The sequence below is a fragment of the Tauraco erythrolophus genome, chromosome 5 (assembly GCF_009769465.1).
Source record: "Tauraco erythrolophus isolate bTauEry1 chromosome 5, bTauEry1.pri, whole genome shotgun sequence".
Classification (NCBI taxonomy): domain Eukaryota; kingdom Metazoa; phylum Chordata; class Aves; order Musophagiformes; family Musophagidae; genus Tauraco; species Tauraco erythrolophus.
Window position 1 is genome coordinate 70145200 of NC_141469.1, and position 288358 is coordinate 70433557.

General features: G+C 41.5%; 3 protein-coding genes and 2 pseudogenes across 3 annotated transcripts; 3 read left to right on the forward strand and 2 right to left on the reverse strand.

The window, feature by feature from the left end:
* Window positions 1-1192: 1192 nt before the first annotated feature.
* LOC147528744 (U6 spliceosomal RNA) lies at window positions 1193-1311 on the reverse strand (annotated as a pseudogene).
* A 1594-nt stretch (window positions 1312-2905) lies between these two features.
* On the reverse strand, window positions 2906-9995 carry FGB (fibrinogen beta chain). The gene is made up of 8 exons (XM_009982026.2): window positions 9906-9995; window positions 8143-8346; window positions 6720-6903; window positions 5905-6132; window positions 5183-5296; window positions 4503-4625; window positions 4030-4315; window positions 2906-3134 (listed from the first exon to the last, which is right to left on the reverse strand). The coding sequence occupies exons 1-8, from the start codon at window positions 9978-9980 to the stop codon at window positions 2906-2908; spliced, it is 1443 nt and encodes a 480-aa protein (XP_009980328.1). The 5' UTR covers window positions 9981-9995.
* Window positions 9996-15083: 5088 nt separating this feature from the next.
* On the forward strand, window positions 15084-31307 carry PLRG1 (pleiotropic regulator 1). Its single transcript, XM_086612497.1, has 10 exons — window positions 15084-15212; window positions 17008-17114; window positions 17285-17493; window positions 18568-18621; window positions 20224-20317; window positions 21034-21134; window positions 25502-25610; window positions 27135-27274; window positions 30036-30229; window positions 31248-31307. The coding sequence occupies exons 1-10, from the start codon at window positions 15084-15086 to the stop codon at window positions 31305-31307; spliced, it is 1197 nt and encodes a 398-aa protein (XP_086468623.1).
* Window positions 31308-56164: 24857 nt separating this feature from the next.
* LOC147528745 (protocadherin-23 pseudogene) lies at window positions 56165-58180 on the forward strand (annotated as a pseudogene).
* Window positions 58181-58188: 8 nt separating this feature from the next.
* LOC104373133 (protocadherin-23) lies at window positions 58189-179844 on the forward strand. Its single transcript, XM_086612498.1, is given in 26 exon segments — window positions 58189-58384; window positions 68144-68222; window positions 69219-69351; window positions 105518-105709; window positions 108109-108126; window positions 108614-108620; window positions 109018-109028; window positions 114182-114413; window positions 131105-131233; window positions 131236-131340; window positions 132691-133710; window positions 135123-135310; window positions 135811-135910; window positions 145670-145827; window positions 146816-147656; window positions 148604-148843; window positions 153897-154031; window positions 154271-154480; window positions 155689-156546; window positions 164222-164332; window positions 167274-167485; window positions 168962-169113; window positions 171984-172114; window positions 173604-173890; window positions 175633-175771; window positions 177215-179844. Coding segments are annotated over 26 exon segments (8514 nt in total).
* The last annotated feature ends 108514 nt before the right edge of the window (window positions 179845-288358 follow it).

Consider the following 288358-nt stretch of genomic DNA (forward strand, 5'->3'; position numbering starts at 1 on the left):
AAAGACATTAAACAGCACTGGTCCCAATACTGACCCCTGAAGAACACCACTCATCACTGGTCTCCACTTGGACATCAAATCATTGACTGCAATTCTTTGAGTGCAACCATCAAGCCAATGCCTTATCCATCAAGTGGTCCATCCATGAAATCCATGTCTCTTCAATTTAGAGACAAGGATGTCGTGTGGGACAGTGTCAAATGCTTTGGACTAGTCCAGGTAGATGATGTAAATTTCTCTTCCCTTATTCACCTACGCTGTAATCCTGTCACAGAAGGCCACCAAATCTGTCAAGCACGATTCGCTCTTAGTGAAGCCATGTTGGCTGTCACCAGTCACCCCCTTTTTTCCCATGTGTCTTAGCATAGTTTCCAGGAGGATCTGCTCCATGATCTTGCCAGGCACAGAGGTGAGACTGACTGGCCTGTAGTTCCCCAGGTCTTCCTTTTTATCCTTTTTTAAAACTGGGGCTATGTTTCCCCTTTTCCAGTCAGTGTGAACTTCACCAGACTACTATGACTTCTGAAATATCATGTATAGTGGCTTAGCAACTTCATCTGTCAGTTTCGTCAGGACTCACAGATGCATCTCATCAGGTCCCATGGACTTTTGCACCTTCAGGTTCTTTAGATGGTCTTGAACCTGATCTTCTCCTACAGTGGGCAGTTCTTCATTCTCCCAGTCCCTGCCTTTGCCTTCTGTGACTTGGGCAGTGCAGCTGGAGCTCTTGCCAGTGAAGACTGAGGCAAAGAAGTCACCGGGTACCTCAGTCTTCTCCATATCCTGGGTAACTAGGGCTCCCCTTTCATTTCGGAGAGGGCCCACGTTTTCCGTAGTCCTCCTTTTATCACTGACATATCTATAGAAGCTTTTTTTTGTTGCCCTTGACATCCCTGGCAAGATTTAGCTCTGTCAGGGCTTTAGCTTTCCTAACCTGTCTCTGGCTGCTCAGGTAATTTCTCTGTATTCCTCCCAGGCTGCCTGTCCTTGCTTCCACCCTCTGTAGGCTTCTCTTTTATGCTTTGAGCTTGACGGAGGTGATCCTTGAATATCGACCAGCTGTCTTGGGCCCCTTTTCCCTCCAGGGCTTTATCCCATGGTAGCCTACCAAGCAGATCCCTGAAAAGGCCAATGTCTGCTCTCCTGAAGGCCAGGGTAGTGAGCTTGCCGTGCTCCCTCCTCACCACCCTAAAAAATTATGGAATTTTTCCATAATTTTTTCATAAATTTATGTGTCAGCCTTGCGGAGAGGCCATGCTTATCTTCTCTGTATTGTTCCAATTCTAGTACACTTGCTGCCAAAGCGAGCAGCAATCTGGGTCCCCTCCTTTGTGGAGGAAGGCAGTCCCCTCTGAGAGATGGTTGATTCTGCCCACCAGGGCTGGTAAGTCCCATCTTTGGGACAATCTCTGCTCCTGGCTACAGAGGAAGCCTTGACCATTAGCTTAAATGAAATACCCAACCTCCACCTACCCTGTAATTGGAGTCACTAATTGCTCTAGTCCCAGGATAGTGATTGTGTGAAAGACATACCAGCCAGATCTTCAAATACCGTATTTTATTCTATGATAAAAGGATACAGGATGGTGGAAGGGATATTCAGAGGCAGAGGATGTGAGCAAGGTCCCAGGAAAGGGCATATTTTATCCAGCATACAGGATTTTAACTAAGTCACTGGTGATCTACTTATTTGTTAGATAATATCTTTTCACTTTTGTCCTAGTTTTAGCTGGGACAAGAGTTAGCTCTTCTTTTTAACAGCTAGAAGAGCTCCGTGTTTTGATTTTACTCAGAGGCTCGCTCTGAGAAGAACGCTGATAGCAAGTTGATGTTTGAGACTCCAAGGACTTTTCAGTGTGCCAGAGTGCAGAAACACGGCGGGATGAGGGGGGAGCATAGCTGGGACAAGGGGGACACGATTCCCCTTGTGATTTGTGGTGGAACTTAAGATTGAGGGCCAAACTGGCCAATCAGTATTCCATATCATGCAGCGTCATGCCCAGTATAAAAATGAGGGGCAGCCGGACAGACGGGCTTTTGCGCTTTGGCTCTTTCGCCGCTTCTGCTCTTTTGCGCTTGCTGCACTTTTGCTCTACTGCCTTTTTCCCCCTCTCTCTCCCAGTACTCCCACTCTCGGAGTACTCTCTCTCTCTCTGCCCCTCTCTATTTCGGGGCCTCGCGTTCGTCCGGGATTGCAGCTTCGGGATGAAACGGGCTTCGCATACGAGGGGGTGGTGAGCATCTACACTGTGTATTAAATCATCTGTATTAAATTGTTCTTATCCCAACCCACGGGTTTCCCGTTTATCCTTTAATTCTCTCCCTTATTCCTGGGGGTGGGGGAGGGGGAGTGACCGGCTGTGTGTGGGGCATTAGCCTAACCCACAACAACTTTATTCCTTCTCACCTTATTACATGGGTAGTTACTGTATCTTTATGATATAAAAGAAAATGACCATCCCTTATTTGATGTAATGTGTTTGCTTCTCCCTGGATAATGCATAAATACACAGGAATCATGTGAAGAAAACTTTAGTTTTAAGGCTTTATTTAATTTTTAGAAAACATTTTAAAATAATCCTCTCCCTCTTCAAATGTGGTATAGATGTTCTTTGCAAAAGAGTGAAACAAGTTAGGTTTTGGAGGTTTCTTATCAGCATTATTCTACAGTAGTTACTTCTGTCTTGCGAGCAAATGATAAATGGAACAAAATACACTTCTGAGTTATTTTCATCAGTCAGATTTTGATTTACAGTTGACACAGCTTTTCACTTTGGGACAGAATATGCTCGTGCATACATATCTGGTTCTCATATGTAAAGACAAGCCTGAATACTGTGGCTAAAAAGATAACCATGTACAAGTATTAAAAGAAAAACCCTGATTCTGTACATTTTGATAATGGTTAATGTGGAAAGTATGGCCTGATTTTCATGCTCATCTTCTTCATTGAATACCATGACCCTTTCCAGTTCATCCATACAACACCATCATCTGTACCATGTTTCGCCATATCCCAGCTGTAGGTCCCTCCCCAGTAGTATCTGCCGTTGGGGTTGGCTGAGTGGCAGCGGTTGTACCACCATCCACCACCATCTTCTTTGGAGCACTGTTTTCTTGGATCTGTAGTTAACCTGATGAGGGAAAAGAAAGTGTTAAGAGTGACAGTTGAATTGTAAGTAAATAGATCAACAGAGTACATACATCTGCCTCTGTGCTGAAATTTTCAAACCATAACAAACATTTAAAATCCTCTCTGAGCTTTCTGTAAAAGATTGACCATCATAAGCGTGTGCTACACAGTGCACTTGGAATGTGAAGGAGCTAAGAAAAACAAGTCAAATTTTAGCTGCATCTCTTTGGGAATGTTATGTTAGTTTACTGATTGGTAACTACAGTTACTCACAGTTCACAATGATAACTGCAATTTAAAGATATAAAACAACAGGGACTGTACATCTTCCCCAATCTAAACAATTCCGTTATTCATAAATATGTAAGCAGGTGTTAAGATAAAGATGTAGCACATAGTTTAGAGATACAGTGCTAAATTAAATACTTTACATTTAAGCTCCTGCCTTTTGAGTAGGCAGAACTTTATTTTTTAAATAGGACATGCTACCTGTCTCTTTCCTCAGGACCCATTATGTGTTACTGGAATGAGTACCAATATTCCTACTTGAGGAAGACAGTGTCCTCAGCACTGCCACCATCAGTCTCTGACAATGAATATGCTGCATCCAGATTTACCAATTTGTCGATGGAAATGCAATTCATGGGATCAGTAAAATTCAGTGGGCTTGATTCTTACTTGGCTGTGGAGCAGCACTAACCTAATACATAGTTTTACCTGCCCTTGGCTACATCAGGGGAACTTCATGGACATTTGGTTGGTAACTTGCAGGGATAAAACAGATTTTAAGATACTATGAAATGCTGTGAAAACTAACAGCAAATTAGAGAAATAGTCTATATTCAGCTCTATTTTAAGCTCTACTTTTATTTTAAATGTCTAATGCAAGTACGTACCATCCATCATTGTCTCTGTCATAAGTACTGAAGAACATGCCATTGTGAATTGTCATTGTCCTGTTTTCTCCATGCACCTGTGAAGCTCCTTCCATTAGCGCGTTGCCTGCATTGCCTTTGTAGTTACTAACTGAGAGCTGATACTTGTTTCCTTCATTCTGTATGGTGAAACCTCCATAATGAGCTGACACTTTATCACCATTCCAGTCCTCCATCTGAATTAAAACTTCAGTGGGCCCTATTTTCGTAAGCTGGCTGATCTTGTCATTTCCAAGCCAATATTCACCTGAAACGCAACAAGTGAGAGCTCTGTGAAACAGACTTCACAATATACTCCATGGCAACTTTATGATTTGCCTATAGGTCTGCCAAAGTGTATTTGTTAATCTTAAAAAAAATCAAAGAGCTTCAAGAAATATGAGAAAACAGTTTCAGTATGAAAATCTCTTCATCTTTCACACTTGGAGTTTTACCTGGTGTATCACAGTAGTTCTTCCCTCCACTCTTTGCAACATTTCCAAATCCTTTCTTATATTGATCCCATACTCTTCCGAAATTAACACTGCCGTCCTGGCGGTTCTGAATCAAAGTCCAGCCTGCAGGACAGTATTTAGATTAAATTGCCATTGAGAAAAGAGCATGAAATGTTGAGATACAATCCTTCTATCTTTGTCTTAAGGAGAGCAGAACACATGGTTTTCTTGCAGCAGGTGTGAGTTTTCACTGCTTATGAGGTCAGCCTTGCCATTTTCACTCACACTCAAGTAGCACCATGCTTCATAAGGAAAGATGAAAAAAGCAGAACTTGAAGGAGTGCCCTGGTCATCTATCTAGTGCGTAGTAGCATGGTAAGAAATGAGCCAGGCCCTCATTGCCTGCCCACTTATACGTTGTCCATTCTCATCATAGTGAGATACATTTTTATCTACCAATCCCATCCCAACAATTTATTTCAATTTTCATTATAGAAGTATCCTGTGCATCTGAAAATGACAGCAAGACTCTTTGGAATGAGTCAATCAGACTTAATTCTCAAGTAATTACGAAAGTTATAACTTCATATTAGTTTGTATAAAATGCAAATTACTATTATGACTTTTTTGTAGTATCCATACTAATTAATATTTTAACATCGTAGTTATTTCACACTAACCTCCATTGTCTGTTTCCATGTCACAGTATACTCTGTATGGCTTGACGAAAGGATCTGGCTGGATGAGGTACATTTCAGATGTCTCACCTCCCTTTCTGATAATATCCTCACATTCTGCGAGAATAAACCAGAGTCTGTTATTGAAAGAGCTCTGAATTTCTGCCACAATCTTCTTACTCTTTGGTTTGCTGATTATAAGGGAACGATTTTAAAGATGTATCTAATTCTACTTCCATTTTGATTTCTGTGATACATCACGTGAAAGAATTAGGGAAGAAAGAACAGTGCATCTGCATTGTTCTACTTTTCCAAATAGGAATTTCTGGAAGTTCAATCTGAGTGATGGAAGACTGTGTACTTTTCAATGATTTTTTGAATTAGAGAAGCTTGTGAAAGAAAAACCTTTCTCGATTGAAAAAATCAAACATAAAACTATGATAGTCACAAATGTATCACCTCCACCTTACAAAGACCCTGAAGCACATATTTCTTTAAAATGCTGCTGACCACTAGTGAAGACTGATAATTGGGTAAGATGATCTTTGGTCTGACCAGTATAGGCATCCATAAAAAATTTTTTTAAGATCACCTTCCATCTTTTCTGCTATCCTAATCAATGACACAGGCTTCAGAGGAATGTTCACACCAGTCAAATCATGCATCTATCAATTTGCACAGTGATATGAATGGGAGAAGAGATGTTGTTATAGTTATACAAGTACCTTTGCCTGAAACCACTGGAATATTACAGGATGTAACACATGGGGAACGGCAGTAGTCCGTCTGGGTTGCAATTGCATTTTCCAGTTTTTGTATCTTTCTGTGTAAAGAATCCACAACTGCACGGAGGACCCTCAGGCTAGATGGGATGTTATTGTCCAGATTATCCTTTATATAATTATAATGCAATTCCACTTCTGTGTTGTACTGAGAAAGTATATCATCATTGTCTAGAAAAGCAACAAGATGAAAAGCAGATTAGTTTTCAACATGTTTTCAGGTTTTGAAATAATGAAGAGCAATCTGTAAGCACAATTTGAGAAACCACTTATTTCCTTAGCGGTGAGGAAGGATATGCATTTCTTTTGCTTACCTTTCCACAGCGTGCAAAAACTATGCAGAAATTCTCAGGAAAGTGGTACATGTGTATTGTTATTTCTTCGCTATCTAGTGGATTTATCAGCAGTGCTATATTCTGCCAAAGAACTGTTTTTAGCATCTTTCCAGGGAGCCATGGTGCCAAGCAAGGAGCTGGGCATGAAAGGATTGGATGGTTACAGGAAAGCAAGTAAGAGGGTAACACATAACCCTTATGTTTAGGAGCCTCATGAATCTTGCCTTAGTATGAGATCCATTAATTTGCCTCTCTCAAAGGAATTGTTTTAAGATTGAAGAGGACATGGTCATGGAACCCAACTTTGCTAGATATTCCACTACCTATTTATCTTTTTTTAAGAAGTCCCATTAACAAGTAACAGCAGAAATGCCAATAGAACTGCAATACTGTTCACACTAATAATTCATAGAAATAGCATACCTTTTCTTTGTTTTTGTGTCTTTACCAATTTATTGTCTAGAACAGTCACATATTCATAGAAAGTTGTAGAGGTGTCAGACAGTTTGCTCACTTTGTCCTTTAGATCACGAACAACTGCTTTCACATTTTTTTCCTGTTTTAGCAGCGTAGTTTGCAGCTCACATCCAGTTGGACACAGCACTCCCTTAAAAAAGTAAAAAGGGCTCTGAATAAAAGTCAAGATAAAAAGTTTCTAATCCTGTCAGTGAATGACCATACCTTTGAACACACTGAACAGTTAGTAATGTGAGACCAGGTGTTTAAGCACCTAAATGAGGACTCAAGACATTCAACTTCTACAAAGAAGCTGCAGTCTGAAGGGCTGGAAGGAGCCCTGAGTCTCCAGGAGGACTCTCTTGTTGAAGCTCTTGGGAAAAGCCCTCTCTCTTCACACTTTCTAAGTCCACTGTCTGCTTTGCACTGTTAAATGTTCACATTATTAAGCCACCTGAACAACAATTGAAGCCTGCCAGGAACTACCTGGTGCCTGTGCATGTTCACATCTACCTCTTTCGCTAGCCTGAGAATCAGCTACGTACTCTACACCTTGTTATATATATATCTATCTCATGAAATGGCCACATGATTAATTAAAAAATTATCACCTCAAGAAGCTGAGCACCATGGCTTCTGCAACAAGTGCTACACCATGAAGGACAACAGTGTTTTAAAAAGAGGTGGGAAATTCTGAAGTCCCCTGAGGACCGAAATACCCATGCAGCAGTGGGACTCTGACACAATCATGTATTCATTAAGCTTTAACAGACTTCATTTGTGGGAAACCTCCACACTCAAATTTGCTCTCAGACACTAAGATGCCTCTCAGCACTGTTACAGCTTGCCTTTTCTGGCAGGGAGCACAGCAGGGACAGTGTGATACACTACTGCAAGGCAGCAAGGAGTATGCTAGGTCTCAGCATGCTTGCACGTTCCTCTGCAAGAGCTGGGGCACTGACTGTGGGTAGACTATAATTATTATTTGAAACAAATTTTAAGAAAGACATGGAAGGTTATTATTTTTTGGTCCCTAGGTTTCCTCAAGATTATCTGAAATTCAAGCCAGTGCCTCCGCAAAGCTTTTTTCTGTCCTTCTTAATAGTTACTTATGCAAAGCAATGTGGAAAGCACAGGCTAACCCATAGCTACTTCCCTTCCTCATTCAAATCTCATCTCCTCATCTTCACTGTAGGCTGTCTGACTGTGACTAACCCACTAAACCCACAGACGCTGTGGGTGCAGTCCTACCAAACTCAAGCAAAAAGATGCAAAGATGGGCTGTTTTAAATGCACGACTCTCCCTTATTTGGGGAAGAAAACTCGATGTTGGATACACAAGAAGAATAGGACAGCCTATTATCAGCGGCGTCGACAGGCAGACACCCACCAGCTCTTCTAGAAGATGCTTGCAGCCGCCAGCATCGGGGTTGGTGACAGGTTCTTTCTTGCCGCTCGGCTTCACCAGCTTTGGGGGCCGGGGCTGGTACCCGGTTCCGCTGATGGGAGGTGCCACGGGTCGGAGCGTGGGGGTCGCTTCCCGTCTTTTGTCCAGCGGTCGGTGGCTTCGAATGCCGGGCTGAGAGCTGTCGTCCTGCAAAGCCAGGGGGAGAGGAAAGTCTCTGAATCTGGGATTGCTATTGTAAAATGCTGTGCACAGAGTGGAGGCATCTGTTCAACACTCATTAGTGCTGAACCATGGAATGGAATGAAAAAAGCAGCAATGAAAATATTATACTGGCATTATGTAAAAGTCATTGCTATGCTCTCCCTTCTAAGACTAGTCATATTCCGTCCACCTAGATATAGACAAACTAAAAAGCCTTCAAACCAAAGCAAAACAGTATTTCAATAGTTCATTCTGACCAAGGAATAAAATTTATATAGTTCAGAGCCACTAAGCTTCTGAAACTTGAAGTAGTAGGATAAAGAATATAAAGTGATTAGACATTTTTGGGGCTAAGAAGAACATTCATCATCACATTATCAGTGTCCCAGTTTTTTATTGGGCTATAAGAAAATCTATAAGGTCTCAGAAAATTAAGCCACAGCCAAATACATTATCAGGTCTCAGGCCACAAGCCAGCTGTTAGCTGACAGAATTAGAAAAGCCATTCAATAACACCTCTCAGGGTAGGTTTTTAGAGCTCCCTCTGATGCATAGGTTCCCCATCACTGCTAGAAACAAGAAAGTCTAAAAGGCTGAGCAAGGAAAACAGGCTTTGTTCCTAAACAGTTGTTGAAATTAAACTCTTTGAATTAATTGATTTTTGAAAAACTGTGTCAAAATCTTTGACCATTTCAAATCTCACTCAGACCTAGCTACAAATAATGAGTGTTTTTAAGGATCCAGGATCAGAGGCTTCAAGTAGTTTCAAAATCAGGCAGCATACAAATCACAAAACTGCTGAAAATGATTCAGCATAGCTGTCTCACTATTAGTCAATGTACAGACACAAACACTTAGATCATGTAACAGAAAAAAAATGTAATTTCTGATCACCCTGACCTATTTCATTTTTGCAGAGATTTTCAAAACATAAAAAAATGTACTGACATTCTAAACTGTGTTTTGCTTTAGATTGTTTTGCTTAAACAAAACTAAATATAGGTTGTTATTTTAGACTGATATCATTCTTTGCCTTTTTGTTTAACAGTTGTTACCTCTCCGTTTCAAATGTAAAGCTATATGATCTTACAGTTAATTTTTTTTCAATGTCTACTGAATCCATAGAAGAGTTTTTACTGTCTCTGGGACAGGATGTGGTTAATTACATATTTCTACTTTTGTGCACCTGACAAATCGTCTTCAACATCATATGTCAGCATTGCTAAATTAATATCCTTAAATAAATTCAGCTAAATAACTAATCTTACCATCGTACATCCTCCATTCTCTATAGAGGAAGAGAAGAAATAGGAAGAAAATACATCCAAAACTAGAAAATAACTGTTATGCAGTTACATATACACAAATAATAGAAGGCTATTTCTTTGAACACTTCAAGTGGAAAAGGACATGCACTGGATCATTTTTCCCCACAGCTTCTACCTTAGCTAACTCACATAAGCTGAGTAAGTCATGCATGCAATTAAATAAAATTAATAATTTAAACTCTTATTACTATTATTAATTATGATCAGTATTACAACCTCATTATCATAGTCGGTGCTGCCCTGGGATTTAACGGAGGAAACACAGAGCAGGAAGAGCAGGAGCAGTTTCATGGTGCTGGCTTGCTTGAGCAGCTCAGTGACCTTCTTCCACCAGCAGCTCTAACAGAGAGAGGTCTCCTCTGTTCCTATATATAAGGTGTCAACCCTCATTTCCCAGCTTGACAGTGATAGGACTAACCCTTCCGAGCAATCACTGTATCTCTGTTAATATTCAACCTTTCTCTTCACTGCATGCCTGAGTACATTTGCTGTTGAGCAATTTCTCTGGACAACTCTTATCTACATGTCCCAGAGACCTCTGTTAATGATGGCATCGAATACATGTTTAAATCCTTAAAAGTACCTCCTGCTCAGATTACACAATGTTACCATTTTCTCAAAAATTACAAGCCTTTTAAAACAGCTGGAAAGGTGAGCATCCAAAGAAAAGAAATCTGGTCAGATTGTCACAGTCTGTGACATCTCCTTTTTTTTCTCCCTGCTGAAAATGTGAATGTTTCAGAAATATCATACTAAATTTGAATTAAACTCACATCATACAGATTGTTACATTCATCTAAATAGTTCTGATGGTGCTCAGATAGGTATGCAAGCCTTTGGGTGTCCTCAGTACAAGATAGAGAAAGAGAGTATTACGTTCATTACATTATAATTTTGTGTGAAAATTGTTTAGCTCTAACTAAAGATCAGATTAATATTGTAAGCATAAAACAATGTTATTCCATTACTTTAGAAATATGACATTGTAAATGATTTAAATAATTAAATTTTACATATTGATTTGCTGATTTCCTTTTAATACTAAAAGTATATGTCATAAATATTAATTAAATATTTAAATAATTTTTTAAAAGAATACAGCATGAAGTTTGTTTGTAGTCATAGTGGAATACTCAAACATGCTTTCTGATGCTTTATAAGAATATGGCTTATCACCGCTCTCATATTAGCAGAGTTTAACATTCCAGTGTCTGCATATCCTGTGATTTTCCTGTGCATTATAAATGATCGCAACATACTGAATTAAATAAAATGTGCTGAGTAAGGGCCAGCACACTTTTCTGAAGTCATTCATATCAAATGTCTGAAGACACAAAGCCATTCAAACCATGGGCTGAGGTTCCATTTCAAAGACCAACTTGATAAAGCAGGAGCTTTTGTGATAACAGAGATGAGAACAGCTAAATTGCTTGGTTTAGGCCTTTTTCCTGTATGTGTACTGTTGACAGAGTTCTTGTAAACTAAATGGAGATTCCCAAAATATGAAAACTGTTTAACCTGACCAGTTTAAATTTTAAACTGCTTGGACCAAAATCAGTCGTGGCTCAAGGAGCTCTTACTCCACTGAATTTGAACCCTTGTATGAGGACATCACCAACACCATTAGATTTGGAAGAACACAAACCTTCTCCCTACAGGCATTAGACAAATCTGCCTAAGGCCAAAATTGACATCGTTAACACGTTGTTTCCACTTAAAGATACTAGCCAAGATATTGTCACTGATTTTGGCCATCTCCAAATCTTAAATTCAGTTTTATCTCCATGCACCTCTGAGGGAAGTTCAGTCACCCTCATCTTGGGACATAGTGATGGTGAACCCTTGCCCAGGGCTTACAGGTAGCACATGGTACAGTGGAAATAAAACAAGGTCTCACTAGTCCTGAGCTAGAAACTTCCTCTTAAATTACCCCATCTCAGTCCAAACACATCTTAACTGAATGTATGGTATTTGTCCTAAGTCCATTCTGACCCTATGAAAAAACCTGGCTGTGTCTGTGCAGAGGGTGTCAGGGACTGGATGACGGGGGTTGGCATGGGAGCCCCCGAGCCCCCAGCACAGGAAACCCCCAGGCTCATGTGCCTTCAGATGGGATTTCCCCTTTGAAACTCAGCCTTTGACCCTTCCAGCTCCAGCACTTTTCATTGGCTTCCCCGAGAGAGCTGGGTGGTTGTATCTCCCTGGGGATTTACCATGAACAACACAATGTGAGTCATACCACAGTGGGTTTGTGGCCTGGTGTCAAATGAGCAGATGCCCAGGACAGAGATCGATGCAACTTCTCATATGGTAAGCAGAGGCCTTGTCTAAGCTGTGAAAATTTTGCCTGGAGAGTTTTATCAGAAAAAAAAAAAACATTTTTAAATCTGGAACTGCATACAGAGCAATCTATACTGGCAACACATACGTGTATATAGAAGAACATTTTGGCAGCAGAACTTAATCTACATTAGCACGCTGGTTATGAGATGTGATTTTTCTCTTAGGCTTGCAATCATACAGTTTGGTGACAATTTATAAAGATTGAATGAAGCCTTCTGGACAACCAAAACCATGGCTTAAAATTTCCTCTAAAAATGGTCAAAGAGGTTTTTTCTTCAAAACAAGACACCTGATCATATTCACAACCCAACTCACATGGTTAACGAGAAGCTGTTCCTGGACTTAACGCGGCAGTGATACCACAATACACCAGCTATTAGGAACTGTAATAATACAACATGGACCTGATGGTGTTCCAGGACATCCCTTCGTACAGTATTTTTGTACTGAAAGGCACTTACTGGCAGAGGCGTACGTGTGTGTTTTGAGGAAAGACTATTTGCTTGCTGCCCCTTGTGTTTGTTGTGCCGATGTCTCTGTCAGTGGTGCAACCCTCTTTACACAAACCCTCCATCCAGCGAGTCACGGTCACTGGATCACGGCCTCTTCAGAGCTGAATGTGCCCCTGAGGTGGTCTTGGGGTTGGGGAACAGAACCTTCTTGGGCCATGATGAGCTACAGTGTTTACTAAATTAAATTTAAAAGAACAGTTGATTTAGAAATGTCCTTTCAAACAAGTAGTGGTGGAATAGTGTCATACTATGAAAAGAGTACTGTAAACTTAAATATTCATCTCTGCTGAGATGAATGTCCTCATTTCTTGCTTTTACCAGTAACAAATATTACTACTGCAAAGGTTTCTTGTAAATGAGGATTAATGCTATCTTCTTGTCCTGGGAACACGCAAGTTCTTAAGCATTAATGAGTGGAGCTGTTCGCTTTGGCCTTAAAAGAGCACTAAAAGTACATGCAATGTATTTGTCACCTTCTTCTAAGTACTGATTTATAAGAAATTATATAGTTTGTTATTTCCAGAATTGCAGATGTAGCTGACGTGCAAGAAGAGATCAAGTAGTTGCACATAACACAAAAAAAATTATAAAGTGCGTATTCTAATTAATATTGCTGATGTGATTTATTGAAGTTCTGGGTCTAAATTTCACCTTAGACTAAATCTAGAAAAAATCTCTCATTACAGACATTAATTTGTCCTCGGATTTTCTAAAGCATTACAAGAACACCAAGAAATAAATTGTGATTACAAATTTCTGAGGCAAATGTTTACTTGTAAAAAAATGAGAACAACTATAGTGCCAGCATGAACGCTAATAATAATAGTACTAAATAGTACATATGAATGAAGTTTTCTTACAAAATTTAAGTGGATAATTTTTTTCTTGAACTGCTACAAGCATCTCTGTTTCAAATTTGTTTTCTTTTAAAAAGACAATAAAAATAAACCTGATTTCTTTCAACGGGCAACAGAAAGGAAACCACTGTATCATGATACTTTATTTATTGCCAGAGATTAGTCCTTAAACCATTTCCACACATCAAATCCACCAACCAGTCAACCACCAGTCACCAGGCACACATTACTCTGTGTGTAAACTTAAAAAAAGCCACCTGTTTGAAATCCCTTGCCCCTATATCTCCTTCTAAACTTTGTGTATCTTCAATCTAACCCCACTAGCCCAGGAGAATGCAACAGACCTACCCCATTTTTATGCACTGCCCTGTGGAGTTTGCACTCTAGGTTGCAATTTAAGCAAGGATAGACTATGCTTCCCCTCCTCAAGGTGTTGTGCTGACCTTTACTGGAGGGTCCAAAACCCAGTGGGAATCCCCAGCATCACTGGTGGGATTACAGAAATAGGTCCTCATGTTAAATATGAAACCAAGCTGGCTTGGCTTGAAACCGAGCTGGCAATCAATGCTCCTCTGCCATTGGTGGCACAACATAATGGACATCTCACCCCTGCCTCAACTCCAGACCAGGAACTGGAGGTTGAAGCCACTCAGGGCACGTTTCTAGCTATCACTGTATCCCAAATAACTAAATATAAACCACCAGTGCCACCACTAGAAATGACCCATTAGCTCCAGCAAAGAGAAGAGATGAGCCTTATGTCAAGCAGGCAATTTGTCTGCCAGAAATAATCCCAGAGTAATGTCATCCTGTGGCTAATGAAGAGGACAGGTTTGAACCAACAGATGTTGCACTGGAATATTTTCAGCCCAAATGGGCTTGCAAACTCTTCACAGCTCAGGCAGACAGACAGACATAGTAAGTGGCTGGTGTAGCCATAAAGAAGAGCAACATAGTGACAGCTCATTCATGTACAACTTCAGTCTTCATCAAAAGAATGTCTTGTGGACCAAAACTAAAGATACTTTTTCCCAAAGGCAGTTCGTGGGTATGCCATATCACACCGTTTCCTTTGTTTAGAGGTTGCATTTCAGTCCTGGGACTACTTTACCACATCCCCTCATTTTCCGTGGTTCCCTGAACAGGCTTTACCCTTGAGAGCTCACAAAGAAAGCACCACTTAAAAGCTGTCGCTGTGCTACCCAAAACAACTGCAAAGGCCAAGGATTTCTACAAAATCAGACTGACCAGAGCATCAACCCCTCAGCGTGGGGAACCATTGCCTGGATGTCCTCTGCTCCCTCACCCCTCTGGGGCAGGTTTAGCCAAACACCGGGTGCCTCTCAGAAAGGTGAATATTGCGCTCTTCTGGTCGGTACACGTCACTGCAGCCCTCTCGTCCCGGGGGCGGCGCTGGGGGGCCGCCCCCAGCTCGAACCGCGCGGTCTGACGGCGGCCGCGGGACTCGAACCAGCGTCCACGCAGTGCCAATAAGCCCCGCCCCCCGCCCTGCCTTCGGCCCCGCCCCATCTCCCTTTAGTCAACCCGCCCCTCGCGCACGCGCGTTTGTGCCCGCGCGTTCGCGGGGCCTCACTTCCGGTGCGGCGCGGGGCAGGCGCCGGAAGCGCCTCCATAGCGGTCTGAGCTGAGCTGAGCTGTGGCGGTGGGAGTTTGCCGGCGCCATGGTGGAGGTGAGAGGCAGCGGCGGCGGGTTCGTCCCGCTGCTGGGCTCCTCGCGGCCTCCCTGCCTCGCCGTTGAGGCGCCCCGGGCGCAACCGGAGAGCGCTGCCCGGGGCGGCGGGGCGGATCGGGCCCGTGAGGGGACTGGGGCCCGGCGGGGCGCGGGGGAGGCCGTGCGCGGAGCGCCGCACCGCACCCCCCGTCCGCGCTTCCCCCTTGGTGCGGAAGCGCCGCTGTGAGGACAGACCGTGACGGTCCCTCCGCCCTCCCAGCCCTGCCCAGTCCGCCCCGAGGGACGGCGCGGTGCGCGCAGGAAGCCATAGGGGTGTTTGTCGGCGGTGTGGGGGCTGCGGCCTCCGCCCCGCGGGGGGCCGCCGTGCGGGTCATTGGGCTCTGTGGGTCCGGGGCAGGAGCAAGCAGCAGGCGGCAGTTTTACTGTGCCAGACTTAACGCTGGGTGCGGAATTGGTGCCAGCCGCTGGGGTGGTGATACTGTGATGCCCGACCTCAGGTCACTTACTGGCTTTGTCAGCTAGTGAGGAAAACAGTAGCCTTTTTGTGAGGGCTTGCGAGTAAAGCCGAGCAGAAGGCCGCTGATTTTATAGGCTATGGAGTAGTTACTGAGGGGTGAGTATAGTGCACTTCTAAAAGCAAGTGTTGTTGACAGGAGTATGGAAGAAGATGCAAAGGCTGCTGCCCCATTTAACACTGCCAGCTATTTTTTACAGAGTGGAGTGTCCTGTCAAAAAATATTTCTAGATGCTTATTCCCTGTTGGGGAGGCATTGCATTACCTACTACTCATGCGGTGATTTCAACAGCTGCTGTTGTTGAATAGTAATTAGCTACTGTAATTCTTATTTCTTTCTCCAGTTGTATGAAATTCCCAACCCAATTCCAGATGCTGGTGTTAGGTTGTTCTTTTTTTTCCCCCCACTTAATACCTGGAGCTTGCAGGAGCTAACTGAGTCAGAGCAAAAACTTTGTGCAGGTGCTACTGAGTTAGGAAGGTAACAGCCACTGCAAAATGGATCAGTGAGTGGGCAGCTTCCAGGGCAGGAAACAGAACCTGCAAAGAGCTTAACAGGGAAAGCATCTGTGTAATGAATCTTTGAGACTGGACATCATTCATCACTGAGTTGAGCGCTGTCTAATGCTAGAAGTTATTAATGTGGCTTCCGGTTTGTTGTCATTGTATGACATACAGAACAAACACAGGCAGGCAGAGAGTTTGGTTTTGTACCTGAGCAAGCAAGCTGAGATTTCTAGTTATTTTTGTCAGTTGGAAGAAAAATATTAATAAAAACTGAATTGTGCTGTTGATAAACAAATATTCTATATAAGTTAATAGCTTTTTAATGCTACTTGTTAGTTCCTGAATTCCAGATTTTAACTATGTTTTGATTTTAGTGATAGGAAAAATATAAAATGAAAACAAGTTTTGTCAGGTTTGATCTCAAGTTTTATCTCTGTAAAATGTGCTGTGCTTACATAAAGTGACGCTGTGCACAGAAAGTGGTGATTGCCCTTGTTCTTTTTAGGGTGGCAGTGAAGTAAAATTTACAGGAATGTTTTCAGAATTGGTGACTTTCTTGCCCACGTATGAAAACAGAACTGGAAAGCCTGAGGATTTGACATGTAGATGCCAGTGCAGAAAGTTTGATTGAAGTTTTTTGTTTGCTTTTCAAAGTCTTGGCAGTTTCCAAGAAAGGAGTGATGTTTTCAGTAAATATTGAATTAAAACAATTAACAGATAAACTTAATTTTTTGTTTCCAAGAAGAGTGGTGTTTTCTGTGAACTAAATAGTGCTGTATCACCTAACAGTACTGAAGTCCGAAATTGCTACTCAGTTCAATTTATGTTTCCATTTTCAATTTTTCATTTAATTATGTCCAAATGTATTTAAGTATTGTTTTTTTTATTGTAGGAAGTCCAGAAGCATTCTGTGCACACACTTGTGTTCAGATCTTTGAAGAGAACCCATGATATGTTTGTAGCTGATAATGCCAAGCCTATCCCGTTAGATGAAGAAAGGTAAGTACTGCGATTGGTGAATTACTGGTATGCCTCAAAGTTTTAAATTATGTTAGTGATTGCTCCATCCAAGTCAGAAGTTCAGATGTTTCTGTAGAGTTAACAGTGTAGAAAAGGGAAGAAAAAAATACTGGAATTGTAAAATAAGTTGTATAAAACCTTTTCTGAAGTGTTTCAAACTTAGTAGCAATTCAAAACTTGGGGTTTAATCAGAATTATGCTTTACTCTTCCAACAGTCACAAGTGAAGATGGCAGTCAAGCTGCGTACAGAGTACGGCTCAGTGTTACACATGCCTACTCTTAAAGAAAACTTGAGAGAGAAAGGAAGCCCGAACACTGGGGATCCTTATGGACACAAGCAGTATTCTGGAAATCAAGGTTAGTTTGCTCTTAGTGGTATATTTGTCCTTTCTTTCATGACAGTCTCACTGGTGTAAAATCTGAAGAACACAGTCCAGTGTTAATCCATCGGAGATAAAGACAGAAGTCCAAATACCATTTTTTCATTTAGTATTTTCTTGCTAGGGTCCACAGGACGTGAGTGATTCAGAACAAGGAAGATGTTTGTTTAACAAAGGAGTAAGAGGGTGATGTGAAATTTTTACAGTAACTCATTAGTAAAATCAGTAATTTGTAGGGTAACGTTAGTGTGTGCTGAACTTAAGTGCTAGAAAGAGTAAAATCCATAAGGTATTTCTCCTTTTCACAAGTTAGTGATGGTCAAGGACATGCTTTTTTGTTTGTGTGGGGTTTTTTTATTTATTTTTTAAGTCTATTTCATAGAAATATTCCAGATGTTTTTCAGGTATGCAATTATTAAACCAGGAAAATATTTATTTTAAATCTGGTGGGTTTTTTTTCAGCCTATGTTTGGTTATATGTAAAATGTGTATGTATTAGGTAGGTCCAGAAACTTCTCTTCTAAAGAATGCCAAATGCTGCCTTATTTTAGATGAGGGTTTTTTTTCAAGGTACTTTATTTGGAAGTATTCTGAGAATAAAAGATATTGAGAGATAATGAAAAATATTTTAAGAAGAAAAGAACCTTTTCTTTCCCAATACCACACCATCAGTTGTTGTGACTAGCTTAGGTTTCAGACACCCATGCTATTTGTGTACTTGAATCCTTTTCCATGCTATCTACTTCAAAAGAGATCTTTGGCAGTATGAAGATTTTTCTCTTCAGAGAGAGAAAAAAGATGCCTCTTCATAACAAGTGGCATCACCATTTAAAAAATGTTATTTTACTCTTGAATTTTTGAAAACTGAGGTAACCAGAACAACGAAAACGAATGAAAATAAGAAATGTCTAAGTCTAGTACACTAGAGGTGATTATGGATTCCTCCTGTTTTGTATGACCTGCTCCATTTTCCTGTATTTCCTGTTTCAGTGCATCATTTGCAGTGCAGTATAAAATTTATTTATTAATATGAAATTTTGTTGCTTTTTAGGACAAGAACTTGAATATTTGATAACAGGTACACATCCATATCCACCTGGGCCTGGTAAGTAAGATTCTATGAGCGTTTGCCTGGCATTTTTTGCTTTCCTGTCAGAACAAGGCATGCTCTCTCCTACCAGGAGCAGGCTTCCTGTGGCTGTGAATCCATAGCTGATAGTAGTGGGAAATGCCATTGAAGTCTTTCATGGTATTGATGCAAAGAGTTTTATGGCTGATAAATGTTCTGGGATAGGAGGCGGGAGGAGGATTTAGGTACAGGTGCAGTGTCTTCTCACCAAGCCTGGCTGGATGTGAGCTTGCTGTGAGATGGTCATTTGTTTCTGTGAGATTTCACCTCCCGTGGTAACATCATCACAAAAATTTTTTAGGAATCCCCTCTCTGATATTGTGGTCTCCTTTTTCTTAGAGAGCTTGCTGAGACCTGCACATCCTTGATGCCTCCGCTGTTGTGGCAGAGCTGCTCTTAGAATTTTGTTGTGAACAAGGAGAGGGCGGTTCAGCTAGAAGGAAGAGAGGGAATGTATCCTGCTTCTCATTACCAGAGCAGAAAAGTGCGGGTATCACCACCTTGGTCTGAGAAAGAGACATTAGAGTCTAATAGGTTTAGTGTCATTTGGTTTTGTCTGTGCTAGGAAGGGTCATGTTTCTGTGTTGTGAGGTTGGCCATTCCCAATTTTCACTTACTGTTGAATCCTGCTCTCTCCTTGTAGCAGTTTAGTTTTGGCTGTTAATCTTTTACCGTTACTGCTAAGTTTATTAATAAAGTGTAGCGGGGAAGCGTGTTGTGGCTTGATTTGTAAGTTAACAATAGGAATGGTCAGTGGACCCTCAGTCATTAAAAAACACGCATAGTTGACTATGGGGACAAGACTTTGTCACAGAGATTTCCTCCAGTTCAACGTTCTTTTAATAGAATCAAATATGTTGTGGTTAAAAATTAGGTTTCTTTCATTGTTGTTTTTTGTTTTAGCCTGGACATCCTCACCCAAATACTGTCTTTGTTGTCAACTGCCAGAACTTTGGTTAGGAAAGAAATACAGAAATGGGAGTGGAATAAACTCCCAGTCTGCACCAAAACGACACTTGCAAAGAATTTTTAAATTTTTAAAGAAATCATCTGCTATTCTTACCGATGAAATTATAAGTTGTAGTCTGAAATTCTCACTTTCAGTAAGACTAAACCTTTTATAGTTTTGGCACTGCTGCATGACACCAACCATCACATAAGGATGGCACAATAAACTGCACTAAAGGACCTAAGTTAGCAAATACTTTGCAGATCATGTTTTTTTCTGTGATGTTTGAGTTTCCACAGTAGTTGAAGCTGGATGAAAAGCTGGATGCTGCTCCTAGTTAGGCTTTTTTTGATTCCAATGACAGAATCATACTGTTTTCTACTCTAGAAATTGTGTGCCCACATACGTAGTAAAATCAAGATGGAAGAATCGGGCCAAAATAAAAATGTGAGAAGATTTGACTCGCTGTGAAAAACCATGTCATTGAAGGGTGGGATTTAATATTAAAGGGGATGTGACAAGCCCTGGTGCGTAGGTGTTATATATACATATGTGTTTGTATTATATACTTTCCTGGATTTTCTTTTTAATAGAGTTGACTTTGCTTTTGCTGTGTTATTTTTTCCAAGGTGTGGCTCTGACAGCAGATACTAAGGTCCAGCGGATGCCTAGTGAATCTGCAGCACAGTCCTTAGCTGTAGCACTTCCTCCTTCTCAGTCCAGGTACTGCTGTGTTTACTTCATTAACCCTTTGCTATCTATGAGAATTTCAAGGCAAAACACACAAATCAGAATAAGAGCTACTTTGAGTATTTGAAATATTCTAATCTATAAAATGTTTAAAGAAATTACTTTCAGTGTGGCCAGGCATGATTTTTCTGTGTATTTTTTTTTCCTCTATGTCAAGAGAGGCAAAGGCCAGAAGCTGGAACAAGGGAAATTCTATTTAGATACAAGAGAGAAAAGTGGAGCTTTGTTCGTGGCTGTCTTTTACCTTGAGGTGGTCAGTCACTGGAACAGGTTTCCCAGAGAGACTGTGGAGCCTCCATCCTTGGTGCTGTACAGCACTCGACTGGATGCAGCCCTGTGATACCTTATCGCTTACTTAGTGGAAGACAAAGTTGATTCCAATTAATCAACAATTTTCATTCAATATAGGCTGGATGCAAATCGGACAGCTGCTGGGGTGGGTGACGTTTACAGGCATGCTGGAATATCTGAGCGTTCACAGCCTCCGGGGATGTCTGTGGTGAGTTTTGTTGCACATCTAATGTGAAAAGTACGTAGTGTTCACCAGATTACTTCTGGACTCATCTGTGTCCAGATCTCCCAACTGACTAAATTTAATCAGTGTTAAGATGTCAGAGTGAGAAGGCTTTAGGTTTTAGGCAAAGAGGTAAGTTATAAAGCATAAGAGTAACTTTCCTTTTAACTTACAGGCTATGGTGGAAGCTGGTGGAACAAAAATTCTGCATTAATGGCAAAGAAGGCTCCAACCATGCCCAAACCTCAGTGGCATCCACCTTGGAAACTGTACAGAGTAAGTTACAAATGTATGATGTGAACATGCATATAAAGTAAAAGAATATTTTATGTTCTAGAAAGACCTCAAAGCATAATTTTCTTCTCATTCACAAAAATGAAATCAAATGAAACACAATCACTACTAAGTTGTGTGCACACACTCTCTCCTCAAATAACAAAGAGATTAGACTGCAAACATTTTTCATTATATTTAGTAAATTATTTTGTGAATATTATTAATTACTCTTTTGTTTATGTAGGTTTAGCTTTATTATGATAAGTTCATTACAGAATTTGTTTTTTCTAATCAGATTCTTCAGCAGAGGAACTCAAAGACAAGGTGCAAACTTTGAAGCTAATAACATGTTGAGAAATATTTTAGCAATGTTAATGTGATGAAATTGTCTCCAAAACCACTTAAAGGCAGTCAGTGCCTGAATCAGCCAGACTTCTTTTACTTGCTGTGAAAATGGGGGGAAAAAAAGCTGAATTCTTTAATCACAAGTTATCACTGCAGTTTAGATTGCCTGACTTCTAGTCTTGTTTTTGAATTAGTCTAGTTTGCCTTTTAATTTTCTTAGGGAGTAATAGTAGCCATTCCTCCAAAATCTCATATCGTCTTTAAATATTTTGTTGATGAGTGTGGCAGGGTAGCTGAGTTGAAGGGAAAATCTCTAAGCATGTGTATTGATTCAGATCTTTTTAACTTTTCAGGTGCATCTGTTTGTATGTGTACATTTTATTTTTTTTCCTCTAAGAGGCTGATTCCTAATCTGAAACTTAAGCAATTTCATATTTTGTCTGAGGGTTAATATTGTTTTAGGAATGTTAGGCTTTCCTGATATTTAAAAATCTTTTGCTCTAGTATCAGAATTATATTGTTTTAGCACTGTTGATCTAAATATAGCACTATATGTAGGCATTTAGATCTTCAGAAGAGTCCTGAATCCTGTATTAGTCATGAATCTTAAGACTAATCTCAAAAAGTAATTTTTTCAGAACACTTGAGCTCAAAGGAGTATATAGGTTTTCTGAATACAGCAGTACTAGAATGTGCTCTATATAGAAATCAAGGCAAATGCTATTTGAAAAAAATAGCACTAGAATAAACCCATGGGATATTTAAAATAAACAAATGAAAAATGCCTACCTGTTAGGAGTACTTTCTTTTGAGAGTGACTGTAAATACAGTTCAAATCCTGTACTAATTCTGCACGTCAACAGTTTTAGTGGAGGTTTGCTGTCAAAATCCTTGCTCAACAAGACAAAAGCTTGTTTTGAGCAACGTGAGAAATAGAAGCATAGCTAGAACACCAAGTGTGGGTATCATCTCATCTGTTGCTTAAGGTCTACGTTTAACTGGTCTTCCTAAGCTTGGTTTGAAGTCATTTGTGAAAGATAGGGACTTAAAATAGGTCAGACGAAATAGATTTCTCCTCTGGAAATGCCCGTTTCTATTCCTAGATTATGAAGAAATCTAGACAGCTATCTCAAATGTGTGTGACTGTAGTCTCATCTGGTCGGAAGAATCCACTTGAGCTTTCAAAAGTATTTCTGCCTAAGAACTTCTGTTGTGTTTTAGATCTCTTGAAATAGGCTGTATGACAGTACATGCAGTATGACATTCAGTGAAACCAAATACGTGCTTTGGTTTTAGCTGTCTGACTGTGGAGAAAGTAGAGAAACAGAAAGGCTGCTGTAAGCAAGCCCTGTATTGGCAAAGCTTTTTTGTGAGATCCATCTCCAGTATTTTCATAGAATCATAGAATGGTTAGGGCTGGAAGGGACCTTCAAAGGTCATCTAGTCCAACCCCCCTGCAAGGAACAGGGATATCTCCAACTAGATCAGGTTGCTCAGGGCCTTGTCCAACCTGGCCTTGAACGTCTCCAGGGATGGAGCATCCACCACCTCTCTGGGCAACCTGTTCCAGTGTTTTGTTACCAGAAGGTTTCCGACATACTCATATTACCCCTTATTTGGGTAAAAGGAGGTGGTGATGTGCTTTAAGAGGTAGCTGTTATATGGCAATGTGATTTAATAACCAAGATTTTATGTAATTGCTCTTTAACTATTATTGTGTAAACACTATACAGCAGTGTAAGGAACTTGCACTTAAATACAGTCCTTCTCTGCAAAGCCTCAAGTGTTGAGCCACAGTATTATGGACTCTGAAAGGATTTGAAAAAGTTGTTTTTTTCTAGTAGTCTCTTCATTTAACTACAGTAGAAATCAAGCTCTCTTCAGATCTCATTTCACATTTGACTTTTGGGAAACGTATGTTTCTTGGTGAATACTAACAAATTCCAGTGTTGGAGGATGAAAATTGTATTGACAGATACATGTGTAGTATTTCTGATTTAGAAAAATTTTTTTTTTTTTTCCAAAGGTTATCAGTGGTCACCTGGGCTGGGTGAGATGTATTGCAGTAGAACCAGGGAATCAATGGTTTGTTACTGGCTCTGCTGATAGAACTATAAGGTAAGAGGTTGGAGGAAGTCACTGACAAAGTTTAGGGGTGTTTTTTTGTTCTCTTTTTAAAAAAGTCTCCAGCCTTTGGAAACAATTTTGTGGTTACTGATTGCAGAATAATGAACTGCAGAATATTTTTTTTTTACCTAGTCATAAAGGATTTGTGGAGTATTACTTCTTGAGATTCATTTATTACATGGTAGTAGCTGGAAAGCAAACCTTTGTTATTGTTATTTTAATTTAAAATGCAGCAGGATCAATTACATCTGGGCTGTTTACCCAGACTATCAATGTGTAGCTTTTACCCGTTTACCTCAAAATACCTATTTTGATGCAGATTTGGGACCTTGCTAGTGGCAAATTGAAATTGTCTTTGACGGGACACATCAGTACTGTACGAGGGGTGATAGTAAGTGCAAGAAGTCCGTACCTCTTTTCTTGTGGAGAAGACAAACAAGTGAAATGCTGGGATCTTGAATACAATAAGGTAAGCTGTAGTTTCTTTAATTTGAATTAATTGGTGGTGGCAAATATAAAAATCAAAGTATTTAGAATATTCTTTCAAAAACTCAAATGTGTGTACGTTTTTTTGTTCATCTAGGTTATCAGACATTACCATGGTCATCTAAGTGCTGTCTATGGTTTAGACTTGCATCCAACAATAGATGTACTGGTAACATGTAGCAGAGATTCAACAGCACGAGTAAGTATAGCATTGTTACATTTTAACATCTTGATATGCCTGTGTCAGCATTTTCTGTTTGTAGTGAATGCTTACCAAAAGTTGACATGAGTCAAGACGAAACTACCGGTATGGTTTATGTTAACTTTGTCTTTTTGTCTTCCATTGTTGATGAAAACTGAAACCCAAATACATAGAAGTGCAGTGTCACTTCGGGAGAATGTTTTATATCTTAATTAATTAGGTAGACTACATAATATTTGTAGGATTGCTTTGTTGTGTTTAAAAGATGGTATGGTTTTATGGTGCCTCTAGTTATCTGTGTATCTAGAAATTTAATGACAGGCTCCCTGCTCCCCTTGAAATTTGCCAGCTGAGGCAATTGTGTGATTAGTTGTTGGATGAAAAAAACAACCTCAATACCATTGTTTAATCTGTAGAACTATGGCAAGGAATTCGTGGATGGCAGTGCCCAAATACACTGAATATGCACCTGTTACTGACCTCTGTGACTTATTTACTGTGAATTCACAGATTTGGGATGTGAGGACGAAAGCGAGTGTGCACACGCTATCAGGACACACAAATGCAGTAGCAACAGTGAAATGCCAAGCTGCAGAACCACAAATTATTACAGGTATAGTGGGTGTGGTTTCACAAGTGACATGGCTGTAAAACGTAATCATGAATGTATTTGTTCAGTAATTACGTGAGGTTCAAAATGTTATCTGTAACTTATTCAATTTCACTTACTAGTTTTCTGCTGAAAATGGGCCATGCAATGGTTATTTCATACTATTAATGGTATGTTTAAGGAAGTATAGCTATGCATTGTTTGAAAGTTTTTCTGCGCTTCTTTTATTTCTGGCGTTTACGTTTTTTTGTTGTAACATGTATTGAGACTTGCATTTTCTGTGATATTTCATAGTTCTTCTCAATTCAGTTAGGTGTCCAGTACCATGGTTAAATATAAAGTTCATCATCTTTCTCATTATGTCAAAATTTAGTTTTGTTGTGTAACTGCTTAGGTCTCCTTGAATTTCAAACTGCATAAAAAGATTATTACAACCTAACATCTTTCTTGTCTGAGGTGGCATTAGGATTGCATTTCTGTAACATACACTAAGAGTATCTTTCTCTTTCACATATAAAGTTTTGGCTGCCTTATCAAAATAATTGTGATAGAGTAAATATGATGGTTTCCACTATTTTTGTTTTCCTTTCATTGCAGGCAGTCATGATACTACCATACGGCTCTGGGATTTAGTGGCAGGAAAAACTCGTGTTACTTTAACAAATCACAAGAAATCTGTAAGAGCAGTAGTGCTACATCCAAGACAGTAAGTTTTCATCTTTCCTTCATGCTTTCACAGTTAATAACATTGGATGGTGACAGAAAACTCAGTGTGAGTGATGATTTAGAATGGTATGGCATAATGATGGGAAAAACTAATGAGCTTAGAATGCTATAAAAATGTACGTATCAATTCTCAAGCACCTTTCCTACACTGATTGTGCTCCTTGAGTATTGGGACTGGTGTGTATTAGCAATCCTGAGAATGTCATATATCCCACTGAATTTCTTATATATGTGCCTTTGCAGTCCTTGAGAAACCAGCTTGTAAGGCTAATAACAAACATGTAACTGAAAGATTGTTAGCAGAAAATGAAGTAGTTCTGTAAAATGGCACATGTGCGAATAATGCTAAAGGAGACAGTGATTATTACAAAAGGATTTTTTTGAATATGTGGTTCACTGCACAAGATGTTTCAATCTAACTGACCTTAAAAAGAAACTTCTTGTGAGTATTTAATCCTTGAAGCAGGTGTTGTTGGAAGTACTCTGAATTTGGATACTATATTTTCATGCATCAACAGTTGCCTCTTCAGATAAATCCCCAGTAAAACAGTGGAGAAAAGGAATTCACATAGAACTGCAGTACTTCTGCACCTTCCATATTTTAAGATTAAATTCTGTCTGTGCAGAAATTCAGAATCTGTGACATTAACCAATTCTGATATGATCTGTGTGTCTGAAAAATTATAAAAATCTCATGCTAAGCCTGTTAGCTAAAGCAGAGAAAAACCTTAGTTTCACTTACATTCTGTCAAAAATCAGTAAGTCTGGTTTCAAATTCATCAGTTGTACCTCTTTGAAAAAAACCAAACTTGTAGTGTTTTTTATCAAGCAGTAGCAACCGTCAGCTTAGTATTTTTTGTATTTCAGTACTTCTATTTTTTAATATTCCAGTATTTTTCCTAATAATTTATTTTGTTATTTAAGAATCTATAAAATAGACAGTAAATTGCTTAGATGTTGTAGCAACCGAAAATATTCCTACAGGCTTTTGGATGTGCTACCCAAATAACCTTGTTAACTGCTTCCACATGTTAAAATGAGGGAACTGATTATGTTAGGGTAACTCAGTAAAACAAATTATCGTCCATAGTTCACTTTTTTGCAGTGCTTTATCCTTGGTTGTGTAGTTTTAAACGACTAGCCAATACTGTGGGTTTTTGTGGGTTTTTTTTCCTCTTGCCTTTGCTAATGATGCCCTTATACCTGAAAATTTGCCGGAATAACAACTGACAATAACTTAATGGGCGTTTTAATGCTTGCATATTAACATCCTATATGCTATAGGATTTATAAAGTTTAAGTAGCTTATGGAACAGAAAGGGAACAGAGATAGGTAATTCATGACTTCATAAAACTGCTTCATTTTATGCAAAGCAAAATGTTATAAAACAGTTTTAGTATGAGGTAAATTCGTGGCTAGCATTTAACAGTAGTTTCAATGAAGAATGTTTGCTGTCCCTGCAGCTGTTTTGGACTCTAATATACTGTGCTTATTTTCTTTCAGTTACACGTTTGCATCTGGTTCCCCAGATAATATTAAGCAGTGGAAGTTCCCAGATGGAAATTTCATTCAGAACCTCTCTGGTCACAATGCTATTATCAACACGCTGGCTGTAAATTCCGATGGCGTTCTGGTCTCAGGAGGTAAAATGAGAAATAGATGTTCATATTTCCCTTCTCTGCTCCCACACACATGCATGGCTGGAGGTCCTTAGGCAAAGATGCTTGCCGAGCTCGCCTTTCTCTGGGCCCGTAAGCCTGCTGCGGCATACAACGTCATTCATAGTGAGCAGGGTCCCTTTTCTCTGTTCCTGGATGTTACTGAGCTGCGTGGATGAAAATGTGTTGGAAAGGACTTTCAGTGTGCTGCAGGGAAGAGGTTTCCTCTTCTCGGTTGGCTGCTGCCGCAAGGCTCCAGAGTCCTTCCTCTATGATCTCCTGAGTGAATCATTAATGTCTCCTCTGGAGAGGTGTGGAAATTGGAAGCTGCCTGGGAGACTTCTGGCTCTTTGTTGGCTGCTCTCTAGTAGTAGCGTGTTGATGCAGTGAGAATGGATCGACATGCAGAAGCATCTTGCTAAAGGTTGCTGTACCAGTTAAATGTGAACTCCACCCTGTTTTTTATGGAGTACAAATGCATTAGTTCTGTTGTCTTAAAGTTTCTTGCACATGTTTTCTGATGTTATCTTTGTATTGTTAAAAAGCCAGATAGCTCCAAATCAAAACCACATTTACTCAGCACTATTATGTACTCAAGTGTTCCAAAATAAGGAAACTAGCCACTTGGCTCCAGTGCTTACATATATTCTGGAGGATTTTGTCTGTGACACATCAATTTAATTTTTTCACTCAAAAGCTTCATGAATTTAATAATCATCTGATACATTAAAGTATTGTTAGTGGTCCATGAGCCCCCAAAGTGCGGGAACTACTAGTTTGTGTTTATGTATCTGTGTTGTAGGAATAGGAAGAGAATCCTGAATGCTTACTGTGTCTGATTGAGATAATAACTGTTCTTACATAAAATTATTCACATATTGCAGGTGGCATTTTTCTATATATTAGTTACTCAAAACGTTTTGGTGGGAGTATGTGTTACTGAAGCCATAATCTATGATTTTTGAGTTTTATGTTTGTACAAGAAAAAGACTTTTTTTAGTGATAAGGTTTTTTTTGAAAGTAGCTTCAGAAATCCCAACTGAATTCAGATCTTTTTGCTAAGACATTGTGTCCACATAAGAGGGAGATGGTAAGTGTGTTTTTAATATGCTGCTATAAACAGGAAATGAGTAAATAGTGTGGAAAAAGGAAGTGCTAATTTTACAGCTTGAGAGCTGAGCTCCAGAGAAAGAATCCAAGATTTCATGGGAAACCAGAGTTAAAGCAGGAGATTAAGCCCAAATCTCTGAGGTCCTAGACCAGTTGCTTAATCATGAGATTGTTCAGAAGAGCTCTAGCAGTCAGAGGAAAGTGAATTAAGAGGCTGGACTGTATTGCTCCACAGAACTTGCAGAGCCTGAGTTTTCACCTCTTGGTTTTGCTTGTCTTTTCTTTTTGAGAAGTTGTAAACAAGAAGGGACTCAATTCACAGTATCACACATTATAAAACAGTTTAAGTTCTATGAGTTTGCAGAAGCCTATACTTACGAAAAACATTTCTGTATTTGTAACTAGTCCATAACAAAAAAGTAACAGTTAAGTTGCATGCTGAAATACTGAAACATGTTTAGGTCCCATTTGGTCCCATGTTCTCTTAGTTACAGTGTGTCACGTGGGCTAGGAATGTGGAGTAAAATGGAAATATGCTAAGCAGGAGTTGGAAAATAGCTAATTATATTGTCATCTTAGCTTGGGTATGTTTTCACGTATGTATAAATGCAGCCCTTGATTTTAAAATTTTAGTGAAACTCTCTTTGACAGCTGGCAGCATTCATAGTGAGAGCAAGAACTTTACAGAATACTGGACTGGGCTCGTACTTCATTCTGTAGTATTTTGAAGACTCTTTCTAGAATATCTTTGTTAGGACGTTTTTGTGTCAGTAGTAGTTGAGGCTTGAGAAAAAACTTGTTTCTTCTCCATGTAAAACCCTTGTTACTTATGAGGGTTTTTTAAAATTAAAATTTGAATATTGATTTCATCCCCCTTTACATCCTCATCCTGTCTGCAGCAACTCAGAGAAGTTGATGCTGAATTAAAATAAGTTGAGGTTGGCTTAGAGTCTTTTTCTGTAGAAGCAGCCTTCTCAAAACATCGGGATTTCTTGCCTAGCTGACAGCTGTGGAGAAATCTTTAGAAGATCTGTTTTGGCTAGATAATGCTTTGGAAGGGGGTTGGTTTTTGTAACTGAAAAGTTGCTTTGAGAACATCCTTCTGAGCACTGAGTTCAGATTGCTGTGAGTACCCTGTAGCTGATGCCACTAGCAGTAATACTGGCAGTGGTTTAAACTATATTTGAAAGAACTTCTGGAAGCATTAAGCCTATGTCCCGTTACAGATTCCTCAATGTCTGTCATCTGTTTGACAGGATGATACCTTTTTGTTCGATTTTAATGGAGGTTCTGAACAGGGAGCTTGGTGTTCAGAATGGCAGTCCTTGATTTGTTTCCAAAGCAACTTGCTGCAATTGCCTTGTGATGCAGTGTATCATCTCTGTGGGTTATCAGATGGAAAACTGGATGAAATTCTGAGGAAGCTTCCATCAGCCGCCTTAAACAAGATCAGCCTTTCTTAACTAAGAAAGAAACCAGTAGAAAATGGTTTCCCTTGTAGGGTTGAGCTATTCGATGTGAATGTTATAGCTGATGTGTTCCTGATGTATTAATTAGTTGTTCATGATACCATTTTTAGAAAACTCATAGAAATGAACTCTGTAAAATACTAAATGTGTTTGTCTCTTTGTTTTAGCTGATAATGGTACTATGCATCTTTGGGACTGGAGAACTGGATACAATTTCCAGAGAGTACATGCAGCTGTACAGCCAGGCTCTTTGGACAGTGAATCAGGAATATTTGCTTGTGTTTTTGACCAGTCAGAAAGCAGGTTGCTAACTGCTGAAGCTGATAAAACCATAAAAGTATATAAAGAAGATGATACTGCGGTATGTCCAAGTGTCTTTTTAATGTATTTTCATGAAATCAACAGATTTCAACAAAAGTTACACATACCATTAAGGGATCTGCACAGACTTGTGCAATCCATTTTATTAACATTTAAAAGCAATGCGTATGTAATAATTAAAAGGACAGCATCTAGTTTCTCTACTCCTAATTTATTATTATATACTATAGTACAAATAAGTCTCAGGTCCATCAAGTGTTCTGCAAAAGTGCTTTGTGATACAGTTTGGAGAAATCTGAATATAGTAACATATGTTGTGTTTTGAAGCCAGTAGGGGACTGTTTGTGGCTGTATTCGTTAAAATGTGGGAATTAGCAAAAAGATTGAAATTTAAAGATTTATTGTATTTCTGTATATGATCTAGATTAGTCATTTGCCCTGATAATTTTTAGAGTTCACAGTAAATAGCTTATTTTCAAATCTGAATCTATTTACTAATGAAGAAGACAAGAGGTTATTGTGTAGTTTATCAGAGTATATCTTCAATATAAGAATATAAGGATTTTTGTTAAGCTTTGGGATTTTTGCATTGTGTTGGGCTTGGAGCAATTCTTAAAGGAGTAAGGAATGTTTTCTCCATTTTGCAATTGGGCAAACTGTAGACTCTGGCATCTGCCGATACTGATGTAAATATGACTGGAAGAAGTTTCTCTGGAATTCCTGTTCCTGTGCTTTGATCACTACAATGCTGTTTCTGAAATGCCATTGGCAACCTGATTTGTGTCCTTGTTGAAAAAAAAAACCAAACAAAAAATCCAAAAACCAAACCCAAACAAACTCAACAGAACAAGTCTTGTCATGTACTTCAGAAAATGTACTTCAAATGTACATGTACTTAAAAATTTCATTTGAGTAAATTAATTAAATAGTAGGTTAGGTAATTATAATGTTACGTACGAAATATTACTCACATATATATGATATTTTAAACTAAACCCTAATTACAAGTGAATCTAAAGTTAAATAGTCCTTATGAGATTTTTCTTCTTTCCCTTTAGACCGAAGAAACTCATCCTGTCAGCTGGAAACCAGAAATTATCAAGAGAAAGCGATTTTAGTGTGGCACCATACTTACGCTGTAATATTGTTTTGGCTTCCCGCGGAGCATTCAGTCACATGTTTTTCTGCCTATAACAGCAGAGCAGGAAGTCAGCTAAGTCATTGCTATTTCAACAGGTTTATAATAAATTTTATTTCTTTTTCCTTTTGTCTTTTTTTTGGTGTGATCCCAGCAAACTAGTCGCAGCTGTTAACTTTTTCTTTGTGGGGCATATATAGTTCATGAAGAGGATAGATGTGCAGGTGGTTACTTTTTTATATTGATCTACTGAGTGTAAGTCTAAAAACACTTTGAGCCAGGTTTTCTGAAAGACTCACTTGACTCCAGAAGTTAATTGCAAATTTATGCGTAGAAGCCATCTACTGGAAATTTCTTGAGTGACACTTTTAGATTTTAGACCAGTATTGTTTGCTGTACATATGCTAAGGACGTACTGTAATGGAACAGTAAACATAGTTAATTGCAGAGTAATAGAGTAATCAAGAAAGAAGCAGGACAACATAGTGATAATGTATTTTGCTTTATAAACACAGCCACTGAGCATTGCCAGTGCTGTGTTACTGAATGAAATGGATCTTCAAAGTGTTTACTTCCCTAGGAAAGCTTTCGTATGCAACTACTCATCCTCACTCGTTTCATTTCAGAGTGGACCTTCTATAGCAAGGACCACTATCGAATCATACTGTTCACAGTCACTGCAGGGTTAGGACCAGTTGACTTTCTTTGTAAATCACGTGTTTGCTTTTTCCAGTTATCTAAAGCATATATGACGTTAGACTACAGCGAACTTTTAAACTGAGCTCTAAGAGGAAAAGCTTCTAAGTTATTCCGGCCTTAATTGCACATGTTGCTCTCTCCCCATGATCTTATGAAGGAGTTTAAAATAAGTAAAATATTACTGAAAGATAATTTGTACTGAAGGGACAAATCTTTCATGTGTTTACAAACAGTCACATAAGAAGCAGTAAACATGTAAGCCTCCTTGCTGCAGCGTATCTGTGATGTCTGTGCTGCTGCGAAGCAGTTTCCCTTCACAAAGGAAGAAAAGTTTTAAGTCGTCAAACCATTCAGTTGTTGGCAACTTTGCTAGCGGTGTTAATAGCTGCAGTGGCAGGTTTCCTGCTGGGTAGATGCTGAAAATGTATTTTGTGGCCACAGCATTGATGGTAAGCAATTCACAATTATTATTTCTGTTCTCTGCCAGTCTGGCTTCTTTCAAATCTGGGATTTATGTTAGAGAAATTACAGTTACTTGCAATGTAAGTTACAAAAAGCTAGTAAAATGAAGTGTTGTTTATATTATGAAAATTTTCGTCTTGTCTTTTATGATGCACAAGAGGGTCTAGTATTTATAAATTGATGTTTGACAATGTTATTTTAAGGGAGTCCATGCTGGTTGACAGCTATTGTCTGAAGCATCATCACAAAACAGGGAGGAGAATATTTGGTGTTTACAAGTTGGATTAAACATCTTCTATTTGGATGATAATTTGAATTTTTCTAGATCTTTATTACACCTGTTTTCATTTTAACTAACATAGCGGGGAAAACATGCAGGTTGTGGCTTATGCAGATTTTAAACTGCTGCTATTGCTTCATTCCAGAAATCGATGAAGTATTGGTCTTACACAGAATTTTCTTGCTCACAGCGAAATCCTCTAGGAAACCAGAGTGGAGAGGAATAATGTACTTGAAAAGGGCTGGGTGGGATTGTCATGCGTTTTTTTGTTTGCTTTGGGTTTTTTGTTGTTGTTTTTTACAAGTGTCTAAAGGAATCTGCTGGCATGGGGCAGTGGTTGCCAGGGCATTCTTTTAGTGCCCTGTGTAAAGATTTGGCTTGCAAATTAAAGGCTACACACTATTATTTAGAATATTACTTCTCCTTTTTGGCTCTATAATGTGCTGTCCCAGTTCTAAGTGTGATTATTTTTTTAAAATTGTATTCTTTAACTTTTGACTTGCGTGTTCATTTCCTTCCCAGCAGTTTTTTTCTTCCGCTTCACAGTAATACGAATGTCGTCACACATACTTCTATAAGTATTATTTATGACACATCAAGATTATCAGATTTCATTTAAGTGCTTCTCTAGCGCAAAGCAAGCCTAGGTAGTGAGTTATGATACACATATATCTGATTATATAGAATACACAGTGACATTAGATTTGTCTGTGTAAGGAAAGCGAAAGAGGAGGATCTGGTCTATTGAGTGTATTTTCCGTGCTTCTGGAAAGTGTCACACTGCAGTGTCAGTTCTAGTAATCTTGAACGGGAGTCTAATCTCAGAAAATAATTATGGCCATTTCATAAATTCGATGTTGTTGTCTGTATATGACCAAATCATACATGTTTCTACCACAAACCTTGGGTTTTGTTTCATATTGTACATAATTGCAGAGAAGTAAGAAAACGGTTTTTGTTTGTAACATAATTCCAAAAAATGTAATTGGTAAAAGTGATGAATTTTGAGATCACTCTTTGCTGTATACTAAAGCATACAATGTAAGCTACGCTGCTAGTTTGCTGTCATTTGCTGGCAGCATGGAAGTTGTGCAGAACAGTATGTCTTGGGCAACTTAAAGGCTTATAGAAGTAAATCTTAATAGCCAGTTTCTTTTTAGTCTTGTTAGATAAGAATTAAGTGCTATTCCTGATTTAAGTGACAGCAATTTAGCCATCAATAAAACCTTCAATACAATATGATTTCATGTCTTTTTTTTTTTCCATTTGGGTTTTGTATTAAGAAGAACAAAATAACTAAAAATATGTTGATAGTTAAAGTAATTTAGGTTAAAATTGATGACTTTCCCATAGTACAGTAACAAATATTTTTGCAGGTCAGCTGTAATGGAGAAAGTACTGATGGCTATTTTATGAAGGGTTTCCTAGCTGCATGAAGGGATTAGCAAAACAAATGCAGAATCGTTCATCAATTTTCTCTAACATGTTTTTAAAAAAAACCTTTGAAATCTCTCTGGAGCGAAGTATGAGGTCTAGGACAGGTTCTGGAGGGGAGCTGTGTGGGTGGAAAAAAGCTTTGCAGTTAAACTAATTTTGGTATGTCTTACTGGGAGCAAGTTAAAGGGATATTTCTATCCATGGCACAGCTGAAAATTTGGCCACAATGAAATCAATCGGAGTTTTAGCATTGATGTTTTTTAAAGTCAATACTTCACTCAGTGTGAGGTGTTTGATGGTGTGTTTTTTGTTGTTCTCCCCTGCCCCCCCTTCCCCCAAGTGATTTGGAAAAACTCAGTCTGGTACATTATGTATGTAAGTATCTACACAGGGCGTGGGGTTTTTGTGCATCATTCTTTTTTAGATGAGGCTTCTAATTTTTATTAGTACACCTAAGAAAATGGTGAGGATTTGGAAATTAATGCCAGTTAAGCTTGATGAGCTGAAAAAGGTCAGCCTGCAATTTTGTTCTAAAAAATTTAAGACTAGATTAGCAGGACTTGAAACTAGTGTAAATATGACTTTCTATGGAAGCAGAATATGCAGTTGGTGAATCACTTTGAAAGCAAACAAGTCTTCAGCTGAAATGAGCTTGAAGGCTGCACAAAGAGAGAAGCTTTTTGACTTGTTTTTTGTCTAGTTCAAAAACTTGGCAGACAGGAAACTACAGATTTCACTGGTGGTCGTTTAAGTAGAGCTTGTCACTTTGCAAGTCTCCATCTGATGCTTCTTTAGTGGCAGCAGCTAAGTATCAGTTTTCTGACTTTTAGTGTCGAAGCCTTACGAATTTTGTTTGTGCTTGGTAAGTCAGAAGCTGGCTGAAAACTGGCAAAAAAGTTGGCTGAAAAAGGAATGGCCATCTCTGTCTGAAAACGATCCTTCCAAGAATTTTGATGCACAGACGGGAATCTTGTTTCGGTTTTTCAGTAAGCTTCTGTAAGTAAGCTCTGATTGCAGGGCTAGCAAAACGTAATTGCTTCTGTGAACACTTCTGCACATGTGTTTTTCCTATGCTTCCTTATCTTAAAAGAAAAAAAGTTAATCAGGAGTCATTCAGTATTGTAATTTCATCTAGGATATGTCAGTAACTTGAAAAATATCAGCGTAAGCTTTCACAAATACTGATGTTGGAAATGACTTGAGAGGTTTTCCAGCAAAATGACCCAGAGAATTTTCTCTGTAATTAGTACGTATTCTACCAATTGCTGTAAAAGCACCAGTCAGATACTTTTAAAGATGTATGAAAAACTCTATAGGGTTTGCTTTAGATGGCAATTGTGGAGTTTCTAGATGTGTACTTGTTGTTTTTTTCAAGATGTTCTCTTGAAAATCTTCTTAAAACATTTTGACTTGAGGGATTAGCAGGATCAACCCTTAGGTGTTAACTGTTTTCCCATTGCTGCTTGTATTGAAACTGTATGGTATCGACTTCATAAGGTTTAGTTGTGAACTGAACTTTAAGTCAGTAACATGTTAACTTCTTCAGGTGCATATTATCACCAGACTTTTGTTAACTTTTCTTTAGCGTTTTTGTTTTGAATATAGTGAACACATAAGCCCCAAACTTACATCTAAAGGATGGTTTAATTGGGGCAGTTGCGTGCAAATTTGACCTCAAGAGTACAAACAATAATTGAGCTAAACACTTGTCCTCAGGTAAGAACGACTGAAATAACTGACAAGAAAACTGCAGTTGAAAATAAGAAATTTTAAGTTTGCACAGACTTGGGAAAACTGTGTTGTGCTGTTTTTTTTTTTTTTTCTTTCCTCCAAAACCCTCACACCTTACATTTGTGTTTGAAAAAGGCAGTTAACATGTGAATGTTCCTGCCAACGTTTTTTGCTACCTTTCTACTTTATTTTTAGGGAAAGCATGTATCCCTGCAAGGTATCTCACCTTTACTCTTTCAGCTGCAGTAACACCTGTTGGGCTTTGGTGCTGCAAATGTAGTTTTTTGTTTTTGTTTTTCCTTCCCAGCTGATGCATTGTTAGGAGGAGGGCTGAAGGGTTAAGCCCTCCAGAGCAAGGGAGAGTCAATGCAGCATCAGTAGGAATTGGGAATTCCAGGGGCTACACCTAGAAAAGAGAAAGACTTCCTAGAGACCAAATAAGGAAGAGCTGTAATTCACTGAAATCTCTCAGGGCAGTGAAAAGGACAGTAGAAAAACTAAGACTAGAAGAGACCAGAGCTATGACATCTGACAGGAAATATTTGAATTATGCAACATTTACCTGGCAGGCTGGAGGAGAGGAGATATTTCTGGATTAGATGCATGCTGCACGGGTATAAAAGAAGGAGTGGGAGAGAATAGCTTGCAAATGTGGGGGTGGTCAACCGTGAAAAGGAAAACATGGGCATCCTGGTGCCAGTTCTTTTGACAGCAACCTATAAATGCATTTCTGAGAAGTGCTTGTCTTGTGTGTATCTGTGTATTCCGATACTCTCATGCTCTGAAGTGTAACTCAAGATGTTTTAGAGAATTCTTTGGCGCATGAAGAATTGCAGAGCAATGCCGAGTGAGGAGCCTGGAGGGATTTTCTGCTGCAGTGGGATTTTTACGGAGGAAACACTTGCAAGTACAATTCTAAACAAGGCTTAAGAGTAAAGCGTGAAGAGTGAAGCCAAAGTTTTCCTTGTGAATAGTTTAAAAAGGTAGGGAGGTTGATTTTGTAATTGACTGAATGTAGGGATTACCTTACAGCACTGAGCTTGCTTCGTTCTGACAAGCAAATGGTGAGCTGTGGAATGAGATGTGAGTTTATAGCCACAGAGTGTCATGCTGACAGGATGCGTTGCTGTTGGGAGACTATCATGTGATAAATAAGGCGTAGCTTGTGCAATCAAAAACTTTTGGGCTGCATCCAAGAGAATTTTTTTTTTCCGTAGGAAAACACACCACAAATCTTAACATGACTTAACCATTTCCAAGTAAATCCCCTTGACAAGTAGGCTTCCTGCATTGACAACTAGAGATCTGCTCTCAATAAAGCAGCAATACAGAGTATGAATAGAAAAATTCCATACAAAAATTTGAACATGGCTTCAGCTGCCAGATGAGTCAAATTTCATGTCCTGTAAATATATTAATTCTTTCCTGCTCATACAATTTATTTTATTCCCATACAACATAGTAATGAACATGCTTCTTTCAAAGAAAGCTTGGCAGTGCAAACCTACTGGAATCGATTAATTCTGTTAATGACTTTGTTCTATTTTGGAACTGAAAATCCCAGTGTATGAGTTTTATTATTCTATGTTCCTCTATATCAATATTTAACAGGAAATTGAAAAAGTAACTAGCGAGTCAAAGTCATCATGGTAGATAAATGAATTAAAGATAAAAATGCTTGCTGCTAATTAAAAGGAATCTAGTGAAATGCAGTATATTTCTCTTCCTGAGCGCACTCTTTTTTTTTTTTCATTTGTAAGTGAGGCTGTAAATGTCCTTTAATTACCTAAGGGAAACAAAACTACTCCTGGTGTTATCCAGTTTCTTAGTGGTGTTGATACATGCAGTTGCCAGGTCAATGTTGCGGTTTTTCTCCACGCATTAAAACAGGACGACTGTGCTTAAAATGGTACAGTGTGTTTCAAACTTTCACACCTTGCAGAAAACGTCCACGTGCTTTCCAGTAAAACAGCTTTGTGGTCTATGGCAGTGCATTTTTTTTTAAAGCAGTGTTTTCTCACATAGGTTTCAATTTCTCCTTGATTATTTTAGGCAACTGTAGCCTTTAATGAGGAAAACATTGCTAAGAAATTGGAAGCCATCTTTATCCTGTATCTCCAGCCTGATTAGTTCTGACCTGGTAACTCCTTTCTTTTCTTCCTTTTCCCCAAACTTGCCTTGGCCTTCTTCCATCAACAGCATTCCCATGGAGCCTGTGAGATCCTCAGCTGTTCTGGAGAGCTGCATGTTATCCAGGCAGTGCTATGGATTGCTCTTCCAGGTTTCCTCCATGGCTCTGCCTCGCTGCATCAAATGCGGTGGGAGCATTTTGTGGCAGGAAGTTGTTCTTGAAGATGGGAAAATACTGACTGGATAAAATCTTATTTTCTCTCCTGATAGGCAACCTGATGTCAACAGGTGACTGTTCTCCCTCCATCCTCCCAGTTCATCTCTCCCCATTTAATTTTTCTTGAGTGATCCTTTTATGTAAGTGAGTGATCCTTTATGTGTGTGTGTATATATATATATAAAATGCTCTGGTGGTTGCTAGCCATGCCCCACACTGGTTTTAATAACACAATCTGACAACAGTTTTCATATTCCTGGCAGAATAAAGGCAAGTGGTAAAGCCTAAAACCAAATGAGACACACACCAAGGAAACCTAAACCAAGTCAGAAAGATGTTCAAGTAAATCATGTCCGTGGGCTTTTTCTGTTTAACCTCCTGTTCTGCAGAGCATCATGCTCAGTAACAGTTTATTAGCCTCAGCTTACTCTAGGGTAAGTTGAGACTTGACCCAGTTGAGACTGTCCCAGTAAATGCTTTGTATTGGTGAGCTGAGCAGGAGAAGATGTGGAGGAGTGCCAAAATCTTATCTGCTAGTGAAAGGCTGGCCTCCGTGTGATGGAAAATATCTAGCTTCTCTCTTGAGTGTTTCACATAGTGCTCTTCACTATTCTTAATTTCTTAAACCCCATGAATATTTGCTATGAATAGTGTAGTAAGGAGACCTAGTATTGCAGGTAGTACAGGTTTTAAAATTGTGTCCTTGGGAATATCCCAGGACATATAAGGCTTGCAGTAACGTGATATCTCTTACTATTAAAAAATCATGGACAAAAGCCATTATCCATAATGGTCACAATGAGGAAATGGGAGAACTTTCTGCTCCTCAGGGCACTGCATCTCCACTCATGTCTTTTAAAAAAAAAAAAAAAAGCCTGAATGATGTTCTGTTCAAAGAGAAAATAGAAGGTGGGGTGGGTGGGTGGGTGTGTAAGAATGAATGGGCAGAGCATAAATGTCCACGTGCTGTTCTGTAAACATATTGCCTTACACACTGTTTGGACTGAGGCAGTTCATTGCAAACGATTGCAGTGATAACTGATGTCTACAGAGGGAAGCACGCTGGATGTGAGAAACAAAAATGGTGATTATCTGTGGGAGACACCTTATGATTAACCACCAGGAGCCAGCACACTAAAATAACACAGCTGTTGTCATTCATACCTCAGGGTGATACTGTGTTTTTACACTGTCCTAGTTTTAAGACATGTCAGTTCACACATTTTTTAACATGGTGCATTTCTCTGGTGTAGACAGGGCCAAAGTAATATGTGGTGGAATTTACAAATCTTCCCATACGGACAACATGCATTGCCAAGAACTGAAAACCTCATCTCTTTCATCTTCTCTCTCCCATGTGTTCTGTTGAAAGGTTTTCCTGCACGTTCTCACATGCAGTTCATGTAAAGTCATTTTTCTCCCTCAGAAGAAGTGGAACGACATTAGTATTAAGCAAGAGAGGGTAAAAGTAATGTTTCCTGAGACTTTACCTGGGAAAAATTAAAAAGTATTAGCTTCACTTTTTGTTGGTAAGCAGATGCAAAGTAGATATACTCAGATAAGCCCCTTGCAAAGATGCATTTGGTGTCTCAGCTTTTTAAATTAATTTTCAGTGCTTTCAGATTTCCTTAGGCCACTGTCATTTCCCCCTGTGCTGAGGCCGATTAGGACACTGAGGCAGCAAAGTGAAATTCTGCTTTCTTCCCTCCTGGGCACACCATCTCCCCTCCCATCCTCAGCCTGCCCCTTCCAGCGGGCAGGAGGGTGGTGGCAGAAGCCCAGCCACCACCCTCTGCTCCCAACCCAGAGCTCTGCCCGTCCTCCAGTTGTGCCCAAAGCCTGTTTGTCCTCCTTTTTGTTCATGAGCAGAATAAAAAGATAATCTCTTGTTTCGCTCCTGTGCACCAGAGACCATCAGGAGGGTGAGTGTATTACAGGGAAAGAAGCAATCGTTTTCTTTTCTTCTCTTTGGTGCTTAGAGTGAGAAAGGGATCACCTGCTGGAATGCTGGAGCCACAGGGTCATATCTTCTAAAATTCACTGCGGAGTTTCTAGAAATGTGAACTTTAAAAGTTCCTTGCTGACAACTTTGTTGTTTCTCCTGTCTGAAAGCATCGCAACAATAAAAATAATGTTTGTGGTCTGACATTTGTCACAATGAGCATTGAGTGCGCAGTTGGTGTTTTCATATGCTTTCTCCAAAGAGTTTGATGTAGTTTTTTGCCTTTGAAATGGGACTTTTGACTTGAAATCAGCATTGCTGATTCACTCCATTGGGTTTATAAATTTTGTTTGGTGAGATCAATGCAATTCAGGGAAAAGGAGCTCTACAGCTGAATATAAAACGTAGCTGGCTTTGCTTACTGCCTCCCTACAGCCATCACTGTCCCTGGCAAACATACAGCCTGAGCGGTAACTAAGCATAGCACCACGGCATCCTGCTCCTACAGCTATGGCTAGAGGACCATGACTATAGTTACCTGCAAAGCTTGTTTCTTACAACTGCATTATCTGTGGTGGTTGCTACAATGGTTTTTGCATCTAGGCTGCTGAGCCAAGATGCCAGTGTTGAAATATTTTTGCTGTTTGCAGTTTTTTTTCCCATAGGGCTGAGGGTGATCTAACCCTATGAGGCCTTGGGTCCGTGTTCCAGTTTGGAGGTTTCCTCACAGGTACAGATGTAGATCCTGCCTGTGTTGCTCCATACGTGGCCCACCTCTTGTATCCCTTTCCTAGGGACAAGTGGCAGCGACAGCAGCTTGTGCAGTGCAGTGGCAGCTGTTTGGAAACGTGCCCAGCAATTCAGACTGACTGCTACCTGATCATCCGTTCCCTCTGGGAAAGGGGTAGTAGGCCAAATGAAACATGTGCCAGATCAGCCAGGCCACCGCTTTGGCCTGTGATGCCAAACCTGGTTGGGGAGCAGAGCTCTACCAGGCACCTGGGAGTGACAGCCTGTGGCCACCAAACTGCCAAAGTGTTGCTGATGGGCACCATATCAGACTTGCACCGCTTCTTCTGGAGCAGCATGTCTTCTGAAATCCTGGAGCCTTTGAATTCTCACAAGGTCAGTTCTGGCACCATTGAAACCCCAAGACACAACTGGCTGTGGCCAATGTCTGTACTAGCACAGCTTCCACTCAGCACAATCTCTGTTTCATTAAAAACGTGAGATCTTTATGCCAAACCTGGAGTGCTCCACAACTTAAACAATAACTTTGCATGATGGACGTTGAGCTAGAAAACAAAGCATATGCGTATTCTCGAGGAAATAAATTTTGGTAAGCTAAGTTTGCGACTCCTATTTCCTGTTCTATTATTCTCATTTTAAAAGAAGCATCAGGACAGCAATGCTGTGAGTTGCAGCAGTGTGGGGTGATCCTTGCTGCTGCACTCCATAACGGGAGGAGGAGAGGAAGTGTTGCTTGTGTATGCTCTGCTCTGGAGTCGTCTTTGCTTTGCTGAAATCTCTTCATTGACGTTTTCTCCATATCTGGCTCTTCGGAGGCATGCATTTGTTTTCTGTTAGGTACCTCAGTTAATATGATGAGTTTCTTTCTTATTGTCTTAAATATCGCATTTTAAATGAAAAAATAACACACTCCTTCAATGGTCTGATAAATTGTTGGAAGATATTTTGTCTCTTTCCCTCATGTTCTTCTTTTCACTCAGTTTCTTTTTTTCCCCCTCTTTGTTTTATTCCTTTTCTTTGAGCCAGTCTTGCTCACTCTCACACCAATTTTAATGTGTTTTCACATATGTTGTGCTGCACACAAACTGTGACAAAGAGGTTTGCGGTTTTCTCCCACTGTAAGCCCAAGACTTCCCTGTGCTCTCTCAAGGAGGGCCCAGCTGACCTGTGTGCTGGGAACAGGACACTGGGGTGCCCGGGACAAGAGGATGATAGGTGAAAAGAGCAGGGACTGGTTAGGAAGCAGCGTGATCATCTTTTAAATACCTGTTTTGGCTGGTTGCCTGACTCACTTCCTGTCTATCTCTATGTTTTCCACATCTGTTCTGGGGTTTTGCTCCTTTAGCAGAAGGAAGTAAATAAATAAATAAATCGGAGTGCACAGGAGAACGAATATTGAGAAATAATGCTGAAGTGAGATTTTTTTTTTCATGTGTTCTTGTGTCTTATAAACCTGCCACAGAAGTAGGACCATAGGGTCAGGCCTTCCAAATTTCATACTATAAAGCTCCTCTATCAAGCCCTTCATTTTTCTTCTTTTCCTCTTTGCAAAGATTTGAGCCAGCAGATAAGTCTTGCCTCATAGCCCAAAGGTCAATAAATCCACCCGACGTACACCTGCGGGGAAATAAAAAGTTACGTTGTCCTCATGGCTGCATTTTCTAAAACATCTCTTCTCTGCCAGTACTTTTGGTCATGAGCCCCTTTGCAGCAAATTCTGCCGTCATATTTATGCCTTGAAGCTGTGCTAGTAACAGCAGGGGAGTTGATTTCTACCATGCTGAGTGGTTTCATTTTTCAAAGTATATTCAGTTACAATCAGTTAATATTAATCGAGGTGAGGCAGACAGAGAGGGTAAGGGAGGCGTGCTGGGATGGGATGTTTTCATTCCTTTAAAAACATTCCAGCAGCATTAGTGTACTGCTGCTTTTTTTCATGTCCTTCCCCAGCTTAGAAAGCGATGAACCGAGAGGTCGGTATTTGTTCTGTCTGAACAGCTGTTTAGAACTCCCATTTGAACCGTTTTCTCATTTTTGTGCCCTCGCCTATTCTCCACATTTCTTCAAAGAGGGGGAAAATCCCCAGGCTGAGACATTAGCCCAAGCGTTTTGTCTTTCTGACAGAGAGGTCAAATCACACAAAGTGACTTCTGAACTTCAGCATATCAAAACTCCCTGCATCGAACGGCTGCTTTAGGTCTAGGTTTTGAAGAGGGAATTGCATCTCCCAGCGCTCTGGGGAGGCTTTTTAATACCTGAATTGATGAGCAGGGGTGAAGCCAGGCACGACTTCACAGAAGAGTGATTTAGCAGGAAATCAAAGTATCCCAAGAGAGAATCTTAACACTTTTTCTCCTTCCCCAAAGATGCTTATTTTCCCAGTGATCTCCCCTTCTTGGGGAGATGCTCACCTGTTATCTGCAGCACTTCGATGTCCTTGGATATCCCACATTGCTGCCCGTGACATGGGTGCAAAGAAGAACTGGCTGCAGTCCCTGAGCTGTCACCCCTGTGCCCACCTGGCTGCGGTGCCCTGGCGGAGGGAGCTGTTGGCAGCAGCCTGCCTACATCCCGGCCCGTTGCAATTCACCGCCTGGTTATTAGTACAAATTCAGGCAGTTAAGGTTAACTGACGGGAGCGTGAACTGGAGCAGATGAAATACTGGCCTGGGTCTCGCCCTGTGGCCGCGAGGCATCCTCTCTGAACGTTCTTCTCTGCCCCAGCTAACTCTCCCTGGTGCTCAGGTAATTGCCCTTGTACTGGTTGAGGGGAATTTTGATACATCTTCCCTTTCCTTAACCTTTCCACTTTACAGTCTATTCCTTGTTTCGTGATTGACTGTGTTTGAAATTGGACACGAAGACGCATACCAGTGGAAAACCAAAGGACAGGTCCCAAACTGTGCTGTTACACACTGTTAAGGCAGGGCTAGCAGCCAGCGAGTTCACTCGGTTATGCCAAACCCAGATTAAATAGTACAAACCCTGACAATTTGGTGTTATTTTCTGAAGGGACTATTCCAAGTCTATTTTCTAGCAGGGAGAGAAGACAGTGTTTTGGGGGAAAGGAACAACTTTCTGTTGCTGTTGAGCAAATACAGAGCATCTGCCTAATACACACTATGCATATCCAAGTAAATGTAGGCAAAAAGGTTTATTTTGGAACTTAGTGGATGAAATCCTGTCCCGTTAGAGCAAATGGGAGATTTGCCATGACTTCAGTCAGGCCAGCGTTTCACCCAATACTTTTTACATATGTTTTTACATGTTATGATAATTCGTGAATGAACGAAAACAATCCCTGTAGAGAATATGTAAGGATTGTCCTTCTCTACCTTGGGAGGAGCAATCTTCATTTGTTGCTTACTTGGGGTTCTTGGAAAGAGATACGGATGGGAGAGTCTTTATTACATTAACCATACATGCTTTATCTTGTGTCTCTCTTTTGTATAATCTATCAACAGCAGCATTACACAGAGGTGAGTTGAGAAAGGAGCACAGACGGGAAGAAAATGCCTGCAACTGGATCTGAAGGGAGCTGAGGTGATGTTGTCTGGATGGGGGTTATAACTCGAGGAGAAAGCAAAGAGAGTATCTTGCCCTTTGAGCATGTCTATCTTAAGGTTGTTCCAAGTCTACGATCCAAAGGCTTGATTTGATTTCCATTCTCCTTCTGGCTGGATTTCTAAATGCTCAGCACAGCATAGTAGCCAGGACAACCTTTATATTTTTTTCTCTTTTTTTTTTTTTTTGTGTTTCTGTTTGCTGCCTGGCCAGAAGATTCTGATGAATCCTTCTGGAGATGGGTCTTGTCATTTCATCCAGGCCTTCACCTCCCAACAGCAGGTTCGTTCAACACATTCCTTACGAAGATGCATCTTCCATCTGATCAGAAACCGATACCCGTGGAGATTATGAACTGGTTTTATCCCCCTGTGAGGGTGAAGTGCTGTGCTCCACAGTCTGTTTTGGCTACCTCTTGTCTTGATTTGAACATGTTAGTTTTGGCCCTGGAAGTTCCAGCAATCCAAGGGAGCTTGTCCTTTCCTGGACCAGCCACCAGTTAGTGCTGGCCCTCGGCCTGGAAGGCTGCTAATGTGAGAGAAAAAAGGGGTAGCTGGAGAGCCGTTTTCTGTTCAAGATCTTTGACTTGGAAACTTGCTTTCTGCACTTGGTCAGAACGTCTCGAGTGGAGTGGATAAGTGGTTTGGAGCTTAAGCAAGAAAAGAAAGAGGATAAAGCTAAGGTCATGCTATTTTCTCTTGCAAGACTGTTGTTAACAGGCAATTGGGAGAATCCTCCATCACCATAACTGCGATCAGTTTAAATATTCAGTGAAGTGGAGTAAGAAGTGGCCACCCAGAGAAAAAAAAAACATAGCTAATACAAAGCCTGTGTAAGTTAGAGTGTGAGAAAATATTACGAATAACTGGTAGGAGAAAAACGTTGGTGACACTGTTGACTGCATAGTCCAGAAGTTGCAAGCCCTTCCTGACAAATCTACATTGCCCAGCTCAGGTGTGGAGGCAGCAGAGCTGGGTTTTGGGTGATACTTTGTGCAAGTAAATAAGCTTATTTTTTCAGACCAACTTGGGTGTCTTCCATACTTGTGGTATGATTAACTCCCAGACATGGTAATTTATTTCCACATAATTGAGAGCCCTCTAAACTTCCAAATGGATCCTATAGCTAGGACTACATGGCTGTTATTTATGCAACTAAAAAGGCGTATTTTAAATTAATAAGAAGATTTAATTGCTCATTGCAAATGACTTGTATCTGTTTAGCAGCATCAGTGTGCAATTCTGAGTGCTCCAGCTTTCTCATTTCCCCCGTATGCTATTGAGTCCTGACTTCCAGTTGGTACTTCTGCTATAGCTTTGTCAGGCAATTAATCTAGGCAAATAATGGCATGAAATTGTTGCAGTAAACAAAGCATTTCAGATAAGCACTTTAGTGCTCAAGCAAAGAAGCCCATAGGGATATTTCAACTCATTCTGATTTCCTTTAAAGATTATCTTGGCCACGAAGTACTATTACTTGTTCTTGCAAAATGAATTTTTGCTGGAAAGCTTTAACACAAGTTCTCTTGTATCATATTGTCTTATAATAAATTATCATGGTTTGGCTGATGTTCTGGTTTAAGTCTGCTCTAAAACAGAAGGAAGGAAAGTAGCCTAAAATAGCAATTAGAAGAGAGATTTGAGGATCATGAATTATTTTCTATTTCTGTCACTAGTTTAGGTCTCAGCTCAGAACGCCTTGAAGTCGCAGGAAATCCTTTTATTCATTTCAGTAGATTGTGGATCAGGTGCGTTCAGTCTGATTTCGGACAAGCCAAGTGCCTTCTGTGCTTGGGAATGAAATGTGCATGTTCTGCTCACCCCTCCAATGGGATCACTGTAAAGCTTCATTCATTCACATCTGTAGAGAGCTTTAGGACTCGCAAACGAGTGCCACTTTTTAAAGTACAAACTGTTATTTCAGTGTAGATTAATTCATTTTACCTTCCCACCGGCTGCCAACAATCTGTTTAGTGTGATGAAATCTTGACAGCCTGTGTCAACAACTGAGAGCAGCTCTTTCATGACAGAGGGAGAAAAGAAAAAGAGAAAACGCAGACCTGAACTCTTCCCCTTTCAGAGAATTTCTGTGTGTATGAAAATAAAAATTGTGGCTGTCATTTAGAAAGGTCATCTCATAAAGAAATGCACGTTAAATTAAAACGGCTGTTATTTTTTTTCATTCCGTTGCAATATGGACCCCTCCTGGTTCTTGATGAAGAGTGAGGTGAAATATCACACGACTGAGCTACAGAGAAAATATCGGGCTGTTCCAAGCGCATAAGCCAAAATGAGCGTTCAGAGAGAGATCACTGTGTCATGAGCTCATGCTGGCAATATGGTTTTTTCTATGGGTGTAAACTGAGATTTGAGCCTGAGAGAGACCCTATATTGAGCCTCGTAGGAGCACTTTCATGTGTGTTGTTTTTCTTTAGCATCAGTGAGGAAGCTGTGAACTGCTCCCAGACCAGAAAAATACCTACAGCCCCCAGCGAGTCCCACTGCCCAGTGGTCTCCTCTTCCCTCCCCTTCCCTCCCCACTACACAGCAATAAACCGAAGATGGAGCCAGAGATAAAACATCCAGATTTTAGTGAGAGGACAACATCATTTTGCCCTGAATAACTATTTGGGTTTGTGCAGTGGTCTGAGAGTCCTGCCCATTTTCCTTTGAGATGTGGTGGGTGGATGTAGGGATGTGGTGGGCAGGGGAATGGACTTGGTGGTCAGGGCTGGGAAACTGAAAGGCGGAGCAAGGTCCCATGCAAGGCGGGCACAGCGTGGAGCCCGGTGTCCCTGCCCCTGTGTGGCAGCGGGGAGCCCATGTGTGTCCCGGCAACAGCTCTTCCCATGGAGTGGGGTCCCGGGGTGGCTGGGCATCCCTGAGGAAGGTCCTCTCCTGGGGACCAGCCCTGAGGCCAGCTGCAGAAATGGTCTTTCTCTGGTTTGTGTGAAGGGAAAAGGATGCCCTGGGCACAGCCCAAAGTCAGCAGAGCAACCCATTTCTCTGTATTCTGATTTTTCAGTCTATGAGGCACTTTGCTGGACAGGAACAGATGGCATCTGAATTCACTAGGATATTTTTCAGGACTGGTTTGTTTCTGCTAGGTGTGAGCAACACCAGGATTGCTGGTATAAACATGTTCCTCCCCTTCCAGGCAGTTACACCCCCTGCTTCCAGCAGAGTGCAATCCATTGCTCATCCATTCCTATGCCTAAACACTTTACAATTCCTTTTAAGAGTGTCGTATCTTCCTTATTGGCAAAGTCTGAAAATCAAAATAGTAATTCTTTTCCTTGGTGTACTGAAAAAGGCTAGTAACTCTTGTTAGGAAAAACGCATTTAAAAATAGAAGCATTCTTCCAATCCCCAAAGCAAGGGGGCAGGTTTTAGCGTACGAGTGAGGTGGGGGGACCCCAGCATTGGGAGAGGCTGTCCCCAGCCGTGCTGGCCCCAGGACGCCTACTCTGACGAGTGGGTTTAGGAATCCGGTTTCAATTGCCTGATGGCAGCGTTCAGCACGGTGCAGCAAAGGGATGCATTCTGTGTTATTTTGAAAGACGTAGCCATAAAGCCTTTGACATGGGAATTCAGGAGCAATGCAGTCAACTCAGGCACAAACACATGGCAAGCACAATTGAAATAGCGAGCTAGGCCTACAGACAGTCCTTGCCTAAAATTAGCCATATGAATTTAGTCTTGCTATGATATTTTCTTGTTCCTGTAGCCACATGCTAGGGCATGTATGTACATGGGCTTAGAAGTACTGCTTTCCTTTTACAGATGCCTAGCAGTCTTCCTTTTTCCTCTAAATATATTACAGAAGTTTATCTTAAAGCCCTGCTTAAAGGCTTGAGAAGCTTCTCCATCCTATCCTTTCATTAGGAATGCAAACACTGATTTCTATATCTACTGCTGAGTGACACATGAAAGCATTACAATCCATAAACAGTTAAAAATAACATAGTCAAGAGGTGAATATTTAGGAATATGACTAGGAGCAATGAAAAGACATTAAAAAAGGTATTTCATTGACAGTTCTATGTTGGGGAACAATCTGCTTTGGGTAACAGTGTGATCTCCATGCTTGAAACTTCACAACCACTGCTGCGATGCTATGATCTCAAGCATCTCATAGTTGACCTTCTAGCTACCAGAGCAGAAGATACATATCTCAAATTGGTAAAAGCCTGTGTTATTTTATTCTTAAGCATACAAGGAAAAAAGATCAGTGGTCAAATGGCAGCTAGAACAGGCCAGGGAATACAAGCAGGGAAAAACAAGCCCCAAGGCACTGCCTTGAAATGCTGGAGGTGCAGGTCCCTTTGCTGGTTGCTGACTCTCTGGGTGACTATGGGTGCACCAAGCTCGTGCCCAGCACTGAGCTCTTCACCCCAGGGCATTCTTTGTGCGCAGACACTAGTTTGGCTCTAGAAACCGTGATGGTGAGATAGCTGGGGCTTTTCCGGCATATAACCCACCCCTGGGCTGTGTTATTTGGGCCTGGGCCCCTGAGGGTGGTGCTATGACATCTCCAGCTGAAGCTCAGGGTCAGCATTACCTCAGGGCGCAATGTATGGTCAAGTAATCTAACATCTGTGTGCGTTTCTCTTTGTGGAATAGTGATAATGAACCTTCTCAGCCCTGTAAAGATTCTGTAAAGATAAACTCTGTAAAAAAGGATGAGGACCTTGGATAATTCAGTGAAAGCACCATAAAAGTAAGATTTCTCCCTTCGGATGTGGAGTGGCTGGAGGAAGCTGGCAGATCAGCTTTTAGATGCTGCCTGCACGTCTTAAATTAAAATAGGCAGTCAGCTTCTGTCTCTAGCACTTGTTCTTGGCTTACTTTCAAGCAAATAGGATCCATTAATTAGGATTTGCACAAATGTGTTTTCACACATAGTAAAAATGGGTGCCTATCCAAAAGCTGCTGGGTGCTCCACTACCATGTACTGAAATGAAACGCTCGAAATTACCCAGCAGCAGTTTACTGCCAGCTGCCAACAAAAACAAACCTGCTACAGCATGTAACCCAAACATCCGCTCCCCTATGGCTTCTGGGGCTTTCACCCCGTCCAGCCACACCTCCAGCTGTCGCCTCCCCAAAGAAACGCGTAGTACCGCGTTAATACCGTGTGCACAGAAAATCAGCAGGTCAGGGCGCTCGCGTACTGAGACAAGAAGGATTGCTTTGTTCTTGTGTATTTATAGCCTCGTCTTAATAGGCTGTTTAAGAAAACAGGCAAACTTCTTAGGACTGTAATTGTGGTAGTGTCAGTTGGGGCACAGCAGCCAAGACTCAGGCATCCAAACTCCTTGTGAAATTATCATCTGGAAAAGGAGTGCAAAGCCTCAAAAACTGCTGGTGAATTAGTTGGTTTTAGTGTGTGTGTGTGTGCATGTGAGAGAGAAAATAGCCAGAGGCCTTAATTCACACAAGGATTACAGTGTATTTTACTTCTAAAAGCAAAGTCCTTTTCCGATTTATGGCTATTTTAAATAATTACTTAGCTCAAACCAGCACGGGAATCAGCTGGCAGAGTGGCTTAGCATATTAAGATACAGCTTTACGTGTCGACCTTCTCTCCTCTCAGTGCCACAAGCTTGAGCCCTCAGCAGAGACTTCAACTGATGAAGTGATAGCAGCAGGTTTCCAGATCCCAAGCACGCTGTGTGGGCTGCTCTTCTGCAACGAGGGCAGCTGCCCTGGGAAACTGGATTTTCATAGATGTGAAAGCCAGAAAGGAACACTCTAATCATTTAGCCCGCCTTCATTTTACTCGGTAATTCCTGCCTAAAGCCCTGTCACTTGTGGCTGAAATAGAACATGTCTGTTAGCCATCTGACCTTGATTTAAAGACTGCAAGTGACAGAAAACGCATCCTGTCTGGTGGTATGCCATTGCAATCGTCCTTGCTATTTGCATCTTGTTTGCAGATTGAACCGTGGTGATTTTTAGCTCCCAACTACTGTATTTTGGCTTGCTGGCACCAGCGACGCTTTGCACTGCGTTAGCCAACATTGATGTTGGCTGACTGACATCCCCGAAGGGAAATCTGGGAAGAGCTAATTCACGGCAATCCTCTACTTGATGAGTTCTTAGGTCTTCAGATATGGTCGTAATGGTTTCGTTTTGCTTGCTCTCAGCCAACTCTTGCTTTTCAAAGTTCAGATAGAGAGGGATTTTGGAAGGGTAGGAAATGCTAGGATACTATATCCTGTAGGTATGGAATAACTCCTCTATGGCTGCACTCACATCCCTGCATTAAGAGGCTGCATCTGGATGAAGATTATTGGTGGATTGAGAGCTCCTGCACCTACATTTGTTCATTGCATACTTTTAGTATCATTTGCAGTTCAGATAAACAGACGACAAGATTTTGTCTTGTTTTTTTTTTCTCACCTCCTTGTCTTTTTTTCTTTTGTTCTCCTACAGACACAAAATTTGACTACTGGATCTGATCGCAGGTTGTAATCTCTTATTGCGTGAGAAAGAAAAATTGATAATCTGGATAATCTCACACATTTTGTGTGAAAATTCAATACAGTAGTCAAGGGAGGTATTATATCAAGGGAGTATTAAATCCAACCTGGGATTATATTTTATCAAGCTTTCTGGAGCTCACCTCCAAGTTTTAGGGAGACCACTAAGCTCTGAATTCAGTGGTGGACAAGTAGATGGCAAAAGACAGATTTATGTGAAATGAAACCCATGTAGTAGAAAGTTCTCGTGTGTTTATTCCTGGCCCAAAAGGGTGAACCCTGTGCCATTTTAAAGGGATTGCTTCAAGTCCACATCAGCTTGTTGGAATAGCAGACAGAAAAAGAAAGAAGTTGTCCTTCTGCTTTAAAGACAACTTTACAATATGTGTTAATTGTGATACGTATTGAAAACCACATGAAGAAGTGAACAGCAATCAAAAAAAAATCTTTTGCTTTTGGATAAATCTTGTTGCTAGAGTAATAAAATCTGTGGCTAAACTTATAAAATATATTTTTATATATACATATAAAATGATAGGATGTCAAACCTGAATAAGCACCTATCTAGCAGAATCTCATTTAATTCTGCTAGTATATATTTTCATATTTTATTTTCTTTCGATTTTCCAGAAACTTTGTTCATTAAAAAGGATTAGTTATTGTTAGTATTATAGATAAACATGAAGTGTCTTCTTGCTGCAGGGGATAGTGGGATTACTATAATGTGGATAGAAAAACACGTTCAAATTTTCCAGGCAGATCCAAATATGTTTGAGCTAGTGAGGGTTCCGTGTGATCCTGGGGTGGAGAACATGCATGACACCACTACTTTCCCTCTGGTTAGTCAGGAGGAGGCTTTGGTGAACTTAAACCCTCTCTGCGAGGCAGCTAGGAGCAATCAACTTGACAAGTGATGTGACACTCGGGTTTGCAGCTGCGAAGGCATCAAGTAGAAACAGAATGGGATTGACAGCAAAGAGATTAAAGAAGATCTGTAAGATGGAAACACAACATCAGGACAGAAGATTAGCATGGATGATGGCATATAAAATAAGTGAACTAGAAATAAAGTTAATGTGAAACTATTGATCTGAGTAATCCTACTTAGACAGTTACATCTGAGTGACAAATTCTCAAATAATTGCCCACAGAAGGCAGCAGCAATGCCCACTTCACGGACGGAGTGAAAGCATCGCAGTACATCTGGAATGAAAGAAAAAATCCTCCACTATTACTATTCATAGAAAAATGAGTTCTGCAAACCAGTTTGTGATCAAGAGTGAAGGGATGGCTACCAGTAAAAGAACATACCACTCTTAACTACATTTCACTGCATTTATAAGGTTACCAGTCCTATACACACCTTTCTAGTAACTGTGACCAGCCTTCCTTTGGTCACCAGCAAATCTTCTGTGCAGCTGACGCTCCTTCAAAGAGGTGTTGCTGAAATCAATATACGTGTGCCTGGGGAACTATAAATAATGAAACACCTAATGCTCTGGAAAGTTAACGCTTTCTCCATGCATCATGTATTCCAGGCGGAATATCCGTAGTGACCCTAGCCAGTAAGGCTGTAGGCAGACATCCTTTCTTAGATCCAGCCGCAATAGTTGAAGATATTAGTGCTTCCTCACCCCACAATTTTGCCAGAAAGCTGATTTTTATGGGTTAACGGAAATCATTGTTTCGGTGTTGCTTAAACTAATCTTTGTCCTTAAAAGTAAACCCACAGAGGATCAGGGAACACCACCCGGTAAGCAGAAATGGAAGTGTGGTGCCCACTGGCTGCAAGGCAGTAACAAGCAGCTAAGACTGTACTGCCTTCAAACAGCACAGGAAATAACTTCATGGAAAGATTTATGTTTTTTTATTTTATTTGCTTCAGCTCTGTCTGGCACATTTCAGGCACTCTCTGCCCCCAGCTGGCTGCTACCGCCCATCCGATGAGTGCTGGAATGGATCCTGTAGTGCTCCCACCCTATGCCAGTCCCGAGTCATCTGGTTTGGCTTAAACTGCTACTGCTGCTGCTGAAGATGGTCTGCAGTAAACCAGCGAGCTGCAGAAAAGGAAGCAGTCATGCTGCTTTACCACCTCAGCCATCTATGTCTTCAGCGTGGGAGGGTCACACCAGGCACCACTTAAGCCTCCACAGCTGTTGCGTGGGCAAGGCAATGTTTGTAGGTAGAATTAACGCTAATAATGATGGACCTTCATGGCCGTAATGAAACTCTCTGTTTCAGTGATCTTTTGTGCTCTAGTATCCTATCACAGCTTTAGTTTGCTACAGTTTAATTCTCCTTGAAGGAAAAAGAATTTCCAATTAATCCAAAGAGGATTAAGCCACAGCAAATACTGAGTTACAAATATGGGCTGATTAAATTTGAGCAGCTGATACAGTTATCGTCTTCCTGTTTCCTTCCTTGCTCCATTCCTGGAGGTTGGGTCCCTGCCACAGGACAGCTGAATTGGCATATGGAGCTGCTCTGGGAGCACCAGAGCTCACTGCCTTGCATAGTGGAGCAGAGTGATGCTCACACAGGGTTGCCTGAAGAGGCAGGGCTGGAAACTTCAGCAGTTTGAAAATGGATTCACATGCCGTTCACCTGCCTACGAGGTCAGAGGTGGCCACCTCCAGGAAAGGAAGGGAAGGACAGCTGGGGAAGTACCAGTTACTGCTCTCTGACTGAGCATCCCGGCTCACAAACAGACGATCCCTTCTAAACTGGAATGCACAGGCGTTTGGCATGCTCTAACCAGCATCCCTTGCCTTCAAACAAGATTATGCCCATTTCCACTTTTTACACTAGAAGACTCAGTAAAGCTGAGTAGCTGGCAAGTGTCTTCACCACGAGAGTGACCTGTTGAGGATGTCAGAGGTAGATGGTACACTAAAACTTTGCACTCGTGTTCCTTTAGGATAACATCATTGTGACAGCTCCCCTCCATGTCTTATGTGATGCCACTTCTTTTTCGTGTAGGTCAGCACATCACTGAGAAGATGGGGAACATCAGGAGTAGCTACACATATCCAAGAGACAGCAAACGTCTCCTCAAGATTTAGAAACGTTCGTTTGTGCTTTATGGAAGAAAAGGAATGAGGTCATGAACATGGCAAAAGAGAGGGAGAGGAAAAGCTTAAGAAGTGAATGGAGGAAAGAAGAAAGGGCTCAGAGAAGGCAGAAAGACAAAGAAGGTGGAGGAACACTTACAAGATAAGGCTCATTCTCACAGTAGACAGAGCATCTGTAGTGTCCCAAAGATGAGGCATTTCTGGAAACATGCTGTGTCTGTGCTTTTATATGACTGTGTTATAAAACTGTGCCCTGGTCTCACAAAATACAGGAATGCTTAGTTACATATTAATGCTGTCAGAACTGCAAATAACTGCGTCTATATTTTTTTCCCCCCGCTATCTTCATGTATGCTGTATCTGAATACAGAACTTTGCTCTTCAGATGCCGCCTGAACATTGGCAACAGCAGGTTTTGTTTAGTTTTTCAGGGAATGTGCCTGATTGAATATGATTCGCATGTTTTCTTAGTGACTGCACGGGCTGCATGGGACATGGCTGTTTTTCCAAACTTGCTGTGATTCAATGGAATTCAGGCATTTTCATATTGAACATCTGTGACTTGGGGAGGATCCATGTGTTTTCTCAATGAATATGAATGGAACTGGCAAGGGCCTCAGCGTTTCCTTCTTGCTTCTATGCTTGTAATTATCGCAGCGTATAAATACACAGAGACTTTCTCAGAATGTGCCTAAGAAGATCTGACAAAATCTAGCTTTTGCTTAGCCCTGTCTCCCTATGTAAGGAGGTAAGTCAGATACAGCAGATACGATCTCGTGTGTCCCCCCTCCTGCACATGCAGACACACACAAGCACAAAGACTTCTAGACTTATTTTAGAAAGGAATTCTTCCTCTTACCTGCATATGTAGAATTTTTAGGTCCTAACACTGTTGGGAAAATGCTTCTCATTCCCTTCTCCCCTGTGTGGACATGTCAAGGGCTGTTGCAGCGGTTTTTCCCTCTCCTTGGGGAACGGGTGCTCTGGCAGCAGTACTAGGGTAGTTTTTCCTTGACTGGGAAAAGTGGCAAAGAGCCAAACAGTTGCCTTCCCAAGTGCCCCTTCATAGGAGAGAACTGAGCTACAGTAACTCCATCTGCTACATCGTATAGTCCTTGCCCTGATTTTACTTGTCCGTCCCAGATGAGTTTACTTTTCTCTGACCGACTGCCAGAGTCTTGCCAGAAAGGTGAAATTAACTTGGTAAAGCACCAGTGGGAACAGCAAGAGACTGGTAACTGTTGAAGTATTGTACTTAGCTTTCATGGAAAGATGGATGATTGGTACTTAGCATTTATATGATGCTATATATTCTCAGTGTCACTGAAGAAACACTAATTCATCCTTACACCATTCCCAGTTAGATATGGAAGCCAGGAATAGTGAAAAAGGAAAGAAATTCCAGTCTCGCTGAAGCTGATGGAAGTCTCTACTTAAAGGTTACTTCTGGTAAACGCTTCCCTGCTGTGCTGAGCACTATTTACTGGCCTAACACTAGGATAACAAGCAAGCATTTTCATGGAAAACGAGGACCGGAATTTAAGGCGAGAAAAATCCTTGCTGAACTGAGCAAACCCCTTTATCCTCGCAGATTCCTGTCTCATTTAAATTCTCCTCCTCCATGAGGCATGCCTCCGCATCCAGAGGCAGCCCGTGCGCTGGTCACCGCTTCCCGCATCAGCAGCTGAGCCGGCCTCTCCCCCGAGGAATCCATTTGGGCGAAGACCTCTCCGACTTCAGGGCGGCTGCACAGCAGGGCCGCGCCATCCAAACCCCGTGCGACATGTCCGCCCGTGGGGGACGTCGGACCCCGGGCGCCGGGTGGGCGGGCGGCGGCCCGGCAGCGCTGCGGGAGGCGGCGGGACCCGGCGGGGCGGGGGCTGCGCGGGGCGGTGGCGGCGGGGAGCCGCCCTCCCCGCCCCCTCGCACAGGCTTGTCCTTCCCGGCACCGGCGGCGGCGTACGGGATTTCCTCCCGCGGCGGCGGCGGGGCGAAGCCACCTGCCCAGCGGCGGCGGAGAGCGGAGCGGTGCGGTGCGGGCTGCCCGCGATGCTGGCTTAGCGGCGGAGCATGGCGCGGCGGCTGCGGGGCGGCAGGTGCCGGGGCGGGCGCGGCGGCGGTCCCCCGACGGGGCGGGCGCTGGCGCTGGCGCTGCTGGTGCCGCTGTGGCTGTGCGCGGCGGGCGGCGGCGCGGCGGCCGTGTATAACCTCAGTCTGGCGGTGGACGAGGGGCTGCCGGCCGAGACGCTGGTGGGGGACATCCGCGCGGGGCTGCCGGCGGGCGCGGGGCCGCCGGGGGGCTTCCTGCTGTCGGAGGGGAGCGGCGAGTCGGCGGTGCTGGCGGACTTCCACGTCCATCCGGAGACGGGCATCATCCGCACGGCGCGGCGGCTGGACCGGGAGCGGCGGGCGCGCTACAGCTTCGCGGCGGCCACGCTGCGCGGCGAGGTGGTGCAGGTGGAGATCGCGGTCACCGACGTGAACGACCACCCGCCGCGCTTCCCGCGGGACTGCCTGCAGCTCAACGTCTCCGAGCTCAGCCCGCCCGGCACCGCCTTCCGCCTCCCGGCCGCCCGCGACCCCGACGCCGGCCGCTTCGGCACGCAGGGCTACGCGCTGCTGGAGGACGGCGGCGCGGCGGGGGAGCCGCCGCTCTTCCAGTTGCGCTACGGGCGGCCGGAGCCGCTGGAGCTGGTGCTGCTGCGGCGGCTGGACCGCGAGCGGGCGGAGGCGCACCGGCTGGTGGTGGAGGCGTGGGACGGCGGCAGCCCGCGGCGCCGCGGCCGCCTGCGGGTGTCGGTGCGGGTGCTGGACGAGAACGACAACGCGCCCGCCTTCAGCCACGCCGAGTACCGGGCGCGGCTGCGGGAGGACGCGCCGCCGGGCACCGCCGTCTGCCGCCTGCGGGCCACCGACCCCGACCTGGGCGCCAACGGCGAGGTGCGCTACGCCATCAACCGCCGGCAGAGCGACCCCGACGGCTATTTCGCGGTGGAGGAGCGCAGCGGCGTGCTGCGCCTCCGCCGCCGGCTGGACCGCGAGGCGCGGGCCCTGCACCGCCTGGTCGTGGAGGCGCGGGACGGCGGCGCGCAGCCCGAGGTCTCCAGCGCCCTCGTCTCCGTGGCCGTGCTGGACGTGAACGACAACCGCCCCGCCATCCGGTTGCTCTACCTGACGGAGAGCGGCGGCCCGCGGGTCTCGGAGGGGGCGCGGCCCGGCGACTACGTGGCCCGCGTCTCCGTCTCGGACGCCGACGAGGGCGGCGAGGCCGCGGAGGGCGGCGGCGGCGGCATCGCGCTGGCCCTGCTGGGCGGCGACGGCGCCTTCGCGCTGCGGCCGGCGGGCGCCGGCGTCTTCTTCCTCTGCGTGGCGGGGCCGCTGGACCGCGAGAGCCGCGACCTCTACGAGCTGCGGCTGGTGGCCACGGACGGCGGCGCGCCGCCGCTCTCCGCCGAGGAGCCGCTGCTGCTGCGCGTCGCCGACCTCAACGACGAGGCGCCCGCCTTCCCGCAGCCCCACTACCGCGCCGCCGTCTCCGAGGCCGCCTCCCCCGGCACCGCCGTGCTCCGCCTCAGCGCCTCGGACGCCGACGAGCCGGGCTCGCCCAACGCCGAGGTGCGGTACGCGCTGGAGGGCGACCCGGCCGCCCTGGCCCTGCTACGCATCGACGCGCGGAGCGGCGCCGTCAGCACCCGCGCCCGCCTGGACCGGGAGCGGCAGGCGGCGCTGGAGCTGCGCGTGGTGGCGCGGGACGGCGGGCGCCCGCCGCGCGCCGCCGCCTGCCGCCTCAGCGTCCGCGTGGAGGACGCCAACGACAACGAGCCGCGCTTCGAGCGGCAGGTCTACCGCGGCCGCCTGCCCGAGCACGCCGCGCCCGGCCGCTGCCTGCTGCAGGTGAGCCGCCGCCTCGCCGCGGGACGGGGGCTCGGGCCCGGCGGGCCGCTGCCGCCTGGAGCGGGGGAGCGGCTGCAGCCGGGGGCGGTGCGTTTGTCGCGTACCGGCGGGTGCCCGGGCGGGGTTCGGCCGGCGGAGCAGGGCCGTGTGTCGGCTCCCCGCCGCCCTGCATGGCGCTGCCGCTGCCGTTGAGCGCGCCGATGGAAGGCTGCAGCGCAGCCGGCGGAGCTCGGCTCCTCAGTGCCTTCGTGATACTGCAGCCCTCACAAGTGCCCTTAAGAATGCGTTCCTTGTCCCGTAAAACTTGTAGCGTGGATAATGAGCACGGAAGCGCAGATCTGCAGAGGGAATCGAGTAGCGTCAAAACCCACAGGGAGTTAAACTGCGGTCCTCAGGGTACAACCAGCAGGACCCATCTCTGAGGGCGGGTGTGACCCACGCGAAAGCTTTACAGCAGAGAGAAGGCCAGGCAAGGTAACAGAGAGGGACCTGACGTTAAAAAGCGTTTCAGGGGCCTTTGTAATATTGCCAGAGCTCTCTGCTGATGAAGACCATCAGTTCATCCTGCCTTTGCAGAAAACGATTAATGCTAATAGAAAAAAAAATGTTCTACTTGCCCATCAAAGAATCCTTTATTCTTTGCAAGTGAGGTTGAAGGGAGGCTTTGCAGGGCCAGGCGTTGCCAGGTAGCCCTTTTGCTTTTAGCTTGGAAGGACGTTTCAGAATTTATACATTTGAACTGAGCAGAGTCTTTCCCACCAGTAGAAAACTGCCAGCAGTTGATCCTAGGTGAAGGTGCAAATGTTTCAGAGTTTGTGCAGAAAGTTAGATGAATTTGGAGGAAAAACTGCGCTTGAAGAGGAGACCTCGGGAGAGTTGTGATATGTTTTCTCAGTACTTTCGAAGAAAACTCATTCTGTCTGTATCTCCAGGGGTTCTACTTCATTTTTATTTTTTTTTTTAAGTCGGGAGCCATTGATGGTGTTTTGGGTCTAACAATAATTTCTTTGAATAAAAAGTGGTTTCCTCTCTCTTTTTTTATTTTTAATTGCACTCTGAGCTCAGAAAGTACGTAATTTGCTCAGGTCTAACAAAAGTCAACATATAAAAACTTAGAGAAAGTTGAGCTCACAGAGCTTTATATTTTGTATCCCAACCTGAAAAAAAAATCTAGTCTCTGCCCTTTCTTTTTCCTCCACCCTTGGGGGAAAGAAAAAAAAAAAAAAAAAAAAAAGGATATCCTCCACCAGTGGCCCCAGAAAACCCCAGAAGGAAGTTCATAATGTCATTTTAGAAGTTTGCCTTCTCCCGGGGAGGAGCGAGGGGCCGTAGGGCAGCTCCGGCCCCTCCGGCGGGCGCGGGTGTCCGTGGTGCTGGAAGGCAGCGGGACAGGAGCCGTCGGGGTGCGCTGGCGCAGCCCGATACCGCAGCTCGAGTTGATGAGTAGCGTTTTTTTTTTTTGCATTTCGTTTAATCGGACAGACGCATCCTGAAAGATTCCTGCAGCGTTTTAAAGAAAATAATCTGTGGTTGTGGTTTTATTATTTTTTTCTGGTGGGTTTTGGTATAAGTGCAGATATTCTAGCCAGCCAAAGCTGTCACATCCTGTGGATATCATCCACGGTGTACTGAATTTTGAGAGCATCACCATGCTGCCATAAGCTCTTCCTTTTAGAGAGCAGAAAAAAATCGTTAGGTCCAAGTGGCTGCATGATCAAACCTGGGAGATTAAAGCCAGAGATGAATATGAACGAGGCATGGGAGACATGTCTAGGAGGAATAGCAGGTGAGCATCCCATGGACTGCCAGGGAAGGAAGCTGGTGTTTCTACTTGCAGGTCAATCCTGGATCATCCCAGTGATGTCCATGTTTAATACTGCATTGTATAGTAGACCAAATATGTTTAAGCTTTAAACATACCTGCCTTTAAAAATTATCCTTTTTCAATCCTTTTTTCCCATTTTCCTTCTAAGCACCTGTCATGAGCAGGTAAAGCTGTCATGAAGCAGGCAGCTTCAATTAGTTTTCCCCAGGAGTTGCAGCTAGGGATAAGAATGAAGAAAATAGGTTTTGGTTTGGCCAAGCCATTTTTCAGAGTCTGTGATAGAAGTCTGGTCTCTCACTGGGCTCTTGAACTTAAGAGCTGGCATGACAAGGAGGTAACCCCGGACTGTGTCATTGCGGCTCCTGGAGAACTGGAAATGAACCAAGACACTGAAGAGAGCTGCTCATGTCACTTAGCTTCCTCTGCTCCACAGCCTGAGGAGCAGCAGAAGAGGACTGTGGTTGTTTATCCCACTGAGACTGACTTTTATGCCCTGTTTTACGTTTGGATCACAATCATAGTTGCTTCAAGTCTTCTAAACCTTTCAGTCTTTCCCCTCCGCAAGCAGAGGTGCTCTTGCAGTAGTGCATCACTGAATTCTGTTCTTCAGTGACCTTTGCTTGGGGACTGACTGGTGATGATGAACCATTGCTTTACAGATCGTGTGTCTAGAGCTTTCTGCCCTAGTGCTTCACTGTAGCTCTGCCCAGCCACTAATACTGCCCAAATTGCCCAAATACTGGGCCATTTATTCCCTTGTGTTCTTGACTGCATGTTGTTCATAGGAAATTTCTTTCTTTCTGGGAAATCTTTACTCCTGCTGTGGTTATTATTTAGGTTATCTTCATTTGCCTCCTACTCTCTAAAAATCTAGCCCATGATGTGGGGTACATTTATGAAGTAGATCAACTTGCATATAAGTCTGGTTTTTACTGTTTTCTCTTACTCTGTGGGAATTCACTGTTTAGAAGAATTAACTGTGCACTTAGGAGACACAGTTTTCAGCAGCTTCTGGAAACCCTGCCTTATTCCATATGTGTAGGCTTTCCCGTGTTGACAAAAGTCTCTTCCTTCCCATGAAGATTGCCAGTAAGGGAGAATCCATATCCTGAAAAACAAAAGGAAATTGTTTGCGTCAGCTAAGATAAGAAAGAAATATGGCAATGTAATGATTGCATCACTGTGGAAAATAGCACAGGTGGAGATCAGAAATCTGAGCAGACAAATGGGAGAAAGTCTAAATGAAGAAAAGGGAAAATCAATGGGAAAGTAATGGGCTATTGGACATTAGAAAGTAGAGCGAAGGTATGCAGTGAAACACATAACTAGCTTTTTAAAGACAGGGACAGTGTTTATGACATTTTTGTCCCTTTTTGGATACTAAACTTCTGGTTTATTGCAGGTTGTTATAGACACAGCTTTGTTAAGATTTAAGATTTACCGGTGGGATGATTAAAAAGAAGCAAACCAAAAAGAGATAGAGGCAGAGGGAGGAACAGGTCAACAAGCTGGTGAGAAATTGTAGACCAAGGCAATTTGCAGTAGCAAAAGTGGAAGCAGCAGAAGCACTTGTTGTGTGGTACAATGTCAGCAGACAGTTTAGTAAACCTTCGATTTTTTGCAAATGTATCGACATCCCTGTTTCTTCAGGTAGAGGTACTGTATGTTATTTTTGAGTAGTCGCTGGCCTTACGGATGACGTTTATTACTCTATTACTATTATTATGAACTTTCAGTATAATGTGAATCTGTTTCCTGAAGGTCTTCAGCATGACCTAGAAAGGGGATAAGGTGGAGGAAAGAGCAAGAGCACCTCAGGCTTTCTCCTGTTTTTCTTACTGTACTTTTCATCCCATTCTCAAGGACTAACGTGATTGCAAATACCTGTGGGCTATTGAGTGATGGTGATGGTTATGTCCTATTTCTGCACTGCTTGGTGTCAGCTTGGCAATCTGAGGTGGATTTAACACATGATGATGTGCACCTCTGTGATGATTGCACCTCTGTGGCCTAAGAGTGAGGAATGTGATGTCTCTCTTCTGAGCCATTCTCTTAACTCTATGCATGAATTAAGCAATAAAGCTTTGCCATAGACCTGCCATGCTAACATAGGTTTAATTTTGATTACAAATTTTATTTTCAAGCTTTTTTAGGTGATTGCAGTGGTCCGCAGCACTCATTGTTACAGTTCTCTTTAGTACAATGTGTCTCCCAACTATAGTCCTGAGTTGCCAGAGGTTTGTCAGGGTTTTCAGTTTTCTAGCTGAAGTTGCAAAATATTGTATTTGTGTCTCTCTCATTCAGCAGGCTAAAACTTAATCTAAAGGGAAATAATTCAGCACATCAGGTTTTCCTTATGTTTGTTTCCAGGCACTAGTTTTCCTTGTGTTTGTACCTTGATGGGGCAGAAATAACCCATTTCTGTTTTGTATCCTCCAGGGACTCCCGCATAAAAGAGTATTTCTTCCTTATCGGGCTGTGCAGAGCTTAGAAGGAGATTTGGTGACTGTGGCAGCTTGCAGCTGAACTCATATTTTGGGCTTAATGAAGAAGTTTGTTTTGTGTTATAGAGTATAGTGCATTTTATATATGTTTGGGGCTTGTAGGTTGATCTTGCTTCCACTGCCAGAGTATGCTGTAGCTTGTAAGGTACTCTGTGGCATAAATGTCATTCATTTTATATTGCACATGCATTCTTATGAAAAGTATAACAAGCTAGGTACCTGTAATTGCATCCTGAAGAGAACATAAATGGTCCTGAATTAGTGACAGTCATGTCAGTGTTTTTTTCTAAATTAATTTTATCTTAATGTTTATTAGAAAATACATGTTTCTTAGCTTTAGAGTCATCTCTGACAGAGCAGATAAAGAGAAAAAACATATGTTATCCGTCAAATGATAAACTCCCATATGCCTTCCACTGTTATGACAACGTGCACTTTTCTGGTCCATTAAGGAGGCTGTTTTAACTCACTGGTTAGAGCTCCTCATTTCCTTCCATTTAAAAGTAACAGATTTTCTGGTGCTGAAACTGTGAGGGGTTTGTGAACACAGTGACAGCAAAGAAAGATTTTGTTTAAAGCTCTTGGACCTAACCTGGGTATACCAGAGATTATGGCATAATAAACCTGTGGGTTTCTAGAAAATAATATTTAATAGTATAATATATGTAAGCAGGATGCGTGGGTTTTGAGGATTTTTTGAAGTGCCTACTATATTTGAGAGAAGTTGTTCATTCTTACTTGAAATACATATTTCCAAGAGGTACCTGCAGAATGAAAGAGTTCTAAAAAAGACATTTTAACATGCATCTTTTCCGAACTTTTCTGTGCCTTCTGCGAAAGAAAAAAGACATCTAAGCGGACAAAAGGGGATAGAGGATACATCCCTGCTGTGAGGGATGGAGACTTGGAGACTGTAATCTGTCATTGAGCTGCTGAGCGAGTAGCAGCATTGGCTGCAGAATGCATTTTTCTTCCTTTTCTTTCCCTGAATATTGAAGCAAGGAGCTAAAAGGATAGTCCTTTCTCTGACAGCTTTGGTTCTGGATCATTTATTCCACACTGCAATTACTGAAACCAGAAATGAAGCCAGCAATGAGCAGCAGGTGCATATAAGTTATAAAGAGCTACAAAATCCAACTAATCCTAGTTAGACATAAGACAAAAAGAAGCCAGAAGAGATAAGGCCATACCTTCCTCTGTTGGCTTCTTGAGCTTTCCAGGTTTAGTTTTCACTGCATCCGATTTCAAGAAGTCAGCTGTAGAAAAGACTTAGGTTTTGTTTGTTGACTCAGAATGCTACTATGTTTTTTGAACTAATACAGCTGACAACAGGACAATCGAACCCCAGACTGAACCACAGTTACAGCAAAGAAATTTATCATCTAACCTGTGCTTACCATGCAACACTATTTGTTGATCCAATTCGTACTATTATTTTACTGAGTCTGAAAACATGTAACATGTCATCATTTATCTGTTAGGTATATGATTTTATAGCAATTATTTCTTTCTAAATTCCCTTTAGAAAAACAAATATCCCTTTGCACTCCAGAAGCCATTCAGGAGATTCTCTATAGATTATAATAGCTTTGTGGCTGTAAAATAATTTTCCACAGTTATACACAACTTTTTGTTATCTATTAATATGTAGCTTTAGAAGTAGATGGTCTGGGTTCAGAGAATAATAAATGCCTCTGAAGCTGTGCAGTAGTCTGCTGATTGCAGTGCTGAGCTGGTTGCATGAAGGGAGAAAAATGAAAAAAATCAGAAAACAAAATACATTATTTTAATCATTATTTTTAAGTAACTTGAACAGGATTTCTATATATTCTTTTGCTCAAGAATTCTAATTATGTCGCCCCTCTAGCTTTTTAACAGTAGGAAACTCGTTCCGTTTAATAATTGAAATGTTTGTAAGAATGAGAGTCTGTTCCTTGATGCAATCCTTTCAGTGTCAGCATCCAACACAGAATGGATGCTTTGGAAATGTAAGAAGCTCTGATCCTGAAAATACAGGGATGTGAGAAATGGGAGGTAGAAGCCTTTTGCTTTTGCTGCTTTTAGTTTGTTGTTATTCTTAAATGTGGCAAGTGTTAAATTTTCCCAACACCTGCAAAAAACAGATCTCCAGAGGTAAGTAATTGCCCCCTGCCCATGTACTGAATCTACATGATGAAAAAAGAGGCATGCGTGATAAAGGTATTGTTGTTAGAGAAATTAGATGTATCCCTAGCTTTGGGGTAGTGGAAGAGGAATGTTCAAGAGTCTTAATCATGTGCTTTATATTGCAGAGTAATTACATTTAAATATTAAAATTATTAGATTAATTCAAGATTGTATTAAAATATTAGCTAAAAGACTTCTCAGATCACCAGTGGCAAACAGAGTCCTTCAATACCTTTGACTGCTAAGTTTGTAGAGTTTTATGCAACGTAACGAATAAACGTTCAGTGAAGTGTCCAGTAAGTGTTCATTCATGGCCACTGACCTTCTGGAGTAATGACTGTGAGCTAGTTTTTTAGATGGAAGGCATTCCAGTTCAGAAATGTGGTGGTTTTGCTGGTGTTCACCTTTACACAAAGAGCTGACTTCAGCAGTCGTCTTGTAATACACTCGAGCTAATTATTAATAAGCTATAAATAGCTGGATATGGTCTGTCTGTTCAGTTATCAAATAGTAATGTCAGTTTATCATCCGTATAGATTTTCTTAAATTGCTAGGTCAGCAGAAGGCTTAGTCTTTCCTGGAAGGTTTTAAAGCATTGGGAGATAGATGAGTTAGGAATCTCTTAAGTCCCAGCTTACTATGCAAACAGATTGACACACTGCAGAATGGGCCTTTTTATTTTACTTTGCTGCTCAATTCATTCTTGAAAACAAACTTCTAATTACATGCTGAAAAAACACCAATGATTTACAGAATCTGCATTTCTCTTTTAAAATGCATGAGTTTGATTTAGAACCTCGTCAGAAGCTTTATGGGCTTCAACGTACATGTGGATTGCTTGGAGAAACTTGTTCTGCAGTGCATTAATGGTGGAGTTTGTCTGAGCAACCCCTACTCCACGTTCAAAGTGAAACGGTAAGTGATGTGAGCACTGCTGTGGCGAGGAGTGGGGCGCTCTGTCCGATGGATTATCCAAATCCTGCTGCAGGTGTCAGCAGTACGGGTGCACAGACAGCAGCTGGGGGAAAATATCTGATGGCTCACTTGGCACGGGAGTTCTACATAAAAGCCCATGTATGCACTGTGTCAGACCAATAGCCCATGGAGCCCCATCTCCTCTTTCTCATAGATGCTAAGAGCGTATACCTGAGATGAGTATAAGAATGGGGCAAACATACATGAATCATTCCCAAATGGATTCCTGGTCTCCAACTGTTTTCAGCTCAGGGACATCCCAAGCAAGACAGGGTTTCTACGTATTTGTCACCCTGCATGAATTTTTTTTCTGTGAAACATGCCTAGCCCTCAGTTTTTCCCAAATATTATCAGCCACAATGTACTGTAGCAAGGAGTGTGCTGATCAGCTACCTGCTCCACGAGGAATTGTCCCTTTGTGTTGAACCTGTAGATGTAGAGAATGATCAGTCCCTACTGCCTGTGATTTCACACGTTTGTTACATCACCTCTTCATCTCATTTCCAGTACTCATTCCTGTTAGCTGAAAGGTTGGCATTGGGTGGTAGCTGGTCTTGAACGCTGAATGCTGAAATGTGCAGTGGGTGAAAATACAAAATTAAGCTTTGTTTACAAAGGTGAAAGTAATTTCTTCTACAAAAGTAGAAGAAAGTTCACTTTTTATAGAATTTGATAGAAAATAGTACTCTTGCTGTCAATCCATAAAGTTTACTAATCTATGTAAAAGAGCGTTTCTTCTAGGAGAAGTATTACTTTTTGAGAATATTACTTGTAAATCACAGTTCATCCAATCAGTTTTAAACTCTTTGAGACTCCTCTGTACAAAATCAGCTTTTTAATTTCATTGGCACTCAGGTGAAATCATTCTTCGCTAATGAATGTAGAATTGCAAGGGGTTTCCATCATGCCTGGAAAACGTGTCCAGTGGTGATGTAGTTAGCATTGCAACAGAAGATGTGCAGATACTTCTCACCTTTTTGTACTGAACTGCTCTCCTATATAAACTCATATATATAATTTTATTTTCATATATATATATATATGTGCAGCAGATGAAGCAGTTGTATTCTAGCACATACGTGACCAAATGTAGTACAGTAACTGCTAATGCACTCTAATGCAGAAGGGGTGTTTGTAAGGATCCATGTGCTTTCTGGCTGTGCTTGGATGTAAAATCTTTGCCGATTCCTCTTGATAATTACTTGGTTAGGGTTTCAGGGTAGATGCAGGAACTAGGTACCAAAGCAGGCGGATTAATGATGAAATTGTGCTGTGTGCAAAGTCAATTCCTATTCCTTATTCAGTCCTGTTTAAATCAAGTAGTGAAAGAAGGTTTTAATTAGGCTTTTTTTATGTGGGTAAACTTAGTACAACCCAAAGCCTCACTCTTTATAGAATCATAGAATCATTTAGGTTGAAAAAGACCTTTAGGATCATGGAGTCCTGAACTGCCAAGTCCACCACTAAACTATGTCCCTAAGCACCACATCTACACATCTTTTACATACCTCCAGGGATGGTGACTCAACCACTTCCCTGGCAGCTTGTTCCAAAGCTTGATAACCCTTTCAGTGATTAAATGTTTCCTAACATCCACTCTAAACCTTCCCCGGTGCAACCTGAGGCCATATCCTTTTGTCCTGTTGCTTGTTACTTGTTACTTGGGAGAAGAGATTGACCCCCACCTCTCTACAACCTCTTTTCAGGTAGTTGTAGAGAGTGAAAAGATCTCCCCTCAGCCTCCTTTTCTTCAGGCTAAATAACCCCAGTTCCCTCAGTCGCTCCTCACAGGACTTGTGCTCTAGACCCTTCACCAGCTCCATTGCTTTTCCTTGGACACTCCAGCACCTCAGTGTCTTTTTTGTAGTGAGAGGCCCAAAACTGAGCACAGTATTTGAGGTGTGGCCTCAGGAGGGCTGAGCACAGGGGGACAACCACTTCCCCAGTCCTGCTGGTGGCATCAAGATAGCATCTGACAGTAGGAGTTAACAGAACATATCTTAAGGGGTGATGCGTATGTTGCAACTCTTTTTTGTGACTGTTATTTCCTCACTTCCACAAGCTTCCCATTGATACATAGGTTACTCTAGATAGATCAAATCTATGGACTTTGAAATAGGGCTTTGTTTAAAAGTGGGTTTTTGTTCTGTAACTGAAAGTACAGCATTAGAGATGCAGCTCTAGGTTCTGTCTCTTCCTCTCTTTTGCACTAAACAAAAACAAGCATTACATTTAAGCCAGACTTTACTAGCTCCATTTCCTGCTGGGTATGACTTAAAATAAAATCAGGATACTGTCATGTCTATTTACTTGTACTCACAGGCTGTGCTGTTCCAAGCATAAAACTGTTGCAGCACCAACAATATTTGCTGTTACAAAAGCAAATGTACTAACTTCCAGCCTTGACAGATGTCTCAATCTCCTACACTGACCTTGTGGGACTGCTGCGTAAAGTGATTTTGTCTCCCCTTCCCCCTCCCCGTCCCCAGCTACTCCCCTCATGCAGAGAATTAAGTTGTCATGCTTATGTCTGCTCCACTTCCACTGGCTTGTGCCTACATCTGGTACTGGGAAAGGGGTAATAGGAAGGGCAATTTTTTAACTAATGTCTGACTGAACATATGCGAGACAAACAACTTGTATATGCCCTGTTATTTTTTTTAACGGTTATAAACAAACACATAGGGTTTAATGGAGCGTCCAAGGAACTGGATGTATCTTGCCAGCCAGAGAAACTGCTGGAGATGACTGCGCTCAGCCTCTGGTATGTTACCTTCTACATGATCTTTTGTTTTCAAATGTGTAAAACGCCAATAAATACATTTTTTTTTTTACACATTTTTTTTCCTCCTATGTTTTATAGTTGCTTTGAATTCTGAATTCATGTCCAGCCATACCAGAGTAATGATTTACCAGAGCCTTTTCTCCCAAATGTTCTTCTGTGGTGTGACTGCATTGATGTTAGACCTGTTGTTTGTATGAAACTATGTTTTCTCATAGACTGTTATCAAAATCCCAGATATATTGATATCTTTTTCTCCGCTTCCATACACAAATGGGGTTACATATTAAACATTCTCCATAGATACATAGGCACTTAATTATTTTTACTTAGGGATACATTATTAATCTTTTGATAGGCTATTGCCTTGAACATTTGTCCGGTTTGATTCTGTAAGAAATTTCCAACATTTTTATTATTAGCTAATTTTATGGGTACATTTCAGTTTGGTACTTCTATCACTATGATGCTTAATGACATTTCTGTAGGATTGATTCTTTGCCCTTACATGGGCATGGACTCAATAACGCATGTCTGCAGTTTTCTTCTGAAAAGATGTTCAGTTGTCTTAAGATGCTCCCAAACGGAGGAGAATAAACTCTTTGGGACAAGGATTATCCCTTTGTTAATGCTTATGCTGTATGTCGTACCACAAGTGGATGCCGTGTAGACAGGGGTTTTGGTGTGCTATTAGAAAATCTGTTAATCTCAAGAATGTATCAACACAGAATTTAAATTTTAAAATTTGCAGTTACATTTGGGAGAAAGGGAGCAGTAACCTGAATGTACTAACTCAGCACTTGCTGAGTTTTCAACAGGTTGATTCCTCTTTTGAGTGTTTTGTGTGCTTTAGTGTTACCCTTGCTCATGAAGACATTGATTTTACAGTGTTTTGAGGGATGAGTTCACTGGAAGTGTTTCAGATTTCTTGGGGAACACTCTGCTTACACTTGTAGTTACTCTAGTGTTGCTTTTTAGCACCATTAGTACCAAGGGCCAGTCGGTGTTTGGAACCCCGTCAGGATCCAGGCTCCAGCTCATAGTGCAGAAACAGGATGAGGCAAACATTGCTCAAACTGGAGTGGCTGTTTACCTCGGAGCTCAAGATTCAGTAATGCTTGTTTTTAAAAATGACTGAACCTGGTAATTCGTGCCTGCCCTCTGCTTTGTGTAGGTGTGTAAGCCTGTGCAAAGGAAGTGTAAAATGCTACCATATGGTAATGCTATACGACAACATCGTGCCAGTTGAAGGCTGCACAAGTTGTGAGTCAGTGGGGAACAGGGAGGCTCTTTTCAAAAAAGCTCTTGTTGCACAAGCGTTCAGGGAGCTTAGGAACATAAGCTGCGATGAAATCAGCCACGACTTGTTCTTTGGGGGGTTTTCGAGTTCTCTGGATTTTGAAAATCCCAGCTTATTTAATGCATGTCTGTGGGTTTCTGAGGGGAAGAGAGAGTGCTGTGTGCATGACGCTGTAGGAGCAAGGGGATGAAACAAACTCCAGTACGAATGTGACCTGCTTTCCCAGAGCACAGAACTTCTTAATGTAACGTATTTTAAAATATGTGCTGCCATCAGCAATGATAGTAGAATAATTATCTTCCCCTGAAGTTTAATTTGAAAACAAAGTCACAACCTAAAAAAAAAATATTTTTCCTTTAGATTTACGTTCGTATAATTTTTGAAGGGTCTAAGAGAGAGCATTTCATTTTGGTTTTAAAAAGAAAGGCGGAAGCCAACCCCCCATATATTTGGCCTCTCTTGTTTGTTTGTTTGTATGCTTTCTTCCTTTTGTTACTATTAAAGTAAAACTCCATATCCTGGAATTTGTTTCTTGTTTTCTTTTTGTAGCTGACTTTGAAGTTGATGTCTTTAGCAATAATTTTGGCAGTGCTGCAGTCTTACAACGATTTTGCTCTGATACCAGGCTGCTTTTGTTTTCTCTTTCCATTGAAAAAATTAAACCCCAATTCTCTTAGGTTTGTAATTTGCAATTAAATAAGTAAGGTTTAAATTTTCATGGAACTCATCAATAATTACTTTTTAAAAAAATAATTTGAAAAAATCTTCATTTGTGCCTGTATCTGAGGGAGGGAGGAAAGACCTGACAGTTGAAACACACTTTTTGAAAGGTTGACTGCTTTTAATTTTCAGAAATGTTTGTCTGAAGTTGTTTGCAGGGAGGACCCAAGCCAATATTTGGGAGTTATACCAGAACATGTGTTGCATTTCCAGAACCCTGCGGTTATGGGACACAAGTTATCCCACAGTTTCTAAAACTCTGTGGTTGAAATGCCATGTTGAAAAACATTTATGTTTCCTGGGAGATTTTTGAAGTCTTTTGTGTTTTATTGGGACCACTTGAAGTGTACTTTTTGAGACTTTGATTTTATGTTATGGCATTATTCCTACTAATTCCTCATAATGGAAACCGTGCTTTAGGCCTATGAGCAAGCACTATGTCGTCCTTATTTTTCCTTGAAACTATGGATGAAAGTGAGAAACATTGCTGGGGTTATCAGGTGCAACTCTTGGTACCTGCCGTCCCCAAGGGCTCCCAGTGACTACACTTCCCCTTGCTCACCTCACATTTCTGGAAAGCGGAGCAGAACTGCTGCGTCTTCTGAAATGCATGGCTGGGCAGTAGTTTCATCAAGTGTTTAGCTCTAACAGGACCACCAGAGGTGTCTAGTCCACTTGCAGGCTTGTATGTGCAGGCTCATATCTTGCAGCTAATCCTGCTTGGCAGCTGATGAAATTCTGTTCTAACACCAGAGGGTTCTGGGGTTTTGCCCATTGCTCTGGCTGGGACGTTGTCCCACAAGCAAGTACCATGGTTAGAAACTGTCTTCTCAGTTTCAGCTTCCCTGTCCAGTTTAACTATTCATTCTTGTGGAGGTGCTACTTTTAACTCCAATGAGAGGGCTGAGAAAAAAATATTTACCCTCTATAAATACGTCAGGAAGAAAATCGTGTCTCTGATCAACCTCTGTTTAAGTTAACAAGTCAAACTCTTTAATTCTTGTCTATAAGGTAGGCTTGTTCCTCTGTTCCTCATTCTCTCTCTGCCCCATCATCCGTACTCAGTATTTCCAAATGGGAACTGATAAGTTATTTGTACAAGAATGTTAATAGTTAACTGGTAATATCTCACGTAAATCAGTTTGTATATATCTTTTTTTTTAGGCTGGATTACTTTGACTCATAGTCATCCCTGTATTTTATTTCCTCCTCTTCAGTTTTCAATAAATAAATTACCAGCTTACAGCAAATAATACTGGTTTGTTGGTATGTAATTTAATATTTTGTGGTTCTATTTTTATTACTTCGGTCATTTAGTTCTTCTTTATAAAAAGATCTTCTTGATCTTCTACATTGACAGGGCTTTCTAGTTTCAAGAACTGGTGAGTGTTATTGAAGTGCTTATGTCTGTGTTTGTTTTTTTTTCTGGTTAATTAATAGGTTATCAATACAAGCTGGTTGTCAATACAAGCAACCTATTTGTTACTTCCCTTTTTTAAGACATCTTGTTTTAATTTCTTCTTTACCTATTTGTTTACTGTATGATTCTTTGATTAATGGCAATGTTGCTTGTGCTATATAAAAATGTAAAGAAGTATGATTTCTAGCGGATGCTTTACTAAATCCAGATCAACTAGATCTATTACGCTTTGTGTGTCTAGAAAAATCTGTTACTGAAAGGATACTGAGATACTTGGCAAAATGTTTTATCTTCTGTATATTCTTTGAAATATTCTAAAGTCTGTATCTGTTTAGGTCAGGCTGAGAGGATTATAGTGGTCACATTCAGTTGTTCTCCTTTTCTAAATGTAGTCCTTCCATTTGATATTTTTAAGAGAGGTGGTTTTGTTAAGACCTAGAATGGTTGTGGCTGCAAGCTTCTAGTTTTATTTGCCAGTTGTTTAATAGTTCTAGGACAGGTCCTCCCACTTTGAATGCTGTTTGAATTTTAACTCTAAGATGCATAACTTCCATTCCTGTATTCTCATTCTAGTTACGATGGCCATGATCATTGCTGATGCCAGAAGTGAGGAAGGTACTCCTTCGGCTCTTGCACAATGTTAACAGTATGCTATCTTCTCACCTTAGCACACCCAATTCTGCTTAGTCTCTTCTGTTCAGGAATACCTATATGTTTGTATCATGATTGACTGAAATCAGACTTCTCTCATCACCAAAATACTTTTTTAATTTGTCTTTGTTAACTGTTGCTTTAATTTTTCAAGTTACGTATTTCTAATTTTAAAATGTTGAGATACAGACTAACTTGTGTTTATTCCTCTGTTTAATTTACACTTAAGGTATAATTACATGGTCCAGAGTATTCATGTCCAATGGCATTATTATTTTAATTGATTTGTGAGTCTCTGAGACGTTAAAGCTCCTCATAAAGAAATGACTCCTGGTGATATTCTTTCTCCAAAAGCATTATAATTCTCTCTGCATATCTTCAAATCTAACTCTGGGACTGAGGAGGCCTATAGCAGATGCTCAGCTTTATTCCATGTGATGCTGAGGAAAAAATCCACCGAACAATGTAGCCTCTGAGCATTAGCTCAACGCTTCACAACTGTTAAAATCTCATCTTCTTGCTCTCAGGGCTAACCGTCTATGTTTCTCTTGGCTCATAGACTCGCATGTGAATTAATTCTTTTTTTTTTTTTTTTTTTTTAATAACATACAGGTTAACTGGGGTTTCTAGTAGAGTTCCTCCTCTAGGAAGGGACGTTGGGACGTTTCACTGGGCTGATGTGTTAGGGATTTATTTCATTAGGCTATACATTCTTTAAGCCCCTGGAATCTGAACCTCCGTGGGGTCTCTAAGCACCTTCTGGAGACACCATAAATCTTTCGAGTGACTGTTGGGATTCAGCCCAGCTCCTCTTGGCTTCTGCATCTTCTGGGTTTCCTTCATAACAAAGCTTTTCACATATTTTGTTCTCACGTGAATCTTAAGGTGTCTCCGATCAAATAAGACCACATCTTCTTTCTTCTCTCTGAAAATTACTGAGACTGCCCCCTATATAGGCTCATCTTTCAAGTCTTTTTAAGCTTGTGTTTTATCAGCTCTTAGTGAGTTTTTCTTGCTTGAGTATTCTCTGCTCTCTCCACTTCCTCCTTGTGGACAAGCAGGAGAAAACTCATTCCTGACTTTGATCAGCCTCACCCAATGAAGCAGTTGTTACTCTCAATGGCCAGTCATTCTGGTTGGGGTGGTATGCTTGAAAATGGTGTATATGAGAGTTACTTGATGAAAAAACAATATTTATAAAACAATTTCCAAATGCTGGACAAAGTTCATGAGTTGTTTACAGGCAAGATTCCTGGACTGTCACAGTGAGCACGGATATTCTCACTGTGCAGTACTAAAAGTGCTTTTCTTGGATGGAATTGTTAATGGAGCCTTCAGAGAGCCTCAAGAGGCAGACAATCATCTGTCATATTCGCCATCCTACTTTTAAAAATGTTCTAGAAGATTCAGGACTTTTGAATATTTTGAATATCTGTTATCCCTTTCAGAATTAATATTTATTGAATTAAGTAAGATGCATCCCTAAAAAGCAAGAAATAGGAACTGTGACTGGGGAGAATAAACATCTTAGTCCTATTCCTCTTGCATCTGTGAAGTTCTTAAGTATGAGTATGAGATCTTTGGTGGCTATAATTCAGCCTACTTTTGTTTATAATTTTGCTGATGCATGTACCAAATGGGAGAAAAGAAGAAGACTCAAGTAGTTAAAGTACTGATGAAAGATAAAAACCATCGTAAGGTCTAAGAAGGAGGCAGGCTAACAGACAGACATGAGACTGGAATATTAAGCTGCCATCAGCAGTAGCCAGGAAATAAAAGGCATTTTGTCATTACAGTGACTTGGTGGTCAGAGGGAAAGACAACCAGAGCCAAGGGAAACGTGATTAATTGTCTCTGAAGAGAGTCCTGCAGAGTGTTTAGGTTTGTGTGAGTTGTGTTGCAAACGTGTGCGATTACTGTGCTGAACATAATTGAAAGGAGAAAAGAAGGAATTTTAGTTTGGGGATGAATGCTGTTGTGAGTTCCACTGGTCGATAGGATTGAAGAAGAGTTCTGCAAACTACCAGAAATTCAATTAAGCTTTCAGAGCAAAGGGATGTATCCGTTTTTCTCTTGTATGCAATTGAACGCTGTCAAAGTGAAGGATTCTCACCCAGAACAGTTGTGTTACGAAGTTAAGGCTTTGTGCAAATGGTTTTGTAATGACGTGAAACTCCATATGATTAGCATTAAATACACCGATCTCGAGACTGATCTCCAGGAGCATTCTTCTAGCTGTGAGACAGGAACTGACCATAAGTTACAGCCACATCTTTTGGAAAGAGTCATAGTTAGAGGTGCTTCACGTGCTCAATATGTTCTGGTCATTTAAAACACAATAATGTAAGAGTGTAGGTATATGAGGCTTCTGTTTGATACTAATTTCCATTGTCTAACAAACTGTGATCTAAAAACTAAATTCTGCAGCGAGTGGGTGGGGAAGAGGAGAGTAACGCATCTCAGGGAAGAGATTTCCTCTAAAGTGGTAAATATTTTTGTTGCAAACCATAAAGGGGGACATGCTGATAAAGTGATAGGCAGGCTGGCTTGTTTTTGTTCCTTGCTGTGAAAAGGTCCATTTCCAGAGCTAGATGTTAAGCTGATAGCCCCATACATCTAGAACACTTTCTTCTCTTTAGATATCTGTGTGCTTTTTGCCCAGTATACAGTAACCTGCCCATTCAAGATTCTTGTCATATTCTTTTGTAAAAATAAAGTAGTTAGTGTTACTTCTCCATTAAAGGATAATGAAAGTGGGATTCAGTCAGACACAGCAGCCTAAGCTGAGCTCTAGTTATTTGTATAGTCTTGTTTAAAATGTGAACTTCAAGAACTTTTTTGCGTATAACTCCTCTAGAATTATGCAGCTTGCTGGAATAGTACACGTCCACCTCATATGTGCAGTCATTGTAGACCTTCTTGCAAACTGTAACGTAGTACACAGATTTAGATATTGGGAGCATCATGTGTATTTGTGACAACTCCAGGAGGATTTTATATGTTCTGAGAGGCTTTAAGCATATTAATCTCTTCTAGCTGTGGCATCAATAATATAGATAATCTTTATGTGATAAATTATTAAGAACCTTAAAATACAAACATTAATTTGGTAGAGTCATCTTTAATTTGTTCTTTAAATCTATGTGTTTTGGGGTAATTTATCAATTTTCAGTAACTCCAGCACCATCAGTCAGAAGTTCTTCTAGGTGAATTTTTTGAATCGTCAGTATGGCTTTGACATTTAGACCAGCAGCACATAATAAGTAGTAGCAGGATTAGGCTGTTATTGATATCTTCTCTGGTTCACATCCCCAGAGCTGTGGTTTCTGTTAGCTGTTTTATCACACTTATTCTGGTTCAGTGCTCAGATCTTATCCTGCCTTGTCTGCGCTGAAAAATTAACACAGGCTTTCAGTTAGAACGAACCTGAAGTTTATTTTATTGCTTTTTCCTTTTTCAAATTAAATATTAAATTACCAAAGTGTTGCAGACTGAATGAAACATTGACATTCTTTGGAAATAACACAATTTTTTTGATCCTTCAAGGAAAGCAAAGAAATTAATAAAGTAAGTGTTCCCTTTTTTTTTTTTTTTTTCCTGATAGCTCAGTTCATACAGGGACTGCGGCAGAAATCAAGCTCCCATTTTGCATTTTCTGGAGGGGCGTGTGTGATATCTGTAAGTGGAGGCTTTTCCTGATCATTAACAACAGACACAATTCAGACTATATTTTCCACAACCTCAGCTGTAGACTTGTGCTTGGGAAGAAAAAACATTTCTCGTTTTGAAGGTGTTCTTAATCATTGTGATATTATTCTGGTGAGACACTGTAGCATACCAGGATGTTTCTCAGGGAACTGATGATAAGAAAACCAGAACAGGGAATTCATCTTGCAGAAATAAGACCTAAGAAAGAGAAGTTGAAAGAGAAGTACTGGACCAGAAAAAAAAAAAAAAAAAAAGTTCTCTTTCATAAAGGAGAGGTTACTGTGGAATTTTAGTTTTCCTTGTTTGTATTCCTACCCTGTCGCTGCAGTTGTTTTCTTTTCCTCAGAGACCTCTTTAATACTGAAAGATTGACTTAATTATCTTGAATTAATTAGTTCAATATACAATGGAGGACACTGAATATCAGTGGTTGACTTGGAAGGGACCTGCAGTGAAATTGTAGAAATGGCATAAAAACATGACAGTCTTTAGGAATGCTTCTGCAGGAGCACTTGCTGGGAATGGTAACAAGTTGCTTTGGAGCCTAATTGCTTTGTCCAGGTATTAACAATCTTCAAGGGAAGAGCCTCAGCTGCATTCACTGTAGTGGGATGTAACACTTCAGGCAGTTAATTGCCTGATAGATTTAATTTCTGCAGGAGAGATTATTAATGTATTCATTCCCATTCCCTAGAAATCTCACCTGTTCTGCATTTAATGTGCCCCTTACCTGTACTTGCCACTTAGTATTGCTGACTCTGGTGTTATGTGTTAGTCTGTCTTTGGTTAGTAGGTGTTGTGAGCAGGAAAAATGGATTACTGGAAACTTAAACCTGTGTATTGCAGTTAAAACATCAGTAATTTGGATAGCATCCTGAATGTTGATCACAAAGCTTTGTGTTTTGTTAGCTGTATGTGGGAAAAGCCTTTAGTAATTTCATGTATTTGTAAGTCTCCCAAACTGTGTTTTCCTTTGACAAAGATTGTATTTTAGTGAACTCTGCTTAACTAGAGTTCATGCTGTTGTTCCCTGCGATTAGAAATGGATTAGTTAAAGAAGATAGCAGTAGATGTCTTTATCATCTTTTTGTTTTTATTTAGCCGTTTTGATAACATCTGTAAGGTATCCTTAAGATACTGAGATGTGGTAAGTGCATGCTCAGTTGAAAATCCCCGGGTTAGGTTCTAGAGACCATTAGGATGATGTGTTACAGTTAGCCTGCTACCACATGGAAGTAGCCAAATATTCTGCCATTCACAAGCTTTATCATTTGATTGGAAAGTCCCATTTACACATAAATGTCAGGTTGTGGTGAGCCTGCACTGCAAAAGTTGTTTTGGTTTTTTTTCATATCTTAGTAGAGGTGGTACCTAGAAAACTTCAAGAAGTCCAGCAGGTACTTGAAACAGATCTTTTGCTGAATTTTAGACATCAATATTTTCCATAGGAATTGTGCAAAAAGATATACTGATTTTTCTCTATGACACTGATGTTTGTAATAAAGGGAATTAAAAATAATTAATTAATATTCCCACTCCTACCTGTACCGGAGTCCAGCTCTAACCCATGTCTGGTGTTATGTAGAGCTTTTGGCCTCTAAACTCAGCAATAGAGAGCACGGAGTGTGCCTACGTTACCGAGGCTTTTCTGCAGTCGTGCTTTCAGGTAAGCCAGCGTTACCGAGGAGTGCATGGGATGACTGCTAGTGCTTAAATCGGAATGGGTGGGAGGGCTCTTTGCTCCTAGTCCTCTACACAAACTACAAAACCTAATCTTGTTTCTTCTGTATTTTTCGTACTTAATCAAGGTGTGTAGTGTTTCTGCCCTTTAACCATGTGACTATTACTTGATTTGCAACTGAAGCTGTTTCAGCTTCTTACATCTGTCTTGTACATTCTGTCTGGACAGATACTTTCCTCCCGAAGTCACTCATACAAAATGCATGTATTGCTGCACTGTACTTTATCCCATGAATCTCTTCATGTTGTAAGCAATAGCATAGTAAAATGATGGGTATATGAACTGTGAAGACTGATTTTGATAGAATAACTTTTCCAAGTATACAAAGAGACGTTAGATACATGGAGTTTCTTTCTAATTTTTCATATTAAACTTCTTTTGTATTATGATATTCATCAGCTGAAAGAATTACATTAGAATTTTTCATAGCATGAGGGAGGATGGTGACTTGTTCTGTGTGCTGCTAAAAAGTTTGCTCATATAAAAAAATGTTCTTTTAATAATACAGGTGGCAGTAGATAATTGAAGAAGCTTTTATGTTTGTCAGCAACATTTGCATTTTCATGCTTTAACAGTCAGGAACACGTAATAACATCACCGTGACAAATGCAGAACATTTAGTCCTGTCATGATGCATTTTTGGTGTGTGGCAGTGTTTCTCTTTTTCTAATTAAGTCAACCAAAGACCTTGTTTTGTTTTCACTTGCGTTTGTGCAGTGTGGTTGGTAAGTCTCAAACAGCCTTACCCCAGACAGTGGTCAGTCAGTTGCATTCCTGCAGAGAATTGCTGACGTGTGTCGGCAAACTTTTCCAAACTTCAAAGCTTAGTCTATTAACCGTCATACTTCTCTGGTTCTGTCAATGTTGTATTTTTATATCAAAAAGTACATTTTTCTCCTGTATTCCTGGCCATGATGATTCTTTACTTCTAGTTCAGTAATTGCAGAGTTTATATATAGTCCTATTTCTGCATTCCCTGTCCACTCAAGTTGAAACCTTTAACTGGTAAAAATGAGGTGAAAATAAGTACTCAGGGAAGGCTTTTCTGATCTGTTCCTCTTCCTGCTGTCATTCTTCATTTTCCCTTTTAGACTTGAAAAGAGAGCAAGTGTCTTCTCTCGAAGCTGTTGATTACCCTCATTGGGCAATGCTGTCCAAAGTTTCGGAGTAAAAGAAAAATCTCTCTTTCAGTCTAGTCCTGTTTTAAGCCCTTGAAAATGGCCGGTACCCAGAGCTTTACTGAGACATTTCAGTACTGGTAATTACATAGTCATCTAGCCTGTAGGTATAAAGACGACGACCAGTTTTAATTTTATCCCTATTGGTTCTCTGATGTCCGTTATAATAATACGGTTCCTGTTTATTTAGATCTAGCTTTGGATAGTGTACTTGTATAGCAATTTAAGCTCTCTCATTGACTGCAGTGGTACCAGCCATGAAGAACAGCAAAATTCAATGTGCTTGGCTGTGCTATTTCGATTTCCATTTGCTTCTGGATCTTGACAGCACTATTTTCATTAGTATTATAGTATAAATTCCTTATAATTGTGAAGTTTTCTAGTTTATCATTTTTGCTATTGTGAATTTTTTCTGTAAGTTTCTGTGATATTGTGAAGAAAGTTAGTTTGAATAAACTTTCTGATTCATTGCAGCCTATCTTTAGATGCATCTATACATGAAGAGCAGTTTGCTTTCACTGTCTGAGTCCAAGGATGTTTAACATAAGAATCAAGCTTGAATTCCTTGATAGCAGTATTTCAGCAGGAATCGAACAACTTTGTGAGATTATTTTAGTTGACAGTAACTGCCAAATCTCCAGGTGTCTTTATTGCAAAAAAATTCCACCCCAGCTGTGTAGATTGCCTATGTGTCTCACAGGTGCAGTTCATCAACAGCTATCCTAAAGCAAATTTAAAGCCACACATTTTATACCTTCAGAATGAGTGTGGGCAGTATTTTATTACAGAATGAAACTTGCTTTCTTCCGGAGCTGGGCAGCTGTACTGTGTCCAACTGCCTTCATCTGAGGAGCTTCAGAACAGGTCAGGTCCTGTTGTGAAAAAGAAACCAACCACCCACTTTTCTTTGTAAAACAGGATACTGACTCCTCACTGTGAAATTAGGGCTCAAAGGAGAATGAGAAATTTAACAGCTGCTTTTCGTTTCTCTTGAGAAGGCTCACATGCTTCCACGAGGCTTGTGTTCATTGTCTTTAGGCAGCAAGAGACCTGACTGCTTGAAAATACTTTCATTCCTTCCACTTGCCTGGATGTTATTCTCTGTAACCAGGTGATGGCTGTTTCCATGGCTGCTTATCCTCAGCTCTGACTGTAGAGGTTGTGTAGAAGGGCAGATGAGTAGGTGCAGGTAGACATGCTTTCACAAGCAACTTTGTTCTGGAGGCTACATGACGAAAGCAAATGTGGATTTCTTGGGGGGAAGGAAACTTCACAGGGCACAACTTGAAATAAAGCATAAAGAGTATTTTTTCCACGCTGGCACTAGGTCTGTGTCAGATGCAGTTACAGGAAGGAAGGAATTGTGCACACATTATCTTCTAGGACAAAAGCAGCTAGTGTAGCTGACCTGCTTCTTCTTGGGAGTGGAAGGTCTTTATGAAGCATGACTGAGCTCTGGTGCCACCTCCTTATTCAGACCCTTGGACTGGAAGTTTGGCACCACCAGATGATGTACACAAAGATTAAAGTGTAAAATGAGGCACTACTATGTAACACTAATGACTTAAGTCTGAGTTGTAAAACTTGTCAATGTACTGGGCTTTTGTTAGTGTAAGAAAAAATCTCTCTTTCTTAAGCACGTTGAATAACAATACTGTAAAAATACTGTTTTCATAATACGTCCTTGTGAGATTTTCATTGAGTAGTTACATGAATGCTTAGCTTGTTGAAGTGGCCATGTTGAAAAGATGTGCTTCTGACCTTCTGTGAAGTAGTAACTTAATAAGCTTTAAGATCTCCACATCAGCTATGTTCAATGTGGTTTTGAAAATGAAGGAGTTTGTCTGTCAGTAAGAATACATGAACTTCATAGGTAGATAGAGTAGGATAAATCATGTTGAAAATGTGAGAATTCTCCTTTACCTCCTCAACGTTGTGTCAGATCTCCTTCTTCCTATAATGGATGTCAGCAACTTCTTCACAGTAATTCTTTGGCTGTAATTCTCCTTCAGTGATTCTGTTCTTTCCTTTCCTTCACCTTGTTTATGTACCAGTGTTATCCCTGAGACTCTTCAGAATCTGCCAGTGCTTCTGAGAGCCTCTGTCCTTGCAATGTGGGACCTGACTGAACCACGGCTGTAGATTTCTTCCCGCTGAGTGGCTACTTCAGTGTTCATTGCTTTGTTGAGAAGAAGGGAAGATCTGTAATCATCTGGAAGGACTTTAGTTTTGTTTAAGGGAAGGACTTGCGTGTCTGTCTCTTTCACAAACTAGTGGTGCCTTTGGCCATGGTGCTTTTTTTGCCTAAGGGAACACAGATGTGTTTCTCCTTTCTTTTGATGGTGCTGACCAAATACTGCTTACTTAGGGGGGAAAGGGGATTTTGTTTTTGCTGTTACTGTCAGAAGAGTAGTTTGATGAAATGAGGTTTGCTGTCTCTTTTGATAAAGCTAAGGTTTGTTGTTGTCCTCATCCCTTCTGGAAATGATCTCCAAATTTTTTGTCAATTACAGAAAAAAATGTCTGAACATGTAACTTGAAGCGGATGGTTCTGTCGCTTCAGAAAAGCAGTTTCTCCTGTAGGTGAGCTGTTTCCTATGAAGAGGTCTAAAGATAAGGATGGGAGCCTTGAATTTGTCATGTTATTTAATGGAGAGTTAGTCAAAGGAGGACAAACTGAGAGGAGATGTGCTGAGTGACTGTGGCTGCTGAGCAACTGCCTTGCTGTCTTTCAGTCTGGTTGGAGCCTCTCCAGGATTTGAAGCTGTAGTGTGTTCAGTTAACTGTTCCGTTGCAGTCAAAGTTGTGAAGCCTAAGGGTGAAAAAACTTGTGATCGTTGTGATCAAGTCCAGCTGTGGCAGGAATGGGACCCTCTGAGCTGCTCAGGCCTTCTGAATGTTTGGGAAGAATGATAAATTCAGAGGAATACCAAACCAGGTAGCCTAATATTCTGTAGGAAGATTACATTTGATACGGGTGATACCTGAAAGGTGGTACAGTTTTTAACAACTCTTCATTTCACCAGCACCACCTTAGGATTGCTAGGGTTCAGCCAGCTGTCAAGTATCCAGGTGCGAATCTTACCTCTTGAATACCTAGGAAATGGTGCTCTTATATTTGATAGCAGAGAGGGACGTTAGCAGTACATAAGCCATTATATTTAATTTTCCCCCAGTGGTTTTGTGGAGAGGAAGAGCAGGGACGTTTTACGATTTTTCTGAAACTGGCTCGGCACAAGCCCCATAACCCATGTGAGGTGTTTATGGCAGTAACATCCCCAGCTGGGAGGAATCCTGCTACTTGGCAGTTCCTGCATAGACTTGGAGGCAGCTCTTGTCAAATCTCTTAGTTGGCTTCCTTAGGAATTGGGAAGTTATATTAGAGACGGTAAGTAAATAGAGGAGTCGAATAAGCTAAGAGCCAAATACGGCGTGCTTCAAAGGAGATCCTTCTCAAAAGAGTTTTAAAAGGGACTATGACATACAAGGAAGAATTTAAATTTGTCCTTATCCTACAAACCCAGATTGTTAGGAACAGCTTTGTAGCATGTTGCTATTGGATATTCTTACTCTTCACTCCTTAGCCTTCAGGAATGCGACGGGATGCCTTGGGCTGGTTACTGCTGCTTCATTTGTGTTTGTCACAGAAACCACTGTGAAAGAAGCTGCTCATTTTGGCAGCCAAGCAAAAAAAAAAGTCCAAAAGGGTACAGATAGTGAAACCTCTGTAGTAAAAGTGTAGTTGGTGCTGATACACATCAACCGGAACTTGTCCTGTCAGAGGAGAGAAGGGTTTTCATTTTGCCAGTGCTGTTAGTTAGTTTGGGGCTTTTATGAGAACCAAATGTATGTTAAGGAAGTATCTGAGAGTTTCCCACAAAATTCATAAAATCTCATTACACTTGTTTACATTAAAAGGTCCTAACGCAGTTATTCACATGACATTATCTGGTCACACACGAAATGACTGCTGAGTGACCTTTCAAATTTGATAAAAGTAGTATGTAATTGTGGACAGGTTAACCCAATAGACAAAATAATAATAGTTACTTTACTGAGTGCTTAAAGCCCAAAAAAGAGGAAAAATACATGTATTTAGATATTACCCTGCCAAAGAAAATAAGGACCGAGACCTCAACGGTAGCTGAGATTTATGGGATTCTGATGCTCACTGAAAAAAAAAGGCTTATATCAACTATATGCTGACCTAAAATTAATTCAACATTTGTAACTTTACATCTATATTGTAACTGTATTTATGTGTTTAAGCATATTAATGTGAGACAGCTGCTACAACTTCGTACAGAGATGAAGTCCACATGATGAGCCATTTTTGCATGCAATAGAGAGGATCTAGTACTATTCATAAGGGTTGTAGAAAAATGCTGTTTAAGTTCAGAACTTTGTCTTGATGCTAAGCAAGCACTAAGTTGTATCTCACTGCAGGTTTTTCTCATTTCCACTGGTTTAAAGTTCAAAACTGTAGATGCTTGTTGTCTGCAAACCAGCAGAAACAGCTTACTTTCCTAACTGCTATTGGTAACACACATGAAGATGAGAAGCTTTTAAAAATAACCAAGGTGTCTGTCAATGACCAATACGCCCATGGATGAAGTTAGATCGTCTTTGGAGTTACTATCAGCAGTGCTGGTTCCTCAGTGCAGAGGAGCTGCATGTAAAGCAAAGCATACAGACGCACTCACCAGAGGATTTGTTCACTGAAGACTGTGCTTTTCTACACTTGATCTCTTGAGTTATGTCATTTTCTGTCATGTAATTCTTGTTTTTTGAATTAATGAGTTTGTTTTCAAGGTGAGATCACTCTGACAGACATGCATGTATGATGAGCAGGTATTCATCAAGAATTTAATTCTTCTTTTGAGTCCTGTGCTAATTTACTTTCTTGAAGAGGCTTTGAACCATTCCGTTTTGCAGCAAGAGACATTTATCACTTCACTCATGAAATTCTCTCATACCCTCTTTGCTTTTATTACTGGAAGTCCAGAAATAAGTAACCATAGAATTGCCTTTTAGAAGGCGAGTTTTTATACTTAGTGCATGAATCCTACAGCCTGTTTAGTTCCTGAAATGCCTTTTTGCTTTATTTTTTTCCCCTGGTGCATTCGATATTTGGGCATCGGGATCCTGAGCTGTGGGCAGGGCTCTTTGTCTGTAGTGTAATCATCCATAGCAGCAGTCACGCCTGTCCGCAGCTGCCTGGAAGCACAGGGCTCTCATGAAGTTGTAGTCCAAAATACCTGATTGCTCCAGGCTTCCCATAATTTATCTTTATCCCTTTATTTATTTTGCAAAACATTGTCGATACTTAGCAGCAATTTATTTTCATTCTCTTTGGGAAAGTTATCTTGACGTGATTGATTTGGGCACAGGTATCAGATGAATACCTGCCAGCATGACTTTGCTCCCATTTTACCACTAATGCTATTGCCATGGAGTGATGTTATTTTCTATACTAGGTGTGAAATGAGCCTTGATAAAGGCACAGAGTCTGCATTCCTTTTCCTTTAAATGCCAAAGTGATGACATTATAAAGCTAATGATATTTTTTCTGAAATTTCCCAGTCTAATGCTAGCATATTAAAAAATAGAATTTTTAGCAAAGGGAAAGATTCTTAAGGGAGAGTAAATATACCATGGTACAGTTTGCTTCAAAATTTTTATTAAAAATACTTTTATTAATTCCATAATAAACAAGACATTGTATAAGAGTGTTTATTTGCGAAAAAATATAGTTTAAGAATTTTGAAACACTGAAGATGTAATTCTGTAATTAAAAGAGTCACTGAGACTGGAAGGAAGCTAGAGCAGCTAGTGTTTTTTTTCATCATGTTATAGATGTTATAGATTAGATGACAGGAGAGAAAGGAGACACAGGGAGGAAAATAATACTGAGAAAGAGACCTTTTTCTGCATGCTGGCCTGCAATAAAGGGCTTTTCTTTTGTGTAGAACTCACAGGTGGTGACAGTGGGGTTAGTTACAAAATGTGTTGGAGTGCAGTCATGGTCAGTTCCGATCAGTCCCTCAGGATTTCATGCCGTAATACAGAATGCTGCCTACGCTGGGAAATGGTTTTTGACACACATTTTGCAAATGCCTTTGCGTGCTACTGTGATATCGTTATTAAAATCCTGAATTCCTCGTGCTGCAGAATGGTAGGAATTCACAGCGGTGTTGCCATGTTTTTTTTATCTTCAGCACAGAAGGTATCATGTTGTTTTTATAATTTTTATCTCTTTAGTATAATTTTATAGTGGAAATTTGTAACTTCTTTCCTGCCCTTTCTTAGAATTGAGTGAAAAAAACCTTTAACTGAATTTCTTTCCTATCCTGTCTCATGGCTTTAGAAAGTGTTTTTAGTTTTTTTCTTCAGAGACTTTCTATAGTTTTCTTTCTGTCCTTTCTTTGGTCTTAGCCTAGTCTTCCTTTGCCTTCTTGTATATTACGTACTTTAAAATGTATTGGCATGTGGCCATATATTTACAAAACAAATATTAACTGGAATTCGCTCTTGGGATTTTGAGTTTGCTCTGTGTGTGGAGCTGCACGTCTTCCTGAAAAAGCTGTGGCAAGCAAAAGCAATGCATAATGCTGGTGTCAGTGTCTTTACATGAAAGCTCATTCTTCTTCCCTTCAGTTGTTTAGGTTCTTTACACACCAGCGAAATTTAAATCGAATTTGCCCTCTTGACTTGTTCAATTTACTCTATTCTTTTGCTTTAAAGTTGTCTTTCTAGTGCGATTAATTTAGGTTACTAAACTTTCTTGGGGACTGGAGAGGAGGCTTCCCCTCCCCCCCCTCCTCGCCCCCTTTTTTCTCCTGCTAGTAGGTTGAGATGGAGGAACCATAATTACTTCAGAAAGAGTAATATTTGTCTCTGAAATTATCTTGGAAATTGATGTCTTTTTATGAATGGGTGAATTACACTAATTTGGTGGAAGTGGATCTTCCTGGGATCGGAAAAGAAAGACTTTTGCATTGTGGGCTGCGAAAAGCCTGATGCTACAGCAGTATGGTATTAGTGTTGAGGGCAGCTTTTGTACCAAGGATTGTACCACTGGGTACCCATGATGTGTATCTGTTGCATTCTCTGAAGGGTGAAAACCTGAATTTCTCTGATCATTTCATTTTCCCAGAGTTTTGTGCTGAGTTTCCTCTCTGTTCCTTTTCTGGTTTTGTAATGAAATTGCAGAGAGTTGTGTTTCATGGTGCTCAGTCCATGGGTCAATATTCTCATAGCTTGTATGGGTTATCACTAATCATAATAATTCAAGTCTTGGTCTGTCCCACAAAGTGTGTCTAAGCCACTCCTGATTTCGATATATTCCCTAGCTTCTTAAGCAGTGCCTATAGAAGATGCCTGTGAAACTTAGTGGAAATGACGTAAATACTCTTTTACAGAAAAGAAGGTAAAATACCACAGGATTTAGGAGAGGATCAGTTTGCAGTTCCAGCTTTTTGAATTGTCATATAGAATAGCTTTTTGTAACTGTATAGGAAATTATCTAAGAGGTTAGAAAATAACTTGGAGAAAAAACCCTCTGATTTTTGTTGCATTCTGTAGTTTTATTCTCATTCTAGATTTTATTCTGAAACCAAAAGGAAATGTTATTTTAGCTACTCTTTAGTCGTGTCTTTCCAGGCCAGGTGTAGTATGACATCGGTGATCCTGCTCTGACACAGGAGGGGTGGGAACCACTGGTGACCCAAAAATCCCACTGTCACTCTTAGAATGATACAGCTAAGCCTTCTCACAGTTATTTCTAATTAGAAGAAAGATAAATTTGGTTTGTTACAGAGCAGATGAACTGGCTCTCAGTACTTGTGTGTCGTTGTCCACTCTAACTGCAATAACATACGACACATGGGACTCCAGCACATCTAAACTTGACTGATAGCTCATGAATGACTGTGTGTACAGAGCACTAGTGTTGTCACTGGGGGTTGTGCAGCCAGTGTTACGAACCTTTACTCTTCAACTGGTGTTCCTAACTGTGGAGAAGTAAAGGGAATCCTGCAGAGGAGGAGCAGGTGAAAGGGAGAAGGCTGCAGGAAATGAGACCATCATGTCAACATTGGACAAGGGACTTAAGAACCAGGAGATGATGTGAAGGGTCTTCTAAGGATGAGTTATGTTTAACTGACGAATCTGTCTTCTTTGGCTTTACTGGGGACTGCTTAAAGAGTTTGAAGGAGTTGATATCGTCAACTTCCATTAGCTGTGGTCATGTGTACCTAGCACACCAACTAGGCAAAAGCTCTGGGCACTTCTTTGCCTTAATTTGTCAGCTTGGATTTTATGTTACAAAATACAGTAGTAGTGCATGTGTGAAGCAGTACATTTATTTGCCTGATATTTTCTCCTGATGATGGTAATCTTTTGTAAGTAAAGAATACCACAGTTTCTATAGACAGTTTTCAGACACAGAGAAACCATTTGAAATTGTCACTAGTGAGAGAAAATAAATGTAAATCTTACTGTTCTGTCTTACAGTGCCTTTGGAGACTGCCTCTCTGGCAGATGGAGAATGCATTGTAACTTCAAAGAAAGTTTTGCCCCTCAATAAGAACACAAAGTATCATTTTTGTTGTTTATTTTTTTCCATAAATCTCTTTACCTTGCTTACAAATCTCTTTAACCATATTGCACAGTCTAGCAGATAATCATTATAATCAAGTACTTGGCAAGCATCCTCTGTTGTGTGGCAATCCTGTTTAGCTCAGCTGCTGTCAAGGAGCAGTTTCTTTTTTCCATGTAGACTATTTATGGGGGTGTGTTAATAGTAAAGTACCTCTACCAAGAATTATTAAAGACAGCTCACTGTTTTTGAGCTTTGGCTGGTGCTGCTGACATGGTCACTGTGTTCAATTATTTCTGGACGTACTTCCAATCTATTCTGCATTTGCTTCAAAACATGCTCGTTTTATATCATCCCACCTGTGCTCCTGGTGCATGCAACGTGCATGACATTACCAGATGTATGTTCAGGCTGGGCTGCTGGAGCCTTAGGTTACAGATGTGAAAGCAGCTCAAATGACAGAGTTTTGAATCTTAATGGAGCATGGTGGCTACGTGGAGATCATGTTTCTGTTTCCTGTCAAAAAGAACTGCGTCTGCAAAACACAGCAGTTGACTGCTAAAGTGTGCAGGCTTCTCTAATCCTCTAAGTGTGCGTTTGTAGAGCTGGTGGGCCAGATGGACTATGCTTACTTTGTGGTACAGCAGGTGCTTTCCCACCAAACTGCATCACTCTCAGCGTAATTAATTCTTCATAAATTTCTGAAATGTCTTTTTTAACACCTTATAAGAAGATGATTTAAAAATCATAGAATCACCATAGAATGGTTCGGGTTGGAAGGGACCATCAAGATCATCTAGTTCCAACCCCCCTGTCATGGGCAGGAACACCTTCCACTAGACCAGGTTGCTCAAAGCCTCATCCAACCTGGCCTTGAACACTTCCAGGGATGGGGCAGCCACATCATCTCTGGGCAACCTCCAGTGCCTCACCGCCCTCAGAGTGAAGAATTTCTTCCTTAGATGTAATCTAAATCTCCCCTCTTTCAGTTTAAAGCCATTGCCCCTTGTCCTATCACTACATGCCCTTGTCAAAAGTCCCTCTCCAGCTTTCTTGTAGGCCCCCTTTAAGTACTGGAAGGCTGCTAGGTCTCTCTGGATTGTTATTTTCCTGCTTTTTTCCCGTTGAGATTGCTCTCCTCGGTTTTCATTCTTAGTTTTCACCTCTTTCTGAAAAGTCTAGTTCTTTTATGGTAGCACATGTATACTCATGGTGGGAATTTTTTCCCTTGGAATTGACTTTTTTAAAATGTCAATTTTTAATTTTTACTTTTGCAATTAAGACACTGGGTTTCCTCCAACTGCCTGTCTCCCCCCCCAGTCACTTCTCTGCTGGAGTTAATTTGAGCTGCACAGGTGCCATGCTTGCTTTAGGCCACGTGTTCTTCCATTAGTCTCTAATGTCAATTCACGTTCTTTAGCCTTTCTATCAGATGATTTTGGTCTTGCTCCATGTACCATTATTGCATCCTACCTTTAAATCTGCACACTGAATGCTTCCAGCATTACAATAAATGGTGTATTTCCAAATTTGAAACATCTGCCAATTAGGCGAGTTCCATACTTTATGGTAAAGTGAATCTGAATGTCAGAAGTTGTTGTGGAAGTATGTCACAATGGTATCTGTTGATGCTGGCTCCCATGATGATAAAGATCTGAAGAAGGTAGACAAACCAGCTTCATCTTCATTGCTGTTGGAGGACTCTGGCATATCGATTAGGGTCTCTGTTTTGAGATCACTTAATACCTTTTCACCTTTCATGAGTAAGTGATCATTAGCAATGATTGGTTATTAGTCCTTACCAGTGTTCCCACAGGCTTAATCCCTGTGGACAGAAGCATGGATGGACATCAAGGATCAGTGAATCATCATCAGTGGAAAAAGATCTTTACTGGCACTGCTCCACCGGTTTCTAGGACAGTGTCAGAGGATGAGGTTTTGCTTTTCTACAGTGCTGACCAATGCCAGCTTCCTACTCAGTCAAGGGGATGGGTTTTTTTTAGTGCTGAATGACATGAGTCTGTAGATCCATTAGCCCAGTTTCTCAGTGCAAGCTGTGACTCATGTCAAATGTTTCACATTCAAGAAAAGAGAAATAGAAAAGAAAGATCGGTATTATCTTGGCCAGAAAATGAAAAAGGGGACACAGTAGATGAATTAATGAAATAATGAATTGTTCAGAGTAGATATTAGGAGCTTTTCACTCTTTGTCTAACAACATAAAATACTCCATTAAATTGAAAAGGCATAAATTAAAAAATGATGATATAAAATTCTTCCTGAGGAGAAAACTTGTAGCCATGACTTGTCTTGGTGAATAGCTTAACATCTTTGGAGAAAGCTTGGACATTTATGCACGTAACACAAGTAAAGACAGTTCATTCAGTAAAGTTTGGGAAAGAATAAAATGTTGACCTTTGGTTATTAGCCTATTTAACTATTATAGTTATGTTGAGTCCTTCATGGGGGAGGAGAAGAAAGGAGAGGGGAAGAGAGTAGTTTTATTGACTGTGGGGTTTTTGCATCTTACGCTTCATGCTCTGGCACTGGCCGTTGTCCAGGGACAAGGTCCTGTACTAAAGACTCATTCATTCTGCTCCAGTCTGGAAGTTTTATATCTTTATAATGTTAATTCAAAAGCTACAGTTTCACTTCGGAAAGAAGGAACGAAAAAAGAAGTGAAGTTATAATGTGGCAGAACAAACTAGGAAACAAGCTCTGATGCTGTGCAGTGGAACAAGATCTTGAGAATAAAATATGCTGGTGTATTTACAAGCAAAGTGGAAACCAGTGGTTTAAAGTGAAAAGAGCACACACTGCAGCCCAGATATGCCCCTCTCTCTACTGTATGCTCTCCAGCGTCTCTTGTGTGGCTGAAATAAAATAGCTCCGTTGTGAAATTTTAGCTGTTGTGATTCCCATTTGTGTAGTTTAACAGGAGCCAGGTCTCTGTAAGAAACTGTTTGTTTAAAAAGTTAAATGAAAAGACTTGCTATGTGTCTGCTGTGTAGCTGCTGGTGAGGGGGAGCTGCCACTCTCTGTGGAGTTATGGGAAAGGATGGGACCAGGGCTAGGGATGAAATGATATGGCAGAGGTTGGGAAAAACAAGCTATTGTTTTGGCCAGATGGTGAAAAGCTCCAGCAAAGGTAGCTGAGATTAACTAGCATCATGGACAGGTACCAATAGTATGCATGAGAGATGGAAGCCATTGAGAGCGGAATCTCATTATTCGGCAGTTCCCTATTCTAATGTGTCTTTTTAGTTTCTCCGCAAAATGGAGGAACATTACACAACAATGAAAATTAGAGAGCTACAAATTTAGCACATAGATGTGACAAAACTGCAGGGATCCTTTTGGCTTAATAAGAATATCTGGCCTGTTTATGGTTTAAATACCATACTACAAATGGTCTCATCCATTAGTTTGAGAAAAACGTAATGAGGAAACGAGGAATGGATTGTCTAAAAGTAGCACATGTGATAAAGCAATTTAGTATAAGAGACATACTGTCTGAATATTCAGGGAGGCCTCAATCCTCCCTAAACATATGGATGTGCAAATTCTGCATACACCAAGTTGGACATACACTTCTTTTTGGAGTGGCTATGTTTTTCATTTTTGTTTCTGCAGAGCAGATACTGAAGAATGCTTCTACTTGCCAGCACCATCTCACTCTTCTGATTGCTGAAGCTGAAATTCATTCCAGTTAGATGTTTTGATCACTGGAAGGGCTACATTCAAAATGTTCAGAACCAGTCCCCAGAATAGAGTATTTCCTTTTCCTAAGAGAAAGCAAAAGACTTCAGAGAATTCTGAAGTTGAGCAAATGGACCTAGCCATCTGGTTTTCATTATCTCCCACTTCAAAACAGCTCTGACTTCTGCTGTGCAAGAAGTATAGGAACAGTGTAGGACTCCAGTGTCCTGTTTGTGGGAGAATTCCTTATCAGAAAAAAAGAGATGCTTCCGTCTGTATCACTGATGTGGCCAATTTATACCCTGGAAATGAGTGCTTCTCATTTCCTTCCTGGAACTTAATCCATCTGTTGCTTTTACTAATTAAAATTTGCTGCTAGTACACAATGTACTTTCCTTAGATGTTATACTGTAAAACTTAGCCATGTTCTGAGCTTGTAGATGTGCTCGAGATAATCTCACATGATGTTCATTTTGTTGTGTGGTGTATTTTGCAAAGGCTTACAGTTCATTAGGTATTAGATCATGCTGTTTTAAAGCTCTCAACTCATGCAGCAAAAGGTATTGATGGATAAAGTAAATGGAGTTTGTAATGACTCAGCTGTAATGGGCTGGGATCGACTTGTACTGCAGGTTCGTGGCTATAGTATTGATCCTTCTCTCCCTTTTCTTTTTGCTTTGACCCTGTTAGTTGGCTCTGGACTGTTCTGGCCTGGAAACTTTTGTAACTTGACATTTCTCAGCTTCTCAGCTATGTAGTGGATATGGCCCAGAAGGACAGTCTGCTCCTGGGTCTCCATCTGATGAAGGGGCATCCATCACATTGCCAAATGAAATGTGCACGTAATGCACTGTCTGGCTGTGTATCCTGACTTAAATGCATGTAACGTGCTGGTCTCATGACCGTCGTGTGATTGAGGTTGTGCAGGGAGGCTGTATGACCAGAGATGGATCATAGGAGGCTAGTGTACCTCCTGGTTTCATTCAGACATCTAGGCTGGGCTGCTAAGGGGATAGAGGTACTTCTGGCCCTTTAATTCTCAGGTGATGTAGTTAATGACCTAAAATCTTACTGTGTTCATTTGAAGATCTGTAATTTGTGAAAGGGTGTGTACAAACAGTTATTTTCATTATTGATGTGTAGGGCTTAGTTGGCGTGATAACGTGTATCAGGTACATTTTACTAGCCCTTCACTGAACAGAGTTTTCGTTGGATGTATGATAAGTATAATTCTCATAATACTCATTAGGATTTGTAGCTTGGGAGAAGGAAGTAATTTATAGCAAGCTCTGTTTTAGATATTGTTTAAAAACTCTTTCTTTAGAATAATTCGTGTTAACTTCAGAGTGGTGGTGACTTTGTGGTGCTTCTGCATATTGTTGCTTAAACATCATGGATTGTAGGTGATGTCCTTCAACTTCAATGACTCTGCCACCTCTGCATATCATAGAATCATAGAATGGTTAGGGCTGGAAGGGACCTTCAAAGGTCATCTAGTCCAACCCCCCTGCAAGGAACAGGGATATCTCCTACTAGATCAGGTTGCTCAGGGCCTTGTCCAACCTGGCCTTGAACGTCTCCAGGGATGGAGCATCCACCACCTCTCTGGGCAACCTGTTCCAGTGTTCTACCACTCTCATAGTAAAAAATTTTTTCCTAATATCCAACCTGAACCTACCTCCCTCTATTTTAAAACCATTACCCCTTGTCCTATCATAACTGGCCCTCCTGAACAGCCTCTCCCCATCTTTCCTGTAGGCCCCCTTGAGGTACTGGAAGACCGCTATAAGGTCACCCCGGAGCCTCCTCTTCTCCAGGCTGAACAGCCCCAACTCTTTCAGCCTGTCCTCATAGGAAAGGTGCTCCAGCCCTCTTATCATCTTCGTGGCCCTCCTCTGGACCCTCTCCAACTGGTCCATGTCCTTCTTATGTTGGGGACTCCAGAACTGGACGCAGTACTCCAAGTGAGGTCTCACGAGGGCAGAGTGGAGGGGGAGAATCACCTCCCTCGACCTGCTGGCCACGCTCCTCTTGATGCAGCCCAGGACGCGGTTGGCCTTCTGGGCCGCAAGAGCACATTGCCGGCTCATATTGAGCTTCTCGTCCACCAGTACTCCCAAGTCCTTCTCCTCAGGGCTGCTCTCGATCCATTCACCACCCAGTCTGTATTTATGCCTGGGATTGCCACGACCCAGATGTAGGACCTTGCATATTCAGAGCTGGGCCTTCTGAATAATGTTTGTGAAATATATAGCTAACTTAAATTGAAAAAATATTGTTGGTTTAGTTACACCCATTTATTGTGAGCTCAGTGGGTTTTGTATTTCAGACCAAATAAAGTACTAAAGGCTTCTTTTTTGTTAGACAGTATCCCAGATTTTGCTTTGTGTCACGTGATTGAGCTTAAGATTTTACATATTCAGTGCCTTTTGATCTTTCTGATGATTGCTTATTGTTGCACATTGTAGTCTGCTAGCCTCTAAATTGTGAGTGTGAGACTTGTATAGAGCAAAAATAGCTAGAAACGTAGACTTGCAGTGTTGGAGAGTTAGGAAACAAAATTGATGTGTATATGAAGAACTAATTTAGAAGGAAGAAGGGGAGAAATGTCTCTAGCCTTTGTGTCAGGCTTCATTTCTGCACCAATCATTAGGAGATATATAGATCCCTTGCTATTTTTTTTTGTCTACAATGAATAAAAAAAATATTATTTTTTTCAAGTGCTATGAATACATTATTCAAGCTGTGAGTTTGGCCGTGTTTTAAATTTTCCATAAAAGCAGAAATGAACTAAGAGAGCCCTCATCTGCTTATTTCCAAATATAAATTGGCTATGATTTATAAGACTCCAGTTACACAAAATATATACTTTCCTTAGGAAAGAGTTTATTCTTCTTTTTAATGCTTAGGGACACAACTTTTAAAGGGAATTACTGAAAGAAACTGAATTTCTGAGAGCCAAGCTGAGGCACTCATTGATGATTAGAAGATGTTATTAATAGTGTGATTTTTGCGCATAAGCACATTGACAGATATTCATAAGGGGACAGGGCAGTAGGGGCCAACTTTCTGAAGAGATTCGTGTGTCACAACCTGTAGATCATTCTCTTTGGGAATTGTAAAGTTCTGTGACTTCTGTGGACACTTTAAGAAGAAAAAAACAAACAAACCAACCCCAAAACCAAACCACAAATACCATTCCCTCACCTAAAAAAAAACCAACCCAAAACTCAGCCAGCAAACCAAAGCCCACAAACCAAAACCAGCCAAGCCCAAACCCCCCTCATTCTAACTGGTATCAGACTCCTTCAACAAAATGGTGAATCACCACCTTGCAGAGCAAGGAGCTGAAAACAGAAATGTTACTGACTGACCACTGTTATCAAACTCCAGAACACTCACGGATTTATTTCTATATTTTAAAATTTATTTTCCTGTCTCCTTTCACACATTCCCTGTGGGGCAATTCAGGCTTCTCTCTTCTGTCATCCTAACTGCTGGAGGATATGGGAGGATAGTCAGGCTCCAGCATGAAAACATGCAGTGTCTGCACACTGGAAGGCTTTTCATATTGGTTAATATTTGGCAGACTGATTGAGCATTCAGATTCAGAGTGTTAGAGGTGCAAAGTGATAAAAACCTTTGCCTGCCTATGCTGATGTGTCCTGCAAAGCCTGTCTTGGAGTGATGCTGTTGAAACTCACTATGTTGATGGAAACAAAATGAGACAAACCAGATGATACTGCTGTTACCTGACCTACATTAGTACCATTGGCCACTGTCATTGCAAAACCTAATTTTTAATGGATGCGATAAAAATAACTTTTTCAAAGGTGTATAGATGAGAGTAGGTAAGTTAAACAAATCCATTGTCACTTAACTCGTTGACTAAGGTAACAGTCAAAAGGATAAATACTTGTAAAAGGAGTACAGCTAGAAGGAAGCCCACCACTAATTGAAGAAATAAATAAACTGAAATGGCAGGTCAAAAGCTGATGCTGTGAGGAGTGTGAAAGAACCTGTCTAGCTTTGATCAACTTGCTTGTTCTGTTGTCTTTTGAGGAGGACTCCTTCCTGATTTACGGAAAGGCGGTGGCCAGTCAACTCGCTGCTTCAGCACTCACCCACATGCAATGCGTAGAATAGCCACAGCTGTAATATGGACATAGGAGGGATTGGGTTCTGCGTGGACCCTCTCCGGAACCTGCTCTGGGCTGGAGCAAAGCTGTACGTTTTCTGAGGTAACCTTCTGCTAGGGCTCTTTGGGCCAGTAATGGTATCTCCAGGGTTGCTTCTGGAGTGGCAGCAGGCCTCCAGTTGGCCTGCTGTACTACCTACCCTTTCCCCTATGTTAGACCACCACATTTACTCAAGTGCAGCAATTTACAAGTGTATTTGTAAGTGGCAATTTAGACAGCCCACACATGGTCTTTCTTTACTATAAAAGTGCCATAACGAACCCTTTTACAGCAAAATCAATTTAAGAGATTTCTACCCTGGCTGCTCATTGATCCTCACTAGTGTGATGCTGAAGTGAACTAGTAAAGAATTTTTGAAATAATCTGACTAAATATAAATAAAGCTTCTTGGGTTTTGTTGTGTTTTCTGTTTCTTTAAATGGAGGAATCAAGCTCTGCTCTTAATGATCTTGTTCACAACGTGGCTCCGTAAATAGTTGTATCAGTCTAGCAAGGAGTGTTGCTTGGGGCATGGTGGTTTGTGGGCAGGAATTAGCAGCTCAGACTGGTTTTGGGGCTTGTGTTTGTGCAAACGTTTTCCACGTAAGGGCACGGTTTCAGCCTGTCTTAAGTCCATGTCACTGCTGAAAGAGGTTTTAGGCTCTACCTGGACTACAATTTCCTGCCACCCTCCTACCATTTGCCCTGGGGCCAGCTGCATCAGGAACTGACTTGGCTGGAATCTAATGTTGTGCCAATAACAAAGTTCTTCGCATGAGCTTTTACAGGATCATCTCCTTGATCTGACTCAAAGTCCAGTTGTACAAACCTGTGCAAAAGGCAAGGGCAGCCGGGTGCAAGGTTGCTTATCCACTTCTGCAGTCCTTCTTTCTCTCCTTTGTAGTATCCTCCTGTAATTTGTCTGTTAGAGACACCAGTATAGTCAAAATATCTTTTTATCATTAGTATTCTGTTTTAAGGTCACACACCTGCTCTGCATTCAGGCTATGTGTTTGATCATTTAGGCTCAGTTAGCTAGTATTTAACTTTACAGCTTTATACATATAGTAATTATGTTGATTGATCTGAGCAAAAAATTGAATTCCTCTAATTACTTTTAATTAATGTAATAATACGTGCTGCCAATAAAAGTCATATTATTGATTTATCATTCATAGTAAGGCATTCTAATGGAAAAGACATCCTAAGCAAGAAGATAGCCGATACCTTGAGTTGTGCTTTCTAAACCACCTTATTAAATATAATTTTAAAATTAATCCTGCCACCAAAAGTTAAAATGTGCTCCAGTGCAAGATCATTAAAATACTATGTTCTCTACAGAATACTTCTTTCTTTGTGTGATAGATATTCTAGATTATTAAACCCATGACTCCTTGCTTTGTGCAATTAACACAGAATAGGGAAATTTTTGTGCTCTGCTGTTGCTTGGCAGAGGTACTTAGACTTGGAGCTCTGTAGCTTGCTAAAGTTAATGAATAAAAATGGATTTGTACTTTTAATAATGCATAGCAAGGTTTTAGCATGTTATAAAATCTAAAATTATATCTGAGTATGTGAGCAGCATTAACGAATGGATGGAGATGCTTTTACTGAAAAGTAGGGGTCTTGACTTTGACTAAATAAGGCTTTAGTCTTACAAATATTTGCTAGTCACTATGAAAATTAGTTTTCCTTCCTCAGAAATATGTTCTCTTTTCCCTTCTGTTCTTCCGGTTTACATAGACAATAAAAAATAATTTGTGTTCTATTTGGTTATATTTGCATGACAAGAAGGAAGGCAGTACAGACCAAATAGACTGACAGACTAGATGGTCCTTTTAGCAGGCATTTTCAGCACTAGAACCTAAACTTCCTGTTCCCAAAACACATTTTAGTAGTAATAAGTAGGCATTAGCAGCAGTGCTGCTTGCTGTGGATTCAGACATCAACAACTGTATTTTGTAATGGTTCGGATCCTATTGGTGCGGTCAGTGATAAGGAGATGTCTTCCAGATTGGACCTGCCTCCCACACTTCTGGATCCTGGCTAGCATCGATGGGATTTAGCTGCTTGTGCTTTTTTGCGGGAGGCACAGCAACAAAACTGAAGGCATGTCAGGAGCTTTCGGGTTAAACAGAAGTGAATTCAAGCTCTGGCTAGCATCAGAGCAGGCATTGCAGATTACTATACAGACTGAAATGCCCATTCCTGGATCTGGGCTCGGCTTGCTGGATGATGCTTGGGTTACAGAATGAAAGCATGATGCTCTGATACGCTGTTTTCTCTTCTGGTGATTTTCATCTTTCTTGCTTTCTGTGACCTTAATTGAAAGCAGTAAATCAAAGATATGTCAATATTTCTATTGGCAGGTTTGTTCATTGTCATCAGTAATATACATAGAAGAGCAGAGAAAGCAAAAAGCTAAAAATCTCATAATCATTCATCAAGTAAAATATGTTTCCTTTCGTTTACTTGTCTTGGGGAATATACAGAATGTTATAAAAAAAAAGAATGTGTTATTAGAAAGATAAACGTCAGTGTGGTCTTTTATGAGAAATTCATTTGTGAAATGGGGTTAGTCTTACCTCATTTTAAAACCTTGTAGTTTATTGGGAATTTCTATACAACTCCTGGGGGGCCAGCTCAAGCAAAAAAAAAAAAAAATTAAAAAAATGCAGATAAGCACAAAATGCATTTGCTGAACCATTTTGTAAGTGTCTGAAAGGCCAAACCCAAAAGCCTTAACATAATTAAGAAATGTAATGCTTACTTGAGGTAACAGTGAATAGCACGTTCCATATGCTGTCCTTGCCCACAGAAGGTGTCCGCCCCCTTTCTCTGCTTGCTTTTAGACTTCTGTGCTTTCACTTTAAAGGCTGTTGAGATTTAATTAATGAATGTTTCTGATGGGACTTGAATTAAGCAGTTATGAGCATCTTTGGAAAACTGATGACAATTTTGGAGTGCCTTGGAGGAGTTGGCACCTGCTGCAGGAGAGATTAGCAAGGTCATGTCTGTGTAACACTGTCAGTTGTTGTGAGTCTCCATGCTATAGTAGATGAAAAGAACGCAGAAAGATTGATATTAGTCAAGTCCATTGACCTGGCTAGCACAGTGGAGATGTTTTGCATCAGAGCAAGGATGAGGACTAAGGGTTTTGCTGTTCTTTGTTTTTTGGAGTATGTGGTACCTGTGGTTGTTGGCAAAGTGAACATCAATGCCAGTTGAATGTTCAGCTTAAATTCCAGATACTGTTTTGTTTTGTGGCTTTCCAGATGGGGCCCAGTTTGAGGATGAGTGGGTCTTTCTCTGTTGTTAATGCAAGTTGTTGTTCAACAACAGGCTGCAGTTTGTGTTCTTGAAGTCAATGCTTATACGTTTAGGACTTTGGGAAGTAGATCTAAAGCTTTATTCACGTTTCTGTACGTTAAACCTGCTGTACCAGAGCAGTGATCATACACGTTGAGACAGACAGATAAAAATCTGAGAAATAATATATTTGTTAAAACTCTTTAGGTTTGATGTCAACATTATTGTCCGCACTACGTCACGCAGCTATGAGATAAAGATCATTGGTTTGTATTTTATATATACCATTTTCTTGCCAACCAGGCTTATAAGTGAGGGTGCTGAGTTGAAGACATCTGATGATGTGTGTTTCTGGCAGCTCACGTGCTAATCTCACAGGTACAGTAACACCCAAACAACTCGTGAAGAATATCAACTACCGGTAATTTAACTGCCGATATTTCTACAATCTCAGTTTGCTGACAGCACACCACCGACACAGGCTGCTCCTCTCCTTCCTTCCTTGTAGCCATGGACATGGCATGAAGGTCTGGCATAGCAGATGCTTCCACATCATGATGGTCAGCCATCCCAGTGATGTTTGGGTTGCCAGCATGTGTAATTGCAGCACTCATCTGGTAAGGGTAGGCCATCAGGCACTGATGTACCACCACGAATAGACATGCTGTCCTTCAGTCCTTTAATTGGAAGGACGTTGGATTTTGTGTTGGTAATGTTTGCAGGACAGGAATATGTTTACACCTTTCATCAGCGGTGTGACTCTTATCATTGAACCGTTTCCTTTTGGTTTCCTGGTAGTTTCCCTATGCCTGTATCTGTCTATTTTGTATTGTCTTACATTTCGATGATGAGTATTTTGGAGTAGTGGAGTATGCTTTTATTTACCCTTCATTCTGATTTTCTTTAAAACTGACTGCTGGCAATTAACTTGCTTTTCACGATATCAGTGCAACTGAAATAATTAAACACAGATTTTATGAGCCATGAAAGCTGTATCTTAGTTAGTTGAAATAAAATGGAGTAAACTTGACAAAATACATTGTATAGGAGCAATTGTTAGGCAATGAAAAATTGATTTAATATTTTTTGTCTCATTTATTTGCTACCGGAGATGACCACTGTGATGAGTTATTTGGCCAAACTGCTTGCTCTTTCCTGTTGTAGCCCACTTTTATTCTGTCGATCTGTAAGTTGTAAAATTAGTTCTGTTCACCCATATGTGAAATTCAGCACTGCAAAGCAGTCAACTTTAAGGCTGCGTACTCCAAATCCTAGAAATGATCTTGTATATGTCCACACAGTTAATAAGATTGTATTTTCTGATGTGGTTTTTTATGCATAAGTCACTTCTCCCATTTTGCATATAATACAAAATATTTGCTCTGCTTTTCAAAATATATTCAACTGTTATAAAACAGGAAACAATGCCTAGGAAAGAAAGTAATGAAATCTAAATCTGTAAACAGGAACTTTATTTTAATAGGGAGACATAGTTAAAGATATGCTTGAAGATTTTGAAGCACTGGAAATAAAAAATTAAAAAAAAAAAAGGAGGGAACTTTTCTCTTAACATGACTTAGTGTTTAAAACAATCTGCGCCTTAGGAGTTGATGTAATTCTCTATAATCTTGTTTACTGTTCATTTATTGGTAACACTGTTTCATGCCCATAAAATTTGGGGATGTGTTGCCTATTGCTGTGAGCTGTCGTTGTTCCACTGAAGTGAATGGAGGCAGCTGAGGATCTGCCAAATGTTAGCTTTCTGTAAGCTCTAAAGTCTCTCCTTCCTCAGCATAGCAATGGAAAATATGTTTCTGTTCCCTGCTGTTTGGGTGTCTTGCCAGCATTTTTTTCTCCATTCAAACCTCCACATGTTATAGGATTAAAGTGTCCATCTAGGTGCTGATAATGATCCTTAATTACACAGTGGTTTCCTTTATTCTCTTTTCTCTGAGATCAGCCCCTCTTTCCATATGCAAATAGAAGGTTATTTCTGCGTTTCCAACACTGTCTAATTTTCTTCTGTCTTTATCTTCTTATACCCTTTGGTGTCCACCAGTTTCCACCATTTACTCTCCTCATGCACCAGGCTGTCTGTTTGAGCATCACATAGATGGATCAACTTTTTTTAATTTTCTCCATAACGTTTCTCTAGGTCCTTCTTTTTGCTCCTCCTCCTGAGAGGATGTCTGCATTCTGACCATTTATTACTTTGTTGGTAGTGTCAATAGGACAGAAGAAACTTCTTTTTTCTCTGATGGATTTGCAATCTAGACGGTGTACAAACAGACTAAAGGACGTAGGCTACAGAAAGCGTGACTGGCAGGAGAAGTCCAACCAGTAGCTAGTCATACCATGACTTTTGTTGACTTTTAAAAATGTTTCTTGGGGAAATTCTTCATCCTGTAGTTACTTATTCCCAAGTTTACACTCCTTAATAACATGCGTCTTCAACTCAGTGTATTGAAAGCACATTTAGGGAAAGAATGAGAACCTTTCCTTTTACCTCCTTTCTTTTCTCCTAGATCCCAATCTCGTATTCAGCCTGTCAGAACAGAGTTGCTACAGATTTGGTACTCTCTTGCCTCCCACATCTCCAAGGCATATAAATCCTTTCGGCTCTATCACCTCCGTGATATTGCTGACATGCAACACTCTTGATCAATCCACTGTGAAAATTCCTTGCTGTTGCCTTCATTTCCTCCTGTTTGGACTGCTGTAATTCACAGCTCTCAGGCACTTAACTGCTGTAATACCGAGTAGGATTGGTACTAGCGCAGTATGTTATCGTAATGCGACGTGTTTTGGACAGTGACTACTGTGTGCTTTAATTTCTACAATCTGTGGTAACTCGGCTTCTTCACTGTATCAGAAAACTTGAAATTTGTTAGCATGTTTTCACTGGATTCTTCCCTTCTACATCAGCTTGCATTGACTCAATGATATTAAGGGTCTTTTCCAACCTCACTTACTCTATGATAGTTAATTGCTTCCCTGACCTCAGGTGTTGTGACATTCAACCGCACCTCTGTCTGCTACAGTAAATTTTTCATTTATTTTTAATTCCAGATTCTTCCCTCTTCAAATCAAAGGTTCCATGGTGAGTGATTAAAAAAAAAAATGGACTATTAAGTAGGTGGAAATTGAATGGATGTGAGGGACTTTAACAGGGAGAAAGATCGTATTTTTATAAATGCAAAAATTGATGCCACTTAGTTCTGCTGCCTGAGAGATGATTAAAGTAATGGAAGCTGATCACAATTAGACCTTCAAATTTGCATTGCTTTGAACTGAAGCATTTTTATTTAAAGGCATAATAAATGATGAATTTGCATGTACTGTTCAAAGTCTGAGGACTGCATAGTTTACAGAAAAGAAAACAATAGGCTCAACTTCTAACAGTATCCTTGAATTTCACACCTGTAATTAATCACCTATGTAATTAATCACATATGTAAATGTTAGCATTTACATATGTAACTGTGTGCAGGCACAGGGGACAGAATCTTTCAGTAGTGGCACCTGCATTAGATTTCAGGCACAAGAAATAAATTGAAATACTTTTCTGGTAAGAGCCAAGAGAATTACTGTTCCATAGCATCAGGGTGGCAGAATACTGAGAGCACACTAGACTTATGTTTTTTATTTTTTTATGCTAGAAATAGCAAAGTACAAGGCTGGTGAAATATGTGTGTTGTAGACTTGATTTATATACAACTGTAAAGCGTTTTTAGGACCGGATCTTCGTTCCAATGAAGTTGAGTGTGAGTTTTGCCTTTAACTTACCCAGAACGAGTGGTTGGACTGGGATCAGGAGCAGCCACGCGTTGCATGCTGTGCAGCAGCCATGGGATGCAAAAAAAGGGGCATGAAAGGGACTTGAAGGGCTGTGTGACCACAGGGCTCTCCTGGAGGAGCTTTCTATTTGCAGCACCAGAAACTGTGGTATAAAGACCTTCAGTGCTGTGAGAAACAATTGTTAGGGGTGAAAGATGCAATGAAGTATGGTACAATTACACTCACAGTGTTACCTCTTCTGAAATACAGCAAATCTTGAGTATCCCAGGCAGACGTGGAGAAGCCCACATGGTGCTTAAAAACAAACTGCAGCAAGCAGAAAAAAAAATTGAAATAACATGTATCTTTTGGACTATCTGTCATTTTAAAATTCTGACAGAAGTAACTGGTCTAGAGTAAGTTTTAGCTTTATGACTTGCCTTGGCACTTTTTACGTTATTTCCCTTTCCTCACTTCTATGCTTTTGGCCTTCCCAAGCCATGTTTTCATTCATTTGGTTTTAATTCAGTCCCGGTTCAGTATCTTAATGCCAAAACAATTCCTCTGGGGGCAAATAAGTGAGCATGTGAAGGCACGGACTGGTCTTTAAGGCCATGTTTGTACTGGTAGGAGAAACAGCCAAAGTCTGTTCTGGGGCCCTAAGGCCAAATGACCTGGAACAGCTCGTGTCTGTGCAGCTAAATTAATTTACATCCCCAAAACAGGATGACCGCGTCCAAACTTATTCTAGGAATAGTCCCTGGCCTGGCCTGCTTGTTTGTTTTGTTTTTTTTTGTTTTTTAAACCGTGCCTAAAACCATGCCAGATGTTTATTTGTACGGGCAGTCATGTGCAGACCACCTTTGCCCTGTCTGGTTGATGGCTGTGGGTCTCACCTTACTGACCTGGGTCAAGTGCAGGCAATGGCCACAACAGGTCTTCTCTGTGAACTCCTGCTAGTTCTAGCTCTCGTGCTTCACGGTAGTAGGGTTTCCAAAGCTCTGTTAAGGCCTTCAGGCATTGTACTCGCACAAGCAGAATGATGGAAAACCCACAGGATTTATCATCTTCAAAGAATAAGTATAAAATGAAAACAGCTGAAGAGGAGAAATTCTTTAAGTATCTCCAATAATGGCAAATTAGAGAACTAAAAATACTGGCTTTCTTAATGTATACATATTATTATAAATTATTTTCTTCTGAGGTTATGTAAATTTAAGTGAAAGTTTTCACAATGGAACATGCCACAAAAGAGCCAAAGAGCACAAAACATTTTGTTATCAGAGACCTTAGGGCAATAAAATCTAAGGTGCAATGTACAGAACCATTCTGTTTATCAAATATGTGTTTAACCAATCCACCCCTAGTCCAAAGAGTAAGAGTTTCACACCCCAGCATCCTATTGACTTGACTTTTGGTGGCTGGTGAAGCAGCGCAGTTGTGTCGTGGTGCTAAGGCAGCTGGGCAGTGTTTATTCCTTGGCCCCGCTGGGAATGGAGGGGGTGGTGGGAGGTCTCTGGCACAGCCCTGGCTGCTCAGGGCTGTGTCCACATGTGTCTCAAAACTCCAAGGATGGAGACCCCGAGCCTCTTGTAGTGCTGAATCATCTTCACAGTGAAAATATTGCCTTAGGCCCAGCCAGTACCTCTCCAGCTTCAGCTTGTGACTGCTGTTTCCCCATCTCCTGCCCTGCCCCTGAGAACAGAGCCTGGCGTTGTCTTTCCAGAAACCTCCTCCTGGCCATGGAGGGCAGCTATTAAATCCCCATGAAACCTTCTCTTCTTCAGCCTAAATAAACCCAGATCCCTCAGCCTTCCCTCTTGCAGGGCATGTGTATACAGTATTGGCAAAATGTATTGCTATGGTAAGCATTTATTAAAATATTTTAAAAGATATGTTGATTTCTGTCTCCATCTATGTGTGTAAAAAGAAAAATATTAGTATTAGAAAAAAACTTTCAGGTATGTTCTGTATTAAATTTTTAAATCACTTGATGGTTTTAAATTATTGGACTTTCTTGACTAGTCAGTGCCTACAGCCCCTAACCATCACCCACTTAGGTTTTCTCCTGCCACCAGTTTTCCTTGTCAGCAGGGCTCAGTATATATATATATATATTTTCCCATTTGATACCGTTGCAGAGGAATCTCCCTCTGAAGGAAGTCTTTCTTTAAAGTAGTTATTAACAACATTTGTTTGGTATTTACAGCAGAATTCATGCTGCTTTTTAGATCTACTTAATATAGCTGAAAAGGAAAGCTGTTAGGCTTGTCTGTTGTTCAGCAGTTACTGCTACACGCAAGACTACGCTGTTCAGATAATAAAGTCTGTCGCAGGGACTTGCTGCAGTCTGTGCCTCCCTCGCTTTGTGCTGTGCGTGCATGTGATGGTCACGTTTAGTTGTGTTGGTAGAGCTCTGGCTCCTCGGAGAGAGGACTAGAGATTTAAAACCCTCTCCGGTCCTTAACTTGTACGGATCACTGTGCCACCAAGTCCTCTTTCAAATGAAATAAGAAATTAAGCTCTGGGAGTCTTTTAGAAAATACATCAGGTAAGAATGTTCTGCAGGACTTCTCATCTATGTGTGACATGGTTTCCATAAGACCTACCTCCACTGGTGAAAATAACATGAAGGGAAAGTAGCTTAAGGTGTGGGCTACTAACATGGCTTAATGTGCATGGCTTTTCCAGCCACGGGAAGTCCGCTTGATTGAGATAATTATCGGCAGATAAACAAGCAATGTTACAGACAGATCTAATCGATCTTATATGCTTGTTGCAATAATTACACTGTCAGTAGCTGAGTCGTTATTTTACAAACTGCAGACAGAGAGCTTAGGTAGCAGAGTGTTTGTATTTATTGTGTGTATGCACATTTGCTTATAGAACACAAACAAGTAACTTTAAAACAAAGTATGTGTGATTTTTTTTTTTTTTTTTTTTTGACTGAGTAATAGTTTTACTGACTTAATTTTTTATCTCTGTGGTTTCCTGCAGGTCAAGGCAACAGATGCAGACGCTGACCAGTTTGGTGAAATTGAGTATTATCTTTACGATGGATTTCATTCTTATGAAAAATCCAAAGCCTTCCAGATTGACCCACATACTGGTCAGATCTGTGTGTCTCAAGACATTGACAGAGAAGGAGATCCAACCACTTACGATCTCTTAGTAAAAGCTACGGATGGGGTAAGCTTTGCCTTTCCATACTGCCAGACTTGTGAATGCATTTGCAAATTTGGATATGCGTTATATTTTGTAATGAGTATGTAAAGATTGCATGAATTTGAATAAAATTTTTTACCCATACAGAAGACAGAAAGAGTACTTCATGAACTATAAATTTTGACCTAAATTGATAAAATTGGCTGTGAATTCCCCCATTACTCCTAAACAAGTTGTTGAAAACCATTTCTAGGATGTGTTAGTCCCTGCTGATTTTCTTCCTCCTCTTGGAACCGATGGAGTCCAGGTTACCTCTGCTCCCTGCTTTCAAGATGACTGCAGCAGTAATAAACCAGTACCTTGTGCTAGAGCTATGCGGCTACTGTGGGCGCAGTGATTTTCCTGGATAAATTCCTTGTCCTTTCTAGCTAGCTGATGCCATTGCTGCTGCTGTGGCTGGGTACAGCCTCCCTGCAGCGGTATGTCTGAAAGTTTTCCTGCTTTGCAAGATCTGATACCTGGAAGCGAATAATCATGGTAAAGCAAGGGCAGAGTCTTGTATGTGCTTGAAATAGTCCATTTCAGATGTCTGTTTGGCAAGGAGCGTGAGGAGATGTTTATCGTGGTGGGAACACATTGAGATGTCGGAGTGTGGACACTTGCTCTACCTGGTGCCACGTAACAGAAAACTTTGGTAGCACGACTCCTGAAAAATATTGGAAGAAAATAATTATTGGATTTATTTTGTTGTGAGAGGATCCAAAGGCCATTTTCAATGAGAGGCCAGAAGGAGACCAGCCGATACTTTTCTTAACTTTCTTCAGCTTTAGTAGTGAACTGTGAAGAGGCTGAAGAAAAAGGTTGCCAATTGGCTTCAAATATTAAAATTAACGTAAGGATACCTTAAAAAATGTTATTCGGGTCACATTTTGCAGCATAATTTGAGCTGAAAAACACTGAAATTTAAATTATTTCAGGCTATGCAGTCTTTATTTCATACTTTGAATATTAACCTTGCATTTAAGATGTTGTCCTAAGAGTATCTAATATATGTTTTAAAAAATACAATTGTCCTAGAAATACTGTATTTTCGTTAAAATGTCTCTGCTTGCTATTACAGTACTTTTAAGAAACTTGGTGAACTGTGATTTCCATATTCATGAGTAGATGAACTTAAATAGCTGCAGCTGATGCTTGATACTAATTGTTGCATTTTGAGAATGTAGTGGTTGAGGGTATATTTGTATGCTGTTGAATCTGAATATATGTATAATAATTAAGCAATTCATCTGTTTCTTTCTTTAGCTATCACTATTCAGTGTTTATTTCAGAGACTACAGAGGCATTCTCCTGTATTAATAGTGCCTTCAGCAGTGTGCTTTTTCTTACCCATGGATTTGTTTTGAGGAGAAACAATTATATAAGAATATATTTTTTGTGCGTATGTTTATTTCCTGACTCTATCTTATTTGAATGTCTAATAATTTAAGAATGTAAGTCTTCTAGATAGCATAGTTTCTGTAATCTTTTCAGCAGAAGTAAATCCATGTCCATTTTGTAATTTCTCTGATTTGTGATTTCTGTCTTCAAAATTCCTTTCTAGGCAAAATTTCATAGCATACACGTACAGATTTCCAAGCCTTGAAGAATAAAGCAGTCAGCATTACAACATATAACAGCAGAAAATTATGTATTCTGCTGTAGTTCATCACTTCATTTTTTTTCTTTCATATACATGGTTTGAAGCTGTATAGATGTAAAGAACACATACATATATATCTGGAATATCCAGATTAGTTTTATTAATAAAGGCTAAGTGAGAGGTGGACAGTAGCAGTGAAATTCTGACAAGTTTCTCAGATATCCAGTCTGGTCCAGAAGATTATTTTGAAAATGTGAAAGAAAACAGGTTTACACGAAAAAAGCTTGATGCATTTTTTGGTTAAATTATTGCTCTAGCGATAAATCATATGTCAAAAGTTAAAGGAAAACAGCCAATGCATTGAAACTATAGATGATTTAATTTTTAAATTGTTCTGTCATTTATCTTAATTTAGGGACCTTGTGTTTTCAAAAGTTCAATAGTAAAGAGAGGGTTTCAATTTTTAATTGCCTGTCTATGAGAGGCAGGACTTGATCTTCTTACTGAAACTCAGCACGTTGTAGATCCCAGTGATTTCTCTTCTAAAAATTAGCTCATCTGTTACCTAAATACTAAAACACCTAAATTCAGTTTTAGCTTTTCAAAATTTTCAGTATACCTGAACTTATGTTGAGCCACTCTCCGCCTTTGCAGCAGAGTTGCAGTAGGATATTTTATCTCCAGGCATTCTGCTGCTGATTTTGATGGATTAAAGATGTTAGGTGTGGGGATCAAAGTGGAGGTGGTGATCAGAGGAGAAATGTGTGCAGAAAAGACAGAGGAAGAGTGAAGGGTCACTGTTGACAAAGGAGAGGGAGAGTGATGAAAAGGTAAGGAAATAAGAGTTAATTAGACGTGAACAAGAAAAGAAAGCATTTTCCAGGTGGTGCTCAGTTTATCTTACAGCAGAACTCTCATTTTCCTCCACCTGTTTGTGCCTACTCCATTACATGGTTTTGGAGCCTTTTGGTCATGTCTTTTATGCACTGTGTAGAAAGCATAATGGGAGAACTGAAATTGCACACAAGAGGCAAGTGGAAAACAGATTCTGTTAAACTGGTGTTAAATAAACGTCCTGTGAGAGCTTGTGGAAGCACTCTCACTGATTAAGTGGGGCCAAGACTGATCATAGTGTTAGTATTAGCCTTTTCATCTGGCAGGGCTGATTTTGGTCCCAAACTCACTTACTTGACTTACATATTTGGTGGTACTCCTTGAAATGCTTTTATATGAAAATAAATCATGTAGCTAGGTTTACAGAAAGGTGTTTGCACTGAATCCCACAGCATCTGTGTCTAGCCCTCTCCTTGGGTCTCTGGACTGTGATAGACTCAGAGATGCTCCAGTAGTGAAGGGGACCCTCCTGTGATTCATATGCGAGCCAGCTTTGCCTGAGACACCCTCTATTCTTAACACCCTTATTCACAACAGCTGTATTTCTGCACTTGTAGAAGATCAGAGGCGGTTTCAGTAGGCATTTAGGGGGTCTTTGAATTTACAGTCTGCTGAAAACTTCTTGTAATGGTGTTAAAATTGTAATTTTTTTTTTTTCTCTCTCTGGAAAAAAGAAAAGATTTTATCAGGTGAAGGTATGTCACTTGGGGAACCTTCACAAACACTTGAGAGGGCTTTAGAAGAGGGATACTTTGAAGTCAAGTCTCACAAAGAGGGAAATATGGAAAACCAGGAGTTCTAATAAAAGTATTTGTATGTTCTCAAAAGCAATATAGAGGACAAAATTACTACTTTTTTTGGTTTTGAATATGTGCAAATTGTGACTGATATGTTTTAATTCTTCTGTTTGACTTTTTTTTTGGACTGCTTTCACAACATGACAGAAATGAACACTCCATTGTGTGTTTTTTTCCTTATTTGCTTGGGGTCTCCAAACTACTACATATGTAAATTTATGCATCCTTTATGCTTGTTTTGTGTACTTCTGCCTTGAGTCTTAATGTGAATTCATTTTAATACAGGAACCCTTTTTGTTTTTTTTTAACAGCACACATTTTTGCTGCTGTACAGTGGCAAATGTTATTGCTGTGTATCATGCATAATTCAATCTTTTTGTTCCTTCATTTGCATTTTTTATTATGCCCATCACCTCTCTTTCTCTTTCAACCAACCAAGCAGCAATGCCTGCAGCTGTTAAAGAAAACCTGTCACAATCTAGAGAAATTTAGTTGGAATAATGCTAATTTAAATTCTGTCTAGTGGCGTCTGTACTATCTGCTTACAGACAACAGTTCTCTGGCCTTCAAAGCCAAAAACTTGAGTTGCGCAATCTTGAAGTTGGTGCACAATGAGAGGCGTTCAGGTGTGTCCAGCCTTGACTCTGGGAGGAGCTGGTCCACACAGTTCTCTTCAAAAGCTGGGGAAGACCGGATGACCTACACGTGTGAGAGCTGCTACCAGGCATAGACCAATTCCAGCAACAAACATCTCTGTAGGTAACACAGTGCATGTACCAGCATTCCATCTCTCTTCGTCATTGTGGCCAGAAGTTTCGAAAACTGCAGAGAATAGGCAGGGCGTTCTACTGCTTCTTGTCCTCCACTACTGTAAGAAGTACCACACCACATCTGGATAGCCTACTGAGAGTCTGGAGGTTTGGGTTTGTGTTTTTTTTTGTCTTTTCCCTTTGCAGAATGGACAGCCTTGGTTTTGTTTTCTCCAAGTGAGGTTCTTGACTGCTGTGATAAACTGTCCCTAATGGTGTTTTGAAGGCTGCCATTGAATGGTGGTGGGAGGCTTTGGTGACTTTGTTTGAAAATCTGTGCCCCAGTGCCTTTTTGTCATTTTTCCTGTTTTTCCCTAGTCTGGTTCTGTTAGGCTCTGGTTTCAGCATATCCCAGGATTCACTAGCAGGTAGTGCTTCAAGTAACTTCTAAATATATCTATGCTCCACAGCTTTTTTTTTTTCTTTTTTCCTGGCTCACATTGTAAGTGAGACAAGAAGGATGAAGCTTTTTGTTTGAGTTTCCTTTTTATTCTGAACTGCAGTCACAGCTTTTAGATGTTTCAGGATTGAAGACACTTTAGGGCATGTGTCTTTCATCTGAACTTGTTGGCCCAAGGAAGCCATCGCCACTGTAGTGACAGGATAGAGTAGAATAGACTAGACTATTTTAGTTGGACTAGATGACTGTTGTAGGTCCCTTCCAACTGCCTGACCAATTCAAGGCTGACCAAGTTAAAGCATGTTCTTAAGGGCATTGTCCAAATGCCTCTCAAAACACTGACAGGCTTGGGGCATTGACCACCTCTCTGGGAAGCCTGTTCCAGTGTTTGACCACCCTCTTGGTAAAGAAATGCATGAGGGTAGATCCTTGCAGCCCTCGGGCAGACCTGGCTGTCTGACCTGGAGATGCAGCATGAAGGGATGCTGTCCCATATGTTCATCTGCTCGTCTGGGCTGCTCCTTCCCTGTCTTCTTGTTAGAAGCTGCTGGTGGACAGCAACACAGCGACACAGAGCTACTCTTTTATGTGCAGGCTACAAGGCACATGCAGTACTCAGGTTCAGAGAGAGCACTCTGAAGATCTTGTGAGCATGTCAGGGGGTTATGGGGTGTCTGTTGTGACTGAGGTTTTGTGTTGCACAGCAGGAATGTGCTTTTGACAGTAAGGAGTTGGTCTGCAGACCTGCAATGCAGGCAGTTCCACTTGAGTGAAACAGCCTGCCAATGGTATATTGAACATTTTGCAATGATTCTGTAGCAGCTGAAAAACTGAAGACCTAGTGTTCCCTATAAAAGAAACAAGGATGCTTCTTTTCATTGCCAGTTGATTAATATTAAGATAGTAAGGCTTTTACTTGACATCTTTTCTAAATTCTTTGTCTTTTCCAGCCTACATCATTCTATGAATTTTCATAGCCAGGGCAAGAACTGGGCTATAACCAGTTAATATCGTAAGTTAGTAAGTTAATATTGGGCTTGACTCGTGTGCTGGGATACACTGCTTCTTCAGGAAAAGAAGGATCTGTCTCCATCATAAAATTTGGTTTGTCTTCTGAGAGATTAAGTGGTTAGTAGGTCTCCAACTCAGTTCCCTCGTATGCTTAGAATTAATCAATTTCCAAAGACTTTGCAGTCTTTACATAACTCCATAAGAGAAATATGATTTGGCTGGAGAGTGTTTTTTTTAATGTCTTTTTAGCAATAATGAAACTTGGAAGAAGCAGTTTAACACAAGTTCTCATGAGTTTTTGCAGCTTGGTTTCATGCTGTTCCAAACTTTGCCTCTTTTTAGATTATTTTTATTCTTGACCTCACTTCTTTTTTAGCCCTCTTCCCTTAAAAATGTTCGTTCTGATTCCTGTCCTAAAGTACCTGGAAGTTGTGGAGCCACAGAGCACCTTCTGATAGTGGACTTGAAGAGAGTACATAGGGCTCCCCTTCTAGCTCCTGTGCAGAGATTTCCTTCCAGTGGAAATCAAGGTGCTGGAGAAGGGGTTCACCCTGAAGTGGGGTTGGGGTGTTGACATTGAGCCCACTAGATCTGCACGTCTCCACTTCCCCATATCAGCACAGGGTTTCATGGCTGTCTCAGTAGTTTGAGGCTGGTGTTGGCCAGTACCTTTCACAGTCCTGCTCCCCAGGCGCATGTCCTGGCTGCCGACTGTCTCCATGGCAGCGTGAGCCCTGGAAGAATGTCAGGCGTTACTTCCTTTGGAAGAAAACCCAAGCACGCCAGGAGGATGTGGGCCAGATATCCTAGTCTGCGAGTGAAACATTAAATGTGTGATGCACAAAATCATCTTAATTTTCCACATACTTGAGCTTTCGTGGAAATATCACTGCCACTCAACAGAGGTAATATTACTACATAGAAGGAAAAACCAAAACAGAACAAAGCAAAAATCTCTATGGAAATCAGAGGACAATGCAGATAATATTTTTGCCCAGAAGTAAGTGAGACCCTGGGGACATGATAAGCAAACCTGCAGAAATAGTTTTGGGGGAGATTGTTATGCTGCAGGGCAAGTCTAAAGGAGTAATATCCAGTCTGAATCATTGGATAGTTTCATGAAGGTCAGGTTTAAAAATAATTGGCGTGAACACTTAGGTTGCAGAAATATGCAACCTAATTACTATATTTTTATATCATAGCTACTGCGACTGCAAAATTAAGTTTGGACTTGCTCAGCATAGCCTGTCATGTGTACGCACCAACATCCAATTTGTGTCAGCAGTTTCAGTAAGTGACTAATTGGTATAAGCACAGGGCTCTCAGCGTGGCTTTGAAGAGTGCAGGATTCTTCCTCCGTCTGTGTCTCAATGTACTGCATGCAGCACGTGCAGGCTATACATACATGTGCTGCTGTACTGCATGCAGCACGTGAAGGCTATACATACATGTGCTGCCTCGTGCCTCTGTTGTACATGTCAGTGCCCCAGCTCTCACTGTTAGCTGCGCCACAAGTGAAGCTGCCGCCTTTTAAAATGTCTGTAGTTGTTATGACTGTAAAATAACTTTGGAAATACGAATCCCTCCAAACTGGTGGAGGAAGTCCGCAGGGAGTATGAGGCAGTGCCTCTGAGAAGTAAATTGCCATTTGTTTCACTCAGCACCCTGTGGGGTCTACACTTCAGCGCCCACAGAATTGTCTTTTTCCAGAATGTCACAAAATTCAGTGCTTTGCCATGGCAAATTGTGATTTTTCCTGTAGCATAGTTTGATAAGCCAGCTTGCAGTTCCTCCTCACTTCTCTGGCTTCACTGTAGAGCAAGGCTGAACGTGGTCCTGTGGCTGCCCACGTAGCATTTCAGTGGGCTCTTGGTGGACATCTGTAGCAGGAGCTTCTACTGTGTGGAGAGCAGCACAGTGGCTGGGCTGGGGTCACAAAGAGGTACGATGCTGAAGCTGAGTCCAAGGCCTGGCTCTCTGTATAGGGAAAAGAAACAAGAGCAGAGAAGTTGATCCAAGCCTTCTAGAAAGCATGATGAGACCTCTTTCCCTGCAAAATCATGAATGCGCTGGAAATAATTGAATATAGGTGTTATGAATTTTACATCAACAAATCGTTTCAGCTATGTGCTTCAGTTGAATTTGGTATTGTTCTGTCTCTGTCTAGAAAAAGTGAAGATGTGGGTGTGTAGACAAGCACATGAACATACATATGTAGATAGAGATATATATACACACACACACTTATATATACACAAATATATAGATATATACGTATGTATAGCCACACACAGAGCATGAGCAGAACTGCTGAAACCTGCCAGGGTGGTAAATTGAGACTAGGTCTTGCAGGCAGCAGCCTGACAGGTCAGTTTTTGGCTGTCCTGCACTGCTCTGCTCTCAGTCCGTGTTCCTCATCAATAGTTGAAAAAGCCTCATATTCGCTGTTACAGTGGTCATGCTTTCAAATCTGAAACACTCATAGGTAGAAAGAAGCTCCTACTTCACTGGAGCACCACAGTCACCTGAGGGGCATGTGTTTCTGGGGCAGAAAGCCCTGACTTTCATCTGTGAAGGAGTAAGTGTGTAGGTGATTACAGTAAAAACAAGTGAAGTTAGACTAGCAAAGATTTGGCATATGTAGTGCTCATTAGTAATAACAAAAATAACTTTGTGCTCAGGCCTCACTGTTGTAAGAAGTTGAACTTCTTTGCGTACTCAGCCCATTGGAGTTGTTCTGAGTGTGTAGCTTGCCTAAATGCAGTAATTTGGGATATTAAAAATATCATGATTTGTTTTTAGCAGACATTTTCATTGCTCAATATTGTTGCAGCATGTTCCATTTCCTAATGATAGGCTGAAGCCAGATGTGCATCACTGTATTGTGTACACTTTTAAAATTGACATTGTTTCTTGTTTTTATCTTTCTGATGTATCCCATAGGGTGGGCTGAGTGCCCAAGCTTTTGTTCGCATCGAGATAGAAGATATTAATGATAATCAACCAGTTTTTGAACAAGCCGTCTATGTGACGAGCATCAGCAGTCACACACAGCCAGGAACAGAGATCATCAATGTTGTTGCCACAGACAGAGATTCAGGAATATATGGCATTGTCACATATGAACTGGTCCCAGGAGAATTTTCTTCTTTTTTCTCGGTGGATACATCCACAGGTACTGTATGAGTCTATGATTCAGAAAGGCTGTAATTATACAACAGGTATCTTTTTCTTGACAATGCTGTTTTGATTTGGATTCATGTCATACAGTTGAAACTTAGATTCTGCTAGAAAGTAATTCTAGAGGAAGATGGAGGATTTAGGTTTAACATGAAGCCTTTGCTTTCGTTGGAATAAACAGGAGAATGGGAAACTTAGTTCATGCCACTACAGTAGATGATAAGCAGCGTACTATTTTCAGCTATAAATCTATTAATCATTGTAAGAAATAAAAAAAAATATTATTTTTTACAATAATATCTGAATTCCTGCAATGTTTAGATCTTTCTCTTGAGAAGCAATAACAGACCCTTCAAGATGCTTGTCCTTTCGTTTCGTCTCTTTATATCCTAATCTTTCCCCACACTATGCTAGAGTAAGTCTCCGTTCTGCTGACAGTCTTACACTACCCAGCTGCCTCCCTGTTTGACTCAATGATTAGCTTCATAAGTGTCTTTTTCTGCCTTTTACTTTCTGATGTCACTCTTCATCCTTCTGGTTCCTGGAGAGAGATTCAATGAACGAGTAACAATGAGAGCAAGAAAACAGCTATGGCAAAAGCAAATCAGGGTTAAATTTTTCAAAGACAGGTTGAACCTCACGGATTTAATTGCTTTTCCCATGGCCATAAAGCAGCCCCTGTAATCTGATTTCTAATGTTAAGATAGTTATCAACATCAGCTGGAAAGAACATGAGCAGTGTATCTGCAAATCTCCATGGTGTCTTCCAAGGAGTGGTTAACTAAACTGCAGCTACCATTTTACTTGAGAGCCAGCCCTTGCCTACAAACGTTACCCTGATCAATGGTTTTGCTTCATGATAGTTATGGCACAGAGGATTATTTTGTATATTTTAAGAACGTTTTGGGCTGTTGTACGTGTGTATATATTAGCTGTTTGGCATATGAAATGTTGCAAGGCTCTCTTCTTTCAAAATGATGCCTATTTTCACTTTCTTACACAGTCTCCAAAATATTCTGATGAGCAGAAGAAACTAATCTTCTTAGGAAGTCAGTCTGCTTGTCTTGGCTGCATCAGAATTTATTTAACTGCGGACTTTTAACTGCCTGTCAAATCAGATCCTCTGGGGCATAACTGATGCCAAAAACATATAGGTCAATCAATAATTAGGGAGCTGGATCTCCGCAGACATTTAACTGGCCATTTTAAAATTGCCCCAGCAGACCTGTCAGAGAGAGCCCCTGTGGATCACCCTAGCAGCATTGGCTTTGCAGTGGTCCTCCCTTTTCAAAGGCTTCTTCTTGGGATTGTGACCTTTTGGCCTTTTTTCCAGTTTTGGCACTTTTTATAGGAAAAATGTCATGCTTAATCATGAAGACCATGTAAGTTTCTAAGTTACTATTATCTTGAGGATATATCATGGTATTTTATCAAAGACAGACCAAATTCAGGGTGAAGTTGCTTGAGGTCATTATTGCTGACATTTCATGATGAGAAGAGCATTTAGGTCAGAAACACTATTCCCAACATTGTAGTGCTTGGAATCTGATTGCACTTAATCAGATCTCCTGGGTAATTCACAAGGTCAGACCGTGTCTATTTTTAACTTATTAATATTAATGGTATGTGTTGTGATTTGGTTTTTTTCTGAAGAATACACTTTTTCTGTTTATATTCTTTCACATTTATCTACAATGGTGCTTATGTTCAGTCACTGGCAAGCAGAATGATTTTTAGACTCTTGGCAAAAATAAACATTATGAAAAAATAAACATTTAAATTGCCAATTTGTCACACAGACATTTTGCCATCTTTGTGAGTTAAATAGCTGCTAAAACTGTTCAGTATTCAGACAAAGATGAAACAAGTGGCTCACTGTTAGGACACAGAGATTTTGAGCTCTTCCTCCTTACTTCTTGTTAGGACAGTGACATTTTCCAGTTTTCATTGTTCTAAAGCTGTCTTCATATTTCTAATATATGGCTTAATTTAGATGTGTCTCTGAAGGTTGTGTGAAGGACCTTATCTAGTTACGTGGGCTGCATTTTGTGAACAGAGGGTGATGCACAAGTATGACAAGAAATAGGAATTCTTCAGGTGGTGGATCCCCAAACCCATAAGCCAATCAAGATCACATTACAGTTTTGGTCTTTGGTTTTATGATCTTGTGGATGTGCAATCTGTTACTGATGTGTTCTGCGGTTTTCCCAATTTGCAGTTTGATGTATTCTGTTTTATCTGCTCTTTTCACTATTAGAGGACCTAAAAGGAGGCACAGTGATGGTGTTAGTTTTCCATGAATTTGCCTTACTGATAAGGTTTATTTTTTAAAAAAAGATTATTTTTTCTCACTGAATAGAGCATTTAGAAATAAGGAGTGAAAATCAGTGCATTAGTCTTTTTGACTTACTATGTTCATTATAGTCCTTATCATTATATGTAGACATGGACAGAGACATTTTCAGTATTATGAGATTTAAGTTAATTAGTAGCTAACAGTTTGTTGCATTACATGACGATACGTTAAAATCATAAGCAAGATGATGCTGTTCTCCATGGCATATGTAATTTCTATTTTATGGCATCTGGATTGTGGATTTGAAAATTTACCTCACTGTAGTTTTCTTCGGAGGTGTTTTTGGAGTGCTGCACTTAGAATACTCATTAAAGTTTCACTTTTTTCCCCCTATTCTCTTTTTCATTTTGAAAAGAGGATTGGATAAAATAATAAAATAAAAACTTTAACCCGAGTTCTTCACTACTATGACTTGCTTCTTGCTGTTGCTTTGCTAAAGCAATTGTATGGATGTATCAAGAAAGCTTTTAGCTTTGCATAGTGAGATGTGTTCACAGGATGTCATACCAGCTGGTCAACCACTGACTGTATAGAATATGTCAGTGGTGCTTTTGATTCATAGGTATCACGAGACTGAGCCACATCCAAGCTCCTTGAAGGGGGTCCACATTTTGTTTCAAGCACTGTGACATGTGGATGTCGTATATAGATAAATTCAATGGGACTGGGAAGGAAAACTCTTTCATTGAGCAGATGGATATGCCATTAATTATTTTTTTTTAAATTCTAAACAAGCCTTTATTAGTGATTTTTGTTTGCTGTTTTAGCTTTTAGATACTGAATTTATTGTTTGTGATATGCTCTTATACTCGTAAATAACATTTATTGCATTTCCCTTTGAGAAGAAATTGAAATGAAGTATTTTATTTGATTGATGATACACTGTCCACAAGAAAAACCACTTTAAGAACTGTGTAACTAGAAAAATGTATGGATAGGGAACTATAAGCCAGTTCCTCTGCTAGTTCGTGACTCTTGCTATCATTTGTTTCTAGTGTTGTAAACAACATCTTGGCTTCATTATGTTTCCTTTTGTAGATATCTGGTCCATGCACGATCTATGAACAGCACTCATGAATTGATTAGAACAGAGCAAGTTGAAGAGCTCTTCTGGCTAAGAAACTGTTTGAGCTATGTGTGTTTATTTTCCCATTGTTACCTAACAAGCTGTCTGAAAGACAGTGTATTTATAGTTATGGCTAAGCAGGTAATTAAAAATCTAAGTCACAGGATACAGTCACAAGTGTGGCAGAAAACCTATACAGTGCTTAACTTTAAGTCTTTAGGCTTAACAATTGAATTTCTAAACTTTCATTATGGTACAAGCATAAATATTTTCTTTCACTCAAGGGCATATGATTCATTTTTCCATCGATCTTAGTGATAGCCTTCTTGAAAGCTGGACAAAAAGATGGTTATCATCTTACTGTAGCCCTGGTTCAGGAAGCTGTTTCAAATCAACAAAATTAATAATAGTCTTTGAAAATTATTTTGGGCCAGTGTGACTTCGTGTCAGTCTTTAGGTAAATGGTCAGTTCATATTCTTAGAACAACTCTCCTAGCTAGTCACTACAGAGGAAAGTCTTATGAAGGCTAAGTAAAAGGCAGCAGCCATTGATTTATGTTTATTTGAAGATATTAGTGATTTAAACGTAGTATGAAAAGGATGTAGAGAAAGTAGCATTCATGTACCGTACATTACAGCAGTATAAGTATAACTTAGCTTCTCTGTTTCTTTTGACTATGTAAGATATTTAGGCTTGTGTTTCTGTGAATCCTACCTAAATTAGATGCTAAAACAGAGGCTATGACCTTCCTCCTTAATATTTTACTGAGAATGTTTCAGTGAGTGTGGTGGGTTGACCCTGGCTGGATGCCAGGTGCCCACCAAAGCTGCTCTACTCCTCCCTCTCCTCATCTGGGTAGGGAAGAGAAAATACAATGAAAGGCTCATGGCTTGAGATAATGACAGGGAGAAATCCTTCACCAGTTATGGTCATGGGCAAAAAAGACTCGACTTGGGGAGATCAGTTTAATTTTTTGCCAATCAAATCAGAGTAGGATAATGAGAAACAAAACCAAATCTTATAAACACTTTTCCCCCACCCCTACCTTCTTACTGGGCTCAACTTCACTCCCAATTTCTTTTCCTCCTCCCCTGAACAGTGCAGAGGGACAGGGAATGGGGATTGCAGTCAGTTCATTGCACATGTCTGCTGCTCCTTTCTCCTTGTGCTCTTCCCCTGCTCCAGCGTGGTGTTCCTCCCACAGGAGATAATCCTTCACAAACTGCTCTAGCGTGAGTCCTTTCCACGGGCTGCAGTCCTTCAGGAACAGACTGCTGCAGCATGGGTTCCCCATGGGTCCACAGGTCCTGCCAGGAGTCTGCTCCAGCATGACAGGGTCACAGCCTCCTTTGAGTGCATCCGCCTGCTCTGGTGTGGGGTCCTCCACAGGCTGCAGGTGGATCTCTGCTCCACTGTTCACCTCCATGGGTGCAGGGGGACAGCCTGCCTCACCATGGTCTTCACTATGGGCTGCAGGGGAATCTCAGCTCCAGCACACCTCCTCCCCCTCCTTCTTCACTGACCTTGGTGTCTGCAGGGCTGTTTCTCTCACATATTCTCACTTGTCTCTCCTGGCTGCTGTTGCACAGCAGGTTTTTTTTTTCCCCATTCTTAACTATGTTATCTGAGAGGCGTTACCACCATCACTGATGGGCTCGACCTTGACCAGAAGTGGTTCCATCTTGGAGCTGGCTGACATTGGCTCTATCAGACATAGGGGAAGCTTCCAGCAGCTTCTTACAGAAGCCACCCCTGTAGACCCCCTCGCTACCCCCTTGCTACCTTGCCACACACACCCAATACAGTGAGGAATTTGGAGATCTTTCCATTGACTTGAAGATACTTGGATAAGCCTTTTGTCATAATACCATCTGTTAATTATTTACGCCAAAAATACATACTGAGTACAGCAGAGCCTTGTTACAAGAGCTGATCAGTAGTTCAGCAGTAAAATATCTTTTTCAGCACAAAAGTACAACTGCAAAATGAGCATTCTTTTGAGGAAATTTTGACTAGTTAAAAAAATAATTCATTTCCTTTAAGATGCATTCTGATTTCTTTTTAACTGAATAGCATAGGGTACCATGCCACTAAAACATCCTTTAAGAGATGTAGATCAGTCTAGGAACTGAGTCTGTTGGAGAAGAATAAAAGGAGGAATACACCTTGTCACGTTTTGAGGTCAAAAGACCAGTCTATCAGCTCCCAAGTCAGGCGAGACCCTTGGATCCGACTCCCCCTGCCCTCTCTTGGCAGCTCAGTAGGTCGGAGGGTGATTCGCCCACTTATTAAGGGATCGTCACTAGTAGTACTATGGGCCAACTCCTTATAATAATTCAAAAGTTTCCGGAAACATGCATATATATTTTATTTGTGACAGAATACAGGTTCGAGGATAGCTGGTGATAGTGACTGACTACAAAAACAACTTTAATTGAAATACTGCAGTGATAATATAAAACGATTACTGATCAGTGATAATACTAAATAGCTAGCAAGATGTTAGTAAGTAATTAAGTAAGTGCATATAACACAGAGTTCTTACCCAATAGGCGTCCCTATGGGGGGGAGAAGAGAGGTTCAGCCCGTCGACTGATCCCAGACGTTCCGATGGGGGGGCTTCTCCCTAACATCCCCTTTGTTTGCTGCTATTTTATACTTTTTTCATATCTTTTAGGTGGAGCTCGAGTGACTCTAGTCATACATAACTTTTATTAGGATTGGTGTAAATTTCTCTCGTGAGGGGTGTTCACAAATTAGGATTGGTGTAAATTGCTCGTTTGAGGGGTGGTCGCAGCTCGGAGGCAGGTGGAGGTGTGACTTAGTAGCTGAAGGACACAATTTCGCCATCACTGCTGAGGCAGCGGTTGTGATTCACTTTCCTTGATGGCATTTTTATGGTTATCTTTACCAGGCGCCTCTCATCCCTGATAACAGGGATGAGCCGTGATACCTCCATACCACTCTACTCCCCATTTCAAGGGTATTGCATGGGCCTTGTTCGTTGTTTCTTGTCCCCGATAACAGGGCTGAGCCATGATACCTTCGTATCACTCTACTCCCCATTTCAAGGATATTGAGGCCTTGTTTGTTCCTGAGAGCAGCAGCTGTGCTTCATGTCAGAGCTGCTCTAATATTAGCTGAATTCTGGGGAACAATATTCTCCCATTCCCCTCCAATTTCAGTCATTTTCCCACACACCTGAAGGACACGCGAATTTAAGAATATTAACTTAAATCAGCCAAAAGGCAGATTTAAGACCAGCATCTTGTCTCTTTAAAAGTGCCTGGTAGTTGATGCAAAAAAAGGGGTTAAGTCTAGAGCTTGTGCAGAACAATCCGTCCACTGATATATTTTTCTTGTTTTGACAGTATGCAATTTAGTGCTGTACTACTGCCATTACTATACTATGGCACCATATGTAAATGAGATTTAATGTCAAAATAACTTCAAATAAACTTTTTGATTTGGTTCAGAGCACCAGAATGGTTTCATTCTGGTTAAGTTTTGTTTTATTGAAGAAAATGTAAATGTTGTTTAACAGTCACATCTTTCATTGCATGAAAAAGTTTTTTCTTTATTTTTATTATAATACAGGTTGAAAACAAAAGTTGAAATACCAAAATTTCTTTTTTGGGAAAAGAAAATCCAAACTTTGCTGAACTCCATGTATTATACAATGTTTAATATACAGCAGATGGTAATACGCATCAAAGTAAAATGGGGATGCATCCTTTCTAAAGAAAACAAGGCCATTTTTATGATGATTAATGATGGTTTTGTATAGTATTGTAGGAAAAAATAGTTTATTTTTAAACTACTTTTGGCATTTTTATACAGCATGTAGTACATTTGCTAAACATATGAAGAGGTTCACATAAATAACATTTAAAATTAGGAATGTTTATTTTGGAACATTTTGAGGCCTTTTTTTTTTAAACTGCAGTTTCTTCAATTACTGTTTTTCTGCTTTCATATGAAATTGATAGCACATTCAGAATGCTGCAAATCAGAGGAATATGTCTGAGACATTGGTTTAGCTTGCTAAGTTTTTGCGTTTGAGGAATTTTGTTTAAGTCACAAAGGAAAAATTAGTGGTCTCAGCTGAGCAATTGGTGGGCGTTTGCCTTCACTGAGATCTCATAATCTAACAGAGAGGATACAGGAAACAGTATATTGTCCTTGAAGCACACAAAATTTGCTGTAGGAAGTGTGAGAGTGCGGATTTTGGCTCTGAAAGAAAGCTGCGTAACAGAACAGCATGAAAAAATATCCATAGTGCCAGCTCCTAATATATGTGTCTTTTTTCTTTTGTGAATAAAATCCAATAGAATTAACCGTCTACAAAGAGAACAATTCCTGCAAGCTGTGTGCCAAAAACGCAACCATGCAAAGTGGGGTGACGTGTACTTGAGATTCATTGTGTATGATACAATGCAAAGTGTTTACAAAAATACTCTAGACCCCGCCCTTCCTTGTAGTTAGCTCCGTGTCAGATCTCAGAAACAGAAGAACTTGCCAGACGAGACATTGCACTGCCACAGCTCTTGGTCTGTGAGAGGCAGATGATGTGGACTGAGAAAAGGAAAAAAAAAAATGTGCCCAAACCTCCCGTTTTGAAGGAAAGGAATAACATGAGATTTGTGTAGTAAAGTTCAGGCAATCAACATTTTTCTGTGATAGAGAATGTATGGGTCTGAAGTACAGATGCACTTAACATACTGCATGTCTTCAGTTAACCCAAAGGAAAGAAGAAAGCAGCAGGTCACACAGAGAGCAGTTAGCCTTGACTAAATGTCTTCACGCTGTGGAACTGTTAAAACAAACGTAGTAGGGGAGTGCATGTAGTAGAAAATCAGTTCATGAGGATTAAGATGAGCATCTGGGATGTTTCGTAATGCTCTGAATATAAGAACAGCAAATATATCTTATTGGGCTTTATATTAGGCTTTATTCTGTATCTGTGCTGGAAACATGCATCTTTTGGTTCAGTGCCTTGAAATAGTATCTCCGGTTACCATGGCAGACGAGTTTTTTTACCAGGTTGTGCATTGAGCTGGTTTTGGGTCTGCAGGCTGGCACCTTGATTGAAAAGATCCTTGATTAAAAAGATGTTTTTGGAAAACTTCAATAAGCTAAGCAAGCAAAGGTGACCTGGTGCGATGGTGCAGCAGCGCTGGAGCTGTGTAGTTTTTGCATGGAGAAGGCGGCTCTGCCTTTGTCCTTGAAAATACAGCAGTTCACCAGGTCAGAGTCCCACTTATTGGTGTATGCTTTGATTTTTGGTGTGGATTTTTTTAAAGCTCATGTTTTATGTGGAAGTGTTCTCTTTGTATGCAATCAGACAACAAAAATACTCTTGAGTTGCTATTACCTGAGACTAAAGGAAACAAAACAAGGCAGAACCAGAGGAAATCTCTCTTCAACAGCAAATTATGTCTCTTTGGTTATATGCTGCATTACTGAAAAAATACAGCATGGTTTTTCTTTTTTTTTTTTTCCTGCGAGGGAAGAATTATTTAAACATTTAGTTGTTCAATATAGACAAAGCTACATCAAAGAAGTAATTTTTTTCTGTGTTAAGTTTTGTTTCAATGTCCTGTGGTGAGTCATAAAACCTTTGTTGTACTAACATTAGCATTGTACTAAGCAAAAAAATCCCCACGCCCTAGTCCTGTCCTGTAAGGTTTATAGTAGATTGAAATAGTGAGACAGCAATGGATTAACATAACAATCAGTCAGTTCACTATCTCCAGGTTTCTTTTCGCATGTACTGTAGAAAATGAGAGTTTTTGAGGAGCTGAATGTTAGATTTGACAGTATTCTGAAGAAAATAGATAAAACATAAATTTATTGACAATTTGAGTTTTTTTATGTTGAAATTTAAAATTGGAAGAAGAGAATCAAGCAAAATGTTTCATTTGACTTGAATGTTAAAAATAAAGGAAACAAAGCAATAGATTCACAAAGTAAGTGAGGCACTGAAATCACTAGCAGTTTAACAGTTGCTGTAGTCACCAGAAAGACCCAGTTGAGTTCTTCCTTTACTTTGAGCAACAATGGATCTTTTTGCCTTCTGGTGGGTGTTGTAATCACCTGATTAAATTTGGAGTCGTTGGACTTTTTTTTTAATCTCATTAATATTTCTTGAAGCATTTTGGGCAAAGTGGAGCTGCTTCCGTGCTCAGAATAGCCGCGTGTGCTGGGGACTTCAAAGCTAAAGCACTGTTGTTTCCTGCTAAATGGGAAGCATGAGGCTGTTCTGCTGCTGGCAGCTTGTTCAGAGTGCTACTGCCTGGCTTGTGGCTGGCAGAGGCACGTTCAGCTTGCTTTGCTCTCTCTTTGTTGAGAGCTTGCTCAATGAAACATGAGTTTTAGAACCAATGCAGGGGTTTGGAAAGCTCTGAATGGGTCCAGTCAAACTTCTATTTGAGACCTTTCTTTGATGAACTCTTACTGTTGCATACCTTTTTCTTAGAGATTCATCATCCCTCATGAAATCGATAGGCAATGAAACTTTTTAAATACTATTGTATTGGTATATATGCATAATTGGTAGAACTGTTGCTCTAAAAAATTTGCCTTATTTAAACTCTCAGCTTCTCAAAATGTTTGGAAAAAAGCATTACAAATTTTGTTTATCCGTCTGTAGTTTTTCGTGAGATTAATCAGCATTGGTTTAGGGTTGTCCAGCACTTGAGGACATTTACAGAGGATGCTTTATAAATAAGTTTTTCCCTACAAAATAAACAACTGTCATGCTAACTTGTTTTGTAGCAAACTTCGAACCATGCATGGAAAGCACTACTGAAATATTAATATTGCTTGTAATTAAAATTGTAAAAAAAAAAATAAAATAGAGAATTTAAAATTTTGATGGTGCTCAGACAGCAAATATGCTAAACACTTCATCCAAAAAGCTGGTAATGCAAATAAATGTAAGTACCGCTTTATATTTTCAAGTCCGGTCCTCTATCTCACGTCTTCGAGTTGCGGAATTGCATTTAACCTTTTCAGACTGGATGGCAGATGGGAAGGCTGGAAGATCCAGCTTTAGATGTTCCTTTACTTGCCCCTGAGCACGCGCAGGCATGTGACCTCCTAAACTAGCAGACTGTACTCTCTGGAGACAAAAAAAATTTGCATCCAAATAGCGCATTGCAAGTCTGTCTGGAAAGCACTTGTGTAACAGAACATTGTACCTAGATGATACAAAAACATTCTAGTACCATACTCATTCCCTCTCTTGCCCGAGATTAGAGGCTGATGCTCAGGTGGATATTCAGCTTGTGAATAATGGAACTGCCTAATTAGAAATTCATGTTTTGTGTGTTGGTGAATACTTCTTCACTCAGTAAAATTGTCTGTAACCCATAGTCCTTAAAATAGTAGTGTCGTGCTTCTGGAGAGCTGCAGTGTTAATACTGTGTATGTTACCTTATAGATCCAGGTACTGGTTCCTTATGTTGCAGATTATCCTGACTAGATTTGGATGAAGTGCTCGGAATAGACTTTCGTTTGCTAAGCAACATCTTGTGATTAAACACAATATATTTTAATAGTAGTGCTTGTAGACACTAAGCTATTTATTCATATTTCCTTTTTAAGAGGAAAACTAGGAGTTTAGCACAAGAATCTGCTAGAGAGGGGCCACTGTTAAAGCATTCAGCAGTGCAGGAGTATGAGGCTTCTGTAAAGTACAAATGTAGATAGGAGATGGATATAAGTTAAATCAGTTTACTACAAAACATTCAAATACTGAATACTGCAATAGTCCTTTATTCACTGAAACTCAAAACATGTTTGTGCCATCATGATTAAGCTTTTTAAAGCCTTTTCCTATAAGCTGAAGCTGTGCATATTGCAGCAGGTAGACTGCAAATAATAATGTAATTCCTTGTTAGTTCTTTCCTTTCCCCTGACAGTTATTAAACCAGCTCTTTGAACAGTGCATTTTACAGAGTGTTGTTATGGTTACCATCGAGAATGCAGCCTCACTAAAAAGGCGCATTTTAAATACAGGTAAATTGCTAAAACTGGAACCTAAATGTGATACTAAGATGAGAGGATGGGCAATAAGTCAGATAAAGTTAAATAGAACTGTCAAGCAGAAACAATATCACTCTTCGCCAGAACAATGCTGGTTTTAAATGTTAATTGTTAATGCGAAATCTACATCTCCTAACTGCATTCACCTCTTGGAGGATCACCCTGTCTGTGCACATCCTGAACGTTTTTCTGACACATAAAAAGTGCATAAAAACCAAAGCTGTATGTGTGTCTCCGTGCTGAGAAGCTGGGATGCTAGTTGGCAAGACATGCTCTGAGCAGGTCAGTGACCTACACAGTATTAAACAGCAGGTCCAGAGGCTGGCTTGGAGGTGAGTTAGGGTGATGAACAATACATACTCTTTTGCCATCTGCTTGCTGTCTGAGCTGTGTGTCAGGTCATGCCAGCTGACTTGTCCTGTGATATTTGCTGAAGAAATACTGCCATCATTTGAAGTTGTTAGGGCATTCAGTTTTGTGGTCTTAGGGAACACTGTTGATAGCCGTTGGTTTTATTTCTCTTGCTGTGTTCTAATGTTGCTTTTTTATTTCATGAACAATGAGAAATATTGGAAGCTCTTTACCTAAGTACAGATTTCTAGGCAATCCAGACTTTGTTATTGAAGTTAGTGCATCCTGATTTATCTTTGCCTCTGCAGTGCTTGACTAGAGGAAAATGTTTTGTTTACCTAAGAATGACTATAAATGTAGAGCTGGTTTCTGTTTTGCTTACATGAGGTTAGCTTGGAGGTCTGTGTGGAAATCCTTTTGGGATAACCAGCATTATTTCTGCTGTACAAAATGTGCTTTTGGTGAGTGAACCTAGTTTGGTGATCTATGCTGTTGTAGTGTTAGAACTGAACACAGGATCATGGAGAAGATCAGAAACATATTTTAAAAGCATCATTATATGTGGGCCCATCTCCTGCCTTTTAACTCTTGAGAAACAGCAGCTAACCTACCTGTGGGGCAGAGCGCATCTCCACAAAAATAAGAGCAGTAAAATCAAGCCCATTAGAAATTTTGTCATTGCCAAAGAATGGCAGGTGCCAGAGTTTGGTCTTTCACTAATGGATTTGTTTGCATGTTCTTGGTGAACATTGGTGTCATTTTACTTTTCATTGTTGATGAACAAAGTGGAGAACAAGAACTTCTTGGAAGTTAGTGCCCTAGCACGTGCAGTGAGTGAGGAAGGCTGAAGCAGGTCAGAGTTGACAGTCATGATTTCGCCCTTCATTAGTACTAGTTCTCACCCTATATTGAATCCCCAAAACCATTGTAACAGCGTACGCTAGGCAGTAAGTACAGGCTATTCTGCAGCAAAATATCTGTAACTCCCAACGTGACTGTGCTGAGCTAACCTGCAGGGCCGTTCCCAAACGCAAGCCTGCGGAGGCAGTTGCTGTCATGCAACCAGCATTGCAATTTCTGTCAAAAATGTGTATGCAGATCATGATAGGCAGTCTTTGGGTCATGGTTTTGATTTATAAAGATTGGAATCTGCAGTCAGTTACAGCCATGCAGGTCTAGTTAAGAAAATGAGATTGCCAAGGTGTAAGTGAGGCTGGATGTTAATGCTTCATCTGGTATGTAATTATATGATTGTTCATCTGTGAAGCAGAATTGATTCCAGCTCGCTCTCCTGCAGAATGAGGAATACCCAGAAGTAAAATCTCAAGGTGCTGCAGTAATATAAACAATAAATTAAAAAAATGGGAATTAAATGTTATTAAAGGCAGCAGATAAGACTGTCCATATATATGAGGAGCCAAGCTGCAAGAAAGAAGGTGACATTTTTCACACAGTGACTTCTTGAAGTGGAACCTCACTTGTGTCTGTATGGTTTCCTGCTGGGAGCTTTGGACTGACTAAAATGTTCCTTTCAGAGGAGCCATCTCATTATTCCCTTTCTATCGTTAGCATTTCTATAAACTGTTTTTTACAATGGAAACATATATTCTGTACCACAGCAACCTAATTGTCTTTCAAGTTCTCTGAAGCCGCAAATTGCAGACTGCAAATGACTGTGGTAGTAACAATATAAGTCGCTGTCTTTTCTTAATTACAGAACAGTAAAGAAAGGAAAACTGTGACCCGTCTCCAGCCTGTTATTTAGTGAGGCATACCTCTGAGTTTTGCACACTGAGTGTGTGACTTACACAGCTAGTTCCTGCCACGTGCTTCTTGCAGTTAACTCCACATTTCTGCCTTTGTGATGTAGTACTAGAAGATCTCTTGCACCTTGTACTTCAGCAGATCAAATACACCTGGCCAGCCTGCTACTTTTGACTCGCGTGGTCATGACCATCTATTTCAGTCACAGTTTGGTGTTTTTACCTAACCATATAGAAAGTAGGATCATAGATGCTGCTTACTTCTACAGCTTCTTTCCTGTCATGATAGAGCCTAATGTGACGTGTTCCCCCAACATATGGTAGAGCTGTCTCAAATGTCTGTCTAGATCATGTATCACCAGATGCAAAGCTAATGCCTGGTCCTACAAATGCTGAAAGAACAGAATGTATATAATTAAAAGTCAAACCAGGTTATAAAATTGCAGTTTTGAGGCTGGAAGGAACCATATGCAAGACATAGGCTTTTTACTGGAACTCTGCCAGGCAGAACTGTTCTTGGGACATCCCTGGTCCTGCAAGAGGGGACTGAGTTGGCAAGATGTACTTGCCTATTCTCTTTTCTTCCTAGGACACAGTAAAAGAATGAAGAGAGAAAGCAAAATACTTTATACGTTTTCTGTTCTGTCTGCTTTCTGTAGCTGAACTGGCATGGACTGTGCTGTGATCTGCCTAGGTCAGCAGAGGAGGAATTTTGTTTCTGAAATATTTCTGTTCCACCAGGTCTTCAGAGTTCCTGGAGTGGAGCATGGCTTGCTCCACTCTTTGCTAAGGGATGTTCTGAAGTTGTTAGTTACTCCTTTGAAAGTAAGAATTTCAACATGATACTTTTCTGTAGTTTTCCCACTCTTCACATAACTTCTTGAAGTATCTAAAATTAGAGTGAGATATTTTTGGCCTTGTCAGTAGGAAAATACCCAATTGGACGTTAGTAAAATACAGTCCATTTGATTGATTTCATTTAATTGACAATGACAGTGTTTAAAACCTGTGTTTATATGTTTAACCTCTGGAAAAAAAAAAAAGTTTAAACTCTTTTTTCCTTTGAGCTACAGTTGCTCAGATTACCTCAGGAAATGCCAGAAGTTTATGTCTTTGGAAGACTACTTTGTTGAGCTGTCTAAATAATCATAAAACCCAATCATCAGAAGACAAAAAAAAAAAAAAGGCCAAAATAAGGTTGATTCTTGGAAGTGCATCAGGAAGTGCACACAGGAACTGGATCAGCAATGAATTCTGAATCCATCTGTATCTCTGTTGAGTATTCACTGTGGTTTGTCACACTGGAATAAGTGTCCTTCGTTAGTGGAAACTGTTCTTCCTTGATCTTGAAGACCTTCGAATGTGTTTTGAGCATGTCAAGACACAGTTTGTTATTATAATGTCCTGGCAGTATAATTGAAAAGTATACCACATGCACATTGCATATTTATAAGATTTTATGTATTTTGTATTATTCTGCTTAAAAATGTATTGTAGCAAATCAGCATTGTGGCTTCACACTAAATTTTTAGAATATATACTGTAGTTGAATCATGCACTGATTCTCTTAAGGCACTTTGAGTAAAACGTAATTTTACGCTTTCTGACAAACCGGACCGCTAAATGTCCAACTTGAATGCCAAACATCATCCCTACTAAGCCTATCTTGAGAGTCAGGAAATTGCAAAGGTAACTCAAAGTTTAAAAGTTTAGTTTTACTGAGCTGCTAGAGGTTTTATGTCTTTACCAGCTTCTGTGAAAAGCATAGGCACTTTCTTGAAAAATGTTAGTATATAGAGGGTTGTCCCTGTTAGTTGAATCACTTGAGTTTACTACAACCTTACTACTTAGCTCATTGCAATTTTAGTGTTTAGTTTATATTTAGTTAAACTCAGTCATTGCCAAGAAGAATTTTTTCTGTGTTTTGCCACCTCTTGCCTTCACCTTTGTGTTGAAAACCTTACTGTACAAGTAACTCTCTGTGCGCTGCGAAATCTGTAACCACCAAAGGATCTTAGAATATTGAGGGGTTTTTGTCACCTCAGAATAAGTGAAAGTGTTCTTCCTCCTATCAGTGGTAGAGAAGATACTGTTTTGTCTTGTCCTTTCCAGCATTAATGCTCTCCAGGACATAATTACATTTCCTTATTCTGTCCTTTACTTGGCTGAAACCACCTCATCTTCAACTGTGTGCCTCAGGTTATAATTTAGTTATACAGTTTATGAAGTAGCAAACATACTGTCATCTGCTATATTGCTCTATGATTTAATGTGCTTCCCTGAAATTTTAAGTATTCATGTTCACTTCACCTAGAAGAGACATTTCGGAGTACTCTAAAGGCTAAGGATTTATTTGTGGGTTTATATCTTAATTTATAAATCCTCAATTTGCTTGCAAAGGGCAACAAATAACTAACTGTTTCTCACAGAACAATTGACAAGTATCAGTTTTGGATAATTATTGTGAACCGTTATGAACATCTCATGGAGAGCTATGGTTTGGATGTAATTCTCATAGCTGAGACTGAAGTCTTCACTCAGACAAAGCTTTCTTTGAAGTTCATACAAGCTTTTACTGCATAAGAAGATAGGAGAGGATTCCTGCCATGTTCATTCTTTCTATCCATACTACCATCTTAGGTAATAATTGTTAGATGTGGGTTTATGTAGTAATATACAAAATATTTTAAAATCGGGCATAATTATCTCATATTACTAAAGACTTATTTTAGCAATCAAAAGAGAATGTATTTGGAGACAGCTAGTCTCATTCATCGGAGTTAAAGGGTGAAACTGTATTTCTCATGAGGAGGACACATCCAAAGTTCTGTATTTCTGGACAGAGCATTGCATTTTCTTTTCAAAGAATTACTTATTTCATATAGCTTATATAAAACATAATTGTTAGCAGCTTGCAAATTCAACAGACCTTAGAATTTACTATTAAAAGGCTTTTTACCAGAAACTTGTGATTGGACAGCAGGTGATTGCTTCCCAGTAACTTTCCACAGAGCCCATTGCTTCTAAGATTTGTATTTTGGGGGCTTCAACCCTGTTTGTGTGGGTTTTTTTATTTGAGCACTTTTCTGTATACTTTCAGGAATTATTTACCTGATCTCAGCTCTTGGCTACCTGACGCGTTCTGCGCTCTTCCTGACTGTTTCTGCACGGGATGGGGGTGGCCTTCCCTCTGCCACCAATGCAGCCATCACAGTAAACATCCTTCAGACTGCTTCGGCCCTGCCATATTTGAGAGATCCCGGTATACTTTTTCTATTCCCGAAGATGCGCCTGAAGACAGCGCGATCGGCACCGTAAAGGCCAGAGAGCCTCCAAGTAAGTTGTATACTCAGTCAGAGATTACATTGCATTTTTGTTGTGACCATTAACTGGAAATAACTACAGATGATTATTATATTTTTTTAAAAAATCTTTCATATTATTTATTCAGTCTGTATTTACTCTTGATATTTACAGCAGCTGATGCAATCACTGCTGTATCAGGATATTCTTTAGAACAAATGGAGATTTATGGTACTCCCCTTGGTGGTCCATAGGGATTTGCGACTGCCTCCATTTTCTTCCAGATGGATATCTGTAATTGTAAATGAGGAGATGGGAAGCATGTTGTGAAAGTGTAAGGAAGGGTCTGTGTGATGGTGTGGCTTGTGTTAAAGCATTAACCATGCAAGACAAATCTCAGAGCAATACTCATAAGCAGAGAGTATTCAGAAGTTTCAGAGAATCTGTACGAAGTGCTGCTGAAAAAAAAAATCCAATCAAACAAGCAAACAAAAACATCCTCCCCATTTTCCCAAATTAAGTGGTGAAATCCAGATGAATGTTTGTGGGACCTTTTGAAAATTTATTCAATCCATTTGGTTTCTTTATAATTTTTAGAGGGAAGTGGGTTAGCTCCTGCAAGGACTTAATCGTAAAAGACCCTATCCTGAGAGCCATATATATTTGGTTCCTATGCAGAGCAGTAGGAGCAATGAGTCCACATACCAGCTTGATGATGGATCTGTACATGTAAGGTGGTAGAGGCAGAGGTTTTATATAAGTTTAATTAGTCATGTCCTGTCATTTTCTTCTTCTTGGAAGGACAGTGCATTGACCACTGTCCTCAGGGTGAGGTAGCACCTGTGGAGAGGCCTCGGTAATAAGCCTGAACCTTTAGATAGCTTTTGCTTTAGGGAGCATCTCATGTATAAGGATTGTAGCAATGGTCATCCATGAACAGTAAGTTCAGTAAAACACAGTTCTTTAAGAGAACTGCCACCTGTGTCATTCCTTGCTATAGTGTATGCCTGTGGGTAGTGAAACTGCTCCCATAAGACTAATTTATAGGAGTGGTTTTTTCTGTATTTAGATCAGGGAAAAACAGGAGGCTATTATACTGTTTTCTCTATAGAGTTTTATTGTACCAGTGAGATGAAAATCAAATGGTGCACAAGCGGACAAACTGTATACAGTCAGATCAAGCCTGTGCAGTACTTTTTTACTGAAGGACTCCAGGGGCAGGAAGAAGGAGGTGTAAAAAGCCCAAGAAAGTCAAAGATCTGTGTAGCTTACATTTATTCCACTGAATTTAACAACATACATTCTTCACCGATGTTCTTACTAACCTTCATGTTACTATTTTCATATTTTTTTATATTTTTTTGTTGTTATTTCAATTTCTAGATTCTTTAGAAGTGGTTTCTTACAGAATTTCCTCTGGTGATCCACATGGAAGATTCTCTATTGACTCCCAGTTTGGTATCATCCGCACTAAAAAACAACTTGACCATGAAACTCAGTCTGTCGTGGTGCTCACTGTTCAGTCACAGCTGGGTAACTCCCCTGTCTACAGTAGCACCCAGGTCAACATATCTGTGATAGATGTTAATGACAATCCTCCAGTATTTCTTACCAAGTCTGATAAGGTTACTATTTCACATACCCAGCCTCCTGGCACTGCTGTCTACATTGCTCATGCAGAAGACAAAGACAGTGGTCTAAATGGTGCAATCAAATATAGTATTGCAAGCAAGCAGTCAAACGCATTTAGCATTGATCCAAGCCTTGGCATGGTAAACCTCACCAGGACAGTGTTTGCGGATAAGCAGCAGGAATATACTCTACATATAGCAGCTGAAGACTGTGGAAGTCCTCCTCTGACTTCTTTGCTGATGTTGACAGTGATTATTGAAGAGTGGAAGATGGGCCCTACTTTGGTTTTTCAAAACTTAGTGTATCAAGTAGAAATCAGTGAAGCTGCCTCTCCAGGTGTACAAATCCTTCAGGTTCAAGCCCACTCACTTGATCCACGCAGCATTACCTCCAAGCTGACGTATTCCTTAGAGCCTAGCACAGATTCTGTTGCATTTGGAATCAGCTCTGATACTGGCTGGATTTATCTTCGGAAACATTTAAACTACGAATGTGCACAGATATTAAGTTTTAGAGCCTTGGTCAGCACCTCCGAGGATGAAAATCTCAGGCAAAATGCGAGTACATCGGTAATAGTTAATATCCTGGATGAAAACGATAATTGTCCTGTGTTTATGCATGAAAGCTACTTCTTTGAAATGGAGGAAAATCCAATTCCCAGGGGTGTGGTTGGCACCGTTGCAGCTGTTGACAAAGACTCGGGAAGAAATGGACAACTTTCCTATTTCCTCTTGTCTGATGGAAAGTATTTCAAGATGAATTCCAACACAGGTAGCATTTTATGGTTTGTAATCTGCCTAATATTGCTTTTGGAAAGCAGCCTTCCCTAAAGGAATGGAAGTAAAGTGTAAAGCTTTCAGGAACTGCTGTGAATCTCTTGAGTTGATATGTGAATATTCTAACTCAGAGCTTCGCAGTTTGGGGAATGAAATAGATCTAATACATGTTCATGAAGAATGAACTAACCCTTAGGATTTGACTTTTTCGTGACTTCATTCTGGTCAGTTGGTCATAACTTCCAGTGTTTGACTGTAACAAATTAAAAGGAGTTTTAAGTTACGCTTTCAGTAGTTCATATGAGGAACTTAATTGCCTGTGATCCAGTACAGTTGAAAAGTACAGATCAGCCATAAATAACTCTAAAGATAACTATGAAATTTGACAGTTAGTGATTTAAAATATTTCTGAGAACTGCTGTAAGTTACATCAAACCTGAGTTCCTGTTGTACATGGCATCACAGAAATCAAATTGACTGAGAGAGATTTTTCACAGCACAGAGTGTACTCTGCAGTGAATAGCAAATGCCTTGAGTAATAGACACTGTGTCCACACAGTAAAACAGCACAGAACACAGCATGGAGAGCCCAGAGGAAGGGAATCCTCTAAGGAACACAGGCACTGTAAATAATCTGGTTTAGCAAAATGATACGTAGCAAGCAAAGAACTGCTGTTTAAAATTCCTGTTCCCAGATGTCCTGTCCTCATGGGGGGTGAATAGGCTCTCCCATAATTTCTCTATATGAATCTCAAAATAAAATGGTCATTTCAAAGCAGGTTCCTGTTGAGTACATTTATGGAAGTTTAAAGGCAAACAGAGTACTAGGAGTTAACCAAGAAGATCTTAAAATAATGTGTGGTTCTGTGTGGAGGACTTTGGCCAACCGTAATCTACAGCTATATCGAATATGATTGAGCAGATGGAGAGAAGATTGGGTCAGATTTATTCCCTGGGTTTACCAGAATGTATCGGAGACATAAGGCTTCCTGATTAACCTACAGACATTGTGTTGAAAATTTCCCAACCCAGGGGCATAATAAAGGCCATTTGTCAGCAGTTAAAACCCTGTGCTTGTATATTATCTGTCCTGAAGTGTGGTGAAGAAAAGGCCAGATGAATTTCTCTGAAAGGTCAACGTGTGTGTTCGTACTGTTTTATACTTTTGCTCCGGGGCATCCGCTATACGGTAAAGGGTGTAAATATGGTGCTAAAGTACAAGTGCAAACTGTGACCCATGGAATGGAGCTTGGAAATCTGAGGTTTTAATGTCAGCAGTAAGGTGTATCAGAAGATATGCATCATTATTTCCTGTTAAATTAAATGTGTAACTGCATGTAGTAAGATGAGTGCTAGCATATAGTAAATATCTAACTCCCTTTCTCCATCATTTTTGTTGTCCATCAGGTGAAATCGTAAACTGGGTTGCATTAGACCGTGAAAAACAAGGTCACCACCAGCTGACCGTGCTAGTGACCGACCATGGGTCACCGAGGCTTAATGCCACAACAACAGTTTACATTGTGGTGAGGGACCTCAATGACAACAAGCCCTTCTTCCCTCAGGCGGTGCCCGGGCAGGAGCTGCACCTCCAGGTGGGTGCTACCAGTGGGATGTGGTGCCTGGCTCTGAGCATCACCCTGTGACAGGGGCCCAAGCCCCTCGTCCTGTGGAACAGTGACAGGATGGCACCAGAATAGAAACATAACCCATTCTTAATTGGGATTCGGGTATATTTGGGAATTTCAACACTTATCAAATGATTACACTTTGCCACCTTCTATACTGTTAGATGGAAAGGAAATTCATGTATAATTTTATTTATGTATGCAGTAGAATCTTTCTTAATTTCTGACCTCTGAGTCTACTGCACTGAAGATTTTTGAATTAGCAATACGTGCAGATTGTAACAGAGGATTGCTAGAACTGTATTATTTAACTATTTCCTGAAAATGTTCTCTGCACTGACTGTAAATGTTACTGAAATGAAAATCAGAGCAACAACTAAGCTCTTATGTTATGGCAAGGAATTTATTTTAAGACTCGTTGTTATACATGTATTTTTGCAAATTATTTATAAACTGCTTGATGACAGGTTTTGGAAGGGCAGCCGTCAGGGACACTTATTACCACTGTCTTTGCAAAAGACTTTGATTCCGGAAACAACGGTGTTGTATTATATTCAATAGAATCAGGTAAGAATTTAAGGTGTTATTCATAAGAAAAGATATATTGAAATAACTAGAGTTGTAGAGGTACCATGTATGCATATAGAATCTATTTTGTGCTTGTTGGAATAAAGATGCCTATGTAAATAGGAATCAGGACCATCACATGTCTTATAAAGTATCTAAGGAGGGGTGCAAGCAGTTACCTTTCCTCCCTTCCACATCTGCCTCATCTTCCCAGGGATCTGGGTGCTTGTGTGGCCAGCCAGAGCACTCAGAAAAGATTAGAACCATGATCTTGTACTGTACAATTTAGCGTTTCAGTCAGTTGTTTAACATCTTAAAGGAAAGATGATCTCCCTTTTCCCATGACCAATTGAAAATTTTCCTGCTAAAAGAATGGTTCATGATAGTCTGAGACAGGGATCAGAAGGATCAGCAGATAATCTGGGCAAACATCGAGGCTTGTGGTTTTTAGTTCATATTTCACCCTTTGTTTAGAACTGTGTTAGCCTGACATAGTGTGGCCGCTTAAAAACACTGCTCCTTTTTAGTTTTCCTTGTAATTCCTACATGTAGTAGTTCACTTCTGGGGTAAACTATAGGATACAGTTTTGTTTGCTGTGCAATCAATAACAGAGCAGTCCTAAACTAGAACATGAGTGAGACTGGGACATGAATACTGGTGAGAGACATAAATGTGATGTCTGATTTTGCCACATACCACTTGCTACACTTCTACACAAGAGAGAACTCTCTCTGTAACCAGTGAGGAAAACATGTCTGTCCCTCCTGCTTTGATTCACTATTAGTTTGAAACAGCAAGAGATGCCAAGAATAGAACTATTTCTTTTATTTTGATGCCTGCTCTATTCTTCTAGCTTAATGTAATCAATACCTTTTAAGCTCGGTATTTGTAGTTGACGGTACTTTGCACATAGAGCATACTCTTTCATCAGAGCAAGAAAACGTTTCCAGTATTTCCATTCGCTCAGTGTGTTTCCTCAGGTGTTCTTTTCTGTGTAGGCAGAGCTCAAGTGTGGGCTCTGTTGGTTTAAACTCATAACAATTATTTGTCACTGCAGAGTAAAGAACAAAATACTGCAAATAGTAGAGTCATAGAATGACTTGGATTGGAAAGGATCTTAAAGATCATCTAGTTCCAACCCCGCTGCTGTGGGCAGGGACACCTTTCCCTAGATCAGGGTGCTCAAAGCCTCATCCAACCTGGCCTTGAACACTCCCAGGGATGGGGCATCCACAACTTCTCTGGGCAACCTGTTCCAGTGTTTCCCCACCCTCAAAAGTGAAGAATTTCTTCCCTAGAGCTAATCTAAATCTACCCTCTTTCAGTTTAAAGCCATTATCCCTTTCTCTTTCTGTTACCACTCTTAAAGTACAAAGGAATCTGTATCCTCTTTTTACCAGGGCTGAAATTACCAAAACATTCCTGTGGATTATATTATACTGTGTCTTTATGTACCCTTTTGACTTCTGTGAAGTAATGGAAGGACTTTAAGATCCAAATCTACAAGGGCCAGAGAACTAACTCTACTCTCTTCCACCAAGAGATGCTTAAAAAAATGAGACATTTAACAGCTCTATTGAAAGTTTTGCAGTTGAAATATATGTAGGTAATAAAAGATTGTAGGGTCAGTTTATGGCCATACTATTATTCCCTTAATTTGGATACAAGTGACTGCCTCTTCCAGAGGGAAATGGAGAGAATTGTAGACTTCTGCACTGTGAATAATAATATTTTGCACCAAGTGATCCCCCTTAAGAGAAAGGAAATAAGTAGTACCTAATCCTTTGTTTGAAGGGTGATGGCCAGGCAATGTGGGAAGTGTTCTTCAGGGGTCTCTGCCTGTCCGTATATCTAACTATATCCCCTTCCTTCCAACAGCACATTGGATTTTCTTACTGGCTTCACTGTAGAGCCCCAGAGGGGAGTAAGTAAGAGTTCAAATTATAAAAATGACTAGCAACACAAAATATGACTGGTCTTGCAAATGCTGTCTCTAGAAAGAACAAAAGGATAAAAACAGCAGCAAAAAAACACTGAAAGAGCCCTCCCAGCCTTGGAACTAGATGTTTTCCCGATAAACAAATCCAGAAACAGCTGAGCTTCTCTGATACTAATTTTTGTTGTTGTTAGTTGGCTCACAGCCTTTAACATCTGGTCTTCTGTTTCATGGTGAAGTTCTTGCCTGGTTTATGTTTAAAATAGTATTTTCTAGTTCTGGGACATTGTTCAGTACTAAACTATGAAAAAGAAATATGATCCGATTTACAGCCATATTTGTTAAACCCAAAGACATCAGGTTAATTGGAGCATTGCATGCAGACCAGTACTTTTTTCAACAGTTGAGGGACTGCCACAAGATTAAGAGCTATGAGTGTCAGTGTCAGCTGTTAAGCTTGTAAGAGTCACTGGGTAATTTTTAATGTTCCTGAGACCTTAAGGAAATGCCAAGATAGCAGCAATTGATGAAACTATCAGGAGGGCTAATGACAAATGCCAACAAATTATGCAAGCAAAAATCTGTAAAAGAGCTGTGAGGTTTACACAACAGATGAATTTTAGCTTTCAGAGGCTCTTTCACTGAAAGAGTAACCTAATTCAGAGAGAAGTGAATCCCAGCTATGTGTGCTATTCCTTAGTGATGCTGGCAATTGTTAACTGATTTGTCTAGCTGCCTTTACGACTGTCGATAGGTTATAGTATAACATTTATAAGAAAAAATCAATGTGTATTTATAGAGCATCATAAACTGTTGCTTTTTGTGTTAAGACTAGCACTTGGCAAGTGTTGCACATATGTCAGTGGACAAGCACTTGTTCTGCAGGGCCATTAGCAAGCAACATGCAGGGAATATTCGTAGACTTGCAGAGGTCTGTGTTTCTGTAGCAGCCCCACAGTATTCAAGCTTTTTGGGAGCCATGGCATTGCCTTCCTCTTTTCTGTTACAAGAAACAACTTTTCTTTCAGCTCAAAGGAGGATGAGATGGCCAAGGCACTAAGTATTTTAAAACCTAGGAAAGATACAGTTCTTCAGGAAATTAGGTAAAAATAGGTATAGCTAACTATCACTGCATACTGAGGTCACACATATCTCAGAAAACTCTGGTATTACTTTCTCTCTGCTTCCTGAACCATTTTGCCTGAATGCCAGTCCCTGGAAGGCTTGAATGTTCTGCCAGAGTTCACAGCCACATATTGCCTGAGGTTTCTCAGGCCATTTTTTTTTTTTTTTTTTTTGTCCAAAACTGCAGTTTCTGTAACTATGTTTCAGAGGACAGAGTTGAGAAAGTGCCTGAGTTTTGGAGAATCTCAGGTAAATGAAAGCCTAGCCAACAGGTTGGACAATGCAGAGGTGGAAAATTTAGGTGAAGAAGCGTATCTGTTTATTGACAGGTTAGAGTAGAATTGCAAGCACAAGAAGAAGCTGGGGCCATTAGAGTCTAGTTATCAAGAGATTGAATTTTTTTCTGTTCCATGCTTCATCTGCTGCTCTTTCTTATCCATTTCTCCTATACTTTCTTCCTTTTCATACAAAAAGGGACATCTTTAGGGTGTATAAAATAAGCAGCAGTTCCCTAATTCAGGTGACTTACAGAGATGAAAGCTGAACAAATGTTTCTAGAAGTGCAGGAGCATGAGGTTTTAGAGCAATGACTGACATACTACTTTAGTGTAAAACTTAAAACTACTTTTTCCCTTATTCCTTACTTTGAACTTCCAAAAGAATGAGGAGGATTTGGAGTGTATTCAGAAAGTGAGCAGGCTACCACTTGGTAATCTTGAGCAAAAGTACTCAAAATGGACTGTCTCTTCCCTTAGTACATGTTATCTATTAAATCAGTTGAAAAGCAAGATCTGTCTTTAGATAGGCTTTTGAAATTCAGAAATTGAAGAAATTGCTTTAACTACAAAAGATAGTATAAAAATTTGCTTAGTCTGTCTGTAGATGGAGGGAAATCGGTTTCATAAGGGTGTTTTTTTCTTGAAGTTTTTTTCTGATTTGAAATCAAATGACTACACTTTGAAATTGTCTATGAATAAATTACACAATAGAATGATACGAATGCTAGAAAATTAGAAATAAGATGTTTCAGTTTTGATTGTCGTTATAGTGCGGTACCAGATAAAAAAGATGTGGACTGACATCAGTTCACACAGAAGGGCACACGGGAAGGGTGCAGTCGGCTGCCTGCTCCAGAGGTGAGGTTAGTTGGTGGCCATCACCCTGTCAGAAGGTGCTCAGCTATGGTGACCACCCTGCAGAAGGCTCAGTCCTCTGCACTCGGCAGGAGGGATGTGGCAGTGCAGACAGAGCTCCCATGAAAAGGCACAGCCATCCAGGTCTCAGACTGCAGGGAGTGTGGGAGCCTTTCCCTGGTATGGGACGGCAGTGGTGAAGACAGCTGTGTGAGGTGTGACCAGGTGGACAACCTGCTCAGCGTGGTGGCAGAGCTGCGAGAGGAAGTGGAAAGGTTAAGGAGCATCAGGGAGTCGGGAAAGAGAGACTAGTGGTGTCATGCTCTGCCCAACCTGAGACAGAATCAGGAAGAGCCACAGAAGAAACCTCAAGATGAAACAGATTATGTATCCTCTCCCCACCAGGCAGAAGGCAGTAGCTTAAAGGAAAAGAGTGAATGGAAGCAAGTCCGTGCTCAGGGCAACAGGCGACCCCCTCTGTGCCCACCTCGCCTACCCAGGTGCCTCTGCACAAGTATGAAGCTCTGGAGGTGGAAGGCCCATTGACGGATCGTGTGGCTGGGCGTCCATCTGCACTGGAGGTGTCACCAGGGTCAGAAAGGACTACCCCCTGTATCACGACCGCCTCCATGAGGAAGAAAAGACAGGTAATAGTTACAGGTGACTTCCATTTGAGGGGAACAGAGAGTCCAATATGCCTCTCAGGGAAGTCTGCTGCCTCCCTGGCACCCAGGTTAAGGACATCGCTAAGAAGATTCCTGGCCTGGTATAGCCCTTGGACTACTGCCTGTTACTGTCTTTCCATGTGGGTGGTGATGAAGCTTCAACACAAAGTCCAAGGGTGATCAAGAGAGACTTCAGGACACTGGGACAATTGGTAAGGGAATCTAGAGCACAGGTTATCTTTTCTTCGCTTCTTCCAGTTGCAAGCAGTGACATTGGAAGAAACAGACGTGCCCAGCTCCATGGCTGGTGTCATCACCACAATTTGGGGGTTTTTGACAATGGGATGGCCTACATGGCACCAGATGGGAGCTCTGCCTGGGGATGGATGAGGAGCCGACCGAGAGCTTATGGGTTAGGATTAAAGGGAGGGCAGGGATAGGTGACATTACAGTGGGGGTCTGCTACAGGCCACCTGACCAGGAAGACCAAGCAGATGAGGCCCTCTACAGACAGATAGGAGCAGCCTCACATTCACAAGCCCTGGTTCTCGTGGGGGACTCCAGCCACCCCGATATCTGTTGGAGGGACAACACAGCAGGGCATAAACAATCCAGGAGGTTCTTGGAATGCATTGATGATAACTTCCTTCTCCAAGTGATAAAGGAACCAACGAGGAGAGGTGCCATGCTGGACCTTATTCTCACCAACAAGTGAGAGAGAATGTGAAACTCAAGGGCAGCCTTTGGCTGTAGTGACCATGAAATGGTGGAGTTCAAGATCCTTAGGGTGGCAAGGAGGGTGCTTAGGAAGCTCACTATCCTGAATTTCAGGAGAGAAGACTTCAGCCTATTCAGGGATCAAGAAAGCTGGTTAACAGTCAAGGATCCCCTCCTCCAAGCTCAGGAGCGATGCATCCCAACAAAGAGGAAGTTGGGCAAAAACACAAGGAGACCTGCATGGATGAGCAAAGTGCTCCTGGACAAACTCAAACACAAAAAAAGAGCCTGCAGAGGGTGGAAGCAAGAACAGGTAGCCTGGGAGGAATACAGAGAAATTGTCTGAGCATCCAGGGATCAGGTTAGGAAAGCTGAAACCCTGACAGAATTAAATCTGGTCAGGGATATCAAGGGAGAAAATAAAAGCTTCTATAGGTATGTGAGTGATAAGAGGACTAGGGAAAACATGAGCCCTCTCTGGAAGGGAACAGGGAGACCTGGTTACCCAGGATATGGAGATGGCTGAGGTACTCGATAACTTCTTTTCCTCAGTCTTCACTGGCAAGAGCTCCAGCTGCACTGCCCAAGTCACAGATGGCAAAGGCAGGGACTGGGAGAATGAAGAACTGCCCACTGTAAGAGAAGATTAGGTTTGAGACCATGAAAAGAACCTGAAGGTGCATAAGTCCATGAGACCTGATGAGGTGCATCCGCGGGTCCTGAGGGAACTGATGAATGAAGTTGCTAAACCATTATCCATCATATTTGAAAAGTCATGGCAGTCTGATGAAGTTCCTACTGACTAGAAAAGGGAAACATAACATCCATTTTTAAAAAGGGAAAAAAGGAAGACCCGGGGAACTGCAGCCAGTCAGTCTCACCTCTGTGCCTGGCAAGATCATGGAGCACATCCTCATGGCAAATATGCTAAGGCACATAGAGAAAAAGGTGATTGGTGACAGCCAACATGGCTTCACTAAGGGCAAATCCTGCCTGACTAATTTGGTGGCCTTCTACGATGGGCTTACGGTGTTGGTGGATAAGGGAAGAGCAACTGACATCATCTACCTGGACTTGTCCAACGCCTTTGACACTGTCCTGCATGACATCCTTGTCTCTAAATTGGAGAGACATTGATTATGGATTTGATGGATGGACCACTCTGTGGATAAGGAATTGGCTGGATGGTCGCACTCAAAGAGTTGCAGTCAATGGCTCGATGTCCAAGCGGAGATCAGTGACGAGTGGCGTTCCTCAGGGGTCAGTATTGGGGCCAGTGCTATTTAACATCTTTGTTGGCGACATGGACAGTGGGATAAAGTGCACCCTCAGCAAGTTTGCAGATGACACCAAGCTGTGTGGTGTGGTTGACACACTGGAGGGAAGGGATGCCATCCAGAGGGACCTTGACAGGCTGGAGAGGTGGGCCTGTGAGTACCTCATGAAGTTCAACAAGGCCAAGTGCAAGGTTGTGCACATGGGTCAGGGCAATCCCAAGCACAAATACAGGCTGGACAGAGAATGGATTGAGAGCAGCCCTGGGGAGAAGGACTTGGGAGTGCTGGTTGATGAGAAGCTCAACTTGAGCCAGCAATGTGCATTTGCAGCCCAGAAAGCCAACTGTATCCTGGGCTGCATCAAAAGGAACGTGGCCAGCAGGTCGAGGGAGGTGATTCTGCCCCTCTACTCTGCTCTCATGAGACCCCACTTGGAGTACTTGGAGTACTGTGTTCAGCTCTGGAGTCCTCAACATATGAAGGACATGGGGCTGTTAGAGTGGATCCAGAGGAGGGCCACGAAGATGATCCAAGGGCTGGAGCACCTCTTCGATGAAGATAGGCTGAGAGAGTTGGGGTTGTTCAGCCCAGAGAAAGCTCCGGGGAGATCTAGCAGCCTCCCAGCCTTCCTAAAGGGGACCTACAAGAAATCTGGATAGGGACTTTTTGCAAGGGCGTGTAGTGATAGGACAAGGGACAATGGCTTTAAATCAAAAAAGGGGAGATTTTGATTAGATACAAGGAAGAAATTTTTTATAATGGTGATGAAGCACTGGAACAGGTTGCCCAGAGAAGTTATGGATGCCCTATCCCTGCGAGTGTTCAAGGGCAGGTTGATGAGGCATTGAGCAACCTGATCTAGTGGAAGATGTCCCTGTTCATAGCAGGGAGGTTGGAACTAGATGATCTTTGAGGTCCCTTCCAACCCAAACCATGCTATGATTCTATAGCTCCATTGTGGCAGAAAAATGAAGGGAATAGTTTTCGTGCGCTTCTGTTTACTGATTTCTTTTTCTTATTAGTTCTCCCTATCAGTTATTTTTTAAATGTCAGTTTTAGCAAAACATTAAAAATGTATGCATGCAATTCACATTGTGTTCTGTTTTTTGCGTCTCCTCTGCCTTTTGCTTAGCTGGGGTGTTGTGTCATGAAACATTATATGAAACAAAATAGCATATCTATGAATGTAGACATACTGTTGGGACCTAAACCAGGAAAGTAACTGAAAGCTATTTATGAAAACAGTAATATAGCAGCATTAATATTTTGAAACTGTCATGAAAAATGCAGAATGCAGGACTCTCTTATTCACAATAATTGTCTCTGCATATTGTTTCCTGTTGTTGGAAATTTCCTTGTTATGTTCCAGACTGTAAGAATCAACCCAGAAGGGACTCACGGAGTGTTAGAAACCTATAGTCAGTTGAAAATGGCAGCATAATATCGGAAAAAACTCCTATTTGTTGATTGTGAAAACCCTGTTTTCTAACTAGCCTGCTCCGTGTTTTTGCAAATTCTACAGGTGCAAATATTTTGCAGGTGAGGTGATTGGATACAAAAATGAACGTCTGTATGTGCAGCTAACTAGTTTGCATGTGCAGATTTGGAGAACATAAACAGCTTCATGCTCACTTAGGTGCCTATGGAAATACAGTTCTTTATGGGTGTTTTGTGTACTACGTCTGCACTGAATTTATTTTTACCACAGTTGCTTATTAGAATAGCAGCTGTTATGCTACATGACTTTGTTTAACCCACTAGCACACCTTATTAAAAATTCACGTAGTGAAAAGTTGTTTGCGTAGTGTTTTAAGAGAGAAGTAGTTACGCAAAATTTTATTTTCTTGGTTTCTGGTAGGATATACTAATTACTGGATGCTTCCCTATTTTACTAAGAATTGGAGAATAGTTTTTATTGCATTCCTTGAAAATGGGACAAGTGATTGTCCATCTCTTTTTCTCAAGTAACAAGTGATAGGATGAGAGGAAACTGCATCAGGTTGTACCAGGGGAGGTTTAGATTGGGTATTAGGAAAAAATTCTTCGCTGAAAGGTTGTGAAAGGTGCGTAGATGTGGCACTTAGGGACATGGTTTAATGGTGGACTCCGCAATGCTAGGTTAGTGGTTGGACTCGATGGTCTTAAGAATCTTTTCCAACTTAAATGATTCTATGATTCTAAGTCACAAAGAGCTATTTACTTTTCTACAGTAGAATTTTTCTCTGCAGCTCTAGAATAAATATAGTGAGATGTAGCTGCAAGTAGTAATTTTAATTAGAAGTTGCTTGTTCTTAGCATGCGGCCAGTCCTTGATGAAGGATGTAAGCATAATTTCCAATACTCACCTGTTGCTCTGCAACAGTTTGCTGTAAGATTGTAGCTACCCCCAGTTAGTTCATGGTTCAGAGCACAAGCAGGGCAGGCGGCATCACTGCAGTTACAGTGTCTTAGTGGTAGATAGGGCTCTTTGCTTACCCATAGTCTGTGAGGGACGTGAGCCAGCTGTGTATCCAGCATCACTTACTTGACCCTTCATGCGAGTACATAGACTAAGATCGAATTCTTTCTCTGGCCCTGCCTGCCAACTTATGTTGGAAGTAGGAGTACCAATCCTGGGATGTCTGCTGCTCTCCTGTTGCACACATCATTGTTGTTGGTACAAAATTGAGCAGTTGCTTTAGTACTCCATAGTGTTTCTCTCTGTAGCTTTCTGAATCCAGAATAAGTGATTTATAACAACTCTGTACTCAATGACTGTAAGAGGTGAACTACATGAGCCAGAAAGATCCAGATGAGTAGAGGAACCTCTGGGTCCTGCTCTTTCTTACTGTTAATTACAATGTTCAGTACTATGGAGGCAAGCTGAAGAGACTTGCAATAACACACATCCATTTTTTCCCCATAGAAAAGGATGTAGGATACTTCCGGATTGATGCTGTCAGTGGGGAGTTAAGAACAACCCAGTCTCTGTCACATGCTGAGAGATCAGACTACAAAATGACGGTCACAGCCAGGGACCAGGGAATGCCTTCACTTCAAGGACATGCTGCTGTTTACATCCAGGTACTTGTTTACGTTGTACAGATAAATCAGTTATGTCAGATACTTGGGTTCTTTGAAAAAACAGTTTTGGGAGAAGCAAGGGAAATAAGCTGAAGAAAGGAAAAAGTTCAAAATTGTAAGCATCTTGTGTCATGGTAATTTTCTTTAGCCATTTTTCTGTTGAAATGAGAGGGCAGGCTCATTTCGATTCGTTAAAAATAGACAACGGCATTCTGGGTTGTCTTGCACATAGATAATGTTTGTGCCTTAGTAGGAGGTGGCTATGAAAACTGGAAAAGAGATGGAAAATACTCAGGTGGGCAGAATGAAAAGCAAACATCAGGAGAGACTGAAAGCGAGGGAGAGAGTAGATTTTTTTTCTTTTTTTCCCTCCATTATGTTACTCCCCTTTTAAAATCCTGTCTCTCTAACCCAAGATAAGGATAGCTTATTTCTTTGTGCTGGTTTATAGAGGGCTGCTCTGCGTGGCAATGTGCTCTTTCTGCAGCCACCTGCTGTTCATCGAGCCACAGCAGGGCTACTTTGTCCAGGCTGCCTGTGCACTCCTTTGTCACAGGCTGAATGCCACCGGGACCGCTGTTTTCATGAACACAAGCACCTGTGTGTATTTGGCAAACTGCGTAACGTACCGGGCTTTCTGTCCCTGTGATGCTGTCCTATGTAAAAAGACAGTTGAAGTGCTTCAGAGTAGGGGCAGAGGTAGCAGTATTCAAGTCTGTCTTTTGACTCCTGTGATTCAGAGGGTGAGAGACAATCTTGTGCCTTTTTTTAATGTGAGAATGAAAGATAAAGTTATGGAATGACTGGCCAAGGAGTATTGGAACTCTTATGGAGCATGTCAAGTTTATTTTCTGGCTTCGAGGCATACTTAGGATAAATACAGTCACAAGTAATAAACGATTAAACTCTCAATTAAGGAAAACAATTTTTGTTACACTGTTCATAATAACAGTAAGAAAATATTGCAGTGTTTGTGCTTTTGTTGCAGGTAATCCCTCTTCCCAAAGAGAGATCTGTCTTCTCTCAAGATTTCAAGCACTTTGTTGTACCTGAAAATTTTAAACCTGCACAAGTGTTGAATTCTCTGAAGTGGCCTGGTAATCACCTGACAACTAACAGGAAACTACATTTCAGTATCGCTAATGATGATGATGATGTTCATTTTGAAATAGATAGCTTGACAGGAGACTTTTTTCTTTCCAAGGAACTCGACTATGAAACAGCTTCACACTTCCTTTTGCAAGTTATTGTAAAGGATTATAATAACAATCCTCCACAGAATAACACTGTCTTCCTAAGTATTGATGTAGAAGATCAGAATGATCATTCTCCGTGTTTTCAAGATGACTTTGTAGTGATTGGTGTAGAGGAAAATGTTCCTGTTGGCACTCTAGTTTACACGTTTGATGCAAAAGATGGAGATGGCAGTTTTCTGAACAGCAAAATACAGTATTCCCTGGAAATGAGTAATGGGGGAGAAAATCCATTTCTTTTACACCCTTCATATGGCACTTTGATCACAGCTTTTCCACTAGACAGGGAGATTACTCGCTCTGTGATCCTCACAGTGTCTGCAACAGACCAGGCAATAAACCTGACTGATCGCAGACTCGATTCCCTGGCTGTGAAAATTGTTATTTTAGATATCAATGATAACAGTCCCAGTTTTACATCTTCGCCTCTTTCCTATGTCATGGAGGATGCAGAGATGGGCTTTCTTGTGCACCGTGTAGTTGCAAAGGATCCTGATGAGGGAAGAAATGGACAAGTTATGTATCACATTCTTTCAGGCAATGAAAACAAAGCATTTGTATTGGATAAAATCACAGGTACGGTAACTTCTGTTCTCTGGAATTTCTTGTGCTTGCTTCTCACAGTAATATTTGGGAGTGCATACAATACAGTCCTGAGATACCACATTACTGTGCTACTCTACCCAGGTGACTTACCGTCCTCATGGGTGATTACCTCGGGCAGAGCACCACATGAGCACAGCAGTGCTACGTGCGGTGGTAGGCAAGCTCAGTGAGACTCAGCTCAGAAATTTCTGCATGTCACTGTTACTGTGTTGTGTAGATGTACTGGAGGACCTTCCAATAACATGTTAAGGAATGTGAGAAGAAAGTGTGTGCAGTGAAATACTTCATTCTGATTTTTGGATGATGCATGCTTAAAGCATGAGTACACACATATGTTGCTATATGTACACACTAGGAAAGGCAAAGTAAAGATCGAGGAATGTGGATTACACTGTGGGTGGAACATGTTCAATGGAGGCGATAATTTCATTCTTCAGCTCTCTGAAATTCTCTGGTTCCTGAATGAGTTCTGTAACATTATACCATGCACACAAATGCAAAACTCACTCTAATAGTTGCAATATTATCTGGTTCTTATTCTGGTTTTTAATCCATTATGTCATACAGCTGACACTGATTTTCAGAGCTCCTTATTGCATAACTTATATGCAAAAGATGACAAATACTTAAGTTAAATAAAGTTTAAAAGTTAAGCCTGAAGTTAAATAAAAAGGAATCTCTGAACTTCACTTGAATATTCTGTGAATCTCAGTTTCCCTTGATGTCAAATGAGTATTTCTGGGCCAATTAGCACTCTAAGGGAATCACAGGTAATGATTGACTCTGAAGTCTGAAAGCCTTGCAGCAGTGGCACAGCATGCACAGTGGTGCTACATTGAACCTGTGAATGCTGGAACAACTGGGAATTCTAACCTGGGCCAGAATACTTTTTTTAATATCTTCTTTCTTTATAATAGGACTCTTAACTACAGCGCAGCTTCTGGACCGTGAGATTCAGGAGCACTACAATTTGACAATCATGGCTCTTGATGACGGCAGCCCAGCTCTCTCTGCCACACAGGTTCTAACCATCGTTGTTCTTGATGTGAATGACGAGACCCCAGTGTTTCTGAAGCAACTTTACAAGACTGCAGTTCATGAAAACCGAGAACCAGGGGAGCTTGTCATAAAGGTGGAAGCCATGGATAGAGATGCAGGTAATTTCTGTCCTTTTGCTATTAATTTCTTTGTGGACCATAGTAGATCAATCAAATCTTGCTACCTGCTGTGCTTGTGTGTACAGCTGTCCTGCTTTTCCCAAGGTAATATCTGAGTTTGGAGTTTCAAAACGTAGCTCTTGGTTCAGACCCTCAACCTTTATTCAGGGCTTGGAAGTACTCTGACTTGCACACGGAGGTAGCTTCAACTCTGACTGGTATATTAAACGTAAAACGTGCGCTCGCATGACGCAGAGTAGCTCAGCGCACGGTAGCTTTCGTGTGAAGGTAGCCAGCGTGCTCTGGTTATCAATCGGCAGACGATGCTTAAACAGTTTTAGAACAGTTCACTAGGCACAAGGGTCCTGGTTTTGTGGCAGAACCGGCTAATTTGCACTACTGGTTTATGACCAGAGAGGGGCACTGTCATCCAAGGTTTTCAAGCTGGTTGAGCAGTGGAGGGATCGCGGAAGCCGCTCGGGTTTTCGCATAGGATTTCCCATACATAAGAATGTTAGCGCATTGCTTTTCAAACACGTGCAGAATGGGTGAGTAAGAAGGGCTGGTTCATATGCCCTTTGAATCACAGGTAAGGGCTAAACGTGAGAGTCTATGCTGAGCAACAAAAGAAACCATCCGATTCTTCCACTACGTGCTCTTTTGAACTACCCTGAACTACATTTGATGTCACAGGTAATCTGTGTGCTGGAGAGAATCTTATCTTAAGTAGTACCACACACTGTGCACGGCTGGTGTAACATAAAGCAGTTACACAGAGTCTGTGGTCTGCAGTAAAGATAAAATCTGGAAAGAGAATTAAATATTACAGTACTGCTGCAATCGGTCCAAAGGTTGTCTCACAGTAAAAAGAATGACTTTCTTTTTACTGTGGGTTCACTTTCTGCACACCTTTAGAATTGTTTAAGATTGTGCTATCCAAAAAATAGGTAAAACAGTAGATCTTGTCAGCAAAATATTTTTCTGTATTCAGTAAGATTTGTCATTTTAACGTAGAGCATGTATTGATTACAGAAGGCTGATGTGAGCTCAGTAGAGGTGCTGTATAGAAGAGGCATTTCCCCACAAGTGTGTAAAGTATTAGAGATTAGGAATAGGTGGGTAGTCCTGTCTATGAAAATCTTTGACAGCTGAGCAACGTTACAGTCCATCTCTGTACTTTGCTCTTCCAAGTATTTTCTTTCTTTTGTGAATCAGGCTATACAAAAAAGATAAAAAGACAGTATTTGAAGTAAAAATTTGCAAGATAACAGAGGAAAGAAGTGGGAATTTTCTTGAATTTCTCTCCCTCCTTTCTCTGGCTCTTATATTTTTATTACACGTCTTGTGGGCAATACAGCAGCAAGGAAATTTTGGGAACCGTTAGGAGGAGGGAGCGGGAGTGGCTTGGCAGGGTGGATAGGAAGGGCATTCCAAGTGTACTGGGTGGCACAGTGTGCGCCTGCCTGTGCAGACACTTTGGGCTGGAGCACTGTTGTGGCTGATGGTTCCTTCCTGCTTTTTTTTTTTTTTAAAGTACATTTTCCAGTAACCACAGTCGTTCTGTTGAGTCTTTTTCTCACGTTTGTATTATTTGGCCCCATGTCATATGCATATTATAGTATTGTTCCAAACAAATACAGAAGCGATGTTCGTAATGTAGGAAGATAGGATTTATATAGGAGTCATATAAATATGATGCTACTCAATTTTCCTGTGTTTTTAGAACAGAATTTTTGAATAAGACGACTCCTTTCATGATGTTTATTTTTACATCACATTTTTAACAATATTTTTATTTCTCTTTAAATTGCAGTTCACATCCCAGTAATATTTGCATCATCTCAGTGGAGGACTTTCCTCCCATCACAGAATTTATATTTTTTTCACTTCATATATTCCCTGACTGACCACAGGGAGGAATCATTTTTACTGACAATTGCAGCCATCATCAACTTCTTGTTTTATTTGTCTTTCTGTTTCATTCCCTGCAAAGAGTAGAGGGAAAGCAAGCAGCTGTCACCTCCTTTGTGTTTGAGCCAAGCTTCAAAAAGTCTTTTTTTGGAAGTCACTACTGAAATTTTTGCTTGTAATACTTTTCTTTCATGTGGATATCCATGAAACTTCTTGCTCAGCCGACTCCCTTCTGCACATCACAAGAGCTACACTTACTGCAACTCTGTGTCGCCTCACTTTCTCGAAGTCCTCTTGCACTGTGGGAGCTCTCCACCCACCCCAAGGCTGACACCTAACAGTGCAATGCAAGTAAATACAAGTGTAAAGACGTGTAATACAAGTAAATGCTGGGAAAAAATGCATGGGAAAGCAAATATACCCACAGCATATTTAAGATAGGTCACAGGTTTGTCTTGAGATATGACTTTGCAGAAGGTCTGAATGAACTGAAGTAGCATTTGTCAAGGTCTGTTTTTAAGCTGATAGACACCTCTGTGCTTCAGTAGTTATGTCTAGAGCCTTAGGAGAGATATCTCAGAAGGCTAATGGGGACTGCCAACTTAGAGTTATGAGACAGGGCTTACTGACATTCACTAGACACGCTATCTTGCTCATTTTCATGGATTATCATGGTCTTAACATTAGTATTGCAAAGATGAAACTTGAGCCTAGACTTGAGGTGGGAGCATTTGTTTCCATTGCTGCTTCATCAATGTTGACACTAGATGCATCACAGCGTAAGGCCACAGTTGCTGCTTCTGAGAAGCTGTGGGAGCGCAGGGGCTGCCTGTGTTGTGGCAGGGCAACGGGAAAGGGGGCTGAAGCTTTTCCCTGGCTGAAGCTCAGGCACCATGCGTCCACCATGGTGCCTGCCGTTTGGCCTGTGGGGAAAGGAGTCCCTGCCACCGGCCAATGGCAAGGAAGGGGCTCAGCTCCTCTTCTGTCTCGTAATGCGCAGGAGGAATAGTTTGTTTCTTGTTTCAGTTTGTAATTCCAGCCCTCGAAATGTGACTAGCACTACTGAATAATTAACCAACAGGTTGATCAAGTGCAAACGTGTCAGCTGTTGTGCCATGGTATGTAAATGCATAGAGTCATTACACTCCTCTCTTGGGCAGGCTGTGTGGCTCTCTCCTACTGCTTAGGTGTACGCTCCTAGCGGCTGGATATGGGAAAGGAGGCAATAACTACTTCGGAAATAGATGTATGAGGTGTTACATATCTGTCTGCTTTAAGGGGAAGAAGTTTTAATTTCAATGGTGTGTGAATAGTCAACTTGGATGGCACCCATAGGTTTTTTCAGCACTGTCTGTAAATAATGTCCATTGTGAAATCTGCCAGTGAATGCACTGGGTTGAAGCAGTTCAGTTGCAGGAGACCAAAGGCTAATAGTTAATATAAGCCTTGTAATGTCATGTGTCTTTTTTTCCATCTGTAGTACATTGGTAATTAAGGATAGATAAATGGCGACAGAACTCTGAATATCTTGTTAAATGTAATTGAATGGTATCTAATATGGGCAGATCAGATAGCGTGTGTTGGTAACCTTACATTTTCAAGATATTCTCTTTGATTGTCCTTACTGCTGTGATTTTTGCCTTATGTCTGGAAGGTTTTCTGTACCTCATTTTCCTTCTACTATTTATTCGTATGAATATGTCCCTCCCTGGACTTAGTTTATGTGCAAATGCATTTACAGTAATAATTCTTTCGATCAAATTTCAGTAGCATTGTCAACTATTTAGCAAAGCTATTCAAAGGCAAACAAAGGAAGTCATGGACGCTAAAATCTGTAGACTCTGTTTCTTCTCTCACACTAGTGTTTCTCCATCAACCCCAGAGCAGATTGTCCTCTTTGCTACTGCAGCAGGTGAGAATAGGCAGACAGTGCATAACTCTGAACAGCACTTTTAGTATGATTTGGAGTGCTGTAGCTTTCCAGGTGCACTAACTGTCCCTATACTACTAAAAGACTGATTGTTGTTTGAAAAAACTCAGAATGATTGAATGACACTTACAAAAATTTGGAAAAAAAAAAGTGTACAATAGTACAAGACCTTCAAATATAAAGTAGGATTAAACTCATTAAAGTTAATTATATGAGTGTGATGGAGATGACATCATACTTTCCTCGGGAGGGTGTTGAAACTAGAAGAAATATGAAAGAAATTATAAGCGTAATAGGCAAGAATACAGAGTTGCATTTCTCATTGAGCTCAAGTGGGCAACTTTTGAAAGAAAGGTTTTTAAAGGCCTCTACAGTTTTAGCCTACTATTTCCTTGAGAAATATAGGAAGAATAACATCCCTGTACTATATAAAAATGGTAGGTCTAATTATGAACTGAATGGAATTGGCATTCAGAAAAACTTTGAGGGAGGGAAGATCTTTAACCTTCCCTTCTGGAAATCTTGCACAACTTTATAAAACCAAGCAGGATCTTTTCAGAGATTGGCTACAAGTGGGAGCTGTCTAAAAGGGCTGAGGGAATGTCCACCAATTGGCTTTTCTGTTGAAGGCAACTAGGAGATGGCTACCCTGTGAGTCGTGACGGAAATTAGGCACCTGCCTGCTCAGTATTACGGATATTTAGAACTGGTGGGCATGCCAAGAAGCAAATGTTTTCTCTGAATATTTATACTATTCAGTGTCATACTGTACAGAGATACTTGCATTGGCTCCAAAGGAAGTTAAGTAGAGAACCAGAGCTGCCAGAGCAGCCCGGTACTCTGCTCAACATCCTGTTGAGAAATAAACTAACTGCCTCAGAGAGGGCAGAAGACAAATGAATGGATTCCACGGTCTAAGTTGATGCTCTCTTGTACCATATTGATACGTCAGCTTGTTTGGAGGCATGCCCTGAGTGCCAAGAAATGTTGCTGGGGTCACTTTTAAGTGGCTGGAAAACTCGGACACAAAGCAGCAGCTGACAAGGCTTTTGTGTTGATGAAGAAGCAGTTATTCACCATATTAAAAATATTAATTTCAGCCATAACCCGTTTCAGCCCAGGGTGGGGAGGGGGTAAAAGAGAGAGAAATTTATAGACTTGAATGTGAGGAGAGTGACTGTGTTATACTAAGACTTCCATTGTGCTTTTAAGGACTGAATTCCTTGCTTCGGTATGAAATCTTACCAGGAACTGGTTATGAGAAATTCAAGATGAACTTGGACAGTGGAGAACTCATAACAACTGCATCACTGGACAGGGAAACACAGGAGGTTTTCAGTATTAAAGGTAACTGTGAAATATCTCTAAGTGCCTGTAAAATGTGAAGTGGGAATGGGTGTGGTGTTAGTATCAGCATTACCTTTTTTCATGCCGTCTGAATTAGATGGAAGAGGTAAGATTTTCAAGTACAGAACAACATGCGCTTTTTGCATAGCACAAATAACTCTCCTATTCTGCTATTATTAAGGAATACCTATTGTTGCATCCACAACCATTGTATAAAATTTGCTTTTTATTAATCTCAGTTTTGGTTCGAGATAGTGGAACCCCGTCGCTGTCAAGCACGGTGACAGTTATCTGCACAGTGCTAGATGAAAACGATCACTCTCCCACATTTCTTCTTCCCTGGTCTGAGATCTATATTCCAGAGAACCAACAGCCTTCTGTCATTTACATTAGCCGGGCTATGGATATGGATGCTGGCAATAACAGAGCTCTAAGATACAAAATAATTGGTAAGTTACACTCCATCATTTTTGTTAGTATAAATCAGGAAGTGTATAAACAGCAGTATCCAAGTTTTAGACTAGTCTTGATTTTACCAGGCTTCCCTAGCTCCCATCTTGTCCACATGCTTCTTTCATATGGAAAAAAAAAATCTTTCACCCCTTTGTCAACATTAATAAGCATTTTCCAGGCATACTTTCAGTCTCCCTTCTGGATTTGAAATAGTACAGAAAAGAAAAACAAAAAACTACCAAATGCTGGAAGAAGTATTAATCATGAAGACAATTTTGTTCTTTGTTAGAGATGTGGAAGTTCTGAATGTAAATAAACCATTGCAAATAAGTACAGGAATTAATCTAATTTTATTTGGTTTATTTTATTTATTTTATTTCATGAGAGCTTCTTTCACCCAGCAATTAGTAATGTCATACTTGGTTTTCGTATTGCCAAACTCTCCCTGTGTCCAGTATGCCAATGTAAGCTCCACAGCTGTTCAAAGCCTCCTGTAATATCTTTGCACAAATACAAGTTTGCTGTGCTTACTTTGGTCTGCGGCAGATAGCTACTGTGGTAACAGCCAACACGTTTTTCTTTGAAGAATGAATTCCTTTATGTTTTCTTGGTTTAATTTCACAATCTTTTATGATCTTTGACTTAATTACCTTTGGTCTTTCTACATGTTGCAAAGTATGTATGCCGTTCACCGTTACTAAAAACGCTGACTTTTCTGTCAACTGCTTCATATTTACCTCCCCCTCCCCACATCCCCCAAATCAAGACCTTGCACGACTATTCACTTCCAAGAGACAGGTTTGTAGAGGAGAACAAGGAGCAAGTAATTGCAATTGTCAGCAATGCTTTATAGGTTTCTGGAATTTGTAACTAAGGTTAGGAAGAGGTCACTTCGTGCAGCAGCATAGTTGCAGGAGATTTTGTAAGCTGCGCTGCTTTGGGGAAAAAAGACATGCATCTGGCAAAATAGTCACTCTGTAAATTGATATGACGTTCTGTATTTACTGTCATTGCCACCCACTGATTTAAATGAAATGCAGGTTTTAATTCGTATAAGAGGACTAAAATATGTGAAAGGCACATGAGCGCACCAGCTGTACGAGCAATTGGATCATGTTATTGCAATTAACATAGCAGTATTCACAAGAGATTCTTTTTTCAAAAACAATTGTTTACGATCATTTTATTTTTTATGTGTTCAAAGGTGGAAATGTTGGAGAATACTTCACGCTAAATAGCACTTCAGGAAAACTGCTGGTCACTCGTAGCTTAGACAGAGAAGACATCAGCAATTTCACTCTTACGATCGAGTGCCATGACCTAGGCAGTCCCTCGAGAAGCTCCACTGCACAGCTCTATCTAACAGTCTTGGATGAAAATGACCATAACCCATTATTTGCAAAGACCCAGTATCAAATCTCCGTGAGAGAAGACCTAGAGGAAGGCTCAGCCATCATGGACCTCTTTGCTTCTGATGAAGATGATGGCCTGAATGGCGAAGTAACATACTCCCTCATTGATGACACCTTTGGAGCGTTTGCTATCGACAGTGTAACGGGGTCTATAGTAACTACAAAGGCACTGGACCGGGAGACCAAATCCCAGTATATGTTTAGGGCTGTGGCAAGTGACTGTAGCACCCGTTTGCCAAGAAGCACCACTGTCAGTGTTGTGGTGTACATTGATGATGTCAACGACAATGATCCTGTTTTTTTTCAGAATCCTATCAGGGTCTTTGTGCCTGCTGAAACCCCTGTGAATGAGACAGTAGCCACTGTGAGAGTGGAGGATGTGGATCTGGGATCAAACGGAGCTGTTGTTTTTAGTTTGATAATAGCAGAAGCTGTGTTTCAGATTGACGTGAAGACAGGTGACATTATTCTTCAGGAACCCTTGACTTCCAAGGACTTCGGTACCCAGCTGCTAGTGACAGCTTCAGATCAAGGTATCCCACCTCGAACATCTACAGCTATGGTCGTTATCTTTACAGAAGAACAAGAGGAGGAGATTTCATTCAGCCATAGCCTGTATGAAGCAAGCGTGCCTGAGAACAGTGCAGCAGGTGGGCATCAAATCCCAATTTATGTTCTTGCAGTTGCCAGTCTCCCCTCCTTTTGGAAGGGTAATTGTAATGAATACTATAGGGAAACCTTTTCCCTGTGCAGCAGCAGGGAAAAGTTAATTTGGATGTAGTAAATACTCCTCTGCCCTTTTCTCATGCACTAGCATGAAAGAGAAACAATGTCTGTTCGTTGGGGGCGTTGTCTGGCTCTTGAGTTTGCTGCCTATGTGCAACAGTGACACTCACATTAAACAGAAAGCTCCCTTGTCAAAAGGTGGTGTGTTTCCATCCCTCAGCCTGGGAAGCCCTGAGCATCAGCGGTTCACTCTTTTAAGAAAATTACTTTAATGATGAGTAGACAGCGTTCACCCTTCATTTCGCTGGTCAATGCACGTAAGCTCAGATGAGATGAGTGGCGTGTACCAATTCCAACATGACATTTCTTGATTTCGCAAAACCTTTCATGAACTATAATAGCTTTCAGAGATACTCTAAAACCTTATTGAAGTTTTGGCCTTTCCAGAAGAAGGAGAACGGGAGGTAGGGAGGGGTGACGGGGTGAGAAGTTCGGAGGCCATGGTACATTGTCACTCGGACAGGCTTCTACAGTACGTCTCTAGGCAGAGCTTACGGATTTATTTATTTTTGTTCAGTATAATGATGAGAATTACTGTCCTACTTTTTATCATTCAGAGAACATTTGTAGTTATGCATCCTGCCAATTAGATATGGTAAGTACCTTTTCCTGCTTCAGGGGATGGGTTTATCCTAATGAGGGGCAGAAAGAAGTGCCTTTCACGTGTTTTCTGCTCACAAATCCTGCTGTACAATCGACGAAAAGTATTTAGAGATCTGACCTGCACTACATTCTTGATTCACACACTGCCTTGTGAGGTTCACCTTGAACAAGTCATTTATCCTCTTTATAGTTCAAATTTCCCTCAGTAAAATGAAAGCAATATTCCTTTATATCCTAAGGGTATCATGAGACTAGTGAATTCTTAGATTTCAAGTAACAGTCTATATATTTGATTAGGAATTGGTAAATCATAGAATGGTTCAAAAAAATGTGTTAATAATTTTGGACAACCAGTCGATGTTCTTAGATAATTACAAACAGACTAGAGAACTAAGGGTGAAGATGGCTGTTGCAGTAATTACTGCTGTGATTACTCAGCCATTCCTTCCTCTGTGCCCATTTGGGGCTACAAGCTAAGTTTTTGGCCATGTATTTTAAGGTAAAGGTAATGTTGTAAGTATTACTGATGTTTCAATTAACAGATCAAAAATAGGCAATAAGGTGATTTTTTTAATTAAGTTACTTTTTATTTTTTTTTATCCATAAGTGAAATATTTTGGTTTCAGCCTATTTTTAAAAAGTTGTGATGAGTGATCAAACCACCAAGTTAGAGCATCCTTCCAACTTTCTCTCTGTCTGTCAAAAAATGTGGGATTTTGGAAAACGTGGAAAGCTCCCAACAGGAAAGAGTGAAGTGTGCTGTAGCTTGGTGGTTAAAACACTCTTCTGATAAATGAAACGTAGATTCATGTCGCCTCAGGCAGGGGAGCATTTCTCTTTCACTCCATACTGAGCATTCTGAGAACAGAACCGACAGAGTAAGAAATTCTTTAAAGTTCTTTAAATTCTTTTAAACTAGTGCTTCATTTCTGGCTTCTATTACAAATGCAAAAAAAAAAAACCCAATCCCTAAACATATATGTCCTGACATTTAAAAATTGCTTTTTATTCCATGAATTTGACCAGGATTTACAAGTAGTTTTGAACACCCTAAAATTGAATTTTTCTGTGAATGTGAGTCATAAATACCTCAAGGCCTCCAAACTCTGTTTTACTAGAGTCAGCACTGTACCGTAATTAATCATGTGTTACTTTGCAAAGGAGAGTCTGCCCTGGGGGAACTGCTGCTTCCAGAACATACAGTTCGGATGTCACAGCAGCCGGTGTTAATCTTTTTTTTCTGTCTTTTCATTGATCTACCCATTGAGAGTCAATCACGGTGATGTATGAGAGCCTTCCATCCTAGGTGTCCTGAAAGTGGAGAGAGACCAGGGTGTTTCCAGAGGCGAGCCCTGGCCTCTCAATTTTCTCTCTCCCTTGCTGGAGCAGGCTTGTATTTTCAGAAAGTGTCGTGAGAACCTGTGTGTTGGGCTTCCAGGGGACTAAGGTCAAGGCCCTGGGCTTTCAGTCTTTTCAGGAGAGATGGGCTTAACCTGCATTAATCCTACATTAAAATTTCTTTCTAGTTAAGAAAAAAATATTAAGAGGGAAGATAGGTTTTGTTAGGAAAGAAGTATTGTTTTAAAGAAAGAAAATAAAATTCAGAGCTTTATGGCAATAGGTAAGCTACTCTGCCTAAATTTTCCTAAGTGTAGATACATTCCTGGGTCAGGCTAGACAATCTAGCCTGAAATTATGGGAATGCCCCAAGGAACTGAGGTAACAGAATGCCATAGTGAGCTTGTTCTCCCATTCAGTCTATAGAAAATACAAGTAAGATTCAATTTAAGTTGTTTTGATTAAAAAAAAAATTTAAAAGCTTCAGGGTAAACAGGAGGGTTTCATCCCAAAACTTTCATTTGTATATTTAATAAAAGTCTATTTGCTAAGAAGATCAAATTATTTTAAGAGTATGAGAGATATTAGAAAATACTAATACTGTTTTGGCTCTGTTTGCAGTATTTTCTTATTTATATAAGCATAAGTAAATATCAAATATTTTATACTTCAGTGGGAAAAAGCATGATTATAATTAAAACTCTCATAGAAGTTAGCTTAACAGGATATATGTGATCCTGGGACCTCCCTAGAAGTATGAATGGTACCAGTGTATTCAGTCCAGGGGAGACTTATATTACATACTGATTATTTGTGGAACTGGTATTAATAAATGTGGCTTTTCCTCCTAATTTTATTTCTACCTTAACTAATAGAGTGGGAAAACTTGAAGTTTATTTTAAAAAGAATTTAAAAAATCTGAATCTTATAAACGACGAAAGCCAAAGCCAAAGGTCCTTAGTTTTAGTTTAGTCTAAACTTGTCAATTGGGTGAGTGCTGCAGGAATTGGTCCTTGTGGTCAGATTTTCTTTAAGTGTTTGATCTCCAGGTTTAATGACCTTCAGAAAACTCCATTCTTCTACTTTTTGTTTAATATTAAATATTTAATGTCTTTAAATGTTATAAACTGCATTACAACAGGCACTTAGAAGCCAGTCAATAAATAATCAAGTCACTGCGGTCTCCAGAGGGTAAGAAACCTTTATTATTCACCAAGATTTCACTTGAATAATTGTTTGCTTAGCACTTCACTGGAGACAGATTCACCAGTAAAACTTGTTGACTCGTCTTTTTATTCCTAATAGATATAAAATATATCACCTCTTATTCTGTAAGTCCTCTCTTACTCTTTATGCTCAGCTGGCTTTTTCTTTCATTAGCAATTAAGAGGTGTAAAGAAATAAGGCAAGGATGAACCAGGGTTAGATGACAAAGGAGGGAAAAAGAGACTACTATAATGAGTATAGAAAAGAGAAGAAAAACAATGATATAGATTATACAGTAGCTCATTTCTTGTGTATATGTTATGTCCAAACGCAGAGTACAGCAAAAGTTTTTGAGTCTGTTTGGCCAGGGAGGCAAATGCTGTCTGTGTTGCCATACTTCAGTGTCAAGTCAGTACTCATAGTGTGGAGATCGATATGTTGGCTATTCAAAGCGCTTGAGATACTTCCAAATGCAAACAAGTTGTCTGATTGAACTGAAAAAAAACCCCAACTAAATATAAACATTTCAAATCACTCTCACTTCCTTGAATATTCTTGACAAATCCATGAGTTGATTTTATAGCGTTTCAAGCCAATCTGACTGCTTTCTGCTATGATCCTGTTCTCCCTCCTTCCTTGCACTAGCTTCAGTGCTGATCTCGTCCTTGTCGTGCCATTTCAGTGGGCTTTGCAGCCAGAAAGCTGCTTTTCTCTTAATTTCCTCCAGTTTAAGTGTTACATGTTATGACCTCTGCTTTACGCAGCAGTTGAATGGTATATATTTGAAATTGCAAGCTCTGGTGGAGAATACTGTCTTTTGCTGTAGGGACTCTATAGGGCCTGTTTGAATCACAACAGACCTCAGAGTTTGGTGATACTTTTTTGCAATGAACTGTAAAAATTCTCTGTTTGAAGGAGTAATTTTCTGTGAAAGGTATCAGGAACAGAAGAAATTTGTTCTCTGCCAAAAAGAAGTTGTAAACAATTTTGAAAACAATTCATGAAAATATGAAATATATGAAACTTAAAGGATTAGAGTTTGAGGACCCAGAGTAACAATATATTAACCTAACCCCTGAAAAACAGGGATTCAAGTAGAAATACTGCTGCTTCCTTTATTTCTGGAAGTTGTTCTTCTTAAACATGCAAGCAAACAAACAATCTGCTGACAGCATTAGAAGGTAAATAGTGACATTCTTCGGACCTTGAATTTTTTTCATATCTTTCACTCTGCTCTGAGTATGCTATAAATGATTGCCCTTGAAGGCTTTTGTAGTAAATCAAAGTTGCCTGGTAATGAAAATTCAACCTGCAACCCCCAATTTTAGTTCCTAAAAAAACTAATGCAGTGTTTGTATCGGTCTTTACCTATTGGATGGTTGGCTCTCACTTCCAGAACTTTTCTAGTAAATATCTTATAAATATATTGACTAGTACAGAAAACTGCATCTGTTAAGATCAGCATATTTTTGCTTTTGACGGTCAAATTTTCATAGAATCATAGAATCATAGATTTCTAGGTTGGAAAAGACCTTAGAGATCATCGAGTCCAACCATCCCTAATCCCCATTAAACCATATCCTCAAGTAGCTCATCCACCCTATTCTTAAACACATCCAGGGATGGGGACTCAACCACCTCCCTGGGCAGCTTATTCCAGTGGCTGACAACCCTTTCAGAGAAGAAATACTTCCTAACATCCAACCTGAATCTCCCCTGACTAAGCTTATGCCCATTTCCTCTTGTTCTATCACCCATCACTAATGTAAAGAGCCCTTCCCCTACCTCCCCACCATCTTTTCTCAAGTATTTATAGGCCGTAATCAGGTCTCCCCTCAGCCTCCTCTTCTCCAGGCTAAACAGCCCCAACTCCCTCAGCCGCTCCTCATAAGTTTTATTTTCCAGCCCCTTGACCAGTTTGGTCGCCCTTCTTTGGACTCGCTCCAGGAGCTCAATATCTCTCTTAAAGCGAGGGGCCCAAAACTGGACACAATATTCCAGGTGCGGCCTCACCAGTGCCGAGTACAGGGGCAGGATCACTTCCCTGCTCCTGCTGGTCACACTATTCTTGATACATGCCAGTATCCCATTGGCCTTTTTGGCCACCTGGGCACACTGCTGGCTCATATCAAGCCGGTAGTCAACCAACACCCCCAGGTCCTTCTCCGCCAGGCAGCTCTCCAGCCACTCCTCCCCGAGCCTATAGCGATGCTTGGGGTTTTTATACCCCAAGTGAAGGACCCTGCACTTGGCCTTATTAAAGCTCATGCCATTGGCCTCAGCCCAACGATCCAGTCTGTTCAAATCCCTCTGAAGGGCCTCCCTACCCTCGAGCAGATCGACACAGCCTCCCAGCTTGGTGTCGTCTGCGAATTTACTGAGGGTACATTCAATCCCCTCATCCAGGTCATTGATAAAGATGTTAAACAGAACTGGACCCAGCACTGAGCCCTGGGGAACCCCACTGGTGACCGGCCTCCAGCCGGATTTAGCCCCATTTACCACCACTCTTTGGGCCCGGCCATCCAGCCAGTTTTTAACCCAAAGGAGGGTGTACCTATCCAGGCCAGCAGTTATCAGTTTCTCAACCAGAACACTATGAGAAACTGTATCAAAGGCTTTACTGAGGTCCAGGAAAACTACATCCACAGCCCTTCCCTCGTCAACCAGGCGGGTCACCCTGTCATAGAAGGTGATCAGGTTTGATTGGCAAGACCTGCCTTTCATAAACCCATGTTGACTGGGCCTGATCACCCGGTTAACCTGTATGTGCTCATTAATAGCACTCAAGATAACCTGTTCCATGACTTTGCCTGTCACCGAGGTCAGACTGACAGGCCTGTAGTTCCCCGGATCCTCCTTCCGCCCTTTTTTGTAAATGGGGGTAACATCCGCCAGCCTCCAGTCCAGCGGAACTTCCCCAGTGAGCCAAGACTGCCCAAAGATCATGGACAGGGGTTTGGCAATGACATCCGCCAGCTCTCTCAGGACTCTCGGGTGGATACCATCAGGCCCCATAGACTTGTGGGCATCCAGCCGAAGGAGCAGATCCTTGACCCGTTCCTCTTGGATCACAGGAGCTTCGATCTGCTCTCCCTCCCTGCACTCAGACACCGAAGGCCAGCTCACCTGGGAACTGCTGACCTTATTATTAAAGACTGAGGCAAAGAAGGCATTAAGGACCTCAGCCTTGTCTTCATCCCTAGTGACTAACGTACCCCCTGAGTCCAGTAGGAAATGACAAATCATTTAATCCAAAATTTCCTGTTTTAAAAAATTAGTGAGCAACAATGATAAAATAAAAAAGTTAGCAGATAATAGTAAGAGCAGCAGTTCCTCTCATTTTTTACACTAAAGATAAAGTCCTTCTCTCCAAAATCCAGGACACTGAGTGTGAAGAGCATGCCCTTTGTAATGTAAAAAAATAGCTAGTTGTCTGTAATGATGTTTAGAAGAGTTCAGATTGCATAATGACCTCATTCCATCACTGTTACATGGAATCAATTACAATTAAATAATTTAAATCTGTCAAAATCAATTGTCATATATGCTAAACAATTTCTTAACTTACTTGAAAAGAATAATTATTTGGAAATCTTGATAATGCTTTTTAAAGTTGCTGCAGTTTTCTTATCCTCATCAGAATCATCGTTTAATGTATTCAGTTCCATGTTTTTCCTCTAATCCCATTTCAAACAGGATTTTTATTTCATGTCTTTTGTGTTCTGTATTAAATTATTGCTCTTTACATTGAATTTGGATTCTGTTTGACTTTGATTACTTTGGCATATAGCTATGCATATAGTTTCATCATTTCATTCTCCCTGTCAGAAGATGACTATTTAAAGTTTTAAAGAATATTTCATTTAAAATATTGTTCAAAAATCCAAATTAAATTTGGGTAAATGAAGGGAAAATAAGCTTTTTATGGTGATTCAGGGGTAACATGCATTCTTAAGACGCACAAAAAAGAACTATTTTTCTTAAAAGAATTCATGAAAAGGTGAGATTAAAAGACAGCATAACCTGAATAAAAGGACTAATAATAAAATAATATGACTTCAGGTAAGAAGTAGTTCCAGTGGTATGCAGGAGTTTGCAATTAGGAAAAGTTAAAAACCTCATAATTTTATTTAGGTAGGTGATGCAGTTGTAATCAAATGAGTAATTTACTTGGCAAGGAGAGATAGACAGTGCCTTGCGTATGAAGTTGCAATACTGTGAAATGTCACGGGGGAGTTGGTTTGATTTTCTACTATTTTAAATTGTGAATGAGCACCTAGCCTAGTACATAGGTATTTGTCTGTGCATCAGCTATTAATCACAGTAATGTAAAATCAGGATAAAATCTTCTAAAGTGCACGTGATGAAAATGTCTTGCTGCTTCCACAGGTACATCACTTCTAAATGTAGAAGCTTATGAACACAAATTTGCAGGAGAAAACATAAAATACAGCATCTTCAGTGACAAGGAAAGCATGTTCTCCATACACCCCATTACAGGTACTTTTTTTTTTTTTTCCAAGTGACTGTTTATAACTTAAAGAATGTGGTCTCTAAAATATAGCAAGTTCCCACTACAAGAACAAGGGCTAGATATCTTAGAGTATTACTCTCCTGGTACAATGAATAAATCATTAGTAAAACCAGGGATGTGGTGAGTCCTGCACTGTTGTAAACTTGATGTGGAAAGAAATTGAACACCGGTATACCTGTTTAAAATGCTCAGTTCTCATTAACAAATGATCACTAGGTTTTGAGAGTTGACAAACTACTGATTTGTCATCCAAGCTGAGACTCCATCTTGTTTCTTATCATAAAATTGCCCAACAACTCAGTAAACATAATCCTTCAAAACACTCCTAACGTAGGAAGCTTTATACCCTTGTTGAGTTTAGTGCTCTTTGTTTCAGGCAAACCTCGACAAGTCTGAAAATCATGTTTGTTTATTTTTTTCAATGATTGTATTTGCGTTCTGCAACAGGTCTGCTTTCACTTGCTCTTCAGTCAGGAACTTCTGATGACAGGAGTGTGGTGCGTTTGCCGTGTGCATTTACATGCTCCTATCTAAGGCACGTAAGAGAGCATAGCTAGTCTGGTTGCCTCTCAGCTCCTAAACATCTGTAACAAAAGAGTTTGCCTTCTGAATAGCTGGAGTCTTTCTGGGATGGCATAGACAGTGTAGGCAGTTTTCCTCAGAAATAGTGTAAAGAGGTTGTACTCTTAACAAATGGCTTTATCCATGAGTTCCTGGAGACTTTAATCACTGATTATTCTGATGTCCCCAGGCATCAGTGGTGTACTCCTGTAAAGCTATCATGTTTGATACTGATGGACAGCTAAAATTATCTTGTTTTGTTTAGATGAGAGAAACTTAAAGTGCATACACTTGATTTCCAAGTCCTCCTTATTTCACTGAGATCAAGCCAGAAAGATTAATCTTAGAGAACACCTTAGAACCAGATGAGTCTATCCTGAAGAAAGATCAGAACATCTCTGATATCACCTCAAAAAAAACCCACCAAAACAAAAAAAAAGCAAAAGAATCAAATAGGATTTTCTTTTTTTTTTTTAATCAAGCCAGTCTGAAAAATAGTTACATGATGTTTTTAAAAGTCTCATAAGCACTCTTTTCACAAACAATAGTGGAATTTCTATAGCAGTGGATTTCACAAGTTGTCTTTTGACATATTTGAGTCATTGTGGTTTCTTCTGTTTCTTTTTTTCTGAAATGTTTCTTCTGTTTCTTAGAAAACATTAATTGAAGTGCAGCCTTTCAGATCTTAAGACCAGTTCTTACCTCAGCATTAGTTTTGACACCAGTAACTCTCTACCCATTGTTTCTACAGCAGAATTATTTTGAGCTTTATCTATGCCCTTTCTATCTTGGGTATTTTGAACAGCCAGAGGTCTACTCCACTTGTCTTTACGAGCACTGATGTTAATTAATCCCATTTTTGAGAAGATTTTCTCCTATTCTAGGGGGATTTATTATATTTTAGAATCGTATAAAATATAGTAGGAAGTGACCCAAAAACATGAACTAGTCTGTCATCTGACATAAGAGGAGGAATCAGCTCTGCCTAAATCTGACAGAAATTTGTTGTGTTCTTAAAAAACTCCTGTGATAGCAATCTGCAAACCCTCTCAGTAGTCTGCACAACTCCTGGCAGTTGGAAAGTTTTTATTCATATTTATCTAAATGTGTGTTGAAACAATTTAAACTTATTGCTTGTTAACCTCGTAACAACAGACATAAGACAAAGGCAAAAAAGCTATTATTTACGTATGTGAAGACTGTTACCCTATTTCTTCTTCATGTGCATTTCTCTAGAATGAGCAACTCTGGTTCTTTCACTTGTTCCTTCTAGGTGGTGTATCTCAAACTTGATTATTTGCTCCACTCTTCACGAGAGTCTTCTAGTTACTCTCTGACATCTTTAAGTGTATTCCTTCTGCCACTGTCTTGTTTTGCTTCTTCTGTATACAGAATGTGATAATTTTTAAGTGTTGTGCTGAAGAGAGACCACATGCCAGCTTTGGAATCTTTATGTTCAAGATGCAATTCTTGAACACTGGAGAGATCCATAAACAATAGCAAATCATTGCTGCTTATCTTAGATAGTGTTTATTAGTTTGTATTTTCTTGGACAGCCACAGTAGATGGATTCTTATGCTGTCACAGGTTTGGGATATAGATATTCATGGCATCTCTACTGAAAAATCCATGCAAAACTGAATTAGAATTCTAATGAAATTAACATACAAATGAACTATGTTTGATCTTTAGATGAAATGAAGAATTTTGAGTATATTACTATATTACCTAGACCATCAAAACAATGACTGCAGATTTCCAAGGACATTTCAGGTTTCATGTGGAGATGTCTAGTTGTTCTTGTAGTCTCAGTAATTTTCGCCAATTATTTTTGATAGAATAACAGTTGGGAGGGAGACCCACGGCATCAGGAGTCAGTGTTTTACCTGTATGTCAGTCAGATACAGAGACTGATACAACTATTGCTGGATTTGGATATAAATGGAGGGCTAGATGTAGCCGCTCTCAGATGATTGCTGAGTCTCTTCAGACACAGCTGGCTCACTGTCATGTGTCAAGGAGCGCACGTCACGCTGCCACTTTCTTCCTCTCTATCCCCCTACAAGTAAATTGGCTTTGTTTTAGGAAATTGCCAACATGGTTGTTGATAAATGAAAACTCGGTTGAAAACTTGAAACTCAACTCCAAGGTTGGTACGGTAACTAGCATGTGAAGTGTAATGTTAAGTAAAGGAGGGACATGATGGGGAGCTTGGTGGAATTCTGTCATGTGTTTAACGAAAGAGACCATATTTGTTAGGGACTTCGTAACTGCATTTGTGCATGTTTTTTCCTGAATGAATATGTCACATCTCAATATTTTTTTATTTTTATTTCAACAAACCAGGTGCAATCACAGTAAAAGAGACAAAGTTTCTTGATTATGAAGTTAAGAATAAAATACATCTCTCAGTTTTGGCCGAAAGTGGCTTGAATTCAGCACTCTGTGGAGTGACAGTTTTGATACAAGATGTGAATGACAATGTACCTAAATTTGCGCAAACCTATTACAAAGCATCGGTATGGGAAGGCCAAAGTCCTAAATCAGACATCATACAGGTAAGTGGAAATATATCTTCCCAAGCCCAGTACTGTAGTTAAAAATAAGTTTGTTTCATCTGTTCATGACTATAATCCTGCTAGGTCCCGTCTGGACCACTGTCTCTTAAAAACTGGGAGTGGAGTTCTTGGTGTTGCTACTAGTTTGCTTGAATATCTACAATATTCAATAACTTTTTTTCTAGAAGTTCAGACTTTGCATTCAGATTTGTTTAATTGAAAGAGAATTCTTTATCTTCTTACTAGTTGTACAGCTGGACTTTCAATTCTTTTTTTCCAATTTTCTGTTTCTTTCTTCAAGTAGTTGAAAAATACCATTCAAAGCTGTGGTACTGGTTACAATATTGGCTGAGTCTTGCATTAGTGCATCTAATGAAAGGACTATAGCAATAAAAAGAATACTTTCAACTCATCAGACTAGCAGAGTCAGACTCAAATGTTCAATTTAAAATTTGATGCCTAAAGAGCAGCTTGTCTTAATTTAAATGTGCAAACACTTCTTCCTCTGAATGGATCCATTCTCCAAAAGTGTTTCCAGCTGGCCATGTTAGAGCAAAAGAAGACATCAGTTGGACTAGAATTTCCTCAGTACATGTTCTTGCATTGCAAGTCAGGTCACAGTGAGGGTCATGTTAGGTACTAAAGATATTCCTCCTCTAGAGAATAAATAAATGCAAGCTACAAATGCCTCCAGGGCAAAGCGATTAGAAACTGATGGATGTTGTATTTAGAGAAACACATGTCCAGGAATGGAGAAAAATCAAAAGGCAGTCAACCCAGATGTGTAGACAAAATTTTATGACTAAATACATTCTATTATGTTTCCTTTATTCAATCTGACTGGTTGCTTCTGCTATGGTTTGGATCCTGTGCTCATTGTAATACTTATTCAGTAACCAGAAAAATACAAAGACAACTCTTCAGAGAGTCAGAGGAGTCTTTGAGAAACCTGTTCACTGCTGTTGAATGTTACTTATTCTGTTGAGTCTATAGCTTGCCTCTGCCCTTTTTACATTTTCTGGTTGGTATTTTAAAAAGTAATTAATGAACTTTTCTGTGAAAGCTCTGAAAGCTTAATAATATAATTATTTTATCCTTTGTCTGTTTGTATAACAGTAATACTTTAAGGGCCAGTCCCAGATCCCTGAGAAAGTGCATTTTTATGCACCAGAGACAGCATTCTAGCAGCAACCTTATAGTACTATATGCAGTGTAAAATGATTACATTCAGCCCTAGTGATTTATGTATCTGAATTTCAAATTACTTCAAGAAAGAATTCATGTGCATCCTATTGCAATTCATGAGCAGATTTCGTGACCTCGTATGACAGTCATGTTGGGGACCAATATGATTATTCACTTAAATCTGTGCAGTCAAAAGGAAAGTAACAAGAAATAGATGACTGTGTATAAGGTTTTTCTTTCTGAAATCACATTTGTCATTTTGAATTAAGCCTCAGTTTTGCTCCCAAACAGGTATTTGCAACTGACCTTGACAGTGGGCTGAATGGAGAAACTGAATACTCCATTTTATCTGGTAATGAAAATGCGACATTTCTAATTGATTCAGCACGAGGGATTTTAGCAACTAATACAGTCCTAGATCATGAAAGCACTTCATCTTACAGGTTTGTATGCAAGGTTCTTTTAAAAATGTATTCTTTTTTTTCACTTTAACTTGAAATTGCTCGTGTTACACGTTTTGTAGTTTTCTGTTGATAACCATTACCTGCAGAGCCTGCGTGCAAGCCAGACAGCATTGAGAACAGCACTAAAGCTGCCCATTTTACCATGAATTCTTGCATACTTCTCAAATTTAGGGGAAGAAACATGATCTTGTTTGATCAATGGCAACACTTACTGATATAAGTGAGTGTGATGATTCACTATAGGAATGATGACAATTCCTGGATTTTAGTTTATTAAGAACTGTACAGACATTTCCCCTCTGGCACCATTTTTTATAAATCTGTAAAGACACAGAAAAAGCACTCAAATCAAATCCAAGAAATAGGGACATGTTCTGTTCTTTAATTAGAATACAGTGGAAATTTTCTTCTCCGTGATCTGATAAAGATGCTTCTGTAGGCTGTTTCCATCTATAAGCTGTCTTGTACTAAGTATTAGTTTTTTCCTGTTTTCTAAGAAACTGTGAGCACGTATGATCAAGTGAACGTGACAGTTTTTCTTTACAGGTCATTCTATAATTGGAATTAGAAAACAAATAAATCATGCATTGAAGAGAAAATAAGAGTATGGGGATTCCTTAATACACCCCTTTTATCTACTTCAGTCTCTACAAAAAGTAGATTTCTGTGTACGTGTCAGTAGAAATTATCTTTTTTTTTTTCCCATATTGTTGTAGCATCAGTTAAACTATTTGCAAGTTTTCCTGTCCTCGAGGGACTCAAAGTTTTAAACATCCCATCAGAATTATTATGAACCAGAATAACTTTTAGAAAACCATATTGAAAAGATCGGTAGAATATGCCTTTAAAAAAAAAAAAAAAAATTGTAGTTTGATAATAATATCCTAAAGGAAATACTTTGTTCTTACTTAATATACGGAACACTCATTTGGAGTTCGTTTTTCACTGAATCAAAAACATCAGTTCTGATTTTTAGTCATTTAAAAAGCATAATACGTTTTATTTGTAACTAGTACTTTAAAAGAATGCCTTGAATAAATCTTTCAAAGGAACGATATTTATTGTTGATTAAGCATTGAACATGTAAGCGTAATAATTCTCATATCTGTCTTTAACTGAGAGCCTGATTTATATCAGTATTTATGTTGGAATTCAGCGTTTTAAATCGACAGTTTGTTCAAGGAATCTGAAGCTTCATATTCCTTCTCTTTATTAATACCTTATTAATCTGTGCATTGTTAGGTGAAAAGTGAATAGCGAAAGAATCTTTCAAAACTGTTTTCCTGTTTAATTTCAAAATGTTACCATTGGTTCTTTCAAATTTGCAAGGAGTTGTTTATTTTATCTAAATTGAACGTTTTCATCCCCAGAGGTTCGAAGTCCCTTACAATAGGAGTTATAATGAAAGCGTTGACAGAACCGTAGTTTTAAAGCCTTGGCTGAGATATTTTTCTGAGAGTTTTTTCCTGAAACTTTAGAAAGTGATTATTTTTAGTAAAATATTTCCATATGTATACCTTACCAATATTCATTCTAGAGAAAATACGCTTTCTGTATGGCATTATACGTGGTCACCGACTGAATTCTGCCTGCAATTCAAGTTATGTGTTCTGTCAGCGTCAGAAACCACAAGGACACCCAGAGCAGAGCTGGTGTGCTTCAGGAATGGAAGTGCTGCAATCCACAGCTTGAGTTATAGCTTTGGTATTCCATATTATCATGTGAACATTCAGGAAGTAGTATCTATCTGACACTTTAAACAGAAACTGTGACTTAGAAGAAGAGAGAAATAAAGCATTCAGAGATCTGCACAGAGACCCAGAAAATACGGTGTGACATGCAAACAGTTCTTAGTACACGAAAAATTTAATTGAGATGCCAGGTTCTGACTTGTGTATCCTTTCCCATAGCTTGATGTTTTCTTTTTTCAGCCTATTCCTTGTTCTAGGGCACCTATTGAGTTAGATTTAATTTTGAATTCCCTTCTGAATAATATTTAATACTAGAGAGGGCTGAAGTCTTCCAAATAATCTTTGCTTACAATAAATATTTGCTCTTTATTATTCAGAAGCTCCCACAGAGTAAACATCCTTTTATCCGTGTTAATCGGGTTATTGCTTACTGTTTTCTTTACTGCATCGTTTGTGTAAATCAAAAGGTTGTTAACAGAATCCCCTACCCATCATTATGCAGGTGTACAATGGCAGTCTACAGGCACTCTCTTAAGCTGACAGTGAGATTCTAGTCCCACTAAAATCAGTGGGAGCTTTGCCACTGTCAAATGGTGCATGTATTCAGATTTTTCACTTTATCATTCACATTTCTAATATAATAGGAGGCCTGTTTCATATCTCTGAGGACATTTTGGCTGAATATTACTTTGGATGTTTTCATGTTACCCAATTTTAACATTCCTGTTGTCGCTTTATAAACAAAGAGGAGAGTTAGGTTCCTCCAATGGACAATTTAGTATTTAAGTTTTAATTCCTGTTCTGACTTACCAATTGGAGAGATGTGTCTTATTTGGAAGTCTTGCTAGCTTGTTTAACCACCTCCATTTGGTACGAAACTGAGTGAAATGACTACAGATGAATACTTCCTTTTCTTTTATGATTTTTGTTATGTTTTTCCACCTAGAATCTGCTGGATGTTTTTCCTGCAAGACGCAAAAAATAAAACTCCAGACAGTCAACCTTACAGAAAGAAAGATGGAATTTAAGAGTTGCAATGAGGAGGAGAAAGGGCTAATTTTTTTTTTTTTTTTGGTAATTTTCCGCTGCTTATAACATTGGTGGATAATTCTGTGATTTCTGACCAAAAGTGGCAATTACTGCTTCCTTTAATTGTAGGTTGGTTGTACAAGCTGCTGATAAAGGAAAGCCCAGACTTTCTGCTACAAGTATTGTGAGGATACAAGTGTTAGATGTTAATGACAATGCTCCAGTTGTCCAGCCACTACATGAAGTGGAGGTCCCAGAAAGTAAGTGTGATAGTTCAGCTAAGTTTTATTAAGACTGGAATTTGCCAAACAACAACAGTGCTTTTGGTGATTTGTGTAATCAAATGACTCTAGTAAAAAGGATAATGAATTGCATTAATACTGGGATATCAAAGTAAATTGTGATCTGCTTTTGTTCTCAGAGGTATTATTCTTAATTTTTAGATACTGTTTAAGAATAGTTTGGAGCAAAACCATAGGCAATTCAGAAGGAGGAAAATGAACTCTACAGAAATACATCTGAATCTGAAGTGTCATATTCTTCAGATGTCTTCAATTTCTACTTTTTTCCAATAAAAATACTTGATGTTAAAACCGTCATTGCTAGAAATTAGACATTAACTACATTGTGATGAAAGGAATAATTTCTATAAATTTGAATGAATCTTTAAAATGCTTTATAGCTTGATCCAGTTGATGGCCATGAAGAGGAGGACCCAGGACCTCCTGAGTTCTCATCCCAGCCTCTATCTGGTATATTGTGTGACATAAGCTCAACATTTGTAGACCTTGAATCTTAAGACCAGCATTTTCAAATACAGACATCATATATGTGATGCATTAAGATACACAGCTGAACATTTATAAAGATTTAAGTGCTGAAATTCCAGTACTCCTGTTAACAAAAGATATAAAGGCTGTATTTCTAGTGATATTTTTTTAGGCTTTCCTAAATTTAGCTCTCACTGGTAATGACAAGTATGGGAGTCATGGATGCACAGCAGCTGTCAACTACTGGCTACTTACTTAGGTTTTTGTATTCTGTTTAAGATCATTTGCTTTAGGACATCACACCGCATGTTTGAGGCTTGATGCCCCAGGCATGCAAATGGGGAATGTTTAGTTTCTATTAGCTCGAGGCTTTGTTAGATGATCACTGATAGGTTCAGTTTGCAGTCCCTGGTACTGTCACTGTGGCACATGACAAAAGACATCTGTATTCAGTTTCTTAATCTCACAGGAACGTATCTTGAGCTCTAAAGATTTTTGTGCCATGTAGGTCTGGCTGGATGTCTCATCTCTCTCTAGTGGCTGCCTTCTCCTCTTGGAAAGCTTCAGAATTACAGTTACTGGCTTTACAAAGACCAGAGGCCTCTGATGCCTCAGTTAAATATTCTTGTGAAAGTTTGACACTGTTCAATAAATTCATGTTACCTACATGCATGTGGAAAACCATGGAAGTTCTTGTTGCTGGTGAAGAAACAGTTATGGCTACACTAAATCTGGGAAAGTCTAAAGAATACATGAATTAAAATTGGGATAAAGCAGATGCATTTGAAGAAATAAAGCTACTGTTTCCAGAGCATTTCTGGATATTGCTGTTATTGTAAAACACAAAGTCAAAATACACCAAAAGATCATACAGAAAGATGACATGTATCTAAGATTCAGTATTACAAAATCGGCAAAATCTTCAGAAAGTGTAACATCATCTTTTAGCTCTGACTTACTCTGAAAATTATTGTTTCAGATGCCCTGCCTGGTTTTATAGTGACTCAGGTGTCAGCAAGTGATGCGGACTCCAGGCCAGCACTTCAGTTTGGTTTTATTTATGATGATAGTCTTGGAATGAAATTTTCCATCGATCAACACACTGGTATAGTCACAGTGGTGGAACCATTAGATTTTGAAGAAACTACTGTGTATAAACTGAGAATCGTAGTTTCAGATTCTGTACATCAAACAGAAGCAGAACTCACCATCCTGGTTTTGGACGTCAATGATAACCCACCAGTGTTTACTCAGGATTTGTATCAGGTGGGGACGTGGCAAATGGACAACAAAGATGTGATGTCTTTCTGTATATGATGATAAATAGTCGGAGTGCTTGTTATCTTACAAGTGCATTTGAGCACTGAGAAGGAAGGTCTTTGCAAACTATTACTAAGCAGAAACAGAGCAGAACTCTTCTGGGAAATCCCAGCCCCATCCTAGGAATTCTGCTAAAAGGACTGAGGGAATTGTTTGGTTTTCATGTTCATGGTTTCTGACTGCAGAAGGAAAGAGATATGAGTGCTAGCTGTACTCCATACACTGGGGAGCAGGGTCCAGTGTTCAGAACTTATTTCTTCTGAGAGAATGGTAAACAAGTTGGTACTTTTATTCTGGGCCCGTTACTATGGCATGAATTTCTTCATTTTCAGTTGCACGGCTCCACAGAGGTGTAGAAAATGTTCCTGTGTTAGGTCATGCACATAATAGTTTGTAATCTGCCTGTTACCCTGCCTTACAGCAATGGCACTCATCTGAGGAGTGAGGGATATGAGTTTTGACCTCCCCAGGATCCCCTACTAGACTGAGGAGGGTACAGAGCTCAGCTTTTGGACTTTCAGATAAGCAGTTGAACTGCTAGGCTGTCATAGGAGTCAAGTTGTCCAACACTGTTTTGAAACAAAGCTGGTTTAGTGACTATGGACAACTATGGGCCACTAAACTGATTAAAGGAATTGGAGCATACATCATACAAGGCTCTCAAGGATAGGCTGCTAAAAGAGTTTTGCCCTGGCTTCATCAGCCTTGAAGCTGTGGGACTTGGGCTAAGGCTCAGCATGTCATGGTTTGGAGTTAGGGTTAGGGGTGGGAATGAGGCAAAGCCTGGAGCTCCAGGTGAAATGACACTGCAATAAGGCTGCCGCAGGAGTTGTTTCCTTAGGACTTGTTTGTGTGGGGCTAGGCTGTGGGGCTTGAACTGAGGACCAAGAGAGCCTAAAGCGTGGACCATGCAGCCTGGAGAAGAGAAAGCTCAGGGAGGATCTTCCCAATGTTTATAAATACTGGTTGGGGGAGTAAAGAAGACAGAGCCAGACTCTCCTCTGTGATGTCCCATGACAGGACAAGAAGCAGTGGGCACAGATGGAAATACAGGAAATTCTGTGTCACTGTCTAAAAAACACTTCAATAATGGAAGCTCTTAAGAAGGGAAAAGGACTTTCTCAGTTTCCTAGATTATATGAAGAATAAAAGCAGCATTTTTAAAAACTAAATTATAGGAATAATCCAGTGATGATTAAGTGCTCTGGTGCTGGAATTTTCAGGGTACGTGTGTTGGGTTTCCTAACGGTTGACCATATATTCCAGACGCTGCAGACTGTATTCCATGTATGAAAATCAAAGTGTTTCTGAACACAGAGAGAAAAGCCAATTTTAGTTGCAGTCCATTGTAGATATTCCTTCTATTAGTGTACTATTGAAAAAAGAGATTCAGTTGATTCACTGAACTCATTGTCATTATGAACTAGAACTAAATGGATTTTACTGTTTAAAGTTTACTATACATTTTGGCTGTATTGTATGCATCATTTTCAATATCTGCATTGTTTTCAATATCTCAACTCTTCGTAGTTTTGTCCCAGAAGAAAATGAGTAGATGAAACTTTTTCCAAAGCTCAGAACTGTGTTTGTTTTCTTTCTAATATGATCAAATGAATGAAAATGTATTTTTAATGTTCAAAATCTTTTATTAAGCTCTATCAAAACTGTGATTTTTCTTTACGTGTCAGGTGAGCTTACCAGAACTCAGTTCTATGGATGCCACTGTTCTGACAGTCTCTGCTGTGGATAGGGACTCGGAGGATAATGGAATGATTTCCTACAAAATTCTTTCTTCCTCTGAGGGATTCACCATTGATCACAAGAATGGTGAGTCTGTAAGCATGGTTTATTATTTAAGATTTTTTAGTGTAAATTGAAGAGCCACTTTGCACTTCCTCACCTGTTGCCAGTGATTGCTTCAGTTCTGGAAATCTTTGATGACTAAAGGCCGCCATATGTTTTGGCTAAATCTGCCATTATCACTGAGGAACTGATGGCACCAAAAACCAGAGTTCTCAGTTTGTCCCTGAACCATGCACGAGGCAGCTAGTCACAACATCCTGTAGGTGCTATTCCTCTGATGTGATTTAATAGAAAAGTTACTGTACATTTTGCATTCATAACATTTCAGCTCATGTATTAGGTTTCATTCAATCTAAGTTTATACTTAATATTTTTCAGTATAAGTTGAACTTCTCATAATGGAGCCTCTCTACACCTTAGCCAGTATGGTTTTGGGATTGCTTCTTTAGAGAGCTTATGTTATCCTGTAATCCTAAATGGAATTTAAAAGTTTTCTAAATTGAGAACGTTCTCTCCAAAGTCCATAATTTTCTTCAATAGTTAGGGGATTTACCATTTTAAATTTTCTGACCTAATGTTGTAGTGCTCTGGGAGGTAGCAAACTGTGTGTGTGTCTATATGCATGTGTACATACAATTTTTGGTAATAGCAACTTCAGAGATTACTAGATACTGCAAAAATGATATGTAACTATTGTTCAGTGGGCAAGTTCTTGGTACTTATTTGCTGTTCCCAGATGTTTACATGAGGTGAGTTTTTGAAGACGGTATTTGCTGGGTGATGGTAACTACAAACACTGAAAATATGAATGTCTCACCCAGTGTTAAAAGCTGTTTTGTTACTCTGTGTTCACCAACCTGTCTTTATCTTTAGCTAATGGTCATTTTTAACTGTGATCAGAAAGCTGTCACACAGCGTCATCTCTGTGGTGCTTAGCTATACACCCTGAAGAGTGAAGGAGAGGTTAGATGGTTTACGAACATGTAGTAAGAACAGTTTGGGTTGGAAGGGACCTTTAAAGATCATCTAGCCCAACCCTTATGTTTAGATAAGCAATTTGAAAGGAACATGTTTATATAACTTACTGACATATCTATCTAAGTAACAAACATGCCTATAATGCTGTTACTGGATTGCAAGAAAAACAAGGAGAACTAACAACCTTCAGTAATGAACTTGCATAGCATAGCCTGTATTTCCTTAGCTTTATTTTGCCTTTTTGTTTTCTGCAGTTGGCATGTACAGCGTGTTACAAAGAAGAGAAATTTTTGCTAGTCTAAATGCAGCATGTATACATTATTGTGAGTAGGCTTGGCAGCATTAGCCCTGATTTCTTAGAGTTGCTTTGGGGTGTGTAGCTGTTACATTTGAGTAATTTTCAAATATGACTGATTAGATTCAGCTTTTGGAATCACATTTACTTGCCTTAGTGAGTGTGGGGTTTTATTAATTCTGTTTTATTTTCAGGTTCAGTGTTTGCTACAGGACCAGTGATAGAGCTGGAAAAGATTCCCGTTATCCAGCTCCTAATAGAAGCCACGGACAGTGGCAGTCCTGCTTTGAGTGCAGTGACCTCTGTCGAGGTGCACGTAGAAGATGTAAATAACTATGCCCCTCAGTTCACAAGGGTGCTGTACAATCTCAGTGTGAGCGAGGATGCCTTGGTTGGAGAAAGCATCCTCACGTTTTCAGCCATCGACTATGATTGGACACATGAAAACACGTATGTTGAATACTCTATTATTGATGGGAATTCTGACAGTTTATTCTCTGTTGAAACAACTGTCGTGGAGTCAGAAACATCCTACAAGCTTGTTGGCAATCTTGTTTTGAGCAATGTTCTCGACAGGGAAACGGCTTCTTCTCACTGTTTGGTCCTCCTCGCCTCTGATCGTGGAACGCCCTCCCTGAATTCAACTGCTACTGTGCTTATAACTGTACTGGATGTTAATGATAATCCTCCAGTATTTAGCAGCCCGGAGTACCATATTCATGTCAAAGAAAGCATCCCTGTAGGTAGTCACGTCACTGAAGTTTCAGCAAATGACTGTGATGCAGGCACTAATGCAGAGATCACTTATGCTATCATCTCTGGAAATGACAGGGGACATTTTCGCTTGGATAGGAAAATGGGATCAGTGGATTTGATGAAAACGCTGGATTATGAGGATACCATGAAATTCACTTTGATCATTCAGGCCACAGATGGAGGAGCTGATGTAAAAAACGTGGCTTTTTCTGTTGTCCTTGTCAGCGTCCTAGATGACAATGACTATGCCCCACTGTTTTTGTTTCCCAGCCTGAGCTGCTTTGTCAGTGAAAATCTGCCTACCTTTTCCTTTGTGTGTGCTGTTAATGCACTGGATTTTGATAAAGGCCCCTATGGCCACCTTACCTACTCCATTCAGTCTTCGTGTTTGGCTCATCGTGAAGCTCCTAGAGACCATGACATGTTCTTCATCGATCCTCTGACAGGAGATATTCATACAAAGCAAATGTTTGACTACGAAAGTCAGAATAAGTACTGTCTCATAGTCCAAGCAAAAGACAAGGGTGACTCACTGGCCACTGTTACAGTTCAGGTAGATATTGAAGGGAGAGATGAATTTGAGCCCGTGTTTACTCAAGATCAGTATTTCTTTGATCTTCCTGACAAGAACGAAGCAGGCCAGTTGCTTGGCAGAGTGACAGCATCAGACAGCGATGGTGGACTGGATGGAGTTGTTCATTACTCCCTGCTAAAAACTTCTCCCTTTTTTTCCGTGAATCAAACCAGTGGCAGTATTTATTTGACTCAACCTGTTCACAGAAAGAAAAATGGCAGCAAAAAGAATGATGACACCCTGGAATTGTTGTTAAGAGCTCATAGCCCCAGAATTGAGTCAAAGTTCACAGTATGCACTGTTTTGGTAAATGTTTCCAATTCTCCTGAGAGTTATCCCATAGTGTCAGCATACAGCCTGACCATTAGCGTTTCGGTCTCCTTGATAGTGTTCCTTCTGCTTGCGGTCAGTCTTACTGCGCTTATTCTGAGACATAAGTGGAAAGATCTGATGAACTCGTGTGTGAAAAAAGAAGCAGTATCCTCCTCAGCCACTGGTGCAAATTCAGCCAGCGAAGATAAGGACTGCCAGAAAATCCAAAGTACTGAGAGTAGTATGCTTCCCGTGGGTGCCATAGCAGAATGGCTGAGCTTGGCAGGAATCAGAGAGGGGAAGAACAATGGTGCCCCCTGCAGGCATTCAGACTCCAGTGGCCACGGTTCTGCCGAAGGAGAAACAGCAGAGGACGAGGAAATCAAAAGGATCAATGAGCATCCTTGCAGAAAGAGCGCCGGCTCGGCACTGAGTGAGCGCGGCTCACGGGTGCCAGATTCGGGGATCCCAAGAGAGTCTGATCAGCTCTCCTGTCAGTCCGGAGAAACAGATGTCGTGGCTACCACACAAAGCATGGAGAGCGTGCGGGCCGTTAAAGGAGAAGGTGGAGAAGCAGCCTGTGAAACGGCTTATGCACATAACAAAATGTTGTCTCAAACATTTAAGAAAATCGAAATAAAAGAGAAAGATGTAATGATAGACCTCACAAGAGAATATGTTTGGATGTCGGATAGGCAGGACTCTGGGTATGATTTGCTTGCAACTCTTGGCACCTCTGATCAGGATCTCAGAGGTGGTTATAACTGGGATTATGTGCTCAGCTGGGAACCAAGATTTCAACCTCTTGCCTCAGTGTTTAATGATATTGCAAAACTGAAAGATGAAAACGTACACATTCATAGCTTTCCTAAGGATAAAGAATCTCTTGTTTTTCCTCCTCCCTTGATAACATCAGTAGCTCAGCCTGGCATAAGGACAGTGCCACCACGAATGCCAAATACAATATCAGGGCAAGCATTTAAAAACTACCCTCGTTCTCCTCTTATCCATAATCTGGGATACCCTCCACCAACCATGACCCCCAGTTTTTCTCCTTCTCTCTCTTTACTTACCATGCAGACACCTACTGCTTCTCCGGTAATGTCTGATGGGAGAATGATAGGAACATGTCTTATTGATCCAAGCCATGAACTTGCAGCAGAGGAAGAAATTCAGGTCTAGGTTATTAACTGATGGTAGTTTATGGTAAAAAATATGGCTTAAAATGTATTTTGTTATTGTTTAACAAGTAAAATATGCCTGTCAGAGCTATATCACCAGTATTCTTTCTGTTTTCATGAGCTGAAAAGTTAAAATATAAAATAGCCACAAGCTTGGTAACTATCCATTTTGTCCTTCCCAGAATACACTGTGAGGCTATGAGGCTTCTCCTCTTTCAGCTCCCAACAACTGTTGTTTGCTGTGTAAATCACATAGCCAGGTGTCGATAACCAACTTGACCAATTTTACTGTTTTTCTCATAAAATATGTCAATAACAAGGTAATCCTTTACTGTGGAAAAGCTTTATTAGCGTGCTGGTGGTTCTGACCGCTTCTCTGGGCGCATTAGAAGAGGGTAGTAGAGGGATGTGTAAGTACAGCAGGTTTGGAGGTGGGCAAAGAATAAAGCAAAGATTCCTATTGAGCTCTTCCTGGAGTTTTTGCCCAGATGTCACACATCTCAGCCCCCGGGTCCCAACAACCTGTTGGGCCTGGTGCAGTTTAATCATCTGCCATGGCTCCCTGGTAGGCATTATTAGCTGTCTTTGTGCTGTGGAATCTTACTTTTGTTTATCTCCTGGTGTAAAGCCAACAGAGTCATGATTATCTGAATAATAATGGATCACCCTTGGAAAACAAAATAACCAGTGGTAAGATAAAAGCAACCATCTTCTCTAGTCCTAGATCTAAAATAGATACCTGTTGTCTTTCTGACCTGTTACAGAGGCTGTCTTGGTCCCCAGGCAGCTGTAGAGATGGGCAGCATCACAGCTCTGGAGGGCTTGAGTGCCTCCACCCTGGTCTTTGGTCCTGTGCTGGGCATATCTCTGCAAGACCAGATAATCTGGCCTTGTTTGTTGTATGTATCATACATATGGCATTTTGTGTATGTATGTATATCCAGACACATACACATGCCTGTACTGCTGTGTATGCTTGTGTATTGTATCAGATCAATAAAATACACAGAAAATACATCTAGAGTGACTCTGGTTTCTCTTCGGTGCATATTTAAAAATCATTTGCATTGTGTGTATTAAAACTAGGCTACAGGGAGGGGTCTGATTGGTGCCTGGGAATCTGTTATGAGTTGGACATATTGTACGGGTCATAACAGATGGTGGAAAAGCACACAGTGTGGTTAGATGGAGTGACCTTACGGGATCAACATCATGTGTGCAATAGCTTTTGTCATTTCCTCAGTCATGCATGTCAAGGTTTGCAGCCTGTGGCTTCATAACCTGTCTTTGAATAAGATCCTGTTTCTAAGGCTGCAACTGCATTCTGTACTGTCATGCAAGAGGATCGATGCTGCTATGCAAGAGTGCTTCTTTTAAAGCTGGTATTTGTTCTTTGTACTGCCGTGGACTATGAAACGAGACGTAGTTTAGGAATTCATCAGGGTAGAGAAACGTTGCTAAGAAAGGAGACAGGATGGTAAGTTTTATAGTCACACAAAAACCTGGGCTGGGAAGAGGAAAGCAAAGAGGAGTAATCTTTCTCAGTTCATATCTGAACATGGGGTATTGGTTTAAGGCCATTATTTCAGAAGGAATGTTTTTTTCCACTTGTTAACATTATGCTGTCTACAACCTGTTCAGTTTTGACTTACATGTCTTAACTTGTAAAGTAGTTTCTAATAGAATGAGAGATGTTCGTTGTTGTGCTCAGTTCTGTGCAGTTGCAGTTTCAGGAGACACATGGCACGCAGAAACTACCTTTTCTATATAGTCAACAACTTAGATAATCTGATTTCAGTTTCAGATGGTCATGGCCAAGTGGCAGCTATTGCTCTGAGGAGCAATGAGCACATGCTGTCCTGATAGGGGTCATCTTTCCGGTGGATGATCAGCAGAAGAATGAACCCTTTACACAGCAAAACTATTTATCTTTCACATTGATGAATATGAAGTGGTACCTAGGGCCTCATTTCATGTATAGAGTCTAGACTAGTGGATGAGTAGCTTTTTCTTCACTAATATTGCTGTTGCAACTGGAATGCTATTAGCATTAGAAATAGAAGGCATTCAGTCATCATATTTAGCACAACATTTGGACCTCACCATGCTAATGTGTGCCCAGTTCCTATAGTTCTGCTTGAAAAGTGAGTATACCCTGTTTCTGTTTGTGCTCTTTTTGCTCCTTCAAATGCAACTTGGTTTTGATACCTTTCTGAAAGGATTAGATATGACTTGCATCCTATTTATCAAGTGCACGAGATAAAGGAGCACAAAGTATGCGTTGGTTCAAGTGTTGCAGCAATCTTTTCCTTGTCTCTTATGTATTTGCTCATTCTGTATCACATGAGTAACAACACTTGGCTGGTACGTTGTTGTTTCATATATATAGTCAAGCTTAAAAATGTGACCATTGAAACAAGTGTCTGCAATATATCCTGTGTAGTTCTTTCAACCTTACTGTTTTTTTTCCCTAAGTAAACAGTATAACTTCTGTAATTTACCATGCGTTTAATATTAGCTTGCCTCGAAGAGGCTGTGTTACTTTGCAGTTCTGCACACCAGTTTTAACACTTTGGAGAAGGTACAGAACTTGTTAGTGGAAAATCATATTAAGCTCAAAATGCATAAGCCATAAAATAAAAGACAGTTGTCTCTTCTGGAATTTTGGCTGCCTGCCTTCTGGATTTGCTTGTTGGCAGCCTTGAAAACACTGGTGTAAATCGCTACCAAATGGATATCAAAATTCCATCTACCAGTAGTAATCATTAAATTGACGTTCAAGCAGATTCCTGTGCAGAGAAAAAACCTTTGTATTTTTAGGGAATCCATCATTTACAGATTATAAAAATATATATACCTATTTTCTAAAATGATACTTAAAACACTAGTTACTTACACAAGTTTGTGTTTTATCTTCAGCTGAAGACAGGAATTCATTCCTAAAGCAGTTTTAGATAAAAATAGTTCCGATAAAAATGAGCCCTTATTACTAAGTCTATTGAAATGCCAGTTCCTACTATCATTTATATTTGGTTGCCATCTATTCTCTGCGCCGTATGTCACTTGTTTTCTTTAACTGACATGTACCTTCCTGAAGAACTATGTTTAACTCTTGTCTTTGGGAGACCCATAAGCCAAAAAATGCTGCCCTGAGAAAAAAATGTTACTATAATATCAGCTAGTGCTAGACTGACGATTGTGCCTATGTATGGCTTTCTACTTCTGCAGCTCATGGAGTCAAAGGCCAATTGGCAATCCAGTTGACTATCATAGGCATGCAAGGCCATTGAGATTAGATCTTCTCTCAATGTGTGCTGACTACATCACTCCTCGAAAACCAGTCCCTGGGACTGAAGTCCCAAGGGAATCCTCAGAGAGAGGAAACTGGCACCAGTTTGCTAAGCATGAAGGATGGTGGTCCCTAAAATGCTGTAAAAATGCTAATTGAAACAGGAGGCAGTCGCAACTTCATAGTTGAATATACTGTAGTGGGAGTTTTATATTTAGAATTTGGCTTACTTTGCAAGTGAAGTCGATTTGCAGCTTCTTGCCTTTAGTATCTGGCACAGCAGAACCAACTCACTATGGCAATATGTGGCTTAGGTCACTGTAGATGACCTGGTTGGAATAATTAAGGTGTTGCAGAATCAAACTGAGCATAATTTTGGGTGTTGCATAACTGCTAGCTGTGCTACCTCTGCTAGCTGTTCTCTAGTATGTATACAAAGCCTAATGTATTTTCAGTCTGTGTATGCATTTGGATGTTCAGATCTCATCAAAAAGAGCTGCAGTCTGGCATCCAGATCGTCTCGGTGGCTTTGAAAATTCCCCCCTAAATACGTAGAACATTTTTAAAACATTGGAAAAAATCTGGATGCCTAAACAAAAGAAAAGGAACCTTATAGAAAGGAAAATTGAGGATCTTAAACTTTCTGGTTTAGACTTGCACTTTATATTGCTGCTAGGGCTATTCCTTGTAAAATGTCAGATGCTTTTCTTCTAAAATGTATCAAATGTAATAGAGGAGCATCTGTAAGGAATAGAGAGAGGCATCAGAATTGTGAAATGGTTCTGTTTCTTTACATTGCTCAAGTAACTGATATATGTTGAAAATATCAAATCCTTTAGCTGATCATAGTCACAAAAATAAAAATCACTTCCTGTTGCTGTATAAATGTTTGACTGACCTAACCAACTTCTATGCCTGATGAAGCGTTAGATGCCAAACCACATGCCTGAAAATGCAGATATCATGGTAAAGGACTGAAGTGATCCACCACGATATTCAAAATGTCAGTTGAAAATCTCATTACAATTAAAAAACTCAATTTTCTTGAATATTGTGTTCAAAACAAAGGATTACCACACTGCAAGCCACATTTAAAACTGTCAGCTTATCCACTTGAATAATCTTATATTTAACACTTTTTGTAAAGCTTACAGTATTTAACACCATCCTGGGTACCTTCCCTAAAATCGCATGTTAATGGCCTATGAAAAGCTCTCAGAAAACTCAGAAAATTGAAGTTGAGCTGTTGATTGTGAGAGCTGGTCAGCCAACAATAGCTGTTCCCTTTTCAAATGTCACCTTTATGTATGGTGCTAGATGATGCTGACTCACTAGCCCAACTTGGAGTAATACCTTGCCGTTACTAATATATACCTACAGCATTTCATTGAAAACTTTCAAATGGGAAATTCAAAAGTGTTTCTAAAATGGTGTTACTGGTGCCATAACCAAAAGCCTGCTTGTGTTGACCTCAGAAATTCCTATCTCAGGCCCCATCTAGCTGGGTGTGGGCTCATTTCCAGCATCCTCCTTTTAACAAACCGTAGTGTTCATTTAATTCCAAAAGGTTTGAAAATACTGGGTTCTCATCCAACACCCCAAGACTTCTTCCAGTAATTTCAGTGGGACTTGAATAAAAAACGCACCTGGAAGAAATGGACAACATGTGTGCTTCCCTGGTACCGTAATAAGAGTCATTGGCAAGAGAGAGCTGGCTCCCCGGCGTGCAGGACTGTAACCCAGCAGGAAGGAGCATTAAAAGAAGGGAAATCAAGAGCCTGGAAAAGAGAGTAGAACCAGCGTGGGGCGGAGGGAGGGGCAGTGTGTGGATTTGGAGGAGACGTTCCTCTATGCTTCACGGTGATTGATGCAAGCTTTGCTTTATATGCTTATTTTGGAGTGACTTTTAGAGAAGTCTGAGAAGGTCTGTAAGGGAAAGGTCACTCACTGTTTCCTGGTTCTGCTTTTATGTAAACTATGGTCTGCTGAATGATCTGCTACTGCTTTTACTGGATGCACAGAATAATCATGCCTTCAGACAGGACTTTTCTCTACTTGTCTTTGTCTTGTAAGCACTTCACCTGAGGTCAAGTGCTGGGTAGAATTAGTCTTCAAAATGGTCCTAACAACAGTTCACATTAAGGTAGCCAGGAAGAGTTTGGGGTTTGTTGAGAGGATTGTTGGGCTTTTTGGGTTTATTTGGGTTTTGTGGGGTTTTTTTGAGAGGTGCATGTGTTTTTTTCACTTTTAAGCTGAACTCTGCAGCTTTTGCACTTTGAATTTTAACTTCCGTCACACTAATGGAGCATCTTGTGCCATTGTTCGATCACGCATTCACTGGGTAGAGATCAATAAGTTTCAGCAGCCTACTCTGTTCTCTGGCTGCAGAGTTGCAGAAACTACATAAACTTTGTTGCTGAATATCATACACCGAGCTTAATCAATGATGTGTTTGAACTCACCCACTATTCTTCCAGATTTTTTCCTGTATCTAGGTAAAATGTTTGTGTCCACCATTTTCATCCCTCATACCTTTCTTTCAGCTTAGTTTTAATAACTGAAAATTAGAGATTCTGATCCCTAATCAGTTAAGGTGTGAAGCCACGATGTGAATGTTTCTTATTAAAAGAATGTACTATGTTCCATTGTTATAATTAGATATAAATGAGGGTTTAGTAACAGAAGCCTTCTCTTACCGACAGTTTCTGGATGGGGTTTAATGAGGTATTTTGTGACTTAAATTGAGCTAAGTAGTGATATTTATACCATAGAAACAAAAATCAATAAGGAAATTTGATTACTGCAAGTAGTGTAAAAATGTCCATGTCAGCAACATGGACAGGAGGATCGAGTGCACCCTCAGCAAGTTTGCTGACAACACCAAGCTGTGTGGTGTTGTGGACATGCTGGAGGGAAGGGATGCCATCCAGAGGGACCTAGAGAGGCTGGAGGGGGTGGGCCTGTGAGAACCTCATGAGGTTCTACAAGGCCAAGTGCAAGGTCCTGCACGTGGATCAGGGCAATCCCAAGCACAAGTACAGGCTCCGTGGAGAATGGATTGAGAGCCAAGTCCTGAGGAAAAGGACTTGGGAGTGCTGGTTGATGAGAAGCTCAGTATGAGCCGGCAATGTGCGCTGGCAGCCCAGAAAGCCAACCGTATCTTGGGCTGCATCCGAAGAAGCATGGCCAGCAGGCCAGCCCCCCCAGTAGAGGGGCCAGCATGCCCCTCTACTCTGCTCTCATGAGACCCCACCTGGAATACTGTGTTCAACTCTGGCGTCCCCAACACAAGAAGGACATGGAGCTGCTGGAGCGAGTCCAGAGGAGGGCCACAAAGATGATCGGAGGGCTGGAACACTTCTGCTATGAAGACAGGCTGAGAGAGTTGGGGCTATTCAGCCTGGAGAAGAGAAGGCTCCGGGGTGATCTTATTGCAGCCTTCCAGTACTTAAAGGGGGCCTACAGGAAAGCTGGAGAGGGACTTTTTACAAGGGCATGTAGTTACAGGACAAGGGGCAATGGATTTAAACTGGAAGAGGGGAGATTTAGATCAGATATAAGGAAGAAATTTTTCACTCAGAGGATGGTGAGGCACTGGAACAGGTTGCCCAGAGAAGTTGTAGATGCCCCATCCCTGGAAGTGTTCAAGGCCAGGTTGGATGAGGCTTTGGGCAACCTGGTGTAGTGGAGGGTGTCCCTGCCCATGGCAAGGGGGTTGGAACTAGATGATCTTTGAGGTCCCTTCCAATCCAAACTATTCTATGATTCTATGAAATGATGAAACAAGGAGGATATCTTGATAACTGAATTTTGAAATGTGAGATTGAGTAAAAGTCATCTGCCTGCTTGAGACATGAACTGCTCAGGAAGATCTTGTGATAGTCCAGACTGCTAGATGGTGCTTTGGGGAGTGCAGAGCTGCTAGTTCTTTGTTACAGCTCTTTTCTTTTGTAGCAATGATAATGCTCACATGTACAAACAAAAGTGTCTGGTATTGTATCCCATGGTAAAATCAGTGATGTGTTGTGGCAATAGCGAAGACTAGTAGAACACCATCAAAGCCATCACCCACTGAGCTGCTTAATTTACCAAAAAACTGCATCAAATGTATATTAAAAAAGACAGATTTGGAGGTATTCTTCCTAAGAGAGAAATCCATTATTCATAATCTGAGCAAAGTCCTTCCAGTGACTGTTGATTACATGCTTCTGAAATGTGTGTACATTTGTCTACTGTGTGTGTCTTCTAAGCAGAAATGTTGTGTGAGTCTCAATGATAACAAAGAAGGTGATATGTGAAAGTCTATGAAAGAGAAGAGAAGAGGAGATAAACTGCAGTTGAAAGGAAGAGCAAAGATACATACAGACATGGAGCAGGTCTCTGTTAGCAAGGACTCTCTAGAAGAACTGAGTGGCTGCCAGCTCAGCTGGTCCAGAAGACAGCTGCCTGCCAGGGACAGAATTACATGTTAAAGACCTGACACTGAGAAGTAAACAGAACAGAAAGCTTCCGTTCCTCACCTGCAATCTCACAACAAAAGAAACTAACTGCTGGAGTCTGTCAAGGATAGTGATGAGAGGTTGAGGCTTCAAGACCTTGCAGCCAAGGTGACCTTCAGCAAAGTTCTGCCAGTCTGTCAAGAAGGAGAAAACAATAGGGGAGGACAGTGCGGAGAAGATCAGGGAGGACACATGTAGTTTCTCAAGTCTGGTTCTATTACATGGAAGAGAAAAATCAGGTGAGTGGGGAGGGGCTAAGGGAGAAGGGAGTTACAGAGGCAAGGGGAATGGACGAGAGGTTTGGAGGTTTGCGAAACTGAACAGGGCCCTAATCAAATACAAGCTTGCGCTGCTTTGAGCAGGAGGTTGAACTACAGACTTCAAGAGGTCCTTTCTCACCTAAATTATTCTATAACTCTGCTATGGTAAGAAAGAATTGTACCACCAAGAATAGGGATCAGGTAGATGATGCACTGGGTGATGAAAGGTCGGGTATGGTATGAATGAGGTTAGACAGATACTCTAAGGTTCCTGTATGTTTCTCAAAGGGATACTTTGCAACACACTTGAACTTTAGCTGCTCATGCAGGATGTGAGATCAAGTAGAATAATTACAATTGGAACACGAGCATCAAAAAAAAGTGTGCTGTCCGGGGAGAGCAGAACTAAAGGCAAAAGGTGATGTGGTAGCGCTGTACGTTAGTAATGTGGTAGACTGCAAAGAAATGGGGAGGGACAGCAAAAATAAAGCTGTTTTGAGTTACTGCCACTTTGGGAGAAGGTAGCCAAAGAGCTCCTTTTGGTTTTGGTTGGTTACAGAGCCTGTTCTAGTCTGTAAGGTTGGCTTAGGCACAAGTGTATATGTACACATAAGACTTCCTGTAATTGTACCACAGGGATGATTGTCCGTAATAATATGTGCATGGCTGATGAACAGATATTACTAATCATGTTAGGACCATGTAGAGATAATATATTTATTCACAGAGTTAATGACAAAGGGTGATCTATATTAATTTTATTTTGATAAGTAATTAACGTGCTATGGAAGACTTGACTGTAGAAAACAAGCTTGTATCTGTAATCAAAAATTAGTTTTGATTAAATTAAAAAAATACCTGTTCAGATAAAAGGAAGAAGAAGGTCTATAACTAAGAATTATGCCTACACAACAGTGCCTAGTCAGCAAAGAGATCCAAATTAGTTCTGAATGGGCTTATTTGAATATCTGAAGCTGTACTGCCACATGCTTTGCTCCGGCTAACGGATTCAAAGTATAGTAGCTCAAGTGGAACATCACACTGACATAGCTACGCTACCCAAAATAGCTTTGATCATATTCCCTACTGTGTCATGTAAGCTAAATTCTAGGATTACTGACTTCAAAGAGCAAACTTTTTATAAATATAGAGGTGAAGACATTGGAACCAGCAGTCTGAATGCTGAGGAAGTTTAGAATTGTATCAAGAAAAAGATGTGAACATTAGCTGGAACCGTCTGGATAGCAAAGGTTATCCAGAGCAAAGAAAACAGGGCATGGACTGCCCAGTAAGAAGTGTTTATGTTTTGAAGGGGATAAAGCGTAAGGATTGCAAAAAATCAGTGAATAGGCTTAAGAAAATTACAACAAACTGCCAAAGGTTCTTTGCTTATAAAAAGGAAGAAAAGAAGTAGGACCCCTGAAAAATGAGGTAGAAGTTAAAAAATAATCTCTCCTGGCTCAAATGATAGCATTTTTAACCTTAATTGCAGTAAAGCTAGTGATGATGTTGACTATGGGATGAATGACAGGACAGAGCTAATAGTAAGGGCAGGAAAGGAAAAGAGACCACACAAAAGGTGAAAACATATCTCAAAGATCTTAATGTGCTCAAATAGAGAGGAAAGATTAGTTCCTGTCCTAAGATTGTGAAAGAGTATGTGTGTGTGTGGAGTTAACATGCCCAACAGCATGGTATGGCATGGCATTTAAATAATTTCATCAAGGAAGGGATGAGAACATGCCGCTAGAAAATAATGATGGAGTTCCCATAGCAAAGGAGGGGAAAATGAAGCGATTCACACAACTGTCAAATGGTTACCTCCATCGGATTGGAATCAACTTTGGAGAAAAATCATTACACACAGACTCAATAGTATTGTGCACGGGTTTCGGGGTAGGTCATGTGCCCAAACCCTGCAATCTTTGAGGAGATAACTCAATAGATAAATTCAATGGAATTCATGTATTTGAATTTCAGAAAAGCATTTGATACAGTGCCAAGTAAGAGTTAATTCTAGTATTACAGCATTATAAGTTTACTGCAATGGTGGGAGTGATACCAGGAGCACTACTAAAGTGTGAAAGGGAAGAACAGAGATAGAGCAAGGTCATTGGTAGAGATGTATTTTTCTGGCATGTTTTTCACAGATAGATTTTTCTGGAGTTTTCCAATAGAGCCAGTGACAGAAATGAGCCTGATTGGAACAGGGCTCAGTCAGTTTATAAGAGGGAATTTAGGTTAATTTCATGTATGAATTTGTCAAACTTCATCTTCCAGCTATTGGTTCTTATAATATCTTGTTCTGCTCTAGATTAAGGAGCATCTGAATTTTTGATATGATTGCTCACTGTAACCAAATGTATTTTAATCTCTTTTTTTACCTACTAAAACTATTGACCTTTTCTATTGTCACACCATGAGTCATTTTCTCTAGTCCTTGAGTAATTTTGTGGCTCTTATCAGAACCTACTTTTTCAGCATCTTGAAATAAATCAAATTCAGTTGTTATGCCAATATTCTTATAATACCAAAAATTATTGCAACTTAGTGTTTCTAGACCTGAAGCATTTGCTGCCAGTTCTTATTTGATTCTTGAATGCAAAATACCCCAGCTGTTGGTTCAGCCATATTCATCCTTGTATGTGTTCTCTGATCTTACTAACATTACCATTTCCTTCACTTACTAATGAACTGGATAATGCTATTGTCCTTAAATAATGTTGGAGTTCTTTATGTTTCTTCAGTAGTACAAACCAGAAAGATGTATGGAACGTTTTTGAATTAACAGTGCTTCACACGGTTGTATTTGAAGACAGAATTTACCTTGATTTGCACAGAGAAACAAAATACTATGATTTGAAAAAGTTGCATAAAACATGAATGCCAAATGCAAAAAGAGAATGTGGTGGTGTCCAGGATCGTGAGTATTGGCACAGGCTGCAGTACTTTTAAAGACACCATAACTCACGAAGCTCTGTTTAATCCATTAGGCTATCTAGAACTGTCGTTTCTTGATGTGAATTTTGGATCAATAGAGTTGTTTCAAAATTAGCCCAGGGAGTCACATACTTAAAAATATTTTGTTTGAATTTTCATCAAGGTATTTTGAAATGTAATAGAGATGATCACATTTAATAAATAATGCATGAAAATTCAAAGGCAGGCATATTTTATTTAAGCTTCCAATTTCACGAATCTACCTCTTTTTCCTTTTCTGTTTCCCTGCCTCTGTTTCCCCCCCATCCAATATTTTGTCCTGCCAAAAATTGTTTTGGGAATTGAACTCAAATTGGGAAGCTGTAGTCAGATGACTGAAAGCCCATTTTTCTATTAAATGTTGCGTTACTGAATCATTTCTCTCCATTGTAGAGATGTGACAGTAAGAAAGATAATGTATATGGGATATATATAAAGATTGTAACATCTTCAGAATGTGGTCTGAAAAAGTTTCGCAGCATGTATTTGGAAAGATGCACTATTTCTGAGTGAAGATGCTGTGAGTGAGTTATGTAGGTCATCTGCAAGAAGCAACAATAAGGCCTTTAGAGTATTTCACGCCACAGTGTACTCTGTAGGTGCCTGATATTTTACAGCAGCTTATTCGTAAAATATTTTAGTAAGTTTTAAAGTTTTATTGTTTCTATTTCTGTCTCTCCCTGTAAAGCCAAGCTCCATTAATGCCACAATTCCAACTATAAAGAATTCTGGGAGAGGAAAGAAACTTATAAATAATGCATTTAGAAACCTCTAAAAATGATTTGCAGAACTTTTGACAAACTTCTTAAAGGGGAATATCTCATGATCAGCCATAGACAGAGATTGTTTTTTTAGCCATAGACAGTTAGGTAGAGAGAGCTTCCAGGCTTTTTAATGGAATTAAATCTCTTGTTTGCAGCCTAGGAGGGTCATTAAGCTTATCGGTAGCTTTTATTTGGAGCAGGCTAATTCCAAGGGGGAGATTCATAGTTAATTTGGGCGTAGGGGAAGAGTCGACTTGGTGAAAGTGGCACCCTGCTCACAGGGTCTGAGTCCTTTGTGCAAATGAAACTACCACAGCTGGATCCCAAGTTCCTGGCTGCTGAAAGTCTGTAAAGTGTCATCCATGTCTCAAGGGCTGAACCAGTCACCGGATGTTATGTATTAGAGAAATCTGGATGATTTTCAATAGAAATTTTGGAGGAAACTCCTCAAATACAACAGTAGTATCTCCTCCCCAGGAACTTTCCCAACAGGCTTTGTTGTTCTTTTAAATGGATTGTTGGTGGTTTAATTAACTGATTTTTTTCCAATGGGTGTTCCTTCTGATCAGATTGCTGCAATACAAACACAATACAAACAGTTCCCTTCTCCAAATGGCTTTGAAGCCAGGGTCTCATTTCTGTGATGGGACACAGGACAGAAAGTTCTACTCTTTTTCTTCTCTCTAACATCTTTTCCGCTTCTTGACATCATCCAAAAGGTTTCCCTCTTTTCAATATCTGTAAGTATAAAACTGTAACTTAGCCATCTGGGAATAATTCAGTTGAATCCAATTCTCCCCCAGGACTTCAGTGGGAATTCTCACACAGGACAGTTCTCTTAGATACATGGAAGAGTGCTCACAACATGAAAATTATATCATTTTATATTTCCCTTTGCAATAAATCTGTCGCTTTATGATTTTCACAAAACTCACTACTCAGAAACCAAATTTATGAGTCAGAAAGAACTTTAATGAAGACACTGTAGAAGATGTGGAGGAACAAGAAGGAAAGAGGTAGCCTTCCTACGGGAGTAGAAATCGCCAGTGGTTGAAATGCCTTTGGAAACATGTGCCTAAATCCTGTGCAGTTTCACATCTAGATGTAGAAGATGTAGCTCAATGTTGCTTGAAGAATTTCAAGAATTCCCTGCTGGCTTTCACCAAAGGAAAAGAAATCTTTAACTCCTTTTATTTCCTTCTCTTTCTTTTATTGTAGACATTTTGAATGCTTTTCTCACTTTTTTATCTTCCGATTCCTCAGTTTTGAAGTATTTAAACACTGTAAAAGCATGCTTAGTATTTAAGCTGCCCTAAGGAATGAAGGGCCAGATTCTTTTCTCTGTTACATTCCCATAAATGTTAAACAGTTCCTGTCATTTGCACAAGGTATAGGCAAAACAGAATACGATTCAAGGAATAACTCTTTATTTGACAGTGACTGCTGAAGAACAAACCTGGTGATCTTGAAGAGGAAAGTTGGAGGCTGGACAAACAGATTAAAAAGGAAGTGAGCTGAATGCTCTCCCAAATTCTGTGGTTGTCAGATGGCTTGGCACAAGTGACGGATTTCTTTTTTTGGTGAAGTCCCTGAATTGCAGCTCAAGAGTTTTCAGCCAGGTCCTGCAATTTCTGTCTTTGGAATGTGCTTTGTTCTCTGGTCGGTTCCTGAGGTGATCCACCCACTGCTAGGACGGACTTTAAAGTTGTAATCCAGTCTTTCTGGGATCAAAGGCAACCCGTCAAAATGAGAGAGACTCTTGGGGATAAATTCCTTATTTTGTATCTTGCTACTTGCAGTCCTGCCCACTTACTGTAAAACCATTTAGCACATGATCAAAGTCTTTCTATGGCAAGTGACAAAAATTAAGAATTCAACTAGTGGGATTGGGAGCCCATAAAAGAAAAGGTAATTTAGTGTTTCTAACAGAAACAACTATATTATGTTAGCAAAGGATTTCAAAGCTGACTCTCTTCTCAGGTCTGACTAGGTTCTTGCTTGCCTATGCTGAGATCCTTCAGAGTGTTACAATACTTCCTACACTAGTAATTAGAGGTTGATTAACCCAATGTTAAAATATTTTTTTGATGTTTGGGAAAGAACGCATAAGTTGCTTATTTTGTTCCAGATGCTTATTACACTTCAATGTGGAACACTGCTAAAATTAATATTGAAAGTAATTCTGAATTTGAAAGAAACAGGTGTATTGTCATGGATTGTTTATCTTCGGATTTATGTTAACAGGTTTTTTTTCAGTTATAGCTGCGTCTTTGCAAAAGAGTTGAAACCCTTAAAGCAGTCAAAACTTAGGATTTTATAGAATTTAAGAAATTTTCTTTTCTTCATACCTAACCTTGCCCCAGATCATCCATTATAGTGTTTTTAGTATTAAAAGTGGTTCCATCATCGAGTTCTTGCATAATCTTCTATGTAATATTACCTGGCCAACCTTTTTTGTGCACTTCATTTTCTCAAAGGGCTGAGAACATGGCATTGTATGCTTTGAAGAATGACAAAATAGATGAATATATTAAACTAGAGGAACAGATGCGCTCTTGAGGGGAAAAAGAATAAACAAACAAACGATGTACAATAAGTGTAAATCACATAAATAACTTAGAGTTCTGTGTTTCAGTACTGTCTGCTGGATAACAGCGTTTCCTGGTGGTGCATAAATTCAAGGTAGTAATCTATCATGCATCGTTCAAATGGTATAAAGACTTTAAAAATGAGAAAAAAGCACAATAGCAATTTTGAGATGAGTCAGAATAGTTTTATCTTTCTTTATTCTTGCATTTATAAATTCTGTCAAAAAAGGATTGCTCTTGTAAGTAGTTGTCCAAGGAAACCATTCCCAGAAGAGGAATCTTATTTTAAAGAGCTATAAATTGACATGGTGGAAATTGCTTCGTAAGAGTTTCTTTGAAGACTAATGGTAGAAGTGAAACCTTTCAGACATTGTGGGAACCATTTATTCGTGTAAAGTAAACAAAGATTTGCAAATGAGTGGTACCTAGGCATAATGAGAGATTTCAGGAGAAGGCTCAGAAAATGTCACTGGGTGAAGCTGGGACTGTTTTTTGTTTTTCTGGACATTGTCTTACACGCTTTCTTATGTTGTTTCAAGCACGAGCAAGCTTTAAAAGGAATCCCACCCTTAAAGGAAATATTCACTCCAAAAAGCAGAGGGGTGAAGTGCAATTAGCCTACCTTGGTCACTGACCTGTCCATTTTCTAAGTGTTTGGCTCCTACTGAGGTTCTTGCCTAGTCTGAATTATTTACTCAGTCAGTGAATTCTTTACAGAGGAAAGAGGTGCCTCTGGAGATGTGCAGATAAGCAATCAGCTCTTTAACTTTGTGAATTCTCTAAAGAAACTGGTCACACTCAGAAGATGACTCGACCACTGTCAGCGTCCCTCGGAGTGCACGAGAACAGCAGGAAACCCTAGTTGCCTCTGTTCACCTAGGACTCATGGTCCCTGTCTGCAAAGGAGTTAAAGGACTCGTCCCAGAAATAAGAGTTGTGAGTTAAGACCTATTCTAAGGGGTCCTAATCACCACCGTTTGTATCCCAGGAGAGTCCCTGACTGCCCAGGAGACCACTAGGTTTTCTGAGGGAGGACTCTCCCTTCGCCCCTGAAACTGAGCTGCTGCAAGGCTTTCCTTCTCAGAAGGAAAGAGTGAAAAACTGTTTCTTTCAGACTCAGTGGTGCTCTTGGAAAAGATAGTTGTTCATTGATTCCACAGTCTGAGTGTGTACAGAGCCCTCTCACGCCTGATGGAAGTCAGAGGGCTGGATGATATTTCTTTAACATCGTACCCATAGAAAAGAATTATTCTGCTTGTTGACTTTGGTGAATGTAAGATTCTGCAGCAACATAAGGACCTCTCTGAAATCAGTACATGCACTCATTGACCCCTGTAGTATATCCACCTGTAGACAACATCTTAGCCATGAGTATAGAGCATGTTGTTTTTAAAAAGCCAGAACTTTGCTAAATTAGAGCCAATTCCTTTCAAAGCACGCAAAAGCACTAATTTTCATTGATTACTCAGTCATGACCAAGTTTCAAACTTCATCTGTTTTTACTGTAATTCTTCTGGAAAAAGTTTGGTTAGAATCACTCTCCCATAACCTAAAAATGGTTGCAAGAATTTCGTTTTGACTCTAAGTGGATAAGAAAACAACCTCTCCTTAGGCATGGAAAACTTCAGCCTGAACAATGAATGATTCAGAAGACTGTGGTTGTGAGAAAAATGGGCTTTTAATTGGATTCATTTTGCTTATGTAACCATTTGGCCCCTATCAAGCAACTGCTCTAATAATAATTTTCCTTATCAATGATATGCAATCTCCTCTAAACTAATGTATCTATAGCAACAAAAATGTGCCATACGTACATGTGCCTGTATTTGTATGTAAGGTTTAAACAGTTCTTGCGAAAGTTTGTGAAATAAAGTCTGCCCAGGGGTCTTAATAGAAAGACACTGCTTTTGGCTCAGGAAATCCTTCAGCCACAACTGTCTGGAGTTTGGGAACATATTCTGGAAAAACTAGATTTGCTGGTTTAGATGAACCTTTCTTCAAGTACATTCAAACATGGGTGAACAAAACAACAGCAGCATGAAGAGGAACTTCCTGTGAGAAGACTGAAAGTTGACCGCTTTGTCCTGAGTTTCATGGAAGGAGCACGGGTTTGGCCCTCCCGCTGTGGCTGCTGTCATTGCAAATATTCTGAGGGCTTTTAGCACCCTGCTCTGGAGTTAGATGGGCATGCTGAGTTTGTTCTTGGAGAGCTCCTGCACAGGATGGTTGGCGAAGGGTCTTTCTTTCTTGTGGAAGATGAGGAGCTGGGGGTTGATTCTTGGGTTCACGACTGGCTTTGCTGTTGAATGACTCAAGCTGTTAATCCCGCTGGGTCAGCCACAGTAGATGAAGCTAAGCAGAAAGACTTGGCACTGAAGTTCATGTCAGGCAAACACTGGAGCTGACCCATAGAAGACGCAAGCAGGTGATGCTTTTATGCTGGCTGATGGTGAGATTCCTTCCACTAACACAGTAGTCAAGTAGGTTAAGACACAGGTCTCAATAATTCAATCATAAGAGTTTTGAAAAAACTACCTGAGAAGGGGCTGGTCTTTCAATGTGGTCGTCCCCCACATCCTGGAGGACTCATATAAATGTAAACATTCAATTAATGTTTAAATGGAGACAACTGGAGCTATCACTGTAGACTTGTTGGTTTGTCTGAACAAAATACTGGAAAGGCTGAGGTGTGACTGGAGGGAATTAAGCAGCAGTAAAATACATAACACTGCAACAACATATTCTAAAATACATACGGTTGAAACAGACTTGAAGTGAGGGAAAAGAGAATTTACCAATTTAATTTGACAGAGCTTTGATGAGGGTGTGAATTTACTTGCTAATGATTGCCATGTTGATATGAGGTTCCTGGTATTTTACTTGGTTTTCCCCACTATATCTTAGTTTCAACATCAGAAAGGCACGAAATCTGTATGACCTTGTTGAAGAAATGATCAGGATTAGATCTTCCACCAATGCAGTTTCCTACCTTTTGTCAATGGCCTCAAAAGGTAAGTTGCAGTTAACCCAGAGACCAGTGAATGAAGAGTAGTCAAGGGATGTGTTATGGCAAAAGGGGCCTAGTCAGATACTTTCTGCTCTGATACGGCACTCTGTCTTGGCACAATGTTGACCAGGTTTGTCATAGTACTCAGTGATGCAAGGAAAAAGCTGGAAATCATGGTGGGTAATGACTCAGGCTCCCTGTGCAATCCTCTGGCTAAAACAGATGAGCTGAGCCTTCAGCCTTGCTTCTTTAATCAAGGAGATACTATGTGGTGTGTGGACTTTTTCATGTTTGTACTTGGCATAGTTACTGCTGTACAAATTCTGTGTTTTTCTGGCTCTTGTTATTCAAGAGTATGTTGAATAGGGGTTGGGTTGGGGGATGAGCTAAGCTGCTGATTAAGGCCTTTACCTCCAAGGTAACTGCTGAATTTAAAACACTGAAGCACTGATAGGAGTCAAACTCATCTACCTGGACTTGTGCAAAGCTTTTGACACTGTCCCGCACGACATTCTTCTCTCTAAACTAGAGAGGCATGGGTTTGATGGATGGACCACTCGGTGGATAAGGAATTGGCTCAATGGCCGCACTCAGAGAGTAGCGGTCAACGGCTCGATGTCCAAGTGGAGACCGGTCATGAGTGGCGTCCCTCAGGGGTCCGTGTTGGGCCCGGCCCTCTTCGACATCTTTGTCGGTGACATGGACAGTGGCATGGAGTGCACCCTCAGCAAGTTCGCCGATGACACCAAGCTGTGTGGTGCTGTCGGCACGCTGGAAGGGAGGGATGCCATCCAGAGGGACTTCGACAGGCTGGAGAGGTGGGCCCGTGTCAACCTCATGAAGTTCAACCAGGCCAAATGCAAGGTCCTACATCTGGGTCGTGGCAATCCCAGGCACAAATACAGACTGGGTGGTGAATGGATCGAGAGCAGCCCTGAGGAGAAGGACTTGGGAGTACTGGTGGACGAGAAGCTCAATATGAGCCGGCAATGTGCTCTTGCGGCCCAGAAGGCCAACCGCATCCTGGGCTGCATCAAGAGGAGCATGGCCAGCAGGTCGAGGGAGGTGATTCTTCCCCTCTACTCTGCCCTCGTGAGACCTCACCTGGAGTACTGCGTCCAGTTCTGGAGCCCCCAACATAAGAAGGACATGGACCAGTTGGAGAGGGTCCAGAGGAGGGCCACGAAGATGATAAGAGGGCTGGAGCACCTTTCCTATGAGGACAGGCTGAAAGAATTGGGGCTGTTCAGCCTGGAGAAGAGGAGGCTCCGGGGTGACCTTATAGCGGTCTTCCAGTACCTCAAGGGGGCCTACAAGAAAGATGGGGAGAGGCTGTTCAGGAGGGCCTGTTGTGATAGGACAAGGGGTAATGGTTTTAAAATAGAGGGAGGTAGATTCAGATTGGATATTAGGAAAAAATTTTTTACCATGAGAGTTGTAGAACACTGGAACAGGTTGCCCAGAGAGGTGGTGGATGCTCCATCCCTGGAGACGTTCAAGGCCAGGTTGGACGAGGCCCTGAGCAACCTGATCTAGTTGGAGGTATCCCTGTTCCTTGCAGGGGGGTTGGACTAGATGACCTTTGAAGGTCCCTTCCAGCCCTAACCATTCTATGATTCTGTAATAGCATGACCCCATTTCACAAGTGAGAGGCTGCCTCTGCTGGTGTGAGAAGTAGGGCCAAGAGGGCAATAAGAAGTTCCTGTGTGAGATACTTAATGAAATAAAAGAATCTCTAGACACACAAACAGTCTCATGTAGGTAAAACTAGACTCAACTCTAAGAAAAACTAGGAAACTGTGCACCCAGGTTTGGACCGTAGTGCCCATGCAGTGATCATAAGTTCCCTGAACATGTTGAGCACTGCCACTTTGCCTACAAACCCTCCTCTTGTGGATCAGCTGGATTAGGGAGTGTTAATGCTTTGCAGTAGCAAGTCTCACTAGGAAGGCATTTCTAAATCGCAGTAAGTGGGACAAAGAGTTATCCCTGCCTGCCTGAATGGCAGAGATGCTAAGAGAATAAGCTTTTGGTTCTGGTAGACAACCTCTAAAATTGGAGGAAGAAGTGAAAAAGGTCCAATGAATTGAGTCCTTGTAAAATTGTCACCACCACCAAAAATTAATTTAATTGAGAGCTAAATAAAAGCATTTTTATTTTTAGAAAGTCCTTAGTAAAGCAGGAAGGAAAACAGTTCAAGTTAATGACAAATCAAAACATTTAAACTTCTGAAATGTTTGAAGGTTTAATTATTTTTGGCCAAAAATTATCAGCCAAATCACAAAGAATTTTGGTTGACTTAAATAAACCTTCAGATTTATTTAAAACCTTAGATTTCTTTCCTTCAGAGGAAAACCATTTCTTCCAAAAAATGTTACCCTTCTCTAGTCAACACAACATTATAAACAAGCCAAGTAAAATCATTAATCTGTTACTGAAAACTATATAAAGGTCCCCCTAGAGAGTTATATTCCCTCTTGAGAACATCTCCATCTGATCAAAAACGTGAGCAAGAGCTTAGATACGATAATAAAGCACAGAGTTTAAGGCTAAAAAGTTCCCTCCCTGCCCCATCAAAATGATGAAGATAGCTGGTTTAATCCAAGTGGTCTAGTTTTCAAAAGCTCAGAGCACATCTACTCATCTGCAAGATCCTATGTTTTTCTTCTCGTTTTGTTTGTTGCCATGGAGTCTAACAGGATATTTAGATACGTGACTGTTGAACAGGATGGTTAGGATTACAACGTGTGGCTGCTTGACTTCTCCATGCAGCAAGCACATTGGACCTGAGTTCAAGTCCTTCAGTTGGCTCTTATCTTTGGATGCTGGGTTAGGGCTTATGCCTCAGTCTTCCACCATGTTGATCAGTCAAGTCCCAGGTACATTAAAAGGTTGGATTTCAGTCTGCAAGCCACCAGCACAGCTGCGAAATTGCAGAACGGCACATCCAACTGCACTGTGTGATGGCTCAGTCACAAGGGTCTGGAAGAGATCAGGCAAGCATTGAGAGTGGGTCTCTTGAGGAAAACCTCCAGCAAAACCTCCATCTTTCCTGCCTTCAGAATTGCCATTCACAAAACTTGTCTCCAAACCTCCCATCAACCACTATTTGTCCCCTACCAGTTGCTCCCTCCCTCCAACTCTTCTCAACCAGGTTTTCCTTGAAAAAGACACAAGTCAGAGATTGTAGAAAAGCCTTGGTGGATTTTAGTAGTATTTATATAATGCATACTCAGATTAATTTTTTTTTTCAATGATGGGACAGCATTAGAAAACTCAAAGTTAGTTTGGGTAGGCTGTGAAAAGTTTGGAAAAACAGAGAGGAAATTAAAACAGTATTTTAAAAAGCAACAGGTTATTTCACAATAAAAATGCCATCTTTGGAAATACATTTCCTTTTTATTATACATAGAGAGATAAAGAAGATGGTAGAGTCCAATATTTGGCATTTCAGGCTGAAAGTATTTGGGTTAAGGAGGAACAGCAAAAAGAAATATTACATCTCCAGTCTGCTGTTTCTTCAGATGTGGCTGCAGTTTGAGCACAGAGGCGTCTCTTAAGGAACTGCCAGATACATCAATGTCTCTGTGAAAATGAACAAAATGGAACTGTCAATTATTTAAAAGTGTAGATGTAGCAAGTAGTGAGCAGTTTGCTCTGTCTGACATTCCTCACAAAGAGGCGTGCCAAAAATTTACTGGCAAAACACTTCAGCCAAGTGATCTCAGATGAAAAAATGACAGCTTCTGCTAATGAACAGTTAATGCTGTGAGCATAAACATTCATCAATAGTCCCAGAGTGGGGGACCATGGTAGTATCTGGCTTTGCAAAGACTCTCCTTCTCTTTACAGCATGTGCACATCTAGCCCAATCTTACTCTATGGTGGTACTGGATCTGGAACACATACCACCAGAAGAAAGAGCAAAGGGCATCTGCTCCCAAGGATGCAGCTTAAACACCTTGGTGGTCTCTTCCCAGAGTATCCTAACCATTGCTCCAAAGGCAGCTGCAGGAAGGCTTGCTGTACCCACAGCTCTCAAGGAAGGCAGCAAAGATTATAGGAACCCTGCGTATCATACACCAGCAGTGGCCAACAGCAGATGCCCAGGAGAAGAGTACCAGAACCAGCACAGTATGGCCCATCAGGGGTCTGATACCTGCCATGACACACGGTAAGCTGCAAGCTACATGGGCAAAATCGTGTTCGAGAGCCACTGCACTAACCTATTTTCTTTCAGCTCCCCTAATCTCTTTTTGAATCCCTTTAAACTTCTGGTTTCCATAAGGTAAAGGTGGTGCATTTCACCATTTAATTATGTGCTGTGTGGGAAAAGGCCTTCCTTTCTCTTTGTGGCATTCAGAATGAATAGTTTTGGGTGATGTGTATGTTTGGGAATATTTCTGTGCAACCACAGATGAATTACTAAGACTGATACAAGTGTCAACTTGATTTAAAGCCTAAAGCGTTAGATCAGCAGTTTATGCACCGCAGGCACTAACAAACGCTTTAAAGTGTTTTACAGTCAAAAACTTTAAAGGCGGCAGCTGTGGCTGTGGTGCTAAAGGTTTAGTGTCTGTATTTGGGGGGAGCCCGTGTTAACTGACACAAATAACATCCTGACACTGCCAAAAGGGGCCTTTGCAATGCCTTCCCCTCACCTCCAGATGACAAATGCACAGAAGTGTACAGCGTTTGCAAATTGAATGCAAGCCTGGAAGAGATTTGGTATTTGCAGAAGGATTTTCTACAGCATTTGAGGAAAAGAAGTGGGAATTGTATACATGAGGTTGATGTAAGAAACCTCGCAAAAACGTCCGGTCTCTGAGGAAGCAGTCTGTGGCGGCCGGTCATGGTGCGGGGTTGAGATGCTTTAGGAAGTCACTGGGGCTGTTAGCGAGGCTAACCAGGACCACACCTCCCACCCACCTGCGCAGGGCTTCCTTAGGGTGCCTGATGGCTGGTTCCTTGGGCATGGAGGAAAGCGTATTCTAAATCATAAGTTTGGGTCAATTGGAAAGTGTAACATCAAGGAAAGTCATTTCATTCTTTCCATAAAAGAACAGATGAAACCAATAAAGCCGATCACACGTGCCACGAATATGTACCCAGGCAAGTGAAAGAGTTAATGTTGGTGGTCAAGAAAAATCCGTGCCCCTTCAGAGGGGGTGCATGAAGTTCCTCTCAGTTAGTTGACATTTACTGCAAAAACTATGTTCTCATTTTAAACAGGTATTGTTGGTTCCCTGTGATAGTGCCCTGGCATAGTTCCGCTGGCAGAGGGGACTATAGCTGAACAGAAAAAGGATGCATCTAATTTAGTCAGACATGACTCGACAATTTATCTTTTATTGTTAAACGTTATCCACTTCATATTTAGCCTTTGGGGCTTTATTGTACTCATACAATGCTTTACATATCACTTTTCAGGCAGGAGGCATGATTTTAGCCAGTTTGCCACATAGTGCCGTTTTTGATAGATAACTATTAACCTCTGTTGTGCTCGATCCAGTGCATGGGGGAAAATGTTAATAAATAATATAATGGCTCCTGAGGAAAACTGCACAGCTATCTATTTATCTATACGGATCTAATCCATATAGAAATATCAGGACAGCAATAACAAAAGCTTGCTTCTCATGTGTATTTTTAAACAAAAAACTGAGAGCCAGAGGTCCTTTGGCAACTGAGGCCAGAGAAACTGGAGCAAGGCGACAGTATGAATTGATTAAGGCTAAACCCAACAACAAACCACTGTGATTTGTTGTCTCAGGATACAACACATTCACAAAGGGTTTCTGCAACGATTGCAAGCAAGAGGGGCACCATAGAAAGACGCCCGTAACAACATAACACGCAAATAGCACAAGATAACCACTGCACGTAAAATGCAACCAAGCACAATTGCCAACAGCAGTAGAATCACTGTTTTTTCACAGCTTCTCTAGTATTTCAAGGGGAATAGCAGGTCCAAGCAATGACAAAAAACACTGCAGGGGTTAGTCGTGCCATCAGTAGTAAGTTTAATTAGTTAGTAAGAGGTAACAAAGAGCCTTTGTAGATTCCAATGCAGTCAGTAAACATTGCTCTTGGGCTAGCTCTCTTGGTCTAACTCACCAGTTAAGATTTCTCGTTGACTCCAGCCTTCAAACTGACCACAGGGTCAGTCACACTAAATAAAGTGATTTAGCCTCACCCTCTGCCCATGGCCTAACACAGAGCTTGTACTGCAGGGTGTCTGTCTCAATGCCCCTGTATGGAGGCACCAGTACGTATTGCCTGTCCATGTGTGTTACTTCGGTAAAAGTAACATATTTTTGCAGCTTCATCAATAATAGCTATTAGGTGAGGTAGCTATTCGCCCATTTTCTCTGCTGTAGAGACATTTGGCATACCAAGGATGGACTGTTTCTTTTGGGTTTATCCAGACCAAGAATATTTTCCAATTTCAGAGAGCTGAAGCTTTCCCCAAAGTTTGTTTTCTTCAAGCAATTCAGTCCTCTCACTTGAATGTCCCGTGTGTGACACCTACCATCGTTCTCCCTGAAGAACTGGGAAAACACCCTTTTTTTTACAGAGGCTCGGGAGACAGTCTTCTGGTCCTAGCTATGAATTGAACAGTCTTTGGCAGTTCCTTTCTCTGGAGCATTTGGAGAGCTTCTGAGCAAAATCACAGCCTGTGGATATAGGCAAAAAACCCACATTAAAACAACTACAAAACACCTCACTCCAGACACAGCAGTGCACTTGGAGAGTTTCCTCCATGGGAACTGGGCTCATACACCTGCCAATGAGGTGGGCACCATAAAATGTGCAGACTGTGAGTTAATAAATAATATTTTACCAGTCTTATGAACTCTTTCCTCCACTGATGTTTATATAAAAATGTTTTATAATCCTAGCTGGGTTTCTGGCTTTATTTACTTGCCCACCATCTGTTCTTTGTCATTTTTCTCTTTTTCCAGGGTTCGCTTCCCTTCCTCCTTCTTGTTTATCTTTCAGGGCAGCCCTTCCCTGCTGCTCCTGTGCTTTTTCCCAGTGTGCTTTTCTCCCATTGCTTTACTGAGCTGTGATATTCTTTCCCATGTACCTTTTATATCTGTGGGGGTACTTATGCTGCTGCCTTTTCTTTCTTATTCTAAGAAAAAAGTTTTTGCTTTGCTGGCTTGGGCTGATTTGGCTCATCTTGGTGGATTTTGCATCTTTTTTTGTGCTGTCTTGCAATCTGCTGGTGTGATTGCTTTAGTGCTGGGCACCGAGGGGCTGAGCAAGGCTCTTTGAGTTTGCATAAGGCAGTCATTGAGCGAGGAGCATGGTGGTGCTCCTTGGTCTATCCTGCAGGAGAGGCAAGGGCAGGGAGACAAGGAGAAGTGGCTTCAAGCCACTCAGCTGCCAGATGTGACAGCAGGAATAGAGGTGGGGCTTCCAGTTGCTTCTTTCTTACCTCTGAAACTACCGTGAACTGCCACTCTTGTTGCAGTGTCCGTTAGGCACCTCCAGATACAGGCTGGGACAGGTAGATAGGAGAAACATGCCTGAGGAAGCCACTAAACATTGAAATTTGTCTGTTAGATGTTAAATATAGATGTTTCTAGCCAATATGGCAGAAAAGAGACTGTAGCCAATTTTCCTCACATCAATCACTTGCAAAGTTGTGTTTTCACAACAAGTGTTAAACACAAAAAGATTGATCTGAGCTGTCTGAGGTGATGCATTCCATCTTTTCTGTCGCTATCAATTAATAGCAAGAAAGTTATTGTTTGCTGTCTCACAGCCAACTAAGTAACAAAATTAATTGGCCATATTTAAGACAGCTACTCCCTACTTGTGAAAATTTGGGGAAGATCACTAGGAGGAAGAAAAATAGGGTTTGAGTGTTATTGAAAATAAATATAGTTTTTAGACAATGAAAGTATTTTATTCTCAAAGTTAAAACAGAATGTATGCAGCCTGTTTCTAATTCATGTTGTCCATGAAATTGAAGCAATGTATTCATCTTGACTTTCATGCTCATTGTCCCTAGTAAAAAATGCTCTACATCAAATGCTCATTATTTGCTGAGGTTGTTTACTGTTATGTTTGTGCATGATTGCAAATTAAACGAGTGCATTGAAATTCCATCATCTAACACATGGCCACTATTCATATCTGGCAAGGTCTGTTTTTCTCCTTGAGCACTGAGAAACCACCTCAGATACAGTATTTTTCTTGATATTGAAAAAGTACTGTGTTTTGCTGGACAGAAAGTGTGGAAGATAAGCGGGACTTTTTAATATAAAACCGAGCTATTTTAAACTGAAGATAATAATTAAGCCTGTTTTATGCAAGCAATTGAATAATAACATTAACTTAATAACAGGTAAGAAAGTAATGATCTTGTTCATGACTATACATACAAATATTCAGCAGAATTTGACTGATTAATTATTGCTACATCAAAATTATAGTTGAATGATTCCGAGGTTATAGAAACATTTTTTAAAAGAAACTGTTATTTTAGGGGTCAAATTTCTTGGATACCTACACCAAATAACTTTAGAAAGGATTCATTTTCAGAAGACTACTACTTATGCTTTCTGAAGACCTGACACTGTTGGAGCCTCTCATGTTGAACACTCAAGATGTGATACACACTGTGCTATTATTTTTTAATTTCACCTGCTTTCATGTATAAAAGTAATGAAAAAAATTCTTTAGAAAATCAGTGGATTTATCAAAGACGAAAAAAAATATTTTCTTCACCAGCACTTTTCCTTGCTGATGGATGACTACTTTCTAAGCAACAAGCAATGCAAGTAGATGAAAACCAGTGCGATTTCTTCAAGGCCCTGTTTTCAGAAGCTTGGAAGTTGTCCAGGAGATGCTCCTGAGCTTGTCCTTGTTACAGGGGTGACAGATGGCAGGGTGAGACCCGCTTCTGGCACTGCACTTGGCTGGTGGTGAACATTGGTCTCTGCTGGCCATGGGTGCTTCACACAGCTGGAAACATCTCCCGGAGGAGAACGACAGCTGCTTTGTGTGGATGATCTCTGTGTGCTGCAGGAGAGCTCACTGGCTGTTTTATTTTTCTTCACTTCCAACTGATATAACTCATCTATCATGATAATTGATTTCTCTCCCTCACTTAAAGGCCTTCCTCTGCTCTCTCCTTTTCAGACAGCCTGATCTTACAGGAGTCCGGGAAGCCATAGCCTATGGACATCTGTGACAGATAATGCAGTAAAAACGAGGTGCTGCCACCCTTGAGCAAAGCCCTCTGCTTGTCACATTGCTCTCTCCTATCTCTTCATATTTCCTTTCTGCTGCTGCCCCTCTTGGAAAGGTGAAGCCTTGCGGTGTTGGAGTCCAGCTGGTACGAAGGCAGTTGTCAAATGGCTACTGGCTAAGGACATGAGAATCTGCAGCCTGAAGTTCGAAAATTACACAACAGCATCATGATGTCAATGTTGCAGCTCACCGTAAGCGCTGGATCTTCCTACTCCCAGTGTCCCACCAGCAGGCAACAGTCAGCTGCATCAGCAGGGTGAATGGCATTGAGTCTTCCCTCTGACCTACAGCCCTGAGCGTGTGACATCATGGCATGCAAGCATCCACCACTGGGGAGATGAAAGCTGTGTAATCTGTGAATGGCATGTGACAAGCTGCTGGGGGAAAGGGGCTGACAGAAAAACGGGGAGAGTAGCGAGTTTTATCTTCTATGTGACAGCACTCAGTGATAAAACAATGTTGGGATTTATGTCCCAGGGTCTGACTGGTCACTGGCCAAGGAGATACACTTCATGGGACAAATAACATTATTGACAGAGCATGCATGTGCAACTTGCTTACGCTTCTGAATGACTCAAGGATGCTAGCGTGAGGTAATGGCTGACATCAGATCACAACTTCTTTAGGTCTCCATATGTTTATCTTGGCCTCATACCCTACACAATTTAACCCTTAGGTCTCCACCTGTTAAACTTGTCTTTTGTAAGAAAATATATCTGCACCAAAGGCATGGGAGAATGAGCTGACACAGCTGAGTTAAATGGAAATTGAGATTGCCAAGTAGCCCTGCAGGTCAGGCTGTGAGTGATAGAAAATTGCCCATAAACAATACAGAATTTTGCAATATCACATTTGACACAGGGAAGAGTTTTCTTAAATTCTGCTGTTAAGGAAGAAGATGATGCGTTTTTCACCCCGTAAGGAGAAGTCATATTTGGCAGTGGAGCCAGATTTGCAAGAGCATGTAGGTGCATAACACAGGTGGCAGGCTTCTTGTGAAACTGGTAAATGGAGGGAGCAGCTGTCCTGTTTTTTCCAGTGGAAGCCCTGGCACTGCCAGCTCTTCCCGGGGGGGTCCAGCTGCAGCAAGGAGGCCCTGACCTGCAAGTGGGTTGGCAACACTCAGACACAGTCCAGCACATTAAATTAAATCACTGGTAAAGGCAAGAGAGAGACTTCATCCTAAAGAGGACTTGCCCTCCATTAATTTAAAATAAAAATTACAGATTGTTCTCGTCATCAGCTCATTTCCTACTATGGTACGTTGATGAGGAGGTGGACATCATACGCTACTATGTCAGGGATGGATATGAAATCTCGCTTCAGAGAAAGTTCAAAAGGTATTTCTTGTCATCCTGATGCACTCCGTCCTACCAAAAAACAGATTGTTTGCTACTTTCTACAAAAAAAAAAAGATTACTTGCTATGTCTTTTTTCACTAGCACAGAGCAAAATGTGTTTTAATGCTTCACCTCCATTCCCCAGCTCTGGGTAAGGCTGTGGTTTGGGGTGGGGAGGAGAAAGGCTCCAGGCGTAGGGATGAGACAAAATGTTCTCTCGTCCATTCATGTGGCTTGTCACCAGCTCCACGGGAGGCAGGCACGGCTCTTGTGGAGGCTCTGACAGCACTGAAACCAGCTGGGATTGCAGAAAAAAAAATGCACAGGAGGAAACATCCCAGCATGATGAACCTGTTTCTCATGTGGAGAAAGCCTGTGACATCACATAAAGCGAATCCAGCAGTGCCCATTGCTCTGGAGGGACATGGAGGGGTCTGAGTGCGTGTTAATACTGAGTTGCAGGTGCTTTTCCCTGACACTTTCTGCACCCAGATGCCAGGTAGGAGACCTCCTGTTTGCTCAGAACAGCATCCAGGTGGTGGAAGGAGCAGCACTTCTCATCAGAGGCAGTGGGGAGAGCCGCCCGCCGCCCCACAGTTATCCACCTGCCCCAATGCCAAGGGAGGCTTTGTCCTCTGGAGTACACGCTCCACAGATGATGCTTTTCCTGACACAGAGCAAATTATCTACACTTCAGCTCCATGGGGCGACTTTCCCAAAAGGAGGGAGGGCCAAAGGAAAAAAATGAAAATTCTTCCCCTTCCAAAGAAAACAGCCCTCTTCCTGAATCCCTAATTAATATGCAAAGGTTTAATATACAAACCAGCAGAAGGCTTAATGCTCGTGACTCAGCTCGCGGGAATGACGTCCAGCATTTCAGCTGAACAGCAGCACATCATTGGCTCCCTGTGAAGCGAGACTACCATCATTCCCTGGAAAGTGTCCGATGGTTTGATTGTAGGAGATATAAGCAACAGCCTGTTGTCCCTCCCTTGCAAGGGAGGCAAATTCCAGTGAACGAGGGAGGTGAGGACAGACAGAAGAGCAAGCCTGGAGTCCCAGGTTCACAGAGCTGAGAGTGGAGGTTGGCCTCATGGGCCACCCAGATGCTCTTCCCTGTCATCCTACAACATCAGCCATACCCACGCCTTTTCCGACAGGCCCTTCTGAGGTCTGACCTTAAGTATCTCCATCCTCCACAGGTAGGCTTGGACAGTATTTAACCAGCTACGCTGTGAGAACTTTTTCTCTGGTATCCAACCTAAGCATCCCCAGGTATGGGTCTGTCCTGTTCCCCTAGTGCCGTGTGGGCATCAGAGCCTTCATCCTCCTTGCAGCCTTGTCCTTGTCCCGACTGAACTGTGCCCTCTACTCTTCTTTACTGAGGTTCAATCTTGTGTCAGTCAGCGTAAGCGTTATATATTTTCAAGTAAATTGTGGGTGTTGAGCATCTAATAGCACGCATATACATACATGTGTGCACATATATACGTGTGTGTTTAAACGTATATATGAAGTTAGCACCAATCTTTTATATCAGCTTTATGATATAATATGAAGCTAACTACCTGTTTTAGACAAAAGATGAAGCTTCAAGGCAAGTAAATTTACACTTCTGGTGAGGAAAAAAAATAAGGGAAAACAAACAAAAAAGAACACTTTTTTTTCAATATTTGCTAAGTGAACTAAAAAAAATAGATTTTTAATAGTTTTTCAACTGGAAATTAATTTGTTCTAGAAGTTTTGAATCACATAAGACATTTTAGTCAACTGGAAATAACACTGAGAAAGGAAGTATTCTGCTGATGAAACAAACAAATGCAATTTGAAATCGGGATCAGTCTGAAACCATTTCCCCTCTGTCTCTCTTGGGTTGGCTGGTGAACTAAGGAGACTTAATTGCACGGCATCCACTGTCCTTCAACCAGGGTGCAGAAATCCTTGTACCCTGGATTTGTGACCACAGGAGCCTGTGAATCGCAAAAGAACATTGAAGCACAGGGCTCTGACTGCAAATAAAAATATATCTTTGTGGAAATCTAATGAGAAGATAATTCACGGGCATGTTTATTGGTGGGAAGCCATTGCATAATATATATGGGTAAGGCAAAACATTGATTAAAATACCACCCAGGTAAATCAGTTTCCCAGGCGGTATATGGAGAGCACTGCCATTTAACCACTCTGAGGCAGCCAGCAAAAATGCTAGAGCAGCCTGCCAAATAGCTAGATGTTGCTGATGGAAAAAATTAGCCTCAGTACATTGGCATCTGGAGTCTGTGACTACCATCCAAAAAGAAAAGGGACTGGTGCTATGGAATTGGGTAATTGCACTCCAGCAGCCTACCACAAGTCTGCTGTGGCTTTGTCGTTTTAAAAAAGAAAAATTAAGTGTTTTTAATTAAAAAATAAGGCTTTGAAAGTACAAAAAGTAAGATGTTAGGGAAAGACATACAATTAACTGGATAAAAGGAATCTCAGTTTCTGTGTGTGTCTGAGTAAAACAGAGACAGACATATGCATATATGTGCATATGCCGTTTGTTTCGGTGTCAACTCTGTGTCCATTTCACAAAGAATTATACACTCCATTTACTTGAGATTCCAATGTATATTACTTGGGAAAAAAAGCAATTTCTGAGTACAGCCCATGTTTTAGCAATTATATTCCTTTCTCTCTTTCCCCCCTTCCTTTTCTGTTTTGGTAGGTTTTTTGTTTTTTTGAAGATTTTTTGGGGGGAGAAACTGTCAGATGCAGGCAATCACTCCCTGTTGTGCTCCCCAGGCTGGGGCTGTAGCTGAAGTAACAAGAGTGGAGCAGCCACTAGAGGTAAATTAACAGTTCTTAATCTGAAAACAGGCTTATTCATAGGAGAAATTAACAGGAATCATAATACATTAATGCAAGCCTTTTAGTCATCTGAATGCTCGGTTTCCTTTACTGTTGATGCCCAGGGAAATTACACTGAAACCACTCTGCTTGTGTTTCTGCATGGTACTTTTTTTGGAAGACTTTAGTTGCAGGTACTTAGAAGTCCTTCCCTCCAAAAGAGCAATGACAAATACTTCTCATGTGAAATTTTAAGGAAAATCCACTTAGGCATTTTCCCATTAAATTAAAAATCACTGTATTTCTTGTACAAGACTGACTGAAGGATAGTGTAGGTTTAAAACCTCAGGCCCAGTGAACATCTAGTTCTCGGAGAGGAATGTGTTCATTGCGAGTTATCTAAGAATTCAAGAGGTTATTAGTGATACAAAACTGCACATGTGGACGTAAGATACTACTTTACCTATTATTCCAAATATACATGGATCTACCAAAATCTAATCTCTCCTCTCCCCTATCCACTGCAGAGGCAGTGAGAGTAAGCATATTATTTGTCATAGATGTTGATGAGACTAATCATATGCCTAAAGTTAGGGGAGTGCTGAAGTACTTTTTCTGGATGGTGGCCTAAAGAACTTCCTGTGCTGCACCAGGTACTCATGAGAAGGATCAGTGAAGGATGTGATGTGATTGCATTGCAATGTAGCCTTTTTTTTGGTGTCTGTTTGACCATCAGTGCTATTTGTATGTGTGTAACAATAAATAAACCTCACTTTCTATGAACAGAGCAACAAATAGGAGGTGGTTCATACGCCGTGGTGGAACACCCATGGAACGAGACAGGCACTTGTGCCTGCCACAGGCTTTCCACAACACAAGCCAATGTGCAGGAAGAGAGGAAAAAAAAATGACTACAGGTCATTATTAGTTGAAAACATCCAGTGTCAAGAGAGGTGTTCAGAGGTGTTGTGTTGGAAAACGTGTTTTTGATGTGAGATGATAGACACACCGAGGTCAGTGTTGATTTTCAGAAAGTTCTTGTATGCTTTATATATGGCAGGTAAGAAACATTAGTGATAACTCTTTGAAAATGTTTTTAGCACTTCTGGAAAAATATTTTTCTTTAAAATTCAAATGATGCAGAAACAGAATGTGTTCATTAAGAATAAGGCAAGATGAAGATTATTTCAGAGAAAAAAACATTGACTTAAGTGCAACCCCACACAGAAAAGCACTTAAGCAGGTACTTAAAGCAAAGCGTATACCTGACTGCTTTCCTGAGTCATAGCCACGATTACAGGATATTTCATTTGCTCTTTGTAGTGTCCTCAGGCCCAGAGATATTTTTGCTTTCACAAAGAAATCATTGTAATCAATCAAAAGGCATTAGCATTCCCACTGCTGGGATTATGAATTACATTTCTGTAATAAATGTGAATGCCATTTCCCTCATCTCCTGTTCTTTCAAGAGCCCTAAAAGTTTTATTTCGACTTTCAAACTTGCATTGAGAGCTTTGGCTAGGAGTTAGTGCTTCTGGCTTCCTTGAGCTAATTTGGCAAATAATTTTAAAACAACTTCTATTGTACATGGACTTGCAGGGTTTGAAATACTACTCAGTCAGCTCTTATTTCATGAACGGTTTGTTTGATTAGGCACCCAGGTGAAACACAACCAGGGGAACCTGGTGAGCTGTAAGCCCTCCACGGGGAGGAGGAAATGAAGTGGATTTGCTTGCTCCTTAGCAGAGCATTACAGCCGCCCGGCTGTCGAGCAAAGGCGTATCGCCTCCCCTGTCCACCTTCCAAGAGCGTTGCTGCTGTATTTTGTGAAAAGTCCTCTTCTGACAACACCTATTGGCTGTGCCCTTGGATATCTACTGGAGTGACCCTCTAAGGGGGTCTCGTTAGTGGGCCTTGACTTGGCTTAAGCTTAATGAGCTGCCAAGGCTTGGAGCAGCTCCCGGTGTGGGCAGGAGGACCATGCTCAGCACTTATCGATGGAACGTCCAGGTCCTGAGGCTCCCAGGTAGGTCAGCTGCTTGCTGAGCAAGAGACGTCAGGGTTAGTGGTTTGGATTTAACCTTCTAGACTTGATCCAAGCCCTAGTTTAGGTATTTCAGGGCTTTTTTGGACTTCCATCTCTTAGAGCTTCCTAAAAGCTACTTTAGTCGGTGTGGTCTATCCATACCATCCAGCATCCATACGGTGATAAAGCTGAGCTGACAGAAAAGGCCCTGGTGGGATCAGGCTGTTCAGGGTCTCACCCATTTTTTTCTGGTCATGATGGGCCCACGATGGAGGCACAAGCCTGCAGGCTTCAGGTAGGTTTTAGGACATGCAGAAGTGTGGCTGCTGTGAGGAGACTGGCTCACCAGGTCTGCAAGGATGAGGAGTCCCAAAACCACTGACAGAAATCTTGACAATAAAGAAATTACCTTCAGCAAGGAATTAATAGAAAGTATAAGCACGAGGTGTAGAGAGAAAGAAAAACAAACCAAACCAAAAAATCCCAGAACATTTGTTTCCAGACTCTTAGTGAAGCAAGACATGCTATATCCTGAGGACAGAACAAGAAACCAGACCAAGTTTATGTAAAGCTACATGTGGAAACCTCCTGAGTAACAAAACGAGCAATAAAAATTAAATATCAATGAGAGTCCAAACATTCATCTTTAAAATCACCATGCAGTAAATTACACATCACAGACCTCTTCAGTCTTCTGGCAAAAGCTGCACAAATGGAAACTCCTGAATGCAAATAAAACCCAATGTGCTTGTTTAATTCTGCAGCTAGAGTAAGACTCCATACAAGTCACATTTTCTAAATAAGGCCTTTTTTGTCACCTGGGTTGAAGAATGCCTTTTTCCAGCATGACCCACAAAGCATTTAGTCCATCCTAATAGTAAAATTAAGATGGCAAATTCCTTCCTCCCTTTCCCAAACTGAAGAGAAAGGAACTGTCAGACATTCTTTACCGAAACGTACAATCTTAAAATAAATCCAAAGGAACCGAGTGGGTTTGGTGTTCAGTCTCTGTCAGGAGCTTTTAATTATTTTCACCCAAGCTGGATCATGTCATGGCCATGCGAGTGAGAAGCTACCCGGCGTTGCAGAGAGTGAGCTCCTGCTGTCATCTCCTAAAGCCCTAGTGGGAGAAAGAGGAGGCTCTGACTGCCCCAGGAAAAGGAGAAGGGAAGAAATGCACGTAACGTTTGGAGGATAGCTTGACCTCATCTTTTGTCCGTGAGCTGAAGCTGTGCCAGTTTATGTTTAATTCTTCAGACTGGCATTCTGCCTTAAACCTTCACTCTGAAGAATGGTCTCCCTTACAGGTAAGGGACATATCAAACAAACCAATACTCAATTCCTCGTTCTTCCAACATCACAAGTGAGCCCAAGTGAGTGCGGCTGTTGGAGCAGTTTCTGCTCAATGTGGGAGACTACAGAGTCATGGCTTTAATAAGCAGGGCTCTTCTTACGTGGAGATTGATGAGACACGGGTCTTTCATACCACCTTTGTCCCTGTCGTGATGCAGCAGGCTCATAGTCCTGCATGCCACAGGTGCTCAGGTTTTCTCAATGCTTCACGTGTTGGTGATGGCAAAGTCTCCACTGCCTGAACTAGGTGCGGACAAAAGACCAGTGCCTTTTTGAACAACTAGTTATAAGATATTAGAAAGACCTTCACATAACTTCTTATTATTGTTGTTCGTTGGAAATAAAGCAGTATGCTATCTAATATTTTATGAAGTAATGCACAGACGCTCTAAATATGAGGAGCAGCAGAATGGGGTTGTAAGCCCTTGAGCTGTTTTAGCAGCTCTCTTCCCCATACTGTTTTAAGGTGACTAGCACAAAAAGCTATATTGATGATTATTTGGATCTTCCCTTCTTCCCCCTTTGGTGAGCTGTGGTGAAACTATGTGAAATGTCCATTTTTGGTAGCATTTAACTGCACCAGACATTTCAAAGCTTCAGTGATAGATTATGAACCCTTTCTTTTAAACATGCCATTACAATTTCCCATTATATTGTTGCAGTGGACTGAACATAGCAGCAAACCAAATCCTAAATCCATAAAAGCAGTAAATTAAATGTGGCTCCAGTGGTTTTGGAGGTTCACCAACAAGTTATCTTTATTAATGCATTCAGGGAAAAGGTCTCATTTTATTACATTGTTTTCTTAATGATAAAGGCAGTAATGGAATCTCAGCAGAACACACCAAAGGAATCTTAGTTTGCTGGCAGTTGGGTCAAATTTTTGTCTGTATGTGCTTGGTACAGGGTTAAGACTTGGCAGTGTCCGACTCACTGACTTCTGTCTTGAAAAGCACAGTCTTTTGCTGCTTCTCTGTACTTGCTAGTTGACGTTTTCTTGGCTTTAAATGAAATTTTGACACATAAATCCCACATGTCAAATGATATTGTAAAACAAGCATCCAAGTGTCAGCACATAGCCCAATAGTCTAGGGAGCAGCGAATAGAATAAGGAACACCTTTATGCAGTCTTTCATCTACATCCAGCCATCTGCAAGTAATTTGAAACCAGTTTCAAACGAAGCTAGGTTGTTTGGCCTCTTAACTGCACACAAAGCCGAAGCAGAAGTTTGGAGTCTTCATGGCTTTTATTGACTTGCTAATAAGTAGATAAAACCTTTATTTTCCAAAACTGTTCTTTTCTCAGATAGCCCATTCCAAAGAAAGCCTAACTGAAATTACAGAAGTCTCTTGCAGAGTGCCACAAATTCCATTTTTAAGTAGCCTGCTGATGCTGAAAGACTTCATGATGAGCCTTTCACTTGCAAAGCAGGGCTGGTGGGTTCCCCACTGATGAGCTGTTTTGTTGGACTTGGGGAGACACTAATGGTACTAAGTTCCTACAAAACAACACCAACAAAGGAGTGTGGATTTACATGATGATGGGCTGGCACTGAGATTCACCACTAAAATACTACAGCAAGCCTCATGTAGCCCTGCTGCTTCATCCTACATAGTTGGTCATATGAACTTCTTTTCTGTGTAGTACCATCAGAAAAACAGAAACGCGGGTAAGCCATGATTTAACAGGGGTTTCAAGAGCCTTCAGCTGTGGCAAACTGGTGTTCAGCAGAAATAAACTGCACATTCAAATGATATTTTAGTTATGAAGCTAGTTAAGAATTTCAGATGACACAGAAACATGGACCTTGGGAAAAAAAACAATAGGATTTACCCATGTTCCCAAGACGAAAGGTGCTGTGAACCTCAATGTGTAGGCACTGTCAGTGAGATCGAATGAATGTGAAAACAAGCACCGTGATACACAGAATCCCAACTGAGGTTTGTGAATATACCCAGAATGTAATCAGGGTGAATCAGATGCAGATGTGAAGAGCCAGGAGATTGGGGGCACCACCTTAGTTTAATGCAACCGTTTATAGCTGTAAATCTATCAAATATGAAATATATCTCTCTATATGCATGGATGTGCATATATATTTAAATTAATAATTTATAGGAAAAAATAGGGGGCGAAAGGGGGTCGTGTGCAGCCAGGTGCGCCCGGTCTGAGGCCAACAATTTTGTAGACCCCGGGGTTGGTGTAGGAAAATCTGAGCTCGGCCTCCTTCACTGCATGTCTCTAACCACATATCTACAGAGAGTGTCTGGAGCAAGCTGCCCTCACCTGTGTCATTAAGCATGTCCAGTCCATTAGTTAAGCTCTCAGCTGGGTATGTAGATAGCCTTTACAGTTATGATTAAACCTGAAAAGAAGCCAGTGGAGGCGAGCAAGACAAATCTGTATGGACAGGAACTGGGTAGCAGTTTTGATGTTTTTTCAGCCTGGTGGGGCCTTTCAGTTGCATTTGGTGCTGCTTCTGTGCTTGGGAAGGAGCCAGGACTGAACAGCCCAGCTCAGCTGAGGGTGCAGAGGCAGCTAAGCCCTCCCCAAGTAACTTAAATGGTTGTTTGGACTTCAGCAAGTGCCTGAGATGCCTTCAGTTTGTGCTGATTGTTTTTAAAGGAAAAAAAAAAAAGCCACTCACAGCCGACTTACATGGTAGAGCAAAACAAACGATGCTGATTTTGACAAGCAAACACTGATGGTAAGAGGCTGGACTTGAAAGAAACTCTTTTGTGAGCTACTCAAATGACTAAGGCTTTTAGAGATCTCAATCCTATTCGGTCTGATTCTCGGCTCTGTTTATTGGGCTCTCTTTTGACTTCCTGGAGTGACTTGTGATTCAGCATGTGTGCGAGCAAGTGGGGAATCAGATGTAGCCATCGGAGGTGGTTTCATCCTGGTACTGTGGTCTTTAGCCTTGCATTGATGCTGGCCAAGCACTCAGCAGCTATACCTCCCTCCCGTACCCTCCGGCTCCCTAAGCAGAGGGTGGCACCAGCACAACTCCCTGCCTGGGATCTCTGAGGGGAACACAACCCCAGGGCACCCTACAGCTCTTGTCAACTCATCCCAGAAACTCGGGGTGATGTGGAGCAATGACAATAGGCACCATCCGCTCACCACAGGAGTGAGGCTCCTGAGGAAGTCAGGATAGAGGGAGTCTACTCTGGTTGATGAGGACTTGGTTAGGGACCAGTTAAGCAACCTGACCATCCATAAATCCATGGGTCCTGATGGGATGCACCCGCGGGTGCTGAGGGAGCTGGCAGATGTCATTACCAGGCCACTCGCCATCATCTTTGCTAAATCGTGGGGAACGGGAGAGGTGCCTGAGGACTGGAGGAAAGCAAATGTCACTCCGGTCTTCAAAAAGGGCAAGAAGGAAGACCCAGGTAACTATAGACCGGTCAGCCTCACCTCCATCCCTGGAAAGATAATGGAACAACTCATCCTTGGTGCTGTCTCTAGGCATATCAAGGATAAGAGGGTCATTAGAGGCAGTCAACATGGCTTCACTAAGGGGAAGTCGTGCTTGACAAACCTGATAGCCTTTTATGAGGACATCGCCCAGTGGGTGGATGGTGGTAGAGCAGTGGATGTGGTCTATCTTGACTTCAGTAAATCATTTGACACAGTCTCCCACGGCATCCTCACAGCTAAACTGAGGAAGTATGGTCTGGATGATCGGGTAGTGAGGCGAATTGTGAACTGGCTGAAGGATAGAAGCCAGAGAGTAGTGGTCAATGGGACAGAGTCCAGTTGGAGGCCTGTATCCAGTGGAGTCCCTCAAGGGTCGGTACTGGGACCAGTATTGTTCAACATATTCATCAATGACTTGGATGAGGGAATAGAGTGCATGGTCAGCAAGTTTGCTGATGACACTAAACTGGGAGGAGTGGCTGACACACTTGAAGGCTGTGCTGCCATTCAGAGAGACCTAGACAGACTGGAGAGTTGGGTGGGGAGAAATTTAATGAAATACAACAAGGGCAAGTGTAGAGTCTTGCATTTGGGTAAGAACAACCCCATGTACCAGTACAAGTTGGGGACTGAACTGTTGGGGAGCAGCGCAGAGGAAAGGGAGCTGGGGGTCCTGGTGGACAGCAGGATGACCATGAGCCAGCAATGTGCCCTTGTGGCCAAGAAGGCCAATGGCATCCTGGGGTGTATTAGAAGGGGTGTGGTTAGTAGGTGGAGAGAGGTTCTCCTCCCCTTCTTCTCTGCCCTGGTGAGGCCGCATCTGGAATATTGTGTCCAGTTCTGGGCCTTGCAGTTCAAGAAGGACAAGGAACTGCTTGAGAGAGTCCAGCACAGGGCCACAAAGATGATTAAGGGAGTGGAGCATCTCCCTTCTGAGGAAAGGCTGAGGGAGCTGGGTCTCTTTAGCTTGGAGAAGAGGAGACTGAGGGGGGACCTTATTAATGTTCATAAATATGTAAAGGGTGACTGTCGTGAGGATGGAGCCAGGCTCTTCTCAGTGGCATCCAATGATAGGACAACGGGAAATGGATATAAGCTGGAACATAGGAGGTTCTGCTTAAACATGAGGAAGATCTTCTTCCCAGTAAGGGTAACAGAACACTGGAACAGGCTGCCCGGAGAGGTTGTGGAGTCTCCTTCTCTGGAGATGTTCAAAACCCGCCTGGACGCTTTCTTGTGTGATCTGATCTAGGTGGTCCTGCTCTGGCAGGGGGATTGGACTAGATGATCCTTTGAGGTCCCTTCCAATCCCTAACATTCTGTGATTCTGTGTGATTCTGTGATTCCTGAACACCCTCAGCTCCTCAGATGTGGCTGACGGGTGCTTCTGGGGAAGCGGGCACAGCATCAGTGGGCAATGCTCCTATTGCATCGAAACGCGCAGGTCTCACTCCTCAGCACCTGTGAAACCTGTTGAAGAAAGCTTCCAAGAGCGGTGGGATGAGCAGGCAGGAGTGCTGGATGCACTGACGAAAGCCAACTCTCTGCCTCTGTTTCAGAGAATTTCACTTTTCCAAGTGCATCCATGAGACGAGTCTGCAGCAGGCATGGGAGGAACCTCTAAGATCCTTATCTCCAGATCTCAGGCTCCCTTTCATCAAGCTATTTGCTGCAGTGACAGAGAAAGTCATTATGGGAGCGGTTAAAGCAAGAGGTACACATCTGTTGAAAGATGCATGCAGGTAAATATGGGCCCACCAAGGGCACCACGAAACAGCAATCTTTCTTCACCATGCCCAAGAACTGTTTGGGAGAGCAGGTAGGGACTGCTACGACAGTATGTTTCCTGGCACTGCTTAATTTACTACTGTAGAGGTAGCCTGTGGAGCCTTGTCTGTTATCCCCATAGAAATTTGGCTGTTACTGTTGAATTAGATTCTAAGCATCACTTCTTATCAGGTGCCTGGCTTTCTCAGGATTTGTCCTGCTGTCTTATTTCAGAAACATCAAAATGTATTCAGCTGATTCAAAATTAACAGCGGCCTTGCCTTCCCCATGCTTAGCACGGCCAATGTCTTGCCTTGCTAATATGTAATACAGTACGCTACACAGCATCCCTCTTCGCTCAACTGTGTAGCATAGAAATACAATATAACGGATATTTATGTGAGAACTCACATAGAAGTGTTTAATGAGTTGCTTTCCTTAGCATCTAGTGACTGTTAGTGTCAAATAATTGGCCAGAAGCATTCTTGATGCAACTCCCTTAAAATCTGTTGATTTCACTGATGGACACTGCTGTTACAAAATCATGCAGAAAAATTACAAGACCAAGTGTAAGATCTGTAATTTAAGACACATAGAGCTCAACTCATTTTTGAGGGTGACGTAATTGCACCAAAAATGAATGTGATCCATTTTGTGTACTGATCTCATTCAATAGCTAGCAAATTTTTAAGTGTGCTTTCAGAGATAAATTCCCCCTTTTTCCAGTGAGCGGATATGGAGTTCTTCCAATACACTCAGTTTCTCCAGTTCACAAGGCTACACCAGAAACTGGGTTCATTTCATACCTATGTGCAGCCAGCATAGCATACCAACATGCTTAAACAGTTTATTGATCTTGGCTGTTAACAATGGCATCACAAAACCAGTGATGCAAATTGCGTTTTGTGGAGTTTCAAAATTCTGTTCTTCCGCGTTTTTGGAGCCATATTTCCGAGAGAAAGGGGAAAGAGCTAGCAGAAAGGTATGTTTCTGCAATGACTGTAATTGTCAACACAATCAACAGTTTTATGGAGTTTAACTAGCTTCACTCATTTTGTAATTTAAAGTTTCATCAACACAGCAGAGAGAACGTGGCATTTGTGGCCTCTGAAGACTTAGTTTGTTTTCATTGCAGTGTTGATGCAGTCCAGACAAATAGGAGACTAGCGCTATCTCAAGGCATAAGCTTCTGCAACGAATGTTACACTCGGTGCTTTTCTCTGCTCAGGGGTCAGCTGTATGCCCTGTGTGTTAGTAAGGTACAGATAACGGTAAGATACAGTGTGATTTTTATTTTTTTTTTTTTACAGAACTTGATCTTCTTTCGTATTACTGAAACGTGTAATGAGCAGCCTGGTATACTTTCAAGAAATTATTCATCATCGGAGACTTTCCTTTTTCAGAAAAAAATGTCCCTAAGTTGTGTACAGTCATAACAAAGAAGTTTTCTCATGCTGCCATCTTGATGATCACTGAGTTCATCTACATTTTGCTTGTATACATCTACACATAGATGTGCATAATAGACTCCGGAGAAACTTCCTACCGTTTCTTTTTCTTATACATATCAGTAGCGTTGTATAACGAATTATCTGAAGCATATGAGCAGATCAGCCACATGCAAAATATTCATCTCCCTCACTAACTAGGTTATTCTGCCTCTACAGTGTTCAGGGCAGTTTCAAATAGATGACATTTTAAAAAACTTGTGGTTACAGTGATGTTTCTTTTCTCTCCAAGATTTTTCACTCACCACCGAATGTACTTTAAAACACAGATTAAAATTTAACCCTTGGCTGGAGACACATTTGAGATAGTTGAGGCATACATGGGTTTCTGCATGCAGGGGGAAATTCAGAGCTGAAGTATACGTTTTTCTTTCAGACTGCATGGCTTGTGAAGGAATGCTTTTACTGATCTGCTGTATCTATATAAAACACGTACGCTATTCTCAAGAGCTGCCTGAAATAATAAAGGAACTTTCTTTAATATCCCTGAAGGCACTGTACAGAAGAGATATTTCTACTATTAACACTATGGCTAAATAAACAAATAAAATGTGAAAAGATAATAGCTGAATTGAAAGCATTTACATATTAGGGGGGTTGGAACTAGATGATCTTTGAGGTCCCTTCCAACCCAAACCATTCTATGATTCTATGATTAGTATGATTTCTATTAAGTGCATTGATGCTAGCGACAGATTTGGAAACATTGGAAACATAGTCTTGCATTCACTCTGCTATCTTTCCTTAAAAATTTTGTTGCTTTCCTCTTCCTCCCACATCTAGTCATTGACCATGAGAATTCTCAATTTTATTCAGACAAAGAGTCTTTATTGCCTACTCTAGCATGGCAAATTTTCTATCTGTCTGTTGGAGTCTAAAATGCCTCCTGAGTTTTTCTAACAAGACTTAGCTTATAAGGTTTCGAATGTGTGCAGGAATAATACACAATAACACAACTGGGCCCTAAAATGTTGGACATGCTTAGACATTGGCCTGATCTTCATTAACATTATTGATGAGACTGTGGTAGAGAGAACTAAGCTTCAGCTCCAAAGTGGAAGAAAAACATTTAAGAGGCTAGAGTAGAATTTGGGCATAATTTCTGCTTAAATTTAAACCTGTAATTCTGGACATCCACTTTTATCTGCTCTATAACTTCAGCCATAGCTTCTCTCCTGTTCTCCAGACTCCTAAGTTGTGCCTCTGAGAGGACAGTCGTGTTTCCTTCCGGGAAGGCTGTGCCAGGGATGCATGCGTTTGCTCCCAAGAGACTAAGACTTACACAGCTGGAAAAGGATTTCAAGATCCACCCCTGCGCACTGGAACAAGATCAGTTATACTTCCTTCGTTCTCGAGAAAATCCTTACTTGGTCCTGGCCATAGAGACCCCACAGGCAACTCAATACAGTGCTGCACTATCCGTCCTATTGGAAGATCTCCAAAATGTTCAATCTGAACCTTTTTCACGGTAAGCTGAGCTCTCTACACCTTGTCCTATTCCCAGGAACACAGAGAATAACTTATTGCTTCTTGCAGTATGACAAGATCATTACTTTCCCCTTTCTTGATCTTTGCATCTCAAGCACGCATCCTGAGTAGCCTCAGGTTGTTTGACCATTCCTCAGAGGTCACATTTTGAGATTGTTCTTGCTGATCTCTCCCCTATACTCTCTTCAATGTTTGTGTATTTTATCTGGTGACTATTAAATACCAAATGTGGCCATGCAAAAAAGTTGCTTTTGGCACCTGCAGGTGCTCCAAGTTGTGGAGACTTCCATGTGAGCCAGGATTTCTCCACAGCTGCTTGGGCCGTTACGTCCACTGTGGAACACCTGTGACAAGAAATTCGTACACAAATTGTGCTTGCAGCGGCTAATGTGGGGAAAGGGAACATATGGGAATGTCCTCTGACAGTTAAAAAAGACAGGCAGTGAAAGGATGCCTTACAGGGAGAATACTTACGGTAACGTCCTGAGAAAAAATAAACGTATTTAATTCTGCTGGCAGCCAATCAACCTTGCGAAAATGTATTCCTCTCTGCTCAGAGAAGGCCTCAGGCAAGGTCAGCAGTACCCAGAACGCAAGAAGTACTGAGTTTGGGAAAGTGATCGCACTGTAACAAGCAGCTGGTTTTGCTGAGGTACTTGCCCCTCCAGCAGAGACAAGCTCCAACAGTGGCTGTGACATTCCCCTGTGATCAGGTCACAGGGAAGTGAGAACCCAGGGGATGCACAGCTGGCTGAGAAGTGTCTGGGGGTGTGCATCTGCACCCAGCTGTGCTCCCTGGGCATCCCGAGCGGATGCATGGCTTGGGAGCGTGGCCAGCAAGGCTGGAGCCCTGCTCTTGCAGCCCCCCAGGTTCCTGCTGCTCTTCAGTGGAGGAGGAAGCTCACGCTCCTTCCACTTCCCACGTATTCCCTGGGGATGTCTTCATGTTCCATGCCCCATGGTGAAATGGGGGTGAAGATCCCCGGGCACTGTGTCCCCTAGGGGCAATAAAGCTGTGGGTGCCCAGGGATGTGTGGGGGCAACCAAAACGTGCAGCTCGCCGATGCACACAGTCAGTGGAGAGGATGCCAGCAGATGGTGCTCCAGCCCACGCTGCCTCGCTCCTGGGTTTGCAAAGGTTGTTATTGAAAGCTATCCTCTTGTTTTGAGGAGCACCTTGCTTCCTCTGCCCTCTGATTTGGAGTGTGGCGCTCTATACACCACATGATTTAGAGGATGGAGTCAATTGGTGACGATAGGCTGAACTTTGGATACTGGCTATCGAGTATGCACGGTCAATGTTTAATGATGGTCTGTAGAATAAAAACAGACCTGTAAGGACTGTGACAAGTGTGATGGACAAAACAACAGTTTGAGGAAAACACTATGTTCTTGTGGCAATACCGAGGACAGATAAGGAACAAAATTAATTCTTAAAAAACATACATACTCTTATTTGCTTTCCTGCCTCAAAGGAGATCTCAGGAAGTCCTGTGTAATTTTTCTTACAGTTTTATGCTATAACAGCTGATAGAAGCTGAGACTAAAAATGTTTCCCACAAGCAGTGGAGTTGTACAATAGTGAAATGGATACCATAAGTTAACAAAGTTGTGTTACTTCCTTTGTTTTATGTCCAACGTAACTCGATGCTTGCCTTGTGGCAAGAGTGCAGTAAACCTTTATGTTAATTTACCTATGCATTGATCCACCGCATCAATGCAGTCTCCAGTGGCTGCTTTAAACTCAAAGTACTCAATTTTGAGAGGCTCTAAGTACAGGAAACAAACATAAACTGCAAGCTTAACTCCATTTCTCACTAAAAAAAATGAGCAACCCTATTTTTTTAAGTCAGGATAAAAGATATCAGTAATTGCCTGCTCTTTTTTTTGGAAAAAGCATTGAAAACTGAAAGCACATCCAATATGTCTATATAGTAATCCAGTACAGTCGGCAAAGCTTTTTAGCAGGCAGGTAACAGACACTACCCAGAAATAATTTCTACATCTCTTCTTTCTCTCTGACGTTGCTTGTATTTTACTCTACTCTATACCCTTTACTCTATATCTGGACTGGATTAATAGTGTTTAGTTCATTCGCTTAAAACCAAAGAGTGAAATGAGGAAAAATGGTTTTTATTCAGACTATTTCAGGCCTTGACTCTTGAGATGCAGTGTCAGCTCCATACTTCACATCCCCTCTGTACCACACACAGAGAGAGGGTTTAAGTAAGATCTGATAGTGGTCCTGCAGTATGGAGCTGCACACCTTACGATGCTCAGTGACCCCGTGCCCCATGTGTAGGGGTGGGATGGGATCAAGCTGCCAGATCTTGTTCCCCAAACCACTGTAGGCTCAGGGCTTTCAGAGACAGGTTTTTTCCTTGGCCTTCAATAAGGTTATACACAGCAATAAGTCTGGAGTCTTCTAGGGATGGAGTGAGTTGAGGTTTCCTCCCTTGCCATTAGATGTGCAATGGACACTGTGGGCAGCAGAGGGGCTCTGTGGGCTTCATCTTTCAGCGAGAGAGGGTTAGTTTGTCATCCTTAGCCTCTTTCTTTCCCACTGTTTAATCCGTCCCCTGCACAGCCACGGCTGGGACAGAAATGAAAGAGATTCCTATGTCATGCTTTCCCCTCTCTAGCTGTTTATCTCACTGCTCTTGCTTATTTGTAAAGAGATCAATGCAGGTGATACCTAGAAATTGCTTACACTCCTTAGTCTCTAAAGTGTGTTTTAAGTGATGCAGTCCTGCTGCTGTTGCTCCTCCAAGCTTACTTAATGTTTCCCCCCTTGCCTCTCACACACTTCATTTAAAAATGCTGTTACTTTGATACATACCTAATAGACTCTTGAGGCAGGCAATAAAATCTCTTGGGGTGTTCCTCTAGATGGAGGGGCAGTAAGTTAGTGTAATACAAAGAAGCATCAGTATATGCAACTTGAACCTGTATGATTCTGTCAGTAAACTTTGATCCTCCACACAAGGATGTGCAAAGAGCTGCTCAGCCAAGGAAGCCATTGGACGCCACAGTCTGCATGTGTGTGTTTAGGGCTGCATGAAACATCACAGCAAAGATGTTTTATTTGCTCTTTTGATAATTTCTACTTCTATTCCTTAAATCAAATAACATTTCCAAATGTAATGTTTCAAAACAAAAGCATCAAAAGGTTTCATTCTGAAATTGCCAAAAGAAAATTATCTGAATGTATATAATTCCCCTGCTCCTATCTTCTCTTCCGTGGACCCAAATAACTCAGGAAATTTGAGCTGAATTTGCTATTGGTTCTATCACCTAACAAAATTTTGCTGTACTCAACAATTTCTCAGCTAGACCCATGCAGTTTTTTGTTCAGCACCAAAGCATTTTCCAAAACTATTCCTGCAATTGTTATTGTTATTTATTATTTGCATTAGCACCTGTGGGTTTAGGGGTTCTTGTCTGGCTATGTAATAAAAACAGTCTTTGCCTCTGAAACCTCATAATTTTCAAGATCTCTGAGGGATTTTGAGGCATTAAATAATTCAGTTCTGCTGCTCTGTTTGAATTGGGGAATAAGCAAGAGGAATTAAAAGTGTGTGCACGCCTGTTGGGATATGATCTTATTGGCATCACGGAGACATGGTGGGATGAATCCTATGAATGGAGTGTCAGAATAGAAGGGTACAGGCTCTTTAGGAAGGGTAGGCAAAGGAGAAGAGGAGGAGGGGTTGCCTTCTATGTCAAGGACCATCTGGAGTGGATGGAGCTGCACCTGGGGACAGATGAAGTCCCAACTGAAAGCTTATGGGTTAGGATTAAAGGGAGAGCAGGGACAGGGGACATAGTAGTGGGGGTCTGCTACAGACCACCTGACCAGGAGGACCGGGTGGATGAGGCCCTTTACAGACAGATAGGAGCTGCCTCACGCTCACAAGCCCTGGTCCTCATGGGGGACTTCAACCACCCCAATATCTGTTGGAAGGACAACACAGCAGGCCATAGGCAATCAAGGAGGTTCCTGGAATGCATGGATGATAACTTCCTTCTCCAAGTGGCGGAGGAACCAACGAGGAGAGGTGCTTTGCTGGACCTTGTTCTCACCAACAAAGAAGGGCTGGTGGGGAACGTGACGCTCAAGGACAGCCTTGTCTGCAGCGATCATGAAATGGTGGAATTGAAGATACTTAGGGAAGCAAGGAGGCTGCACAGCAAACTCACTACCTCAGATTTCAGGAGAGCAGGCTTCGGCCTCTTCAAGGATCTCCTTGGTAGAGCACAATGGGATGAAGCCCTGGAGGGATGAGGGGCCCAAGAAAGCTGGTTAATATTCAAGGATCACCTCTTCCAAGCTCAGGAGCAGTGCATCGCAACAAAGAGAAAGTCAGGTAGGAACACCAGGAGGCCTGCATGGGTGAACAAGGAGATCCTGGACCAACTTGGGCACAAAAAGAAGACCTACAGAGGGTAGAAGCAAGGACAGGTAGCCTGGGAAGAATACAGAGTGATTGTCCGAGCAACCAGAGATCAGGTTAGGAAAGCTAAAGCCCTAATAGAGTTAAATCTGGCCAGGGACATCAAGGGCAACAAGAAGAACTTCTATAGATATGTCAGTGATAAAAAGAGATCTAGGGGAAACGTAGGCCCACTCCGGAAGGAAATGGGGGGCCTGGCTACCTGGGATATGGAGAAGGCTGAGGTTCTCAATGACTTCTTTGCCTCAGTCTTCACTGGCAAAAGTGCACTTGCAGCCCAGAAAGCCAACCGTATCCTGGGCTGCATCAAAAGGACCGTGGCCAGCAGGTCGAGGGAGGTGATTCTGCCCCTCTGCTCTGCTCTCATGAGACCCCACCTGGAATACTGCGTTCAGCTCTGGAGTCCCCAACACAAGAAGGACATGGAGCTGCTGGTGCGGGTCCAGAGGAGGGCCACAAAGATGATCCGAGGGCTGGAACACCTATGCTATGAAGACAGGCTGAGAGAGTTGGGGCTGTTCAGCCTGGAGAAGAGAAGACTCCGGGGTGATCTTATTGCAGCCTTCCAGTACTTAAAAGGGGCCTACAGGAAAGCTGGAGAGGGACTTTTTACAAGGGCATGTAGTGATAGGACAAGGGGAAATGGCTTTAAACTGAAAGAGGACAGATTTAGATTAGATCTAAGGAAGAAATTTTTCACTGTGAGGGTGGTGAGGCACTGGAACAGGTTGCCCAGAGAAGTTGTAGATGCCCCATCCCTGGAAATGTTCAAGGCCAAGTTGGATGAGGCTTTGGGCAACCTGGTGTAGTGGAGAGTTTCCCTGCCCATGGCAGGGGGGTTGGAACTAGATGATCTTTGAGATCCCTTCCAACCCAAACCATTCTATGATTCTATGATAATTAACTAGTTAGTTAATTCTTTGAGTGATGTGGGTAAGATGTTAAATACTGTGAAAAAGGCAGTGGGCATGACTCTTAATGAACCACCCCATAATATTTACCAGATTTAGATGTCCTCATTTTCATTCTATCTCCAGACTAGAGTAGTCACATGAAAGACCAAATGAATGAGCTATAAGAAATTCACTCCGCGCGAGAATACTATGAGTAATAAATCTCCTGCAGTAAAGGAATTTGTATAGAAATAATAAAAGTATCGGATGCTAAGAAGAAGTAAAACCAGCTGTGCAATATAAAAGAAAATCTTTATCCTCATCTCACTGGTGAAAACTAATTCAAACAAAATCCATTACATAAATCATACACTTTGAAATTATTTACATAAAAACAGATGGAGAGAGTTCCTGCTGCGATAATGATGTTTTAGTAAAGTATGTCTTCCACAGAATAACTGTCTTTCTGCAAACAATGGGGTTTATTCTGCCTTCGTCAGGAGTGTAAATCTCCAGTAGCTCCCTTGACTTCCCTGGGAGCTCAGGTACAAGGCAGGGCAGAGCCTGTTCTTGTTGCCGGAGCATCCTGCGAGTTTTGCTGTTACAGCCTGCAGACATGTTGGGGTTTTTGCATGCTCCTTGCTTTCCAGGGCTGGTGTGGCTTGTGCTGGCTGTTCTCACAGCCCGCAGTTCAGCCCGAAGGAGCATGTGCTCTGCTGAGCGTTACCCATCTTTGTTATTAATTTGCCCAGTGTGCTTTTATGCATTTGCCCATTTCTTAATTTATTTCCCATCATGCTGATAAGATGTCAGCCCACATGCAGGCAAACAGGTGGGACCACATCCCTCCTGGATGTTATTTTCTGTCCCAGAGTGCATCCCAGCTTTTCTGCTGAGCTTTTACTGGTGAGCATGGGCCGTGCCCTTGCCTCCCTCCCTGCCTGCTGCTGTCATGCTCTCCTGATTAGTCTTCTTTTTAAAAACAAAAAATGAAATCACTACAATTTCTACCGTGGCTCATGGTGCTTCTCCCACCAGAGAGTCCTCCGCAGCAGCTAATGCCACAGCTCCCGTGCTGCTTCTTCAGCTGCCGTCAAAACTGCTGCATGTTAGAAACATATTACTCCTGTCAAAATAACAGCCTTCATTTCTTCCACATGATGGAAATATATGCTGTCCCTTTAAAAATGTATCACGAAAATGAATGTTCATAAAACATGAGTCAAGTTTCCATATACCTTAATCAAATTCTAGAGGGTCTCTGGGGGACGGCACTTACACTGCAGCTGTGCAATGTGAAGTTTGTTCCAGTACAGATTGAAAATATTTTTGTGCTTCCTTCATTTTTGCCAGTGAAAACCCCAAGGCACTTTCTGCAGGCTGGAGGCGTCGTTATTCGGGGTGACAGTGATCGGTCACAGAGATGGTGCAGAGAACTAGCTAGAGGATAGTTGGAAACCAGCAGAGTCCCCAAACCAATTGTCAGTCTTAAAAACTTCAGAATAAAATGTGTCTATCTTTCTCATTCCCTATTTTTATTCCACAGGGGAACAGACAGGACCAGGTTTGCGTGAACTATAGAGGTTGTCTGTAAAAGCAATAATGTCATTGGGTGTCACAGTTTTTAGCATGCTTCTTTTTTTTTTTTTTTAATGAACTGTAGGTTTTCTGGACTTGCTCAGTTTCTTTTTTCCCCTTTCCTCCATCATTCTCCCCAGCAGTAACCATCACCTGTGCTATCAGGTTGGCGTAGGACAGCCATGGAAGTACCCACAGTTTGTCCAGACTGTTTGCTCTCTTCCCAGTATGAGCATCTCTACCCAACCCCAAATTTTCCACCACAGAGCATGTTACCTTTGTGGTCCTTGTTCTTTCCCGGTGTTCCCGGGGAGCTTGTCTCTTTGACTAGCCACGAAACCCCTCCAAGGTCCAGGGCAGTGGTAGCAGGACATTTTCAATGGAGGGTTCTCCAGTCTGGAAGCACCATCTAACATTAGGTTTTAATTACTTATTCAGAAAGGTGTCCTCATCTGCTGCATTAGGTGAATGGTTGTACAAGTCCTTCAGCTGCAGATAGACTTAAAAAGCCTAAAACCATATCAAAGCTCAGACAAAAATCCTGGAATTCAAAAGAATCCAAAGCCGTCTCAATCCTCCAACAACTCTGACCATGACACTCTGAACCTGGTGCTGTTGTTTTACATGCACGGTGCCTGCCTGGGTGAGGTGGAGGCATCCAGTGCACATCGAGGCTGACAAACGCTGCATGCTGCCTGCTTGCCACGTTCCCAGGTGCAGGGACTGGTCTCAGCTCCGGAGCAACTCCCATGATCGCAGTGGGACGAGTCCCACGTGCACCAAACGTGGCCCACATGCCTTCCCAGTCGCTTTCCTATGCGACTGATCTGGTGTTTTGAAGCCTTGGCACTCGAACTGCAGCAATCCATCACTCCCAAAATTACACTGGTGGTGGCTTTTTGAAGAATTACAGAAATCAGAGATCTGCCAGTAGAAGGTAGTTCTTCATTCACAGTGTATTTTCCAGTGTTTTCTCCAATCCAGTTTTAAATGATTCAAGTAAGTAGGCTTTCCTCTGTCGTTTCCCTGGGGTGGATATGCCACAGACTAACAGACTTCACCATTAGGACATTTTTCCTAATATTCTGTCTAAAATTTCCTTTATTGTTTTGCTGTCTCAGGAAAATCTTTTGGTTGTATATCACTGTCTAAAGAAAGAGAAAGTCAGCGTTTTTAGTATCCAGAACAGCCACCTCCCTAGTACTTGAGCTGATGTTCATTTTGCTGTTGAGAAGATTTGTCCAGCTGCTTCACCATTCCTCTGCAGGCATGGGTTTATTTTTATGAGCTACCAAGCCCATCCATTTATTATTACTGGCAACAAGTAAGTTCCATCCATTCTCGAGGACGTAAGAAATGATCCAGCTCTAGACATCACCTGAGCAAAGGCTCTTAATAAATGAGTGGAGATCACGGTTAGAATCCCCACGTTTCTCTTCAGCCTGCCAGATATTTGCAAAATGAGGAATTTTATGAAAGATGAACTGCACAACAATGTCAAATTCTTCCTATTATATTTCAAGATTGGTGATGATACCCTTTTTCTCAGTCAAATTTCCAGCCACAGCTGCTTAAACTTTGACTCAGAAAACCTCTGCCTGCATGTCTACGTTTGCTCACTCTCTTCCTTGCTGGAGCATCCTTCCTAGACTTTGCATTCAGATCCGTGAATTCAGACCCAGAAGCTTTTCAGACACGGCAGAGACAGGCTGAAAACACAGCCTATAGTCTCTATATTAACTGACATGCATCCTTCAAATATAGCTCGTGTCCAGAATGAATACTGAATCAAAAGAAGAGGAAAGTATTTCATGCATTGTCTACTTTTTTTAAAAGTAAAGAGTGAAAGTTGTCTTTTTAATAGTTTAATTTTATGCTCACTAAAGATGGTGAATCTCACCTTTTCAAAATAGTTGAAATGAGGAAGGAAATGGGAATATTGACCTTTGATTTTTGCCAGAAAAGTGTACAGAGCCTGCTTGGAAGATCTGTATTTGTTTATAGACTATGAACGAAGCTTACAAAGATTCTGAAAGTGTGTGAACCATGTATATTCTTCCCATAAAAGTAATTATATCCAGATGCAGAATAAAAACTACAAAATGTTGCTGCACAGACCCTTTCCACCTCTAACTATTGAACACTGAGCATAAAGTCCAATTTTTCCAAGTTTTGAAATGTCTGCTGTAAAAATACTCCAGGTGTCCTTTCACAAGGTACTCTCTGGAAGAACATGAAGAAAAAAGAAGAGAGGGGAAAAAGGTGCTTACCTGTGACTGAAATTTCGATTCCCCCTCAAGTTCTTCCCTTGGAGATCTGTTGGCAGCAAGAGATGCCAGGACTGGAGATGGTTTGTAAGACTTGAAGCCAAAGATTTACTGTAGCACTGAAGGGGAGCAGGCGCTGGGCCTTTTGTAGGCATTGCTGAAAGGTTTAACATGGTTTGCACAGTATGTTTTGTGTTCATCAGTGTGAAAAAGCCCTCAAATGCTTTTTAATTTTCTATGCCCCTACAGTACAATATTGCACAGCAGTTTGCAAATGGACCAGGGAAGCTTTGGCTCAAATCTTGCAGTCCTCATTCAAGCAAAATTTCCACTCACTCAGAATGCATCTCGCTTAATGCCATTTACCACTCAGGGTCAGATCCAGAGAGAAACTGGACCTTCCCACCTTGCAAAGGCAGAGAAACCTGCTCTGATGCAGAGAGCTGAGTCAGCTGCCTCACCACCTCAGCCCCCCTGTGACACAGCTGGTCTTTTAAAAAGTAAGTATGGTTGTCTGGAGACAGTATTTTACAATTTTCTTTGTATATCATCATAGCTTTCAGTGTTGTGTGTTTTTTAATGTGCTCCTCCATCAGCCCGATCAGTGTCAGTAGGACTTGGTTTTGAGGTTTACCTTCGTGCACCTAGAATGAGAGATGCATGCTAAACAAAGTTGTCATTAAAGTGCTTGTTAGAGCCAGCATGTTGGGCGGGAAGGAGGGCTGTTTGTTCCTGTGTCAGTGGCGCTGGTCACCCAGCAATGGCAAATAGAGTCGGGACAAGGTTTGCCTGTGCTCCTGCTCACCAAGGTAATGTCTCTGAGAGCTTTGGGAAGCGACTGGGACATCTGGAGGACAGGAAGGTTGAGTTTCTCTCTGCTGGGTGGATGTCCAAGAAGGATTGCAGCGATGTGCTGCAACCTGCTCTTGAGGATGCAGCCATAGCTCTCTGTTAGATATTACCAGTCATCTGTAAGCAAGTTAACCATCACTGCTATATGTTTGAACAGGGTGATGATTGCTTTTAGACTCTCTGATTGCTATTGTGGATGGCAAAAGAAAAAAACCTTGGTATGCTTATGTGCTGCCTGTCAGATGTATATGTGTGCCTGGAGACCTAATGGGCTGAGCTGATCTCTCCCAGCAAGGCTGGAATTAATGGGAAGCCCATGTCAAACCAATGTAAATATGTACGAAATCAGGTTTCAAGTAACTTTTTAGACAATAGAAATTGTTTGAAACTGCCCTGATTCTGTAAACCCTGTGCAGGTAAAACTCTGGGATCAGGCTCTCTTTACTCAAAACACCAATACTGACAATTTTGTATGTCTGGGACACAGAGAGTAGGGTCTGGCTTTATATGATGTAGCCAAAGTAATAGATACAAAAATAATAATGGTTATTTTTGATCCCACCGAGCAGTAAGTTCATTTAACTGATAAAGACAATTGATGCCTTTTAACTTGAGCATCTGCTGTCAACAGACTTCCCAGCTTTAGAATTGAAAAAAAAAAAAAAAAGCAAGCTTTGCTGATCCCCGTTCTGATGGGTTTCATTTCACATTGCAAAGTTGCCAAGGCCAAGGGGAGAGAAAAACGTCTGTAGGACTTACCATTTTTACACACTTGGAGCAGCGTTTGAGGAATGCAAAGAGTGAGGGGCATAAGCTGGGGACTGGGCTACAGCTGTCTGCTGGAGCTTGTGAAGCCTGTGTGTGCGCATCATCTGTGAGCTATTAAGCTCTCATTGCTTTTGCCATCTAATATCCTTGTTCAGGAATGTACACACTTCAAAATAAATTAGACGGGGATATGGTATCTTGTATCTGTCTTAACTCATCTGTCTCTGCACAAGGAAATTCCCTGCTTCTGAGGTCCAGGTCTTCCTGGTTGCCCAGAAGCAGAGACAACGATATTTGAAGCCACTGTCAACTGCATTCAGAGGGAGATGACAAGTAGTGAGCTCTCACGTGGCTCATGAAGTGGTATGAGGGCATCAGGGTCAGGCGGTGACTCAGGTGGACCCCGTGTAGGGTTTTGAAGACTTAAACTGCTCTGGCCTATTTGCTTAGAAGTTGCCACTGACTTTCAAATATTTGTCTATTATTTCAGTTGCATTTAAAAAAAAAAACAAACCACAAAACAGAGCAGTGAAGACTGCATTACTGAGAGCAGTAGAGGTGAGGGGCAGCCACCCGACTGGGGTGCCCTGGGAATGCCCCAAAGGAGGGCTGTACCCTACCTGGGGGAAGCCAGCAGAGCCCTGTACCTCCCGGTCAGGGACACCTCGAGTGCTGCCGTAACCTTCTCCCAATTAACGCTGACAAGGGATTTCTCAGACGTCTGCTGGGCTGAAATTATGTTGCTCAGACTAAACATATTAAATGAATTACAGAAAATTAGTCCACATTCCCTGGTGACTTGGGCCCTGTTAAAAGGCAGCTATGGTAGTTATTAGAGCGTTGCCTTTAGCTACTGCTTTGTGAATTCATTGTTTCTTGCATGTAAAGAATCTGATCAGAAGTGGATTGCTCTTGACAAACAGGTACTTATTATTAGATCAAAGGGAGGGGTATCAGGCTGCACCATGGACCAAAAAACGCATCTCCCATGGCCCCAGGCAAGCTTTTCTGGAGGGGCACTTAAGCATGAGGGGTTATTGCGGTCTTACTCCCAGGGAACAGTAAAAACCTGGGGCGCTCAAGGACTACTGACAGATTCATTAATACAAGCGGGAATAAGACTTACTGGGCCCTGCCCGAGCTGTTTTCGTAAGTCAGCGCTTTTCCCCTCAGAGGCTTCCTCCCAGCGGGAGAGGCAGCGGTGAAGGATGAGCTTGGGGAAAAAAAAAAAAAAGCCATTTCAGGGCAGCATTTGCCGTGGTTTCCTATTGCGTATCCTTTGAGGGCTGCAAACATCTGCTGGGGACCGGAGCTGCATTGCTGAGCACGCGGAAACTTGAAGTTTCCACAGGCTACGCAGGACAAGCCGTGAGCAAAATGCCATGAGTTTTGTGTCCGACTGTCATCTGCTTTTCCGAAAGGTTATTTCTTGTAAAGTCAGGCTCATCTTGGGTTGCTGGAAAATGCAGGATGCTTTGGCTGCTGGAATCACTTTTCTCCCCTGGGAGCCTTTCACCTTGAGCTCCTTGCTCTGTGACAGTGAGGTCAGTCCTAAGCGACTGCCAACGTTTAACCATTCAGGTGAAATGGCAGTGTGTCTCATATCACATATTAAGATTACTACTGCAAAATGAACTGGGTTCATCATAATTTTTAAGATGATGATACAGGTAATAGTGTTTTTTTTCTCTTGTAATTTCAACTAAAGAAAAAGGCATCCTAATGTGACCATCTACAGAGATTTCCTGCAGAGAGACTTAAAAAGGTAGGTTAACAGAACATTTCACTCCATCTATTCACCCAAAAAACAGAAGTCATGTGTTTTCACTTATAAATATTTTATTGAAAATGCATTATGTGAAACATTTTGCAGTCAAGCAACATAGCTGAGCATTTGCCTTCTCATGGCTTGGTGAACCTCAGATGCTTATCATTTCGGTTTTCAACATATAGAAATACAGTTGTTGTCAGTGATATAAATTTAGAGCATCACCGAACTGAGACTGACAGATTAAAATATTCTCCTGAAGAGCTGTATAATGTAGTAATTAGAAATGGAAATAGGACTCTGGTCATAGAAAAGCCCTGAAAGTCTGGAAAACTACATTTGGGCTCTGCATGGGGCTCCTGGGGTAGGCAGGACCCGGAAGGCTTTGCTCCCAGCAGCTGGGCTTCTGCTTTGTATTGTGGTTAATTAGAAAAACCATGCAGCCCTGACATGGCTTGCTCACAGCTCTCCAGATGGATGAACCTCAAATTCACCTTCAGCTTCATCCTGGTACCTCATCCCTTCACTGCTGCATCCTCATGTCCTCCCCAGGAACCCCGTGAGTTCAGGTTTCCTCCTCGAAGCTCCTCTTCCTAGTTCTGCTGCTGAACCACTGGACCTCCAAGTCCATCCTGAGAAAACGCCCCACAGCATCGAGGGGAACTTTGTGGGGAAGGAATGGCTCCAGTGCTGCATTTTGGCTGAGGACTGTGCGGTCCTATTTCTAGGCTAGCAGTTAATTTAATTTGGGTGGATGTTTGTCCTCAGAACAGTTCACTTCTCAAAATAAGCTCCCCGTTCTCTCCTATCCAAAGGATCATCGCTCAGATGCCTGTGCCGAGGAGCTGACACAGGAGCATTGTTCAACAGATAACATTGGGCTGATCCCGAATTCCCAAAGGAGGCAAATGGTTAAACCAGGCTGAGGCGAGGTCAGATTCCAGTTTCCTCTGGTGTTTGTATAAAGAGCAGATTGGGTTTCTTTCCATCAGCCAAGATTCGGCTATGAGCACAGCACTGGAATAATTCACAAAATGACAATGTTTTCCAAAGTCTTCACTTGAATCGATCCTTTGGGTCGTTTTTTTTTTCCTGTTTTGTTCCTCACATCATTTTATTTCCTATTAAACAAAGTCACAGTGTGACATAAGCATAATAAACCTTATACTTTAAAACCTAAAAAACGAGTGCTATGCCAGCCGATAGAGTATCAGCCATGGTATGTGCAAGTGAGATTTCTTTTCACTTCATACTTTAAGAGGTTTCCTTTGTGAAACAGTTTGGGAGCTTTAAGTTGAAAGACTGTCTTATAACTGAGCTGTGAAATATATGCCACATATATATATGCATATACATTCCCTTAATATGTATCCAGCTATATAACAGTGACAGAAAGACAGACGTTTCCATTCCTGTGCAAGAAGGGTGGCAGGCCCAGATGCAATGGGATTACATACAGCACCGCGAGTCTGCTGGGAGGAGGGCTGGGAAGGGCATCTGGAGGCCCTTTCCCCATCCCAGGCAGGGTCACTTATACCTAATGTCTTTACAGTTCATCTGACTTTTCTCTAAATCCCCTAGTGCTGAGGGCTGAAAAAAATTTCTTGAGCAATTTATTGCATGAATCAGTACCCTTTCTGGTAAAACGCTTTTTTTTAAGTCACTGCTGCTGAAGTGACAGCCCATCCTTTTGAGTTTGATCTGCAATGGACACAGAGAAGAGTTTGTCCCACTCCTTTTGGCAACAAGCTTTTACAGGTAGTCATGTCTCCCCTATGTCTTCTCTGCTTCGGATTTCATAACTCTCTGAACTTACCGGTCCCGTGGTGCAGACTCCTTGCTCTTATCCTGACTGCCTCTAAATGGCCATGAAGTGACCCACGAGATTCAACCCATGCTGGACCAAAGGGAGGAACAGCATCTGAAATAATGTTCACGAGCCACAGATGAGTGCTCCTGCATGCACAGAAGATCACGTGTGCTCAGGATGGCTCCATGAGGCTGGTCATACTAGTTGGAAGTTGTATCCCTGCTAGGTTTCACATTTTCTTTGTCAATGTTTAGGACTGCAGCACCCAAACACTCAAACCAGGAAAGCCATGCTGCAAAGCAAATCCATGCTTGCCAGGGCTAAGCCTTTACCTTTGCTCTGGGATATGTCTGTTGCAGACATGAGACTGACATAGCCCATCTCCTAACTCTACAGGCTGAGCCAAAATGCTCTCAGGGTGCAGATACCTAAAAAAGGTTTGCAGGGTTCTGGCTGAGTTACAAATGCCTCGTGCAACCACAGGCGAGAGCTGTGTGTGCCCTGGGCTGCCCAGGTCTGACCGCCCCAGCAGAGAAGAATGGTCACTTCAGAGCACCCGCACCTGGTGTTGTCTCCTGAGCCACCTCAGCCAACCAGAACCTGCTCTTTCCAAAATATAGGGAGAGGCGGGGGCAGTGCTGAAGCGTCAGGAGCATCAAGTGCAGATGGAACCATTTCTCTTTTAACTCTGGCTCTTGGTGGAAGGGGGGTGTACAGTGCCTCAGCTGCGTCCCTCTGCCTGCCCCTGCCTCAGCTTCAGTTTTGGGGTCTAAGATGGCATCTGGAAGCTTTCAGGACTAAATGAGTCTTCTTTTCCAGAAAAGTTTCGTAGCAGGTGCAGCACTATCTTTGTAGAGAGTTTCCTTCCACAAACTGCCTCCATCACATTGCAACTATCAAAAAAGCCTCCTTAGGCCTTACCCTGCTTCTTCTATCCGGCTGCTCACTTACTCATTCCACCAAAAGGTATATTGAAAGAAGTCTTACTCTTTCTCCGTATTCTGTAAATGGAGTCCTAGTTATCCTCTAGTCTTAGATGAGATTCATTTTCTAACTGGTCAAGCCTTGTAGAAATCGGGCAAGAATCAGTGACAAGACCCTGGAAAGAAAAACATCTCCAATACTTCCTCAAAAAGTGGGGAATGCTTGTGAGGGTGTGAGTCACCACAGCAAGGTCAGTGTCTGGAGGGTGAAAAAAAATAAAAAAATAAATTGTGTCTCTTAAATAGTTGGGGGATGAAAAAGCCACTGCTGAAACCCAGTCTTCTGAACATCATGATGATCTTGAGTCCCTAGAATTTTAAACTAATTAAAATAAAACTGGATGGAATTAAGGTAAACAGCCTCGAACCAGGCAGAGGAAAAACAAAACCCCATGCAAGCTGATCTGATGAAGATTATGGAATGTAAGTGCCATTCAATTTTCTGGAATACCACACTATTTTTCGCTCTGATGTTAACAGAAAAATATTTTACAGACTCTCTCAATAGGTTATGTTGGACTTGATTCCAGTGTCTCCTTTTGCAATAATGCTAATGGCAAAAGAAACGAACATCAATGTTGTTTTAGCTGCAGTAGAAATGCCAGGGAACTCAGACTATGCTGTGCACTATCACCTCGTCAACCGGTAAATTACTAAATCGGAATTTTATGAAATTACTCAATCAATATTTGTGCAGATGGCTTCCAGGAAAAAGCACTTGTGTGTCTGTTCAACTCCAGTGTGTAACAGATGGCTAGAGACAAGGCATTTCTCTTCAGCCAGGCTCATATTGACATTTTAAGATAGCTTCCTTTAGATGCTTATTAATTCTTGTAAGCCAGCCATTAAGTCTTCCCTTATGTATTACAGTGAAAATAAAATTCAGTCATATACAAGGCCTTTAATAAATGTTATAGCATGTTACTAACAAAGAAATCAAGTGCAAATGGTCCCTTTGAATTTGTAGGTTTAGTTTGCTGTAGTATTTAGATGTTAGAAGTTACTTGTCTATACTTTTACTGCTATTCTCTAATGAATTGTGGATCAGAGTAGTTCAGCCCTTGTTACTAATCGACAGACATGACTTTTTCTTATTCTTCTCTTCTTCTTGCTCCGCTGAACACGTCAGGCTCTAGGCAGCCTAACAGGTTTCAAGATGGACCAGCAAAGGGGACACAACCCCTAATTCTGAAGATATCAACATTAATCGCTGTCTCAGGTCACCATGAGGGATGCCTCATGGGTGAGGCTACCAGAGAGCCTTGTGCCCCTGGGGCCACCAGCAGCCCAGGCAGCGCCTGTGTCTGCTCTAGCCGCAACGATGCATGAGCAAACCTCACCTCTCTCCCTGCCACTCTGCTGCTGCGCCCTCGACTTTGGCCACCTGTGCCAAAGCTGTCCGGGTTCAAACCTCTCTCTCCCTATGTGGCAAGGAAGAAAAAGGTGGGAGATTCCTTCACAGCCCTCCAAACCACCCTGATCGCTACATACAGCTTGGTCAGTTACAGTCCCATTGCACAGACAGAAGTGTGGTAGGTACCAGGATCTAAAAATCGTGTTCTCTGTTTGACCCAAACTGTTTCCACCAGTCTCAGGCTCTGTTGCCTCTAACGCAGGGTAATGTACTTTTTTATAAGTGTTTCTTTTCCATCCAGCCTTCTAGCCATGATTACTTGCACAGGAGTTTTCATTTTTAAGTGGCAAAACCTAATTCTCTGCTGTTTCACACTTATTCCTGAAATGTTGTGACCACAAGGGAAAAAACAGGACAACACATTTCAGAAATTAATGGCAGTCAGGGAATGTAAACACTATTTCCCAGCATGTCCCCAGGCACTGCATATCTGACTTCAGCAACTTTTAGATGAGTCCTTCATCTGAATGCATCTTTGTTGGGGTTTGTGCATTAACCACACACTTCACAGAGTTTTACTGTGCAACAATAATATTACCAGATGTATATTCTACTTTCTGATATCATCCTGAAAATGATTATGCAGTGACTTAAACATTCACTTGAAAGTCTTAGCTTTGTGATAATGAGTTGCTTGTCAGAAAAAGTTTATGATGGGACTCAGTACAATTCAAAGTCTGTTGAAGAACTGCTATTAAACCCCCGAACAGCTGACAGTTTTCACTATCATTGCACCCACTGCAGTTGGGAGGTTAATGAGAGATGAATGACTTCTCTGCAAGATCCGTTCTGTCACTCTTGTGTTTTGCTTTCCCTGCAATGGAGAGGTGCGCCAAAGTGCTTCTGAACTATTATTATGACCTCGCAGTAGGGGTGAAGAGCAGTTTCACTGCACTTCTCAGAATGGTTTCGCCATCCTTTGATGTGTACTACACCCTAGCGTTAGGATGCTCAGTCCTTTGGGGAGCTCCAAGGCTGGTCTCACACCCAGAACAGGTTCTGCCCACTTGGGAAGGGGTGGGGGGGGGTGGGGGGGGGGGGGTGGGGGAAGAGAAAACCCAGTCCAAAACCTTTGTTTTGTTTGCTTTGATGAAGGGATTGAGAAAGAGAAGCCCTCTTGAGCGGCACATAGCTTCACAAGCATTTCTCATCAGCCACAGTGGAAAATGATAACAGTGGAATTCTCAAAATAAGATCAATTTTGGTGATATTTCACACCAGGAAAATTCTTGCAGAATCCTCTGCTTATTTCAACATCACCCTGTTAAACAAACCAAATTGCCATGGAGGTTCATAAAGCAGGTTTCTCCACCAGTGTCCACACAGGGCACCTCTGTCCTTTAAGAAAGAGGCTGACTACAAACAACAGAAAGGAAGATCCTCCAGTGACACCCACTTCCAAACCTGCACAGCTCTTGGTGGCTCTCTCCTCATCCCTCATTCTCCTTTATCTCCCCTCTCCCCCTCCCTCTCTGTCTGGGTAAGAATCACGGGACGTGACAAAGATTGGAGGGCTAAGGTTTTATAGTCACTGCTCTGAAATGGAGAAGGATTCCCACATGGGTGTTTGAAATTATCTTACAAAATTTTCTACTCGGATACTTTATCAGTATGTGTAACACTTTTCAGCTAAATCCCCTAGGGCAGCTTTGGCCATGATGACCTACACATACAATGCAAGGATGCATTTCTCTAAAAATTAGTTTCTTCTCTTCCCACAAAAACTGCTGCCTCTAGGAAACATTATTGCTCTCTGCTGAGCAGAGTTCTCCCCATCTCTCTTTGAACCAAGCAGAAGACAAGATTCATTAAGCAAATGAACCTGGCTTTACTGGATCTGATGAAAATGAACCTTCTATTATGGATATGGCAATAACAGCACAATACATACTGTAAGCACATCACCGTTTTTCTTGGCCTGGGGAAGCTGGATTCTGATTTTTTTCTTTTTTCTTTTTTCTTTTTTCTTTTTTCTTTTTTCTTTTTTCTTTTTTCTTTTTTCTTTTTTCTTTTTCCTTTTTTCTTTTTTCGTTTTTCTTTTTTCTTCTTTCTTCTTTCTTTTTTTTTTTTTAAGAGCACATTTATGTCATTAGTCTTTCTCTTCTTTTTAATAGACTGTCTTAGAAGGAGCATCTGTACACAAAAAACCCCAAAGCATTTAACATAATGAGGGCTTGCAAACTACATGAACTGCAGATTTATTTTCAAATACCCACTGAAAAAATACCCCTTTTATAGTACCCCTTACACAGCTCCACATAAATATTTATATATAGTCTATATTTTAAAATGCCTTATCCTTCTGCTCCAGGATCTTTCAAAGCCAGCTGAAGCGAATACTTCCGGAGAGGTGACCTGTCCCAGACAAAGCACAGCCACATCCTTTCTCCATCACTTAAGGTACAATGAGGCTTTGTAAGCTGGTCCCCAAGTGGACCAGCCCTGCCCCAGAGGGGGTGCCCACTACAAAGCTTCCCAGGTTTTTGCATCCCGCGCACAGCGTAATTTGCAACTGGACCCTTTTCCATGCGAGACACTTATTTTCCCTCTGAGACTCCTTTGGCAGCATATGTGGGGAGCGTGCGGAGCCAGTGCTCGGCCACCTCGCCGCTTCCCCTGTTTCAGGGCTTCTAGGCAAGTGGGAAGGCAATTGCTGAATTTCAGTGGGCCACGGAAGGTGAGGAGCAAGCCCCTGTGCTGCTTCCCCGCTGGCAGCCTGCCCCGGCCCAGGGCAGGGAGAAGCCGCTCTAAGACTGTTTTAATGAGTGTCGTTGCCAATTTATGGCCATTCCTTCATGTCCTTCTCTTTATTTTTAATCAACACTTTGAAAAGGCAGCTGTGAGGTGATTGTCCCATAGAACATTATTAAAGTCTAGTGGAAGTATTCATTTAGTACCGGCAAGCTGGATATTTCATATAACTGTTACTTTTTCATCACATAGCATGTTATTAAACGTGTTTTTAAAACCAATTGTGGATCCTGTTTTACCAGTTGCATGACACAGATACTTGCCTGTCCAAGTAAAGCAGCCCAGTGCATCCATCTACTGAGGAGGTGTTTATGTGGGCAGGGTGCCCACTGGACTGAAACCTGCACACAGACACCAGTTTCCTCCAAGTCCGGGGGATTTCTCAGCCATCCTTTTTAGAGAAGTTTTTATGGCCGTTTGTGCTACCAGAGAAACATTAAGGGGCTGCTCGGGGCTGAGGGAGGAGAAAAGCAAAAGGATGGAAGTAAATGACTGCTTCCAGCTGGTCATGCCCTCATCCCAGGGGAGCTGGAGAAGAAAGGCTGTCTGTCCGAGCAGAGCAGCTCCAGCCCGCATGCTCCGTGTCACGGTGGCTGTGGATGTCATCCCCAGAGCCCGCTGCCCAAGCAGCAAGACTAAACCTGGCTTCTTTATCTCCGACCACAGACTCTCACGTTTTAGGGGCAGGCAATCTGAACCCTTTTCCAGCCAAACCACCGTCAGTTAAACAACGAAGCTCTGTGTGTTCACACCAACAGCATCCCTGCTGTTGGGCGCCCGCCATGGCTCGCCATCCGTCTCGTCCCAGGGGCTCCTTCCAGGGCCTGGCTCACACGGAGCCAGCAGGCGGGAGCTCGCCACCATCGCTATGGGGGAGCTGGAGACAGTATGGTGCTCTGTGCGCTGCAAGTCATTACGTCATCAGGACTGTGATTCTAAAAATCCCTCACACCAGCAAGAACAGGAGTATATTTTTATTGCCTTGATGAGCAAAGGCAGCCCTTTGGGTTCGGAAATTGGCAGGTGGCTCCACAAAAACAAGATCTCGCATCTTAGCATCAAGCCCTCCACAGCTGGGACCCCATAAACTCCTTCCCTTGAGCAAGGATTAATAGTGATTCATGCCTGTGTGTATACTGTTAATACGTGTGAGAAGGTTTTACTGAAGCTTGGAAGAAGTATGTGCCAAGGTATACACAGCAATTCACTGACAGTCACTTTGTAAAAGTTTATAATGAGATAAATGAGAAAAAAAAAACACGTTTTCTTTAATTAATATGCAGAAAACTCTTTAAGCTGAGAAATGTTCAGGTACTTTGAATGCATGAAAAATGCATGCTGATAAAGAAAAGGCTCGTCTCTGCACCAGGAAGACATTTACATGCCCTGAAACCCCAGCCTTGCCCCTGTTTCTAGGCAGATGCATTTTTTCAAGGCTGAGCCGGCAGCAGAATATGCTGCTGCACCACCCTCTGCCAAATGGGCTGTTATTCATCCTGCTAGAAAGGTTGTGCTGTGCACTCTTCAGAAGGGCACGCAAAGCAGCCGCACAAATCTTGCAGCCTACTAAATTCAAAACAACACACTAACCCCAGTCAATCACTGCAGGTTCCCCATCCTTTTCCAGGAAATCTGGAGGTGGTGAGCAGGGGGAAATACTCCAGCTTACCCCATCTTTGCAAACCAGTATTGCAATGATGAGCTACTGTCTGTCAGAGTCCCAGAGCCCAGCCACCCTTCCTTGGAAACCAGGTCCCAAGGAAAACTTACCCGTTCCTCTTTAAGCACTGTGTAGTGGTGCGTATTGCCTAGAGCCTCTCAGACATGAGACTTTCTGTCCCATAGGAAATTCCAATGCAACATTTGGTTTTATCCACAACTGGAATGAACTTTCCAAATGTCCGTTTCCCACAGAGGGGAAAAATTTAAGAGAAACATGATTTTAAAAAGTCAGAATAACCTATGAAACTGCCACAGACTGGTCCACAAAAGCACACGGCTCTGATACGGCTTTAAGTGTACCTTTAGATACAGGAATAAACTAAAGTCCGGTGGCATGAGACCAGGTGGGGTATCATCACATCTCCTCGGTCACAGATGGTTTCACCACCGCAGCGGTTTAGCTTCGGCACACACAGCCACTGCCTCCATTGCACGGCCAAGACATCAGGATCCGCAGTAAACAGGTGGATTTGGCAGCTCACGGCATTTACAGCCATACGGCATTTTGGGGTGAGTGCCAAAGGGCATGATGTCTGACGTTCATCTGGTATGCTCCTGCATTTTTCCCTTTTTTAGCCACAAAGTGAGTGATGACTTTAATGTTTATCTTTACAAAGTGAGTAGGAGTTACACTGGCTATACTGTTACTTGGCAGTCCTAATGGCACTACGCTCACGATTAATAAGGAATAACTATCTTGCAATTCAGCCATAGAATGAAATGGGAAATTTCGGTAGCAGTAACCAAAGAAAATGTTGGCAGTGGGTGCTGTCTTTGGGCTATTTTTGCCTAACCAAGCTAATGTGAATAGATTTTTTTAATGGTTCAAGCATATAACTATTCAAAGCGATGGCAATATATTTTATTAAAACCAGCGCGTTGCTTGGTAGGGCAGAAGGAAATAATGGCTCAAGGGCCTGGGACTGGGAGACGGAACCGTTTACATCTAAGTCACTCTTTCACATCCAGCCAAGGTCAGCAGTAAACAAGAATCATATCGTTACCAGCTGGTGGCCCCCAGAATGAGAAATTGATCGATAGTGTGAGTCCGGTTTCCATTAACGGAGGCAAATATCACAAAAACAGAACCAGAAGTGGAACTAATTGACACCGCTGCTGGCTCTACCTGGTAAGTTAAGGACAGAGCTGTGGTGGAAACCTGACCACCTTCTCAGCGTGGCAGGTGGTCCCATCAGAGCCGAGGCAGAACTCATCGGGAAACGCACGCTGCTCTTCTTGCTGTCAAGATAGTGTGGCGCCATGCCCTTCTCCTCTGAGGCAATGCACCCAGTGTCCTGTGCAAGTCCCACAGAGATGCTAAACCCAGAGACCTACTCCCAGCAGGGCAAGGAGGGACCTCCTCACCTCCCTGCTTTCCTTGGGAACCGTACTCTCCCAGGACAAACGCCTGTGACTGACAGATTTTCATTGGCATTTGCATCAGTAATGTCCTCTTCCTCCACCTTCCTGTAATTATACATCTGCTTGAAATAATAAAGTTTTAAAGTATAATACGTGAGCTTGCACTGAGGCGGCAACTGATCTTTATTACTGTTTTTATTGTTTGTTTCTTTTGGATTTTCTGGTGTAATTAATTTATCTAGCCATAATATTTTAAAAACACAATCAAATGTCATTTTAATTTGAAGCCAAAAAATACAGGCTTGTAATGTATGAACGCTTAAAAAATGATTACTCTTTTTTTAAAATACCATAAAGAGAACGTCAATTTAGCATAATTACATTAAAGAGCAATCCCTTGAGAGAAAGAAAGAAAGAGAGTAAAGACCAGCAAAAATAAAGAGAGTGCATGGGTCAGTGGTTGCTTGATTACAATGTACACATTACAATATGTATGCGTATATATAAGCATATACATGCTTGTACATAACTGTATATAAACCAGCATGCTTTAACACTTAGCTCCAAATTTATATTTTACAAAATGGTCCTTTCATAGGTATTAAGAGAGCATGAGATCCAGAACTACAAAAGGAAGTGTGCTGGTTTGTTTTCACTTCTCTCATATGACAGGCCAAATTTTGCCTTTCTTGACGTTAATATCTGGAAATTTGTTACACAAGTAAGGTAGGGGGAAAAAATTAATAAATGGGACTCATTAAAGGTAATGCCAGAAAAAACTTACCAGATTTGGCCAGGCCACTGATTTAATAAACATTTTTTCTTATTGAAAGCAAATGTTCAAGTACAGTGAAGTTGAACCGGCTAACTGGGGAGTTTCAAAAAGCAGAAAATGAATCTGCATAAATCTGCATATACCAAATCTTTAACGGAAGATAGCTCTGTCTGCATGTTCTGTGAAAAGTAGAAATAGGGACAAAAGGCAGAATAAAGCTCAGATGTCTGTGAAACAAAGCTCTCTGAGGAACAAAGCAGTGACTGTCCTCTTCTGTTTCTGGGCTGCTCAGGAGGTTGCCGGAGGCTGGCTATGCTGCAAGGATGAAGCCGCTGTGAGATGCTTTTCTCTCTGCTCGACATATTTGGATTTATAGAATGTTTCCCTCCAAGAGCTGGAGATGTATGCTGAGCAGCAGTCACCATGGCAAATACTCCACGCGGAACAGGAAAGAGCTGCCCAAGGTCCTCCGAGGCCCGGTGGCCAGCTGTGGCTCCGCACCCCACCACCCACCCTCGCAAGTTCAAGGGCCCTCGCGTCATCTTGCTGGAAGAGGTGGCTGAATCCCAGCCATGATGGATGGATTTGGGGGCAAAGGGAGAAGCGACCAAGGTGGTAGGGGTGGTTTTCCCCCAACAGCCTGAGACGTCAACATGCACGTGCTCCTCTAAGAGCCGGTGCCTGGTAGGGAAGTCCTGGTGGCTCCAGCTCCCTGAAATACCACTGCAGCATGAATGCACCTTCACACACCTACATCAGGCCTTATGGCTCTGGGGACATGGGGTGGGCAGTCCCATACATCTGCTGGGTGGGAATGCTATTGTCATCTGTGCCTGTAGCAGGGAACCTCTCCTGGCTTTCTGCACCAGGGCCAGGAGAAAGGGCCGGTCTACACCATCTTCTCTTTGCACATCTGCATGGGAAAGAACAGTAGCAAGTAAAATAAGACAAGTGCTTTCATCTCATTTCATTCTCTTGCCTGATATTCAGCAGGGAAACTCTTCGTGCCGTGCGACAACTGGCACAACAGGTTGAGCAGAAGCTGTGTGAAATGCCACATCTACAAACAACCTTGTACAAGGCAGCTGTGCAAAACTAAATATTTTCCTTACCCTTCTGTGACTGTGATCTGCACCTTGAGTCAACTATGCCACATTGCTATAGACAAAGATTTCGGTTTACTTATGGGAGTTTTAAAAATAGCCTTCACCTCCGGAACCCCTTTCTACAACTGCTCCTCCACTTAGCCACAAGCTGAAGCTAATTTTCACACAACATCTGCTGTAATCAAAACCATCTGTGTGGCTATAAGTTAAGGACAGAGAATTTATGGCCCATGTTCTTCTCATCTGACACTGGGAAGCTTTTGTGTGCTTTGTCTATATGTCTACATTAGCTATATGACTTCAGGTCCAGACACCCACACTGTTTCTCTTTCAAAAACACTTTTTTTAAAAAAAAAAAAAGTCAGCAAGGAATGCTCATTACCACGATGCTTAGGAAGGAGTAAGTGATGCCAAGCCGACTCTAGCAGAGATGCAGGCTACTGTGCACAATGAGTTGTTAGGCACTGAAGAGGCCTGTGGCGGTTTTTGATCATCCAATGGGCTTTAAAAAGGTTCCTCAGCTTGGACCAGATTTCCCTCACTATAGGTAATTAGGAAAGAAAAATAAACGAAAGCAGGACTCCGGTGGCTGCAGAGGAGTGCTGTGCTCAACATAACCCCCTCCGCCGTACAGTGCCAGAGGGAGTTGCTAACAGCACTGGCAGTTCAGGGAAGTGATTTATGAAGCTTTTCTTCTGCGAAAAGTCGGCATCTAGGCAAACTACGCCCCTGCTGCTGCCTGTGTACACCTCTGGCAAATATAAAACCTGAGGATGTTCTATAAACAGATTGTTATGTCCAGTGACCTCTCTTAAAAAGCATGATAAAGAACCAAAACAGCTTGATCCACATTCATTTAATACATATATCAAGGATTATGATACAGCAGCAGAAGGACAAGACACCCATCATACCACCTGGTACAAGAGAAGATAAGTAACCATTTGTTTACTTAGATATAAACCTGTAATTCTCCCCTGCTGGACATGTATTGCTGAGCTAATCCACTCCATTATATTGAACACATTTTTCTTAAAGTATGTCACTACTGAACAGTTTCTCTGCTGTTCTGGATGTGGCGGTGAAGAATCTCTGTCCATATAATTTCCTGTGTCCCGTTCTTGTTGCTTTTCCGACAGCAGCAGTATGCACAAACTTTGCAGATCAGTAATGTGACAAGCATAAACTCATATATCTTCCACAGTTTCTGATGTCCTCATCCAATTGCTCATAGATACCATGCACAAACAGTGTCATTAGGTTAACGGGTACTAGTGGGTATTAGTGCTTGCTTAGACAACACCCCAAGGAGCAGCCGATGCCCTCGGGCAGTAGATAATTACGTTGTATTTGTGACACTTTAAAGAGTCAGTAAATTATTTTTAAGTAATCGTTTGCTGGGAAGCTTAAAATTTAAAAAAACTGCGATACTGTGTTTCTGTTATTTCACAGGAAGGATGCAGTTCATCTTTGTGGTCAGAGAAAACGTAGCACTACAGAGTTCTGCATGATAAGAAATCCATTTCCATGCAAGAACAACTGCAGAGGCAGATGAGGAAGAGTGCTGCATGCACCACACAGCTATTGCAAGGCTGCTCATAATTGGGATGAAAAGCAGTTACAGGGGTTTAAGGCAGCTTAAGAATGGGCTGATGTGTTTAACCTACAGATAACTCAACCAAAGCTTTCCAGAACATGCTGTAAGTGTACAATATACTTCATCCAGTGTAAGAGATGTCATCTCTGCAGCCTCCACAGAGGTGTTTCTTCGCTCAGTTGTTTTTGTTAAGGTAAATGGACCGTACTGTTACAATCAGCACTAAATCCACACACATTTCCAGGCATGAGTTAAATTCCCTGTGGTGGCCAGATCCTGCTTATGCCGAGGGGATGGAGGATGATGAGAGTATGAGATGGAGAGGGGATGGAGAGGATGAGAGTAAGTGTGGGCACACTCACACTTACTCACTCGACATCTGGGCTGACATAACACCAGCTGAGGCGCACCTATTGACCACACTAGGTGAGATCCCCAAGTGTCTCATGGCAGCGGTACCAGGCGCAGTGGGGTCCTTCTCACCCTTTGACTAGCATGCCCCAGCCCAGTCAGGGGACACTGCCGGCTGCGGTGCCACTGGGCTGGGCTGCACGGCCAAGGCTGGACCCTTGGCAGTCCAGGCACTGGGCGTGAGCTCTGTGGCACAGCTGGTTTGGATTATCATCCATCTGCATCCCTTTCCCAATGCAACCCAGAACGGAACTGTTGTGTTCATTATGAGGAGAAAAATATAGGAATAGCATTGCAAAACCTCTCACAAATGAAGTTGCAGTTACTCCCAGCGGGCTGCTTCACATCACTTCTAATTCATGAGTCCTTAGTTATTATTGGATGCTCCAGTTGACAAGGGACTGGACAAACTCGGATGAGAATAAGGCACTACCTGATCTCCAGGACTAGTGATAACTACTCCTCCAGAAACGTATTAAAGGATATCAATACAAGGCCAATGCTTACTGACTTAAAAATAACACAACATAATGATCTTGATGATGCACTAATATCCAGTCCCACCAGCCTTTATAGTAAATGAAGTATCCAGCCTTTAAATGATGGAAAGAATGTTTCCTCATAGCACAAAGGCAGACCATAAAGAAATACCTCCTCTGGGACTTATTTCAGGAGAGCATAGTAAACTTTTTCCTACCCCTCCACAACATTTGACTCTCACCAAAATCAGATATAGGGACATGTTTGGCTGAACAGTTACAGGAAAAGAAAAATGAGGCATTGAGGCGAGTGTTTTGGATGACATCCATTGTGGGATACTGGGTTTCAGGGTGATGTTTTTGTCAGCTTTGCACCTGCCCTACCTGGGAAGCTGTGCAGACCAGCCTGATTAATGCGAGTGAGTTTAATCAGGGCTCAAGAGGTCACCTCACTGCCAAAAATCTGGGAGGTTTTTATAACCCACCTATGCCATCACATCAGCTAAATAAACTCTCCCTGCTCTTTCTGGAGTGGTGACAAAATTTATTTGATCTATTTGGCACCACAGATTAAATACAAAGCTGCACACTGAAGGGGAGAATTTTTTTTCAATTACATTTTAGGTGAGAGGGAGCAAGACCAAGAGAGAGAGAGTAAAGAGCAAAGTCAAACCACCAATGTGTTAGGTTAGAAAAAAAGGCCTTTTCCTTGGCACAAAACAATTAGAAGTAGAGCCAGGAAATTATGATTCTAATACCTACTCTGTCATCTGATTCCCTGTGTGGTCTTGGGCAAGTCCTTTAACCTGCCTGTCTAATTTCTTCAACTTGTAAAATGGGACAACCAACCACAGAGGAGTTTGATGAGTACTAGCAGATGTTTTCACAGCACATTGAAAAAATGTGAGAATCCATGGATGTGTTATTATTACTCCCCAGGAGTACACCTGAATGAAAAAATCTGAAATGAAAAATTGTATATAAGATGCAAACAACACTCCTCTTTCTGCAGTGGGCAATTTTGTTCTATTTATTTGTAACTGAGTTAAAAAATATCCTTACTAAGAGTTCTTGCTTTAAAGCTAGCTGGGAAATAGCTTGTTGCAACACTTTATCATCAGAAATTTCTCCTGTTTTGACTGAATCTCTAAGATTTGTAGTATGTTTCTGTTTCTTAACTACTGAAGTAGGATCTTAAAGGATTAAGTTGCTGGAGAAAACACTAGAAAATTCAAAATTTGCTCAAAATTTGCTCATTCAGGATGAAATTCAATCCATCCCCTTCAAGGTAGACACGACTGGAGGCTGAGTTCTGTCTTTGCATTTCTCTCTTCCTTCTACCAGTTTTGACAATAAAAGCCCCTCCCCAGAGGCCTCACACAAGAGAAACACAGAAGGCCATGCACATGAACAAATGGAAGATACAAGAAATTAAAATGGGGAGTCAGCAGGAAGACGTGATGAGAACCTCCCCAGCCTTGCAGCTTGAGTACTGAACAGCTTTCACTGCAACGAGATGAGCCACGCAGCAGAAAGCTCAATTTAAGCAGTTTGATAACTTGATGTCTAAAAGTAGTGTCCTTTGCTCTTAGTCAGTACCTTACTACGGGTCTGATTTGCAAAGATGCTGGCCATTTGCCAGTCTTCACAGAAGTCCATGGGAGCTGAAAGACACTGAAAAGTCTCAAAAAGCAAGCCCCTTGCCTAGGTGCCTCAGTCCAATGTGGAAATCCAACTCATGGTGTCTCTGTTTGAAATTTCTGCCTTAAATTTGCTTTCAAATGTCTGCTATGCTAACTCTAGCTTTGGTACAAATCAGCGGATTTAGGGATTTCTTATTGGCTTGAGACACACTGCAAAGTCCATTTCCAGCAGCTGAAGAAGGGGTTAGGATTCTTGCAGTGTGGAAGTCAGGGTGTGACAGTACAAATTCAGGCTAATGGAGCTGATCCCGTTCAAATTTCAAACATTTGCCATCCCCTGGGAACACCACGTGTTGCTTTAGACAAGTTGCACAAGATGATAGACGAAAAACTGGGATTCCACCACCATTCTCAAACAAAGAGCACATCATTAGGAAAACCACCTCCTCCAAAGCACTTAGGCTGGCATATGTTTCCTACAGACAGCAAGGCTTCAAATCATATCATATGTTACTCATTTACATATCACATTAACTAGTGAAGACAGCAGAAAATCTAATGTTACTTCCTAACCAGCTCAGGATCTCTCTGCAGCTTATTAGCCACCCCCTCCCTCAGAGGACTTGCTCTGCATGGTTGCCGTCAAGAAGTCACCAGATGGTGTAGAGTCGGCACTCCAGCTTTTTACACCCATAGCCAACTCTTTTTTTTTTTTTTTTTTAGCAACAGGTTATTTTATGAAAATCCAGCTGAATGAGGAAGAAAGGAGTCTCAATTTGGGAGAGGCATTCACGTGGTGGGTGCGCAATCAATCGGCGAGGACAGTGCCACTGAGTGCCTGTGCTGCTGCTGCTCCCTGCCCACGCAGATGGCAGAGGCAGAAAGAGCTCACAACGAGATGCCCCAAAAGCATGGACTGTGTATAACCTGTGGGCAAATGCACCTCACTGCTTACCTTGCTGATGTTCCCAGGGCTGTACAACCTCGACTACCTGAGTGTTGAAACCATGTCCAGTAAACAAATTTCACTGTCATTTAATAACAGTGGAGCAGCTCAAAGTGGCCACAGAAAACAGCAAGAAACTTTTAAGAAGGGAGGTTTTTGAAGGGACCCCACTGGTTTCTATTCCTTAGAGGTTTAATGTTCATGTGGCATGGGTTGGGTTTCATTTGAACCACGTAGCAGCCCTGCTTAAGGCTTCTGCTAGCGTAACTGACTCTCCGCTGCTGCTCCCAGATCCCCAGAATTCGTATGCTGTTGTGCCAACACATGGAATGGCTTCCCAGCTCCAGAAATTGTGCATTCACAATGCCTGAAAGACAAGTCATTTCTGTAGCTTGCCAAATAAACTAGATTCAGATCATTATATTCTAGTAGTGGTTTTAGGATACACATCAACAGCTTTTGTTTAGTGCAGTTTAGTTGGACCATCATATACCTGATTGATGCAACAGGAAGCAGCTCTGGGGAAGCTGAAGCAGGTCTTCATTTTGGAAGCATTAAGATAGGTGGTTAGTCCTATTAGAGCTGACAGGTTTCCTTAGGCAGGTAATCAGGCTCTTATGCTAAGCAAGCACTGAGAGTGATTTGGTGACTTCACCTGGAGCTCCACATCACCAAATGGGTGGCGATGTAGCCAGCTGCATTAGCAAGGAGTGATACACAGGTGAGGAATAAAATACCATGGCAAAGCTTTCAGGGAAGTTTACACAAACTGTGCCTAAATCAACCTTGATTCAGGTCACTGCTATGAGCCTCTTGCTTTATCAAACAAATTACTGAAGAAAAATGTTCTTCTTAAATACTTGGATATCAGGACCATTTTTTTTTTTTTCAGAAATAATCTGTTTTCTGCATTGGGATTTTCAATTAAAACCTTTCGTGTTGTAGTTTTTCCACTTAGCAAGTGGATTATTGCCACTTAAAACAATAAGAGGCAAGTATTATCCCTTATGTTACAGAGGGTCTGAAAACAATACAAAAGCAGTAGAAATATGCCAACTTTTGTTTACACATGTGTGCATATTGATGGTTTTCTGGTGAGGCACATGAGAGGAGGAATGGGAAGAAAGTGCCGGCATGATTGATTACATTTTCCTGCTCATGGTCATCTGTCTACGTGACATACATACACAGTACATATGGTTAGCACAGCCCTCCTGACTCAGTGTGAGTATTTCACACATATCTACCTCAAAATCAAAGCTACAACTCCTTGCACTTGTTTATCTTACTGGGCTAATATATAGGGAAAGGTGACCCAAAGAAAACAAAATGACTAATACCAGAGAATTCCATTTTCACTCAAAACTCAGCAAAACCCAGACAAAGTTTTTTGAGGCGTAGAGCAGAGGAGCAGTACTGTGGCTGCCGGACCCTTTTCCCATGGATGTTGCCATCTCCATCATCAATCCTTTAACTTATTACCTATTTTTGGAAACCGTTCTCACGCTAAATTTCCAAAGTTGTTTCAACTGGGATAGAATGAATGAAAACTGAATTAGATCCAACATCTTGTCTTTTATACTGGTAATATATCCGGAGAAAGGGCTATTTAAGCCTTTTGTCTTGCACAGAATGAAGCACGTTGTCCCTGCTACGCAACCCGCTCATGAATAACCACAGTCTTTCAAAGCTACTTTGTCTCCTCCCTTTGGAGTTTTTCTCAGGTTTATATATCTTTTCTTAGGACTGCAGGAAGCATTGAAATTACTCTGAGAGATGCTTTTTGATAATATTTCTGCTCCAATGCAAGGAAACAAACAACCACCACCACCAAAACCCGAATAGAAAATGAGAGATTCATCTGGGAATTTTGCCACTTAGTTTTTGGCTTTAGATGTAGAGTAGTTGTAATTTTCTGAAGTGTAACCATACAAGATCTCTCCGCTTTCAGGGCATTCAGGTTTCTTGAAACACAGTGGCCTTGTTTTGATGCAGAGGACTCAGGATGGTTGTTGCATTACACATTTCCAGTGCTGATCCTATGTTGCATCAGCTCATTGACATGACAGGACAAGAGGGAATGGCCTCAAGTTACGCCAGGGGAAATTTAGGTTAGATATCAGAAGAATTTCTTTACAGAGAGGGTTGTGAAGTATTGGAACAGGCTGCCCAGGGAGGTGTTAGAGTCCCCACCCTGGAGGTGGTTAAAAACCGTGAAGATTTGGTGTTGAGCAACATGGTTTAGGGACCCTGACAGTGCAGGGTGAATGGTTGGACTCGATGATCTTGAAGGTCTCTTCCAACCAGACGATTCTATCATTCTACGTCATTTAGAGAGGGATCCTCAGTCTCCCAGTGGATATCACTCTGACTCTGGCTAACATGGCAACACAGCAGTGTTAGATGACACCCAATATTGGAATCTGGTCACTGTCTTCAAAATACACCTGTCTTTGTTTCCAGTTTTGTAGTTCATTTGTTAGAGAGGAGGACAGAAGATTTTGTACTCAGAGTCCCTGTGTCCACAGGTGTCTATTTTGCCCAAACGCACACAAAAAAGGATTTTTTTGTATCTCCTTTTACATTTTATTTGATTTCAATTTAATTTAAGTTAATTTTAAAAGAATTTAATAAAAATAATTTTACTTTTTTATTTATTACTTTTTAAAAGCTCACTCAAAGCCTGTTATCAAGAAGTATGTTAGACTCAAAACATAGCTCTTGTTTCATATGCAGTATGGAGAATAAACTATTTTAAGAATAAAACTGATACTTGAACAAAATTCCGTTATATAATACTCCCCTGTTGGGGAAAGAAAATAAGACATAACCACAGCCAATCCACTTACTTTTTCCATTTCTAGTCTCTTTCTGTCTAAGGAACTTTGTCAACATTTTGCAGAGAGAACAAAGTGCCAGAGAAAGGAGCAAGAGGAATTTGATGGCTATCTCTCCAGCCATGTGTTTTCTTGCCCAGTTATCCCCAGCCATTTGATTCAGCTCTGTCTGGAAGTTCAGCGCCTGCCACTTTGCACTAATATTACTGTTTTTGATGCATGCTCTTAGGTGCGACTCCCATTTCCCAGGATGCTCAGTATGATAATGGGGATCTCTCCTACTTTTTCCTCAACATGCTCAGGACAGAACCTCACCAAACACATTTTGCTTTGGCTTTTAGTTGATACGTATCTTCACTGCAGATGTCTCCCAGTCAAGTGCACCGGCAGTATGAGCTCTCCTAAACTTTGCAGGTTCTTGTCTCATCTTCTCTAAAAAAGGAATGGCAGATTGTTTTCGCAGCCTGACTTCCGTGTCCCTTTCTTGTTCCCTTTCCCTTACAAATATAGTGGACGTGCTCGTGGCAAGAGTGTTTGCTAAAGCTACAAGCTAGAAGATAATCTTGGAGACTATTTCAAGGAGCGCGGGGCTTTTACCCCAAGGTCACAGGAACACGCCACGCTGCTGATCATAACCAAGCAGGTTTGATCAGCAAGCTCTTAGCAAGCTGTTCACCAGCTCTCCACAGACCATGAGCTGCTTGCAGACATTAAAAGGGGCTGGATTGTCAGTGCACAATATAAAGTTCACATATTTTTTGGAAAGACCAAATGAAAGCACTTGTTTTTTCCTTCAAAATGTGTTTCTGCACTTGGTGCACCTTATACTAAGCTACACAGCTGCAAAGAGTCTTCCTCTGTGTGATCTGCAGAAAGGTTAGAAACCATTATTACCCTTGTACCAAAGCCTCATCTACTTCCTTGGCAAGGGCACGGCAGCCTCCCAGCCGTGCGGCACAGCGGCTCCCGCACTCCCTCCCCTACACCAGCCCATGGAGCAGCACCAAGCCAGGGCAAGCTCTGTCCCCCCACGGAATTGCGGCAGGAGGACATGCTGCCCTCGCACACCGAGAGGCTCAGGGTGCAGGTCTGACCAGAAAGTGGTACTCAGGATGGCCTGACTTAGTGAGTCACTAGGTCATCCAGAAAAAGTCCCACCTGCTTGCAGCCAACCCTCAAAGAAAGAAGGAGAGAAGAAGAAAATTACTGAATCAAGTCTTCCACTCAGATGGTTTTCCCAGCCTCAGTCACAACCTTTCCTCACCCAGAATTTGTTGCTGTCACCGACCAAGCCATGGGTACAGTGCACGTGGGAAGAGCAAGACTCGTCCTCCAAAAAGGGGATGGGTGAGCACCCTGTGGCCCTGTAGTGGGTGCGTACATCTCTGCAGCGCAGACAGGGTCTGCTTCGAGGCCTCTGCCTTTCAAGACAGTCCGATAGGAAAAAGGTTCTCAGATCCACCCCTCTGAACTCCTCTTACACTAACCAAGGAAAACACATGTAATTAAATTAAGGCACTGTTTTCATATCAGTACAATTTATAAAGATACCAGTGTGACAGTTTCTAGGCACAGATAGAGTTTTCATATTTTCCTGGATGTAGCACGTTGTTTTCTCAGCCAGAAAGCTGTGGGGAGACTCTTGGGTACGAAGCGACGCTCCAGGCCATCTTCCTTGGTAACAAGAAGGGGTGGTATCTGCCCTCAAATTGTGTTTCTATCTAATTAAATTCAGCAAGAGTGCCTTCTTTAACCAAAGCCAGTCACATGGAAGTATTTGGAGCAGAGAACGCTGATATCTGATACAAAAGTTCACACCAGTTGTCATGCCTTTCAAAGATGATAAAACGTTCAATCAAGCCATACGCTGGACCGTTATGTTTTGACAGCGGATTTCCTGCATCCAGTCTCCAGTTGTAATGGAGGATGTTTTCAGCGCAGACCCAGTTCACTTTGGGTGTAGGCAACTTTAAGAGTGCACTCACATGCTGATGCGATGCGACGCTTGAGAGCAAGATACATCTCTGTTGCCAATTGCATATGACTGTGACACTTGCGAGGCATTGCTGTGGTGGCAGAGTTTGCTGGCAAGGGTGTCCATACCTCCTGCCTTGATAGCATAAGGGGTTCATTCCTTCCCACGCTTTTCCCAGTAACACTGAGCACTGGCTTGTTCTGTCCCTTGTGTTCCCCAGTGGCTATTTTTTTTTCCCCTGGAGAAGACATGGAAACGAAGAACAAAAACAAGCAATAGCATCCTGACCAGTTTCAGGTCATATCTGCAGCTGCAGCAGCGGGAAGTCCATTGGGGGCTAGCAAGTGGAGGAAGAAGGTGGAGTGAGGCCAATGGGCTGCAAGCATAGAACACGTCCAAGGGAGGAGGCATGGGTAGAAAAAGCGTGCAAAGCACTAATGGGCAAATTGGTTATCTTGAAATTTCCTCTCCAGATTCATGGTCTCCTAAAAAGGAGGAGAGTTTCATTTTCTCTCAGGTGAAGAGCTCCAGATCTACTGGCATTTCCTGGAGCTTCCTACACTTTGCGGGACAACGATTATACCAAGTTAGGTTCAGAGCGGCCAAGTTTGGAGTCAAAATGATGAAGAACTAGAAAAGTGTGTTCCAGCTTCCCAGTGCCTTGGAAGAAGGTGGTTGCTGCCAGCTGAGTTGTCCACCCTGTATCATAAGGAGATGATCCTGGGGACCACAAGTCACTCTCTCCAGCGGCACATGTAGAAAGGCTGCTACAGTGGCCGTGCAAAAACAGCATCTCTGAGCCCAGCAAAGCACTCGTGTGAAGCAGGAGGAGCGGCACTGCACTGGGGCTGGGGGGCAGCTCACCTTACCTCAAAGCCCTGGAAGGCATTTCTCCTTCAGGACAACCTCATGTACTGTGGGTCAAGACAACATGCGGCAGGTGCCTCTGGAGGCCTCTCCTCTCCAGGAGAAGACAGACCTTCCTCCCAGGTACGCAGGGAATGAGGTGCCCCCTCACCCTCAGAAAGACAAACATCCATTTTGCTGGCAGACAGATGCTTGGGCATCGCCTGGTGCCTGCAGGCAGCTGCCAGCTGGAGTGCTGAGTATGAGCCTGGACTGGCAGCAGAAATGGCCCTGAACGAAGGCAGGATTATTGCTGATGTCATTTATAAATTACCATATTTGATGTTCAACAAAACTGGACATGCTGCAAATTAAATTAATATTTGTTCATGCATTTACAAAATACAATCATTGTCAATTAGAGATTATAGCAATAACCCACAGGGAATGCAGAACAAATGGGATTTGGCTCTAGTTTTTAATTTAGGGGCAGACTGCCATGCCCTTGTTCATAATGAAATAGTGACTAACTTTACGAAGATAATGTGCTTTTATTAGCACAAAGGGTCTTTGGAGTGGAGGCCTTGCGATCAGCCTGACCTTGATATTTACTGAAAAACAGAATTATTTAATGTAGTCCTTGAACAACATTGGCAACTAGGAAATTGTGCTTGTTTCTTTGCTACAGAGAATGAGCTGACTGAGTCATGATTTGGGCTGGTCAGGGTTAATGTTATTGGCTGCATCGGGACTGAGCCTCTGCCAGATTTCCCATCTATACAAACTCAAGAAAGAAAGGGCAGCGAGGGTTACTTTGAGATAACCAGCTTTCTCATAAAGTAAAAGTGGATGGTCCTAATAAATGTATTTCACCTAATTTACCAGCGTCCTACACTTGCCTGTCAGAGCATACTGGGATATTCTTTTGCTGTGGGAGTGCGTTGCAGAAAATATAATCATTTCTGCGAGTGAGAAACTAATAAAAATAACTCAGGTCCATGATTTATGTGTAATGTTTTCTTAACTATGGACCTGACCTAAGCCTATAGCTCATACAATTGTAGCCACTAAAAAACTAAGGTCAGGTTGAATAAAACTCATGGGCTAGAGATGGAAAAGAGAACCATCACACCATTCTTCTTAGACTACTTTGTCTCTTTTTGTCATGACCTGCTGGAAGCCACTGAGTTACTTAGGAAAAAAGAACTTCCCTAAAAGCAAAGTCTCCAATAATCTCTGATCAAGTTTACATTGACCAAAAAGCAGAACATTGACTTTCTTGTTAGAGTTCAAAATCACACATGTGCAATTATCCATCTGTTTCCTTAAACTAGCTTTTAGATAGGAAAACAAGAGGAGCGAAGTGCATTTTGTTCAAAGACCACAAGAAGACTGTATAGCATCTGTACCAAATGGTAAATATTTTGCTTCAGTATTACATTATATACTTGGCTTACAAGACCAAAAGAGAGTATTTGAGTAGTTACCAAGGCCCACGGTCTTGCTGAGAAATACAATTTCACCTGTGAAATGCTTGGTACTTTGGCCTCGTGGCCAGAGAAGGCAAGGAGCAATGCTAGAGGGAAAAACTTTCAAATCCTTTCTGAAAACAACAAACCTCTGGTGCTTCAGATGACTGTCTTGCTACACCTATCTAACTTAAGAGGCACCAGCAATTTTAACAGCTGGGACCCTGAGCCTCCCCTGCGAAAGCACATTTTCTGCTTAAGCCAGGAGTTCAGAGACATTAGCTTGGGAATAAACTTCTCATTTGCAGGCTGGCTGAGCTGACTTCAACAGAGCTGAGGAAAAGGATATCAGATATTTGAACCCCTGCCGACATATTCATTGGCTTTCACTGGAAACGCTTTTGAAAAATATAACCATTTTATGACATGCTGTAAGAAAATAATAGAAATGAGACATTTGTTTTACTGTGAAAACTGATTGCATTAGGAAAGGAAAGGTGGATAAAGCTCTTTATGCCTCTTGTCTTTTACATATAGACACACAGGGTGGGCCTTTGGCTTGAGACTATTTTCTTCCCTACATATTCTTCTAGTGCCTGTGTTAATCCAGGGTTAGTGAAGAGTTATTGTCCATCTGAGTCAATTGAACCTCTTGCATTAAGACCTATATGTGAGAGCCTTATAAAAATGTCATATTGTATGCTCACCTAATATCTTGATCCTAAAAGGCTCCCATTTGTGGAACTTGAAATTCATTAAAAAGTCAATATATCCTCATTCATATCCTTAGCTGTTGAGAAAGAGATGTGTGAGGCACATTCTGAGCTTTGGGGGTTTTTTGCTTTTATTCAGTTTACTGGGATCATGATGAAATACATCACTCACGTACCCTATCCATCACACCATCATCAAATATTCATTTGGTCTTCTCTAATTGGGATCAAATTTTTAATGAGGAATTTGTACCTATGTAAAGATAAACTCTTAAGCTCTGTGTTTGATTTTTCTCTGTGTTTCTAAAGAACTGAAAATGTGATTCATCTTTTTCAGCTTCTTGCAGATAATTTCATACAGGGTATTTTAGAACATTTCTCTTTTATTTACATTTTGGCATGAGTACATCACACTGTTGCATTGTTCACAGCCTTTCTATTGTCACTGCTAACTTGTGTTGGGGAAAATCAAAGAAAAGCTGAGACAAGATATATCAAGCTGCGGTCATTTGGCTGCCTAAGATTTTATTGCTCCCTTCTTTCTTATTGGTTTCCAGTTCTCAGTCTCGTCATTTAGTGCTTCTAAATAAATAATTTTCTTGCTTGTTTAGTAAATAGTTTTACAAACAGAGCTGTTTGAGGACATTCATCACACTCTTCTTCATGTCACACAAGTTAAAACACTCTACAAAGCCATGCCTTGGTTGACTAAAGTTTGGAAGATTTCCTTTTTATGATGGTATATTCTAAAAAGAAAAATGAGGTGACTTTCATTGAGCTTACTTAAAAACAAAGGATACTCATAATGTAACCGTTTGGGGATTCTAGGACTTTGGTTGTTGAAGCCTCCTGCCTCTAGAGAGACTCACAAGAAATGAACGCAGTTGCCCTCGCACATCTATTTTTTCCAAGTGGTCTTGCCTATAATTATATTTGTGTGTATTTACATAAAACCAATAAGATCTGAGGGGAATAAATTGCTTATTCACCATATGTTCTGCCCACAGTCTTGCAGCAGTGTTTCTGTTCTCAGGGCTTTCACACGTTCAGTAAAGTCTTCAGTGAACTCTTTGTGCCAGCCTGACTTACTTCAAAAGCATCAGCCAAAAAAATAGTCATTCATAAACCTTAAAGAGAGTGTCTGCTATGGCTTGGCTTATGTTGTTTCTCTGTAACATCCAGCACAGCACAGCTGGTTTCCCAAGGAACAGTTCATTTCTGCCCGTGCTCCCTATAACAATAGGCAAAGCCCAGTCAAACTTATTCTAAAGATATAAGGTCTGGTGTTTTAGGGGAATAGAAAAATCCCTCCAGTGAGGGGTATCTGTTCAGAAATTTAAGGTGAAGTCATATGAGATGAGGTGAGCCAATCCAGGAGCTCATGGCAGCCCAGAGATTTTGCTCCCCTCCCACCATCTTCTTCACACTCCGTTGCCGCATCATGCTCCTCTGGCAAAAAGTTAGCTCAGATATTTCTCTGCATTAGGAAGGCTTTCTGCCTCCGGCTCCCCAGAGGCTCACAAAAGTCCAAACACACAGGGTAATTTTGGGGCAGCGACCCAGTGGAGAATGAAAAAGCCCTTGCCATCAGGCAAGTGCTACCACGGATCTGTTGGTTTGTGATTCCCAAAGAGGCAGGAAGGCACCATCAGGCATCTCCAGTGCTTCTTGATGGCAGTTCAACAGTGGCTGCAAGGTGGCTTCAGGTCTGAAGTAAATACGACTAATTGGACACAGCTCTGAATGTGGGCAAAGCTCCCTTTTGAATCAAATCATTCATGCAGGTTGGATGAGGCTTTGGGCAACCTGGTGTAGTGGAGGGTTTCCCTGCCCATGGCAGGGGAGTTGGAACTAGATGATTTTGAGGTCCCTTCCAACTCTAACCATTCTATGATTCTATGATTCTATGCAGTCTACATAAATAGTCCCCTAAGGACCTCATTAGGCATTATTCTATTTTTAAGTTATTCCAATACTATCTTTTTTTCAGTTATCTTCCCTAGGGACCGGATGATACTGTTTGTTTAGAGCATATGAATTTTTACATTTATTTTTGCATTTTTTTAACTTCTATTTAATTATATGCCTGTATTTAACTACAGATTTAGTCCTAGTCAGACTCAATGAAGGGCTTTTTTAAAAAAATCTTTACCTTACACTATTGGCCCATCACGATTTCATCTACTCTCATTTCTCCTACATGCAGGGCAGTACTGCAGCACTTCTCCACACAGCAAAACAGAGTCCACCCTCGCTAAAGGCCCCCGAGGTCGGTGGAGATTTCAGTATCCCTCGGATGGGAAAACGGTCCCGAATGTGAGGGTCAGCTCACATCGCCTGAAGAGGCACCTGAGCACGGGCCCTCGTGACAGACAACGTGATACTCACTTCCGTAGTGAATCCCTGGGGATTTTAATCTCTGTGAAGGTTTACACCACATCTCACCAAAACAATTTGTATGGGTTTAATCCAGCCACATTCGGGAGAGCACTTCAGCACATGCTTAGCCGGAAGTATGTGCTCAGGGCCGTTAAAGTTAATGATGCTTAGGTAGATTTCAAAGTTAACCGTGTGTTAAGGGCCTCTCTGCAGCGATGGTTTCCAATGGTTTGCCTGGAAGAAACTCCATAAAATAGAGTCAGATTGAACCGCATAGTGTTTTCACTGTGGCGAATTTGTTTGCCATGAAAACATGAATGGGGAAGTGTAGACCTCTGTACTAAATACTGCTAGAAGAATGATTTATACACAGTATTAAAAAATATTGTTGCAATAGAATAGATTAGTGTAAGCTCTCTGGGGAGACACTACGCTTTCCTTGGGTTTTGCACAGTGCCTGGCATACTACAGATGCCAGAGTTAACAAATAGCTATTAATAATAATAAAATACTTCTACTGACAGAGCAGACTCCAGTTCTTTGTATCAACCACATGTGTCAGACAGATAAATATCAGACAGATAAATATAAACCTGCTCAAATTAACTCTTTGTGAGTTAGTAATTTTTTTAAGATGGGATTGTCTCTACTTTGTATGTTTTTCTACCCCTTATTCTGTCTCCTTTCAGTTTAAATCGTTTTATAAGCCCAGAAGAGCTGTCTGCCTGACTCCAATCAACCAGCACAAGCACGAGAGCGTCAGCCACTCCCATTTCGCTATAGGAATAATGTAAACTAAATCCAAGTGTTAGCAGAGCACAAGACAATTAGTGGCTCTTCATCTCGCATCTGACTTTTTTTTCACAACATAGTTTGTAGACCTTAACTGCTTTACTGCCCAGCCATGAGACGTGCCGAAAGCTCCCCCCTTTCAGAAAGGGGTGACATCTGAGAGGGAGAGAGGGCATGTGCTCTCTGACTAACGTTGCTGAATTCAGGTGAAAAAGGCAAATTTTACCAAGTTGCCAACTGCAGCAAAAGTGTTGCAGTGGGTCTTGCAAGCATGCAACAACGAGGCTGGAGATGTCAAACCTGACACCCTGAAAAGGCACCATTACGAGGTTTGGGGTGGAAACACGAAGTGAAAGCAAGCTGGCTTGCTATGACAAGTTGCAGACGACTCCTTTTCTAACTCTTTGGTTTTCTGTTGCCAGCTGTTCCCATTGTGACAAGGGCCTGTGCCAGCCCTTGGGAACCGCCCATGCGAGGCAGTGAGGCAGCAGCGGTGCAGCACATGGCGAGGACACCTTCAGCATCTTCTTGACTTGCTGCCCTGCTGTGTCACCTCGGGCCAGTTGTGCCACGGCCTCACACCTCTGCTGAAAGGATGTAACAAGATCGCAGCTATTGCAAGGCAGGGGAAAAAAAAACAGAGTTTGAATCAGACATGCCCTGTGCCTGCAGCCCCAGCTGGGCTTCTTGTTCCTTTCTGATTTTGGCACATCCGAAGCACGTTGCATGTTTTTGAGCTACTTTTTCCACAGCCATGAGGGCTAGAAACTTGCTTTATAAAAAATAAACACGCAAGCTAGGATTCCAACCTAATCAAAGCACTCTGGAGGCTGATACGACAAAAATAAGAAGGGAAGTTATGAAAGCCGCATTGCAGTGTGCCCCCACCACCTCTAGCTGCCTGAAGAGGCAAGCGCTGCCTCTGTCAGGCACTCAGCCTTCTCGAGAGCCCAGAAACGCTCACATGTTTTGAGGAATACAGGATTATTTTGACAAGAGCTGCCAGAAACTAAAAGGTTCATACACGCGAGGAAGACTGACTCTTCTATTTGCAATAAACTGGCCCGGCAGCTCCCAGCCCAGCTCCTAAAGGCTGTCCAGGGCAAAGGCACAAAGAGGTTTTTTTGGAAGCCTCTGTGTTCCCCAGCTGTTTCCAGGAAGCTGTCCTATATTTTCTCGACAGGACCCTTCCAGCAGAAGCAAATGTCCCTGGTCATAAGTCAGACACCCAGAGGTACCTCGGGGACCCACCCGAACGGTGCACATCCACCCACATCTTCCCCTCCGCAGCTCCTCCCGCAGCTCCCAGTCCATGGCTTTTCTCCTCAAAGCAGTATGAGGCTGCCATGCCTGGCACCACAAGAGAGAGGGGTTTCGGGAGAGCAAGCCCTGCCTGCTTGGAGCAGGGGTGCAAGCTGTGAGGAAGGTGATGGCCTCCTTGGCCCATCGCGCTTTGCCTTCTGTCGTCTACACCGGCTTTAAAAGCTGTTTCCAAATAAATACATTAGTATGTGGAAAGTTGTCCTTAATAGAGTGTGTAAAGGTCTTGGCACACAAAAGGTGTGTGATAAAGTGCATGCCAAACCCCAGCCTGGAATTAAGTATTTAGGAACGTCTTCCAACAAGGAAAAAGGGTGAAGAAAAAGAAAGAAGGAAAAAGAAAAGAACCAAAGCAGTTGGCACATGCACAGATGAATCATGAAACTCATATGGACTGCCAAATTTCAAAAAAACACTCTTAGGTACATTTACTAAGGCCGACCAAGTAAGAGGTGCTTGTAAATTACAGATGTATGCAGAGGTTGGTGGACTCCAGAATTAACTCTAAGTCTATTAAAACTTTAAACACTCAATGTGCTTGACTGTCAACAAAGGTTTAAATGGTGTTGCAGTTCGCAGATCACCAGGATTCAAACTCTCCCAAGTGAACACCTTAGTCTGAGGCTCAAGGGCTGGCAGCTCACTATGCTTTAACAGGATGCAAACTCAAAAACAAATAAATCACGTCACAGGAAGCTCCAACAGAAGAGCTGAAACCATGACTTTTCAGATTTAAGATCGAGATCCCTCTAGGAACATTTTGGATGCAGCATCTGCTGAGATTTCCAGTGCACCAGGAGGGTACCTCAGTAGGGCAAAGACTGAGGACCACCACTCTCTCCTGCTCAGTGTATGGAAAAGGTTCAAGCTTTCAAGAAAAAAAAAAGATTTAGTCTCCATGATGCCGTGCTCAGGGAACAAATCTTGTGCTGAAGCACTTCTGCTCTCGTAACAGCCTGAGTTTCACCTGGAGTATCTCCTTTTAGAGAGGGTCTCTGAAGAGGATGAAATTATTAGAGGACTAACTTAAAAGACAAAAATTTTTTATGATGTAAAAATCATGCTTAGAGCATCAAAGGAAAAGGACTGTCATCTATTTCACTAAGCAAAACTCCAGAACTAAATCAGGGACCATTTCAGAAAGGAAGAAGGTGTGCAACAAACCAGATCTGTGGTTTTTAGTGGGCACAAGCAGAGAGGCCTCAGTGCTGATTTACACCAGTGAGTCACTGGCCTTTGGATGTCAGTGGCTCTACCAAGGCTGGCTCTGTCCTAAAGACAAAAAAAAAGAGAATTATGCAGATACAATACTGCCTTTTCTAACAAAGTCCACCCATGCTCTTGGGAAAGGGTGAAGCAGGAATCCTCCTCCCTTGCCGATCTTAGCTTTCAAACTGTTGGGTTTTTTTTTTGCCATCTGAACTTATTAAAAACCCTTTATACACTTATAAATTCTTCTGTGGTACATGATATGTTTAAAGCAAAATAATAAAAAACGAGAGGTTTCTGCCCAGAGATTCTTAAATATTGAATGCAAATTTCCTGATAAAAATCCCGAAGAATCACAACATAGTCTAGTGTACTATAAATCACGCCTAAATCAAATAAATCAGACTATATTGTCCCTAGTGGCTCCTACACAGTCCTTTAAATATATTACCCACTCCTCATCAGTCCATTCCACTCAATAACCAGCTCTGTCTCTTCGGTGCCCAGGCCCACTTAATTTGAAAAATATATTAGCCTTTGCAGAATAAAGGAGAAAGAAACTCAGGAAGAAGGTAGACTGTCTTACAAATGAATCTCCTATGGCAGCTCGCTTGGACGTGTAGGATGGATGGCTATTCTGAGCGGTCTGCATCTCAAACGCAGCCAGGGCAATAAATCCTTCCCTAGCCAGCCAGCCAGCAGCTGGGAGCAGGAGCGGGTCTCTGCCTCTGCCTCCTCCAGTCCTCACCCTGCTTGTCCTCCCAAATACAAAGACTTGCAGGCCTCTCCGGCTTCGTTCAGAGGCATATTTCATGGCATACCTGGGAAGAGCAAAACCGAAGCTCAGCCTTAGGGGAGAGTGGTCTCCCTTGGTGGGTCTTCCCAACGTTGGGTAGCCACGGCCATCCTTGCACGAGAGGTGGCCCTAGCTGGGTAGAGCCGAGTCTGCACCTGCCATCCTCCCAAAACGGCCCCCAGGGCCACCCTAGAACATATGGTGGAGAAGAGGGACTTGAGCATCACCTCTCATAAGCTGCCTTCAGGAGGCTTGGAAGAGGCAACCGAAGGTAGCTGGCCAAAACCCTGCTCCTCCCTGAAGTGTCTTAAAAGCGGGGAGACTAAACAGCCCGCCCCTTCCCAGGGTACAGGCTAGTGTGTGACGTGCCAGAGATACAGGTCACAAGCTGAAGGTTGTGGTGCCGAGCCAAGGCTCCGCCTCAGCTTTCCACCGGAGAAAAGAGCAAACGGTCCCTGTGTCTAGCATTGTAAAACATCTGGTAGGGCTATCAGGAGGGAGACTGCTGAGGATACAGGTTAACAGAGCTGCTGGGAATTTTTATTTTATTGCATTTATTTTCACAAATCATAATAATAAAAAAAAAAGGAAAAGTTGGAGTCCACTCAGTTGAGTTAATGCTTTCGGAATTTTATTAATCAATGTCTCAGCATTCATAAAAAAATGACAACCTTTTAAAACCAGTGGAGAGGAACATTTCCAAATACTTCCAATCAAAAGAAATTATTTAAAACTCACATTACATGTATTTTAAAACCAACCCCTCAGGGAGATGGTGTGAACTCTGAATTATCCCAATTAATTTAGTGCCAGAGATCAAGGTCAAAAAATGCAAAGTCAGCTCTAAGCTTTCTGAATAGGTTGTTGAGGGTGCGCAGTGCCAGTAAGCAGCAACCACGTGCAGCTGAGCTTTTCCATGCCCCTTGCCTGGTCTGTCCCGAAGCACCACTAAGAAGAGCTCCAGCACAATAGCACAGAGCAACGGGGCACAGCGAAGAATAAAACGGTGCAGCCTGTGACAGTCCTGGTATTGACGAAACAAAATCTGCTGGCGAGGAGAAATGGAAACCAAATTACTTTAATGCCATAAAAGATGTTTACCTGACCAGCAAATGCATTCCTTTTGTCTGGGGCAGGGCTAGCGTTCACTTCAGGGCAGTAGTTCGGTTGCTGAATTAAGATGCTGCATTTCATGCCCAGGGAAGGATGTTTTCATGGTGAGTCTGTGAGTAAGTGAGGGGGCAGCACGTTAAACGTGCAAGCACCCTACGATTCCCTGGGGGTCTGTCCTCTCTAACTCCAAATGCTGATAACACACTGTGTTCTGTTATTTATTCGGGAGATGGAAAAATTAGTAGAAAAGATCTATATTTGGAGCAGAAAACCAAAGCCCAGGGTCATGAAGGAATTTCTTCCCGGGCATAGACACAGTCAGTGGGAGATCTGGGGAAGAAATCACAGTCTTTACCCTTGCTAGTTGCATTTAAAAAGCTGTTTTCCCCCTCTTCTTCCAAAGCTTAACTTCTTTCTTTCTTTCGGTCTCTCTTTCCCTGCTATCCAACTGTTTTTGCTCTTTCCCTCAAAGCTTCAGTCTCCTCCTCATTCCATGCTCCTTTCTCCTTCTGCAACATCTGCTTGGCCCTGCTCCCCCAGCCAAAAGTGCTCTTGAGAGTTCAACCTGTCCTTCTCTAGAAAGGAGCAGCATCTCTGCCTCTCCTGCTGCCTGGAAGGGCGATGCGAACAGGAAGGTAATAGTAATGAAATGGATGTGAAGGAAAAGATTTGGTGGACCTGGCCCAAGGTCTGACAGTTGCACTGTGCAGCTGGACCAGGCAGGTGGGAGAGCAGCACTGATCTGTCTGGTAGGAGGGCAGCAGGGGTCTGATTACAACCAAGGGGATGAAATATGGTTACTCTCACTGGAACATGACTTCTCCAAAGAAGCAAAATAGGATGCAGAGCTGTGTCTTGCAGCAGCCCTCAGCAAGGTCCTGCTGCCCAGTAGCACAGCTCTGCCAGCGGGAGAGCTGGCTCAGGGGTGACTGCGCTCCTCTGAGCCCCTTCCAGCACGTCCTACAGAAACCAGACGGTCGTGTCAACGCACTGACCCATTCGTCTCACGAAATCAAATGGTGAAAGAGAGGAATTGACAGAGGCGAGTGGTTGTCATCGTCCCTGTGAGATAAAGGAGCTTTTTTTCTCACTATGAATGAAGAATAACATTCAGAAACTATTAAGGCTTTTCATTCAAACACATTCAAACAGATACTATCAAGCACTATTCATGTCACAAAGGTTTATTTAACCAGAAGACAGTGAGGGTGCAGGAACCAACAAACACAGGGCTTGAAAGTTTTCAAGGGCACTAAGTTAAATTAATACTAATGCCCTATGAGGGCTAACTGTTGTGCTGTTCACAGAAGCCCACTGTGAGCACAAACATTCATGTGAGCAAACGTTACTATGCAATGCTCGAGCTTTAACATCACACAGAGATGAGCCCAAGAGTCACTCAGCTACCTGGGGCAAAAGGCAAAGTTTTGCCACAAGCTCCCGTTCTTCAAACAAGTTTTACTGCAACAGGCAAGACTTGGTGGGGTATTGTCTGCAGCAGCATCCAAGTAGCCCGTGATCCTTGAAGGGCCAGATTTCTGTCAACCATGTTGAGACAGTTCTCAAACCCTCTTCATGAAGGGAACTTCCAGTTGGAGTGAGTGACAATCTACTCATTTGGTAGCTGGCAATGTTCAAGTAAGTGTCCTGAGAGTAAGAAATTCAATAATTCAAGAAGTTGTTGGATCTTTACCAAATCCCGTTGACTCATCTCTCAAATTATTCAGCAGACTGCAATATTTACAGTACATTGTTTTAAGAAAATTATGCAACTATATGTCTTTGTCAGATAAATTATTCACAGTGAGTAATACAACCCTGCCATCGTTCATAAATACAGCTCCCGACCCAGTTATTTCTCCCATTGTCTACATACTGCTTCATCAGCTCAGGCTTCCAAGAAGCTCTAGGATTCAGCAAAAATAACACAGCCATTTCAGCCGACTGAGCTCTGCCGTGCCACAACTCCTTTGCAGTGAGTCTCAGAGTGCTTTACAAAGAGGAACTAGACTGTTATCTTCATTTTACGGATGAGGCAGCAGAGGCATGGGTAAAGGCGGTGTCCTATCCAAAGATGAACAGTGGCCAGGAGCACAATCCTAGCTCAGTACTGTGCTGAACCCTACTTTTCTCTTTAAGATGTGGCTGGAAGCTCTGCCCCTTTGGCAAATGCCTGTTTGCATTTTCAGGTGTCTGAGCTGCTGTTAAGCTGTCGGGTTGGGACTGGAGTCCCACAGGAGGATGCCTGGAGATCCAGCATCTACCGGGACTGAAGTTCATGATGCTCTGGCCCCTCCAGAGAGCCACAGACCCCATTTGGAGACATTCAGGTCAGAGGCGCACGGAGCCCGAATCCAGGGGGACCTGTACATGGAGATACCCTTGCTGTGGGCATGTACCAGGAACCATGCAGACAGCTGGCATTTGGAAAAAGAGGCCAGTTCCACCATAAGCTTTCCTTGGAGTGTTCAAGCTCTAGACTAGACTACTGCCAGAAAGAGTAACTCTAACATTACAAGGAAAACCACAGGAAACAGAGTGTTAACGGCTAAAGCACGAGTCTTACCAACTCAAGAAAGAAAGAAGCAACGAAGCGGAGAGAGAACAGAAGAAGCTGTGAGTGCATGGTCTTTGCAGAAGGGAAAAAACTCAGCCAAACCTTAAAAAGCTTCATTTATGTACATTATTGAAAGAATGTAACACGGAAAAATGGAATTTTCCCCTCCAAGGGGGAAGTCTTTGGGGATGTGGTTGATGCCAAATGTTTTAGTGTGCTTGATACAAGGTTTTGGCAGGTTCTACTACACAAATGGAGCACACATTTGTGCTTGTTTAACAGTGGAGAAGACACCTCTTCTCCATGGGGATCTGAAGTCCAATGGTTTTGATGATTTGAATGAATGCATTATGGTTTTGATAGTGTAAAGTGTGCAAAGGTTTACATAACAAAGTTTCGAACAGAAGGAAAATAGCAGGGGTAGAGGCTCTGCACAAGACTGAAAAAAGCCAGAGTGCTGGCCTAAAGTTGAAAAATTAAAAATGCACTTCATGTGTAATAGAAATAACATTCTCAGGAGAAAAATGAACACATTAAAATGGCCAGAGAGTTACCAGGGCTAAGACCATCACAGCCTAGGTATGTCAGTAGAGATGGGTACAAAAAGGGCAAGTATCCCTCAAAGTACTGAATGAGAAAAGGAAATTTATGCTTAATTCAGCTACTTGACCTGAGAGCTTGAAAGCGTGTCTGTGCACCATAAGGAGCTGGTCACATTAAAAGGTGTGAGGTAGTTAATAAGAGACTGTATTGACGAAGTTCAGCCCTGAGCTGCTAAGACAGTAAGTAAAAATCTGAGAAGCCCTTGGATTCTTCCATGACAGGTACTGGTGAGGTCCTCCTAAGAGCATAAGTTTATGCCTCACAGATGCTAACAAAAATGTCAGCGTGTTTTAAAAGAGAACAAGGTTTTGACTATGGTATTTGGGTGTCAAGTTTTCAGGTCTTCATCTACTGGAGGCCTGTAATAGCTGGAAAGGATGTTTGCCACCTACTGCCACTGCTGAAAGGAGCATGACAAACTTGCCCCAGGAACAGCAGAGATTTTTTTTTTATTAAATATATTGCATATATTAAATATACTGTATTTATATATCAAAAACCTAGAAGAGAGATCACAGTCAGAAACACAGCCTCTAGAGCAATAGTCTGAAATGCAACAGTGCAAAGACCAGAGTGGGTGACGTCGTGGTGGCCTCCAGTGAAGGGAACAGCTACCTGCTCCTGCATGGGTTACAGCACCAGCTGAGGAGAGATCTCGTCTCATCTCCAAGGAGAAGGAGACAGAGATCTTCATGTTGCAGGGAAAATTGCCCTTTCCTCCCCAGTAAGGCAGGGAGGTGAGATCACCAGGCACCATTTGGTATGCTCTTTTGTTACAGATTTTCACAGGGACATGGGACTTGCCCCTGCTTTTACACCTCAAGCCCCAGCCCTGGGGACTGACATGCTCCAAGCTCTGCACCTGCGGAGCCACCTCCTGGCACGGACTCTGCAGGGGCTGAGCGCCTCCTTGTACAGCTCAACAACCCTCATCCTTGGAGAGAGCATTAGCAGGAGACAGCACCACGAAACAAGAGGCTGCTCTGCGCTCTACCGGTACTAAACATGGCACTCTTCACCTAAGAGTATGTGACCACTGGCTGCAACCAGTGATCTGGAGTTTAAAACAGTGAAGTCCCAGACACACAGTTGCAGGTTTATTTATATTTATATGTTTATATATCTATATCTATATATGTATATACATATTTTATGTATATTTCCTTATAAAAATTATTTATATATTTTTATATTTTGTATTTATTTATTTTCTGTATTTTTATTTTATACCAGCATAATGGGCTGGTGAGTGAAGCTATCAATGTAATAAAGCATCTATTCACAAAGGAGGAGAGAGGTAGTCAGATGTATATTTAGTACTTTCAAATTATAAAATAACAAGAGGGACATAGGGGCTGTCAGCTGCAGAAAGGAGAAATTGAGATTGCCTATGCTATTAGAAAGTGAGCTCAGGGACATCAGGGACTTGCTGGTGCATGTAGAAATATTTAAGGAGAAGCCAAATATAAAACACAATGGGGCATCCTGAAAGATGCTGTCACCGTGTACTGGAAGTGATTCTGTAGGTACCCATCCATACAGGAAACCAGAGGTGGTTCTGCAGGTGCGTGAAATAGTCCTCCCAAGTGCCTTATCCAGACCTTAGACAGGAGGAAGATGATGAGTTTGTCTATGACATTTTTGACCAGAAAGGACACCTGCAGCAGCCTGAGCTCCCCACTGCACTAAACGGTTTTCATAGATTCATAGATTCATAGATTTCTAGGTTGGAAAGACCTTAGAGATCTTAGAGGTCTAAGGTCTAAAAAAGAGCAGTTTTGCTTCTGCCCGGTGCTCATGGGGCTGCTCTCTGCAGACAGGAGTAGACAGAATCTCAGATGTAATTGGATGATCATGATTACTTTGATTAACAAGCAGATTATAAACTTTTCAGATTCTTCTAATCTCAATGCTCTTTTCTAATGCCACTAGTACCATAAAGCTTAGCTGGGAAAGGACAAGGTAGGCAACTGTGCATTTACAAGTCTCTGGCATGACCTGGTTGGACTGACCACTGCCTTACACAACAGTGGGCATTTAAAAGCCAGGCACTAGAAGAAATTGTCTCTCAAATTTCACGGCCTCGAGGGCTTTTTGACCAAACGCAGAAATGCCAATCGAATTATAGGAAACTTTTGTTATTGTGCAGTCCATGCACATACTTCTGGAGTCTACTTGCTTCTCTCTCTCTCCCTAAAGGGAAGACTGCAATACATTCAAGAGAGATGTCTTTTGAGAAAAGAGGATGTCCAGAGACAGCACAGCTGTTTCTTCATGCAGATATTCCAGCTAATCTGCAGATCCCTAAACATTAAAGGAACATTAAATACCTCCAGATCTGGCCTGGTCCTGACAGAGGAAGTCTCCAGCTCCTTTATGGTAGGCAATCACTGGAAATCTATTTTGTTACTTGCTGCTACAAAAAATATGCCCACTTGAGTCTTCTTTGACAGGATGGTTGATGTTTCCACCACTGAAGCATCAGTTGAGGTTTCAACATAGTTGAGGTTTCTACCAGTGAGCGATGTGTCTCTGAATTTGCAGTTTCCTACTGACATTCGCAGAGCCAGAAGGCTCCGTGCCTCTATCACACACGAGTGAGATGTACGAAAGCCTGTTTCCCACAAATGCCACCACTCTTGCAGCACACACATGCGCACAGAAATGAAGGAACTCCTTCAGTCACAACTGCTTGTTTTCCTTTACACAAGCAGCAAAGTATGAGAGAAAAAGGAGTCATGGAGGGCTATGCTCGTTTCACACGGGTGATCTGAAACCATAGATGAGCTTTCTTGGTCGAGACAGTAAAAATGTTGATTTCCTGTTTGAGGGAAATCTGTAGCACGGGAGCAACCGCACCCAAAGCCGCAGCAGACACAAGTGCTGTGCTGAAAAGGGGTCATGTGTTCCCGTCCCTGTGGAGTCACGAATGGGCACAGATGTTAAGCCTTCATTTTCCCTTCCTCTCCATATCCCTTCTTCCCCAGGCAGCCCCTCCTTGAGAAAGTAAGAAGACAATTTGCAGAAAGAGACGCATTTTCCCTGCTTTGCTTGGATATAATAACGCATTTCTCTTCTATCCTTTGAAATATGGGTTTGTTCCACAGAGTCCATGGAGACTCAGAACCAGAAAATACCACCCCATAGTGATGGCTGATAGTCTGTGCCTTGTGCAAACCCGTCTCTGCCGGCCCTAGCCTACACTGACGCTTCATGTGCAGGCAAAGGGGGCAAGACTGCTCTCCGCAAGGAGACAGCAGCTTTATTCTTGTAGGAGATGCCATTTAAAGCAACATTAAAGATAACTTTCTGGTAGCTAGTTTGTGCATGCATAAAAAATAACAAACCAAGTAAAATTCTTGGTGTCCAGTGCAAAGTTACTGGATCTCAGACTCACTGGCATTCGCTTTTGGACTGAAGAGGGAAATATCTCTGTAAAGTTTCCATTGATCTATTAAGCAGAAACATCTGCTGGAAGTGTTGTCCCAGGCCGTCTCCGACAGCATCAGCAGGAGGCGAGCCTGTGGTTAATGAGCTTTCTCTCTCCCTTCCGCAGTAGATGTCATTGCAATGAGTACGAAGGACAATAAGAAAGTTTACAGGATACAGGCTAACTTAGCCAGAAAATACAAAACACAAACACGGAAAAAAAGCATCACTGAGAACTGTCAACAGCTTTCAGATCAGTGATGTGCTCCTGCCAAAGTGAAAACAGAACCACCGGACCAGCTACCCCGAACCAGCCCTGGGACTTGCCTCCGTTAAAAATGCCATAAGGACCATTTTAAAGCCCTCTTCTGCAATCCTGCATAAAAGTGCTTGCAAGGCTCAGATTTAATGGGTAAAAGGCTGTCCTCTCTGGCAAGATTTTCGGAGAGTTTAATTCAATTTGCAGTGTAGTTTATGCCATATACCCACACTGAGATTTTTCATTTCCTCCATGATGCTAATCGGTATGCACTTCCAATGTGGCCAACGGCATCCCACAGGTACCAGAGGAGTGGAAACTCCCCAGCACAGAGATGAGCCTGGGACTCACTGCTGGCAGTGATATTAAAGTCAAGCAAAACTTGTGCTCCCTCAGGCAAAGTTTGTGTTCCCCCAGGCTGCTTTTCACAACGAGACTGCTGGTTGTTCCCGCCTACAGGAAGCTTTGGAAGGAAGTCTCCAGCATTTCGCCTAGACACCTCCACGGTGCGACCAATGCCACTTCTCCACTGCAGCCATCATCCCACAATGTGGGGACTCCGGCAGGTCTTCCACTGCCCCTGTCATGTTGCTCTCCGCAGCCTCCTGCACCTACTGCTTCACCTCCTCTGTCTCTAAGAACACCGAGGGGGCAAAGGAAGAGTCGGCCATCCGCACCTGCAGCAGTCAACGGGCCACAGACCCACTCGTGAAAAAGGGTTTTTCCTGCATAGGAGGTCTGCTGGTACCGCCCTCGGACTGGCGCGTTCTCCTCTCCACCAAGGCTGAGGTGGTGTGCAGCGGTGGGGGAGGGCTCAGTTTGGATGAGCACCCCAAGGCAAGCACCTCAGCAAGGTCTGCCCACAGCACGGCCAGTGCTGCTGCCCCCGAGGACTGCCAGGACCTCCTGGGACTCTGCCCCCTCCCACCCTGATGCCTTTGGGTCCTTAACAGCCTCTGGGTACTTAGAATCACAGAATGGTTTGGGATGGAAGAGACCTTAAAGATCATCTAGTTACAAACCCCCTGCCACAGGCAGGGACACGTCCCGGCAAATGTCACTGCTACAGACATAGCCAGTGCTGCTGTGAGTCCTGGCATCACTTCCCTTCTCCCGGGGAACCTAACGATGGCTGGTACAGAGCAGCCTTTTTAATAGCAGGAACAACAAGACTCTTTCTATTATGCCGTGCTGGTTATAGCATGTCCTCTGTCATCACCTATCATTGCTCCGCTGCGCACGCCGCTTATTCTAACTTAATGGTGTTGCACTTACCAGGTTATAATTACACATTACAGTGCGGCTTTCCTACGCTGAGAAGGGACTGAACGTACAATTACACAGCTCATAAACAGAAGGACGCCGTACTACTGCATAAGCGCACATGCCCACATAAAACCCTTAATTTCAGTTGCAAATAGATTATAGAGATTTTACAAGGATGTTGTTTCGACTGTGGTAATTGTTAGCACCACCTCTTGTGAAAACCTCAAAGTGCACAGGACTTTTCCCTGAATGCCTCTCTTTACAGGGAGGGAGGACTACGGTCCTGCAAAGTCAGTCATTAACTAGAAAAGTATCATGAAAAAAGCGAGTTGCTAGTTGTTATTATTATTGTTGTTGTTGTTCCAAATATTTCAAGATAAATATCTGAACCTAAGTGTACCTCTTTAAATTATTTTTGGATTGAGAAACACTTATTGACCCTAATAGTCAAAGACATATGTCAAGTGAAAAGCCATGTGCCAAATTCAGTCACCCCTCAAAACTTTAATATTGGAGCTAAAGAGAAAAACGTACAGCAAAACAAATGCCTAGACAACTATCGATACTAAGATTGTCATTGTGATAAAATGAGATCTAAGAGGTCTCTCAAAAGCACCCTCTCATTTGAGTCATAAATACCAACCAAAGGGGAGCAAAGAGCAAACTAATCTCATCTCTGATCCCCAGAGGGTTTCTGAGAGCAACGTGCTTGCATGTTGCTGGTGTGAAAAGTCACAGTGCAACTAGACTTGACCACACAAACTTGACCCACACATTCAAAGATTTAAACACTCAGTAGTTTGGCTAAAATAAAAGCATGTTGAATGGTGCGTAATGATATTTCTTAGCCACTCTCTTGTCTAACAGTATCCAGTTGGAACATCCATACCTGAGGTTTCATGATCACACAAAACTTTTTCCCTCAAACCATGTTGCCAAGAAAACCACGTACATCCCACCATATGTGTTCAACAGTGTCCTTGCTGTTGTGAGGCTACCAGTCGCACTGGCTGGGAAGGCCTTGGTGACCAGCTCTAGTGGCACTACATTGGGGTCACAGAGGATGAGCTGGTGAGAGGGGAGGGGGCAGAGCCTCGGGTGTGGGGCCAGATGGGGCTCAGAGGCATCCAAATCCCTTGTTCTGGAGGAGAGCACCAAGAAGATTTCCAGAGAAGGGAAGCCAGTCCTCTTAGGTCTTTCCACAAAAAGCACCAGGGCAGGCCAGGCGGAGAGATCTGGTAGCAATCTCAAATGATGACTGTAGTCATCCTATGGCTATGTGTCCGACATCCACATGTTTTATAGGACTCAGGCAGTTGGTTAATTTCATTGTTTATCAAGTGACCACGTTGGGCAAACGTTGAGCTGTCTGTCCACATGCATGGATTCAGTCCATAGCATAAGAAGAGTGATATGACATCTTCAGTCTCATTTATGGAGGAAAGACCAAAGAGCGGAGAAGGGGATGAAGGATGAAAGGAAAGAGAAAGATAGGGAGAAATGGAGAAAGAGAGAGAAAGAAAGAAAGAAAGAAAAAGAAAGAGAGGAGAAGAAAGAAGAAAGAAAGAAAGAAAGAAAGAAAGAAAGAAAGAAAGAAAGAAAGAAAGAAAGAAAGAAAGAAAGAAAGAAAGAAAGAGAAAGAAAGAAAAAGAAAGAAAGAAGAAAGAGAAAGAAAGAAAGAAGAAAGAAAAAGAAAGAAAGAAAGAGAGAAAGAGAAGAAAGAAAGAAAGAAAGAAAGAAGAAAGAAAGAAAGAAAGAAAGAAAGAAGAAAGAAAGAAAGAAAGAAAGAAAGAAAGAAAGAAAGAAAGAAAGAAAGAAAGAAAAGAAAGAAAGAAAAAAAAGAAAGAAAGAAAGAAAGAAGGAGAAGGAAGAAGGAAGGAAGGAAATATTCTATTCATTCCTTCTGTTCATTCAATTTTCAATTTTAACTGTGCAGAACAGGTAAATAGAAATGAATTATCTATGTTTTTGGAAATGCATAACAAATGAAAAGTATGCACTCTCTTAAAGTAGCTTTTAAATTTCTTACAACACACTGCACTCAGAGTTGCTTATTGGAGTGTACAATTCTGTGATCTACAAGGGGCGTGTGTTTGAGGAATAGAAAAGGGCCACAACAAACCTTTCCCTCCTTCTTTTTCTCATTTTTAAAAGAAAAAAAAAAAAAAAAAGAAGAGAAGGAAAAGGTCTTGGTGTCTCTTAGCTAAAATTTTCCTAGCTTTCCCTGTGTTCTCTAGTATCATACTCCTACGTGTATTACTCCGGGAGTGAAATTCTCATATCTTACATTTTCTACTTGGCTCCAGTATTTCATCTTTCTCCCTCTTGATTTCAGCAATGAAAGCATCTCAGTTTTTAGGTTCACACAGGCAGAATTAACTATAATATACACGTATGTGCTGGCCCAGGTAAATCCTGATTATGGATACATACATGTACATAGATATGGTCAGCTCCTAGTTCCTTTATTCATTGAGAGTCCAACTGGAAGTACTTAACAGGGGGATATGAAGAAAGTGTGCAGGATGTGAGTCTGGAACTTGGAGGTGGAAGAAAATTTCAGTTCTGAGGGTCAAACGAGTTTGTGATGCCTTTTGTATAAGAGCAGTAGCTTAAGTATAATAGCAGTAGCTTAAGTCACATTTTCAGGAAAGATTTTCAATTCTAAGTGCTTCAAATAAGACTGAGGGCTGATCTTTTTAAAGGGGCATGATGATTTCTCAAAACCAGACCTCTTGCTCTGGTCAAGTAAATGCATGGCAATCACACCAACTCTCATTTTTGAAAACCCGCGTTTGGCTATGACAGGTCTTGGCTTTGGCAATGCTATTGGCTGTGAAGTCTCAGCTGAAAGTGGGCACACTCACAACTTAGCCACTCTCCTGCACAGAGTGAATCAACAGGAGGAAATGGAAGAAAATTTCGCAGTAAATTTTTGCAACGTTAATTAATTCTTTGCCAGGGAAAACAACGGGAAAACGCACATGCATTTGAGAGACTCGTGCCCTGGCTAGCTATTAGCTGACAATGCTGAAAATTCCTTGTGAACCCTCACACCTCCATTTTCTGCTACAGTGGGACAGATTTCTAGTGGAAGAAGGACGTCTCTAGGGGATACAGGAGAGCTTCAGTCAACAGAGGCCTTGAGACCACACTGGTGGTGTCCACTCCAGCAGGAATGGAGGGAAAGTGGGTTGGGCAATAAAGGTGAGTAAGCTGTTCTCAGACTTTTAGAGACTGGAGCCAGACAATAAATGGAACACAATCTCCTGGGTCTGAAGGCAAAGGAGAAACAGGAAGAAAGTGTCTGAGGGGAGGCATAGGACAGCATTCAGAATGAGAAGTGGGGAAAGAACTGGTTAAGATCAAATAACGAATGACTGGGTCACTTGCACTCATGAGTGAACATACATGCCAGTAAGAACTGTAGTCATTTGCAATGTTACAAGACACTCGGGGCACTGTGTTTGTTCCCAGGGGTTCAAAAATTAACTGTTCGGTGAGATATGCCCATGGCCAGAAGAAAATGCCATAAAAGCCCTGGAGGTAAGAGGACCACTAAGCTCATCTCCTCACTACACAATGCATACAGCTCCTTACGATGTCTAGAGAGTCGCAACACATTCATTTCAGTGCTTCCCAGGCAAAGAGCAGGAGCAGACAACCCAAGTCCAAGCCCTGTCAGCATTACGGAAGAAAATGGCCAAACCCGCTGAACCGTGTTTACCAGCTGTTATAAGGCCTTAACAAAAACGGACGAGTCAGCATATCCTTTGACCTAAATCAACAAAACAAAGTGCTTGAGAGAAGCACTGTCCTATCCGCAGTGGACAACGTCTTTCCAAGATGAATGCCCAAGTTTTCCCCCTTTTAGATGCCGCAAACGGTTTTTGGCAGATTCTTCTACACCCGATGGCGCCAAGTTAACTACTTTATTATGCCTTTTGGATGGTAATCTTTCCGCAGACTTCCTTTTGGCATGCGCTACTGCACCCAATATATTCCAAAGGAAATGACAAGGCTACTGCAGCACCTGGAAAGGGATAGCTGCTTGTACAGACAAAGTCCTGGGATATTGCCATTAAGAAGAGAACATGATAAAGCCAGTCTAGATTTCCAGAGACACTTGGTATTCGGGTCTAAAGGCAATAAACACTGGGCTACATCAAAACTATCCAGACTATTGAGACAACATGCATGAAAACTAGGCAGAAGGGCAGACTGAGAAAAGGTAAATTGGCCTAAGAAAGTAATAAATTAATGCAAACTCCTGAATCTATGTCAAAGCGAAATGAATGCTGGGTTATGAATGGCAATAATATATCCTTGGAATGAACTGCTGGAAAATGAAAGCACCTGATATTTGCACATAATACGAGAATATGTTTTTAACTGAGCGGGAGCCCTACCTGAAGCACCTTCCCGTAACCACTCGCAGCCGCCTGCTCTAACCGCGTTGCAGATTACTGAATTACGGCAACCTGGTCAGACTGGCGGGGCTGCTACATACTGCTCCTGGACATTTGCTGATGATATAAATCACTCTTCTGCAGACTGAGGGTGTCTCGTGGTAAAAGAAGCATGTGAAAAATGTATAAAAAAGCTCTTCCAGAGAGTCATTTAAACTTTTCACTGACCACAAACCACGTGTACCCCTGATAAATAGGAAAGACTTGGATCATGTACCAGTGACTTGTCAAGCACTACTTAGGGCTTAATTAGGTACAATCCACAGACATAATACAGTATTGTGCCTGGCACAGCCTTGCTAGTTGGTGGTACCCTGTCTAGATACCTTGTGAATGCGACAGATGTATGAATATTGCAAATGACTGAGGAAATTAAAGCTTTACGAGAGAGGTCTGCAAGCCTTAAAACCAATGTCTGATTCATAATTATAACACATCTGACTAGCTACTACCAAAAATGTGGAGCTGCGATTATTAGTGTGTGGGAAAAGTGACTGCCTTGAAGACATTAGAAACATACCCAATAATAACTGGACTCTCATTCCAGAACGAAGCAGCATTTCAGAGCCAACATGGTTATCCCTGCAAAAATATCCCTGTGTTACTTCATTAGTGAGAATTATGAATAAGCCAGATGTCCGTTTAGTGGTCTGCCACCGGTAGAAGACATCCTGCTTATTCTAGCTGTGCCTATGTGTAGTTGCCTGTGAAACACAAGGGTTACCGCAGTCTCCTACTAACAGCTGAGATACCTGCCTCACTCCTGTAAGTCAGGCCCACCAGGTCCTCACAAGCAACCTCCTGACCCAGATCTTGCCCACAGAGACTGCTGTATTATGCCAGTAGTACTGGAGCATGCAGTGGAGCAACACAATTACTTCCCATTTATTTAGGATTCTCTTAGTTAGGTTATTATCCGTACACAAGGACTTCTAAACTGGAACACCCTTACTCGAATGCTTTAAGCTTAAGCTTTCCAGCAATGCACTGTACATCTCTATCTGACATTTTCTCTGGAATTCTTGCTTCAGCAACCACATCCCTGGTTTTGATTCCTGGAAAAAATTCTCCTTTCTCATGGTGTCTTGCTTGATCACTAATGTTGACATGCCAAAAGCTTCCCACCGAGATCTTGTTGGCTTTTTTGGCATCCTACTTCTCCACATCTGGTATTTTATATAGCTATCCATAAAATTATAATTTTTGTGCCAGTAGCTTGTCCTCTTCATATGCAGACCATATCTCTCACAGATTTCTTCCCAAATCTATGCCTTCTCTGCTACACTAGCTCCTCCACCCCCAAACAATGCAGCTGTCTGAAAGCTCTACATTTTTCAGAAAACATCAATCACCAAGTCCCAAAATATCTGACAACCTTGTACATAACAAAATTCATGACCAAAAAGTAATGCACTCATAACTTGTGATTGAAGGCAAATGAAAATGACAGAAGAAATTTTTCTCTCCCCATTCTGTTGCAGCTTAAGTAGCATCCAGAAACTTGTTAATGACCGATGCCTGCAGAAACAGAAATCAATGCTGTTTGTCAATGAATTATCAGGATTACTTTGTATTTATGATAAAGTGAGCTTCTATTTGTAGACCTTAAAGTGATTCTGCACACCATTCCCTTACAAATTAGGAGAAAAAAACAACAATCTTTATGCCTCAGATTATATACCATCCTTTGTCCACATGATAAAAATTTACCTTGAAAGACTGATAAAAAAACACAAGATAGGGATAAAAGAAGAGGGATCCTAGAACAGAGGGAGACCATCAAGGGACCATGCCCATCTTTTACCATATTCAGCAATAATAAAAAATGTCTTAATCTATAGAAGGGAATTGGATATTATCATACCTGTCTGTTCTTATTCAAAATAAGATAAAAATTAACATTTATTGGCTACTCAACACTAATATTCATTCTACTAAAATTTTGCTTAAAGACAGTCTCATTTCACCCGTGTCTTTCATGCTGGTATTTTCTGTTCCTATAATTTCTATTCAGCCTGCTAGAGCTGGGTGGAACCAAGGAGCCAGTAACAGCTATTCAAAACTAGTCAACTCCTTCTACTTTTACTCTCATCCTACCCTCTCTATAATGCTTACTATATACTATCCCCTATATTATCTCACACTGCATGTTGTCCTACCAGAAGAATTTCTTCACAGGTCTACAGCTGTCAGAGTGGCAGGTCTACAATTTGTGAGACCTTACATTGATTTTTTTCCCCATTGTCAGTATTAAAAGCAAAATCAAGTAAGTTTTCTGACTAAATGTCACAATCAAAAAAAATCCACCACCTCGAACAAAAAAACCTCTAAAAACCAGAACCCCAACACTCAAAGCAAGCAGGTAATCAGTCTTATAATTGAATTATCATTTAGAAATCATAAACAGAAAGAAAAACTTCACCAAATGTTTGCAAAAAATCAGAAGTGAGTCTGCTCCCAGTCCTCGTCAGGAATTGTTCAACACTAGAGCAGCCAAGCTCCAGAACGCAAAAGTCTTTGTCTCCAGGCATGTTCACAGCTACCTGCATTTTCACATGCCTAAAGAGTGAAGTGTCCAACTTACACCTGGGCTTTGCTGGCAATTGCAAAACAGGTCTTTTCTTACCTGTCTCTCAAAGAAGGGAGGAAGGAAGAAGATTCTTCTCATGGGGGTGGTTGAGCACAGGAACGGGTCGTCTGGAGAGGCTGCAGCATGTCCGTTCTCGGAGAGACACAAAGCTTCACCAAACAAGGCCTTGAGCAACATCATTCAATTGTGAAGTCAGTTCTGCTTTCAGCATGGGGTTGTACCAGATGACCTCTAGACATCCTTTCCAATCTATGGTTTTCTATAGTTTGATGGTTCCAATCACTCACTAAATAAAAAATTAAATATTCTGCCAAAGAAAGAGTTTTGACATGTTTCTTCCATAATAAACTGCACCTCTGCTTTCACCACGTTGAGAGAATGATATGACAGCTATTGATGGTTTCTGTTTTGCTTGCAGGAAAACATTTCTACTTACACAAAAATGCTGTTCACATCATTTTACCATCCGTGTGATATTTGGACAGGTTTTATCATTGGAACTGTGATAAACGCCAATGCTTGCTTCAACCAAAATCTTAAATTAAGTCTTAAATTGTAGGGATATGCTTATCCCTACATTTCCCTGGGTACTGCCTCCTTGTTTCACCTTCAGGCGGAGAACTAAGGCACAAAGGAAGCCTGTGGAGAAGTTGGCAGCTGAACCTTTCCTCCTGAATCTCAGTCTGTTGCTTTCAACACAAATCCATTCTTCGGTCCTTGTTTTATACTCTATGGGCAACCTCTTTCAGTGCATAAGTTTCTTCTTGTAGCTATAACAAGAGCTGATGTAAAGTATTCAACAGCAAAAACATACTGTCATCTAAAGGCTCCTTATGCACAGCTTAGTTCATATTTTTAAAGCACATTTTGAAATAGGACACAACCAAATGCATTGACTGCAGATGTTGTTTTGTAAAGACACCGCTGTGAAGTAAGAATGTTGTTTCATTACAGGGCAGTGGAAGAGCCAATTATCTCCAAGATTATTTATCCGTTGAGGGCAAGGATTGGACTGAAAACATAGACAGCATCAGGTGTACGCTGACCCCAGGGACTGCACCAAAGCATCCAAACCATGCACCCGCTCTGTTTCCAGACATTCACAGCACATCCACGGGGAAGAGCTGAGCTGCTGTGCCAAGCATCTTATGTCTTTCCTGCCTCTCCCTATATGGTCTCTGGTCCCTATGGCACACATATGGCATCCTGTAGACCCCAGTGACCTCCACTTACCTGCAGAATTTGTAGAACTTTTTCAGTTTTGTGGTCAGCCATTATGTTTGCTTGAGCCTCACAGCAGTTGCTAATAACCTCAACACTACCTTTCCCGACTGTCACACAAGTGATACACTCTAAAATGTTATCCATTTCAATAAGAAGGATACCCCAAAGACACAGATGTTGAGCAAGTATCTAACTGCTTAGCTTTCCACTGGACTACCCAGGTTGTTTCTTGCTAAACTGCCAAAGCAGAACCACACCACTGCTTGCCAACTCCTGCTCGCTTTCTGTGCAAGTCCCTGTTCATCCATCAGAGACTGTTCAGCTCTGGCCAAGACAGGGTGGAAGAAACTGGTCCTTCTCTTCAAACTTCATTACCCCGTGGGGGTACATACATGTGTCCCACCCCTGCGTGTGTCACACCCTGTGTCACACCACTGACCATTGACACACTCATTCAGGTGAAATGACAGTGCTCAAAACCAGTAAAGTCCCTCACTACCCTTGCAGTAGTGGAAGACGAGTTTCCAAATACTTGCAAGGCAAAGAGGGATGCTTCCAAGGGCACCAACGGCAATCTTGTTTCCGACCGGCTGCTGGGCTTGAAAAAATCTGTCCTGCATGTGTGAGCAGCTGGGGCAGGGCATAATCTCCCTCCGGGGACATCCTCTCTTTGCATTGTTTTCCCTTTTTAAGAGTACAAGTGTTGGGCAGCCGCCTGCAACTGTCACTGTGTAGGATAATGTGAAATATTCTGTTATTAACAAAAGAAAAAAAGTAACTCACACAATAGCAAGACTTAGTTAGGTTTCTGAAAAAGGAAGAGTAAAGCAGCAGTTGTCCCAACATCTCTAAGGCATTCTGGGGTGAATATTTAGCTCACATAGCTGTAAGGAGCTTGGCAACATATGCCTAATTTCCAGTGGGACAGGCAGGAGGGCTAGTGAGAAGGGATGCTGACAGGCTAGGAATGGAGTAGCAACGTGGTATTTTATTTTAACAAAGATGAAAAGCGTTGCTCTAAATCTGAGAGCGGCTTTGTTAACGCAGTTGCGTTTCTCAGGCCACATAGCTGAACCATCAGCGGGTTTGGCTGTGTCACCTTGGTATAAGCAAAGCTTGAGGAAATGTGAGTAATTTTTAAAAGAAAGCATTTCTGTGGGTTTGATTCTCTGTTTTGTGGTCACTGCCTTGGAAGGAACGCTAGTCTTTTTGGGCTTTTGCACTTGCATTAAAAAAGTTAAAAAAGGAGAAAAAAAGGGTGGAAGATAGAGAAGGTTTTAGTGATGGTTACAAACTCAGTGGGGGCCCACAGCCAGAGCCTTGCTGACCTGCAGGGACACCTGACCGGCCATCAGTCAGCTGCGTGGGGGCAAGGGGAACACCTGCCCCAGGGCTCAGTGCTGGCTGCCCTCCTCTTTCATCTCTTCCCAACCAGGAGCTGAGCCGAAGGCAAAGCAAGCACATCTCCACTCACCTCCCACACCTGAAGCAGCCTGGGAGGGCATACGCTCACTACTCCTGCCCCGCATCCGGGGCAGGCAGTCTCCCCCCCATGCAAACCTGGGTGCCAGGAACCAGCGGGACAAGCAGGAGACAGTGGAAATCAGCCAGCAGTGAGATGAGCACTTAAGATCTAACCAACATCTACAACCTGCTGAAAGAAGGCACCTACCTCCATCTGGGTTCCATGTTCATCCATTCCCCTCTTAGAGCTGGTCCACAGACTGGTCCTGTACAACCCACTTTTTCCCAGAAGAGTTGACCACCAAGCACGATGGGGAGACTCATCATTCCTCAGCCCAAATGAAAACATCCCCCTGCCTCCCTGTAGATGCATCTGCCCCAGGGTTAAGGGCCTGGCAGCTCCTGCCTCTGGCCATACCTGGCAGGAATTCACCTTGGAGCTTGCAGAAGTCTGTCAAATCCAAGGCGTTTCAAGAGCCTGGGTATCCTGGACCCTGAAAACTGCGAGGAGGTTTCCAAAACCATTTTGATTTGCTGAAAAATTTCCAACTAAACCTAGTGTCAGCTGGGTAGTTGTGAGTTGAGAAAAAGAAAAAAAAATAGCATGGTTTTATTTGGTTTGTAACTGTAGCTCAGTTACCAGTTATCTGCTCTAAAAGAATCTTTTCCTTTGTAAAAATTCTTCGACAATAAAAATCTGCCTCTATTCCCCCCCCAAACGCAGTGTAAGCTGCAGCTAACTAGGAATGGGATCTGTAATATGTATTATGCCATTTGCTACATTCCAGAAAAAATTTTCCAACAGCCTTGCAACAGAATGAGTGCAGTGCATATAAACAAACAGAAAGCTCTTTGGGGATTGATATTTAAAGTTTTACCTCCCAATTCTTCCTGCAAAAGTGGTGTTTCTGGCTCTGGTGCTCCTGCAATGGATGTGCAAAAATTCACATTTTTAGCTTTGTAAGTGCCCTGAGCCGTGGTTTTGATTCCCATGTGAGCCTTGGCTTGCTGACCCCTCAGTTTTAAAAAGTCTGCTGGGCTATATTTTTCTGACAGGTGAAGGCTCACAACAGAATCATTTTAAAGGGCCTGATTGCTTCCTGACACTGAGACTTGTCTCACGACAAGGCAACACTTTTCCACAAAGACAGCAGGAACGACAGCATCTGTCCTATATACCCTGTACATCCTGAGCATGGTGGCCTAGAAATTTCATACCTAAAATATCTATAGAGCTAAATATCCTGAAGCAAAGACAGCACTCACCCATAGCTCAGGTGAAAATGTTAGCATCGCTGACATCTTCTTGACTGTACCATTGCGTCCACCCCAGCTGCCAGTGGTGGATGCTGTAGGCAAAGCAAGCTCTGTGCCAACGGAGGAGCAATCTTGGCTCTCTGTCCAGAGCCACAGGGGTCATTCCAGACTGAAGACCTCAGTCCACGTTAGGTCTCACTATACTCTGAGAGGTTTCCATCCTTTTCCATCCTGCCATGCTGGTTGTTTACGTGCTCCATCCATAGGGCTTAGGAAGCTGTTCCAACCGAGCAGCTTCACTCAGAGCAGCAACAGAGGGGACATGGCTGTCACAAGTCATCCACAATTATTCACAATTTTTTCTCAGTCCTTAAGGTGGAAAGAGACCAAGGAAATCAGTGAAAGGTATGAACAGGCCCGTTTCAGTTACTTTTACCAGCTTTCCTCTCTGCAGCTGTCTCTTGCTTACTGGCTTGCAGACACTTTGATAGCAAGCCACAGAAACCACCGTGGCAAGTACTTCACTGGTGCTGGGGAAACTCTCAAGGGAGAGGAGAAGAAATAGGTACGAAATTGTTACTCTTTTTGCTCTCTGTGTTTATTTATTTTGGACCCATTGGGCTAGACCGCAACTAAAACTTTATGAACCTAATAAAATTCCCAACATTCTCAGACATGGGTCGTGATGTTTATATATTAGGCAGAATACAAAGGTGTATTTATGAGGAGACTGGAAGTACTTAGAGATGCTTGAGCTCAGGCAAGGCATAAAGCACATGTAAGAAATGTTTTCAAACTTAGTGCAGGTACAGTCAAGCTCACCAGTGCTCTTCCCACCTGGGAAGATGAAGATAAACCACATGACACATCAAAAACAGAAGCGTTTCAGAAATACTGTGCACCTCATCACAGAACTGCCCCACCTCCTCACAGGGAGTGGAGTACAGAGCAATTTTATTATTTTTCAATAGATGTTATTTATTTATTTGCCTAGTTCTGCTATGGCTAAAATACGAGCTCTCTCATTTTGGTTGTGATGGTAACTATACACACTAATAAAGAGGGGAAGGTTACAATAGTAAACATTTCTTTTCCCTTCTGTCCTGATAAAACACACAGTATTCCCTGATTCAATATGTAAGATATACTGTTTGACTCAAGTTGAGGGATAATGGGTCTTGGCGACAGATTAGGCTTTCCATCTTTATAAATAAGAAAAAGCTATAGGGAATATATACTGGGATTTATTTTTGCCAGGAGCAAATAAACAGTTCTGTCAATACAGAGATAATCCCACTTCCCTGCTTCCCCCGTCCCTCTCTTGTCTTTGGCCATGCCCCTCACCCCCCCAAAAAAAAAAAAAAGAAGAAAGAAAGGTTATGTGTTCATTCTCCTCCTGTCACGCATGATTTTTTTACTGATTTCAGCATTAACTTTTTTGGATACTTCCTGTCACTGGAAGACCTCTCCCTCTCCCTTCCCACAAGAACAGCATACGTTTTCAATTTAGATTATGTTCCCAGCAGATGTTGCAGGACGTGAAGACCTTGCTTTCTCTTTCATTAAAAAGGCACTTGTAATACGTTTTATTGTCTTGGATGGAAATAAGCATGTATTGCAATATTCAGAAACCAGTCAATGTGATTTCATAACCTCTACCTTAAAAAAAATAATAATTGGTTAACAGAAAAGAATAAACATGACACCAACATCCCACGTGAAGCCTGAGGTCTGGGTTAGAGTGTAAAGTTCAGGTACACCACTTGGGTGCTGGCTGCAGGCCGGTGGCCTGGCCAGGACCACGTACGTCACCCATGTCCTGCTTGCAGAAGGAAAAGTGTCTTGAAGTGGACCAAAACACCCAAAACCTCAGTGCTTCGAACTTACCTAAGAAAGATGGACCAGAACAAGCAAGGTCCTGCTTCATTAACAGTCATCCAAGAGTAAGGCTTGAAAGGAAATGAATAAGGCAGGCTGC

Bases quoted from the DNA above. Each gene is read 5' to 3' on its own strand.
- FGB (XM_009982026.2), bottom strand. From the start codon at position 9,980: ATGAAACTGCTCCTGCTCTTCCTGCTCTGTGTTTCCTCCGTTAAATCC. The intron at 4,626-5,182 runs GTTAGTGTGAAA...ACTGTCCTGCAG, and splicing joins CATGGAAACAGACAATGGAG to GCTGGACTTTGATTCAGAAC. The intron at 3,135-4,029 runs GTACGTACTTGC...TTCCCTCATCAG, and splicing joins GACAGAGACAATGATGGATG to GTTAACTACAGATCCAAGAA.
- PLRG1 (XM_086612497.1), top strand. From the start codon at position 15,084: ATGGTGGAGGTGAGAGGCAGCGGCGGCGGGTTCGTCCCGCTGCTGGGC. The intron at 17,494-18,567 runs GTTAGTTTGCTC...GTTGCTTTTTAG, and splicing joins GCAGTATTCTGGAAATCAAG to GACAAGAACTTGAATATTTG. The intron at 21,135-25,501 runs GTAAGTTACAAA...CTTTCATTGCAG, and splicing joins CACCTTGGAAACTGTACAGA to GCAGTCATGATACTACCATA.